This window comes from Pogona vitticeps, chromosome 4 (genome assembly GCF_051106095.1).
Source record: "Pogona vitticeps strain Pit_001003342236 chromosome 4, PviZW2.1, whole genome shotgun sequence".
NCBI classification, from domain to species: domain Eukaryota; kingdom Metazoa; phylum Chordata; class Lepidosauria; order Squamata; family Agamidae; genus Pogona; species Pogona vitticeps.
In genome coordinates this window covers 203,989,843-204,278,200 of record NC_135786.1, presented here as the reverse complement: position 1 = coordinate 204,278,200, position 288,358 = coordinate 203,989,843, and the positions used below count along the sequence as shown (strand labels likewise).

Sequence of the window (288,358 nt, the reverse complement as noted above, 5' to 3'; positions counted from 1 at the left end):
CTTGTGCTTACAAAGAATTAACACACCCCAAGAGTGAAGCTAGGGGAGTGCAGACAAAATCAGGGTTTCCATGCGCTTGAGCCTGTAATACCACTGAAGTAAGGAAGGGAATTGTGTGCCTTGTGCCCAATTCCACAGTCAGCTGCCCCAGAAACAGTTTTGTCTGACCCCTCCTAAACCTTGCATGTCCCTTTGAGATCACAACAGTCCACCTCTCTTACATCAGGCCACCCCCTACTCCCAGTTTATGCCCCTGAAATCTCAAAGAAGGGGGTGCAACTCTACCAGTTAGTCACTTGTGTTTTTTTAAGTGCTTCTTGTAGCCTTTAGAAAAGCTAGGGAGGATAGAGCATTCACCTCATGCTTCCAAGGCATATGGAAGCATGATTTAGTATCTTCACACTGAAATATTTGGGAGGTGCAGGGGAGGATCAGTAGTTGGCAGAGGGGGATGCCCAGGGAGAGCACTAGAGATTATGAGTGGCCCTCAGGCTGCACTTTGCCCTCCATTGCCAAAGATCTATCTCTTCTCCCATATTTTGTTGATTACCAAAATTTGTTTGTTTTCTGTTTGTCTTCTTTCTCTGACATGTGTTCAGTTAGCCAGTGCAACCACTGATTCCCACACTGTAGGTAGCCACCCCATTATAAATAGGGCATTTACAAGTCATGTTGTTGTTGTTGTTGTTGTTTAGTCATTAAATCATATCCGACTCTTTGTGACCCCATGCAACAGAGCAGGCCCTCCTGTCTTCCACTGCCATTTACAAGTCATACTTCCATTAAAAGATAATAATTTCCCAATAGTTGCATCTTTAACATATCCAAGTAAGAAACATGGGAGGTCTTAAGTTCTATTTTAGAGCCTGTTGTTTTCTAATGAATAGGACGCTCCACGCGTATGGTGTTCTTAAGGTGTTAGTCATTTATTCTGGCTTGGGGTGCAAGCCATAATCCAACAAGTCATTATGTCAACTGTGAAAGGAAGTTGCCCTTTATATTGGATGTCTGGGACTTAAAGGCATACGTGGTCATACACCTTTGTGAAAGTAAACAGGCTCTGGGTGTTAAAAAACAGAATTATAGCCCTAAGCAAAGGACATTCAAAGTTGTTATCAAATCTCCACAAGAAGATGAGAAAATTGATAACATGCTTGTGTTGTCTTGGGCTTGTTTTCCCTTCCTTCATTTCAATCTTGCTGTACGAGATCTCCAGCTGCTTCCCTGCTTGCAATTTTGATTTGACCTTTTTGTTGCAAAGTTATTGTGGGAAGCTTTAAATAGGTCTTTATGAGATCTCAGTGGGCATTTCGATCTGAAATTCAGGAGGACTTCTTGTTATAATCTCACGAATCAGCATATACAAGATGACCTGCAGCTTAGTGTTCATTTCAGCCCGAAATGTCTATTGTCTCTCACAGTAGGAAAAGAAGAACACAGCATATGGAAGCAAAACATTTTATTAAAACTGCTGCGAACGAAGCATGAAATGTTGAATTCTTGTACCTAGACATCTTTTCCATTTTGTTCAACTTTTCAGTCATTATTAATACTGAAAAAAATGTGAGGTATCTTCTGTTCAAGTCAGCTCAGCCTTAACAAATGGCATTCTATATTTTACATTTTGGGCACAATTGCTTCTAAACCCCTTCTGGCTTTGTAACTATTAAATATAAATGGACCTTTGTATTTACTTTTTTTCAGTGCTCACTATCCTGTAAAGGAAATATAGTTATTCTAGAACAGGGTAGCAAAATAGATATTCTTTTTAAAAAAGCGTTTAGAACCATAGTGATGGCTGATTCCTACAAGCTCAGGTAAATATGAGCATTTATTTTAGCATAAATTGTCCACGCAGTTTTCCCCTATTCATGGATTATTATTATTACAACATGAGTTTATAAGAGTGAATATTATGCCTTCTGCTGACTGTATCATTGACAGTATTCGCACAGAACTGCCTTAGATGACAAATGAAGGCAGAAAGTAATTAACAAGCTAGTAAATAGCCAAAGTTGTGTTTAACCAGCCACACAGTAAACCAGCCTCTGTGAAACTCTGCTTTTTTTACTTGTATTTCTGATCAGCTGTGGAATACTTGTTCATTTATTGAACAGACATAGAGGAGGCCATAACCTGTGACTTCTCCCTGCATGCCATAAAAAATAATGATGTAGGTCACTATTTATATGTCATATTTCTCAGACCAGTCCCGAAAAATAATCTGTGCACAGTATTTGATTCCTTAACTTCCATAATCTCTGGATTCAGATGTAGAGCATTGCATATTAATGGGGGGGGGGGGGAAGGGAAGCACAACACAAAATGTTCACATGTTATATTTTGGTGTGAATCTGGGCAGTCAGCCACATGCCAAGAGGGAACTCAGAAGTAACATTTGAATTGGCTGTCTCTTTGAGACAGCTAAAACGTGCAGGAATAGATGTACATGTGCTCCAAGACTTCACAAACATAAACAAGAACATGCAGGTAGTAACTCATTTCTCATCCCTCCTAGCCCAACATCCATTTGGCCTTCTGCATAGTAGCTCTTAAATATGAGATAATTCAGATAGTCCTGCTGGAAATCAAACCCTTCTGTGGGGAAAGGAATGGAAACAAGCATAAGAGCACAGTTTACCTTCCATTTTCACCCAGTACACCTACTTGGTCTCTAACCTAGGACACGGTCACACTATCAGTAAAATCTAAGTTAAAATCAGGTTTAGAATGTTTAAAATTGGTTTTAAAATATCTTGACTATATGACATACAGACAACCCCATATTTGTTTGGCTGCCAAACAAGTTATTTTGGAAAGCCTCGTGAAAGCTTTTTATTCTAACACAAATGTGAAATTGATTTGTTTTGAATCATGTGAACATATTTGAATGCTTCTGCTGGAGTAAATATGAAGCAGGAAGCAGAGCAATAAGCATATGGAAGCCTGAGAGGTGGGTAGGCACAATAAAGAAAAAACATGTTTCAGGAGGACCTATTGCTTACGTGATACAGCACTTATTTCCAAATAAAAAGAAATTTAAAAATATTTCAGACTGCAGGGCCACTGCAGTCTGAAACCTATAACCCACGTCTTTGCTGTTTCTCTCTTAAGTTCCTTCTTTTTCTGATCCTTGCTTGAAAGTTGAAAACAACCACACCCTTATTCTGGAACCTCTTGCATTCCCTTGTGTTCTTTGCATCCTTGCAACCCCTCTTTCAAGTCTCTCTCCTTCCCTGGTGCCATCATGATGGCAGCCTGATGGCAGATGCAACAATTTAAATTCTGCATAGATTTACTGCCCAACTTAAAACTGGACTTAAAATGGCCACAAAAATGACATAGTGCAACAAAACCCATGTGACTTTAATTCGATTTCAAAGACATTGAGGAAGAAACCAACATAAATCATCAGTGCAACTGTGCCCCTAGGTGATGTGGTGACCTCTTTTAAATAACAGTCTTATCTCTGAAGGGCTGACAATCCTATTTTTAAAGCTGTCATCTCTCAGAAAGGCTGTCAGCCCAAGGCTAATTTAAAGACAAACAACCAATACAAGATGGAGATCCTGTGGTTGGGTGCCCATAGTGTCTGTGGCTTGGGGGCCTCCCTCTCCTTTGGGGGGGTACTCTCTCTATGAAGAATGAGGTTCACAGCCTGAGGATACTCTTGGACCCAGTGCTATCAATGGAATCTCAGGTAGTGTCCATGATCCATTCCTCCTTTTTCCACCTGAGGCGGATTACCTTGACTACAGGTCCCTCACCATGCTTGCCCATGCATTGGTAGTCTCAAAATTGGATTATTGTAATACTCTTTACATGGGGCTACCCATGAGGCTACTACAGAAACTTCAACAGGTCCAGAATATGGCAGCCAGATTACTGAGTAGAATAAATAAATACCACCATATCTTCCTCACTCTGGCCACCTTGCATTGGCAACCTGTTCATTTCCATGCCAGTTTCAAGGTGATGATGCTAACATATAAGGCCCTGAATGGTTTGGGACTGCAGTATTTGGCAGAATGCCTTCTTCCAGTGAGATCTGCCTGATCCACTTAATCATCCCAGGTCAAGTAATTGAGATATCTGACTCCGAAAGAGGTCTGGAAAGAGAAGACCAGGAACCACCTCACCTATGGAATAAATTTTGGGCTTTGATTTTTGGAGTTACTTTCTATAGTGAAAGAAATAATGATAATAATGAAAGTTCCAAAATTACTACTGGTTTTAACCAGAAATAATCCTGTTGTGATTCCAAAGACAGACAGGAGGAAGGAAGAAGTTTGCAGTGAAAAATTTAATACAGAATTATATATATATAGTTTATTACAATCAACCGTTCAGATGTAATACGGAATTAGATACACCAAGAAGAAAAACAGCCACCCACAAATAAAGTATTTCTGCCATACATCAAAGGGGTCACGGACTGCATGGGGAAACTTTTGAAAAAACACAACCTACAAACAGTATTCAAGCCAACCACAAAAATACGACAAATATTACAGTCAGCAAAGGACAGAAGGGACCCCCTCACAACTGCAGGAGTATACCGGAATACCTTGCAGTTGTGGCCAGGTATATATTGGAACCACAAATTATTATTTTATTTTTATTTATTTTATTTATATCCCGCCTATCTAATCAATTAAGATTACTCTAGGCGGCTTACAACAATTCAAAACGAAGCATCCACACCAGAATCAAAGAACATGAGAGACACTGCAGACTAAAACAACTGGAAAAATCGGCAGTAGCTGAACATGCCCTAAAACAAACTGGACATGAAATTCTACTTCAAAATACTAAAATGCTGGTCAACACCAGCAATCAGACTGCACAGGGAAGCCAGTGAAATCCACAAGCACCAGCAGAACTTCAACAAAAAAGAGGAAAGTTTGAAACTCAACAAAACTTGGCTCCCAGCTCTGAAAAATACAGCGTGCAAAAGGTCAATGAACTCTACCCAGCCACATGGACTGGGGATCACTACTCACAAAAGACCAACTAATGACACCCATCAACCACAGTGACAGATAATCTCTTCTCCTTAGGACAACAATACACCCACAACAAGACACCCTAATCACCCATCTCCTGAAAAGGACAAAAGTCTATCTCACAGCCATAAATACTTCACTTCCAAGCAAACTACACCAGAGCACAGAGTGCTGTCCTCTGAAGATGCCGTCCACAGAGACTGGTGAAACGTTAGGGAGAACAACCTTCCGAACACGGCCAAAGAGCCCGAAAACCCACAACAACCATTAGATACTGATTTCCTTAATTCTTTTCCTCAAACAGTTTATTTCAGAAAATGCAAAGAAGGATGAATATAAAAAACAGACATCTCTCTCTCTCTCTCTCTCTCTCTCTCTCTCTCTCTCTTTCATATCTGACTTTTTAAAAACCAAGATCTTTCTTTTATAAGCTTTCATAAAAAATAAATAGAGCAAAATTCAGTGGCACCAGCTAAATGCAATAGAGTCAGCTGTTCTTCATATGGAGATAACCATGTTGTACCTATTTCCCATATAGCTGTAATGTTAAAAAATGGAGGGGGCAACTCAATTCAGAACCAAAAAAATAATGGTATAATGCCCCAGATTCAAACCCCTACTTTCAAGGGTTAAGTGTTCAAAGCTTAACAATTTTAGTGCACTTGGAGAAAGTTATCACACCATCAAAACCACTTTCAGCTCTCTTTAAGTCTTCTGTCTCCCTTCAGTCTGTGTTGACAATGGCAATATTGAATTGTATTCTTTAAATTAGTATAAGTCGTCCAAGGTTTGATCAATAATTTGCCCCTCTCATGCTTCCTGAAATTTTGAGGATCTACAAAATTGATAATGGAATTATTGCTTTCTTATCTAAGTTCATGACAAAATGGAGGAAAAAACTGAAGTGCAGAGACCCCTTCTCTGATAATATCCTCAGTAAAATGGGGTATTTTGTAGAGTGGTTCTTTGAGTCCTTTATGGTTCTGCCTGGCTTTAAATCCATTGCCTAGACAGCTGAGCATGCTAAATCCTATATGTCTGATTAGAGGAGATTGCCTTGATATTTCACATAATGTATATTGATGTATTAAGTACTTTGTAAACTCTCCTGATAAACTTAATAGTCTCTCAAACATTGTTAAGTCTTACAATGCAGCTATCAAATGAATCAAAGTTAAATGAAGAGAGGCAAATTCTCAGATGACAGAAATCCTATAAATATCTGTACATCTCCAGAAATCTCAATGCAAACCACAAAGAGTTTATTTTATTATTCAGGAAAAAATACTTTGATAGAGTCAGGGTAGTACTCAAAATAGAACTTGATGCAAGAGGAAAAATAATGCTATTAATAGATGGGCAACCCCCTTATTAACATGTTATTTTGGAACTATGGACTGGACATACAGTAACCTTGATGATTTAAATAGGAAAGTCTGAGTCCTCTTTTCAAAATACCAGTATCATCATCCAAAGATGTGTATATAGCATTTTTATTTGCCATGGATATAAGTGAACATGGGCTTGTTGACCTGAAGATTCTCTGTAAGCATCAAATAGTCAAACTAAATCGAATAAATAAATAAATATACCACCATCTTGGAAACCTTTTGTTTAGAACTAATTAGTATAAATGCATTTTATATGTTTTTTAACTTGTTTTAACTGATGTAAGGCGCCCCGAGTAGACGTAGTCTAGAGGGGCGGGGTAAAAATCGAATGAATGAATGAATGAATGAATGAATGAATGAATGAATGAATGAATGAATGAATGAATGAATAAATAAATAAATAAATAAATAAATAAATAAATAAATAAATACAACTTTGAAACTGCTTCCATGGTAGCATGGTTCCACTTGATGAAAATGATAAGGGACCAACAATATTGCAACTTGCAAATGAGAACTAACTTGAGTTAATGAAAGTCCTATAGCACAGATATGCATGCCTTACTATTAAATGAACAGCACCCCTATTACCTCTTACATGATAATGTTGGTAAGCAAAAATCAAATTTATATCTTAAATTAGTGCATGTTTAGGCAGAAAGTGAGGGATTCATAAGTGAAGCCCAAGTTTTCGCGAAGGCTTTCACGGCTGGGATCTAATGGTTGTTGTGGGTTTTTCGGGCTTCTTGGCCATGTTAGGAAGAACCACTTTCAGAACACGGCCAAGAAGCCCGAAAAACCCACAACAACCAGAAGCCCAAGTTGTTCGCACTAGCTACTGTCAGAAGGCCTGTCACAAATCTCAGGAGACAAATCGTGATGTCATATATGGATACCCAAAACTACCACCAACAGATTATATGTGCAAGTATAACCAAGTCACAAATATAATTTTTCAGTGGTGGGCTAAAATTTATGACTTACTCACATCTTTTCCGCCAGATTATAAATTCTAGCCACCTATAGTTTTAGAAAATGAAACTGCAATAGTGTATCAGAACAAGCAAGTTACCATGATAAAACAGTTGATTTTAATAAGTCAGATATTATACTTTTGGATAAGCAACAAAAATTGTACCCAATGGAAATTAAAGTTCCATCCACAAACAACCTCAAAAGTACAGAAAGTACAAAAATTGCAATGTACAATTATTAAGCCAAGAAATCAAAAGACTATGGAAGGAAGATCAGGTTGTTCTCCTCTCCATGCTAATTTCAGCAACAGGAGTCATTCCAAAATCTTTGGTTACCTAATTAGAACTATTGCCAAAAGCTGTTAATTTGCTTCCTGAAATTAAAAAAATCACTGATTTTGCAAACATTTTAAGGAGCTGATTCCTAACTTTTTGACTTCACCCTTTGGTTTGCTTGATGCACCAGCAATGCTGAGAACTAAGTGGTGCATAACAACAACAACAACAACAACAACAACAACAACAACAACAACAACAACAACAACAACAACAACAACAACAACAACAACAACAACAACAACTAGACAAGTCATGCTTTTAAAAGTGAACGGTAGAAGTATCCAGGATGGCTTTATCAAAAAAAGGGCCATCCATTCTGCATTCTTAACTAGGGTTTGTTTATTCTTATATGTCAATAAATTGTGGAAGGTACAGAAGGACATTTTGTTGCATGAAAGGACTTGCACTGAAAATATATTCAGCTTCAGTCTTCACATTGGCCGACCTTTTGTTTTCATCTCTTATACCAGTGGGGAAGTGAAAATCCCATTTTCCCAGCTAGCACAAGCTGGCTGAGAGAAATCATTTTCTTCACCTTATTTAATTTATTGGGCTAAAGATATAGCCTTAGGGCACCCCAGGGTTCCTTATACAAAGATACCAAAGCACTAAAATTTCCTAAAGAGAGAACCCACAGTAAAAAGGATTGCTCCATACATCAATAAACCATGAAGTGCACAAATAGCAATTTGGGTAACTATGAGTGCTGATTATCAGCTTCCTCCTGTGTAATGTTAATACTTACAACATCCAAAAGGATGGTGTAAAAATCAGACCTACATGTTTAGTGGTAGACAATGCCAAGGATACTGAAGGCATAAGATAAGGCAATCTTTTTTAAGAGCTACAGATAGTTGGTCATGGTGGCCAGACACCTTACTTTATATAGAACAATCCCTAATTTAAGGGCTATCAGAAGTCAATTGTGTGTTTCAATGGCTATCTGGCCGAGGTCAAGTATAAAGTTGCATAAATGTAGGAAAGAAGAGCAGAGGACTTGAAGTCTCCAATCACATCAGTTTAGCACAATGTTCCTAATCTTGAGTAATCCAGATGTTCTTCTTGGACTTCAATTCTCAGAACCCTTTACCACTAGCTGTGCTGGGCAGTATTTCTGGGAGATATAGTCCAAGAACATCTGGGCATCTCAAGTTGGAAACCACTGATTTAGCATCTGGTCAGCAGACTCAGCAGGCACCATAGGTCACCTGACCACATTTTCTTCGCTATATTCTGATACATCGGTGCATTAACATGTACAGCCTAACAAATGGTATGCAAACCTATGCCTTCTCTTTTGCTTATGCATTCCCATTGCATTGGCAATGTGCGCACCCTACCTTGTGTGCACTGTTATGATACAAGTATGAGAGAGCAACAATAAGTGTCCTTGTTGTTAATATAGTTAAGAGATGGCAAGGAACCAGAAGCTCACACACTGCCTCCCTTAAGGGCTCTCTTTCCAGAACGAATCCCCCCCTCTTAACCATAACCATGATTTACTACTCTAAGAGCACTACTTGTTAGATGAAGATCAGATTCCTTCACAACAAAAGTGTTTAAATCAGCTACTTATGATGGGGATCCTATTCTTACAGCGGAATAATGTGGTCCAAACTTATTTTTTAGAAGCAGAAAGGGAGAGTGCAGTGCAAAATCAAATCAAAAGCTTCTCATCACCTTTTCTGCTTATTTTCCTTCGGATCTGTCAGCATTACATTGGTAATAAACATTGCCTTAGCCCTGTTTCCAGGAAATGTATACATTTCAATAAACTGTGGACTTGAATGTCTTGCTTTATTTCTTGCATTTTTTGCTCTTTCCTGTTTAATTATCTCATTATTATTTATTGCTTCAGTCACATGTGCCAGAGGTGTCTGAAAGCAACATTTTAAACCCAAACTCTAAAGTAGTTATGAAAGAGTTAATAACTTGCATTATAACAGCCTTTTAAAAAAGCAGGAAATGACTGATTACATTATAGTCAAACTACAGCAGCCGAAGGACAATGAAATAACTGCTATCAAGACTTTGGTTAGAAAGATGGATATTGAAATGATGTTTCAAATGGAGTCAGCATGAAAAACAGACTTATCTGTTATAGCAAGGTGTGTGTGTGTGGACCACTTCACTCTCCCACAATGGTGTCCAAAGTGACTGTGTTCTATCCATGAGTCTTATCATTTTACAAACTCACTGTTTCACAGTATTTACAAACTCACTGTTGTTAACTTTAAATATTTTAATGGTGTAACCCACTTTGGATCCTTTTAAAGGAGAAATGTGTAGTATAAGTAAGTAAGTAAGTAAGTAAGTAAGTAAGTAAGTAAGTAAGTAAGTAAGTAAGTAAGTAAGTAAGTAAGTAAGTAAGTGAGTGAGTGAGTGAGTGAGTAAGTAAGTAAGTAAGTAAGTAAGTAAGTAAGTAAGTAAGTAAGTAAGTAAGTAAGTAAGTAAGTAAGTAAGTAAGTAAGTACTAGTGTGACCCTAACACTAGTATCACAAGTTATGTTGGAATCAATGTTCATTCCTTTAATTATGTTTGTTTCTAGAAATAATCCAGATGCTCATCAGGTTGACGCACCTTACAATTTCATTTTTTCCCCAGAAAAAAACCAGACAGAGCATATCATCATAAAGGAAAAGTCACTATCAGTTCAGCTAGCACTCATGTAGGGAACCTGTAGAACTAACCCAAGACATTTTGGTACTTAAGACAGAACTATTTTCCTTAAGGGTATAAGTGAGCCAACCATTCAGCTGTTTCTATTTTAACTGCCAAAATGAAATCACTTTTGGGAAGCACCTTACTTTGACATGAGGGCCCATGGACTACTGCACTTTTTCCTAACTTGAGTTTACATTGGCTTTTGTTTGTCCACCTTCTGCGTTAACAATTTATAAAAACTATGCCTAGTACTGAAGATAACAAGAATTAATAACCTGATGCCAAAAGCAGATAGCTGGGGAGACATGGCAAAATTGCCTTCAGAGCTCCAGTTGGCATGAGAGAATTTTTTTCCCTTCAGTCAGAGGAAATGAGAAGATGATGTCAAAGGAGTGTGAGGGCACACTCTTTCATGTTCTGGGGGGCAGGTGCAATCCTGGATTTCTGGAAATTTCCTATTCTGATGTACAAAGTATATAGCTATAAAGCAAAAAAAAAAAAAAAAAAAAAAGCAAAGTGTGCTGCTTATGTACGACTCCATAGCGCTTCAAGCACTCTCTGGGTGATTTACAAGTTAATTATGCAGACTACACATTGCCCCTCCCCCCATGAGCTGGGGATTCATTTTACCAACCTCAGGAAGACAGAAGGCTGAGTCAATCTTGAGTCGGCTACCTGGGATTGAACCCCAGGTTGTGAGCACAGTTTTGGCTGCAGTACAGCAGTTTAACTACTGTGCCACAAAGCTTCTTATGGAGGTTTGATTCCATTTAAACTGCTGTGGCTCCATTTTAAGGAATCCTAGGATTTTTACTTTGGTAATGTACCTAAAACAGGTCCCCACCAATATTCCCTCTAAGCTGCACATGTGAGCAGCTGTGCAGCACTGCATCAGTGCCATGCACCTGCAGCCAGTGTTGTTGGCCAGTTGGTTCTGGTTGCAGCAAGAAACCTATCTGTGCAGGGTGAGGGCCCTGCCCAGTGCTGATGGGAAAATTAGAGGGAATATTGGTCCCCACTTATCTCATTGGGTGACCTTGAAGTAAGAGAGTGGCTAGATCAACATGATAGCCCCAAAGAGTGCAAGATGCATTTCAAGGTATCTCTTATTCTAAGGTATTTGCCACTGATTTCTTATTTATTCTTTTTGCAGAACCTCATACTACTAGGCCTATAGGTCGGCAGGACCCAATGGGGTTGTTCCACTGATGAAACTGCTTCTATTAACAGAATCTAGAGCAGTTGATATATTTGCAGCCTCCCACATGCCCTCAAAACCTGCTCCACAAAGCTGAGAAACAGGCAGCATGGATGCCTACAGCGGGGAGGAAAGGGCAGAATAAAATCCTATTGTGGTAGTTGTCAGCCACTAACACAATGCTGAATTTAAACCACAGAATATATAAGGGGGCATGGCTCCCAGGTTTTCAGGTCAAACCCACACTCCAAACTGTGCTATACCTCCCCACCAAATAAAAGAGCTTCAGTTCACCGTGGTTCATCCTGTGACAGCAAATACTTTATCCCAGAAGGCAACTTCTTATAGAATAAGTGGGGCAATTCTTTGAAAATAGTAGAAACTAGAACTATATTAAAATTAGGTCAGGAGATGGTCATAAGTAACCCATAAAACTGGAGAAAGTTTCTGACAGCTACCTGAGAAGAGAGAAACCACAGTAAATGCTTAATGCAATTCAACTTCCTTAACATCAATTGCAGTGTGAGTTTTTGATATTACAAAGGGGAAAAAAACAACACTTGTTATTTGAACATTGTTCTAGAAGCCTTATATACTTGTCCTCTTTCTTTTCTTGTTCAGCAAAAGGTCATCGCAAACTGTGCACTAGACATGCAAAACTGGGATACAGGCACAGCCTGCTGGCTGGCTTACGAGGTTGCACTGTCAAATCACATATCAATAGCTTTAATATGCCTTCAGGTATTTCAGCTGTAAATGCTGGAGCACAACAATGATAATCAGAGAGTGCCCTCTGATGGTCCCTTGGGATGCAAAGCCACAGATTTACAGCCATTCTGCTGTTCTGCTTGCTGAGTACAGCTGTTCTGCACAGCAGCTTGGTCAGCGTTTTCTGCCACACTTGCTTGAAACACCCATCTCCACATATATGAACCTATGCTCTATTTTTGAGGAATAAGCTCTTTGGGAACAACTGATATGTGGGGAGTGTAGTGAATTGCTATGGAAATGCCATCCGTCCCGAGTGTCTGTCTCTAGTTCACCTAGCCCAGCAAAACTATCCCAGAAACCATCGTGATTCAGGATCACAACATTGCTTTAGTTTGGATAATGGAGTAAGATTTCTGGAAAGTTAAAATAAATCTGAGATCTCGAGAGATACCATAGATGTGTGTCAACATTGAGATGTAAGTGACGGATCCTGCATTGCACTACCATAAAGCAGTACAATGGGACTAGACATTCCAAATGACCAGTAGTTGAGCAGGGAAGAGAGAGATTGTTCTGTGTACAAAAGAAAAAGGTTCACATTTGCAACATGCAGAACCCCATGACCTTCAAAAGCTTTGTCAAACGGCTCATATTATTTTAAAATAATTTGTTTTCTATAAATTGGTATGGTTACACTGGCCTTGTAAAAGGTAAGTGAAGCAGATAAATGCAATGCACAGACAGAACTACATTCTCCCTTTTCTAACCAGAAGGCTGACTCTGCAACACTTCAAGAATCAGGAAATAAAAACACCTGGTTATAATATGCTCCAATTTTCTTTGGCGAGGCCACACTGTCTTATGATCTTTTATTGCTTCTGAATTCTCTCATTAACTCTTTCAAACAAATTTTCTTTTTTTAATTATATTTTTTTGTAATCTGCAACAATGTGCCTGATAGAGAACCTAAGAGTAGCCCTGGAACAGATCTAGCCATTTTCTCAAAAGCAAACAAATAAATAAACAATGCCATACTTTGGATGCAGAAGAACAACTCAAATCAGAATTATGAACTGTAAAGCATATGTGGTTCAATTGCATGAATTTTGCTTTTAGTTTGCAAAAATCAAAGGGAATATAATTCCCTTTCTGTTTTACCATCTTGATCAAGTGATCATAACCTTTAGTTGCCATCTCTTCCCCACACCACAATAGCACTAAAGTGCAGATGATTATTGGGAAATAAGTACCATAGACCTTTTGAAACATCCTCACTGCATGTGTATGGTACCTTTCTATGATAAAATCATGCCCAAAAAAGCCTGTAACATTATTAAGAAAAAACACATAATCCAATGCAGTAATGTTTCCAGATAGTTACGGTTCGATATTTACAGTAAGTAGTAGACGTTGTCTAGAGGGGCGGGGTAAAAATCAAATCAAATCAAATCAAATCAAATCAAATCAAATCAAATCAAATCAAATCAAATCAAATAAATAAATAAATAAATAAATAAATAAATAAATAAATAAATAAATAAATAAATAAATAAATAAATAAATAAATAGTCATACAAACTCCTTCATGGATTGCTGCCTTGTTGTGGCGAAGGGGCTTGAGTAACTCAGAGAAGCTATGGGCTATGCCGTACAGGGCTACCCAAGACGGACAGGTCTTAGTGAAGAGTTCCGACTAAACGCAATCCACCTGGAGTAGGAAATGGCAATGCCACCAGTATCTTTGCCAAGAACGCCCCATGATCAGAAACAAAAGGCTAAAAGATATGACGGTGGAAGATGGGCCCCTCAGGTTGAAAGGCATCGAACATGCTACTGAGGAAGAGCGGAGGATAAGTACAAGTAGCTCCAGAGCTAATGAAGTGGTTGGGCCAAAGCCAAAAGGACGCTCAGCTGTGGATGTCCCTGGAAGTGAAAGGAAAGTCCGATGCTGCAAAGAAAAATACTACATAGGAACCTGGAATGTAAGGTCTATGAACCTTGGTAAGCTGGAGGTGGTCAAGCAGGAGATGGCAAGAATAATCATCGACATCCTGGGCATCAGTGAACTAAAATGGACAGGAATGGGTGAATTCAACTCAGATGTTTATTTATTTATTAATTTAATTTAATTTAATTTAATTTAATTTAATTTAATTTAATTTAATTTAATTTAATTTAATTTAATTTATATGCCGCCCACTCTACCCAAAGGTCTCTAGTTATCATATCTACTATTCTGGGCAAGAATCCCATAGAAGGAATGGAGTAGCCCTCATAGTCAACAAAAGAGTGGGAAAAGCTGTAATGGGATATAATCTCAAAAATGATAGAATGATGTCAATACAAATCCAAGACAGACCTTTCAACATCACAATAATCCAAGTTTATGCACCAACCACCATTGCTGAGGAGACTGAAATTGAACAATTTCATGAAGATTTACAACACCTTCCAGAAATGACACCAAAGAAAGAGGTTCTTCTCATTCTAGGGGACTGGAATGCTAAATTAGGGAGCCAAGAGATAAAAGTAACAACAGGGAAGTTTGACCTTGGAGTTCAGAATGAAGCAGGGCAAAGGCTAATAGAGTTTTGTCAAGAGAACAAGCTGGTCATCACAAACACTCTTTTCCAACAACACAAGAGGCAACTCTATACATGGAAATCACCAGATGGGCAATATCGAAATCAGATTGAATATATTCTCTGCAGCCAAAGGTAGAAAACCTCTATACAGTCAGCAAAAACAAGACCTGGAGCTGGCTGCGGCTCTGATCATCAGCTTCTCATAGCAAAATTCAAGCTTAAACTGAAGAGAGTAGGAAAAACCACTGGGCTACCCAGGTATAATCTAAACCAAATCCCTTATGAATACACAGTGGAAGTAAAGAACAGATTTAAGGAACTCGATTTGGTAGACAGAGTGCCTGAAGAACTTTGGATAGAGGCTCGTAACATTGTACAGGAGGCAGCAACAAAAACCATCCCAAAGAAAAGGAAATGCAAGAAAGCAAAGTGGCTGTCCAACGAGGCCTTAGAAATATCAGAGAGGAGAAGGGAAACAAAATGCAAGGGAGATAGGGAAAGTTACAGAAAATTGAATGCAGACTTCCAAAGAATAGCAAGGAGAGACAAGAGGGCCTTCTTAAATGAACAATGTAAAATAACAGAAAAGGAAAAACCAGAGATCTGTTCAGGAAAAATGGAGATAATAGAGGAACATTTTGTGCAAAGATGGCCATGATAAAGGACAAAAATGGGAGGGACCTAACAGAAGCAGAAGACATCAAGAAGAGGTGGCAAGAATACACAGAGGAATTATATCAGAAAGATTTGGATATCCCGGACAACCCAGACAATGTAGTTGCTGACCTTGAGCCAGACATCCTGGAGAGTGAAGTCAAGTGGACCTTGAAAGCCTGGCTAACAACAAGGCCAGTGGAGATGATGGCATTCCAGTTGAACTATTTAAAATCTTAAAAGATGATGCTGTTAATGTGCTACATTCAATATGCCAGCAAGTTTGGAAAACTCAACAGTGGGCAGAGGACTGGAAAAGATCAGTCTACATCCCAATCCCAAAGAAGGGCAGTGCCAAAGAATGCTCCAACTACCGCACAATTGCACTCATTTCACATGCTAGCAAGGTTATGCTCAAAATCCTCCAAGGTAGGCTTCAGCAGTATGTGGACCGAGAACTCCCAGAAGTACAACCTGGATTCCAAAGGGGCAGAGGAACTAGAGACCAAATTGCTAACATGCACTGGATTATGGAGAAAGCCAGAGAGTTCCTGAAAAATATCTACTTCTGCTTCATTGACTGTGCAAAAGCCTTTGACTGTGGACCACAGCAAACTATGGCAAGTCCTTAAAGAAATGGGAGTGCCTGACCACCTTATCTGTCTACTGAGAAACCTATATGAGGGACAGGAAGCAACAGTTAGAACTGGATATGGAACAACTGATTGGTTCAAAATTGGGAAAGGAGTATGACAAGGCTGTCATGCAGTGACCCCGCTCTACTCTGTGGACATACAAGACACAAGATGTGTTGCATGAAAACTAAATGATTACTGAAAACAGAAATAAATACGGTTAGTCATTTTATGTCTGTCTGCTCACCAAATGGGTACAGATGTGGACCTTACTACGATATTAAGGATATCAGCGGAGATCCATTCAAAACACACATCTACTTTTTGTCACAAATATTGATTTCAGATGGTCTGTCTTGTATTAGAGAATGCACCCTATTGAGACATTAAATGAGAAAAGATGTTTGAGCTCACTTCAGACACACCTGCAGAGCCTCTACAAGGCAAACAGTCATTCCCAACCAACTGCTTCGGCAAAGCACACTGTTAATCCGGGCTTGACTTAACTACAAATAAAAGATGTTTCTTTCCTGCTGTTTCTACAAGCAGCTGCTGAATCCCAGCTTGAAGGAAGCCCACATGTGTGCATATGTGTGTGTGCTGTCCTATACTATATATAGCTTAAATTGCCTGGTGCTTGCCACGAGGCAACATTTTGAGACAGAGTTTGGCAGTAACATTTAACTAGGGATGTGAAATCTGCTGTCTCCGTTTCCTTGACGTTCTCCCAACCCACCCACATTCTTGTCCCACACTTGTTTCGGGTGAAGTTCTAAGACTTCATCTATCTACACATAGTGGCAGCACATAAAGTTTGTGTTGCACTAAAAAGGCACACATATGTTACACATTTTAGATGCACATGTTTTTGTACACAATAGTGTAATTTTTATCAATACTGGATTTTTAAAAAGCTATATTTTATAGCTAAGGAGACAGATTTCTAGTTATCTGTTGTTGTTCTTATATGCCATGAAGTCACTTCCAACTTATGGAAATCCTATGAATGAACAATCCCCAAAATGTCCTGCCTTCAACAGCCCTGCTCAGCTCTTGTAAACTCAAGTCTGTGGCTTCCTTTTGGGACCAAATCCATCTCATATTTTGGTTTTCCTCTTTTTCTGGCTTCAATCTCTGTTTGGATTGATGATTGAACCAAGGTATACAAAATTTCTAACTATATCAAATCCTTTATTGTCAGCAATAAAATGTTGTAGTTCTGTAATAATGATTTTTGTTTTCTTAACGTTCAGCTACAGTCCTGCTTTGAAACATTCTTCTTTTATTTATTTATTTATTTATTTATTGAATTTATATTTATTTATTTATTGAATTTATATGCCGCCCACTCTACCCAGAGGTTAGTTTCTATAAAAGCCATTTCAAGTCTTTGCAGTTTTCTGCCAGTGTCATTGGTATATCTTAAATTATTGACATTTTCCCCACCAATTTTCACTCCTCCTTCATCTGAATCTAGTTCAGCTTTTCACTTGATATGTTCTGCATATAGATTGAATAGCCAGGGAGATAAAATGCACCCTTGTCTAACACCTTTGCCTATAGAAAACCATTCTGTCTCTCCATATTCTGTCCTAACAGTAGCTTCTTGTCCACAATAGAGGTTACATATCAGGACAATCAAGTGCTGAGAAATACCTATTTCTTTCAGAACAATCCATAACTTCTCATGATCCACACAGTCACATTGCAACATAAACAATTCCACTCATCACAACATATTTTCAAGTGAACCCTTAGTTTAGGTAAAGATAAAGATTCCCCTTGACATTTAGTCCAGTCATGTCTGACTCTAGGGTGTGGTGCTCATCCCTGTTTCCAAGCCATAGAGCCAGCGTTTGTCCAAAGACAGTTTCCATGGTCATGTGGCCAGCGCAACTAGACATGGAATGCCGTTATCTTCCCACCATGGTGATCCCTATTTATCTACCTGCATTTGCATGCTTTCAAACTGCTAGGTTGGGAGGAGCTGGGACAAGTGACAGAAGCTCACTCCATAGCGTGGATTCGATCTTACGATGGCTGGTCTTCTGACCTTACAGCACAGAGGCTTCTGTGGTTTAACCTGCAGTGCCACCACGTCCTTGAATCCTTAGTTTACTTTCATGCTAAACTGGAAAGCATTAATGAAATTCTTAAAAGCAATATCATTATATTATTATTATTATTATTATTTATTGGACTTATATACCGCCCCATAGCGCTACAAGCACTCTCCGGGCGGTTTACAATTTTAATTATACAGGCTACACATTGCCCCCCCAGCAAGCTGGGTACTCATTTTACCGACCTCGGAAGGATGGAAGGCTGAGTCAACCTTGAGCCGGCTACCTGGGATTTGAACCCCAGGTCGTGAGCACAGTTTTAGCTGCAGTACAGCGTTTTAACCACTGCGCCACGAGGCTCTTATATCATGACCATGTTCCCAGAATTGTTGAAAGTTGCTTGGTTGTTTTGAAGTGATTAATGTACTCGTAAACTGTTTCCAAGCTGTATATTTTGAACATATGCTCATTTTTCTACATCCTTTTAAATTGTTTTTAACACATTACAGACACAAAATTTCAAATATTGACAATTGTACAGTATAGCTGTATAACTGAAAATGCCTCATCCAGTTCACTTCAGTTTACTGACACTAAGCACTACAATGTTTAAATGTTCCATTTATTGCCTTACTGTTTCCAGTTTATCTTGATTCGTACTTCTTATGTTCCATGTTCCAATTGTATGCTATGCAGCATTGAACTTTCATTTCACTTTTGTGCATGTCAGCCATTAGACGTCCCTTCAGATGTTCCTTTGCATCATTAGCAACAGAACTATTCATACTTGTCCTTTGCAAGAGCTTCATGGCTCAGTAGGAATGAGAGTAGAATCCCCAAAATCTCTATTTGTCATTAAAAAGACTACATCTAACCAGTTCTGGTTCTCTTTTTGAGTAATGCAACTTGTCATGATAGTCATTTTCAAGCATACACATTTTTGAATTCACCATTTTCGTATTAAAAAACATCCATAATGAACTGTATATACTGTGATTTATTTTCCTGAAAGAAATTGCAAGCCTCAAAAATGTGTATTTTGGAAGTAGGATGTGCTGGCTCTTATGCAGTGTGTTGAGTGGTATGAACCATATGTTGTCTGCTGATCATAGTAATAAATAAAAGAATTAAATTCCTCCTTTTTGGTGCACAACAAATATGCATGTTTGGCTATTTTTCTCAACCAATCACAACAGGTTTCCATGGAGGACAAAGCCTGGATTCCTTCAAGACCTACTTCTACTTCTACCTTATTTGCTTTGTGGAGGAATTTTGTGCATTCATGGCTGCTAGAACACAGCCTACACTCAAAGCTGTTTGCACTGCCAAAGCCCTGTATATTTGCTGACTGTAAGCCCAGGTTATTACTTGGTGCTGATATGACCTCTGACTTATAAACTCTAATCATGCACAACAATCACCCTGCCTTTTTGGTAGTTGCCAGGTGGTACAGTGACCTTTGACTTTCTGACTCTGACCCTTACTATAGCCTATTACAGCCAGTGCACAAAGACGTTTTGAAGACATTTTCTGAGCATACTAGCCTCTTTAAAGATATTCACCCTCTTTAGGCCAGCTTTTTTACAAAGGTCTGTATGTATGAATTGTAATGAGTGGGACTAGGAGGCACTACTAATGATGGATATATTCCTTCCAGTACCAGAGACTGTGTGTCAGTCACCAGCGAACACTAATGAGAGTGCTACTCCATTCATGTCCTACTTGTGGGCTTCTCAGGGCAAGTGGCTGCCTATAGTGTGAACCGAATGCTGGATGACACAGGCCTTGGTTAATGTTCTTAAGAACAGGAATTTCAAGTTACATAATTTAATTTTAAACAATAAAAAATGAGTGTAATGTACCCTACTGGGTGGTCCACCTCGCTCAGCTTCTAATTGCTAATTTCCATGAGAGAAGATGACAATGGTGGAAATAAGGAATAAAGGAGAGATTCTTTTGAGAACAAGATTCAGAGGCACCCAAGTACACGAGAATTTGTGGAATTATCCAATTGAATTCAAATCTGCAACATCAAACATTAAATCTAATTAATTAGGCTGGTGGTTCCATTTTTTTCAAAACCAAAATGCTATCTGAAAATTTTCACAAATTGCTGCATTTCCATATTAGAAAAGAAAATGGAGCTATTCTTCAATATATCAAACTTCTTTGCATGACAGATTAATCTGAGATCTGATTGATCAGAGCATTTAATATAAGAGATAACAGAGATGAAATTTCTCGAAACATCCATAGTCTGGTGGCCTCCGTGGAGTAAGTAATCCAAAATTGGTCTCCTGGTATAGCTGGGGTCTTGATTAAGGGTATGAAATCATTACCCAGAGATGCCAAGCACTGGTACTATTCCTGGAAAAGAGCTGAACTCAGCAAAAGCAATTGAAGAGGAGATGTAAATCTAACTCCTATGGACTATTTAGTTCAGACCAACAGGTGGGGAAATTCTAGGAAAGGTCTATGATTCAGAATTTGTGTTAGAAATAGTTAGAAAGTCAGGAGCTGCAGTCCCCATGAAGGATGATAAGACCCTTTTCATCTGTATATTTTGAGCTGATTCCTGTATGTCTACTACAGTCGATAAATATATCTTGGACTTTATTCCCATTTGGCTCAAAGAGACATTTGAATTCTTCTTTATTTCTTCAAGCAACTCCTGCCCTGGTGCTGGTGAAAAGAACTCAGGTTGTACAAAACTATAGCATCCAAATTTGTTATATAACTTTTTTGCTTGTTTCTGTTATATGACTAAATTATAGATGAGCATAAACCGCTGATTCAACAGTTCATGCCTGTTTGCTTATCAGCTAAGGATGCATTCGGCACTTCAAAGACCTGCCTCCTCTGATGGGCGACTACTTGTAGACAACGCCCTGGCTTCCTTGTCCCATTTCCTCCAGGCACTGCCTCTGAGTGGGTGCCTGCTAGAGGAGGCAGGGCTTTGAACATATATACGAACATTTCTGTAAAGTTTGTGTTTGCGATGCTCATTTTAGACAGACAGACAGACAGACAGACAGAGAGAGAGAGAGAGAGAGAGAGAGAGAGAGAGAGAGAGAGAGAGAGAAAGAACCATAAGCATGCTGGGGGACCAGTTCTGGACAATCCCTCACACCTCTTGCAGGGATTTCCCCAGAATACAGAGGTTTTGAGAAATGCAGTCTTCATGGATTGAAATATTTAATATATTTAAATGTTCTATATTTAAATGGCTTTCTGGACTGAACGGCTATTGAATCAGTATGTGGGTCAGAACCTACCTATCCAACAAACTTCATGCTTGTCCAGGTGATGTGATAATAGTTACTGCAACCTAATCATATCAAAATACCCATTTAAATCATGGCTGGTAATAAAGGGTCAAGGGTTTAACCCCAAATTCATATAATTGATCAAATTATCTTCCCAAATTTGTTTCTAGGAATCATATTAGTGATTTGCTCGTATGTTACTTGAAAGGCACACTGATTAGAGCATTGCATCAGATGTGTCATCGAAAGGATGGTGAGGCCTAGCCACTTGCTGCTGCTAGGAGCTATTCAAGCCTTAACTGCTTATTCCCGGTAAGTCTACCAGGGCTGCTGATTGAGGAAAATGACCTCTAAAGGTCACTGTGTCCAATGCCTTCTCTCATCCAAACGTTGTCCACTTGATTTCGTTCCCAATTTATTTTTTAAAAAGTATTTTCAATATTTATCCTTATGGGATTATATTAATTGATACACAGAGACTGGAACCTCAAGGTGTGCCCAAATGTAAGTGATGCCAGGTGACAAACTAATTCCCTCACTGATTATCCATACTTCCAGAAAGATAAAGGGAAGGTTAAGGGATGATGAAGCTTGACTGTGCATTAATTTCTGATGATGACTGTGCATTAATTTCACCTTTTTCCAAAGCCAGGACAGGTAACTTGTGGTCTTTATGATGTTTTTGGACTGTAATTGCCATCTGACCTAACTGGAAGAGCCAACGGTGGGGAACAAAAGGTACTGTAACCCAACAACATCTGGATGGCCATAGGTGACTCATCCTTGCTCTAATCAGTGCCCTCAAATGCATGTGTTTTTAGAATTTTTAGAATCATAGTTTTTAGAATCATAGAGACAGGACTGCAGTCAGGGATTGTCTGCCATTGAGTTAAGGCACCATGGTGTGATGGGTGGTGTAGAAAGGACAACACTGACAGACTCATGGCTTTTCCCCTTAATGAGACCACTGAACTCTGCATTCCACCAGGCCTACTCTGCATCCCTAAGCTGGTCTTCCATCATCATGTAAGGTGAAGGATGCAATTCTATCACTGATATTGAAGTAAAATTCAACTGTCACCCTGGTTAGCTTTGATAGATGGACCATCTTTACCTCAGGCAACAAGGTGCCTTCAGCAAGCTCGACTGAAGTTGTGGATTAATCAAAATCTTGAGACACAGTGCTATTAGAGGTGGCAGTGAGGAAGGGAACAAGATGCACATACAGAAGGAAGATGGCCAGAAACAACTGCATGAAGGCAAGGATAGAAAGAACTGGACAGAGGCACAATATTTAAGAAGTGGATAATGCAAGTTATTAGTGAACTTGGTGAAACAGGTATAAAACTTCAGAGGTAATATCACACACAGTTAATAAGCATGTGTTCTTGTTTTGTAATTGCTATAGTATCAGTGTACTATGCTTTACAGACTACAAGAAACCAGATCCTTGCCCCAATATACATAAAGTCTAAAGAATTAGCATTGCAATTTATTATTATTATTTTAATTCAATGTAATAAGATGCAATGCTTCAGTTCACCAGGGTGACTATTTTGTTGCCAAATTCTTGTAGAAGTACTCTTACAGGGCAGGCATTGTACCACATTAGCCATATTCAAGCATTGCCAATGTGTGTTGTTTAAACACATAAGAAGGTGAGTAGGCTGGCATTCTGTCTTTGTTTTGTTTATTCAAAAGTACTGTGTCTGAAGAGAAGGAAGAACTTTTCTGGCCATTGGACTCTCTACCTAACAAAGAATCTCAATTTTTCCTTTTTATTTGTGTATAGAGTCCCCATGGTAGAAAAGCCTCTTGTCTTCAGACGCACCTCCTCATGGCCTGTGCATAGCAATGGCGGAGGAGATAGGGTTAGGGTTCTCCTTTCCTTGCATGCTTAAACAACATGCTTCAGGAAAGCTTGAATATTAATAAAACCAGAGTTCAACACGATATCCCCATGTTTCAGCTGTTTGCCATGCACAGTTGCTACTGTTTTTTAACAGACCAACAAAACCTGAAAGAAAAGTTGTCCCAGCAATCCATTGCTTTTTAGCTGCTGAGGCACCTTTTGCCCCAATCAATGTAGTGTACTACACAACAGAAGATCTCCCCTGTGATGGAGTTGAAGCAGTGTGGGATATGTAGACAGAAATGTAAGATGGAGTCAGACAGGTTCTGTGTGAAGATAATTTGAGAAACATTGGAATGTGTTTTTCTAAGTGCTATGAGACTGTTTTTCTGAAGACCAGTACAGTGTGGTTCATGAAGGTCCGACCAAGGGGTCCCGTGAAAGACTCACCATTCCGAGCTAAATGGAGAAGAGGTAAAACTCCTGGATCTTCATGGGAATTGAGGGCAGAGGAAGGTGTTAAAGTCCCTTGAGGGTAATTGGTTAACAGCCATGAAGTGTCAAGAAGAAGGGAGGAGTTAGAGAATGTAGAAAAGATGGAAGGAGAAGTGTGTAAAAGAGAGCTTAACCACTAGGTAACTGATTTCTGAAGGAACTGAGAGATGATGATTCTTTCTGGAGTGTGTTATGTAGCTGAATGGTAAAGTATGTGATTGCCAGAAGGAGGTGGGGGTAGCCCACCTTAGCTCAGCTTAGTAGTGATTTTTATTTTAATAGAGATTAGTTATTTTATTTAACTGTAATAATCGTTGAATATGTTCTTTATGCTAAAGCTTGAGCAATATAAACTGATTCTATGAAACTCTGTTTTTCTAATAAAAACAATTATAAAAATTCTTACAAAGGACTGGTCTCTTGAACAGCAGGGTCTGGCTAAATCCAGGAAGTGGAGAGGGCCACAAACTAGCTATCATTGAGAGTCCTACCTAACTGAGCTGTTGTGAATTCTAAGGAATCACAAAGCCCATGTGTCTGTACTTGCAAAGTACTGGGTAAAAGTAAAATGTTCTTTTAAGGTCAGACTTGTTCAAGGGGCTTACACTATACACTTCTAAGGTTTTGGGACCTGCCTCAGCGCAAAGGTGGTAGGTAAGTGGCTTGTGGAACTCTCTGACCAAGTGCTAAGTGCTCCTTGGGGAGGCTTGTGCACCACAACTCCTATAATTTTTCAGCACACCATAACATCAAGATTCTGAAGTGACACACTGTCACAGGTTGGCCACCTGGGAAGGGGTCACTGGAATTCTTAATGGGTTCAGGAAACACAAGACCTGTACATTTAACGCTAACTGCAACTCCTAATCCTAATTCTATGGTTGATCTAATTCCCAGCATTCAATAGTGTCAGAAATTGGAATGTCAGAAGTGTCAGAAATATGCCATAGGTATGTTTTTTTTAAAAATTGATGAGTGATGGTTACATTTATAACAGCATACCACTGAAGAATGTCTTCACAGATCACTGAAATACAGTGAGGTTGCAACAACATTGGGTTTATAATAAGAAGGGAGTGACCAAAGATTCTCCATTCTTGTCTAAACTGTTTGAATGGAATCAGCCTGGAGTGCTACCCTTGAATAAATTTCAAATGCCAGTACAGCACTTCAGACTGTGAAACTGAACTGGCACACAATTATTGTGCTTCATCCTAAACACATATTTGCCAAAACAGCTGCTTTTAAAATGGGGCTCCTTGGATTTTGAATCATTGCTTTCCTTTGCTAGTTGGGATTTTCCATTTTCAGTAAAGAAAATAGGTCAGGCTATTATAGCACTTGTTACTACAAATATTATTTCTTCAAACACTCAATATTCTAGATAAAGCTTAATTATTACTAGCTTAAAAAGTTCTGTTTAATAACAAACTCACAGTAAACCAAAACAAAACATCAGAGAATTCTGAAGAGCAAAATGTAAAATGTGAACAAATTCTAAGAGTAAATTCACACTGCGGCCAAAAAACAAAAACAAACCTTAAAAAAAGGAGGCTTATGGACTGCTCCAAGAGTTTGTGGAACTATGCTTTATGAAATTTTCTTATACTGCAGAAGAAACTGTAACTGTTCATTATTCAAACTTAAAAGGTCAGTTCAATAAGCAATCACTTTAAACCTAAAATACAAAAATAAAATCCAGGCCCTGTATTTTAGTAGATTATGTTTCAAGTAGAATGATGTTTTCATTGTACCTATGCATGACACAGCTTATGTCCCAAATACAACATCAGAGCCACATACCAAATTATCATTTGGAATGACACCAACCTTTTGACAAGGCAGTCAAAGAAATACAAACAGCGTCAAAACCTTTGCTATTTATTGGATCTGTCTTTCGAGAATCACCTCCAGGGCAAATCTGGCACATGTGCTTTAGCTGTAGCATAACTGAGGCCAACTTGCATGAATGAAAAGAATGCTGAGAGCCCTAATGATCAGAATATACATGCAGCTTCTTTCTCTTTTCACATAAATTGCAGAAAGATGAATGGAGATTTAACTCATCTGCTGAGGACCAAAAAGCAAATTATCTGCATTCTTGATTCTCTCTCTGATTTTTTGTTTATTTAACAGATGCTATCCAGCTATGATACAAAGATCTGACTGCACAGTTTAGTACATTCTCGTGTGGTTAAGAAGCATGCATAGTTATCTATTGCATTATACAAAATGCTGAGATGGGGAAAATATTTTTGGATCAGAATTTCCAGAATAGCCCTGACAACATGGCTACTGGCCATACCATCAGAGCTATTTTGGGAGCAAACATCCAAAAAAGTAACTTCTCCCATTTGGAACAGGATATTAGACTTGAAGTCTTAGAATTGGATTTATTGGGCTAGAGAAGTAAAAAAAAATCACCAAGTGACCATCCTTAGGAATACAGTTCTACTTTTGGCAAAATGGATCATTGAAAAGCAACAAAATGAGATTTTGAGTATTCCAGAACCCTTCATCAGATAAAAATGGTATGAAACCTGAAGATCTAAAGTAGGCGAGATTTCAAAATGAATGTTTGTCAACTCATCCAAAATCCACTATGGCAAATGCAGCTGCCTGGCTTCATGAGACAGGGGCAGAAAGTCTGACCCATTTTTTTTAATTATTTGACCTTAACCTACATTTTATACCATCTTTCACCAATGACGAGTTCTCTAAAAAGCCCAAAATATGAGCTATTTCTCCATCTCATGACAACCTTAACATTTAGATGATAACTAAATAGGTTTTACTGTTACATTCAATTAAAAAATGTTTTTAGATAAGCCATGCTACATACCCCAATCACCATGTGTGTGTGTTCTGTGCTGTCAAGTTAGAACCCACTTATAGCAACCCCAACAGGACTTCCATGGTAAGTAAGATATTTAAGGAGTGGTTTTACCAGTTCTACTCCCCCAGGGAGTTGGCCAAATGGGGATATCACCATAGGCTCCTACATTTAGTTTGGGACATCACAGTGCAAAGTTCCTCATTTCTACCAGATTATGAATACAAAAACTCAGCAATGAGTCTCCTAATTCTATATGACATCTTCCTGGAAAAAGTCAGAAGACCATCTCCTTCATTGTAAGGCAAAGAAACTGCTTTTATTTTTGCCGTGAAAACCCTTTGCATCTATTAAAGCATTACATTAACTTTTAATCATCTTGGTTGTAGAACTGACTTTGAAATGTTCTCTCCTGTAATAGAAAGCAGAGTTTATTGCAGCTAGTCTGGAACAATCACTTACAGTCATTTCTCCCACTGTGACCTTAACTAGCCTGGCTTTGCTTGGCTCTTTTCTCTGCAGAAAGAAGTTCCAGTTCTTGATTTGTCCTATATCCTTCCTGGATGGGGCCCCCTCAGACTCCAAGGGAAAATTACCCTAGGCACACTGAGAGACTCAGTTCTCTTTCCAAAGTTCCAGTGTTTCTTTGCCTTGTTCCTTGTTGTTTTTTCCCCCTTAAGTTATCTTCATAACTCAAGAGCATGGATTTAAGCATATTTCCTGGTTCAGATCTTCCTTTTTCCAAGGAACACTCATGTTGAGTCTACAAGTGGCAAACTCCATGTTCCAGCATGACCGATTGCTGGTGAATGTCTGAGATTTGTAGAATGTGAAAAAATTACTTTTCTGAACTACAATTCCCAGAATTTGTCAGCCAATGTGGTTCAAAGAAATAACATTTCCCAGATCAGGTAAGACAGCAGAAATCTAACATGGCTACCAAAACAAAAACCCCAAACCACTTGCTTTGCCTCCTCATCTCTTTCCATTCAGCCTCTGGGATAAATGGAAAACTCTGCCAATTAGTTGTCCCTTTATTCCTCTCCCACCCAGCAGATGTCTAGTGAGGGCAAAGTCAAATCAAAGAGAATTCTTATGTGTAGGTTTGCAGTTTGTATGAATGTTTATTTCTGACATGAGTTCTGTTTCGGGGAAAGCACCATAGTTTAGGACCAGAGCACATGCAGACATTGTAAGGTTCAAAGCCCCTGTCCATAACCAGTTAAACAGAAAAGTTGTTCTGCCAAAAATAAAGTGGCTTAACAAGGCCAGAAGTGAAAGCTTAAATAGGCTGATTCTGGCCACGCCAGAAACCAGTGCCTTTTCCCTGAGCGGTCCAGTATCTGGCACCTAATGTTTCCATCAATGGTACTCTAGGGTAAAAACAATTTTCAGATAACTGAAATTAATTAATGCATTTAAAGAGTGAAATAACCCCGAGATGCACACCCTTAGGGCTCTTTAAGTATGCACGTCACGTTTCAGGCTTTTAATATGCATGTCAAGTTTCTGTAGAAGAGAACACCAAACACAAAAACTTGGAAGGGCAGCTTATTGGCAAATGCAGCTGCAATAACAGCGATGTTCTCCCTTGGGAGTTTTCATGATCCTTTTATATCCTTTCAGTTACCGTTCACTTTTACCGATTCTTTGGTTCTATGAAGGAAGCAGATCTGTGTACACCAGGAAAAAGGTGGCCTACAAATGTTACAAAGTAAATAAATAAATATACAAAAATCATGTATGTACAGGACCATTACAATACCTCTATGAAAGTGAGTGAGGAAGCCCTTGAGGCCTCAAATATCCAGATACATGGGCTATGATACTGCTTAACGTATACAATTAAAACCCTGGTACAACAAATACCACTTGAAATAGTATGTGTTTTAGTTTTGCCAACTTAAAGCATTTTCATACTACAAATATATTTATTGTCAGATTTCCTTAAAAGCATTAATATGTGATCTCTTATGCACAATTAGCTAGCATTAACCACCAAGCACTTGTTTTTGGTTGTTGTTTTTTTTACAAGCTATACAGATTTAAATAGTGCCTTTCTGTGGTTTTCAGTTTAAAGGAGGTTATTAGTTAAGCACATGGCTTTGATGGAAGGATTAAAAGTTTATCCTCTAGGTATTTCAGTGACAGCTATTTTCCTTGCTCTAATTATTCTGTAAATATAAACTCAAGTGACCATGTATTCTCAAAGGCTTTCACTGCCGGGATCTGATGGTTGTTGTGGGTTTTTCGGGCTGTTTGGCCATGTTCTGAAGATTGTTCTTCCTGACGTTTTGTCAGTCTCTGTAGCTGGCATCTTCAGAGGACAGAAGTCAGAATTCTGTGCTCTGGAGCACTACCAGAGCACAGACAGAGTTCTGACTCCTGTCCTCTGAAGATGCCAGCTACAGACACTGGCGAAATGTTAGGAAGAACAACTTTCAGAACACGGCCAAAGAGCAAAAAAAAAAAAAAAAACCCACAACAACCATCAAGTGACCATGTTTAAACAAAGCCGGTTAGTATCAGCAAAAGTCTGAATTACAACAGTTTTACAGTACTGTCCTCCAGATGTTATGAGACCGTTTTCTGATTTATTACTGTTTAGTTTTAAAACAGGGTGGTACAGTGGATAGAGTGACAGATTAGGACTCAGAAGAGCAGGGTTCGAATCTCCACTTGGCCATGGAAACTCACTGAGGGAGTAGAACTGGTAAAATCACTCCTCAAACATCTCACTTACCTTGAAAGCCCTACTAGGGTCACTATAATTCCAACTTGAAATCATAGAACACGCAAAGGGTTTTCAAATTCTGAACTATAACAACTATACTGATATTAATAGTACAGTATAACTACATCAGAGGAACCTTTTGTGCAAGGATGGACATGATAAAGGACAAAAATGGAAGGGACCTCACAGAAGCAGAAGACATCAAGAAGAGGTGGCAAGAATACACAGAGGAATTATATCAGAAAGATTTGGATATCCCGGACAACCCAGACAATGTAGTTGCTGACCGAGAGCCAGACATCCTGGAGAGTGAAATCAAGTGGGCCTTAGAAAGCCTGGCTAACAACAAGACCAGTGGAGGTGATGGCATTCCAGTTGAACTATTTAAAATCTTAAAAGATGATGCTGTTAAGGTGCTACATTCAATATGCCAGCAAGTTTGGAAAACTCAACAGTGGGCAGAGGACTGGAAAAGATCAGTTTACATCCCAATTCCAAAGAAGGGAAGTGCCAAAGAATGCTCCAACTACCGCACAATTGCACTCATTTCACACGCTAGCAAGGTTATGCTCAAAATCCTCCAAGGTAGGCTTCAGCAATATGTGGACCGAGAACTCCCAGAAGTACAAGTGGGATTCCAAAGGGGCAGAGGAACTCAAGACCAAATTGCTAACATGCGCTGGATTATGGAGAAAGCCAGAGAGTTCCAGAAAAAATCTACTTCTGCTTCATTGATTATGCAAAAGCCTTTGACTGTGTGGACCACAGCAAACTATGGCAAGTCCTTAAAGAAATGGGCATGCCTGACCACCTTATCCATCTCCTGAGAAACCTATATGTGGGACAGGAAGCAACAGTTAGAACCTGATATGGAACAACTGATTGGTTCAAAATTGGGAAAGGAGTACGACAAGGTTGTATATTGTCCCCCGGCTTATTTAAATTATATGCAGAATACATCATGCGGAAGGCTGGACTGGAGGAATCCCAAGCCGGAATTAAGATTGCCGGAAGAAATATCAACAATCTCCGATATGCAGATGATACCACTCTGATGGCAGAAAGTGGGGAGGAACTAAAGAACCTTGTAATGAGGGTGAAAGAGGAGAGTGCAAAAAACGGTCTGAAACTCAACATCAAAAAAACTAAGATCATGGCCACTGGCCCCATCACGTCCTGGCAAACAGAAGGGGAAGATATGGAGCCAGTGACAGATTTTACTTTCTTGGGCTCCATAATCACTGCAGATGGAGACAGCATCCACGAAATTAAAAGACGCCTGCTTCTTGGGAGGAAAGCGATGACAAACCTCGACAGCATCTTAAAAAGCAGAGATACCACCTTGACAACAAAAGTCTGAATAGTCAAAGCTATGGTTTTTCCTGTAGTGATGTATGGAAGTGAGAGCTGGAACATAAAGAAAGCTGACCACCAAAGAATTGATGCCTTTGAATTGTGGTGCTGGAGGAGACTCTTGAGAATCCCCTGGACTGCAAGGAGAACAAACCTATCCATTCTAAAGGAAATCAACCCTGAGTGCTCACTGGAAGGACAGATCCTGAAGCTGAGGCTCCAATACTTTGGCCATCTCATGAGAAGAGAGGACTCCCTGGAAAAGACCTTAATGTTGGGAAAGTGTGAAGGCAAGAGGAGAAGGGGACGACAGAGGATGAGATGGTTGGACAGTGTCACCGAAGCTACCAACATGAATCTGACACAACTCCGGGAGGCAGTGGAAGATAGGAGGGCCTGGCGTGCTCTGGTCCATGGGGTCACGAAGAGTCAGACACGACTAAACGACTAAACGAAACGATAACTACATAAATAGATAGATAGATAAAACCGTTATGGAAAAAATGGACATAGTCACAGTGGTTTGTCAGGTAACTACATATATAGACATCAAGAGGGCAGAAAATTATTTAAAGGGACAACTGTTCATCTCCTAACAATAGTATCAAGGAAGTCTGGTACCCTTCTACAATACCTGTCATCTCAGCCGTCAGCATATAGCGAACTTTCTTCAGATCTGATCTCCCTTCCAGCTTTAATAAAATTGGGGCTATTAATGTTGATCTGCCGATCAAGTGAAGCGGGCAGTGCAAAAACATATGAACAAGGGTTTCCAGCACCCCCTGCTCATATGGGCAGTGCCTTTCAGAATAGGGAACTGCATTAAATCTAGCACAGCAGTATATGGCAGAGTTAATGCAGTTCCCTATTCTGAAAGGCACTGCCCATGTGAACAGGAGGTGCTGGAAACTATATAATTATATTTATTCTAGAATTGTAAGAAAAGTATACAATGGCTGAAATTCTCTTCCTTAATGTAGTAAATTGCAGTAGAGTAGAAAACTTCAGTTGATTTGAATGGGCTCACTGTACTTGCTAAAATGAGTTTCAACAAGAGTAATTCAATTTGAATCAGTGGAACTTATATAGAAGTTTACTCAACAAATTCCCACTGATTGAATTGGCCTACTCTAGTGCAAATTATCTACATGATAGAACAGAATTTTAGCCAAAAATGCAGAACAATGGGTAACACCCAACCAGGTTGTTTTGTTGAATGAATCAACAGACTCACCAGCAGAATCATCACAGCACAGTTATCATTCTACCCTGCAGCCCTTCATTGCACCTTTAGAACCTGAGAAACTCCATACAGTATGGTTGGCTTTGAAGCAGTGCAGAGGATTGCAGAGTGATGGAGAAGGAAATAAATTCCTGTTACACTGCCTGGATTTAGCCCAGAAAAACTGAAAAAATATGAAAATCTAAGGATAAAACAAGGAGTGATGGATAACAATCTTAGAGTATATAAAACTAAGGTAAAATTAATAGGAAACATTAGTGCAAAGATTTGGATGATTAAAATGGCTTCTAAAATAGTGGCAATTTGAAGTCTTCTTATGGCATGAAAAAAGCTATAATGTAAGAATCTACAATGCTCCTCTTGGGCAGCATTCTATGAATTGATTGCCAATATTGAAAAGGGCATATCTTCTTTTCAAATCTCAAGAACCCACACTGTTGTAACTGTTACAATCATTTTCCAGATGGAACATTTTTTTCTCCAAATTGTACATGCTATCAGTTATTGGGCAAAATCACTGCCAGATTGCCATCAGTGACCCAATCCTAACAGCAGCACCATAGTGGCAATTTTTACTATTAAAGCCCACCCAATTCCAAGGGTTTCCCCAGGGCAAAACGGAACCTTAGAGGGCTTCAGATCATGAATGCCGAGGGGTAGGTAGGAAATTTTCTATAACTTTTTAAATTAAACATTTCTTTTGTGCAATCCAGATTAGGTAAAGGTTCCTCTTGACATTTAGTCCAGTCGTGTCTGACTCCAGGGAGCAGTGCTCATCCCCGTTTGCAAGCCGTAGAGCCAGCATTTGTCTGTAGACAATTTCCATGGTCACGTGGCCAGGGAGACTAGACATGGAACGCCATTACCTTTCCACCGTGGTGGTACCTATTTATCTACTCACATTTACAGTACATGCTTTTGAACTGCTAGGTTGGCAGGAGCTGGGACAAGCGACAGGAGCTCACTCCGTCACATGAATTTGATCTTATGACTGCTTGGTCTTCTGACCCTGCAGCACAGAGGCTTCTGCGGTTTAACCCGCAGTGCCACCATGGCCCCAGATTACACAGGTGCAAAGTTATGCCAGACTTTTGCCCAGTATATCAATATTTTTCGTCTCATCTACATGACATTAGGTTTGTCTTGGTTCAGACATTGATAGTACCTGTGGCTTTGTAAGTTGTATATCTCTTCCTGAAGGCATGTTGTGCTTTTTGTTGTTTTTGCTTTGATATTGTTGGGGAATGCAGTGTAGTTTCAGAAGTGTGTTTCTCCTCTTTTCCTTCTTTTCTGTGAAAGAAAACAGGTGATGGGCATGTTCTTTTTACCTTAGACTGCAGCAAATGCCCTCTCGTTTGCTGCACAAAGTTGTATCACAACTGTGAAGAGCTGGAAGGAAGGAAGCACAGTGTCTAAGAAGGAACAGGGAGAAAACACTATAGGGAGACTACGGTGGGAGTGGAGCCCTCAGGAAACTTCAGCAGAAATTTAGATGCCACTATGTGTGTCTGTGGTTGGTGCAGCAATGGCAGTGGCAGCAAGAACAACACTGCTTCAAGGGAAATGCCACTGAGGAAAAGATAAACAATGTAAATGGTGTAGTTGTGAATCGGGGTAAGTCCCACACTTCTTTAAGACCAAGTGGAAACAATCGTTACAAAAGGGGGCTCCATTTGGGAAGTTGGTCAAAAAGAGCACATTGTTTTTCAAAGTCCATGGAGCCTGCCATTTTAGAGAGTCTCCTAGGAAAAAGCAGTCCCAGCTGTGTCTTAGACATGAGCTCAGTGCACAATGGATCCACACTCTCCGGCTTCGAAATTTGGTTCTGGGCATTTTGAATATTGATAAGTGCTGCTGCAGAAGATATGGAAAGACTTGTATCACAATAATTGCATACACTTCAATTCTAAGATATCAATGAATGCAGAAAATTTGGAGTTCTTGACCTCCACACTCTAGAAGATGCGCTGTAGCTTGGTTCGAACTGTTTAATGATGTTGCTGATCCTGTCAAATCTGTGAATATGATGCTGCTCTTTACTCTGATAATGACCAGGAAAATGACTCATTCAAATGAAGAAATTTATTGGCTTCAACAACCTGTGCGGAGTTCTTGAGGTTCCTTCCCAGTTGCTGTATGTTAAGAAACTGCTGGTGGCCTAAGCCTCTCACCTGGATGTTCTAAACCAGGGGATAGAAAGGGTACTTAGATCTTCTACTTGCTCTTTGAAAACCAGATTACACTGGTCCTCCTTGACAAGTCCATCTTGTGTACAAAGCAGAAGACTGTAGCATCAGAGGATTATTGGAAGATGGTAGTATTAATTGTCCTTTTCTAGCTCCTGGCTCTTCATGTTAGATGTGCAGAAAATGTTACGGCATTAGCTAATAATGTTGTTTCCTATGAAGTGCCATGTCCACCATAGTTCCACAAATTTAACATCAGGTTCTTTAGAAATTGAACTCATTAATCTGCATCAGTTTTAACTCCAAGGCACAGTGTGCTACACGCAGTAGTTTGCAAAAATAATGGATCTCATGATGGTCTTCCCAGACCCATGGCCATGTTTGGTATCTCCTTCCTCTGGCCCTGCACCGACCCAGCATCAGGGGAATCAGGAAGCAGCAATAGCAGCTGTGGTGTCAAAGTGAGAGCAATCTCCTCTTCTACCTGCAGGGCTAGGGCTCAAAGCCTCAAACATATGTGAATTACTCACCATGTGTAAGTATAAACATTTTATAATATCTTTTATATAAAGTAAATAAACAAACATGTTTACCTAAGTAAGGAAGGATAGGGGGCAGGGAAAGATTATGGTTGTGGGATATACGTTGGGCTCATATGTAAACTACGCAATCTCAAATGCCAATCTCAAAAGAAGCTTAAATTGCTATATATATATATCAGTGAAACTGTTGTAATGAAAGGCTCCTAGAAGCACAGGATGTCCTGAAATAGAGATAAAATTTCTCCTTCTACTGTGATCTCATGTATCACTGGTTACTTCCCCTGTAGGGAGCCCAATTTAAACAGACTGCAACATATCACCTACTCAAGTTGAACAGATTGATCTTTTTGCTTGGGAGGCCAGCACCTTTAATAAGGGCCAAAAGTGTTCGAAAGAGTAGCTATTAAAGTCGCTCAGTGGGGAAGATTGAACACTTTCTTAAGGCCATCTGTATCTTATATGTGAACTTAATGCAATGAGTAAGACATTGTCACATCATAGTATTCCCTCTCTTAGCAATAAAATTTATTTGCTAATATTCAGGCTTCCCACCAGAATTTTGCTCACTCTGTCTACCAGTCCTTTGCTATAAAGCTTCCTTTCCTCCTTGCCTGAAAAAATTGAAAAATGGTTTCTTTTTTTCCATCAATACTGCTTTTCTTTATACCATTCTTGCTTTTACTGCCATACCTGTAACAACTGAGAGATCTCTGGAACACTCAGATCACCAGAGACAATGTTATATTCTTGTGCTGTTCACTCTTGCTCTTGACTCCTGACCCAAAAATACATGAATGCTACCCTTAGAAGCCTCCAGCCCTTGCAATCTCTCCTACAAAAGAAAGAATATTGGTCCTCCTTAAAATAATGGCTTCCTTCTGATAGGTGCGATCTGTAGTTCGAAATGATTTGGTCAACAGATTACTTCCCACCCTTCTCACATAAGGGCAACTCTGATCTCTTCCCTGTATTTTGCTGTTTGTAACCCAATAACCCATATTTGCCAGGTCATGAGCAAGATAATAGTTCTTGGGGAAGATCTGTTCAAAATATCCACAAAACCTTTAATCTTGAGCAGAGACCTATTCACAGCCACAACACGAACCCAGCTTCATTAATTATCCTTTATCTCTCTTCCACGTTATCCTAAGTAGAAATAAGATGCATTGTGTTTTTGGACTTCAACTCCTATAATCCCCCAGCCACCATGACCAGTGGCCATGCTACCTGAGGTATTCTAGGACTGGTAGTTAAAAAAAGTAACTTTTCTGATCTTTGAGTCCCATATTCCCATTTCTGTGGAGGTTTCAGGAAGGTTGCCAGGAAAGGCTTGTATAAACTCATACACAGGGTTTAATCAAACAAAATACATTTGGAACAAGATTCTAGCCACAATACTTACTTAAACAATGGAATGTACTACCACAAATTATGTTTACTTAAGGTAATTACTAGGTCATCCATTTAGGTGGTCATAAATTTACCATTTCGGTAGAAAAGGCTATGCCTCATAAGAACTGTTCAACAATCCAACAACTTATGTATTACTCAACTTATATAAGGAACATGAAATATTTCAACTTGTAGATATGAAATCTTTCAACTTGTAGATATACAATAGAGGTATCCACTAGAAACCCAGTGTGGCATAATAGATGGGGTAGATTCACATCTCTGCTTGGCCATGGAAACTCATGGGTGGCTATGTCAAACCACTCTTTGAACATCCCTGTACCTTGAAAACCCTTCTCGTGGGCTGGAGGCCACATGGCAGCCATCTCCATTGGGCTGACCTCTGAGCATGTGTGCTCTTTGCATGTGTGCAGAATCTTGGGGATTTCAGAAGTAAAAAAAAGAGGCATGGGAAAGGATCACTTTTGCAAATGCTAATTGTTGCAGATCAAATGAGGCATAGTAAGGGTGAACAGCCACCAAGAATCCAAGGGGCATTTTCATAGTCTCTCAGATCATGATGGATCACACTTGCCAAAAAGTGACAAGAAAGTTGTTTCCTACATTTTTAAATAGGTATAAAAGGCTAAGGGCTATTTTGAGCCTGAATAGCTCTTAAATGTCACTTATAAACCCAGAGCCTGGGGTATGAGCTGTAACAAGGGGGTTCTGATGGGCTGCATGGAGTCCACAGATTGCACTTTGCTAACTCTTGCCCTTTCAAAATCAGAGTCAATATATATAGCACCCTGCTGGAGGAGGAAAGGGGGAAATGACTTATTCTTTCCTCTGTTTCATAAGACTCTTGATTTGTGTTTGATGTGTGCATTAATATATTCTTATACAATAATAGAAATTGATTTAACAGGCCCTTTCCTCTTTAAAGAAACAGACTTTGAACTGGAGTAAGATTTACCAGTGTGAAAAAAATACATGCCAATAGAATAAACTTTTTTTAAAAAAAATCAAACATTTATTTGCACCCTTTTTTATTTTCAGAAAAGCAACAAAACCCTAAAATTTATTTAATAAAAATGAATATCATTCCTTTTACTACAGAACGGAGCTTTCGTACTTAAGATAATTTATAGTTTAGTTTTACTGAAAATATGAAAATTTCCAAAGAAAATATTTATACTCTACTAGTTCTTTAGTAGCTTGCAAAAATGTTGAGGCTTATATTTCCTTCAGACACATTAACTATGTTTCCAGCTACATGAATTAGCAGATTTTTGTGCTTGTACTGGACATTTTGAGAAATTAGGCCTACTCTATAATATCACAAATGAACACCACAATAAATTTTGGTAAGAGTGCATAGCCTGAAAACACCTTAGGTTACCCTAATATTTTAACTTGGAGAAGTTGACATTTGTATCAAAGCCTGATATTATTGTAAGCACCTTTGCTTTGTTCCTTCTTTGTCTGCTTTACCCTATCAATTCCTATCATTGTGTCTGTTTTAAGACTTTAGATATTCTTTCTGTATTAATGCTGCTTAGAGAGGTAATAGGTTACCAAATAGAATACATGGGGTCCAGATGTACAGTGTTCCCTGGTGTAACATACTAGATTTAGATGTAAAATATGTAGAGTTCTTTTCAGGTGACAGTCATGCCAGCACATGGAGGAAAGGCAATTTTTGCGTATTTCCTCCTTTCCCCAGCAACCTCCACTCACATCTGTCTGGGGCAGGTATTGTGTCACAAGGACGGGTGTGTCAGACAAGTAATGGAGGTGGTGTAAGGATCTCCTGCTGTATTTCAGTCTCTTCCACAGAGAGAAGTGCTCTTTCCATTTGCACAAGGCAATTCTGGAGCCATTTTTATGAATTTTACTTTATCTACCATATTTTTTTAATTCTAAAGTTCTGGCAATGTTAAACCAATGAGCTCTTGATGTCTAGAGAGAAGTTGCAGGAAAAACATTTTAGTGTAAAGAAAGGGTAGGAAAAATGCAATATTTGTGCTGCATGTGCTCCCCACCATTCCCCCAGATGCACCCTTTGAAAATTCATTCATTCATTCATTCATTCATTCATTCATTCATTCATTCATTCATTCATTCATTCATTCATTCATTCATTCCATCTATGGGATATCCCCCTACAAAAGGGAAAGTGCACACATTGCAAAGGCTTCCTTAGATCATGTGGGTCAAATAAGGATGATGGCCCTTCATCTCTCTAATTGATTCCACATCAGACATCCCTGATGACTAGATCTGCACTTGACATTTACAGAGTTGTTATAATTGTTATAATTTCTTGTCTACACTTGCTCAGGTACCCAGCTTAGCTCAACTATGGATAGCCACCATGGTGTAACAGTTATCATGTTATCCTGTGACCTGGCAGATCCATATTATAGTCACTCCTGAACCATGAAACCAACTATTTATTTTATTTTTATTTTTATTTATTGAACTTGTATCCCATCCATCTAGACAGTGTCTACTCTGGGCGGCTCACATCAAATAGAATAAAAACAATTAACATATAACAACAATTTCACAACAGTGAACAATCATTCAAGAGGGAGATAAAAGATAAATCAAGTGGTGCCCGGAGGGAAGGCCTGCCTAAATAGCCAGGTTTTGAGTTGGCTTTTGAAAATACCCAGCAAAAGAGCCAAGCGGATCTCGGAGGGGAGATTATTCCAAAGACGGGAAGCCACTGCCAAGAAGGCCTGGTTTTTTGTTTTCTCCTTCCGGCCCTCCCTCAGCGTTAGGCTCCTCAGCCGCCCGTCCTGGCTAGAATGAGTGATATGAGTAGATCTAGGTGAGAGGAGGTATTCCGCCAGGTATTGAGGTCCTAAACCGTTTATTTTTTAAACTAGTTTCCTTTGGGCAGTCATTTGCACTTTGCCTGATCTATCACACCATACAGTACTTGCTATGAGAATAGAATGGTAATAAGAGTACACACTGGCTTGAGCTCAGTGAAGCAAAGATGTGATATAAAATTAATGAGTGAAAGAGAGACAGAGAGAGAGAACCTCAGTTTTATATAATCAAGAGTCTTATGAAGTAGTTTCTATAGCAAATGAATATTGAAAACCCTATGTGATGTAACGGAAAAGGTGAGCTTAGCCCAGCCAAAATGAAGCATAATTGAGATCCACTTTTTTTAGTACAAGGAATCGCTATGTGCCAACTTTACATGTTGGAAATGATTGTAGTTATTCCTGTAGTTGTTCTTCTTGTGAAACACTAGTATTTTTCAAAGATAGCAGGGCCCTGCCCAAATGCAGTCTTTCTGTGGAAGCCTGTTTCTGTACACACAGACTCTTTCTTAGAGGCAGAAGATAGATCTGATGATCAAATAGTATGTCCAAAAGTACACATTTTAAAAACAGAAGTATAGGAATCCATTAAAGAAAAGGAGAAAACTGTGCCACAAATCTTTGTGAAGTGTCCTGGGTGTGTCAGGAAGAAGAAATAATGGCAGATATATCTCTGCCATTATTGCTTCTTCCTGACACACCCAGGTCACTTTAGAAAGGAAACATATTTTGAAAGGAATGGAAATATTTACCCAAAAACAATGTCTTTTGTATGAACAATATATCTGTTATATGCAATTTGTTAGCAGAAATTTACTTAGCAAGCTCTTGTATCACTGCAACAGATCAGTTTTTCTAAATCTTGCCTTAAATCCTTGTAGAAGGCCTTACGATCTGGAAAAATGTCAGAATCTGATAACCACCCACCAGAACTTTTTGTTTAAAAGAATCTGCTGACATGTGGTATCCAGCCTTTTAAAAGATGTTTGATAATATTATCCTAAGTGTTATTTCCCCAAAAAAAAACATTGGAAAGTGAATGTAACTGTCAGAGTGCTTAAGAAATGAAACATAATAAATCCAGCCAGATACACCTCAGTGATTCTTATGTGCATTCCTGGATACAAATGAAACATAAGCGGGAAGCAATGTAACTATGCTTTAAAAATAAATGGTAAACAGATATCCAGAAAATTGTGTAGAAGGACGATTGCATGTTTAAGAATTTTAATCATGGCTTCTAAGTTCTGAGAAGGACATTAGCTTTCATGAAATGACCCCATTTTCAAAATTTGGAAGGGCTCTTGTTTCCTAAATTCATATCATGGTGGGGGAGGGGAGTAGTTTCCCAGGATTCAGAGAACTTTAAAGGGTAAAACATAAAGTCTCTTCCCAGAAGAATAAGCAATGCTTCTGTTAGAAGGTTAGGTATATTTTAATGTGCTAGCTGGATATATCAGTGAGACTGAATATCTCAGTCTGGGAGTTCAGTTCTTCACTGTACCATGTAGAAGAAGAGCCAGCCTATGTAGTCCTGGGCAAGCTATATAGTCCCAAAACACCCCTAGAAGAAGGGAATAGTAAACCACTTCTGAGTACTCTGTACTTAGAAAATCCTGGGAAGGGTTGCCATAAATTAGAACTTATTTGATCATCATCATCATCACAAGTAATTTCTATTGCTATTCAGAGACAGAGAGATAGCCAGATGTTGATAGAATGAAGGCAGTACTCAGAAAAGAACTTGATTCAAGAAGGAAAATTACTGCTATTAATGGCTGAGCAACCAAATATTAACATATTCTTTTGGAACTGTTGACTGGACAGACAGTGATCTTGATGATTTAAACAGGAAAAACTGGAAAAAAATTTCAGTGCTATCATCCAAAGTCCTCATACAGAGGGCTTCAAAGTGTGTACTACATTCTTTATAAATGCAATAAATAATAATGATAATCTTGGTTTCACAGCTTCCGAGCTAAAGCAAAGACAGAGAGATAGCCAGACAACTCCTCTCCCTTTTATTATTATAAAAGATAATAATACACTCCACAAAGTGTGTGAATTTTCATAACTGTACTATGGAAGAGAAGGCAACTCAAGGTAACAGTAAGTGATATTGACAACGGATCATGTCCCAGGGCCTCAGGAAAAAAGACCAGTTGTTTACTTCAGTACAACAGAGTCTTAAGATTGTTGTTCAAGCCATAAAATGTTTCTTTACTAACAGCAAAATAAATATGCCTTTGCAATTCTAATTGTCTGAAATTGTAGGGACTAAAACTTCGAAGTTCTGCTTCTGTGAGCCACTTTAGAGAATTTCTTGGCAATGGAATGTTACTCTTAGTTCTGGATTGACCTAGCCCAATCAAGCAGGCTACTGGCTCTTCCTGCTTTTTGGGCTGGGATCTTGTCTGAGCAATGAACTTTTCCTGGCTATGACAGGTTTCTTGGATCTGATTCCCAGCTTTGTTCTTTTACTCTTGACTTTCTGGTTCAGTTCCCTGATTCACCCCAGAGAGCTGCCAGTGGCTCCTTTTTAACACTAATTCCCTGTGGTATGTCTGAAGAGCTATGTAAATGTCTTTTCAGGCAGAGCCTTATGTTTTACATATTTATTTCATTCAGGAGTGTTAGTATCATAGCCAGATTAGTTATAATGACATCCTCTGCTGCTGAAGATAATATATAGCCATCATGACTTGCAGCAGTCAAATAACTTTCCTATCTTCATCCTTCACGAATTCAACCCTGTTTAGGTATTAGAAATGTGCAGAATATTCATGTGTATCCACCATTTCATTGCCTTCCTGCATGCAGAGGGCAACTGGTTCAAAGAGGAGAGTTCTGCTATCCACGAGTACTCTATATCAGTCAGGACTTTGATTTTCAAGGGCCCTGATTCTCAATGAGAATATCCAAGTGCCTTCCAAGTATCGGTGAACAACAGAATTGAGAATATAGCAGAGCAGGCTATACCCTCCGTTATATGTTTGAGAATTTTCCATATTTTTCAACAGCTGAATAGATTGTGTGGCAGGGAATTCAATGGTTTAAATGTGAAGAAGTATTCTGTTTTATCTGTACTTAACATCCCACCATTTAGCTTTATTTAATGGTCCTTGGCTCTAGTATTATTCAAGACACCAGGAGAAGAATTTTATATTGACAAATAAAGTATTGTGATATAGATTATATGATATATAGATCATTTGCTCCCATGCATGTATATTTTCTACCACTTACTTCCTTTCGTTTTCAGAGGGTTTTTTTCGTGAGATTGTTCCCATTTTAACCTCTTAAAATCCACTACATTTTTCACCCTTACTTCCGTATTTCCAAACAATATCTTTAAATGATTCTAAGTAAAATAAGCTAGTTACAGCTGTGGCCTATATGCAAATAATAGCAAAAACTCAAAAACATTTAGCGGTAATGACAAATTGAGTGATAAAAAGTGAAATATACCAACATTCAATAGTTAACGAGACAGCCATTTAATGTTACATCAGCCCTGGTAGACTGGTTTGCCAATTCACGTGATGAGCCAACCATAATAAACAAACCCTAACTTTAAGCCAATATGCCAAGGCATATGACTGAAGCTGTTACAAGGTTTCCATTCAATATTTTATATGACTCCTCACTGTCCTTTCTCCCTCATATATAAACAGTTTCCCTCCCAAACATGAGGAGTATTACATTTAGGCTATTGAACTGAGCAGGTAACTTCTTGGCTTTGGAAAGCAAAATCTTATGTTCCATCAACCTGGTATAACTGTACCAGTGCCACCTGAGGCCTAAGAGTTGTTAATATTTTTCCCACCTATTTTTAATTAAACTGTGGATCTAAAAGTACTTGAGGAGTACCACTGTAAAATTCCATATTTACCTACCACTCTTATTTGCATTTGTTAGTCATACGTACAACCAAGCTTAAGGAACTGCTGTATTAAGCTGTGTATTAACATAATATAACAAAAGTTTAAATCAGAGAGACTGAATTAGGGCACTTAATACATTCAAGGATTGATCCATATGGAAAGGAGAGTTATACTGAAATATTAATAAATGAATTGATTAATTAACAATGAAAATCATTTTACACTGCCATTTTCCCCTCAGATTGACTCATTCTAGCTGGGTTACAAGGGACATGGTGGCGCTGTGGGTTAAACCGCAGAAGCCTCCGTGCTGCAAAGTCAGAAGACCAGCAGCCGTAAGATCGAATCCACGTGACGGAGTGAGCTTCCATCACTTGTCCCAACTCCTGCCAACCTGGCAGTTCGAAAGCAAGTAAAATGTGAGTAGATAAATTGGTACCTCTTTGGTGGGAAGGTAACAGCGTTCCGTGCCTAAGTCATGCTGGCCATGTGACAGCGTTTGTCCATGTTCCGACAAACGCTGGCTCTATGGCTTGGAAACGGGGATGAGCACCGTCCCCTAGAGTCAGTCATGACTGGACATTTGTCAAGGGAAACCTTGACAAAATGGTTTTAGCTGGGTTGCAATATCTTTAAACCCTTGTTCTGATAGTCCACAACAGCTGGTTGCATATAATATAAATCCAGGTTTTAACTCCATCCACTCAGTTTGCCACACCACTGGGCTGCTGTCGGAGCAGTGGAAGAGCTATATTTTAATATGAGCTTTCTGGACAAATCTACTTCTTCAGACTGAAGTGTCTGAAGAAGTGGACTTGTCCATGAAAGCTCACATTAAAATATAGCAGTTAGTCTTTAAGGTGCCACAACTTCTTTGTCTTCTTCATTTTTTAATTTTTCTTTTGGTTTTCATGTAGGTGGAACTTGAATGAGAAATGGAACTTGAATACATTTTGCAGAAAACAGGCTGTGTTGCATCTGTCAACTGTAGGCTGCAGTAATTTTTATTAACAAGGGCCTGAAGTCAATTGGTGGTCCCTAGTCAATGAGATTTACATAAATATTCACTCATCATTCAGCAACTGATTAAACTGATCTTTCTAAATTAGGACTAGCAACTGAACTTTTGCCCAGCAATGTTAAGCTCATTTAATGATTCTACCAAGGAAGCATATGAATTAAATATCTATTATTGTAAGATAGAATTCCACAACAAAGAATCCAAAATATCATACATTCACAAGATATGCTTTCCCAAGGACTCAAAACACCAAGAAAACGAAATTTACAATAACACAATTCAGCATTCTTTATGTGTTATTATAGTGCTGACCATTCTGGTAAACCGTTCAGTTCTTGCCTTTTTTCTTTTTTAAAGTAAAGAATTCTATGTGGATGGATAGTAAATAAGAATGAAAAAGGAAGTAAGGTATTTCAAAATGTGGGAATTTATTTTAGCAAGCCACAAGTTTTAGAAACCTCTTCAGGGAAACTAGAAATTGCAATAAACCTAATTTTGAATCCCATACGGGCATAAGGAATTAATTTAACAAAGTGCATTCTTGTTAAACAAGGTACATCCTGGAAAGAATTACCAGAAGTCAGATTGAGAGTAAGAGAGAGAAAAATATATGGCAATAAAAAAGTTTGAAATTAAGTAGTAGTAGTACATGCTTCTGTTCAGACTACATTTAAGCATTCATACATTATATTAAGTCTTAGAGCTACACTAAATAACATGTCGAGTCCTATTGTTACTTCGATGACAACCATGCACTGACATTTGCAGATACCAACACTTTGTGGTTGATATTGACAAATTGGAATGCCTGGTTACAGATCCTATAATTCTTGGTTAGAGGGGCTTGGTTATAAAAAGTCATCCAAGGTTAATACCATAAGGTATTCCCAACAAGTTGGGAAAGTTGCAGCTTTAGTTTGTTGCAGCAAAGCTGACAAACATTTCCCCACAAACATGCTGAAGAATCAATGAAATCATTCAAAAAACAAAGGTGACAGAGAGGCCACTTCACAAAACTCTTTATCCTCAAATAACCGCATCAGTTGTGTGAATATTTTCATTGACTGCCTCTTTCTCCCCAGATGTATCTTCATACACATACATGGATAAGAGAATGGGACTGTATACACGTGCGTGTATGTACATACAAAGACAGGGAACAGTGGATGCCCAGGAATATGCATCAGTATGAATCAGTTTTTGTTTTTGTTTGCAGTGGAAAGGAAGCTGAAAATAAAATATGGGTCCTGGATAGTCAGCCTACTGTATGTGGAAGATGAGGGGGAAACTAAATGAAATCCATTCACAGTAGGTTAAAGTTGGCCACAGGAGCAGCTGACATTGGAAGCTTGCTAGAGGGATGATGTTGTTGGCAGTTTATTGACGGCTTCCCAAACAGCAGGGATAAACAGTGCACTGGGCTTTAATTTTAGGGTATATTTGTACCCCATTAAACTAGACACACCAAATGACATTCATCCAAGCTAATTCCTGGCAAGCGTTTTTTAAAGTATCATTGACAGAAGGCTGTTTAGAATGAAAAAAAAGGTATACAGATAGAATATATATCACCACCTCAAGAGGTACTGTCACCAAGCACCAAAAATCAGAAGGCACTGGCATTCTGTAGCCATTTGCCCTACACCAGAAAGTTATTTAGACAAAAGATATATGTGGTTATATGTGTACATTATAGATACATCAGTCCTTATAGACTGCATTAAAGCTTGCCATTTACAAACCAGATTCTCTAGTCCAGTGAAATTCACTGTAAAATGGAAAGTACCCCTCAGTTGAGTGGAAAATCCCAGTAATTCTCCAACTGCGCCCCCCCCCCAATGATGGACAACAGGAAATCTCAGTGGTTGCTGAGCTGGCAGCCACCATAGCAACATCCTCAGAACATATCCAATTTAATGAAATAACAACATTATATTTTCTGGGGTTGTTTATATATTCATTTTAAGATAGTTTCATCCCACATTTCAGAAAGAAAAAAAATGACTTAAGGTGGTTTAATGGTCTGATCACAATGTAATTCAAATGAACAATAAGACAGAAAGAAACTCTAATTAAAAGATGATGATGCAGCAGTAAAACGTTTCTATTAAGAAGTCATGGTGAGAAACTTGACCAATCCCTGTCAAATAAGGGAAATCTCTTTGCACAGCACCAGAGTACCAGCAGAGAGGAGAAGAGAAGCTCCCCTCCTGCTTTGGCAGGAAATTTCAGTGTAGCACAACCACAGAGTAACCTCATTTCCCCATCCCACTCAGACATATCTCAGATGTTGGTGAGATGTAATGGAAAGTATCCATGCAATGGTCAAAGGTTAGGTCAGTACATCTTGGAAAAGACATTTTTAAAGGCAGGGTTTTAAATATTCTATCTTACCATATTGGATAGAGAAATATGTTTCAAGCCAATGCCAATGTTGTATCAAGGGGATTTTGTGTGGCCAATAGCCATACAAGATAACGCCTGCTACCCTGGACAAAAGCAAAGGCCTTCAGTCACTGATGTGAATATAGTAGCTGTGCAATACAGTGGTGCCCCGCTTGACGATTACCTCCTTAGATGAGGAAATCGCTATAGCGATCGCAAAATGATGTTTGTATGGGTTTTTTTTCATCTAACGACGATTGGTTCCCTGCTTCGGGAACTGATTTTTCGCTTAACGACAATCAAACTGCTGATTGTCGGGTTTTCAAAATGGCCGCCCGCTGTGCAAAATGGCTCCCCGCTGTGTTTTAGGATGGATTCCACGCTACACAAGCACCAGAAAATGGCCACCCTATGGAGGATCTTCGCTGAACGCTGAGGTATTTCACCCATTGGAACGCATTGAACCGGTTTTCAATGCATTTCAATTGTGTTTTTTTTTTTACTTTCGCTTGACAACGATTTTGTTCTATAGCGATTTTGCTGGAACGGATTATCCTTGTCAAGCGAGGCACCATTGTATAATATGGTAGTTACATGATAATGTATAACTACAGGAAGCTAAGTTGGGCAAAGGCAGTCCTGGCCACAACCATCCCTTGAATATATAGGTTCCACACCCAGTACCGTGTAGTATGCGGCTCAACTCTTTTGGGTGAACGATGATCCAACATTCTCCTAACTGTGGCATTGCACTGGCTCCTGCTAGGCTTCCATCTCCTAAGAAGCTGCCACAATTCAGGAACAAGGAAACATTATTGCTAAATTGTGCGATAGTTAAGCAAGTTGTAGGTTTGGAACTATTTTCCATCAAAATGATTTTTCAGATAGATCGATAGACAGAAACTGCTGTTTTTATTAGTCTTTGAGCTGTGTTTTACAACTTGAACAATGAGAGCTTCATGAAGATAATATGTATGGTCATGCCAACCACACAAAAGCTTTCACATAAGCAGCTGTTCGCACAAATACTTACATTCTGATGAGCACATGGAGGTATGACTGTCTGTAGGATGTCCAGCACCATGGAAGGCCAAGAATATTTGATATGTAAGGCAGTCAAATCACATATTACAGATAGCCCATCACTGTAAGCTGAGATGCATTAGTATTCCAGAGACAAGAATCAGGCAAACCTTTGTGACTGAGCAATTGCACTAACAAAGGAAGTCCATTTATAGGTCCAGACCAATCGTAAGACAAAGCAAACTAATGTGTAAGGTACAGAGATGTGAAAAGCTCTCATTGTCATGCTGAAATATCTTTCAGCATTTGAAGAATCCCTATTTTAATGATACAAGTATATATCTGAAATATGTACTTTTGCTTTTATATACAGTACTTCTAACATGATCCTGTCATCTGATCCAACCCAATAGTATAGGATCTACAATGTCAGATGTAACTACAGCGTCCCAAATGAGCATCAAATCCATTTCAGTCTGGGTTTAGACTGTGTCAAGGTACTGAAACAGCATTTGCTACTCTACAAGAAGATCTCCTGAGGGAGGCTGACAGGGGGAGAGTAACCCTTTTAGTGCTAATAGTTCTTTCTGTAGTCCTCAGTACCATTGACCATGGTATCTTTCTAGGAAGACAAAAAAGTTGGAGTGCTAAAAAGGTGTCGACAAGGAAATGGGCCTTTTACATGGTAGCCCCTGTTCCATGGAACAAGCCTTCAATGGAAGCAGACCAGACTTCTTCCTTCTTGATGTTTAGAAAACTAGCAAAGACATAACTCTATAAAAAGTGGCCTTTAAGAACATAAGCCCAGAAGTTGTTAATATTAATTTTTGAATGTAGGTCTTCTTTTTACAATTATGTTCAAGGTGATGTATCACCATATTTATTGTGTTATCATATGGGGGCGGTGGAGGTGGTGGTTATGTCTTATTCTGTAAACTGCCCAGAGTAGTGGATGTTCATTAATGTGGTGGCATTCAAACTAACTAAATCAATAAAGAAATCTAATGTCTGCTTCAGTCCATCCCAAAAAAGAACACACTACATCCCAAGTTCCAAATAAGCCCTTAAATGTATGACAAAAAAAAAATATTCTCCACAAATTGCCAAGTATAATTTCAACCAAGATGAACCATCTCCCTTTTTTTGTTGCCCATACTGTATATTAGTCACCAGAACAAATAGCACATAAGGAGGAAATGTTTAAAAACCACTTTATAAATAGTCTGATAGAAAAAAAATATTATGTATTCCTCGGTCTTCCATAGAGAGGTTTCTGTGGTATATAGTGAACAGAAAACTCCCTGACTTCCTGTCTCCTACTTTGTATGTCTTTTTATTGTTCCAAAAGAAACCGGAAAGAGAACTTGGAACTGCATTTTGCAATAAAGAGCACAATTATATAATCATTTTATTTCCCAGGACTCTAAGAAAAGTTCTGCCAATAAATTAAAAACAGCACATATTTTCAATAAATTAACATTTCCATGTTTGTAAAACACACAGAAGCCAGCCCCTTTACACTAAATCAGATTTCAGTTGTTATATATATAACATATATATATTCTTGGCATCCAGCCCAAGGTGCATTTTTAGAATGTCAAAGTGAATGAAAAAGGTAAAATAAGCTTTATGGGGTTAAGTAAGCACAGTGGAAAAGTGCTTTTGTGCTGAGCCATTTATTATTTCTTTGAGGTCACACAAAAACCCTATGAACTTTTTTTAAAAAAAACAAGAATATGTGAAAAACATACTGGTATAAGCACATGTTTCTAAACCGAAAGTTAAAAGGTAATAATTGTACTAATTGTACTATCTATACTTGATACACATGAATGCCTTGGTTGGTGTTTTGTTTAGGGTTTCTTTAAGTTCCTTCTTATTTTCTTCACAAAACTGACAATTAGAAGTATAATTGGCAGCAAAGATATCAGCAGATGTGGGAAGCAGAGGTGACCGCTAAGGCTGATACATGAGCTGCACCCTTACATGCCAACACTGGATCTTGATTTGTGTTTTTACAATATAGTTTCACTCAGGCTAGATTACTGCAATATCATCTACATATGAATTTCAGTCCTAGAGCCAATTCAGTATGGTGGTATGAAACTTTAAAACCTCTTGCACTTGTATGAACCTGCTAGAGATTCACTGCACAAATGTCGACCAGAAGGATAATTAGGTAGAGGGGCACAAAATATATGGCCTTCCCACTGGTGGTCCAAGGTTATAGGCCTATCTGATGAAGAATAGAGTGTAATCCTCTCCGTATTGCCTTCTTGGTAGGGGACATACCTGGCTCTTCTACCACTCAAGTCAGGAAGGAAAATGCCACTCCTGCATGAAGCCAGCTGTGCCTCAGGCAGGTAAGTGGTGAGTACACCAGTCCCCCTGTCATGCTTGCTGCCCTAGAGGGGTCCGAGAAGAGCTGCATCACTGCTCCATGACAAAGGCAGAGGGGAAAGCAGACAAATAAGAATGTCTTTGATTGCCTCCAACTCTACTCAACTATTTCCCCTCAAACTCAGCCAGTTCTCCTCTCTGCACTTGTTGTTTGGCAGGGCTGTGTGGCAGTATTGCTCCCTTCTCCTCATATCCTGGCTCAGTCAGATTGTACCCCCCACAACAAAGACAGTGGGGGAAAACAGGAGAAGGTGACTTTCTTTAAAAATGTTAAGTGGCAGGGTTGGCACCAACAATGACTGATGCAGTGGACACCTGTATATCTACTGACAGCTCCAGGTGCCGGAGGCAACAGCTGTCCCCAAAAAATAACTCTAAAGAGATAGGGAGATTTCTACATTGCTGGGTTTTAAGGGTGTCCCAACAGGTAGTTTTCTTAATCACCACTCCATAGCTTTTTGGCACCACTACAGAAATTACTTGCCCCCTACAGCACTGCCATTTGATAGTGGAAGCAATGCTGCTCTGTTCTTTCCCTCAGCATCTTGCACTGGGGGGGGGGTGTAATGCTTTTCTGTTCCTGCCACCACCTCAAAGGGCAGAGAAAAGGCATACAGCTGATTGTAGGAGGAGATGCTTTCTACCTCAACTCGTTCTGTTCTCTCTGTGTTGAAGTAGCCATAGTGGTGGTGCCTCATTGAAAACATGAGATCCGCTTTTGCTATTTGCATTTCTTGTTCAACCCTCCCCACCAACTTTCTCTTGCTTTTCCTTTTAGTTGTCAGGACTTTCATATTCATTCTTTGCCACTTACTTCAGAGAAGTAGGTACATTCAGAATATGTGCTGTACTGAACATCTAGAGAAAATTTACTAGAAGCTGCCCAGAGCTAGGCCTTGCTCCGAGCCAGTTCTTTTCTGTGTCTGTTTTACTTCTTTGTTAGTTCAGGGCTAGTTCCAAATAAGCCTAAAGGAAAGGAGTCACTCTGACTGCTTCAGGAGGATCAACCTCTGTGGTACAGATTATGCCCAAAAGCACTATGGCCCCAAACTGGCCCCAAGCCCACACTGCTCTCCATTTTCTGGAAACAGTTTGGTTTATAGCGCTGTTGCATACTGAGGCCTTTACTTAACATGCCTTGCCTAGGCAACCTAGAAACATCTAGAATCAAAGCATTAGGAGTATGCTTTAAATGGTAGTGAAGCTGAGCTCCTCAGTAACAGGGCCCTTGGAAAAAGGTGATTCTTGGGGAGGAATTCAAACGAGGAGATGTGGCATGAGTTGAAATAGAAAACCTTCTGACAGTGGAAGGAAGAGAAGCTAAAGCATTCAGAATGATTAGGTAATAACTTTTAAGAATTTTAAAGCAGGCAAATAAGGCAGAAGGGGGGCTACAGAAGGCAGTGAAGATATATGGAAACAATAGGTTTGGAAACTACTATTTCCCTCCCAATCGTTATAAAATCTGAACATAATACAATAATTAATTAAGCTCCCTCTGTTTGATTTCTTTATATACATATGTTTTTCTTTAATCCAACATAATGTCCAGTTCTTCAAAAACTGTTAGATAGCCATAGGTTTTAGAGAACCTTGAAAAATGCCCTTCATTTCAAAAGGCTGCAGTGATATATACCAAATTATTCCTCCATACCCAAGATGGAGGTCTATTTGAGGTCCTTGCTTTACTGTATGGCACGCAAGTTGTCAAGGCAACCTAAGAAATATCTTGTCTTCTTACAATATTAAAAGAAACCAAAAATTAAATTTTGCAGTTGATTTGCAGGAGAGATCTTCCCCCATTGATCTACAAGGGGGAGTTTCATCCCCATTGAAAGTTCTGTATTTTTCAACCAAACATGACAACATGTCATGAATATTGTAGCCATCTGTCTCTGTCTCTCTGGAAAAATGGACAGAGATTAAGTAGTTTACAATGCCATAGAGTCAGTGTTATTACAAACATGAAGACTTGAAACTGAAGAGCCAGGTTCTTAACTCTCCTAACATTTTCATATGGGTAGAAAATCTACATTTGAAAAACAAATATTGCTTTAATCACATATTACAGATACTTTAACCACAGCTCTCTGAACAGCACATCTGTTCCTGTGTGCCACAGTGACGCAGCATGTGGTGACATGTCCCTTCTATTTCTGTCAGTCAGGTAGGGCACTATTACCAGTCAGGTAAGTAAGACACAGTATTCATCAAAATATGGTTTTAAGGGGATAGATGTCTCTCTGTTGAGTTATATAATCTAGGCATGGCCCTTAGTTGCATGACAGAACACATGGTTTATGTGCCAACAGTCCTGGGTTCACTCTCTGGTCATTTCCAGTTGAAAGGCTCTCAGGTAGAATGGAAGCAAACAGCTTTTCTCCAGGACCTGGAGAGCCATAGCCCATCAGTTGACTGAATTCCTATTATTTGTTGCTATATTTTGTTTTGCTTGCAGGTAAACACAGAGCTGTGATTTCACAGCCAGACTGAACACCTGAAAAATCTCATGCTTATTTGTATTTTATGGAGCAGCAATAATTTTCCACCAGAGAATGATACCCTCAGGTGAGAAAAATGACCACTGAAAAATGACCACAAGAAGAATGCCCATAAGCATTAAATGGATTGGTGTGGTATTCCCCATAGATCCCTCATGTTAATTCCCACATTCATCTGCCATGATCTGATGTGCAGAAGGGGTAAGAAATCTAAAGGAAGATGCTGAGTTGAGAGCAATACTGTAGTGAAGGACAATATGCGCTTTACCTTAGAAATGAACTCTGCTTGTCTTTCCTGTGAAAAGATAGTGATTAAATTATCAAAGGTTATAGAGTGGCCACGGCACCATTAATTTCAGATCCAGGGCAGGGGAAGCACGGCAGCAGAGAGAAAAAGGATTGGAAATGTACCGAAGAGCAGGCTCTCTGAACTGACCCTTTAATGGAGAACCAAAGAGAATGCTTTTGAAGTCCTTCCCTTTCCTGTGGATTTCATAGGAAGTCACCATTCTAACGGGTGAAATTGAGGCTTTCTCCTCACGGCAGGAAAAGGAGCAGATAACATAAAAATGACATACAACATCCAGGTCTGCAAATGGCCAGTATGTTGGCCAGAAATTTCTCCATTCTACCTGCATCATTCAGTCCATAACCCCAGCCTTGTCATTTTCATTTCCTTATTTGCAGGAATGGGGGTTGTCACCAGAGAACCAGAACTGCAGAAACACCGTGACAGAACCAGATAGAGATTTGATCAAAATATCTCCAAAAGGGCAAGACTGAGTTAAGCACTAATCTGTGTGCCTTTATTTCAGCACAGATCAGGAAGGAAGGGCAATGTGTATGATTTTTTTTTAAATAGCTGCACTTTGAGAGATCAACTCACCATAACTGGACTGAAGATTGTTTCCCTATGTGGCAGGTATCTGGTCCCAATTATTACTCTCTAAAAGGTAGTACAATGCCAGTAGTACTGTACAGAAACGTCCTTCTATGAGAATTGTGTTGTTTGACGAAACTTTCCATTCACTCTGGTGGCCACTTCTAACTTCCCATAGCTCTTATGGCCCTAAGGTAAAGGTAAAGGTTCCCCTTGACAATTTTTGTCCAGTCGTGTTCGACTCTAGAGGGCGGTGCTCATCCCCGTTTCCAAGCCATAGAGCCAGCGTTTGTCCGAAGACAATCTTCCGTGGTCACGTGGCCAGTGCGACTTAGACACGGAACGCTGTTACCTTCCCACCGAAGTGGTCCCTATTTATCTACTTGCATTTGCATGCTTTCGAACCGCTAGGTTGGCGGGAGCTGGGACAAGCGACGGGCGCTCACTCCATCGCGTGGATTCGATCTTACGACTGCTTGGTCTTCTGACCCTGCAGCACAGGCTTCTGCGGTTTAGCCCACAGCGCCACCACGTCCTATTCTCTAATTCCAGAACCCCTACAGGACTGCTCATGAAATAAAAGAAAACCACCAGGGGATACGTGTGTGTGTGTGTGTGTGTGTGTGTGTGTGTGTGTGTGTGTGTGTGTGTGTGTGTGTGTGTGTGTGTGTGTGTGTTTTTCCTGGGTTTTGGGGAGTAGCATGACAGGAAGCCATAGTTCACAAACCAAACAGGCTTAGGTGGTAGTTAACATAACAACATATGACTATATGGAATTATATGTCAGTAGTACTTAAGTGACTGTTACATTTGTGTCTATTTTAAACTTTCCCTGAACTCTTTCACAGCTGCCTTCATATCACAAGTTGCCTCAAACATCTTTTTCTCACTACAATAGTCATGCTCTCAGAGACATCCTTTTTAGAAATGGGTATGAATTTAAAAAAAGATGATTTGTCACAATTCGTAATTTGTCAAGGTCGGTAAATCACAAATCACAAATTTATGATTTTTTTGATGACTTGTCAATTCATCTTGACTTTAAAACCCTCTGGCCCCACAAGGACACCAAAATTGCAGAAGGACTTCTCCCGACTCTCCTTTAAAATTCCTCCACATTTGGTGAAGCTTGGGTTTTGTGTCCCCCCAGGAAAGTACCCTTTAATAGTGCTAGAATTTCTCCCAAGCCAACTGCTAAAGAGCACTTTCCTGGGGGACTCAATTTGTGGGTGTATAACTCAGAGATCTGAAACCCAATCTTCACCATATTTGGAGATATTTATAGCAGAGTTGGGGGATATCTTATAGCCCAACAAATCAATGAATCAAAAATCACTAAAATTCATTTATTCGTATTCATTGGGGATGTCACTTCTGAACTTTCCCTTCATCACCCTACTCTTCCTTCATAGTTTTCCATAAGCTGTTGCTGGCTGAGCTGAAGATCCAGAGAGGGGAGGTGCTAGTACTTTCTGTCACATGCATTTTGACCATGCTCATCTAATTTGACAGAAAATAAATTACCTTTAAGAAAAACTTAAGGGAGAAGAAATTGTAGAGAAATCATCATGGGTGACATTCAGGATTCTTTTGTTCACCTCACATACAAGGTGACTGAAGAGAAGGTTTATCTATCTTGTTTTCCACTATCCCTACCTAGCTTCCTCACTTCAATTAAATACAGCTCGAAAGGGTGTGATCTACAATGACCCTATTGCTGTTTTTACAATAAGAAGTTTAGTAGAGGAAAAACCATAAAATACCACAGAAGTACACTGACCCAGTCCACCACCAGCACCACCACCACCACCATCGTCATCATCATCGTCATCGTCATCGTTATTGTTATTGTTATTGTTATTGTTGTTGTTATACTGATATATCTAACTAAGACTCAAAATAATGAAAATCTTATAATACAAAAACTAGGCAGTAGGCTACATCCAACAGAGTTCCTTACTTTGTACTGCAAAAAAAATTAAAAAATAAAAAATCTGGAGAATGACTCTTACAGTCTAATGATCTCAACAAGAGACCTTCAGTGACCTGAGTATGCAGAAGAGGTCTTCGGCTTCATTAAGAGATAAATATGTCAGTATCTTCCTTTGGCACTGGCTTAGCATAATCTTTCTAAGGCATCTTCTATGGGACTCTAGGAGTGTGAAACTTGGTGAAAGCTACACAGGCTGGGTTTCCTCCAAGGAGGCACAGTAGGGAATTGAACTCCCAGCCTCTAGTTCTACAGCCATATATCCAACTCACTGAGGTGTCCAGCTAGCCATACATACACATGTGGGACAGAGACAGAATTCAAATGCTTGAAACAAAAACAGAAAAACAGGGTTTCAGGAAAGCAAACTGTGCAAGAGTAAAGTTCAAGGCTCATAAAATTACAAGGCTATTCTTACAGGGCGATGCATCTGGAGATTGCCGGAGGTGGCATATGATGATGGCGGGGAAGAGGAGGTTAATATCCTGGCTGTTATTTCAGATTTCTACAGTTCTACCCCTCTGCCACTGAAAACACGGTTCTTCTTTTACCCCAATGAGTAGGGGGCATAACCAGAAATGACACTAGGCTATCTGCATACCTGTTCTTGTCCTTCTATACCAACTTCATGCCATTGGATATTGAAGGGCTACTGAAGAAAGCACTGAATCACTTGCTACCAATCCAGCCAGTCATTGCCTGGATTACAAGAAGGCACCATCTTTGCCGTGAGCAGCAAAATAGCTTTGGCTAGTCCTTAGTCACAAGCAATCTTCTGAGGCAAGGGTTGATCAATAGAGGGTTTTTGACAAATTCTCACTGACTCCAAATGGAGAGTTTTGAGCTGCTTGACCATTTGCCTTGAGGGATTCCTCCCATAGGTAAAGTCTAAGCTTTGACTGTCACAACCTGAGGCCTTGTTTGGTGAAATCATGGCAGATGGAACTCTTAGAGTTTTTGCAACCTCACATATTGCCTCTACTAGGTGTGGCTCAGAGGGACCTTTCTGGGCTGAGGTGACTGTCAATCACTAACAGCACCAACCAATAGTTCTTCTCTTCCTCTGATTCAAAGAGATACCTGCCTCTTTTTTCTGCCCTTTTCCCTTTCTATGTTGTTTGAGAGACTCAAAATGAGGCCTGCTGGATCATGAATATTATGGAGTTTCCTAAATGAAGTTGCCCACTCTGCTGAAGACCTCCAACAACTTATGAATCATTTTAGCAAGGCTTGCCGAGACTTTGGACTTACAATCAGCCTGAAGAAAATTCAAGTCATGGGCCAGGGCATGGACTCACCTCCCTCTATTACCATCTCCATGCAATAATTGGAGGGTGTTCATGACTTTGTGTACCTTGGCTCAACGATCTCTCTCCCTAGATGTCGAGCTGGATAAACACATTGGAAAAGCAGCTACCATGTTCTCTAGACTCACAAAGAGAGTATGGCCCAATAAGAAGCTGATGACATATACCAAGATCCAGGTCTATAGAGCCTGTGTCCTAAGCACACTCATGTACTGCAGTGAGTCCTGGACCCTTTGTGCATGGTAGGAAAGGAAGCTGAACACGTTTCATATGTATTGTCTCTGACACATTTTTGCTATCACCTGGCAGAACAAAGTTCCAAATAGAGTAGTCCTAGAATGAGCTGGAATTTTTAGCATGTATACATTACTAAAACAGCGATGTCTGCGCTGGCTTGGGCATGTTGTGAGAATGGCTGATGGTCAGATTCCAAAAGATCACCTGTATGGAGAATTAGTGCAGGGAAAGCGCCCCAGCAGGAGACCACAGCTATGATACAAGGATAGCTGCAAGCAGGATCTGAAGGCCTTAGTAATGGACTTCAACAGATGGGAAATTTTGACATCTGAGTGTTCAGCCTGGTGGCAGGCGTTGCATCACAGCCTCTCCCAATTTGAAGAAACACTTGTCCAGCAGGCTGAGGCAAAGAGGCAGTCCCAAAAGCAGCAAAATCAGGGAACTGGACCAGAGACAGATTGAATTTTCAGTGTGGAAGGAATTGTCACTCTCAAATTGGCCTTCTCAGCCACACTAGATGCTGTCTCAAGTCCTCCATACAGAGCATGTTACCATAATCTCTCAAGACTGAAGGATGCCTAATCTAAATCTAAGATGAAGTACTCAGCTTTGAATTACCCTCTTCACAGATGCAGAAGCCAATTTGTGTAAGTCATGGAGACCATAGAGAAGAACATAGTGTTAGATTTTGTATATTTTGTGTAAGTTGCATAATATAGTGAAGGGATGTTCCCCCTTCCATCCTTTTATTTCTGTAGGCTGCACCTCCATTTTCTGGCTAAAATTTGCAGTACCGAACTGGCAGTCATGCCTAGCTTCAGAAGAAAGTAACTGAACTGAACCGAAACCAGTGTTTGTGGGCCAGGATTGTTTCAGCCAAAGATCATATACACACCCCTGAAGATGAGAAGGGAGGAAAGAAAGAGGGATAATTTTAGCTTGTTCATGGAAAAAGAATTTATTTACCAAAGGGCAGGCTAGGAGGTATGGAGTAGATGTGTGGTTTGGGAAGCTGCAAGAATAGTTGTTGTCAGCCACATGCATTCCCACCCCTATTATAGTATGTCCTATGTCGATGTTAATGTGTGTAATGACTAAAGTGGGGCAAGAAGTACACAGCCCACACCTGTTTTAATTAGACAAGGCTGCAGTGAAATTAATCACAGATGCACCATTGTTTACATTTTCTTCTCCAAAGGTACTACAAGTTGGCACTGGATCCTGATGGGCCCCCATATGGCCATGATGATATTTTGAAAGAAACACTCCATTTCTTTTTATTTTCCAGTTTCTCAAGCCACTTTCCATCTAACTCTATTTATTTTCCAAACTATAAGCAGAATGTTAGATTTTGAAGTGGGGAACAGAGTGAAAAGAAACTTCCTGTTCATCCATAATTGTAAGAATCCACACTATGCTACGGAAGCTTTAAATCTAAATATTCATTTCATGTTTTGTAGGACTTGGCATTTGCTGAACACCTAAGACCCAAATTATTGTTATTTTTCTACCAAATCAGGCTTTGTGTAAATATATATTCTCCATGTGCTGCTGCCTCACTTCACCAGCTAAACCAGATGACTAAGCAGCAATTTGAGGGAATATGCAGTTGATGAACTTTGAACCAATTGTATCTCATATGAAAATGTGACCCCAAGCAAAATTAAATGGAAATCTTGGAGCTTGTTTTCTCCAAGTCCCTGCTAAAAAGAAAGGGGAGACAGGGGCATACTTTTGCCCATTCACCATCCAAAGGATTAAGAAGAAAGGGCTGTGAGTGTAGAAGATATAGATGGAAAGGAAGAGACAGAGAAAGATGTAGGGAGAGTGAAACACTCTTTTCAGTTTTTTAATAGTTTTTTTTAATCACAAATTTCTTCATAATTAGGATGGAAGGAACTTGAAACTTGAAAAAGTAGGAAAATCCAACATTTTGAACAATATGAAACAAAGTGAATTTGAGAGACTACTCCATTCAAGCCCATGGCTCTGAGTGTTGGGTCCCTTTGGGGAGAAAGGTGGAGTAAAAATATTTTAAATAAAATTAATAAATTTATTTATTTATTTATTTATTTATTTATTTATTTATTTATTTATTTATTTATACATACCCCACCTATCTGGCCCACCGGACCACTCTAGGCGGCTTCCAAATATAAAATCAAATAATAAAACATAGACAAACACATAATAATCAAACAAGAACAGCAGTAAAAATAAAAAGGAAAAGTAAGAAAAAATCAAGAGTTGGCTGGAGGGAAGGCCTGAATAAACAGCCATGTTTTTAATTGGGTTTTAAAGGTGCCCAGCGTGGGGGCCGTGCGAATCACCGGAGGGAGATTGTTCCAGAGGCGAGGAGCCACCGCCGAGAAGGCCCGGTTTCGTGTCTTCTCCTTCCGGGCCTCTCGGCGTCAGGCTCCTCAGCCTCACCTCCTGACTTGCACGGGTGATACAATTTTAAACCTGGATTTGACCTTTGTATTTTCAGTCAAGTCTGTGGTATTGAATTATCAGCTCCCCCCCCACCATATATATTTCTCTTTTTTAAATGCCTATAAGGCAAAGTAGGTACCATGCATGCTGGGAATAACATTGTCTATGGATTTGTAGAAATGAAAGGAAATTGTTTCAACTTACCTTTAAACAAATCACCAATATTGGCACATTCATTTATAATCTCACCATCTCCCAGAAATATGGATTGGTTCAGGCAGGGTTTCACCCTGAAATTGTGTCCTGATCACATGCCATCTTCACATATAAGCCACATGGAAATCTATTTGATTGAATCATGGAGTAAGTACCTTCAAAAATGTCCATTCACTCACATGGAAGACTCTAATTTATGGTCTATAAGAACTTGCACAACGTAATTTGTGTTTTAATTAGAAGCATGCCCCCCTCCAACAATTCATTCATCTGTTCTCTTATTTGTGTCCTACTATATGTGTACAAATATATCTCAGGGTAATATATAGCATTAAAATGTCTCTCCAATAGGATGCATAAGATATCTTAAAAATGCAAAAAGGACAACCAGAAAGCATAAGAAATAATAATCCAGTAAAAACACATTACAACCTCTTAAATTTTATGACAAATTTTCTGCTTTGTTTATTATTATTATTATTATTATTATTATTATTATTATTATTATTATTATTATTATTATTATTATTATTATTATTATTATTATTATTATTATTATTATTATTATCATCATCATCATCATCATCATCATCATCATCATCATCATCATCATCATCATTATTATTATTATTATTATTATTATTATTATTATTATTATTATTATTATTATTATTATTATTATTATTATTATTATTATTATTATTATTATTATTATGCATTTCTCCCAACAAGGGACCCAAAGTAAAAGTAACTACTTAACAACCATGACAACAAATCTAATTTCCTACTGTATTTGCTTAGCTTTCTTCTAGAAACCTAATGAACGAATAGTAACTCTTGTCCATGAAAGTTCACATTAAAAAAAATAAAAATTAGTCTTTAAGGTGCCACCAAGTTTTTGTCTTTTTAACGATTTTTTTATTTTTATTACTTTTTATTTTTATTTTGTTTTTATCTAAATACTAAGCAACTAACAAAAAACAGTGGTTTTTTTAAAGAGTTTCAATGTTTTTCTTTAAATCAATAAAAGATTTTGCCATTTGTATTTTCTGCCTTAATTGGGAAAGAGGATGGAGGAGAGAGAAACCCAGGTACAAAGGAATGGGCAAAAGTCTCAAAGCATAAACCAGGCTGATGTTAGCTAGAGATGGGGATGAGGCACCAAAATAGCACTTTGTCTTGGTTCATTGGCCTTCAAACTCGATGAGCCATTAACAATGAATTGCCTCCCCCCCAAGTGGCCCAACAAACGACGGATCAATTTGTTGATTCATTGGGTCTTTTTTTTTAAAGACAGCCGCAATAAAAAATTTAAAAAGTCCAACCACAGCCATTCCCCAGCCCTACTGCCTTTACAAAGGCAGCAGAGCTGGGGAAATTGCTTTGATCCCTTTCCCCCTCTTCCTATGAGCTCATGGGGCATAGAAAGAGGGGGGAAATCCTATCCAAGCCATCCTCCAGCCCCAGGCTTTAGCAAACCACTGGAAGGGAAAATCTCTCTCTGTTTATGCACCTGAGGAACAACTTATCTGCGGGGGCATAAGCAGACAGGGAAAAAAGGGACGAATATAAGAGGGTTATACTTGTTGCTTCATATTTGTCGGGGTCTCTAGACTCCAAGAATATGAAGCAATGGATATCTGACAAATCAGGGATATTTGTTGAATATCCTCATTCATTTTTATATTCATCCCCATGTCTAATGTTAGCTATAGGAATTAGGGATCAAACTATTCAGTATGGATAGTATGTCACCAGAAGAGAGAATTCCTTAACTGCTGAAAGATGTCTAGGTTTTGTTTACAGGTATGGTTGCTCAGACACAATAATTTACTGGAATCATATCTCTAGAACACTAACATGAATCCAGATTCTAGTCATATGCTGTCTGTAATTATTTGACTTTGAGGTCCTTCTAGGGACATATTGCCCTGTTATTAGGACAAGTGAAGGAATCCTCTTTTTTGGAACTTGTGCTGCCATGAGCACTCTACTTCTTCCTCCTGAAAGATAGGAGAGGGGAACATGTGTAGATCCTCTTCATTGTTCTTGGATCTAGTTCAATCTCTGTCTCTGCTCTGTCACACAATCAGATCTGTAGATGAGCAAATAAAGGATTGTATTCTCGAAGGCTTTCACGGCCGGGATCTGATGATTGTTATGGGTTTTTTTGGGCTCTTTGGCCGTGTTCTGAAGGTTGTTCTTCCTAACGTTTTGCCAGTCTCTGTGGCTGGCAACTTCAGAGGACAGGAGTCAGAACTCTGTCTGTGCTCTGGTGCAGTGTGCACCACTGTGCACTATAAATACTTAACTATCCAAACACACTGCACCAGAGCACAGACAGAGTTCTGACTCCTGTCCTCTGAAGATGGCGGCCACAGAGACTGGTGAAACGTTAGGAAGAACAACCTTCAGAACATGGCCAAAAAGCCCGAAAAACCCACAACAACCAAAATAAAGGATTATTTGTGAGAGACAACTTGGCTGCTAAGTGTCAAATTCCAAAGTTTTGGGCAAAGAGGTGTAGGAAAGAGGCCATCTGTAGAGCGATGACTAAATATGTTTACAACCTAAGAGAAGCACTGGGTCCCCAGACTTGAACATACCAGGTGGCTGCACCACCTGCCTGAGAAAGGGAGAGGGCTGGAGGAAAAACCAACAGTCTGCAATATGCCTGTGGTGATGAGACAGATCCTACTCCCTTTCCTCATAGAGAACAAGTGCTCCACACACACCTCAGCAGCAGCAGCATCATAGGCACATTACTCATAAATAGCTGAGAATTAGAGTCTCAAAGTCTAGGGACCAGAAGCACTGGTCTAGTTAGGTTAGGGCATGCTCTAGAATAAATTATATTCTGAGAGGAGCTTCCTCAGATGGAACTCCTCCACTACCAGCAGCCATTTCAGATAAATTGTGGGGAAGGAATTCACCTTTCAGAACAATCCTGACAACAGCATTTGTTGAGCCACATTGTCTTCTTCTAGTACTTGCCATAACAGCCTTCCTGAGCCTAGTGGATACTAGAGATTGGAAAATTACTTTCTTGGATCCACAGCTCCCAGAATCCCTGAGCCAGAAAAGCCATGTTGCTAGGGCATTATAAGATTTGCAGCCAAAAAAAGTAACTTCTCTGAGCATTGTTCTGGATAGTCAGTTCTGGCTGAAGACAATGAGAGTTGCAGTCCCTCACAATCTGAAGAGGAGATGTTTGGGGGGGCAGGTTGCTTTAAACTGTGAGGGAGGAGGCTAGCAATTAGAACAGAGCCCTTCCTTCCCTTTTCTGGAAAGATGCTGGGAGCAGAGAATTACAGCTATTATTCCCACCATTAAGGTCAATGACCAGAGCTAATATGAAATAAACCCTTATTAAAACATACTTAGAGAGAGTTAGTCCTGTCTCAGTCTGGGCCCTTCTGCTCTCACTGGAATGTAAACAAATCGGCATGCCTCCCCCTTGATCCCTTTTCTGTATACATCAGAGACCAGGCACCATGTCACCAACTGGAAAATAAAGCTGGATGATCTCCAAAGTTCATAAATTCATAAATACAGGCACGGGAGAGTGTGAGAGAGAAACCGGGGGGGGGGGAGAGAAATCCTGCTTACAGTTATTTGCTGTAACAGTGGCAGCTTGCTTACTATTGCCCTTTAAAAAAAAGGTTGAATTGGGGTTTCCCCCAAATGTAATACTGGTTCATAAAATGGCAACATAAAATTCCAGTTACTTGTAAGGGCAGATGACATTTGAAAATGCCATTTTTATACTAGGACATGAGTTGGTGGAAATTGCCATTAGCTTTTCAGAGCTACACGTTTGGAAGCATTAGACGGCATCACCCTGTTATTTATGTATTTGAAGCATTGAATTAACACTTCATTCAAAAGATTTACAAATCAGTTCATGGGCAGCTAAATAGTGATATGAAAGTGAAAGCTAAGAAAAAGGAATCTCCAGACAAGAAAAGACGGCACTGTATTCTAATACAGATGGTAATGAACAGCCACCATGAACAATTAATGCTTTGTAAATGGCTCACTAAATCTCATTGACAGCTTTCTGACAATGAAGAGCTCTGGAGTTTTGAGAAGATATAAAACTGAATCAACTGAGCACTACTGCATTTCATCTTGTATCTGTATCCATTGTATTGTATTTTGTCTTCTATCTGTGACTTTCCTCCCTGAGTTAGATTTAATGCATTTTACAGGCATATTGTATCATATTATATTCCTCAGCTGCAAACTTCCAGCTTTTCCATTATCCAGATATCTTGGAAGCACTGCAAATTATTCATACTCGCCAATGATTGCATTCAACTTCTAAGCATGTTAATAGGATCCCAAATTGTAATTTCCCACCACAATTCCAAATATATATAATCTATTTCACCTTCATTAAACGTGATAGGTTGCAAACCTGCAACTAAAATACATCTCCTGGGTAAAGGAATTCTGTAGCCTCTGGCAATGAAAACATCGGAAAGACAACTACTTTACATAAGACCTTGTGTAATAATCAAAAGTGCATAATGAGGTTTTTGTTCCTCCAACTGGACAAAGAAATAACAAGAGGTTCTAAAACAAAAGAGAAAGAGAGAGGGAGAGGGAGAGGGAGAGAAGATCATCATCATCTTAGAACTGCACAGCTGGAAGGGACCCTAAGTATCATCAGGTGTAGCCCATGACAGGAAATCAGACTCCCAACCTCTGGCTCCACAGCCAGAGATCTGCACCACTGAACTATAGTTTATAAATAAAAATTATAGCTGAGGGAAAGATACTGAAGTTCTCCTGTCATGGTCTGCTAATAATATATAGTCCGCAAACTTGTGGTAGTGTGATGTAATAGACTGAACATTAGTGGTACTGGATACTAACTGGCCAAAATTCTGTTACTTAGCATAAAAAATCACACTAGAGTAGGCTTATTGAATCAGTGGGGATTTGGTCAGTCAACTCCTCCATAAGTTCCATTGATTCAAATGGGCTATTCTAACTGTAATTTACTATGCTAAAGTAAGCCAACTAGAATAGGCCAATTTGAATCATACGAGGAGGAGGAGTTGAGTCACCAAATTCCATTGATTCATTGTGCCTATTTAGTGTGATTTACATGCTAAACAACAGGATTTGGGCCAATGTGTTTTAAGAAGTACTTGTTCTGCTTGCCCTCATTTTATCCCAATGCAAACTAATTTTAGTGGATGATGTACATTCTACAATTGAGCAAAAAGATATACAATGATGGATGAGACTTTAATGTCCATTTCAAAAGCAGTCACTTTCAGAATCCCAGCAGGATAAATCATAGGATGTTTAGACATGATGGAATTTTGAGCAATTTTGTAATTCTTAACCTATCTCCATCTTCTTTGCTTTCTAGGATCAGTGGTAATACCTTTTTCGCAGAACATTTCAACATGATTTGTCACATATTTTAACCAAACAGTTCACTCTGTGTGTGTGTGTGTGTGTGTGTGTGTGTGTGTGTGTGTGTGTGTGTGTGTGCATGTGTGTGTGTGCACACACACATGCATGCACATGTAATCACTAATGTGCTATCATTTTGCACTGTAATATGGAGTAAATGAGGACACAATAGGTTATTTTGCTTGCATAAGGCATTTTGATTCTAACAACTCACAATGTTTTTACTGTAATATCAGACTTCTTTTTAAATTCTGCAAAATACTCCAGGTTTTATACAGTTTATTATGAAGGCAAGAAACCTTATTAGGAACTTATCTGGCTTTGCTGGCAATCTGGTTTGCTTATGTTGGAAGATGCTTATTTACTTTTACTACGCACATTAAGAAGGCTATTTTTGCTGTTTACACAGAGTGTGTAGTTAGATGATATTTTCCCAAAGATTGCCAAAGAACCAATATTACAGGTAAAGATTCCTTGTATGTCCAGTTTTCTTTCAGGATTAAATTTTTAGAAAAGGAAACAGTGCCTTTTGGGGTAAAAAGGAAAAGGCAGACAATTCAGAGTCACCCTTAGATTCAAGGTGTTTGGTTCTTGGCAACATTCAAGAGTTATGTAACTGCTCCCAAGAGAGAATGAACATTTTTGTTGAGCTGCATCCATGGAAAACAACAGTGAGCCACCACCCCCATCTCTAAAGGGTTTCTACTCTTTTCTTTCTCCCCCCAGTAAGGGCCTTTGATTTGATTTGCACAGCAACAAAACTTTTTATTTCTGAATGCTTACGCAAATATTCCCTGTGTCTTGATAGAGTTACTTGTCCAAATGAGGCCACAAATGTTTGTTTTTTATTATGAACTTTGGTAGACATATATTTAGGAGACAGACCAATGATGGAGGAGATTAATTATAGAGTACTTTACAGGTGAAATTGTTCCTCAAGAGCCCCTATCTACATAATAGATGACACTTTGAGCTCATGTGGTGCCTTATTCGGCATGTCCATTTTTCTACTTCTCCACTTCCCTTTATGAAAATTATTTTTCCCTGTTACATACAACTGAGTTCTCCACCATAGGATTCCTTTCTTGATGCTCATTTTTTGCCATACATGACATGAAAAAGATGGTTCTCTAAAGCAAATGCCTTATGGCAAGGGGGCAATAGCAATCATAGCAATTTCTGCATGAGAGACCACCACCACCACCTAAGAGAGATCATATTTCTCTAAGAAAACACAGTTCAGATTGCATTGGCCTGTCCTGATGAGCACTGTTTTTACTTCAGCAGGCTTAACCTGCTACAAAGATGCATGGACCTGGCTGGAATAACTCTATATGCATGTGTGAGAGGAGGGATTAGAAAAATCATGAACTAGAGTAGCTCTGTTGTGAGGCCATGCTGGTCTTGGTCCTATTTAAGAATGGGAAAATCTGTCAGTTCTGATTTCTCCCATATTCATTCATATATTTTTCTTTCCTTCCTTCCTTCCTTCCTTCCTTCCTTCCTTCCTTCCTTCCTTCCTTCCTTCCTTCCTTCCTTCCTTCCTTCCTTCCTTCCTTCCTTCTGTCAAGTTCTCTCCATTCCAAATAGGAAGACATTTGCTAATTTTGGGTAATTCTTATATAAAATGAACTGAAAGAACATTCTCTCTGTGTCCTGGGTTTCACTTATGGCAATGAAGCCACAATGAAACCTTTGACTATCGGTTTACCCCGCCTACTCACTTCAAAGGAGAGGTAAGAGGGAGCTATTGGATTTAAATAGGCAACAACTTCATTAATTGCAAAGGAGGATTTCCAAGAGAAAACATGCAGTCCTTTTTGAATTTGTTTACCATTCTAACCTAATTCATCCTTCAGTGCAAGCCCCCCACCACACTGAAGAGAGAAAATGAAATCTTTATTAGTCTGCAGGCCAAAATATCCCGTCCCAGGAGCGAAGACAAGCCATGGGTCTTCTTCCAGCTGTAGCACTCTTATGATTTTGTACAAATCTCAAGCACATCCTGAGTTAAGTTCTGTCCCCATGCCCTATAGCAGTGGTTTTCAACCTTGGGTCCCCAAATGTTATCGCACTGCAACTCCCAGAAATCCTGGCCGCCACAGCTAGTAGTGAAGGCTTCTGGGAGTTGCAATGCAGAAACCTACCTCAAGAAATTCCATAGCACACTTAAAACTAGTATGACATAGTTGGAGGAAAACCTCAGGAAATGTCCACTCTAGGTTAGAATGGTAAACAAATTTGCAGTTTTGCTTTTATTGCAATTTTCCAAATCCATTTGCATGTTCCCCCTGACTTTGTTTTAGATTGCAAGAAATATGTACATTTTAACACATTTTCTTAATGTACATATTAATTTCGGGACTTGAGATAGTGAATATATTTTCCCTCAATGAGAAGAACACATTTTCGTATCACATCTCACCTCTCTCCATATTTGGTTTACTCCTTCATGTTTAATATCAAAATGATCACTTCTCTGTCATTTTTTTTAACAACAAATTTCAGGGTATGTGAAATAGCAACTTTCATCAGTACTGCCGAGTCCAATGACATTTTTTTCCATCCTTAATTGAGGCAAGGTTGGATAGACGAAAGGATCCTAACAAATTCTAGTGCCTATCAAAAGGTGCTGTATGTTATATCCACTGTCCGTACAAAATTTGGCATGTGAAGTCTATGGAAACAATGATGGTCAAAAACCATGATCAGTGAGTGTGGGAAGGATAAAGGGATTGAAGACCATTTATTGATTTGAATTAGCTGACTACACAGCTGATAGGTTCTAGTACAAGGATATACACACTGCTGATTGGAAAACATGGAATCCCACCTAACCGAGTTAGACAGATCTCGGTTAGGTGGGAAAATATCCTAACTTAATCTAAAAAAAAGTTCTGGTTGTTTAATGTCATAATTGGATCAAAGGTTAAAATGAGAGCTTTTGAGTTCTGTACAGTTCTTAAGGCACATAGTCCAAAAACTGAGCCTGCAGAGGCTTTCAGGTTTTTGTTTAGTTGTTGTTTTTTGTCAGAGACAATGTAAATTGGTATGTGTTAACACCTTTGAAACTGCAAGCTCCATATGACATTGCAATCTAGGCTAATTGTTCTATTTGCCTCATCTCCAAAATTTATACCATCTTTGCCCCACGAAGACTAACCTCTTATTAATCCAATAAAATTATTACCCGAGCTGAAGTTTTGTTTCTGTAGCTGGATGACACAGCTGCTTTTTATGTTTGCTAGTTTAAGCCAGATTCCTATGCTGTTATACTTTAATCTTGATTCCAATGGTGAGTTAGCCAAAAGACTACTGCTAATCACTTCTTCATTAGAACACACGCACTCACACATTGCTATCTGCTTTAGCCCATAATTCATTCTAGATGGATATGAGAGGATCAGGGTATTCTACTAAACCATTCCTTTAGCTCTTGGATCAGTTATAGCTGTGCCAGGGTAGGCATATCACCCCCCAGTGCAGCAAGTATTAAATCGGCCCTCACAATACAATCCTTTGTGTGTTCAAATGGATTTAATCCAGAAGAGGAAACTAAGCTTTTTGTGCAAAAAAAAAAGTTCTAAAATATCATTTCTGTTTCTGTGCTTAATGCTATCCGCTGCCCAAAAGGTTTTGGAGCTGCTCTGAAACAATAATTGAATTGCATATTCAGAAGGCAAACACTTCCAATAGAAATACAAATAAAACAAGAAACAGATGGATTTTAACAAATAACGAACAAAGCCTGCATAGTCTAAGAAGCAATTTTTATTTCGTGAAACTGACCATTCTCATTCTCAAATTGCTTTATTTTCAAGGCCCTTCTTAGTTGCCTTTGAGAATAAAAAGATATTGTTAAAAAAGTGGTGTGTTGGAATGGAATTGAGTTAACCAGATTTCAAAGTGCTGCTTGGCCACAATCTCTTTGAATTGTTCTGTAAAAGTAATTTTCAGCATTTTAGAACCCAAGGAAGTTTCTTTTTGGAATACAACTCCCATAATCCTCCTGTAAGCATGGTGTCAGGGAGTTATAGTCCAAGAGAGTAGCTTTTTGAAGCACTGAAGTAGTTTTTTTAGATAGATAGATAGATAGATAGATAGATAGATAGATAGATAGATAGATAGATAGATAGATAGATAGATAGATAGATAGATAGATAGATAGATAGATAGATAGATAGATAGATAGATAGATCGATCGATCGATCGATCGATCGATCGATCCTATTTCCCAGCATTCTATCACAATCCACCATGGCCAGAAAATAGTATGAAGCTTATGCAAATGGATGATGTTTAATTCTCCATGGATTGATTAAGCAGCAGGAAGCACATACTGTATAGAGTCCACCTCAGCATGCCTAGCTCTGAATGCATCTTCCCACTTTTTCCCATATAAATCAATAATTGGAAACTTGGTTGCAAGGTCTTTCCCTCCTGCCAGAACCAAATGAGAGTGGTGAATTTCTCCCTCTTGTTTTCCTGTCAATTTTTGGACCTGGCTCTAGCTTTGAAGGATCCCTCAGAAAAGCTGACCTTACTCAAAAGCATTATTGCTGAGCTGTAGCATTGCTCTGGTGAAAACCAAGCAGCTTCCAGATTAAGCTGAAATTGATAAAGGGAAGCTGGTGGGAAACCAAACTTGAAAGAGAGCTTGGTATAATGGTTCAGCACTGGTCCCTGCATGAATACTGATGCTGAGCCCAAACCATCTTCAGCTTCCCTCTGCAAAAAAAGAGAGAGCAACATAAAACACTTTTTGATTTACCTGGCAATACTAAAAACAGCTCTGAGGGTGCAGTAGCATTTTTCATAGTCTCAGACAGGAGATGTAGCCCTCAGGCTGATTTCAAAAGCCTTCTACACTCAGTTCAGTTCTATGGCTTTATATAAAATGACATTTTTCTCAGTGCATTTGGGGGGAATGGGGCCTCTTTTGTCTCTAGCTCTGTTGGCATCAACTCATTACACTTCTGGCATGTGGTTCCTAATATATTACCTCCAAGACCGAAAGGAAGAGGGTCAGAGCCAGCCAGGTTTGAGAAAGCAGCTCAACTTTAGCCTTGCTTCTGCATGAGGTAATCACTTCACGATTAATGTATTTGGAAGCAAGCAAAGGCCAGTGGAATCATGGACTGAAAGTCTTTCTCCCTTTCCGGCGGGTACCATTCAAACATGTATGGTCTCTAAATGAGTAAAATGTGAAGTGCTGCCACCAAGGTCAAAAGGGCCACTTGGTCCTGGCCACACATTCATGGAGGCCTCAAATTTAAAATAAACCAGTTTTTTGTAACCCTGTTCTGTCACTGTCCCAGAAGCCTCAAAACATACAACTAGCCTAACCTTTTTCTGACCTTTGAGACACTCTGACTACCTCCTATGGAACCCAGAACATTTACTTATCTAGCCAAGTATTGTTTGAACAGCAGGCAGAAATAAATAATTTCCAACTCTAATTCCTAAATTAGATATTTCAACTGCTTCTGACCCTATTTATTTATTTATTTATTTATTAAATTTATACCCCGCCCCTCTAGATCATGTCTACCCAGGGTGGCTGATTCATGGTCACCTATGAATTAGTGACCCCCAAAAAGTCCTACCATGAGTAGCCTTACTCAAGTTTTACAAATTAAAGGCCATGCCTTCCTTGCTTGGTTCCATCCATCCCATGCTTGACCTTCCTTTTTTTTTTTTTCCTGTTGCTTTTAGCTTTTTCCAGTATTACTGTCTAATTAAATGAAAACCATATGATGAGACAATCCACTGGAGATACCAGAAATCAAACCTACAGAATCAGACTTTGGAAAAGTATCTCCTGGAATCCCATGGTCAGAATAGCCAATAGCCACATTGGCTGCATGGATAGTTGGGTCCATTATTCCAGAGAACTGACTTTCCCACACTCTGTGCAAACTGTTCTGGAGCTATGACGATTCTTTGCAGTTTTGTCAATAGGTTGTGTGTTTGTGTGTGCATGTGCTAGAAGTGCTGATAGCTCAGTGGTTTAGGTATCTGGCTGTAGAGCAAAAGGCTAGGAGTTCAGTTCCCCACCTGTGTCTCCTTGACAGGGTCTGGACTCAGTGAACCATACGGATATTCCAGCTCTGCAGTTCTAGGATTATGATGACGATGCCTGCATTTTTGCAGGATTAAAAACATACCATCAAACACATTGTAATTCATTGACTTTTATTCAAAAAGATTCTTCCTAAAAACCTAACATTTGCCTAACTACATGAGGTAGTACATGTAGCACAACAAAATAATACTGTGATGCATTTATGAAGAAAATTAGTATGAATTATATTTGGAAAGAAATTATGAAGTTTGAATTATAAAGTTACAAAACCAAGAACATTTTAAAAATATCAGTTTTACAGTGCTACACAATACACCATTCATAGAAAAATGGATAATTGTCACCATTATGTATTTCTTCCCTAATATACCACAATATGGCACTATATGCTTCCCCCCACCCAAATATACCACAATATGGTAGCACTTAATGCACAGGACTGTTTACCATAAATGAGATCAAATGAAATGGCAGAGCACAATAATGAGATAATAATCTTTGGTATCATGCCCTGCAGGAATATATGCCAGATGAAAACATTAAGATCCATTAGGGACTATTTTATACATTTGTTTACAGTGCAAATTCATTATTTACCAATACCATGTAGAACAGTGTTAGGTACTGTGAAGTGCTGTTCCTCCAAACAAGCTCATGCTTGCCTGCATTAGGCTGTTTAACTTCAGTTCTAAAGTTTTAGTCTAATATCTGTCCCAATAATACCAGACATGTTTCTAAGACTTTGAAAATCCTAATATTTAACCATATTTTGCATTTTGTTATCCAAAGAATTACTTAGTATGAGGTTATAGCACCTCAATTTGCCCATTGTGAAGTAATGTAAGGATTACTTACATTAAAAAAAGTAAGGATTGAAAATGGCATAAAGCTGGTGAAATTTCCCATTCCATTAAGTTCTCCATAATGATAGTTGTACAAAATAAAACAGTGTGTATTCTATAATGCCTGTCCACTCATTTCAAAGCACCATGATTTTTTAAATGCAATCAAAAATTCTATGCCCAGAGGATATAGAGAGATTCCTTTACAGTTAAAGCTAGTGGCTTATACAACACATCACCATCATCATGTAATCAGATTTTTAAGAAACTATGGAGCTTGGAATGAACTGCATAGGAATAAATGCTAAGAAAATATAGCAATATTTAACACAGGATCCAAAATGAGTCATTTATCATCATAGGTTTTCATATAACTTTTCCCATGTTTAATTTTATAGACTTTCCCCATTAAGATTTACATGCACTTAAACACTTTTTCAATCAGGAAACAGTAAATATATTCTGTACAGCAATATTACACTTTTATACAAACTTGAGGAAGTAGATTAAATGTATTTTTCCTCTTCTTCCAAACACTGTGTTTTGATACTCTTCTCATAATTTTCTTGCTTCTCTCAAACCACAGCAAACACTCTGAATGCTTTGCTTCCTGGAGGATTCTGTAAACTGCAGAAGGAAATGGATGTATAACATTTTTCATCCAGATTAGTTTGGAAAGATCCTAATCTTATCAAATACTCTTATTTAAGACATTAATTCACCCTGACACTTAATGCATCTACAGAGGCCTTGTCCTATGTTCACTTGTAAGATTATATGCACGGTTATGTGGAGCATGACCTTTTCAATGGTAGCACCAAAACTGTACAATCTCTCTCTAGAAAGATCTGTCTCACTCTAACCCTGAAATTACAAGTGAAAATAGTTTTTAATGTTATTATTTTATGTTAATTTGTTTGCTAGTTATGAATCTAAACAAATAAATATATCTTTGCAGGTTATGAAATACTTGACTGTTAAGACTAGCTCTCATATATGTTTGCAGCAGTGTCAAATAAACAGGCCCAGTGCTCAGAAAAATAGCCACTTTTCACATGTGGTTACATAGTTCTGGGATTTGTAGCCCAAGAAAGAAGCTTTTAAGATCATTCACAGATCCTGAGTTGTACAGACAGCTTACACAAGAATAGAATTGGATGGACCAAGGAAAGGAAAGGAAAACCAGAGGTGGCCATTCAATTCATTAATCTTTTCTGCAAAGCCCCACAGAGACAGACTGCTCAACTACAGCAATAGGTGCCGCCACCAGAGAGTTTCTGTGAATGGATGGGGAAGGAGAAACAATCTGCAATCCTCCATCGACTCTGGGACCACGGGCATCTCCCCAAATCTGCTCTCCAGAGGGTCAGAGCATCTAAAGTGAAACCCTTTCCACAAAAATAAACAATCAAAACCTTAGGATTCACCTTCTTCAAACACCATTTCTTTTTGAAATATTGATGGCTTGTTATCTAGGGCCACTCTATTTTGTGGGTCCATTTCAGAGCAATGGTCTACAAAGAACCCTAGGGAACTATCATATGGATACCCTCAAAAGGGGAAGGCTACACTTCCACAAAACGCCCTGCACCTGTTCATCTGAAACTTGGCTGGCAAAATTTTCCCAACTCTAACATGAAATGAATCAAAAAGTCACGAGCAATTCCATTGTTGTTGTTGTTGTTTTTTTAAAAAAAAAACTGAATGTATGTAGCACAAAAACCCTGCCTACCCATCTGCCTATAGTTTGGCAAACTTACTCCCCAGCCCAGCCCAGCCCAGCCTCTGGGCTTCATTCCAGTAAATTTCATTTAGTTCTCACAAAACAAACTATAACTATCTTTGAAGTTTTATTGGCTTAAAAAGTGATCATCTTTATGTAACATGAAGGTACGCTTACATCTGTGTATCAGATACTATACATAGGGAATTGCAATTGCACAAATAAACAACTGTTGCGCCCCCATTATTGTGACTGCTGTGTGATATGCATGTGGACATGCTTTGTGAATTAGCATTTCTGCCTGACAGTGATTTTCCGAACTGATTGTACAACTTCAGGTTGAACACACAGCGCTGTACAACAGGATTTTAGTCAATGAGAGGCAGGAATATTCAGAAGTCTTGGTCTCAGTTAAGTTTTCAGAACCAAGTCAAAGAAGATAAATTCCAAATCAGGCTTAGCTGAGACACACACTTTTTCAAAAATGCTGAATCAGGCCAAAAGCAAATCTCGTAGTTGGTGCACCTACCATGTACATATATCCTTTCTTGTCTACCTTAGCGGAATGGAAAATAGCAAAATGGAAAATTAAATTTAAAATACTAAAGGAAATTCTCTTGCCCATTTCTACTGGGGTGTTTGTTACAGGATGAATGAGATTGCTTTTATTCTTAAGAAACTTTCAGGGTGATGGTTTTAGCTTATGGGATACTGGCAATTCCTGTACCCCTCTACTATGGTTACTGTATATAACTCAATCTATTTAATTAGCATTAATTACAGCTCAAGCTGGATGGATAGCTCAGTGAATTAGGTTTCTGGTTGCTCAGCCAGAGGATGAGAGTTTGATTCCCCACTGTGCCTCCTGTGAGAATAGCTAGCTTATGTGGCGTTGGGCAAGCTGCACAGTCCCTAGGGCACCCTCAGCAGAAAACCACTTCAGAGAGCTCTCTAGCTAGAACCTCCCCCCCCCCAAAAGGGCACCATAAGTCAAAACTGACTTGTCAGCACATCATCATCATCAATTAAAACTCAACCATTCCAACGTGCAGTGCAGCATTGCAAAGAATGACAAGCATATGCATGTGGACAGTAACATCATGCTTTGTACCTTTCTGAAAAAATGCCATTTTGAAATGAAGCAATGTACATTCTTCTTTTATCTACTGGCATAACATCAACAAAGCCCCCTTCATTCCGAATTACTCCAGCATGAACAGCTGTCCGGCAGATACTAGATATCTGAAGAAAAACATAAGAAAGGATTGTTTGGGAAAATGATACAGTACTGACTTACAGATTAATTTAACGTTTATAATTATTGATTGTATTCGTGTGTCACCATATGCCAGGTCATTCCTGCTTGGGTCCTCCTGCAAGAGGAAGCAGATAAACTAAGTGTGGACATTTTGTCTGTTTTTTGTTTTGCTTTGTATTTGTGACACACAAACCAGGAAATATAGTCTTCTCCGAGACATAGTGTCATAGTGCTTTTCTGTTCATGATTATGACTCTCGCTAGAGAGAAACATGGAAAGTTTCTGGTTCACATGTCATAATGAACAATCCACAGAGAAACCATCTGGAAAATTATGCAGCTCTTTTAAGAAAAAAAGAGAAAGATTTCTTTTAGTCTGAAATTTCTGGCATTACAATCCATTTTTAATTTATCAACACAACCTTTCAACTTTCCAGGATGCTACATCTCGGATTTTGAAGTGGCTACTGTAGAATTTCAAAGGGGTTTTCAAAGGGAAATTCAACAAGAAGACAGCTGAATTGGGATAGATTCCAAAAGTTAGAGACCAGGACTTTTACTACACTGTGTATATTAGTAAGCTGGGTTTCACAAGTTTTTATAATCAAAAACTGTTTCCTGAAAGTAGAATTCATTTTACTTAGCTGCTCTTGCATGTGGTTGGGATGGACTGAAGGGGAGCAATCAAGCACTGAGTAAAAGCCCACTGATTCATTCACAATAAAATAGTATTGTTTAGAATTCTGGCTTATTGTGAAATATAAAGACAACCATTTTTTTAATGTTCATCTTTATGTGTATGTTCATTTATTAATGACATTTTGCAACTGATCTTGGTAATTAATACAAATTACATGGTAGGGAAATTCTCTTCCACTGAAATTCACAGAAGACTGAGAATGGATTAATTTTTGCCAAATGATGTAATTCTATTGAAGTTAAGGGAGCACATTCATTACAAATAACCCAGTTACTACAGAATACCATACATGTGTGTGTAAGTCTATACCTATGAAAAAGTACATTTATGAATATGCAAATATCTGGAAGTTCTAATATGTTCATTTTTAATTTTAGGGAATTATTATTCTCATCAGTTTTTAAGAATATCATATAATCAATCTTGTGTACATCTTTATTTTAATGAATCAACTTTATTCTGAGCTACTTATGATATGATGATGGCTTAATGGAGAAAATAAGCATTTGGGGGAATGTATCACAAGCAGTGATGTTATATCTTCAATATTGTAGGTTGATGCTTAGTTTTCTCTTAGAGTAAGGCATTTATAGTTCCGCCCAAAGAGGCAAAGCTCACTAACACTGAAAGCTACTGGATAATTAATAATCTGCATTTATGTACTGGAAACTTGCAATATACTTTCCACTTCTCTTACAGGGACACCTTCTTCTCAAACTCTGATCCATGTGATACAGTCGCAAGCATACACAAAGTAGCCTACTGTATTTTCTAAGACTGCATGAACAGTGTTACAAAGCCTTGCTTTACTGCCATGCTGTGTGAGCTTTTTGTATTTAACAGGTCATGGAATCTGAATACCAAGCTGCTTAATCATTTTTCATCTTCTGCTACTCAGCAAAATGCCAGATATCTACAACAGCATAGTACTAAAATGCAAAACCAAGTCACCCATTTTTAAAATGTTCTTTTAAGCATTTGTTTCTCCAGACAGTATTTTTTCCCAGTACTGTCAGATGATAATCCTTGCAATTTTTCTTGTTCTACTGTAGGAAATATCAATATGCTTTCATGGAAAGAGACATATAATCTAAAATTAAATCATAACATGGTCTTCAGCTAGCATATAAGCACGTAGCTGAGGATAGATTATTATACTATTGTAAAAAGACATTGCTCACATTTCTGAATAAGCTAATATTGTTAAAATATTATTTAACAAGTGCTTACAAAGACAATAAATGTGCCCTTTCAAAACAAAATTTTGGCAGTAATCAGATCTAGTTTATTTGACTGCTTGCTGTTCCACACTCCTTTTTGGAACCTCAAAGGATCAAGAGGGCTTAGAACCACTACTCTTTCAAGCACCAAAACTATGAAATAAACAATGGTTTAAATCCATTGTTTTGCACAACTGATAGGACTCTCAACTCCCACATCCCTCTATACCATCCTAAAATTCAAAGTGGTTTTGACAGCAGATGGGAAAGCATAGAGAGAAGGCAATAAAAACTCTGTGGAGTAAAGCAAGCTGCAAAATTCTGCTCATAAAATCTGGATCACATTCTCAAGTGATAAATTGTTCTAAGCAATTGTTAACAATAACAATTGTTAGTGAACTATAAATAAAAAATATCCAGCAGCACTCAGATAAATCTATCTGTCTAATTCATAAGCCAAAAAAAAGAAAACTCAGCCTCTTCTGAGCTAAGTATGTACTTGCTCCTTCCCTACAACATGAGTAAGTGTTCTTTGAAAGGCAGAGGGGCAATTTTTAGATTGGTCAACATTTCATAGGTTGTATTCCCAATTGGCTAACTAGTTCTTAAATTATTTAAATTAATTATCTTTTTACTTTTCCATAAATATATAATTTATAGACTACATAAATAGCCTTTAATAGACTATGGCTGAAATTCAGTTTGCACATCTATGTCTGCTTAAAACCTTTGGGAGCCTAATGATGGAGAGGGAACCTTTAATATTAAAAAAATCACCCCTAGATTGCACCTGGCAGGATCAGGACCACGGACAGTGATTAGGCAGCTTTTTTATGTGGCAACTCATAAGGAGCCTGTCCCTGCAGCCTTTTTTTTTCTTTTCTTTTTTTCTAATTTTAGGGTGCTTTATTGATTTTTGAATTGGTGAGACTGGGGGGATGGCAGTAGTCCAACAATGAATTTTTTTTCCTCATGAAGTAAACTTGCCTCTCTGCTTTTTTGGAATAGTTTTTAAGCGTTCCATGGGGCTTTCGGCATGCCAAAACAAAAGAACCCAAAAGAGTTTTTTCCCATTTCATATCAAACGAAAGAATGCGTGCATTAGAAAAACAAACACAAAAGGTGAACTCACTAAAGAATCCAAAATGAAAGAATCATGGAAACAATAGCCATATGCAAATACACTCAATTTCATTGTGTGCTTTTATGGATTACAGTTCACTTCCCCAGAAAACAATGTTTAGATTTATATACAGAAAATATAAGGTGGAGGGAAGAGTGACCAAGCAAAGTGGGAAACAGATGGTGATTAGAAATGGGGGGTATTTGTATATGAATGTCACCATGGAGCTGGACCTAACAAGTGAGTGGATGGGCCGCAGGGGCTGGCCCGTCCACTCATGTGTCTGGTGGTGGTGGCAGCCTTGCTCATCCTTCCTATCGCTCCTGGAGCTCCACTCTCTTCCCGCTCAGCTAGCGACTCAGCAGCCATGCAGGGAGACTCGTCTTTCCTCCCGCTGTCTGGAGTGGCCAGGCAAGCAGGAGCAGAGCAAAGCTCCAGGAGTGATTGGAAGGATGAACAAGGCTGCTGCCACCACCGAACGCATGAGTGGATGGGCCGGCTGCAGGGACAGGCTCCTTGTTAAGTCCAACTGTGCAGAGATATTTGTAAATAACCCCCCATCTCTAGTGGAGATCCTTACATGGGTACTTGGTATTTAGAATGACAATGGCTCATTAGCAAGCAAAAAGCTGATCACACAGACATTCTGTCATCAACTATCAAATGGCATGCTGAAGTGGAATTTCATCAAGGTCAGGGTAGTTTAAGATAACATGTACAACTGCTGGTTTGCGCTGGCTTCTTTATCAGCTGAACACGTGTTCGGTGCTTCAAAGCCCCATCTCCTCTGGTGGGTCCTCACTCAGAGGCAGAGCCTGGAGGAGGCAAAGTAGCCAGGCCGCTGCCTCCAAGAGGGCGCCTACCAGAGGACGTTGAGCTCTGAAGCTCCGAATACCTGTTCGGCCAATAGATGAACTGGCACAAACCACCAAACTGGCAGTTTGTGCCCATCTTTATCTACAATTAATTCTGGATTCAGTTTTTCAAGGTTCCTTTTAAATCATCTGCATCTCTAGTGTTCTATCCTAACTGGTGTGCATTGATAAAACACTGCCATTTTGATGCGAATATTCACATAACTGCATCAGAGTTCTTTTTTCACAGCATTACTAATGCATACATGTGCTGCTGCCCTTAGTACAACAACTCAATCTGGATGGAGCCATCTGCTTTCACACGGAACTTGTATTTTTGCAATATTTTATCAATGCCTGCAAACAGATGCAAAGTGGAATGCCACACTCAAATATTTTAGATCCATTCTAGAATTTTTGCTTCTGCACAGTTTTAGAAATCAGTTCATACATGTGCACACATGCCTACACTGCGATGTCCTCATTTCCTTAGTTGAGCACTCTAACAGTAGAGATCAGGCCATGTCTGCTTCAATTTTCCCTGCCAAATGAACCAGAATGGTAATACAGATGACATAGGCTGGTAGCATACAAAGGTGCTTCGTAATATCTTTGCATCGTTTTGTCCAGGGAGAAGCTAAGAAGTAAAAGGTAGTGGGATAGGGAGAGCAGTGCTGATAACAAATGCACGATGCACATTTTCAGGTGTTTGCCTGGACAGTTCAGACGTGTGTGCACAGAAAAATACAGAAGACGATATCAAAACAGAAGCTGATACTGCACAGAATGGAAATGCTAAGGAAAATGATATTCACATGAACATCAAGACTAGAAACTCAGAATGGAACACTCTATTAAAAATGCTCTACTTGTATCAAATATGTTTCACCTTCACACAAGATTCCAATCCTGCCACCCATCCCCTACTAATCCCATGATGTTCTAAAATACTTCTGTCTATCTTTTGGTCAAATATGACTGACATGCTTCAAAGGATGTGATCATGGAAACAGCATATTTTTTAAAAATGCAGATGTCTGAAATAAAATATTTATCATTTAAATTCATTTAATCAGTGTTATAATGCAAATAGTAATTTATTACCTTCATATCTAGCCAGCTGAACTGGTTCAGAATTGATGAATGTGAACTCAAGCTGAAACCAAAGTGTTTGTGGTTCAACTTTATATCTTTTAAGTGTTTTATACAAATATTAATACTTCTAAATGCAATTATTCTGCACTTCAGACTTAAAAGTATATTATCTTACTTACATCAGAATAAATTTGTGTTCCAATTACTCGGGCATAGTGTGGATTTGCCTGCATGCAATTGTGAGGACAATAGACCCTTAAATAATAGAAAAGAAGAAAACAAAAATGACTATTTCAGATATGAATATTCCATAATATAATAAAAAGACTATTACAGTCAATGAAACAGGAGAGATAAATTGATGAAGTAATGGGGATTTCACCTGTACTTTTTCATTCATAAAATTCAGCACATTGTTAGCAACCCAAAGTTTAAAATATACTGAAGTCTAACATAGTAGATAAAGTTTTGGACTACAACTACTCAGACCTGGCTTAGTTATGGGGATAACAATGATAAACTTTTAATATCTGATGTAACTTGAAAACCCTATTAGGGTTGACAAAAGTTGAAAGGAACTTGATAGGACACAACAACATATATTGACTTTTTCAAAAGCCCCATCCATATTCATGTTACATGCTTTGCTCTATCACATAAGTAGTCATAGACTCCCTTTCTCTTCATTGCTGAGATGGTAACTGCAGAAAGAATTAGCTGACTTACCTCGGGCAATGTGTGGCTGGCTTGTAAAATGGACATAACTGTTCCACAGTTGTTTCACAAGTGACAGCTTGCACTGAAATGTAGCCCCCCCCCGAAAAAAAATTATATACAGAAATCATATAAAAAATCATGTTCTCAAGTGGCATACAAAAATAAGTCATTATTATATCATGCAAGTAAACACTAACCTGATACTTTAGAGACAGTGAAGGAATTAGCAGATTGGTATTTGCTGCAATAAAAACATTAAAACTATTAATTATTATAATGTTATTATTACTTGCAGTACAAAGCGATATTTATTCATTCATTCATTCATTCATTCATTCATTCATTCATTCATTCGATTTTTTACCCGGCCCCTCTAGACAATGTCTACTCGGGGCAGCTTACATAGGTTAAAACACAACAAGATAACATATAGAAAATACCATTATTACAATTCATTTTAAATGTTTATATAATACATTTCCAAGATGGCAAGACTCAAAAAAGGAAGAAAAAAGAAAACAACTGACTGGAGGGAAGGCCTGTTTAAATAACCAAGTTTTCAACTGGTTTTTGAAAACACCCAGCGAGGGTGCCAGCTGAATTTCAGTAGGGAAAGTGTTCCACAGCCAAGGGGAGACTGCCGAGAAGGCCCGGTTTCTCGTTTTCTCCTTCCGGGCCTCCATCGGCGTCAGTCCCCTCAGCTGTCCCTGCTGGCTATGTCGGGTGATTCGGGTAGATCTGGGCGGGAGGAGGCGATCTGCCAAATATTGAGGTCCCAAACCGTTTAGGGCTTTATATGTAATCATTAACACTTTGAAATCAATGCGGAAACGAATAGGTAACCAGTGCAGTGCAACCGGAGTGGGGGAGATGTGCTGGTATTTTCTCACCCCACTAAGAAGCCTGGCTGCCTCATTCTGGACCACCTGAAGATTCCGCATCAGCCTCAAAGGCAGCCCCACGTAGAGTGCATTACAATGGTCTAATCTCCAGATTACGAGCGCATGAACTAGAGTAGTGAGGGCCCCCCATCAAGATACAGTCGTAGCTGGGCAATCCGCCATAAATGAAAATAGGCAGAGCGGTCCATGGACACCACCTGGGTTTCCATGGTAAGTGCGGGGTCCAGATGTATCCCCAAGCTGCGAACCTCACTCTTTGCGGCAAGGGTTGTCCCCTCAAAAGAAAGGGAGTTGCCTATGCTGCTAATGGAACGGCCGCCCACCCTCAAGACCTCCGTCTTGTCCGGGTTCAGCCTCAATCCAATCAACTGCATCCATTCCAGTACAGTCTCCAGGCAGCGCTGAAGGGGCAGGACAGCATCCACTGAGGTAGGTGAAAAGGAGATGTAGAGCTGATGACACGATGCCCCACACCCCCTGATGACCCCACCCAGCGGCCTCATGTAGATGTTAAACAGCATTGGGGAGATGATTGACCCCTGCAGAACCCCACAATTGAGATTCCACGGGGCTGAGACATTTTCCCCAAGCTGTACTCTCTGGGGACGGTCCTCCAGGAAGGAATGGAGCCAGGCAAGTGCCATGCCACTGATTCCCAACTCGGAGAGCCTCCCCAGGAGGATACCGTGGTCGACAGTATCAAAGGCAGCTGAGATATTGAGGAGGACCAACAAGGACATATTGTCCCCATCAGCCTCCCTCAGCAGGTCATCCAACAGTGTGACCAGTGCCGTCTCTGTACCACAGCACTGCCCAAAGCCCGACTGAAATGGGTCCAGAGCATTGGTTTCGTCCAAGAGTGCCTGGAGCTGATCTGCCACCACCCTCTCAACCACTTTACTGAGGAAAGAAACATTGGCGACAGGTCTATAATTTCCAATGTCATCTGCCACCAAATTTGGTTTCTTCCTAATGGGCCTAATGAGTGTCTCCTTGAGGGCAAGGGGGACCTTGCACTCCTGAAGAGACCAAGTAATTATCACAGTGGCCCATTCATATAAAATAATCTCATAAAACAACATCCCAGCAAGCCTTGAGGCGGATTCCTGTTCTAACAGAAAGCTAGGGCAAAGTCAGGCCTATCCTAAGTCATGAAGCTTTGCTACTAGACTTCTCTTCCATTTAAGCATGTTTTGGTATCTGTAGGTGTGGATCACTGAGATGCAACTCCCAAACTGAAAAAATATGGCTTTTTGGATCCAAGAGCTCTGAATGGCACAACCATCATTTTCAAATGGAGTATCAATTACACACAGATATTATATATAATATCACTCATGTTTCTATATGCTGGATTTTATGTTCTCGCCATTCCTTTTCATGACTTCCTACTCTTCGTTATTAGAGTTGGACATGTGCCAGTTTGTTTATCAACCAAACAGGAGTTTGGTGCCCAGCTAGAGAAAGGTTTCTCTTCGCCCCATTCTCCAGGCACTGCCTCTGGGTGCCTGCTGGAGGCTTTGAAGTGCCAAACACCTGTCTGGCTGATAAATGAACCAGCATGAACCGGTGATTTGTGCCCATCTCTATTTATTATCACACTTGTCACTTCTCCTGGAGCTCAGAAAATGTTTGTTGCTCTGGTAAAGCGTATGAGAGGCTCTCAGTAGCTAGTCATCACTTAAAAATTTTGTGGATTAGTTCATCAGTGGACAATCAAATTACATGGGACCCTAAGGCCTAATTTCAGAAGCCCTCTACTAGTTATTAGTTCCTGGCAAGAGTGATCTGTCCTCTCTCTGGATGCTAACTTGACAGAGAGGAAGTCAGGGAGAGATGCAGGGTGATCAGAGAGTAAAAAGGGGGAAATCATAAAATGAAAAGGGACACAGAGAAAAGGGACAGCGATATTTCATTTTAGGTCTGGCCACTAGCATCTGTCCAGCTCACCACATATCTTTGGCCCCTGAGAGAGGAACCCTGAGCAATAAGGCTTTCAACAGAAGAAAGACTGTTCACTTTTGGATTAGACATATCTGATATAATGGAAGGGAGTTTCAAGGAAAGTAGCATTGTGACCTTGGTGAGATCACTGAATGAAGGTATGCAGACAGTGAAAGCGAGAGGAGGCGTGGATTTTAAGGATGTTAGACAAGGGCTGGTGTAAGTTTTTAACTGAGATGTCACTTCTGTAGCTTTTATGTTGCCATTCTACACAACAGGAAATAGTGACAAACATTACAGGACCAATATAACAAATTTCATATTTTATGGCGTTTCAATTATTTAATTGGTATTATCCAGAATAGTCCATTATATTCAACATCTGACATCCAACTACTGTATTTGTTGGAGGGCTATAAATGCTAGGACCTTTTTGGAAGTCATTAACTTATACATGTGCTGTAAGTCAGAAGTGATTTCACAGCACATTAACAACAGTATTTACTGGAGAACTATGGCCAGAATCTGCATGAGGAATCACACAGGGGAATCACATAGCATTTTTTTCACTTCACACAGTCTGCTGCACAGCTGTTTCCATAGTTGATTTTGTGAAAAATGACCCACCATGTGAAAGAGAGCTGACAGAAGAGGGGCATGCTTGTGCAACTGCTCTTCAACAACTATGTATGCTAACAGGGCTCCAGACTATATTTTTCACTCACCCAACTGACTGAACTCCATTTCTAGAGGACTTGATGAAATAATGTTTTCTTCCTTGCCTGGTAACATCAACCCAGCCACCGTCATTGTCTATAATGCCATAATGTATTGCAGCTCTGCAAATACTTGATTGCTAAGAAAAACAAATAAAAAATGAAGTTAGGATCTTTAAATAATTATTTCCTTATTATATTTCTATAAGAAAGTGAAGAAAATAGCTAAACTTAGCTGTATGTTGGTCACCCTTACTTTTACACTGATAAACATAAATTAGCAAATGAAGTTAGTTATGATTTAACAGTCTGACTTAATGAATTGTCTTAAAAAACTTTAACTTTTTAAACATCATAGAAAAACATTTAAAAATCAGCAAACATGAGGCAGGAACAAAAAATGGAAAACATTTGTCTTGCGAAGCACAGCCATAGGAACATTTGTCTTGTGAGTCATCAACCCCCATTGCCAAAACCATTTGTCTTATGAGTTTTTTTGTCCTGCAAGGCATTTGTCTTGTGAGGCACCACTGTATTGGTGAATGGGGACAATACATTATTAGAAATATCTGTATTTTAATACCCTTTGACCCCAAAATAAATTTGACTCCTATCAATCAGAGGCTATGTTAGAAAAGGTTAAACCAGTTTCCTTACATAGTTGTCCACAAAAGCTTTTGATTATGGTGTAGCAGTATATATAAAGGAAAAGTTATTTTACAAGCAAAACAAGTCTCTCTTTGTAAATTTCTGTCAAATTAACTTTAAGGCTATTTTATTTCTACAGAATGTTAACGAATAATAGGATACCTTTCTCGCTTGTAAATGTAATCAGATAACATTACATTAAATATTACAATATTTTTACCATATCATAATGAACACTCCCAACAACTTTGGCACTGCTATCCAGACAGCCAGCAGGACATTCATACCTAGACAAATAGAACAGAAATGGGTCTAAGACAAAAGGCAAAAAAAAAAAAAAAAAAAAAAAAAAAAAGAATTTTCTCAGATAAAAACAAATGCTGATGGTTGTAGGTTTTTCGGGTTGATTAGCCATGTTCTGGAGGTTTTTCTTCCTAACGTTTTGCCAGTCTCTGTGGCCGGCATCTTCAGAGGACAGAACTCTGTCTCTGCTCTGGTGTAGTGTGTGGGATAGTTGAGTATTTTTAGCTGTGGGATCAACTTTTTGTCCTTTTTAGGAGATTGGGTGATTACGGTGATCAGGGTATTTTTTGTTATGGGTGTATTGTTTTGATAAGGGGGGAGATGATCTGTCACTGTGATTGATGGGTGTCATTAGCTCGCCTTTTGTGTGCAGTGATTCCCAGTCCTTGTGGCTGGGTAGAGTTCGTTGACCTTTTTGGAAGCTGTATTTTTCAGTGCCGGGAGCTAGGCTTTGTTGAGTTTTAGACTTTTTCCTTTCGTTGAAGCTCTGCAGGTGTTTGTGGATTACAATGGCTTCTCTGTGTAGTCTAACATAATGATTGCTATGTTGTCCAGTACTTCTGTGTTTTGAAGTGGGATTTCATGTCCAGCTTGTTTCAGGGCATGTTCAGCTACTGCTGATTTTTCTGGTTGTTTTAGTCTGCAGTGTCTTTCATGTTCTTTGATTCTGGTGTGAATGTTGTGTGTTGTGGTCCCAATACATACCTGGCCACAACTACAAGGTATCCGGTATACTCCTGCAGTGGTGAGGGGGTCCCTTTTGTCCTTTGCTGACCATAGTATTTGTTGTATTTTGTGGTGGACCTGAATATTGTTTGTAGGTTGTGTTTTTTCAAAAGTTTCCCCATGCGATCCGTGACCCCTTTGATGTATGGCAGAAATGCTTTATTTGTGGGTGGCTGTTTTTCTTCTTCAGTTCAGTGTTGTTTTCTTGGTTTGATGGCTCTTGTGATTTCATTCTTGGAATAGGCATTTGCCTGTAGGGCCCAATTCAGATGGTTGAGTTTGGTGCTGAGAAATTGAACTTCACAGTTCCGATGTGCACGGTCTACAAGTGTTTTGATTATGCCTCTTTTTTGCCATGCGTGGTGGTTGGAGTTTTTGTGTAGGTACCGGTCTGTACCTACACTTACACCGTGTAGGTACCAGTCTAGAGTTCTTGTGTAGGTACTGGAACATGGCCAAACAGCCCAAAAAACTTACAACAACCATCAGATACCAGCCATGAAACCCTTCGAGAATACAAAAATAAACACTGTACGACAGATTCTGTATAAATCATTAAGTAAGTGCATCTCACCTATTACAAGTTGTTCCTTTACACTGGTCCCTTAACCGTACCTCACAAGAAACAATTTGAGCTGGGGGGAAAGGCAACCAGCATTATTACAGCGTTTCGGTATATTTGAGGATTCAATTAAAATGTAAAACATGTTAAAAATCAAATTTCCTTACACATTTGTTGTTTGCTTATGACCTCATTTTTTTCCCTGTCATCAGAAGTAGACGCATGTGACCTTAATCGATTCTGTGTTGAATGCTGAAGATGTGACTGTTGTCGTTCAATCTCATTGGTTTCCATTTCTGGAGAGTAGCGCCTCTCTGACCCTTCTGTCATACCAAATAAATGAATGAAATAGTAATCATTTTTTTTTTCAATTATTACAAACTGAAAAATAAGAAAAACATCAGATGTGTCTTTCCTACATCAAGTTATAGAGGAGTCTTTGAATCTTTGCATGGAATTAAGTTGCACTGGAATTAAGCTGAAATGAAGCCTTCTCACAGGTGGTTACTGGTAAAATTATATCCTGTGGGCACATCTAATTCAAACTGAGTTTTATAGGGACCTTTCCCATGGAAATCAATGGGATTTTAAGTCTGTAACCCTATAATCACTCATATGACAATCTGTCTGAGCATGATGGGAATTACCGTTGAATAGACATGCAAAGGAATATACTGTGGAAACTTCACTACTATGTCATGTTATGCACTGTCAAGTTGGAATTGATTTTTAACTACATTAACAGGTTTTCAAGTTAAGTTAGATATTTAATGAGTGGTTTTACCAGTTCCACCCATACCTCATCAGTTTCCATAGCAAAGTTAGGAAGTGAGATCAGGTCTCCTGAGACCTAGTCCATTAATCTATCCAATACATCACACTGGGCATATTACTAATGTAGGCATCCTTCAGTCTCGAGAGACTGTGGTAACGTGCTCTGAATAGAGGTCTTGAAACAGCATCTAGTGTGGCTGAGAAGGCCAATTCAAGAGTGACAATCCCTTCCACACTGAAGAGAAATTCAATCTGTCCCCTGTCCTGCTCCCTGATTTTGCTGCTTTCGGGACTGCCTCTTTGCCTCAGCTTGCTGGACAAGGGTCTCTTCAAATTGGGAGAGGCTATGATGCACTACCTGCCTCCAGGCTGAATGCTCAGATATCAAAGTTTCCCATCTGTTGAGGTCCATTCCTAAGGCCTTCAGATCACGCTTGCATATATCCTTGTATCACAGCTGTGGTCTCCCTCTGGGGTGATTTCCCTGCACTAATTCTCCATACAGGATATCTTTTGGAATTACTAATTACATATGTATGTATAATCATGACAGACAAATGTGCAGAAAAACCAATGTATAAGGAGGAACCAAACAAAAAGCAACTAAAACAATAAGATTTTAAGGTTTTTTTTTACATATCCAGTCTGAGTATAACAAACATGTACGTATTAGACTAGCATCAGTGTGGCATGCTCCTCCTCCAACATAAGTGGTTTGCTATTATGTCTACAGAAAGCCACACAGAGGACTGTCACCATGCATTCAGTAATCCTGCAAAAGCAAGATTCCTGACTTCAGAAACAAAATTCTCTGCATTTAAAGCTGTACACACAGAGCCCTTCTATCAAAACTGTAAGGGAAGCATTTAGCTCAATAGACAGAGATTTTATGCACTTTACCCAAAGGCTTCTCCAGAGCAAAGGAGACCTCTGGAAACTGACATGGAGGAGATAGTAAGATTTAAATGGAATTAAACTGAATTAAAGAGTAATGCTGTAGGTTGCTGATATCATCACAATTTATACTGGTAGGGATGCAGAACAGGATTTTAGCCACTCCTGTGCGTTTTAAAATACCTTTATTACTCCCTTATGAACCTACTATATAACAGCACTATTAAGTCACTTAAGAGTTACTAACAATCACAAAAACATACCTTTATAGCAAAGATTTTCTCTACAGCCTCCTCCAAAGCTAGGTGGGCATGCAGAACATGGGCGACCATGTTTGTATGGAGCGTGGCCCCACCAATTACCCCTAGGTGGAAAAGGTGGTATTTAGTGATGTAAATCATGACACTTATTCTGCTTAGCACAGTGAAAATCGCCACCAGCAGCAGCATATACCATCAAGTCATTTGTGACTTATGACAAACCTCATAGAGTTTTCTAAGTATAAAGGGATTTATCAGTTACTCTTCCTGGTGGCACTCTGGGACTGTGGACAGAGCATATAACTCCATCATCCACACAAGATCTGGGTGATTTCAGCTGGCCCTTCTCCCAGGAGGCACAGTCTGGATTCAAACAGTCAGCTCCCAGTTAAACCAGGATACCCCAATCTAAAAAGACACAAGTGTGTACAATTCCACCTCCCCCACTGGAACTATTTATTTTACCTAGACTATTGGGGTGGGGGGGTTAAGCACCTGTCACACTGGTATCCAAAGCCAAGCATCATCAACTGTGTATTGTAACGTCTGTCATAAAATGTAGATCAACTATGTAAGTGTTTCACATAAAAACCCTTCCATATGGAATGGAAATGGGCACAATTATGCCTTCAGGGGGCATTTTCCTTAGCAAAGTGGAAGGTCTCTACTAGACAGAAACAAAACATATTAGATATCTGGAAGTTGAGTCATGGCAACTGGACTTCTTTTTTATTAGGTTGAAACGTTTTGCTACTCATCCAAGTAGCATCTTCAGTCTGAGAAGAGTTGGTTGGATGAGCAGTGAAATGTTTCAACCTAATAAGAAAGAAATCCAGTTGCCATGACTCAACTTCCAAATAACCTCACCTGGATGACTGAGAATCTTCACAAATGTATTAAACATATTAAATAGCTATGATTAAAACATAAATGGCATATAAATAAATAAATGAAATGAGAAAAGATGAAAATATAAAGCACACACTCGTAACACAAGTCAAGGCAGAGTTGGGTATTATAGAATTTTAGGGGCATTCTAGTGAAATAATTTTGGAGAACTTTAAAAAAAAAAATCACAACACTACTTACATTTCAAAATTAATCTACAACCTGCATCACATTCTGAATAACCAGAGCCTCTAGTGAATCTATTTAGACCAAGTAAATTTCAGCAGATCTGATCTATTTGTGCAGGTTTCAATTCATCTGTAGGTGACCTCACAGTCAGAAAACATCAGTGCAAACAAGGAACAACAGAAGTGTCATATAATGTTGGCACGAAAGGCTTTTTGGCATGTGCCTGGAGATTTATGTATCTGCACAGCATTCTTTACCATGTTGGAAGCAAAGCATAATTCATTTCATTAAAACACTCATGTGAACCACCATTCAATAACTATTTAACCTCTTCTTAGCTGTAAGAAAAAGTGTTCACACCATTTCCAATGTACTCCCTAGCTTAGCAAGTTTTGAAAAACTAAGACAGCATTTCTGTACTCATGTTCCAGCTGCTGCACACTGCTTATTACTCTTTCTATGGCTCCCCTTGCTCTATGTAGGTCAATGACCCACAGATACAACCTGGCTTTGGCAGTGTTTCCATGGACATTGTAGGCCTAGTTTCACACCATTTAGGGATTTTCTGGCTGTGTGACTTGGTCTTGTCCTCTTAGGCTGACCAGATATAAGGCATGCTGGCCACGCTGCTGGTGTAAAACAGGCATATCCTCCCACCATCCCAGTGTAACTAGAGTACAGGCTTGCTCTGTCCAAGCAGTTCCAAAGCTGAGCAATTATGCAGCTGAGTGCAACAATATTTAACACTATATAAGATCAACATAATTAAGTTGAACTACAGCCAACCACCTTTCTTCTAAATATCCATTAGAGAATGAACAGATTATCTTTGTAAATAGTGTTGGCAGATTGTAGGGAATGCTTGGAATGCTGTGACTGTGGACTAAAACAGATTTAGCCTGGAGCTCTCAACATTCAAACTGTATTAGCATTACACTGTGCCAATGCTCCACTAGAAACACAGCCTGAAATCCTGTTGTGCAGTTCTGCCTGCACAACAGTAATAATATCAGCAGACTGACACTGATTAAAGGCTTACTTTTGCGGTGTTGGGAGAGTGCATAGCTCATACATGATGTGATAAAGTAATGTGCATGCCGAAATCACTAAGGGTACCCTTTAATCAGCAGCAATCTGCCACTGCCAATGATGTCATGCCCACTGTACAAGCAAACTCCATCCTGCAGTATTTTGGTCAGTGTTTTTATTTCTAGCAATGCTCTCTAATAGATTGTATGTTGCTTTACAGTCACTGTATCACTGATTCCCAAACTTGGGCACACAGATATCGTTCACTGAGCTATACCGACTCACAATTGCAAGATTTCATGGGAGGGGGTACTCTTGATGCCTATTAGGCTCTATAGTGTGGGCTTCCCACCACACTACTCCTCACAAGAACCCTACAACTCCTAGGGAGCACCAGGGTGGATTCCTTGGTTTTCAAAGAAACAGCATGCAGGCAGGAATACAAATGGAGGCATGGAAAACTCATCTGAGAAAGCAAATGGAAAAGCACTTGGGGGGGGGGCAGCTGGAGAAAATGAGGACAGGGATACTTAGCCTTCCTAAACAGGCACTTCAGGAAGGATGGGACTGTCAGACAGTTTGGATTTCCACTCCCAGAACTTGCCTACAGTCCCCCAGGCAGAATTCAGGGAGAAAGAACCTCAAAACAGATGCCTAAGGAGCAGCTTTCCATACCTTCATAAGTCCTCCAACCGACATACCTCTTCTTTGAAAAAGCGTGCTGCTTATATACTGTCCCATAGCGCTTCAAGCACTCTCCGGCGGTTTACAAGTTAATTATGCAGGCTACACATTGCCCCCCCTCCAGCGAGCTGAGTACTCATTTTACCGACCTCGGAAGGATAGAAGTCTGAGTCAACGTGGAGCTGCTACCTGGGATTAGTAGACTGCCTTCCTGCTCCTGGGGGTCTCCCTGGGAGTTGCAAAGTTTTGTGGGAAAGGTAGTCTCTATAAATTAGGCTCTATAAGCTGGGCTGCCCACACAACTACCCCTCCCACGAAGGCTTGCAGTTCCCAGGGAGAACCAGGGTGGTTATTTCGTTTTCAGAGAAGCAGCACACAGTTAGGAACACAGAGTTGTGGAAAGCTACTCTGCAGGCATTTGTTTTTTAGATCAGTGTCCTAGGATTCTGCCTGGGAGATTCTGAGCAAATTATGAGAGTCAGAGTCTAGAATATCAAAAGTTCTACCACTAGCACCAAGGGTTATGAGGTGAAGTAGATTGGGACAGAGGAGAGATCACAGGCAACAAATAGCTTAAACAATATGCCTCGAACTATTCCTCAAATCCAAACTGAAGCCTTGAGACATCTTTCTGTGGTCCACACAGTTCCCTCATTTATGCGGTATATATACTTACTTGGGAGAGTAATTGCACACCAAGTAAATTGCTTTTGGCCATATCTGTCCCCAGACATTCATGTTGTGACACAAGTTAACAGCACAACCTATTCTGCTACTTGTTGCCCACACCACCTAGAAGACAAAAAGGAGGGAAGTTATTAAATACCCGATTCAAACTTAAATAATTATGTATATTGCATATGTATTCTCAAAAAGTTAAAAAGCAGTCATGACTCATTTTTCTTTATGTAAAACCTTTCCATGCATACTGCACTCACTGTAAAGAGCAAAGTTGAAATTCAATATCTCGGTAATCATTATGTGATGAAACGGAGGATACTGAGTAAATGAAGGAGAAAATTTTTTAATATTTTTATAGTGCATCCATGGTTACCACAAGAGGATTCTGATTTACATCATCTTTCTGAGTCATTAACTTAAAAAAAGATATAATTCATTGATCATGCTGGATCCAAACTCAGACAAGGGTATGGGCATCACACCTTTGAAATAATATACCAGTATTAACACATTAATGGTAAATACTTTATTTTCCTGAGCTAATTGGTTCACAAAATCCAAGTCAGTTTTACTTATTGAAAGTATCAGTTCTGACATGCTTATCCAGAGAGCACATGTCACTCCATATTCCTCCCCAAAGAGAGAGGGGTCAATACCTCTCTTTCAAAACTAAATTTACTCTACATGGCCCAATCATGGCCCTTTAAATAGATTCAGATTATAACACCTAGTTGCCTTAATTAACGCACCTATGGCATTTCTTCAGGCTTCTGGAAATTATACTCAATGACCATCAGAGTATTGCATGTGCCAATTAAGGCTTCTGGGTTATTATAGTCCACACCAAATCCATTTATAGTCCTCCTCTATGGGGCTGGGCACAGAAACACATGGAAAAGACCACTGTGAAACTAGTCTTCAGATCCAGCCTATCTGCTTTTGCAAAGCTTATCACATGGCAAATAATACATTAACTTACAACTCTAACAAATCCCTGATGCACATCCAACGGGCAACTTAGATCTACAAATTTGCAGATATGGTCTAAGAAGGCATCCATGTGCACCATATCAGAATGAATATTCCATCCATATTGAGATGAAGCAACAGATAGCATAGATTGATGTGTTTTGCCTTGCTAAGGTGTATTGAAAAATAACAGTCTGGATGAATGAGGCCCTAGTGAAAATTTTTAAATATTCCTTCACAAACAGTGTGACCTACGTATTTTCTATCAACTTTCTCCCCATTTCTTGCCTTTAAAAGTATCCTGATTCAAATAGATGAGCTTATTATTGGATGATGATGATGATGATGATGATGATGATGATGATGATGATGATGATAATAATAATAATAATAATAATAATAATAATAATAATAATAATAATAATAATAATAATAATAATAATAATAATAATAATAATAATAATAATAATAATAATAATAGAAATCCCACCTGTGTATAATGAGTGCACACAGGACCAGAGCATCTGTAGGGGCAATAAGGGTTGCATTCCTGTGGATAAGCATAGCTAAAATCTTTCACTTCATCATACCACGATTGGACATGAAAAGTTAGAGGTCTGTATCTACAAAAATAAAAGCCAAAGAAAAGCCATAGTCATCTGAACAGCAGCTTCTGTTTCAACAAAAGAATCACATTTGAAATAATTTGAAACATCCAGTGAGTTAAAACACTGGTGATGCAATGCACATACCTCAAATGTTCTATACAAAACCACAGACTACAACCAATAAATGCACACAAATTTTAATAAATAAAACTGGGGGGGAGGGGGACAAATAAAACAGGATTGAAATTTTTTAATAAAATACATGGGCTTCAGTCACATGAACAGAATGAACGTTGTGCTTCTACCAGGAAGGATAAGCCACTTAATTTGATTTGCAACTCCATGTCATTTAAACTGCCAATGTGACTGAAGCTCATGTATTACACTGAAATGTTTCACCTGTTTTATATATTTTTTTAAATTTGGTTTTATTAAATTTTAAGCCTATTCACCTTCCCCAGTGGGCTCCCAAATTCTGTCCAATGGATGGAAGAAGACTTGCAGGCCCATGTTCCCAAAGGCATGTCTCAGCCCAGGACTCTGCTGATCTCTCCAGCTCAATATCCCATGTCTAAATTGAAGGAAAGGGAAATCAGACAAAGAGGTAAAATTTTGTTACTGTTTAATATACGTTAAGTTTACAAAAAATATTTTTTTCTTTTTCTTCCTAACGTGGTTTTATATTTTGAAAGGTGTCTGGATTTTTAGAATTTTTTTTAATAAACATGTTATATCTGGGTCATAAAGGCTTAATATGTCCAATGAGTTTCAATCAGTTGGAATAACACAATATGGTAATCACAGAACAAACACTTAAGGGAAAATGGGAAACACTTCACACAGTTCTCAGAAGAATCAATCAATTTGACTTCTCAAATACTGCCACTAGGGAGACAAGTGGAAGTGAAGAACAGATTTAAGGAACTCAATTTGGTGGACAGAGTGCCTGAAGAACTCGTAACATTGTACAAGAAGCAGCAACAAAAACCAACCCAAGAAAAGGAAATGCAAGAAAGCAAACTGGCTGTCCAATAAGGTCTTACAAATAGCAGAGAGGAGAAGGGAAACAAAATGCAGGGGAGATAGGGAAAGTTACAGAAAATGGATTGCAAACTTCCAAAGAATAGCAAGGAAAGACAAGAGGGCCTTCTTAAATGAACAATGTAAAGAAATAAAGGAAAATAATAGAAAAGAAAAAAACCAGAGATCTGTTCAGGAAAATTGGAGATATTAAAGGAACATTTTGTGCAAAGATGAACATGATAAAGGATAAAAATGGTAGAGACCTCACAGAAGGAGAAGACATCAAGAAGAGGTGGCAAGAATACAAAGAGGAATTATACCAGAAAGATTTGGATATCCCGGACAACCCAGATAGTGTGGTTGCTGACCTTGAGCCAGACATCCTAGAGAGTGAAGTCAAGTGGGCCTTAGAAAGCTTGTCTAACAACAAGGCCAGTGGAGGCGAGGCCATTCCAGTGGAACTATTTAAAATCTTAAAAGATGATGCTGTTAAGGTGCTACATTCAATATGCCAGCAAGTTTGGAAAACTCAACAGTGGCCAGATGACTGGAAAAGATCAGTCCACATCCCAATGCCAAAGAAGGGCAGTGCCGAAGAATGCTCCAACTACCGTACAATTGCACTCATTTCACACACTAGCAAGGTTATGATCAAAATCCTCCAAGGTAGGCTTCAGTAGTATGTGGACCAAGAACTCCCAGAAGTACTAACTGGATTTCGAAGGGGCAGAGGAATTACAGACCAAATTGCTAACATGCGCTGGATTATGGAGAAAGCCAGAAAGTTCCAGAAAAACATCTACTTCCGCTTCATTGACTATGCAAAAGCCTTTGACTGGGTGGACCACAGGAAACTATGGCAAGTCCTTAAGAAATGGGAGTGCCTGACCACCTTATCTATCTCCTGAGAAAGCTATACGTGGGACAGGAAGCAACAGTTAGAACTGGATATGGAAACACTGATCGTTTCAAAATTGGAAAAGGAGTATGACAAGGCTGTATAAGATGCCTGCTTCTTGGGAGGAAAGCGGTGAGAAACCTGGACAGAATCTTAAAAAGCAGAGACATCACCTTGCCAACAAAAGTCTGAATAGTCAAAGCTATGGTTTTTCCTATAGTGATGTACGGAAGTGAGAGCTGGACATAAAGAAAGCTGACCACTGAAGAATTGATGCTTTTGAATTATGGTGCTGGAGGAGACTGCAAGGAGATCAAACCTATCTGTTCTGAAGGAAATCAACTCTGAGTGCTCATTGGAAGGACAGATCCTGAAGCTGAGGCCCCAATACTTTGGCCATTTGATGAGAAGAGAAAACTCCCTGGAAAAGCCCCTGATGTTGGGAAAGTGTGAAGGCAAGAGGAGAAGGGGACGACAGATGGTTGGACAGTGTCATCGAAGCAACCAACATGACTTTGACCCAATTCCGGGAGGCAGTGGAAGACAGGAGGGCCTGGCGTGCTCTGGTCCATGGGGTCACAAAGAGTCGGACACGACTATATGACTAAACAACAACAGGGAGACAAAAGGGAATGAATGTAACCAGCATTCTAGCTCTAGTTGTGGCAATCCTTAATCCAGTTCCACTTTCTGTTGCACAGAAGGAAAAGAAGAAATTAAGGAATGGGAGGATCTTTCCTGTAACTAAGACCACAACTGAGGGATCAGAAGAGAAAGAATCCTGGAAGTTGAGTCATGGCAACTGGACTTCTTTCTTGTTAGGTTGAAACATTTTGCATTTTCCAGATAGTCACACATAGATGACTGAGAATTCTCACAGAATCCTTCACACAATTTTCTGTTGTTTTGGGGTCCCTGGAGTTTCTTTGCTTCTGTAACCATCCCATAATTTGTTAAATTCAATCATCTAAATTGTTAAATTCATATTTGCAGCATTTAACTTTTCTGTTCTTATTCGTCATTCAACTAAAAACTTTGGCAGAACTGAAATAAGAGGTGCCACTTAAACACATAATTAGGTGGTCCATATATAAAATCTAATCTGTTCATGATTTTTATGTAATAATTCCTCACTTCAAGCTAATGAAAAATGTTTTCATAAGAAAAACTGAGATATATTATGAGTTAATTACTCTTTTCTGTGTTCTAAAGTTTGCATGCTTAGATAACTCAATAGCCGAAGTCCACCATCTTTGCACAAGCTCAGCCACTTAAGGAACTGAAAATGTCCATTTGAAATAGAAAATGAAAAATGCATGATTTTGAGACACACTAGAAGAAATAACAACAGCATAGTATGTGTGTTACACTCAGAAAATGTACTTTGGTGGTGTGCATGCACAAAAATCAGTTATAAACATTTTTATCTGAGTTTATGACACAGGACTCATAAACTGTCTGCCGGATTCCAAATTACAATCATGATTTTCAAGTATCTATCTATCTATCTATCTATCTATCTATCTATCTATCTATCTATCTATCTATCTATCTATCTATCTATCTATCTATCTATCTATCTATCTATCTATCTATCTATCTTTACTGTACTTAGTGGCTGAAATCTTGCCGTGTGGCTTCACATGCACAATGAGAACAATGTCATCATCATCATAAAATCACTGCTGATTAAAGTGTTGGCAGCACTCATTTCAGATTGCCACAACTCATACACAATTAAATGAAGTTGTGTGCACCCCAAATTGCAATTTGCTGTGCTATCTGGACCACATACAGAGCTGTGTGACAGGATTTCAACCACTGTACATTTGATCATAAGCAAATGAGTATGTGAATATCCAACACATTTAATGTGCACTGTCATGTTGGTCTCTGCCCTCTGTGCTGGTCCATCAGAAAATAAGCCACAGCTGGGACCATACATTCGTTAGCATCAACTAAGGTACTAGTGATACATGCAAGCTTTCAAATCCTGAAGAACTATACAGCAGGCTAAATAGTACAAAGGGATGGGAGAAGAAATAGAGATGTCCTAAAATAAGGCTAGGTGTTTAGACCACAACTTCTGACATTACACTCAGTCCCAGGTTGAAGATTACAGACAATTTGGACTATCATTTTTAGGCATGCAAGTATCACTTGACACTTAATAATGCACAGTGGAACAATAATGTCAATTTCTAAAATGTTCTGTAGTGTACTGTGTTAAAAAGAGAAACCAAAGAGTGAAATGTGACAGTGTGTGCCTGGGTTCTTCCTTCTTCAAATTTCATATCTCAAACATCCTTCTAAAAACTTCAATGTTTTCTTCCTCTTTGCAATTTAACTAATTAATTGATTAAACCATTTTCATCCATCCTATATCCATAAATCTCAGGGCAGTATTTAATCAGTAAATAGTATGACATAAAATCCCACAGAAGTTCAGCAAAAAAAATGACAATACAGGATGAGATCAGCAGAGGTCAGCCAGCCCTCAGGAAAGTACGTTCTATAATTGGTTCTACACAACAAAAGAATATTACCGGTGTCGAACTGTGGCCCTCCAGATGTTCTTGGACTTCAACTCCCAGAAGCCTTCACCACCACCTCTGCTGGCCAGGATTTCTGGGAGTTGAAGGCCAAGAACATCTGGAGGGCCACAGTTCGACACCATAACATACTATTCCCAAGAGTGCAGCACAAAGAATCACCCCCTTTCAAATTATAAAACTCAGCCAGGTATGCAGTGCACACTGCACCAAATACTGAACTCTCAAGCTATTTAAATGTCATTGTTAAAACCTTGAACTCAGAACATAAGTGTATTGGTACCTAACAAAACTAAGTGGTGTTGCATAGTTTCTATGGCTAGTATCCTATTGTTGTCCCCATAGGAACAAATCCTCTAAATTACCATTCAGCCTTGTTGTAAACCACCTTGGCTGCAAGATGGGTAGTAAGTAAGTAAGTAAGTAAGTAAGTAAGTAAGTAAGTAAGTAAGTAAGTAAACAAACAAACAAACAAACAAACAAACAAATTCAGTGGGTTTACCCTAGCTGGGATTAGCCACAGAAACCGTATAACACCAGTTTTAAAGGATTTTGGGACTAGTAATAGGTGCTGGCCATTAGAACCTTTCTGTCAGCAATACAGCCACAACATCCTAGCTCAAGGCAGAGAGAACCAAGAGGTAAACATGAACTACTGTGGCTACTTATCCAAAACTGAGGGCAGCTGAACCTGGCCAAAAGCTCTCAAGTCATCAAGGCAGCATGAACCTCTAACAACAAAAATGAATCTAGGAGTACTCCTAGATTTCTATTCCTTCAGAGAAACAGGAAATCCATTCAAAGCAGGAGTCAGTTCCTGAACTCTATATATTGTCAAGTCAGGTTTTGCTTGTTGGCCCTCATTCAACCCATTAAAATATCCAAAAATATTTCAAGATCCTCCTTTGCCTAATTTGTCCTTCAAAAAATTAGTTTATTTGAAGAACTACTCCAAAACTCAATTTTAGTAAACGGTGTAATCTAAAGCACAGTTCTACCCTTGTTATTCAGAAGCAAGTTTTTATTACACTCAGTATGACATATCGCTGGTTCAGGGTGTATAAGCCTGCCACTTTAATCAGGTTGATCCATCAGTAATATCTCCAAACATACAAAAACATTTGAGATTAACCACATTTTCAACAGAAAAGCATCTTCTGAAGACAATTATGAAACGCAGCTGTCCAGAACACTACAAAAACACCATTGATTAAAAGCTTCATTTATTGTGGCCATTTATGACAGATGTACATATATACCTGAGGAACTTTTCAAACTGCACAGAATATTGAAGATGATTTTGAAAGGTTCATAATTTTGGGAAAAGATTTTATAGGCAAAACTCATTGAACAATATTTTCTTCTTTAGTGTCCAGACTGCAAAACACTTTGGTCAATTCTTTGTCTGCTTTAATAGACATAACAAGGATGTTGTAGGTTTGTTTGTTTGTTTGTTTTACAATAAACTTTCTGGCAAACAGCACTGCTGCACTTTTAAAGAATACAACATAAGCTTAGTGAAAGGAAGCCATCAACAGCAAGAACATACAACAACAACAACATCTTCAGAGGTCTGCAAATGGAATAAAAAGAAGCTTTGAATACGCTTCCAACAACAGGCTGATACTGAGCAGCATTTGGACCCATAAGGAAGACTGTATTCTCAGTCCAGCCCTCTCACAAGGCAGACTGAGATCTTTGCTGGCAGATCAGGAGCGGCAGATCTTGACCAAGTATTCCTTCCCTGCTGGCCACTACTCTATAAGACTCACTCTTTCCATTATACATCAACATTTCCCCCTATCCAGCACAATGTAAGGGAAGAAGATGTAAAGATGTTGGGTATGCTCAGTGGTTGGGGCTGGCAGAGGAGAAGCAGAAGATTAATCACTTCCACTCCTGAACAAATCAGGGTTTCTGGCTTGAAACATAAAACACTCTACCCTCAACTGTGATGAGTGGTGAGGCTTTAAAAAAATCTTACTGTTCAGCGCTCCTCAAATGTGCTATATAGAATGCTATATTTAATCACATACTGTAAGTAATGTGTTTTGCACATTATTAAGGTTGCACTGCCCTTAACAAAAATAAATACACATAACTATTCTCTACTTTCCCCTACTGGCCAAAACTGATACTGCACCTTGGAAAAATTTACAGAAATGGGGGAGAGGGGAGAAAACTAAAGAATATTTGCCTTGTCAATTAGGACTGATAAGAAAATGTTATAAAATTCCCACAAAATGCCTCAAAAATGACTTAAAATGGCCTTAAGAATTAGTTTTTGAAAGTAACTAGGTATTACTTAATGAATTTAGGTGTTACTTATTAAACCTAAAACAAAACTTCATAGAACCATAGAAAAGTAACCTTGAAAAGGGCCTACAAGGCCATCAAGGCCAACCCCCTGTTGTATGCAGGAATATAATCAAAGCATATCTGCCATGTGATTATCTAAGTTTTTCTTGAATGTCTCCAGTGTTGGAGTACTCACCAACTCCCGAGGTAACTGGTTCCACTGTCATACTGCTCTAACAGTTAGGAAGTTTTTCCTGATATTCAACCAAAATTTGGCTTCCTTTAACTTGAGCCCATTGTTGCGTATCCTGCACTCTGGGATGATCAAGAACAGATCCTCCCCTCCTCTATGACAGCTTTTCCAATATTTGAAAAGTGTCATCATATTAGCTTTTAGTCTTCTTTTCTCAAGGATAAACATTCCCAGTTCTTTCAGCCTTTCCTCATAAGGCTTGGTTTCCAGCCCCCTGATCATCCTTGTTGCCCTCCCCTGAACTTGTTCCAATTTGTTAGCATCCTTCTTGAAGTGTGGTGTCCAGAACTGGACACAATACTCAAGGTGAGGCCTAACCAGTGCTGAATAGAGGGGGACTAGCACCTCATGGGATTTGGAAACTATACTTCTATTAATGCAGCCTAAAATAGCATTTGCCTATTTTTGTAGGCACATCATATTTAGCTTGTGATCTACGACAATTCCAAGATCCTTCTCACTCATTGTTTTGCTGAGCCAGGCATTTCCCATCTTGTAACTGTGTAATTGGTTTCTTTTTCCGAGGTACTTCGCAGTTATCCCTGTTGAATTTCATTCTGTTTTTGAAAGTAACTAGATATTACCTAATGAATTTCGGTGTTACTTATTAAACCTAAAAGCAACTTCACAGAACTACTAGTTCTATAAACTACTAGTTCATAACTACTAGTTGTATTACCCCACACCTAAAAGTAACTAGTTATAGATAACTATACTATTTGTAACTAGTTACTTCTGTGCTCTAAGCTATATCAAGTCAGGCACAACCAGGAATAATGTACAGACACAAATAAGGAAGAATATACATTTATCTGTTTCCCAGAAAGATGTTTCATTTAGTAAATGCCAGGGACAGCCTGTAGGACAAAACTTCCATGGTGGGAAGGAGATGAGTCATTCTTCCAGTGATACCGTTGAATGCATCCAAAGACACATTTCTGTGAGCATCTACAACTGTTTGTGAGATGTTCAGGACTGTGAATGGACCAAATATAATGAAAAAGTAATCCAAGGTATCCCACAGGATATAGGATAAAGCAGAACGTTTTCCCTAGCCACAGAGAAAGAAGCATCTGGAAAGAGCTGGAGACCTACCCTAACAAATCCCCTTTGTTCCACAATGGAAAAGCCCAAGCATCAGCTATCCACTGTTGCAACACTACCAGTGAAGAGGACAATAAGGTGGTGTTATTCGTCCAGAGTATACTTCTTATTCCCCTTGTCATTTCCCACTACCCAAGACAGGGGAGAAACTACACTAGCCTGGAGTTGCTTCAGTTTATTTCTCTACCATATGGAACAATGCATTTTTTCTCCTTGAATGAGCCTGGAAGAGCAGTTTGGCCACCACTGGCTTCTCCTTTTTTAGCTCCCCCTACTTGGATTGCATGGGGACGTGGTGGCGCTGTGGGCTAAACCGCAGAAGCCTGTGCTGCAGGGTCAGAAGACCAAGCAGTTGTAAGATCGAATCCACGTGATGGAGTGAGCTCCCATCGCTTGTCCCAGCTCCCGCCAACCTAGCGGTTCGAAAGCATGCAAATGCAAGTAGATAAATAGGGACCACTTCGGTGGGAAGGTAACAGCATTCCGTGTATAAGTCGCACTGGCCATGTGACCATGGAAGATTGTCTTCGGACAAACGCTGGCTCTATGGCTTGGAAACGGGGATGAGCACCACCCCCTAGAGTCGAACACGACTGGACAAAAATTGTCAAGGGGAACCTTTACCTTTACCTTTACTTGGATTGCTGTGTTCATTCATCAGTAATTCATATTACAGAGATTAAAGAATTTCAAAACATGACAAAAACTGCAGAATAGTATTCTGATCAACTACGTAGTATTCCAAATATATCAGTACTATCTGAAATTGGCAAGCCTAATTTCTCATCTAAACTTTCACTAGTTATGTTATTTGTATACCAAAAAATCTGTATCTTGTGTTCTGAAATCCCAGTACAAACACCTTTTGATCTTCACTCAACACTTTTCAGAGAGAGGATCACAGAATCCAATGTAGCTGCCCAAAGAACAGAAAGAGATCCTTTGAAAGCTAGATGTAAAAGTTTGTGAAGTAAAATAGCTAAGATCCAGACTTAGTTAAAGACAGTAATGCATACAGTTGGCACCAACAAAAGTAAACATTTACTGTGGCATCATATAATTTCTCAATGCTGTATTCATTCTATATAAGGAATAGACTGGTAAAGTAAACAACACCGCACAGTACAGTATTTATTTATTTTTTATAACACCTACTATATTCTTTAAAACATATTACAATAAATAAGGAAAAGGAGGATTTAAAAATTGAATAAACAACAGCATAGGAAAGAAGCTAATTTATATAACCAAAGAAATCCATTTAGATAAATTAGGTTTCCTTGAATATTACTTATTTGAGCTAAAAACACGATGAACTGAAATGTGGCATCTATCACCCTGGATGTTGGAGGCAAGCGCTTGCTAGTGAAGATGCACATAAACCTGGGAACATACCACACCGACACAGAGGGTTGTGCACACTTTATTTTAAAATGTATCCTTAGTCAAAACTTCATGCCACCATTATGGATGGTTTTAAAATCCAGAATACAGTATATATATAGTAGGGTTGCAACCCTATACTAACTTACTTGAAAGTAAGTGCTAGTAAATCTAATGGGATCTATGTCTAGGCATACATATATAGAATTGCACTGTAGATTTTCAACTGTTCAAGTGTCCTTGTAAATACCTAGAAATTTGCCTTCTGGTTGGGATACAGAAGAAAGCAAATATTTGTATTTCAGTGAAAGACAGCAAAGTACAAATATTGTTCCTTGCTACTGTAAGTTACTGACAGTCTCAAACATCTCAGCATTATAGTCACAGAAATGTGTGTATTCTGAAATTTAAAAGCACGATTTCTGTGCCAAGAAAAGCTGGATTGTCCCAGTTTTTGCATAATTTATTCTAAGCATCAGAAGAGTCACTAAAATCCTACAACTCAATTCTAGCAATCATATTTTTCCTGCCTCCGGCATCTTACATTATAATAGGCATGTCCCACATTCAATAAGCTAACCTTCCCTAACCTGATGTTTCCTTAATATACAGTACTGGACTTTGATTCCCATCATTCAGAGACTCCCAACATTCAAAGTTAGAAAGGCCTTTGGCCATGATGTTTCAGAATGGTGGGAACCATACTACAGCACATCTGGGAAACACAGGGTTAGGAAAGCTTGTATAGGCATTTATTTGGCAACACAATGAGAGGGAGGAGGAATCTCAGCACCGGCAATCACAATTCCCCACCAGAATTACTTCTCTGTCTAGAGTTTGTTAGAGCTTGCGGATTTCAATTTTTTACTAGTAAAATAAATTTCACAGAAGACAAATGCACAGAAAGAAAAGAAGGGGGGGGGAGGAATGGCTAGGGGTGTAAACACTGTTTTTCCATTAGTAAACCTCATGCTTCTGTAACCCAGATGATGTTTCAGCACTTCTATCACTTGTATTCTCCAACTGTTCATGATTTCACATTTTCTGTTGTTACAGCAAAGATTTATATATTTGTTCTCTTAGCTACTTTTGCAAGGGAGAATCCATTGATGAAAAGTTCCAGATAAGAATAAGAGGATAAGTTGGTATCACTCAGCCCTTTGATGCCATGTCAATAGCCTCTGGGGACAGACATGGAATCTACAGCACTTCCGCCAAGCTTTGAAGTAGAGCAGGAAAGTGGAAAGCTACAGAGGAAGCATTTTCACTTTGAAAACTCTGGCTGAGTTCTTGGTTAAGTGCTCCACTTACGAAAATCAACCACTTAAAACATCCCACAGGCCATAATGCTCTGTACTTTAAAAAAAAAAAAGGAATTGTGTTCATCAGATGTCTTTGAAAACCAGTGGCAAAATGGATAATAGGAAAGGAAGGGAGATGAAAAATATGAAAAGCAAAAGACTTTAAGTGACTGGAAGACATAGGAACTGAATTTGTACTATATAAATGTCTACCCAGACATAAGTCACTCATGCCACTAAAGGCTATCCCTATGAAATTTAAGATTGCTGCCTTAACCTCTTATAGCAGGGTCCTATGTCATGCTTCCCTTCTCCACTCCCCAACTTCCTCTTCGGTGTGAACCTGCCTTACATTCTTCAGTACTATATATTTTTTAAAAAAAACACCAAAAGTGGCACCTAGATGAGCATGTAACTGCTAGGCACAATTTCTTCAGCCTATGTGTTTGCATTATATTGTGACTTCCCAGATCCCTGCCCTCCTGTTTTCCTCTCTGACACATCATTTTGTCTTTCACTTTTATTTAGCTGCCTCATCATCTCTGCTGGCAGCCTTACCTGTTGCTTTTCCTTAAGTCTCCAAAACTTCCAACATATTTTTTCACCTCATCCTTCTTATCCCTCTGATACTATACTAGACTCACCCCAACTTCTTTTCTCTTGACCTCTGCTTCTTCGATCCTTTCTTCTTTCTCTCATTCTTTTCTAAATCCCTTCCCACTTTTCATCTACTGCCTTCTATACTGTTTCCCCAATCCTCTGCCTCTTTCCTTCCTCCTGCTTTCCTTCTCCCTCCCGCCAACAATTCATCTCAGCTGCAGAACCCTCTGTACCCTTTTAATAGTGAACACATGGATAGCAGTTAGATAAAGGCAGACTGCAACATACGTGGACAGATGACTGCCAGTCCAACTGTTTATCAACTACTTACTTTCTTCACCCTGACCTTCTCTCCCTCTATTCATTGGATCTTCCTCCTCTTTTAATCTTTGAACAACAACAAATGTATGTACATCTGTGAGAACATATGGAATATTATTTTAACTGAGATTTGCCTTCCAGACACATATATACCTGAAAACCAGCCCCAAAAACCTGGCATATCTATGATTTAATCCACAAATCCAACTTACTCCAGGGAGTAATCTGAAACCCAACTCCATATACTTCCTTTGCACAGAGGTGCAAAAGTTATATCACATGTTATTTAAAGGAAGAAGATTTCATTGGTCTTTGTAAGGACAAAACACAGCATAATGAGATCCAGAGTATAAATTTAAAACTTAATTTATTGTTTTAAGAATTTATCATAAACAATGAAAGGAATGTATTTCAGTAACTAGCTAAGTACATACTGGGTAAAGTGAAAACCTCACCTCCTACCAATGGAAAACTATTGTGTAAAGAAAGGTTGCCTACCTGTAACTCTAGTTCTTCAAGCAGTTATCTGTAAATTCACACCAATGGTTACTTCTGTGCCTGCACTGGCATCTTTGGAACATTTGAGACCTTAAACCAGTTCAATTAATCCACCCACTCTCCCTATTTGGCATGCTCCACCCCCATCCTTTATCCTCAGTTCCCCCAGTCCACTGCTGAGAAAAACAGAGCAGTAGTGTGGCAGACTGAGGTTAGGATGGCTGGATTGTGTGAATCCACAGATGACCAGTCAAAGAATTAGTTACTGGAAAAGAGCCTGTCTATCTTCTTCGTTGTCTCTATGATTCACACCAATGGGTGACTGACAAGCTTGCATATTGGCTGGTGTGATGTCACACCAACACAGAGAAAATAGCTACTCTGCCAAATGATTAATCCAAATTGATTTGATTGTACATGTGGTCAAAATGTGGAGGAGATGAATATGTAATCTCCAATTGCAAAGATTTCACCATTTGGAACATGAGATCTCAATACGAACAAGAATCCTCAGAAAGCGAGTTTGTGCCCCCAGTGCCTGACTCAGGTGTTGTGGTCAGAACAGACAGGGATTCTTCATATAGATCATTTTCAAAATAAGAAGGTTCAGATCAAGGTTTTTTTCAGTGATGAGCTCCCATGCATCCTCCAGATGACTGTGAGTGGTCTTTTCTTTCCGACAGATGCTAAGGCCTGCTTAGTTGCATCCAAGTGTAACAACTTGTTTTGAGATGTGGAAGGAGCTGTTTTGGCATTGAGAGCATGGCTGTGGTGCTTGCCCAGTAGCTTCTTGGCTGACCTGTTGCCTGAAGTTGAAGATGATGATTGGTTAGTTTCCTTTCAGCATTGAGAAGGCTTCAGAATTGGATAGTGAGACACCAAGGATTGGTCTACTGCCCTTTGATGCTGAGAAAGCTTTGGTATCAGACAGAAAAACGCCATGGGTTGGTCTATTGTCCTTCAATGCCAAGAAGACTTCAGTGTTGGAAAGCAAGGACACAATAACTCTGAGGAACCCGAAACTGACCTTGGTGGTTGATTCAGGGATTTCAACATCAACCTGCCCGTCTTCAAGAAATCTTGTGGTGTTGAAGGCTTAGAAGGATGGGACCCAGAGACAGGAGGCACTGGTTTCTGACAGTCTCCTGTTTGTAATTTGGGACCTTGAAACCAATCTAGACTTATTGCGATCAGAGCTTTGTTTTGTAGATTGAGACCTTCTTCAGGTCTCGTGAAGCTGAAGCCCAATAAGTATGCTATCTGTGCCAATAAGCACTGTTGTTGTTTAGTCATTTAGTCGTGTCCAACTCTTTGTGACCTCATGGACCAGAGCACGCCAGGCCCTCCTGTCTTCCACTGCCTCCCGGAGTTGGGTTAAATTCATGTAAGTCACTTCGATGACAGTGTCCAACCATCTCATCCTCTGTTGTCCCCTTCTCCTCCTGCCTTCACACTTTCCCAACATCAGGGTCTTTTCCAGGGAGTCTTCTCTTCTCATGAGATGGCCAAAGTATTGGAGCCTCAGCTTCAGGATCTGTCCTTCCAGTAAGCACTCAGGCTTGATTTCCTTTAGAATGGATAGGTTTGTTCTCCTTGCAATCCAGGGGACTCTCAAGAGTCTCCTCCAACACCACAATTCAAAAGCATCAATTCTTCGGCGGTCAGCTTTCTTTATGGTCCAGCTCTCACTTCTGTACATTACTACAGGGAAAACCATAGCTTTGACTATTCAGACTTTTGTTGGCAAGGTGATGTCTCTGCTTTTAAAGATGCTATCGAGGTTTGTCATCGCTTTCTTTCCCTTCATGGATTGCTGCCTTGTCGTGGCAAAGGGGCTTGAGTAACTCAGTGAAGCTACCGGCTATGCCGTGCAGGGCCACCCAAGATGGACAGGTCATAGTGGAGAGTTCCGACTAAACGCAATCCACCTGGAGCAGGCAGTGGCAAGCCACTCCAGTATCTTCGCCAAGAAAGCCCCATGACCAGAAACAAAAGGCCAATAAGCATATATAGCTACAATTTGGGAGCACATTGATGACCTATGGAGAGGCCTTGCATGCTTCTCTCTCTGCAGCCCACAGTAATAGAGATAAGGTAGTGGGAAATGCTACTCTGGCCCTGGGTAGAACTGAGACACCGACCCCAAAAAACAGGGTGATGGATACATCATTTCCAGCATTAGAACAGTACATGACAAGAGGATAGTTTTTTTCCAGTCTGGTCTTCTCTCTTTAATCAACTCCAAATCCAAGGAGGAATGCCAGGGGAAGTGTTCAGGCTCTGTTAGAGAGGTGATAATATTCTAATACTCTGCTGTATCATCAAGCTCCACTACAGGGTGCAGATAAAGGTCACAGACAGTACCTGTCCATGACAGATATCCTTCTCTGAGACCAATCCTAGACAAACTAGCTCCTCCTATTATGTGTCAATCAGGGAGCATCGCAGTGGCAAGACGCAGGGTGTTGATGGTTACCTGTCCTAGAATCTATAGTTAGGTTTAGGTTGGAGCTTTGACCTTTTAGCTTGACTGGCCTCAGAATCTGTGGTGTTCTTTCTTTTCTTTGTAACTGAAGCCAAGGTTGACTTAAAAATCAGCTTCAGGGCCAATTTCAAGGTGAAAGGTGTAACCACAATGTTGGTAGCTGGCACATGGAGTGAGGACTCAACTTGTATGGGACTTTGGTCTTCCACTGGGTTAGTGGAGGTGGTTTCAGATGAGATGGTATCCATCAAGATTGGCTTTAACAGTCCTGAAAATTTTTGAAACCAAAGTAATGCTACCTCAGCAGTGGCTGAAAGGAAACTGAGGATAGAGGGTGGGGGCAGAGCATGCACAGTAGGGAGAGGAAGTGAATTAACTAATGTTTTAAGCTATAGATTGTCCCAAATATGTCAGTGCCTCACTGGAATTAGATGGAATGATACAAAAACAATTCAGAAAAATTTAGTGGCAGGTGCCAACAGGAGATCTGTCACTCACACCAAAGAAGCAGCAGTGACCAAAGAAGGAAGGATTGAAGTCTCTGATTACCAACAACTGCTAATCTCCATGAACTTCTCAGAAAACTTTGGCACCTTATGCTACCAATTTCCAACTGCATTTTTGCACTCTGATAATTTCGTCTGAGTGGAAGACAGGAGGGCCTGGCATCCTCTGGTCCATGGGGGTCACAAAGATTGGACACAACTTAACAACTAAACAACAACAACAAAATTGTCTGAAAATTTGAAGATTCAAGGTTCTTCAAAATCCTAACAGAATACTACTGTGTATATTTTAATTATCTTGTACATCTTGAAGTCAATATAGAAATAGTGAATAAAGTGTCCATTTACACTGAATGAAAACCAAGAATGAAATTTTACAATATTTGTAAATTTATCATATTGTTTTAAAAAATATTGAGCTGCTTTGTACGGGATAATTTTTTTTTCTTTCTTCCAAGCCACTAAGGAACCTTTAAAAGAATCTGCCACTGCTGTTACCCTCCAATTGCAGTAGTTGCTTGCAAAACAGTATGCTTTACCAACACGAAGCGAGCAGCCAAGGAATTCCTAGTTGCCCGAAGAAGGCATTTATCTTAAACAGAACTTTGGGGAAAACACCTCTGACACTTGAATAAAATGGGAGTCTTGTTAAAGCTATAATTAAGCTACTTGCCAGTTTACTACATGGAAAGTACTCCTATACACTTCAATCCAGAAACTAAATGAAAGGAATATGCTTCCAGAAAGGAGTCCAGACATTCAGTGCTATCATGCTTACTCCATTATAGCAATTAGAAATGGGCATGAACCACTGGTTTGGCAGGGTTTGTTTCCCTGGTGAACAGCTACTGCTGAGGCAGCACCCACTGGAGAGGGTAGAGTGCTGTGGATCAGCTGTTCATCCAAGAAACAAATTACACCAAACCACCACACAGGACCTCTTCATGGATTGCTGCCTTGTTGTGGCGCAGCTATGGGCAGGGACACCCAAGACGGACAAGTCATAGTGGAGAGATCTGACAAAACACGATCCACCTGGAGCAGGAACTTACAAGCCACACCAGTATCTTTGCCAAGAATACCTCATGAATAGAAACAAAAGGCTAAAATATATGATGCTGGAATATGGGCCCCTCAGGTCGGAAGGCATCCAACATGCTAGTGAGGAAAAGTGGACGACAAGTACAAGTAGCTCCACAGCTAATGAAGTGGTTGGGCCAAAGCCAAAAGGATGCTCAGCCGTGGACATGCCCAGAAGTAAAAGGAAAGTCTGATGCTGCAAAGAAAATACTGTATAGGAACCTGGAATGTAAGATCTATGAACCTTGGTAAGCTGGATGTGGTCAAACAGGTGATGGCAAGAATAAACATTGACATCCTGGGTGTCAGTGAACTAAAATGGATAGGAATGGGTGAATTCAATTCAGATGATTATCATATCTACTATTGTGGGCATAATTCCATAGAAGATATGGAGTAGCCCTCATAGTCAAGAAAAGAATGGGAAAAGCTATAGTGGGATATAATCTTAAAAATGATAGAATGATTTCACTACAAATCCAAGGCAGACCTTTCAACATCACAATAATCTAAGTTTATGCACCAACCACCAATGCTGAGGAGACTGAAACTGACCAATTTTATGGAGACTTATAACACCTTCTAGACTTGACACCAAAGAAAGATGTTCTTCTCATTATAGGGGATTGGAATGCTAAAGTAGGGAGACAAGAGATAAAAGGAACAACAGGGAAGTTTGGCCTTGGAGTTCAAAATGAAGCACGGCAAAGGCTAATAGAGTTTTGTCAAGAGAACAAGCTGGTTATCACAAACACTCTTTTTCAACAACACAAGAGGTGACTCTACACATGGAAATCACGAGATGGGCAATGCCATAAACAGATTGATTATATTCTCTGCAGCCAAAGATGTACAAGGTCTATACAGTCAGCAAAAACAAGACCTGGAACTGATTGTGGCTCTGATCGTCAGCTTCTTATAGCAAAATTCAAGCTTAAACTGAAGAGAGTAGGAAAAACCACTGGGCTAGTCAGGTATAATCTAAACCAAATCCCTTGTGAATACACAGTGGAAGTAAAGAACAGAGTTAAGGAACTATATTTGATGGACAGAGTGCCTAAAGAACTTTGGATAGAGGATCCTAATATTGTACAGGAGGCAGCAACAAAAACCATCCCAAAGAAAAGGAAATGCAAGAAAGCAAAGTGGCTGTCCAACAAGGCCTTACAAATAGCAGAGAGGGGAGGTAGGGAAAGCAGACTTTCAAAGAATAGCAATGACAAGAGGGCCTTCTTAAATGAACAATGTAAATAAATAGAGGAAAAGAATAGAAAGGGAAAAACCAGAGATCTGTTCAAGAAAATTGGAGATATTAATGGAACATTTTGTGCAAAGATGGACATCATAAAGGACAAAAATGGGAGGGACCTCACAGAAGCAGAAGACATCAAAAAGAGGTGGTAAGAATACACAGATGAATTATACCAGAAAGATTTGAATATCCCGGACAAGCCAGATAATGCGGTTGCTGACCCTGAACCAGACATCCTGGAGAGTAAAGTCAAGTGGGCCTTAGAAAGTAAGGCTAACAACAAGGCCAGTGGAGGTGATGGCATTCCAGTGGAACTATTTAAAATCTTAAAAGATGATGCTGTTCAGGTGCTACATTCAATATGCCAGCAAGTTTGGAAAACTCAACAGTGGCCAGACGACTGGAAAATTCAGTCTATATCCAAATCCCAAAGAAGGGCAGTGCCAAAGAATGCTCCAACTATCATACAATTGCACTCATTTCACATGCTAGCAAGGTTATGATCAAAATCCTCCAAGGCAGGCTTCAGCCGAGAACTCCCAGAGGTACAAGCTGCATTTCGAAGGGGCAGAGGAACTAGAGACCAAATTGCTAACATGTCTTGGATTATGGAGACAGCTAGAGAGTTCCAGAAAAACATCTACTTCTGCTTCGTTGACTATGGAAAAGCCTTTGACTGTGTGGACTGCAACAAACTATGGGAAGTTCTTAAAGAAAGGGGAGTGCCTGACTGCCTTATCTATCTCCTGAGAAATGTGGGACAGGAAGCAACAGTTAGAACTGGATATGGAACAACTGACTGGTTCAAAATTGGGAAAGGAGTACGACAAGGCTGTATATTGTTTCTCGGCTTATTTAACATATATACAGAAGACATCATGTGAAAGGCCAGACTGGAGGAATCCCACAACAGAATTAAGATTGCTGGAAGAAATATCAACAACCTCTGATATGAAGATGATACCACTCTGGTGGCAGAAAGTGAGGAAGAATTAAAGAACCTCTTAATGAGAGTAAATGGTAAAGGTAAAAGTTCCCCTTGACAATTTTTGTCCAGTCGTGTTCGACTCTAGGGAGCGGTGCTCATCCCCGTTTCCAAGCCATAGAGCCAGCGTTTGTCAGAAGACAATCTTCCATGGTCACATGGCCAGTGCGACTCAGACAAGGAACGCTGTTACCTTCCCACCAAGGTCGTCCCTATTTGTCTACTCGCATTTGCATGCTTTCGAACTGCTAGGTTGGCAGGAGCTGGGACAAGCGACGGGCACTCACTCTGTCGCGTGGATTCGATCTTACGACTGCTTGGTCTTCTGACCCTGCAGCACAGGCTTCTGCGGTTTAGCCCGCAGCGCCACCACGTCCCACGAGGGTAAATGAGGTTAGTGCAAAAACCGATCTGAAGCTCAACATCAAAAAAACTAAGGTCATGGCCACTGGTCCCATCACCTCCTGGCAAATAGAAGGGGAAGATATGGAGGCAGTGACAGATTCTACTTTCTTGGGTTCCATGATCACGGCAGATGGTGACAGCAGCCACGAAATTAAAATAGCCCTGCTTCTTGGGAGGAAAGCCAATGACAAACCTAGACAGCATCTTGAAAAGCACAGACCTCACCTTGCTAGCAAAAGTACACATAGTCAAAGCTATGGTTTTTCCAGCAGTGATGTATGGAAGTGAGAGATGGACCATAAAGAAAGCTCACTGTCAAAGTATTTATGCTTTCGAATTGTGGTGCTGGAGGAGACTCCTGAGAGTGCCCTGGACTGCAAGGAGAACAAACCTATCCATTTTAAAGGAAATCAACCCTGAATATTCACTGGAAGGACAGATCCTGAAGCTGAGGCTCCAATATTTTGGCCATCTCATGAGAAGAGAAGACTCCCTGCAAAAGACCCTGATGTTGTGAAAATGTGAAGGTAAGAGGAGAAGAGGACAACAGAGGATGAGATGGCTGGACAGTGTCACCGAAGCTACCAACATGAATTTGACACAACTCCAGGAGGCAGTGGAGATAGGAGGGCCTGGCGTGCTCTGGTCCATGAGGTCACAAAGAGTCAGACTAAACGACTAAACAAAAACAACAACAAAACCACAGAGCAGTTTGTGCCTATCTCTAATAGCAACTCAGAACTACACTAACGGAAGTTTTAACATATCAAATTAAAGTTTCTCAACTGCTCCACAAGCAAACAAGCAGAACCTTATTATTTATCTTGAGGAGAACAATGGTGCTCCATTTGCAGTGTTCAGGTTATATTGGATCATAGGCATGATTAGTCCTTCTAAAGTCAGGGGAACTGAAGTAATTCCAATGAGTCTATGCTGCAGCATCTTTTAGGTGAAGAAAGTTTTCTTCACATTTGCTTTTAATAAAGATCATATTGCTACATGGAATAGAAGTAGAATTTTCATCAAAGATTATCTACATAACAAGTCATATATGGAAATACTGCTGGCAGACCCTCCTAAACACATCCATGTGTTGGCTGTAAAGAGGATAAGGCTAGAGGCGCAGCTAACCTTTGCCTTTTAACCATCTATGTAGCTGCCACATTCACCTTTCTGCTGTCTTCCAAAGGCATTGCCCAGCTTTCTTGTGGCAGAAAGAGCAGCTCCAGATTCCCATCAAAAGCTTTCCTCCATGCTGAAAAGTGTGCCAGGACTACACCCCTAGTGTCCTCAGTGAGAAAGTGACAGTTTCACATAGCAAAACCCTTTTATCAGTAGAGCTAATGTGGATAGCATTTTTTTCCCTGTTGAATTAAAGTTCTGCTACTATTCCCAGCCATAGTAATACAAAAATTACTTGCTTATTCGCCCAAGCACCAGTTCCCACTTAACTAAGGAGCTTCTATACTCAGGTAAGATGGAAAGAACTCTGACTGTAATCACCTATATTTAGTGGGATGGACTTTTTTGTAGTCCCAACAAGTATGTGGGCTACTCTGTGCAAAACCGAACACCAAGTCATCACCTGATTTAAATGTCTGCAAACTTTTCCTCCTCCACTATATCTCAAAATATAAGGTAGACTGCATATCTTTAAGGTCAAGCCCCTCTCCTTGCCTCTCCCATGATTATTTTTACAGCATCTTGCCTAAGTAAAACATTTGGCAATGTCCATAGCTTACATACTTCTTGGTACCTTTTCAATTGACCTAATATAGCTATTACTCTAGTAAGCACTTTGGAATGTGATGGCCAATGGTGCTACTTCTGGGTTGCTGGTTTTCCTACCCGAGACACTGAGATGTATAACCCTAAAGTGTTCTTCTCAGCAGGAAAGGAAGCTCAGCCAAGCAAATGGAGCTGCTAACCCCTTTTCTGTCCCATGCCATTTGATTGAGAGGACTCTTTTATAGGGGGACAGACAGAGGGAGAGCCACTGAGTGCTGAGATGGACACTGAAGATGCAAGTCACATGGAGACGGTTTATTCTAAACTATGAGCAGGAGCTTAGTTAATCTGCACTAGTTGCAGATAATCCAAATTGGAGTTCATTATTTACAAGCCCCTCCTTTGACTTCATCATGGAAATCGCAACCAAATAATAATTAGATGTGACCAAAGTTGCTTGAGTATTTCCAAGTATCAGGCCCTGCAGCAGTGACAATCACAAATGAAGAAGCAAATCAAGAAGTACCTCACAGGAGAAACAGTTTTGCATTACAATGGTTGGCATTCAAGCTTCCTGTTATGAAATTTGGAATAGCCTGGCTTGTGGCATTTCTAACATCTAGATCAAGTGTGCAGAGCACAGCCACATACGAAAGCACTATGTTCAGTGGAGGTACAGAAAACATCTGGAAGCTTTCTTCTATTTAGCATGCTTTTTTCTGTTCATCCAACGTAGTAATAGTAGTTTATCAATTTATTCAAGAAACAGCATGATCTGCAATTCCATTATTAAAAGGCAGTAACTTTTGAAACTAGCAAAAGTAAAACTTTAAGGGGAAATCCCCCAAAGTTTTCATGTTTACTAATCTCAGAACTATAACAGCTGTATATACTAACTCTCAAACTGCCATGTTATTTGAATCCATACACATGTTGACTGACACACATGAGCATTTAAAAATGTATTCAAACTATTTGGTACCTGATTTATGGAATGGACAAAAATCTCAATCTCCAGTCTAATTAAGAAGATGCTGATTCAACCCAATAGTCTTCTATACTTTTTTTCTTAACTCCATCAATGCCAGTCCTGCTTCAGGACATTTACCAATCTTAAAGTATTATTACTATGGAGAGATCGTACAGTACCTCAGTGATAAGCAGATGCTTCTTCTACATGTTTCCAATGATCTTCATACATATTTGAATCACTGACTTTTCAGTTTAAAAGGATAAGATAATAAATGATATTAAATACATTCACTTAGATACCGTAAATCTCTGCCTGTTCAAGTAGGCTGTGCATTGGTAGAGAAATGCAGTTTCTTATGTTCCATTCAGCCAAATTAGGTCTATCTAAAGAAGCACAGGACAAGAGAAAAATCACCCCCATGTCTCTCTGGTAACATGACTCATGAAAAAGCCAATGATATTACAGCCACCACCAAAATGTAACCTAGCACTGGAGGATCTCATAGCAACAACTCTACAGTAGACACATCAATCAAGAGGCTGAGGCAATTATAGTAGCCTATTGTAGGATGTATTCCAACACAAAGTTAAATAGAAAGGTTAATTAATCAGAATCCCAGCATTCCAACAGAAGAGTTTATATGTGGTCAATCTCATGGAGTATTCATTTGCAATTTCATCTTATTTTTGCAGTTACAGTTCTTGCCCAATAGAACATCATTATGCTTGTGTATTGATTAGGATATCGATAGCCTACCAATCCTTTAAAATACTTAAAGTAATTGAGAGAAAGTATGTAATGAGAGATCAATAATGTTCTGTAACAGAACACAAACAAAATCCACATGTTGGACAAGGAAAAAGTCTTATCAGCATAGCACTATATTTTGAGATAAGATGGGCTCAGATCATATTTTAAAAGCTCAAAGTAGCACTTCAAACAAGGCCCAAAGGTACATATACAGCCAGTTCAATTGCCACAAAATTAAATATATATAGCCTATTTGACATGTTAACTTCAGTAATATGGATATTCACACAATGCTGTTAGAAATATTTAGAAAATCACACTGGCAGAATCAAACACAATGTCACTTCCAGTGCCAGCTCAATGTAGATGGATTGCAATGCCATCAGCCCTGAGCATCTGCATGCTCCAGAGTGCCAGATCTTAAATATACTTATAATGACCCCAATCCAATGTGACACAGTGCTGCAAGTGCAGGATAGCAGAATTTCCTTCCTCCTCTTTCTGCTGAAGGCCCTTGGCATTGCCCAATAACCAGCTCTCGAAGATTTTTGGGTTGGGTGGGTTGGGGTGAGGTGAAAGATGCAGTGCAGAAATCACTCCACTTCTACTGGATTCCACTGTGGTTTTGGTATAAATTATGCCCAAAGTCACTCCTACTTTTAGCAAGTCAGCCACTTATTTTCCAGCCTTCGCAAGGGTAGGTTTGTTTGGCAGAAGTGGCTTAGAGCAAGCTCTATCATGCTTAGTTTTGTATGCTCTCTCACAGAAAATGAACTCATTATGAAGCAAGCTGGGGATATGTGTCCATCACTAGGCAACAGTAGCCTAGGGCAGCAATCCAATATATGCAAGTCTCATTGAACATAGTAGTACTTACTTCTGAGTGAATGACCATTCTGAAAAGTAAAAGGTTGAGAACCTTTGCATTTCCTGTAAACTGATCAGAAGGATTACAAACTCACTTTCTATAATAAATTGTACAAACTTTCCAACGTGGCACTATATAAATCAGTACAATGGATCAATAAAAATTAAGCAGTTCTAAGCCTGCAACATTTTAATATAAAAGCAGGGATTAGTGTATTGTTTGTCCTAATAAATATTGCCTCCCTGTGGATTTTCTATATGGACCAACATAGCAACCTCTGCTTTTATACTCAATTTTTGATGAGAGAGTTAAGTACATACTAAAGACTTCCACATTTAATATAACTGAAGTATTTGGCCAAAATCCACTTCCTACTCCCAGTCAGAGTAAATCCATTGTACTGGTTTCCCTAAGTGGTGGCTCAGCGCAAGTAATATGACAGACCTAATCTAGTTGTTACTAACATATGGATTGAGGCCAGTTAATGGTCCTATTCAGACCATGTCATGACCAATCCAGGGCTTTTTGGTTACTACAGTATTCCTACATATAATGTAGTAGTGCACATACCGAACTAACAAAAAACTGCATGCTGTTCTGTTGCATCTATTTAACAAAATGTTGAGTAGAAAAGAAGTGTTATAAAGCATACAGATGTCAAATAGATAATGTATTTATGTTGTTCAGTGACTGAATCATTATTATTGTTCCTCTCCAGAGACTAGATACAATGTATCCTTACCATATATTCCATATTGGAAGCCTGTGGGTACACCTGACCCCGTAATTTATTATGAAGATCCAAGATACTCTGCATATCACTGTCAGTGATAGCCCTCTTCCCCCTCTGCTTGGCAACCCACCATTCGCCATCCTCATTCATGTACTTTTCCAGCAGCTCCTCAAATAGTGTTGCATTGGGAAGTACCATAGCAGAAACTGTTTGAGCTATGAACAGTAAAGCAGTTACTCTGAACCCTTCTTCTGCTACACTCTTCATGATGAATAATCTGAAATCTCTTCTGTATTAAGTTCCAGGCGAAGTCTTCTTCCAGGTATGTTGGCTGCAAAAGCAAAACAGAACAAAGTGGTTTTGAGGTTAAGATACTGTGATGAATTAATTTACTGAATAACAGAAGTCAAACTGTATTTGAAAAAGGAAGATTCTAATGTGGTATCTAAGGAGACTGACTAAGAAGGCAGCTAATGCAAACACTCAACATTTACACTGTGAGTATGAATGCTAACTTATCTTCACCCTCATGAACTGAAGACTGTGGAAGGGAGCTGAAGAAAACTACTTGAATGCACATTTGAGCATGAGTATGAAAGAGCCTCCTTTTCCTCAGTAAGGTGCTTAAAATGAGGCAGTCAGAATTAACTGATTAATTACATTCTCTTATGAATGAAACATTAAAAAAAATATTTTTGCAACTTCAAAATACAGTGTACATAAGAATCAAAAATTAGGAACAAAACATTGTGGACAAGAAAATTAAGGCAGTCAGAATTGTGTGTGTGTGTGTGTGTTAAGGCACAATATAGCCACAAGATTCCAGCCAAGTGTAAACACCTCAAGGCTGCAGTCTTAAACCCATTTACGAGGAGTACAGTAACTGTAACACAGCAAGAGTCACTTCTGATTAATCATGCACCCAACAGCATCTGTAACTTGTTTCCAGTGGGGATATAATCACATGCATAAGATTCACATCAAAGTGATTGAGAGGTGAAAGTATCTACAAGCACTGAACTGTGCAGTAAATGTGTGAAAAAGCATTTATTCTATACAGTACTTTGAAAATAACGAGCATTCCCTATAACAAAATTCAAGAAAGGGGTTTGCCACACCTTTAAAAGAATACATTATCTGGGGATGCTTTACATGAGTAAATTAAGGTACCAGCATTCAAGAAACTGACTGTTGTACATATCTTGAGTATTTCTTCTGAGCATGTGCTAGTTGCCTGCAGTCATGTGTAATTCTCAGCAATCAATGAAACATGCATGCATATGTCTCAAGCCAGGATTGCTTAGTTTGAAAAGTGGCCACAACCTTACAAATGTTTCATCGCCTCCTGTTTAAAACTGTCCGATAAAGTTGTGACTCAAGTTACTGATAGGGTAAGATGGACAAAGAAAGGAATGTGTTTATTATAGCACAATAGTGTCTGTCTATGATATCTGTAAAGGGCTGCTAATCATGCAAAAAAAAAAAAACACTTAATTTTTAAATAATGTTTCTCCTTATCCTTAAACTAGCACCACAGGCAGCAAGGTTGCAATTACAACCTTTGTAGGTGTGTATCTGTGTGTTTTAAATACATCCAAAAGGTTCACCTCTTCCTGAACTTTCCTGAAGTTCGGTTCTCTCTCCCACCCACCGCTCCCTCTTTAATCTGTGCAGGAGCAAAGAAAGCCTTCGCTGCAGTCGGCTTGCTAGAGCGACTTTCCCTCCCTTCTCTTAAGCACAGATGGGGTGGTTAGCCGGCCTCGTCCCTATCTGGGTTTCTTCATCCGGCTCTGGAAGCACCGCAACCCTCCCCATTCCCAGCAGGACAAGGAGAGACGAAAAAGAGGTATAGCGAGGCTCGGCAAAGCCCCCGCGCGCCCTTCTGCCCTGGCCGAAAGAAAACTCTTACCTCGGGCCTCTTTTGGGAGCAGCTCGCGTTGTCTACGCGTATACATATATATGATATATACCACTCGGGAGAGAACCAAGCGCCCCCTCCCCCCTTCGCCCTTAGCGAAGGTGGCAGCTCCCTCGTCCGGGCGGGAAGCGCCGGCAGCAAACTTTTTGCGCCTCGTAGTTTGCGCCCGACCTACAGCGCCCCCGAAGCGCTGTGAGCTTCCCGCGCGCTGGCGACGTGGGTGTCCCCGCGCCGGGCCCGGCTCTTAGAAGCAGCCGCGCTGACAGAGTCTCTTCCCCTTGCAAGTAAGGGCCGCCTTTGCTCGCCTGAGGAGCTAGCGGAGGGCTTCTCTTCTCCCCGCCGGTGCCGCCACCCTCTTTATCCCGAGCGCTGAGGGCGCCCACCACACCCACCGTGACGCGCTCGGGTTGTTCTCCCTCCCCCCTCCCCGCTCCCCGGCATCCGGCCCGCGGGCCTCCCTGACCTCGTTTAGGTGAGTGGAAGCCGCCGGAGGAGCCGCTGCCCACGTCAAGGGCTCGGTGACACGTTGGGCGTGATCTCACTCCAAGACCTACTCCGGGGCGGGTCAGCGGGCAATTACTCGGGCTGATGTAGAAAAGGAGGGATGGTGGCTGGAGGAAGTCCTAAAAACTAACCCTCTGAGAAGGATGAGGCCGAGCCGGGCGCGTTGGAGCCCTGATCCCGGCTCGAGTGACAGGCTGACATTCAAAAGATGGCACGCCACCACTTTTTTGCCTGGCACTGTTGTGGAGTTTGACGGCTTGCCTGCTAGCGCAGGGAAGCAGATCCTCCCATTGAGGGCTGGTCCTGCTGAATTTGAAGAGAAGCAAAGCACTTTTGTGGCCCAAATGTAATGTGCCAGAGAAGGAACGGCGGCTCCATATAATGATGACACCTTGGACTCTCATGAACTCCACTTTACCAAATTAAAGGAACAAGAGTTCTACAATGATTGCAATGTAATAATGCTAGATATCTTTGCATACCCAATACCAATGTGCTTGTGTTCACTGGTGCTGATTTGAATGATACCCAACCTTTTATGTGACAGCATCAGAATTTAAATCCACTGAATCATTTCACTCATTAGGTCTGATCTACGAACTGGACTCATCTTATGATCACAGGCACTGTTTCCATATCTCATGAAATATATCACAACTTTCATAATCAGGAAAATATCATGGAAATGATAGATCCTAAAATGATTACAATTTGTGTTTGGGCTGTTAAGTATCAGAAAGTAAATAAGCACTTAAACTTTATGACTCTGCTCCAAAAGCATTTGTTTGATTTATGGAAACATAACGTTTTTGCAATCCTGACAAATGTGAGTCTGACTGAATCTGGAATGAAGCTCCATATAGATGTTAAAATTAAAACTAAATTATAGGTAAAGAAAATGTAAAACACAACCCCTGTCTTAGATGGACATCTTAACATAGTGAGGGGATCTGTGTGTGTCAGGAAAGCGCACACTGTGTTATAAGTGCAAATTCCTAGCGGGTTCTCCCAAGGTGGAACAGTCAAAGCCATGACGCCAGACCAAGATACATTCATCCTCTTTGGGGAGTAATGGCCACATCAAAAGAGAACAGATACTGTGTTTCACCAAAAATAAGACAGGGTCTTATATTAAATTTTGTTCCAAAAAAATGCATTAGGGCTTATTTTCAGAGGATCTTTTATTTTACAGCCATGTCATCTTCTGGTTGACGCAGAATGCTGCACAATGGTGGAGGATGGGGTTTCACTTAACTGGGGCTTATTTTTTGGGGGAGCTTAAGGCTTATATTACGAGTAGAGATGGGGACGACTCACCATTTTGGCAAGTCGTCCCACTTTGTGAGTCGTCAAAAGCTGATGACTCAGGAAGCATGAAGTTGCCCCCATGAAGCGACAAATAATGACATTATTTGTCGATTTATGGGGGGTATTAAAAAACCACCCCCGCCATCCCCCTTTCCTATTACAAACAAACAAACAAAAAACCATTCTACCTACTGGCTGTGGATCAGCTGATCAGCGGCAGATAGGCAGCCACCCACCACAGCCACCCAACCCCACAGCCTACCTCCCACCCCCTTCCTCTCCCTACCTTAGTCCCACCCCACCCCTACCAACACCCCCTGCCTATTAAAAAAACACATAATTCTGCCTATTGGCCCATTGGCTTGAAATAGACAGACACCCCCCACAGCCACCCAACTGCACAGTCTGTCTCCCACCCTCTTCTTTTCCCTACCTTAGCCCACCCCACCCCCTTCCTATTAAAAAAAAACAATTCTGCCTACCAGCCACCGTTAATGTAAGGGGGTGCCTGTGGGGGTGGGGGAGAGCTAAGGTAGGGAAAGGAAGGGGGTGGGGTAGGCTGTTGGGGTGGCTGGCTGTCGGCAGCTGCCTATCTGCCACCAATCAGCTGATTGGGGGCCAGTAGGCAGAATTGGGGAGGTTGTAATAGGAAGGATGAATAAAAACGGGTAAATATTCATCCCTTTGTATTTGTGGGGGTTTCTGGTACCCACGAGTATGAAGGGATGAATGTTTAACAAATCAGCTATATTCATCAAAAAAAGCCAATCTGTTTTTATATTCATCCCCATCTCTAATTACGAGCATCCTGAAAAATCATACTAGGGCTTATTTTCAGGTTAGGTCTTATTTTCGGGGAAACGGTAGATTGGGAAATTTTTGTAGGGCAGCTACTTGGCAGCAGCAGTCCTGGTGACTTGAGTTTCAATGCCAGTGAAACCCAAGCTAACCCTTGCTAGTACTGTACAGAGGAAAGTGATGATAAACATATACTCTATATTTCCTACTTCAAAAAGCCTATGTTGAGAAGATCCAAAATTAAACAAGAAATAGTTGTGAAAGATGAGACTCCCAAGTTGGAAGGCATTTGATCAATTATTGAGGAGGAAGAAAGAATAAACAAGAAAAGAATTGCCATCAATGAAGCAACTGGATGGAAGGAAAGCAAAAACATTTAAGAAATTACTATACATTGAAATACTCCTGCTTTTGCATTGGATTTGACACAATTGAAATCAGTGTAAACCAACCCCACAATAAAAACAATTAATATCCAGTAAATAAATTAAAACCATTAATTTGCACACAATCCAGGCTACTGGAGTGTACCAAGTAATTTCAGGGGGGGGAACAGTCTGTAGCTTTATAGATTACATCAAAGCATTTGACTGGATCAGGAAAAGGTATGGATCATTCTAAAAATAATGAATCGTACCTTGGATATACCATAAGAAAACAAGAGTCATGGAAAAAGAAAATATAAACTTGAAAAAGTGGTAAGCAATAGAAAAAATAACAAAGATCTAATGTAAGATGGATTGAGTCAACAAAATCCTTGCACATTCTACTCCCCCTCCACACCAAATAATTCATTGGTGTGATTTTTGTTTGATCTTTTTTAGTATTTATAAACTTACTGTTTTTAACTTTAAATATTGTATTTTAATGATGTAAGCTGTCATGGGTCCTGTTTAAGGAAAAAGGTACTGATTTTTTTTTTTAACACAGTAGCTCACGACACTAGTTATTATACTGTGGTTGCTTTTCTGTCATTTTAACATTAAGTGATGCCTCGCAAGATGAAATTAATTCGTTTGGCGAATCATGTCATCTTGCAAAATATTTGTCTTGCGAGGCATGCTTTCCCATAGGGGTGCATTGAAATTTAATTAGTGTGTTCCTATGGGCGAAAAAAGTCAGAAACAAAAAAGTCAGAACAAAGTCACTTACAGTACGAGGTATTGTAGACTGAGCCCCACTCCTCACGGTGCCTTGGTAGCCCCGGAACAGCCGGACTCTGTGTGACCCAAGCGCCGAACAGCTGAGAGGCGGCAGCCATTTTGTGGTTGTCTCCGCCCCCCCGCCTCTCAGCTGTATGCCTTTTTCCATGCGGGGCAAGCCCTGGGAAGCCTCTGAAAGCAGAGCTTGCCGGGGGGGGGCACCCCATGCGGCCAGCACCACTTTCAGAGGTCCCCGCCAGTCCTCCCAGCACTATCAGAGGACTGACGGGAGACCGCTGAAAGTGGTGCTGGCTCCCCACCCCCGCCTCTCAGCTGTTCGGCGCTGGGTCTCAAAGGCTCCCCAGGGCTTGCTCAGCATGGAAAAAGGCAGGGGGAAATGGCGGGAAATTCAGAAATGTTGCTTTTCCCCTGCCTTTTCCCATACTGGGCTCTGGTCACACAGAGTCCAGCTGTTCTGGGGCTACCAAGACTCTGTGAGGAGTGGGGCTCCCATAGGAATGCATTAATTAAATTTAAATGCATTCCTATGGGAAACCGTGCCTCACAAGATGAAAATTTTTTCCTCTTGCGAGTCACCCAAAAACTCGCCAGATGCTTTCGTCTTGCAAGTTTTTCATTGCACAAGGTATTCATCTTGTGAGGCACCACTGTACTTGTTTGGTTGGAATCCCCTTTAGGGCTAATGAGAAAATGACATAGCATTTGTAAATACCGTGTGTAATAAAGCTTATAAAGTAACAATAAACAAGCAAACAAACACAAACACACAAAATGTAGGAGATTATTTTGATTATAACCTGCAAAAAGGAATTATCATAGAATTCATCACACTATTTTTTTGATGTAACATCACTACGTGTTCATTGTGAGAGAAAAAAGTGAAAGAGAGGGAAACAATTATAATGTCTCTGCTTGTAAAATGTTACTTCCCACTTCTGCCTACATAAGAAGCAATATCACTATGGGGATTATGAGAAACAATAGTTCTCATCACCCTGGGCCATTAGTGGCTTGTAGACTAGAATGGGAGCATTTCATCCCTAACTTTTAGGGGTCAGCTTCACTGTCCCTGTCACAGGCCATCACAGCCCTGGATGTAATGATGTCACAGTCTCTACAGAAGGCTATTAACATTATTTCAGTATATAACTAACATTTCATTTTGCCACCCATACTGCCACTATTCCATGGGTAAAAGGTTCCCCTTAACAATTTTTTTTGTCCAGTCGTGTCCGACTCTAGGGGGCATTGCTCATCCCCGTTTCCAAGCCATAGAGCCAGCGTTTGTCTGAAGACAACCTTCTGTGTTCACGTGACCAATGCAACTAGACACCGAACACCATTACCTTCCCACCGTGGTGGTCCCTATTTATCTACTTGCATTTGCATGCTTTTGAACTGCTAGCTTGATGGGAGCTGAGACAAGCAATGGGAGCTCACTCTGTCACATGGATTCAATCTTACGACTGCTGGTCTTCTAACCCTTCAGCACAGAGGCTTCTGTGGTTTGACCCAAGGCACCACCACATCCCTTATTTCATACTGCTGGTACTATTCCATACTTCACAAATATTTCAGCATTCCCATTACACAACAACAAGCCAGACCAAAAAAAAAAATCCTACTTGGCAACCCTGATTTAAAATGAAGAGAAAAGAAATGCTGTAACTGGTTTCTGATTTAAAAACATTTAAATCCTAGTACTATCGTAACTGCAGAAATAAAATGGGGTTTTATACATCCCTGATGCTCAACATGTTTACTTAGAATTAAGCACCATTCTGTTATAGAAAAGAGCAAGAGTAATATATTTTCAAAATTAAAATGATAATAAAACAAGCGCCTGTCAATTTGAAAATACCTAATCAGCTACCCTGTGACTATAAAATCATTTTTAAATTTTGAAACAAGAAAAAAGGACATTGAGGAGAATAGTATAATCCCATTGTGAGCCCTGGCATGCTCAAAAGGTAAAGGTAAAGGTTCCCCTTGACAATTTTTGTCCAGTCGTGTTTGACTCTAGGGGGCGGTGCTCATCCCCGTTTCCAAGCCATAGAGCCAGCGTTTTGTCTGAAGACAATCTTCCGTGGTCACATGGCCAGTGCGACTTAGACACGGAACGCTGTTACCTTCCCACCGAGGTGGTCCCTATTTATCTACTTGTATTTTGCATGCTTTCGAACCACTAGGTTGGCGGGAGCTGGGACAAGCGACGGGAGCTCACTCCGTCATGTGGATTCGATCTTATGACTGCTTGGTCTTCTGACTCTGCAGCACAGGCTTCTGCGGTTTAACCCGCAGCGCCACCACGTCCCCCTGGCATGCTCAGGGAAGGCCAAACTGATAACACTAAGCATGCTTTTGCTGTTTCTCTTTGATCATATGATGGTCCCTAAGCTGCAAGGTTGTGAATATCAAAATCCACATCTAAATTCACAAACACTGCTAGTAAAGTTAACTGATCCAACTTTACTTTCAATACATGTATCATGTGAAACAAACATTTTGCTTTCTCTAACAATAGACTGAATAATCTCACAGTTTAGCACCACTTTCTCAGAGAATTTTGCTTCGCAACCAGAAATTTTGGTTTATTCCAAAACTATTCTCAGCTGGAAGATTTTTTAAAAGCTACCAGTGGCAACAGTAACCTCAGAGAATAGTATAAAGCATAGCATTGTGGGTCACCCATACATTTTTCTGCAATTATGTGCTAGCATAATTACATGACAGAGAGGGACCACACTGGTATCAGAGTTTCACTCTAGGATTCCTGTGGAATTTCGTGTGAAAAGGTTCAGATATATGAAGAACATATATCATTCACTGCTCTGTAGTTCTAAAGAAAAACAATTAGACCACTGTTCTGGTTCATCAGCTTACATCATAGGCATGAACTACAATTTTTAAAAAAGGCAAAAATGGTAACAAGAATGAGATCAGACTTTGTGGTGAACTGATGTCCAGCCTAACCTGTAAAACTCTCCCTAATTACTAGGACCACTAACACTATTTTATACAGGTCTTAAACTTATCTGGGAAGCACACAGTTTGTACATTCTTGCCCTCCACACGTAAGAGCAGAACGTCCTCACAGTCCTGAAGACCCTCAGATGGAAAGCTGTCAGAATTCTGACAAGGTAATGGAAATTTGGTGACATAAGGCCTAAAAGAGGCATTTTAGCAGGCAATCAATGTAGGAGGGTGAATCAGTTAACACAGGGGAAAGAACCAAGATCAAGATGGTAGAGTCCACCTACAATTAATGTACATTTAGTGTACTGTGAAAACAGAATATATCCCAACAAAAATAGATGCATGAAGATTGTGGATATCATTTTTTTACACTGTTCTGTTTTATTTTGTAAGCCGCCCCGAGTAGACATGGTCTAGAGGGGTAGGGTAAAAATCCAATCAATCAATCAATCAATCAATAGGCATTTTGGAGTCCATACAGTAATAAAATGAAGGCATGTATTGTTTTTGTTTAGTCCTTAAGTCGTGTCTGACTCTTCATGACCCCATGGACCAGAGCACGCCAGGCCCTCCTGTCTTCCACTGTCCCCCAGAGTTGGGACAAATTAATATTGATAGCTTCAGTGACACTGTTCAACCATCTCATCCTCTGTCATCCCCTTCTCTTCTTGCCCTCACACTTTCCCAACATCAGGATCTTTTCCAGGGAGTCTTCTCTTCTCATGAGATGGCCAAAGTATTGGAGCCTCAGCTTCAGGATCTGTCCTTCCAGTGAGCACTCAGTGTTGATCTCCTTTAAAATGGATAGGTTTGTTCTCCTTGCAGTCCAGGGGACTCTCAAGAGCCTCCTCCAGCACCACTATTCAAAAGCATTAATTCTTTGGCGGTCAGTTTTCTTTATGGTCCAGCTCTCACTTCCATACATCACCACTGGAAAAACCATAGCTTTGATTATGCAGACCTTTGTCGGCAAGGTGAAGTTTCTGCTTCTTAAGATGCTGTCTAGGTTTGTCATTGTCTTTCCTCCCAAAAAGCAGGGCTCTTTTAATTCCGTGTCTGCTGTCACCATCTGCAGTGATCATGGAGCCCAAGAAAGTAAAATCTGTCACTGCCTCCATATCCTCGCCTTCTATTTGCCAGGAAGTGATGGGACCAGCGGCCATGATCTTAGTTTTTTTTGATGTTGAGCTTCAGACCATTTTTTGTGCTCTCCTCTTTCACCCTCATTATGAGGTTCTTTAATTCCTCCTCACTTTCTGCCATCAAAGTGGTATCATCTGTATATCTGAGGTTGTTGAGATTTCTTCCAGCAATCTTAATTCCGGCTTGGGATTCATCCAGTCCTGCCTTTCGCATGATGTATTCTGCATATAAGTTAAATAAGCAGGGGGACAATATACAGCCTTGTCGTACTCCTTTCCCAATTTTCTAACTGTTGCTTCCCGTCCCACATTTCTCAGGAGATAGATACGGTGGTCAGGCACGCCCATTTCTTTTAGAACTTCCCATAGTTTGTTGTGGTTGACACAGTCAAAGGCAATCCAAGTACGGGGAGATAGAAAAGGAGAAGCCAGTGGTTGACAAACTGCTCTTCTAGGCTGACTCAAGGAGGCAAAAGTACATTGTCCTAAGGACTTGCCATAGTTTGCTGTGGTCGACACAGTCAAAGGCTTTTGCGTAGTCAATGAAGCAGAAGTAGATGTTTTTCTGGAACTCTCTGGCTTTCTCCATAATCCAGTGCATGTTAGCAATTTGGTCTCTAGTTCCTTTGAAATGCAGCTTGTACAGTTCTCAGTCCACATTCTGCTGAAACCTACCTCAGAAGATTTTGAGCATAACCTTGCTAGTGTGTGAAATGAGGGCAATTGTACAGTAGTTGGAGCGTTCTTTGGCACTACCCTTCTTTGGGATTGGGATGTAGACTGATCTTTTCCAATCCTCTGGCCGCTACTGAGTTTTCGAAACTTGCTGGCATATTGAGTGTAGCACCTTAACAGCGTCGCCTTTTAAGATTTGAAATAGTTCAACTGGAATGTCATCACCTCCACTGGCCTTGTCGTTAGCCATGCTTTCTAAGGCCCACTTGACTTCACTCTCCAGGACGTCTGGCTCAAGGTCAGCAACCACACTATCTGGGTTGTCCGGGACATCCAGATCTTTCTGGTATAATTCCTCTGTGTATTCTTTCCACATCTTATTTAAGTCTTCTGCTTCTGTGAGGTCCCTACCATTTTTTCCTTTATCATGTCCATCTTTGCACAAAATGTTCCTTTAATATCTCCAATTTTCTTGAATAGATCACTTGTTTTTCCCTCTCTATTCTTTTCCTCTATTTCTTTACATTGTTCATTTAAGAAGGCCCTCTTGTCTCTCCTTGCTATTCTTTGGAAGTCTGCATTCCATTTTCTGTAGCTTTCCTTATCTCCCTTGCATTTTGTTTCCCTTCTCTTCTCTGGTATTTTAAGGCTTCGTTAGACAGCCACTTTGCTTTCTTGCATTTCCTTTTCTTTGGGATGGTTTTTGTTGCTGCCTCCTGTACAGTGTTACAAGCCTCTATCCATAGTCCCTCAGGCACTCTGTCCATCAAATCTAGCTCCTTAAATCTGTTCTTCACTTCTACTGTGTATTCATAAGGGATTTGGTTTCGATTATACCTGACTAGCCGAGTGGTTTTTCCTACTCTCTTCAGTTTAAGCTTGTATTTTGCTATGAGAAGCTGATGATCAGAGCCACAATCAGCTCCAGGTCTTGTTTTTGCAGACTGTATAGCCCTTCTACATCTCTGGCTGCAGAGCGCATAATCAATTTGATTCAGTATTGCCCATCTAGTGATGTCCACATGTAGAGTCACCTTTTGTGTTTTTGGAAAAGAGTGTTCATGATGACCAGCTTTTTCTCTTGACAAAATTATTAGCCTTTGCCCTGCTTCATTTTGAATTCCAAGGCCAAACTTCCCTGTTGTTCCTTTTATCTCTTGACTCCCTACTTTAGCATTCCAATCCCCTATAATGAGAAGAATATCTTTCTTTGTTGTCAGTTCTAGAAAGTGTTGTAAGTCTTCATAGAATTACTCAGTTTCAGCCTTTTCAGCATCAGTGGTTGGTGCATAAACCTGGATTACTGTGATGTTGAAAGGTCTGCCTTGGAGTCGTATTTAAATCATTTTTGAGATTGTATCCCAGTTCAACTTTTCCCACTCTTTTGTTGACTATGAGAGCTACTCCTTTTCTTCTATGGGATTCTTGCCCACAATAGTAGGTATGCTAATCATCTGAACTGAATTCGCCCATTTCCGTCCATTTAAGTTCACTGACGCCCAGGATGTCAATGTTTATTCTTGCCATCTCCTGTTTGACCACAACCAGCTTACCAAGGTTCATAGATCTTACATTCCACGTTCCTATGCAGTATTTTTCTTTGCAGCATCAGACTTTCCTTTCACTTCCAGGCACATCCACAGCTGAGCGTCCTTTCAGCTTTGGCCCAACCACTTCATTAGCTCTGGAGCTCCTTGTACTTATCCTCTGCTCTTCCTCAGTACCATGTTGGATGCCTTCTGACCTGAGGGGCTCATATTCTGGCATCATATCTTTTAGCCTTTTGTTTCTGTCCATGGGGTCTTCTTGGCAAAGAGACAGGAGTGGATTTCCAGTTCCTGCTCCAGGTGGATTGCGTTGAGTCACAACTCTCCACTATGACCTGTCTATCTTGGTCATATATAGTGTAGTCATATATAGTGTCCATTTTGGTCACTATGACCCTGTACGGCATAGCCCATAGCTTCTCTGAATTACTCAGGCCCCTTCGCCATTACAAGGCAGCAATCCATGAAGGAGGAAGGCATGTATTCAGTCTGCTAAATGTATGCAGGCCATCTCCATTAGCAGGTGTATTTTCTAATGCTATAATGCTCCGTTTTCTTGGATGGGGGTACAGCTATTGGGCCTGTTTGTTATCTGTCCTGGCTCAAGACATTTTGGTACCTGAAGTGAACCCTAGAGTATCTCAGAGCCCTGACAGAAACAGCAGGCCTAGTGCTACACTGTACAAACACAATATCCTACTGTTCTTCCTGTTTTCCCATGTTTCATTACCCTACTCGATGGCAAGACCCGCCCGTTGACTAGCAGGAACACCCAAGAGGAGAGTACTAACAACAGACACGGGATTGTGTTGGTTATCTTTGCTTACTTAAGTTTTTTTCTCTGTGTTCAATAGAAAAGAAATAAGACAAAAGTGTTTGTTCCATTCACCTGTGCCTATGGTCAAATATTGGCCAAAATCCTGTTGAGTAAATTGTGCCTGCATAGAATTGAGGATGTCACTGACAGGGAAACTGCCAATAACTAAAGAGTTTGCTTCAATCCTAGGTTGATCTGACTCACTTGCAACTCATATGCAATCAGTCTCATTGTGGGCGCCCAGAAGCCACTGGCAATGGTGCGGCTAAAAAATATTGTAAATAAATAAAATAAAAATAAATAAATGTTGGGAAACCCCTAGAACTAAGGCAGGAACTCTTTAATAACTAGCAATCTGCAACTGCTGCTAATGACATCAGTCTTATGCAAGTGTAATTTACTCAACAGGATTTTGGCATAGTCACCCGAATGAGATTTTGTTTCTCTTCCAGATTTCAGTAACATGGATCTTCAGAAGGTTGAGAACCTTCTGAAGATCCAGGTTAATGAATCTTCAGAATCTTCCATAACTTCCTATTGAGGTTGAGTAGAGCCTGTTGGGAGTTGAACAACCAAGTACATAATATTTAATAGCACACTCTTGCCAATATTATTTAAGGACATTCAACATGTCCTTTAAATTGTACCAAACCTATGGATCACATGTAACCAAGCACTTGAAAATCTTGTGATCATTTATCATCCAATATCAATTAATGATGTTCAAGATTCTAAATAAAACTGCATTTTACAATGAATTGAAAATTCATCTTTAGAAAAGAATTTTGTTAGCAGCTTCTTAACTTTTGCCTAGTAACCATTTGGCTAGAAGTGTTCAGATTAATATTTTAAAGTCTATGGAGGAGCACTTTTTAATTGAGTTCGATTATACAAAAAATTAAAGTACTGCTTCCAGCTGTATTCAAAGAGCACTCAGAAGAAACTTCATGAAAATCTGATTTTTCTTGTAAATCCCAGAAGATAGATTCAATTTCCATTTTAATTAATAGTTTATTTGCTACTCATTTACAGTTTAGCTCATGGGCCTGAATGTTAACCTGGCTAAACAGTGCTTCCTTGTACTGATTAAATCACTTTACAGATATTATACCAGGGTGGTGATGGATGGGTGCGCTTGCACCTATTCGGACTGTTTCTGGATTCCAAAGAATAATGAAGTATAAACAAGTATTAGTCCCACTTTCTGTTTGTGCTACTCCATGCTCTGACTGTGGGATGAATGGATGGCTTTTGGCACTGGTTTGATTTGGATGATTTTTCAGTGTTTTTCAATGTTGAAAGCTCAACAGAATTTTGCATTTATGTATCTCTTCTCTACAGCTGTATCTCCCAGCCATCTTTCCAGGCCATGCTGGCTAATGGATTCTGAGAGCTGTGGTGCAAAAAAATAATCTTTCCAAGAAATGAGCATAATCCAATAAGGAAAGCAATGGAAAAGAAATTAAATTGAGTTTAACTTTAACCCACTGATTTCAGTGTGGTGCTAGGTAATGGGTACATTTTTCAGATGAGGATCTAAATCTGGTCCTATTCAGGCAGTCAGAGCTAAACATTGTCGGGGGAATCACATTAGCCCTGCCCCCTGCCACTGCTTCCAATTGGCAACACTTGTAGAGAATGACTTTCTCCTTCTTTTTGTATACTCATAGAAGCTCTGGAAGTGATGTGACAGACGTTAATTTTCCAGAATACAATTCTATCTATCTATCTATCTATCTATCTATCTATCTATCTATCTATCTATCTATCTAGCTAGCTAGCTAGCTAGCTAGCTAGCTAGCTAGCTAGCTAGCTAGCTAGCTAGCTAGCTAGCTAGCTATTTATTTATTTATTTATTTATTTATACATACATACATACATACATACATACATACATACATACATACATACATACATACATACATACATACATACATACATACATACATACATACATACATACATACATACATACCCCACCCATCTAGACCAAACTCTACTCTGGGCGGCTACATCATGTGTGAGCTGCCTTGATCTATGCACTATATGTAACTTGATGTGAGTACTCAACCTTCACTGAAATCACTACATCTTGCAGTGTTCATACTCCACTAAGCTCATCATTTAGCTGCTTGGTAGGCTGTGGGTAGTGCAGCTTTTGTTGGGAAGGCGGCATGCAAGACAAATCCTTCTGGCTCATCGTTGCAATCAGCTCCTGTTAGGACAAGAAACAGTTGATTGAGAGGCTTGTAGGCTTGCAGTTATGCTAAGAAGAATGATTTGTAGGAAGAGTAATTCTTGTGCACTGAATTACTCAGCACAGCACAGCCATGCTCCGACTAGCTCACTAAACATCTCTTTAGTTGGCTGGCTAGAGTGCAAATTAAAAAGGTGGTGTGTGGAAGAACAGGCGAACAGGAAGGATTTTGCCAACCACCTGTACATATATATAGAAGCCACTTGGTAAGTATGTCTAGGGTTGCAATGTCCCAATGGAGTAACACAGAGAACACCAGAAGTGTGAATAGAAACATGGCGGTCTAGTAGAACACAGAGTTGTATTTATTTATTTATTTATTTATTTATTTATTTATTTATTTATTTATTTATTTATTTATTTATTTATTTATTTATTTATTTTTGTTTGTTTGTTTGTTTGTTTGTTTGTTTGTTTGTTTGTTTGTTTGTTTGTTTGTTTGTTTGTTTATACCCCTCCTATCTAGTCATTTCGACCACTCTAGGTGACTGTAATGATCCTTCCTTGCAAAATTTTCTAAATTCTCTTCAGAGACAGAAGACAAGTCTCTGATTTTTAGGTTAACCTGTTGAATATTTAATTTCTGTTGTCATTCATAATAAAGTTACCTGCTTCATGGAAGTATAATATGAAGGGGGGGGGTGAGATGATGAATTACTCATGTCCTTTTGGTTTCTTCATGTAGTTCATGTTGAGTGGATTATTAAATGTTATACATACCGTAAAACTACCATGCCATATACCCACAGGAACTGTGTGGTAACCCACTTTATACTGTCCAAATGTGTGAATGTGATGTCCTTTCCCCCTTCAAATCCTGAAGGGACCACCCACCCGCTGCTAAGGATGATAACGTTCTCAAAAAACGGCCTGTCAGCAAGACCTAATGTATATTTTAGCAGTCTGGCTAAATGTACCAGACATTTTTTTCTATTCCCAAATATGTGAAGGGGGTCTTATAAAATTCACCAGAATATATTAATTCCAGATGTTTCACAATTTTCTCATATCTTTTGAAATTGCTAGAAAAGCAGTTTCTTTGAATCTGTAGCAAAAGATGAATAATAGAAGTGGATAAGGCAAATGTAAAGTAGTCAACTAATCAAGTAGACAGATTAAGAAAAGGAGAGGTTCAAGAAACAAAGACAAGCGAACCTTCCCCCCACACACAAAAACACTTTTTTTAGAATATGTCCAAGAATTTCACATTGCAAAAGCATTCAGAAAGAAAACTTGAGCAGAACTAGAAAACCATTAAAGATAATGAGCAAAGTAAGTAAGAAGCCCAGTAAGTAAGAAGACTATGGACCCAAGATGATAGACTGTGTCAAACTTGAGTCATAGGCTACAGAAAAGTGAAAAACAGGGACCAGAATTTGTGAGACATGAGTCAGACACAATAGATTATGTTATTACTCAGGCAAAGTCCCATCATGTTCTGAAAGTTTTTAGACTTCTTCCAGTTCAGGAAGAATAAACAGACTTATTCAGGTGCTTTGTAATATGTGTTAAGTAAATATATGAAGAGTAGGATTTTTTTAAAGGGTGCCTGATCATAGGGAGAGTTAACATATGTAAAAGAGTATCTCCCCTAAGATAGATTTTCAGTTTTCCATACGTGGAATACGGTATGTCAATGGAGGGAGGGAGGACTAGTACACTTCCTGCAACACTTGTATACTTAGTCTATGTTACAGAAAGGCTGACTAAAGCAAGTGACTTATTTGAAAAATTGTCAAAGAACAGGCCTCTATTTCAAATGCTTTCCAGTCCAGATCTGTTTAAAGATCAAGAACCACAAGAAGAAAGAGCAGGGAACCTAAATATATCTATCAGCATTGGAACATCATTCTATGCTGATATGCAGGCCATCTAGTCATAAACTGTTGACTATGGTATGACATGTATTTCTCTGGAAAACAAAACATGATTTTAAAAAGAAGTGGGCAGCATATATTTATTTATTTATTTATTTATTTTTATTTTTATATATCATGCAGGCTGTACATTACCTCCTAGTCCCCCACCATCCCCAGAAATACTGTCAACATTCAGCAACGTGTTCAAATCAGCAAAAAAAAATTGCTAGTTTTGAAAGGAGTTTCATAAACTATGGAAACCCATTTGTCAAAAGACTTTCCTGTTGTTTATACAACAGTTTTTGCAGTTTGCTTTTAAAATATTGGCAGTCTAGTCAGCTGCCGAATTTAAGCAATAATGTGATGGGGTGTGCAGCCTACACCAAATCCGAGGGAAGAGAAATTGGTCTCCAGATGTGTCAGAGATGACCAGCCTTGATTTAGAAGATAATATGACTATTGGCAATTGACAGTCAACTGAGGAAACCAGGAAGCAAATGCAAAACTGTTTTCATCTGAAGCTTATGGTCTACCACTGAGCTAGGATCCTGCAATAGGAGTCTGCTTCAAGTCCTACCATTTGAAGCCACAGAAAACAAGCTAGGTACATCCTTCATGTGACATCCATTCAAATATCTGTTTCAAGGTAAATTAACATGCCATGTCTCAGCCTTCTCTTTTCCAGGCTAAACATACTCAGCCCCCTCAATCATTCTTCACAGAGTTTGGTTTCCAGACATTCTACCAATTTAGTCAACATCCTGGCCAGAACTGAACAGAGTATTCTAAGTGAGGTTTGACCAAAGCAGAATATAGTGGTGCTATTGACTTTGGTTGTTCTGGGCAGTAAACTTCTTTTGATGTAGCTCAATATTGCATCCATCTATTTTGCTACCGGATCACAATACTGATTTATGTTTAGTTTGTGATCTACTAAGACACATACTTCTGCCAGCTGTCCACTGTCTTATATTTGTACATCTGAATTCTTCTTTATAAACACAGAACATTGATTTTTTTCATTGCTGAAACTCATTTTCTTTGTTTTGATCTAGTTCTCCAGTCTTTTAAAGGCACATTGAATCCTGATTCAGTTTTCTACCTTATTAGTTACCCTTCTCAATTTGCTTTCTGCAAATTTGATGTGCATGCCCTGCACACCTTCATTCAAGTCATTTGTAAAGATGTTGAGCAAGAACAGGCCTGGCAGAATACCTTAGTAATAGTGGCTAGCTCTTTCCAGAATGATTACAAACCATCTTTGAATCCTCTTTGGTATGCCCCAAACCAAGTATAAATCCAACTAACAGTAGCATTGTCTAGCCCATATTTTATCAGTTTGGCCACAAGAATATCATGAGAGATTCTGTCCAAAGCTTTGATGAACTCAAGATACCCTTCTCATATATATATATATATTTGAAAAAAAGATGGAGATGATATTTCCTCTTCTCCAGCCTTCAGGGATCTCACCTGTTCTCCAGCAGTTTTCAAAGATTATACACAAAGGCTCTCACAGTACATCTCCAAGTTCTTTTAGTACCCTTGGATGCAGTTAATCTGGTCCTAGAAAACTGAATTCATCTCAAGTAGACAGGCATTCCTGTGGGCTGGTAGGAAAGGATACTGGCTTGCCCACTCTCCACACACACTCCATCAACTAAAGCCAAAAGGCAAGACATAAAGGCCAGGTCAGTTGGCCAAGAGGTGAAGGAAGGCTAGATCAATTAGAGGAGGGAACAAAGAAAGGAAAGGGAAGAAGTAGAAAGAGGAAAGGTAAACTGGAAGAAGAGTGAAAAGCCAGAACAGACCAGGAGAATGGCAGGAAGAGTAATTATGATGGTGGTGAGAGAGGGAAGGCCTGAAAGCAGCGCTACAAGGGAGAAGAAGCTCAGCTGGATGAAGGACAGCATGGAAACTCCAAGCAGACAGGAGAAAAGTTGACCAGAGCCAGGAAATAGCAGGACTTGCAGAGGAGGAAGAGAATCCTTGTAGAAGGTTGCTGTGATGTTGTTGCAAGTCAGGTATCAATCTGTCTTGTCAGATTATTTTATTTTATTTTATTTTTGGTCTAATACTATATATTTTAACTTGTTTGGAGAAAATCTTCACCTGAACAGTGACAGACGACTGTGATTCTCCTGGTGTTTTTGGGCTGGAACTCCCATGTTTTTTTGCCACTGGTTATTCTGCCTAGGGCTGTTGAGAGCTGCAGGCCAACAGCATCCAGAGGCCCCCAGTTGCTCATCCTGCCCTAGAGAGTACTGTACATGTTGGGCAAGAACCTATGTTTCCTGAAAAAAGCAAGAGGTCAATATTTATTTATTTATTTATTATTTATTTATTTATTAAGTACATTTCAGTGCCATTTTTTAAAAGACAAAAAATGAATAAATATAAAATAAATAAGAACTCCGACACTGAAGGCGTTCAAAAGAAAATTTGAATTCTGAATTTTGAAGGTATTCAAAAGAAAATTCCACCTGTTGGATCTGCTTTCACTTGGATCCTGCATTGAGCAAGGAGGTTGGACTCAATAGTCTTATAGGCCCTTGTTAACTCAATTGTTTTATGATTCTATGAAATTCATTACAATGAATCATATGCTGAGCAAAACTGAAATTAACATCCTGAGTATTCTAGATCAGATGTTATTGCAGAGTAGATATCAGCCTTCTCCATGCTGATGCCTTCGAGATGGCAGCAAAGACAGAAACCTCTAGCTACAGAACTTGGGGAGCCATTTGTAACTAACCAGTGGAAAAATGGTGCCTTTAGTCCCAAAATATCACCAGTAGTCAGATATTCTGTGAGTTGTACTTCAAAACAAATGAAGGCCATCAAGATGAAGAAGGACATATTCACTTATAGAGGCCAAATTGAGCATAAAATGTACCTTCTCATATGTTACATTAGAACCAAGCTGGGAACAAATTAGTTGATAGGAAGAAGATAGAAGGGTGTTGTATATGAGTACTGAAATATCACTGATCATGATTACATATAGAGATGTAAATAAGAAAAAAGATAAAACCAACAGAATTGAAGAAGTTGACATCACAGAATTGACAATTCTATGGAAAATGAAAAATGCTCATTTGTATGTTACATTAAATCAGAGGTCATTGCTATTAAACAAGGTTGTTCCTGTTATGTACTGTCCTCTTAATTAGCATACTTTTGTGCAAGGTGCCCTTCTTTAGTGCACAAACTAATTATAGCTCAATATGGTAAGAAGAAACTACATAGAATTGCTTTCTGTATATTGATTGGACTTGACTCGTTATCCTTTGGCTGCTAGCCCCACCACAACATCAGCTTCCTTGTTTAAGTGGTCAAAGAGGCATGCTAGGCAGTGAAGAGAACTAGTAATCACCACCAAAACCACAGTCCCACAGTAGCACAACCACAAAACTAGCATACATAAAACATTTGCTTTCCTCATGAGAACTCCCACACTGAAAAACGTACTACTTCAGAATGCTAAATGCATTACAGTTAAGCAAAAGTGAGAACACTTTGCTGATCAGATTCATAAATAAAAAGAAACTGTTAACACTGTTTTGAATGTTGGAAAGATGGGTTGTAAATAAAGGACCAAGAAGTTGTTAACACTACTGTTTATTCTTACAAGCTATGGCAATTCTCATGTAACCTTTACCTATCCAATTGCCGGATGTTGGCAAATTTTGGGGTCCAAGTCCGAGGTCTGAGTCTTTGGTACCAAGACCTGAATTACACGACCCAAGTCCTATTTGAAAAAAGCTTTTTCCCCAGGAAAAAGAGATAGGGTGGGTGGGTTCCACATTCCGAGTCAAGTCTGAGTCATTAAACACACACACACACACACACACACACACACACACACACACACACACACACACACACACACACACACACACACACACACACACACACACACAAAGTTCAGCCTGAATTGAGTTGCCAGTGTGACTTTAAACCCATCTTGACAGCAAGTCCCACAACTCAAGTCCCCACCCCCGCCAATTGCTCTCAAACATATGGAAAAGTACTCATGTTTGTGAACTTGTGAGGAGTAGAAATTTGCTTGATATTCTTTAGTATACATGGCATAAATTGCATGCAGGTAAGACTGAATTTCTCCACAGTCACAGAAAATTTGTCCTGTATCCAAGTAACCCCATTTTATTTGATTATTCTTTCATCTTCCTACTTCACTTTGAAGTCTATTAAGTGATTCACAGATGGTCCAACTAAAGTCTTGTCCTGGTGGGAGACATACTTTATCATTCATCCATTAGGCAAGGTGTGTAGTTTTTACTCCTCATAGGTTTAGCCTAGCCTCTTCTGATTTGATATTTAGAGCCTGAGATGTGTGCAGAAAACTTCTCCTAGATTTTAGCTGTCTTCTAGGGCAGTGGTTCTCAGCCTTGGGTCCATAGATGTTCTGGCACTACAAATCTCAAAAATCCTGGCCAGCACAACTAGTAGTGAAGGCTTCTGGGTGTTTTCTTATTTATTTATTATTTATTTAAAATACTTTGCCCCATCTTTCTCCTTTAAAAGGACCGAACGTGACTCACATCATTAAAAGATTTTATATATTTAAATATATAAGTAGATAGATAGACAGACAGACAGACAGACAGACAGACAGACAGACAGACAGACAGACAGATAGATAGATAGATAGATAGATAGATAGATAGATAGATAGATAGATAGATATAGATAAATTATAATTGTGCATCATTTGTAAAGAGCTACATCTACTTGTTTCACATGTGCATATTTATACCACACAGCACTAGCATATTTTGCTGTGGAATAGCACAGGGACAATGCTGTTGTTCTTATTGTTTGTGAGTGTGCACACCAGTCTGACCCAGTCAGTTTCCTATGTATGTTATTTCTGTTGGCAACTCTCTGTGTGGTGTTAGACAATGGTTTTTATAAGTCTGGGTTCATACCAGAGTGATGCTCAAATACTTTGGAATGCTCCAAAATCCTGCCTTCCTAGCTAACTGCCAGAATCACTCATTCCATCCAGGCTGGGCAGCTGAGGGGGCCTAACACTGAGGGAGGTCTGGAAGGAAAAAACAAGGAACCAGGCCTTCTTGGCAGTGGCCCCTTGCCTTTGGAACAGCTTGCCTGTGGAGATCCACCTGGCTCCCTCTCTGGGTGTCTTCAGAAGCAAACTCAAGCCCTGGCTATTTGGGCAGGCTTTCCCTCCTACTGTATCTTAATTTCTTACGCCTTTACCATTTTGGATATATAATATATGTTTGTTGGTTTTTATTGTTGTTGTTTTTAACCATCCAGAGTAGACCTTTGGTCTAGATGGGCGGGATATAAATCTAATAAATAATATACAATACAATACAATACAATACAATACAATACAATACAATACAATATAATAATATAATATGATATAATATAATATAATATAATATAATATAATATAATATAATATAATATAATATAATATAATATAATATAATATAATGAAAGATCTTCTAATGCTGAGGCTAATTGGTGCTCAGAAGCCTCAAAAGTTTCCTCTTGGACTGTCAAGGCAAGATCACCAGCTCCTGGAGTATGTGAAGACTGATTGATCATTTGTGTGCCAGGATGCCACCTGTGAGAGACCATTATTCTGATGTGTTGCAGAATATCCTTGATGGTATGTAATCCGCAGTAGCAGTAGCAGAACCAGAATGAGATGTTGTATTTCTCAGAAATCTAATGCTACTATTTTTTTCTTGGAGATATTATCAAATAACTCTAGTGGACTGAATCTGTGTATAGCGTTATTTCCTATTTTTAAAAAAGTCTTTGTCAGGTCACCCTTAGTAAATTGCAGTCATGTGGCCTGTTGTTGTTCAAAGTTCAATGTGCCTCAAAGTTGCTTCAAAGTTACATCAACCCATTCAGGGTTTTTGAATGTATGTGAGATGTTCAAGGACTGGCTTATCATCATTATCCCCATGGATTTCCATGAACCTAGATGGCTTCTGATAGCCTTTAATGTGCCTTATTGTCCCTGTCCTGATGCATACTCTGAACAGAAAAGAAAAAGAAGAGCTAATGTGTGTACAGTTGTATGCGCACCATTCAGCCTTATTCATTGATGATTTAAGCATTTTGACGTACAATGTGGAGAGGGAAGTACACCAGCCCACGCCTTTCTGTCCCTAACCTTGTAAGCGTAGAAGGTGACTGTTGAAGTAGAAGCCCCTCTGCTATCCATGGAAGCTTTCCATGGGAATTGGGGCCTTTGAAAATCAGAGTTCTAACAGTAATGGAATATTTTTGAGCACAAGGGAAACTCTCGTTCAGAAAGTCTTCTACCATATCTATCTAAGATGGGGTGATGGGCTAATGCAAGCATGCTGCTGGTCCTCATATGTTCATCAAAATATAAGTCACAGATGACTCTTCAGGTGATTCAAGAACCTGAATCTGCAGAATTTCTCACTGTGTGGAGAATATATGAAATGATGCTCCCTTTCCTGGCCATGTGCTCTTTGCACAGGCTTTGGAGGGCAGGGGTGGGGCATAGGTGCAAGCTGAGGGCAGGGCCATGGAGCATGATCTACCTATTCCTTCCATGTGAAGGGTGTGGGTTTTTTTTAACAACCTCCAACATATTTATTTGTTAAACTATTTTGGAACTTACTGGTAAAGTACAGTGTCTATGGAATTTTTATTATTATTTATTTATTTTTTCAATTTAATATGCCACTCCCGTTAGTGCCACAGCACTACTCTGGGCAGTTCACAGTAGGAATAATAATTACTTTGGAGACTGGTAGAAAGGCAAAACAAAAGAAAATTTTCTCTGGAAACCCAATCAGGATAATACAAGAGAAAAGAATTCTAAAACTTACTACAGAAGCCCCTAGAGCTAGCCACCCTTTCTGCAGGTCTCACTACTTAAGAATAGCAGAGCAATAATAAACAGAATGATTTCAGAGAGAAGGAATGGAAGAAGCTTTAGAGTACCAATCTGTATGTGGATCTAGAGAAGACAACAAGAGAGAATCCACCTGGCCATGTCCTTATTGTACACCCCTTCATTCACTTCACTTGCTACGTGCATTGGTGCATTATGCTGATGTTTTCAATATCACAAGAACTCAGACTTCACAAAAAAAAACCCTAAAACATGAATATAATAAGGAACAGAATTCTGTTTTTTTTTAAAAAAAAAAAACATCAGCTGGGTTCTTAAACTATGAGCATACATAGCTATGTTAACTTTTTCAGCCTAAAGGAACAGGAGTAACAGTTTCAAATCAATGCCCAGGCTGAAGCTCAGTAGGTTGCTACCAGGCAATTCATTCTAGTATGAGTTCAGTCTCTTGTCTGTGATGATGATGATGATGATGATGATGATGATGATGATGATGATGATGATGATGATGATGATGATGAACGGTAGTATTTTTAAAAGCAAATATTATTTTGAAAGTCAGCTAAATATAGATTCTGTTTCCTCCGCCCCCTTCTTCTCTCTCTTTTGTGTATTCCACAAATTTGCCATCGTTCAGTTCTATATGCATAACACTTGATGATTTATACTTCCATGGATTTATATTTCCATGGAAAATGTGACCTTCTTTTGACTTCACATCCTACAAAAATTCCTCATTCCACAAACGATCAAGGCAGTTATTTTTCATTGCATCTAGTTGACACCAATTTGCTGCCAAAGTAAATGACTTCATCTCCTGCTTTGCCATTTGTTCATTGAACTGAATGCTTTGCCATTCTAACATTTTTGTTGACATTTGTGAATTTAGTCTGGGCTTGTCCAACAAACCTGTAATACAAAGGTAGCAATCTCTGTCACTGAAATTTCTGGTAAATATAAGACATTCTGAATGTAATAGTGCTTGTCAATTTAAAAAAAGAAAACAATAAAACTAAGATATTGAGGTCCATGGGATGTCAGTGAAACAGAAATCATTAATATCAGGTAGAAAAAGAGAGCGAGAAAAACAGCAAAGATATTGTGGCACCTTAAACACTAATTGTTATATTTTGATGTATTTGATGTATATGTGTGTCCATCATGTAAACACCTTTTATCTCAGCTCCTCTCTCTGCATTCTTGTTTTGTAGTGCTTCTTTTCCAGTACAGCAACTTTCATATCTTGTGAAGAGTGTCCTCATAGTCTGAAGTGATTTGAGACAGGTTTCTGTGTATTGCGAATTCAAATGTCTGATTTATGTCCATTAATTCACTTGCGTATACTTCGTCCTGTTTGTCCTATGTAGATTGCAGAGAGGCACTGCTGGCAAAAAAGGAATAGATCATATTAGTTGAGGAGCAAGTAAAGGGGCCCTTGATGTTGTTTGTGACATTGCTAGGTCTTTTAATTGTGTTGTCAGAATAGATGTGGGGGCAGAGTTGGCATCTCCATTTGTAGCAGTTTCACAAAACAAAGAGATGCATCTCTACAATATACAGACACTCCTCCCGTACACTGTATATGAGTTAACAAGTGCAGCAAGATGAAATGTTCTCTGCAACTGACACCATATCTGGCCCAAAACGTTTTGTTGCTTAAGAATCTATCCAAATGCGTACATAGCTTGCTATTTGAGTCATTTTTGTTTTGGGTTGGTTAAAATCAAATTACAAATGTCCACATGTGTTTTGACATAGAGCACTCAATCCCACCCCTTTTTAGAGCTATCCCACTTTCAGGCACAGCACTAGGGCTTCTGTTTCTTTCGGCATAATTCGGTGTGCAAATTATCTCATTCCATAGCTTGTGTATATGGTTAGTTTGCACCCAAATGGAGCTGCGGGCAGTGTCATTTGAGGTGACAACCATGTGACATATTAGGTGGGTTGTGAAAGTTTCAAGGATGACAGGGAATCTCCTTTCTTTATTTTCATTTTCTCTATCACATTATTTTAAAAATATTTCCCTCTTGATGCAGTGCTATTCTAAATAAACATTGGTGGTATTTTGTGGACCCTGCTAAGCAGATCCATTGCTGTTTCACTATGTTACTGACTTTATTTAACAAAAAAGTGGACTCACTGTGACTCACTGAATGGAAAGGGGGGGAAGGGGCTATGTCAGTCCCACTCACCCCAGATTTCATTGACAGATGATAGCATCTCTCCCTCTCCCCTCATTATGTTTGGCTTTGTTGTTGCTTGAGAGGGAGATGTGTGGAAAGTAAATAAAAGCAACTGCCAGGAAAACGAGCTAGATTGGAGAGTGGATTTCCTCAAAAACACACACACACACACACACACACACACACACACACACACACACACACACACACACACACACACACACACACACACACACACACACACACACACCTGAAGAATATAGTTGAATTACCTGCTCAGTCTCTTTCTCCACAAGGCAGTGCATCACCAGCAGAGCCCTGGCTGAATAGAAGGATAGGGGAAAGGGAGCCAGAGGTTGGAAGGTTGATACCCACTGTGTCTCCTAGACAAGGGGCTGGGCTAGATTATCCATCAGGTCCTTTCCAGTTCTAAGATTATTTATTTATTTACCTCCCATGCATCTCCCCAACCTTCACCCCAACATTTTCCTCTCACACCATTACCACTGCCACAAGCTTGCCACACTGCCATGCTTCTGCTGTTGCTGCTGCCTCTGTACTCATGAGTAAACTGGATAAACTTTACATGTGTAATAAACCAATGATCCAAACATCTGTTTACACCTTTGTCTCAGGAGAATAAACATGTGCAATGTGAATAAAATGATTGTTTGAGTGTGATATAAGATAGATAACACTGAAGATAAGAACCTTTTAAGTGTAAAACAGACCACTCCAAATTCCCTTTTCTGAACAGGTATGAAAACAAAAAATGTTGTCTCTCCATTCCAGTGAACAGATCTTTCAACTGAATCATATTTCAATACGAGTGAAGGACAGTGCCCTCCACACTATTTGAGGGCAGTAGATTCTTTAGGGGGTGCAGTATAAGTCATGGAGCACAGATGGCTCTGTTTTTTTGATAGATGGCAGCAGCAAGGTGGATGAGGGGAAACTGAGGGATGCCACCAACCTGGAACTCCATCACAACATCTGTCATTGGAAGCAAGTGCCTCACTCTGTGAGGCTTTTGAATTCAGTGGGATGGTGCATGGATGTGACACACACTCCTCACATCAGAACTGCTAGCTTTGTCGAACCACATTCTTCTATAACCAAATATTGATGTACATGTTTGTTTTGTCATCGTCATATGCCATTGGAACTGAACATCACCATGATTGAATGAACTTCATTTTTTATTTGAAGCATATTGATTGCAGTCCTGGCACACTTACTGGCCAAAATCCTGTTGCACAGTGTAGCAACTTGTCTTAGAGCATGCCCATTCAAACAACATGGATTTAGTAAGTCAATTTCTCTTCAAATTCTGTTGATCCAAATGGGCCTACTCCAGACTTGGGCAAAGTGCAGCCCAAGGGCCACATACAGCCCACAAGCCACTCCTGCCGGCCTGCCAGTCATCACTTCAGTCCAGTGTTCAAGCACTTTGTTCAAGCCCAAGACAGACTGGATTTCTCTCACTGAACAAGTTGAATATCAAAACATTTATAGCTTTTTGTCTAAAGTTGACCAGTTGCTTATCTTTAACATATCACAAAAAACCTCTTTAGTATTTGTGAAGATTAACAAGTTTAAAATAAAAACAATCATAACATCACTGTTTCATTTTATTTTTAAGTAAAGCTGGTTCGGCCCCTGAAAACAGTTCAGATTTTTCATGTGGCCCCCTATAGAAATTAATTGCTCACCCCTGGCCTACTCTAACTGTCATACTAAAGCTAATGTAAAGACAGTAGTACCTCATTCTAAAGTAGACACACATACAATTTCATGGCAAGTCACTCCCTTCTGAAACCACAACTTGATCTGGCTCAAATAAATTATTTTGACTCTCCCTTGAAGTACTTTCCTTTGCAGTACATGCTCTGCTCATTAATGTTAACAATATATTTTCTTTCATAGGTTGCAGTTTTTTTTCCAGGAGAAAGTCTGAAAGAGTTCAAATGAGCTTACTCTTAAGTTACTGGTTGTAAGATTGCAAACAAGCAATTTTTCTCTCTTCAGAGCAAAAGAGAGGAGAAAGGCAGAGGAGCAGGGAGTTCACTGACTTTTGAGGAGCTAACTCTGAGGTAGACATGTTTGGATTGTACCTTTAAACGTGATCGGACAATATCCAGCTATTTTATTAAGATAATCTCTCTTTCTTATTTCTTTCTAAATGTGAGTTTTAATGAACATAGAATGATACAAAGACAGTGGATTTGTATAAGTCAGACACTCTTAAAGACCTTTGTCACGAGTTGAAGCTTTATATTTTTGTTTCTGGGAGGCAAAAATATGTGCTGTCTTGTTCTCTTAGGTAAGGAAAGATACGTTTGTAAGTCCCTTACTCCCTCTCCTGGAAAATCCAGGAATAGCAATGTCTTTGGATGACCTCAGACTGCTACTTATGAATACACTCTTTGGCCATATTCATGGCAATTTGCCCCTTAGCCATTTATTTCCTTCATATATGTATTTATAAACCTCACTCTCCGCCTAACAGGCACCCAGGGCAATAAACAATAAAGTACAATTTAAACCTTCACATCATAAAAAGCACCAAAACAATCATGTTTAAAACAAACAAACCCAAGAGATATTTTATGAAAACAAAAGCAATTTTCAAGCAGCCTTTAAAGCCTGAAAGAACGCAGTAATCCTTACCATCCATCTACAAAGAATTACTGCTGAAGCCAGATCCTTTTCAAAGGTGTTGCTATCAAATGACCCAGGCCCAAGAATTTAGCAATCCATCCTCTGTATATTCTGAGAAATAAGGCAGATTTTTCAATGAGTGTTCATGTGAGAAAAGGCAGGCCTTGAGAAATGTGTGAATGTTACAACATCCAGCTCAACCTGATGCCGTTTTCCTTCCGACAGACATCTGGGGAAGATTGATTATGCCTAACAGAGTAGTCCACCGCAACTAGATAGGCGGGATATAAATTAAATAAATAATAATAATAATAATAACAGCTCACCATTTGTGTTTTGCGTTTGTTGCTCTTGCCTGTTTTAAAGCTTGTTTTGCAGTTTGAAAATGTTTCTTTTTAAAATATTATCTTACTTTTGGTATATTGTTATGTTGGAAAACCAGTATAGAAACATTCTTAGAAATGAATCGTTCAGGCAGACGCACTAGATGGAGTTAGACTTCAGCAGTTAAGCCCAGCACAGTGGGTTTGGGATTGGCAGCCTGCAGGAAATTGGCTATTGATTCAGTCTGTGCAGCACCACTTAGATTCAGCAAAGTAGGAGAACTGGAGAGAGACCACCCACACCAGCTAGTAACTTGCTGTACCAGAAAGTTAAAACAATTTAGGTGGAACTCCCTGGTCTCTGGAGAGAATGTTAAGTTGGGCAAATTTGGCCTTGGGATTGGATCCGAAGTCAGTCAGGTCCCCGTTATAATGCCACCATCTCAATTGAGAAGGCCAAGCAGGAGTTGATGTGCTATGAGGCAGCTGCTTCAGTCAATTAGTATTAATTTAATGGCCGTAGTTCAGTCATTTCAGCCCTGTCCTTAACTCTCCCACAGCAGCATGCAGAAAAAAAATATTATTAGCAAACTGAAACACATCATGACACTAAATTTATAAGGATACTGAAGGAGAAAGAAAACAACTGACTTTGCTGATATTCTTAATGTATGTAAACTAAAGCATAAATTCATGTATTTTCCCTATTGTATATGTGTATACTGTACATAATTCCTAGAGAATGTTCTCCATAACAGAAATATAACCACTTATGTGCAGAGTGTGATCTCGGTGTTTGCTTTATGGAATGCAGTCTGTTTTTTAAATTCTCCCCCTCCTCCTCTTCCATCAGAAGTTCCACATCATCATGGCTATCTAAAGTTTCTTCAGGCAATAAGTTCTCCTCCTCCCTGCACCTCTCCCATTTCTGTACCCTGAATGACCAGCTGTAGCAATCTGTACTGCTAGTTTTACATTGTGTGACTGACATATTGTAGTTTTGTGCATTTTATGTGTTCTAGGAGTTTGACATCTTTATGCACCCCCCCTTATTTATTTATTTATTTATTTATTTATTTATTCATTCATTCATTCATTCATTCATTCATTCATTCATTCATTCATTCATTCATTCATTCGATTTTTACCCCTCCCCTCTAGACAACGTCTACCCTTAACATTTCATTGCTGGTTAATACCTTCTCAATCTAATACATTTTTAGCATCTTATAATAAATCTGCATTTCACATGCTTTTATTTGTTTTTATAGTAGCCTCTGTCAAAGTCCACAGTAAATCCAAGAACTCGTTGCACTTGTATAATGGCAATTCTCAAATCCAATTTTAAGTTCTTGTTGCATATTATAGTCTTCATGTTCAGGAAGCTGCTCTAAGCTATCTCTGTTCCAACTTTTATTGCATGGCTATGATCCCAGTGTTCATTCAAACAAATTCTGAGGTATCTGGAAAGAACTCCATTTAAAATATTTTTTAAAGGATCAGACTAGATCTGTCGATCCCCAAAACACAAATAAAACAAGGATATCCTTTATTAACCTCTGCTCCAATTCATTATATATTTATTGGGTTTTTTAAAAGGTCATTTACATTAAATGGTTTTGGCAAAAAAAACCGCTGTTGCTTGCTTACATAGAATCATGGAATAACTGGGTTGGAGGGGACTTATAAGGCCATTGAGTCCAACCCCCTGTTCAATGCAGGAATCCCAATCAAATCAGATCTGACAGATGTTTGTCCAATTTTCTCTTGAACACCTCCAGCATTGAAGCGCTCACCACCTCTGAAAGTAATTGGTTCCATTGCCCTACTACTCTAACAGTTAAGAAGTTCTTCCTGATATTCAGTCCAAATCTGGCTTCCTGCAGCTTGAGCTCATTATTATGTGTCCTGCCCTCTGGGATTATCAAGAACAGATCTTGCCCCTGATCTATACCTTTCAAGTATTTGAAAAGTGCTATCATATCTCTTCTCAGTCTTCTTTTCTCAAGGCTAAACATGCCCAGTTTTTTTAGTCTTTCCTCACAGGGCTTGGTTTCGAGGCCACTAATCATCCTTGTTGTCCTCCTCTGAAATTGCTCCAGTTTGGTGCCATCCTTCTTAAAGTGAACATCCTTCTTCAGAACTGGACACCATACTCTAGATGAGGCCTAATTGGTGCTGAATAGAGGGGGACCAGTACCTCACGGGGTTTGGAGACTACTGTTAATGCATCCTAAAATTGTATTTGCCTTTTTTGCAGTCACATCGCAATGTCAGCTTATATTTAACTTGTGACCTACAACAATTCCAAGATCCTTCTCACATGTAGTATAACTGAGCCAAGTATCTTCCATCTTGTGTACTCACCCTTCTTCAGCATAGGAGCATCCATCATAGAATCATGCCTGGGAAGTTGGGAATAAGAAAGAGCTTTAAAAGTCACTTTATACTGTAAATATTAATGATGTTGAGCATACCAGGACCATGTGACCCTGGAACCCAGTTCTTTCTTTTTCTTTCTTTCTTTCTTTCTTTCTTTCTTTCTTTCTTTCTTTCTTTCTTTCTTTCTTTCTTTCTTTCTTTCTTTCTTTCTTTCTTTCTTCCTTTCTTCCTTCCTTTCTTCCTTCCTTCCTTCCTTCCTTCCTTCCTTCCTTCCTTCCTTCCGTCCGTCCGTCCGTCCGTCCGTCCGTCCGTCAGTCCGTCTGTCTTTGAATGTGAGGAATCTGAACATATCTGGGCTTCCCCTGGGCAACAGCAGCTGATCCCTCCACTCCAGAAGTACCACTAAATTGCTTCTGAAACAAATGAAGAAGAATCAGTAGAAGGATAGCTTTCATAAGAGGAAAACTGCCTTTTCATCCTAACATAGGCTTCACTTAATCCATATTTCACAAATTAGCCAGTTTTTGTTTTTTAATTGGTCACTTGGCAGATACCATTTCTTTGTTAGCATCTTTGATGTCTGAAGCAAGAGGCTCGGGTTTGTATGGCTGGAGGAACTACATGGTCTTTTAGTGCCTCAGTAACAGTATAAAAACTTATTTCTTAGTGTTATCCCCATTTATTGTTGGCTTTTTTTAAAAAAAAAGAGCAGAATCTTCAGGTTGTTTTTCCTCCCATTTTCCCTTTTGTAGTGTGGTTGCTCCAGGGTTCAAAAGATTTCTGTGGTTCCTTTCCCCAAACTTTCACTTTGTAATCAGTTAGCCTGACTCATTTTTCCTCCTGATAGTGCTGGAGGAGAGCTCTGCAGATACCCTGGGCTGCCAGAAAGACAAACAAGTGGTTGCTAAATCAAATCAAGCCTGAACTATCTTTGGAGGCAAAAATGTTGAAAGTGAGGCTGTCCTACTTTGGGCACATCATGAGAATGGAAGATTCACTGGTAAAGACAATAATGCTGGGAAAGTTGGAAGGCAGCAGGAAAAGAGGAAGACCAAAAAGAGATGGATTGACTCCCTGAATTCCACAGTTTTGAGTTTGCAAGGGCTGAGCAGGGCAGCTGGGGGCAGGACATTTTGGAGATCATTCATTCATAAGATAACCATAAGTTGAAAATGATTTGGCACACAACAACAACAACAACGTTTTCTGCTAGTAGTTCCAAAGACGACTTCTCTGTGTCCCAAGAAGGAACAAAAAGAGAAACTTCAACCGGAAGGAGGAAAGTCTGAAACTCAACAAAACCTGGCTCCCAGCTCTCAAAAACACAGAGTGCAAAAGGTCAACGAACTCCACCCAGCCACAAGGTCAGGGGATTACTACACACAAAACACCAGCTAATGACACCCATCAACCGCAGGGACAGATAATCTCCCCTCCTTATCAAAACAATACAGCCACAACAAAACATACTAATTAACCATCTCCTGATAGGACAATAGCCTTCTCACAAACAAGCCTTCTCACAGCCATAAATATTCTACTCTCAAGCCTTACCCAGAGCACAGTTTGCTGTCCTCTGAAGATGCCGGCCACAGAGACTGGCGAAACGTTAGGAAGAACCGCCTTTAGAACACGGCCAAGAAGCCCGAAAAACCCACAACAACCAAAAAGAGAATCTCTGCCACCTGCTCCTTGACTCTGATTTAAGGTTCACACATTTGGTTTCTCCTCTCTTCCATTATGTCTCCACCCATGGTGTTCCTGCCATCTGTCCCAACAGCCCCATCTGGCATCAGCTGCCCTTGTTTATCGTTGGTCTGTGTGTCTCCTTGCAAGCCATTGGACTAAGGGATTATTTCTTTCAGTGTCAAATGCATTTCTGAATGAAGAAGTTTGTGTAATTGAGCTACTTGTTGCTCACACAGTAGGTGAAGGATTTCCTTTCCATTCTACTTGGAACATGACCTCGCACCTCCATTACCAAAATCACATGGTTGCCAACAGAAATACAAATGCATCATAGGCACAAAGACACATCTACAAAGCTAAACAAAACTTAGCCTGCAAATAAATATTGCCCTTGGATGTGGTATATTAAAGATATCCAAGGAATACTTTAAAAATTTATTGCTCACACAACATTTGTGGCGGGGGAGGGGAAAGTAATTTAACCTATTTACATTTTAAATCCAAAACAGAAGCAAGCAGTCTGTGATAATAGAAACTTGAAATCCACCCCTTTGCCCATCTAAAATTACTAGGTTTGTTACCCAATGAGAAAACAGTTTTGAATATTCTGTTAACTACAACTTGGCTCATGTTAAATGGGCTATTCAAAAGGGATTAAACATCACAGTTTGTATGGCCTACATTCTCCCCAGCAGCAAGGTGATGCCTATTTACCTCATCAGCATCCTGGGACACATTCAACACAGTTCTTTCAAAGGTTACCCTTCTTTCAGCTGCTGCAGAGCAGCTTTTTGTCTCAACTACCAAAGGCACAATTTTGTCCTTGTGGTTTCAGTGGGAGAGTCTTAAGCATTTGCTTATCTCTTCAGCTGGATAATTGTTTTAGGTTTAGGTATCTGGCTGCGGAGCCAGAAGTTGGCAGTTCTATTCCCCATTGCCCCTCCAGGAAGAAGAGCCAGTCTGTGTGGCCTTGGGCAAGCTGCACAGTCTCAGGGTGTCCCTCATAGGAAGGGAATGGTGAGCCACTTCTGAGTATCCTGTACCTAAGAAACCCTGAAAAGGATCACCATCAATCAGATCTGACTTGACAGCACGTGATTATTAATTCAACTACATTATAATGGCTTTCATTTTTGGTTGAATGTTTTCATAGAGTATGATGGACTAATTATAATGTAACACTGGCAATCCCATTCTCTCTCCTCTATGCTCCTCCATGCCACCTAAAAATACAACTCCAGAGGATTTTCCAGCTCTCCAAAGCAGGCTTTCGGAGATGGGACTATAAGACTGTAGCTACCTGCGGTATAAGACTCAAAGTTCCAGTAGTCTATGTACACAAATGGATGTGCACATATGATCCTGCCCATAATAAAATACTGGAAGTAGTCTTTAAAGCTTCACGTGCTTTGTAACACACATATTGAAAATAAAAGTCACAAATGGGGGGAATAAACTATGCACGTGATGCCCCTGACAATTTCCAATAGCTGCCCATAGCACAAATATGCACCTATACCTTTTACATTAAACAGTTATATTAATCACAGTTGATACTCTTTCCTAGTAAAAGAAAGTATTGCAGTTTCATAAGTCTAGGCAAAAGCAAACTCCACTGAGGTAAGTCCAGTGGGACTTCCTCTCAACAAAGGAATAGATCCAATGTTGAATTACATTGAGTCAGACCAGTGGTCCATTTAGTCCATCTTGTTGACTTTGACTGGCAGCAGGTCTCCAATGTTACAGGTAAAAAAAAAAAATTAGCACTGCCTGGAGATCTCTGATAAGACCTAGTGGTCTGTCATCTAAATATTAATCAGGACTAATCTTGTTTAGCTTGCAATAGCAGATTAGGTTGGGTGATGCTAGGGTGTAAAATGTAAGATTTCAACTTAAACAGTAACATTAGCTGTAAGCAAGGTGTCACTGATTCCATTCAGGACCAGTTTCACAGATTTGGATTTAAGCCTGATTTGGTTTGGACCAATCTGGAATTGATCCCATCCAATTCAGACACAAATCAGAGCTGAAATTTGGAAATCCAAATCTAAATATGCACTGGGAAATGAAAGGATGTAATGTTTTGTTGTTCAATGGATATGAATGAAATTTGGAGAAAGAAATTCCAGATAATTAGTTCCAGGTGTTTCTGTGCTAGCTACGTTTTTAAAATCCCCTTTAAAATGGCCATAATATCTTTTTTCATTTAAAAAAAATACTTGAAACGGGGCAGGCCCTGTTGGCCCTTCTGAGTTGATGCTTCCTGAGATGTTTCACAGTCCAGAGGTTTTTGGCTATGCACCTTTAAAATTAGCTTTAATATGCAGAGTTTGGTAATGTAAGTGCTGCTTTTCTGACTTGGGCTTGAGAAAGGGAGGGATAACTGTCACATTAAGATTCTTCCACAATAAAGCGAATACAAGTCAAATAAAGAAATGAAAAAGAAAAATGAAAAAAGGATTAGGATATAGCAGAGGCAGCTTGTGAGGGGGACCTATCCCCACCTGAGTCAAGAACTGCCCTTGGGCTGGACTGTTCAAATTAACAAAGCAAACCGTTTCTGGAAGTGAAGAGGTAGAGACCCAGGTAACTCAAAGAAAAGAACCACCATCAAAATATTGAATCATAGTTTTTCCAGTAATCTGCTTCTAACAACCACAGAAAGGCAAAAAACAAGGAACTGCAGCAAAGAACAGGATGTATAACTCCAGAGACAGAGCAGAACACCTCCATGCTAGCATTGTAGCTAGAAAATGCTGGTGAGAATCTTGTCTGAGGTGGCAGACTTGGGTGTTTGTGAGGGGAGGCCAGCTTTTTCCGCTTCCTTTTCCCTCATGCCACCCAGCTTGCCTTATGAGGTACTCTTCTGCAGTATTCCGAAAACATACTATGTGGCTTTATTTTATTGTCCAAATCACTGAAACCATCCGAAGAAATCTGGACTAATCTGGATCTGATTCATATCTGTTTTTGACCAGTCTGATCCCCTATCAGGCTGGATCCAAATTGATCCAAGTTGGATTACGGATTCAGCTACATCAGCAGCACTAACGTCATTTTCATTTCTAAGAATTAGCTCCCACTTTGTATCAGAAAGTCCTCCCCTGCAAGACTGAATTTTTGGTTTTCTTAGTGCCATTTTCAGCTCTTGTTTACTTTCTAATTTTGTTTTCCATTACAGTTTAATATAATGAGCACTGAGGGCCAGAAAAACACAGCAGCCTCAACCACCTTGCAACAATAACATAACTAAAAAAAGTGTAAAGTGCCCTTGGAATCATCTTTCAAAGAGAAAGGAAACATTAGGAAATTGATTATAGCCTCCTATAGTAGTAGCTCATGTCTTTGTGTATTTAGAACATTGGCTCTTTCTACATATTCCTTTACTCAATAAGCTCATTTTTCTGCAATTTTGGGTAAAGGTTTAAGAAGGCAAGCAGTGCCAGTGCTAAGTCAACAGCACACTGCCAGGTTAAACACATGTAACACAATATTCAACAGGAAAAAGACACCTACACCACTAATTCACAATTAATTGCTTAGCTCTAGTACATTTTCCAGAAAAGACATTTAGCAGAGCCTACTAAATGAAGTAGAACCAAGTCCCATTATTTAAAAAGAATTTTGAGACTCATCAGATGCAAGTTTTAGAAAATCTTGAATTTCAGTGACATTACGCCACTCCACTTTTTTGCTTGAGGTTGCTGAAATATAGCCAACTTTCAATAAGAGACTTAAACGATATTATTACAAACATGCTCCTCTGCTCTTGCCATTGACAGTCACTTCCCTGGCTTTGTCTGTCTGTATGTCTGCTTCTTTGTTTAGTTTGCAGTTCTCTAGGTAATGGCCTGGCGTGCTCTGGTCCACGGGGCCACGAAGAGTCGGACATGGCTTAACAACTAAACAACAACAAGGTAATGTACATAACATTTGTAAAAATACTTTGAACTAAACAAAAGACAGAATTACAATTCACAAAAATTAAAAAGAGCACAGCAGGGACAAAACAGGAAATCCTAAAACTTATGCAGGTTTTAAGACTTAAAACATTTAAAAAGTCAGAAAACATAATCTATTAAGAGCTCAAAGGAAGATTCCTAAGAAGTCTGAAATCCCCCCCATGCCTGGCATGCGAATAATGCAAGGGGGGCATCTGGTGAGCCTCTTCAAGGCATGGCATTCCATAGCCTGAGAATCCCCTTTCCTGAGAAGCCACTTGCCAAATCTCATTTGACCAAAGTACTTGAAAACAGAGATCCCACCCAGGGAGGTAAATGGGGAGCCTTGAGCAAGCTGCAGTACCAGAGGTACCCCCAAAGAAGTGAATGGTGATCTCTCTCTATAGTATTCTGTATCTAGAAAACTGTGGCAAGGTTTGCCATAAGTCAGAATGGCTTTGATGGCACATAATTATTACTATTAAATGTTCTACAGGAGACATAAAATAAAAATAAAGCTAACATTCAAAATGCATTGCTGCTTTAAAAAAACCTCACATTGCCATTTAAGAGTTTATAGTCAGTCCCCTCATAATTTTAGGTGAGGAAAAGCCAAAAATACCATCCTTTCAATAGCAGGAGGCAGTGTAATGAACTGTAATGTTTGAAGAAGTAGTACTGTATTGTATAAGTAAACTCCACTTCTATCCACATGAAAAATGCTAAAGGAGGGGGCTGTGGATAGTGCTATTGTAAAGTTTAGTCACTAGGTGGCAGTAGCTGCAGTTCTATCATTGGGGAGGCTAGACCTGGGGGGTACTACATAGCGCCCTAACTGTGTGGCCTTTTCACTCAAAGGCCACAATCATTCTTTCACAATTGCATGTACATTCAATCCTAATGGGGTAATAATATTGCAGCAGCGTTTAGTAAGGTAGGCTGAGTGAAAGAACATGAGAAAAGAATATTTCTTAACACTTAAAGACTCTCTCCATAGTGATGCAAATCTTTGTTCTCCATCATAGATGAAACAAAATCGATCACAGAGCAGCTGAAAGGGAAATATTCATACTGCAAAGTGCCCTCAGTCTGAGCACTTCCTAGCATCTCAATGTTTTGAGTTTCTAGGAAAGATCTTTGGCTTTATTGGGAATGAATCAGCTGTCACTCACCTTCATCAGCCTTCATTTTCCCCTTGTCTTGATTCAATTTGTTGATCTACCACCTTTTTAACCATACAAATGGCAAGTAGCTGAGGAAGGATCTCTTGTGGTGTTGCTCCAGCATGAGGTGAACAACACCTCCTTACTCTGCCACATCGTCTCCCTGGAATTGTAAAGGTTTGTTTGGTCTATTTGCCCAAAGACAGTGAACATGCTTATTTGAAAGGGATTTTAATGTTCTTGTCTACTGGTTGTTTCTCTCATGACATTCTGGCTTTATTTGCTACAATGAGTAAAATATATTTTTCCTGCTAGATGCCCTTGGCCTAGAATTTTAATTTAATACCATAAAAGAGGAGATGCAACAAAATAAAAGGTAACCAAACTAATAATTGTTATCAAGACTATCCAAAATTTGTTTTCTTGTCGTGGAAAATAATAAATAGGGAAACTTTCAGAGAATAATTGTCAGAGACAGAATGACCAGCTGTCCAATTATTTTACAGAGGAAGTTCTCCATATGAAGAACTGTCAGAGGACCTCCCACTATTTAAAGGTGTGCTCTGTTTGAATCGACCAAGTCCATTTTAAAGATAAAAACAGTAATGTTGGAGAGCAGAACCTTGGAGGCAGCACATCAGTGCTTATCTCTTCACCAGCAAACTGAAAACAGTCTTCCCCACAATGTTGAGATTGGACTTTTATCCATTTAATACTTATACATGTAGAACATCAATTACGGAAGCTGCTGGGAAACTGACAGGGTATCTGTGGTGTGACTGGTAGTTATGAACATCGCTTCATCAGGTTGTCACAACAGCTTCTCCAGGTGGAGCTCCACATACATGTCAATATTGGCCATGGTATTTCAATTTAAATTATAGTAATTATTTCCACATCTGCATGTAAACATATAATGTGGTGCACGGACATTTTGTGTAAATCTTTCTCCCTTTTTGTCCTCTTTGTGGGCACCAAGTGGTCATCCTAGCCAGTCCTGGGTTGAAATTTAAAAAAAGCTCACATTGTCCTCTCTTCCCCTTATTCTCTGTTTTGTAAGGATTTCTCTTCTTTTTTTATCCAATAGATGGCAGTGAAACACTATCAACTCACTTCTGAGTGATTGTTCTGTGGGAAATATGTAAAAGTAACTGTTGTCTCTGTCCTTTAAGGCAACTTCAAAAGCGCCAGCATTTGGAGGAAACTTAACTTTTATCAATATTTGGACGCTGTTTCATAAACCTGTAGACATAAAATTCAAATTCAAGATGGCAAGCCTGTCTTTAAAAATCACCTGCACGGACCAATTTAGTATTTTACAGGAATAGGGAGCCCTTTGGCTCTTGTTGACCATTAGTTCCCATACGCACCAGCCAGGATGCCTAATGGTCAAGAATGATGAAAGTTGTAGTCTAGCAATATATGGGGAATCACATACAGTATCTGTGGTTGACAAACCAGCTAGTGTATGGAATAGCAACCTTCCACACTCTCACACACTTTTAACGCGTTTCCATGTGTGCAAAAGGTTTGTGGTTTTCCTTTGAGATAATACATTATCTTGTAGTGTAAGAACAGAAGTACTAGTATACAAAGATCGTGGAGTCAGAATTCATTCTGAAATGCATGCCTTCATGTACTCAGCTATGCTAAACTGTGTGATTATGGTTTATCATGTCAACTCAAATGTATTTGAAGCATGCTTCTATTTTTAATAGTAGCATTGTAAAAAAGAAAATACAATTCAACAAGCTGGAATTTTAAAAAAACATGCATTAAACCTCAGAAAATCTTTAGTCACATGGTATTAAGGATCCTTTTTTTAAAACCACAAATGCCAGTGAATATAGGGCGAAAGCTAAAAATGCAGCCTTAACTCATTCTGTTGTGTTTAGATGTTCAACAGATGAGTGTACCTAGGCAGAATGGGGTTAGTTAAGGACCCACCATGCAATTTGAATAGATCCACAGACACAGCATTATATGTCGCCAGTCCCGTTTGTGGACATGCTGTATTAATGGCACAATATTTGCTTTAGCGGCCACCACGTCTCTCTGCCAGATTAAACATTTGTAATCTGGATCCAGCCTTAATATATCCTTTCAAAGGGGAGAACCGCAAACAGCCATAGACTCCATCAACATAACTTCCCTCCATCTATTAGCCTGTCAGAATTATAGCTGTATCAGAGCCACTAATAGCAGGCACCTTTCATGAAGGCATTGATTAGAATGCAAAAGTAATGAGACCCTTTACTGTTTACAAATTGTTATCTATTGCAGCTATTAAAAAGAAACAAAACACCCCCATCCCAAAGCTATTCATCTCAAAGCTAGATGCCATGCAAATATCCAGGGACAAAAAAAAATTGAAACACAGCTCATTTCTTCAATCAGTTTAGTGTCTTCTGTAAATGGAAATGTCAACATTTCTCAACCTCAGTTTTACTGCATTTCTTCACATCTCAGCCATGTCTTCATCCCCTCCTTGGCAATGAATCTTGAGGTTCCTGCCTTCTTACAAGGGAATTTGTGGACTTGTATTTGCTTGCATTTTAAGTATATACAGTACACATCTACACACGTCTTCATATATACATTTTGCTAATAATAATCATGTGTGGTCAAGTCAGCTCTGACTTACAGTGACTCTTTTCAGGGTTTTTCATGTAGAGAATGTTCAGAAGTGGTTTACCATTCCCTTCTTCTTGGGGCACCTTCAGACTGTGCAACTTGCCCAAGGCCACACAGGCTGGCTCTATTCAGAGGAGGCACAATGGGAAATCGAACTGCCAACATATTTGTGCTTATTTCTAAATTCCACATATTGTTGGGTTGTATATACCATGAATGAAGTCATTTTTTACCGATGGCAACTCTTATATGCAAGATGTTCAAGGAGTGGGTCACTCTTGCCACTTTCTACAAGTTTCCATGGCCAAGTGAGTACCTGAACTTAATCCTCTTGAATCCTAGTTCAGGACTCCACCTACTGCATCACACTGGCTTGCAAGACCTTTTTCGCTGCTAATGTTTCTAAAATGCATACCTAGTTTGTATATATTGCATATCTCACAAATGCACCACAAGTCTCACATATGTACAGATTATAGAATCTTGAGGTGAGAACTTCACAGATTTTGGATCCATTTTTTATAAAGCCCATCCATACCAGAAATAACTTGTTTTTTTCTTTTCTTATTCTTCTCTTACATACAGTGCTGGAAGTTACCCTGGCATAAATCAATACCCAAGAGTGAATCACAATTTATTGATCTTAAGGGTCCTTTTGAAGATTTGCATAGAGTTGGGTTTTTTTTTTTTACTTTTCTTTACCTCTCTCCTTTTTCATTTAAAGGTCCCTTGATCTGAAGCCATGAGCAAATAATAACATTCCACCTATTGGCTCAGCATGTCAACCGGATGTATTAGTCCTATATTCATGCTGCATATCTTGTGGCTACTATTAAAAGAGAGCAGGTGGCCACAGTGCTTGCCAATAGATATAAATCCAGACATGCTGCTGCAGGCATCAGAATCACTTGGGCTGTTTCCAGTACCAAACTGCTTTGAGTTGGGCAGGCCAGACTTTTTTTCTTCAACACTGGCAACTGTTGAGTGGCATCTTGAGGAATGCTTGCAGAAAATCAATGCATTACGTCTATCTTTTATTCAGGTTCTTTGAAAATAAGTGTGTGCAGATACAAGTCTCGTTACCCTCCTGTTGTCAGACTTGATTAGGCATTCACTATTGATAATACAGCTATAATTTAACTTGGCAATAATGCAATGGCGCTCTCTGGTGGTGGAAGTAATTTATTTGCTGTTTTAATTACTTTCTGAAAAGCATGGCAAAACCATTGACAAAAGAGGTACAGATTATTTCAGTTATTACTCCTTTGGATTTATAGTGCTAAAACATGTCAGATTTTCTCACTGTCTCAGAAGTTAAATAGAATCCAGAGCATAGTTCCTCACGTGGGTAACAGTTTTTAAAAAAATTCAAATTGAAATATCCCGATAGAATTTCCTTGATTCAACTATTCTAGATTGGAATAGGTAATTCATGAAATGTAACATAATTAAACCCGAGCAAATCATGTTTAGGAGTGCTGAGTCCAGTTATTATTTAAGACTGAACTACATGTAGTTGCATTTCTTTGGCAAGATTCAGTACATCTATTGATCAACAGAATCTAAACATTGTCTCCACTTCTTCACTCCACAGTCCCTTTGTGCCAGGACAGGCTTCTGAGGCAGAAATCCTCACAAAGCAAAGACCTTCCCCATTGTAATACATCTTGCTCTCTGCACTTTGAAGTATATGAAGTAAAACCCTTATTTCTAGAGTCTGACATTATTTAAGTGTACACTGCCAGTACACAATTGAGACAGTATACAGATTTGTGTACATCAAATTTTCAAAATTTCTGTGTGCATTTATCTATGTGAACTCTTCAAATTACTAATTTTGGGGCACAGTTTTGCAAAGTACTTGGAGAGGTGGGTTCATCCTAGCTTATAGTAATTGTGACATTCCTCCAAAAAGCCACATTAAAAAAACAGCTTGTGTAAATCTGGTTTTATGCACAGAGAGCTGGAAACCATTGCTGTGATTGTGGCTGCTGGAAAAATGCAGCTATAATCACAGACAAATAAGACTGTGGATTGGCATTTTAAAGTCCTGTAATTGGACACTTCTATTTCCCCCCCAATGATCTTTTCACCCCAACCCCTGGAAGCTACCATTGTCAACACTGTTTGTTGACTAACTGAATGATTACCTCTTATTGTCTGTTTTTGGTCAATATGCCTATGCAAAATGATGCTTTCATAAGAATATTTATCTAAGCCAGCACACATCAAATAGTATGTTTGGTACGAGAGACACAAGAATGGGACATACATTCTATTATTTCGTACAACCTGTTGCTGCTGTCCCAGTGGGAAACTTTCCCAGGTTTTGGGGTCTGAGGAAGTAGGGGGACCAAGAATAACCATAAAATCTAGGAAATACTGACCATTTTACTTTTATTTAAATGCATAGTCTTATACGTTCACTCAAAATGATCTGTACTTTTCTATTTCCACAAGATCAAGGACAGTGAATATAATATTCATCATAATTCATAAGATTATCATCATAGTATATAAAATTAAGTTTATTCATTGCAACACCCGTGTCAAACAATGAATTGCATTTTCCTGAAATATTAATGTTGTCACAACAAAGTAATTGAAAAGATAAAATGGAAACAGGATGTTTTGTTTATAAATACAAAAGAAATAGACCCCCCCTGGTTAATTCTAGGTAACAAGAACCATATGATCTGTTGCAGGTTTGAAAGCCACCTTCTTCCAATCCTGAAAACATTGTCTGCAAAGGACACAAGTTTAAGTTAGTTTAGGGATGCTTTAGCTTTTCAGATTTTCAGACTATAGTGCCCCCTATAATCTAGTACCATTGGAGCTTCAAAGTCCAAAAATATGAAGGCCAATCATTCCCTAAGGCTGCATATATAAATCTCAGCCCTGTATGCTTCCTTGATTCATGTACACGATTGGCTGCAGGAAAGTGATATGAAGTAGTTTCAGCATCTATTTTCAAAATAAGAAAACATCCATTTTCAACTAACTGTCTGAAATCCTGTTGCCATTTGTGCAATTTTAGGCAAAACCTGCCACAAGTGAAAAGACCTCTGTAGACATTATCCGTTGCATGCCAAGTTGTATGACTCAATAAGCAACATATGGAGATTCCTTAATTTACAGCAATTTGCATCTAAATGTTGCACTGTTTGCATAGCTATGCAATGGAATTTCAGTCACTATGAATTGCTATTATGTGTGCACTAGCATGAAGTATGGTTAGTTTTAACTATGGCTTGTCCAAACAGGCCAACTTCAAACAATAGTATGCAACCCTGTTTTATTCAAACAATAGTATGCAACCCTGTTTTATTATTTATGCAGTTGAAAACTGTAGCTCAGGACTCTTTCCCAGTTTCAAATTAGAAACTGCAATTAGGTGAAAATGAAAGCAGAGTTTTCCAATTTCCTCCTGGCAACCACAGAGGTAGATGGTTGAGGGAAGTGAGGAATAGCTTCATGGACATAACTTTGAACTGTTTTTAACTTAATACAAAGGTACTGTGGTAACAAAGAGAAAAGACTGTGTAAATTGAGATGTACTTGTTGTTTGCAGAAAAATAGCCCATCTTCTATTAGTGTGGTTTATCAGGATCGTTATTATCCTGAGTTAGATTCTTAGTCCATCTAGCCTAGTGTTGCCAACACTGACTGGCAGAAGCTCTGCAAGGTTTTAGGCAGGGTTTTCCCCTAGCTCCATATGAAGATGGCAATAATTGAACCTAGGATCTTTTCTATGCACAGCTCATGGTTTATCATTTTAGGAAATTTACATTTTACAGTAAAAAGCTATATATTTGAAAACTGAAGTGTCTAAAGAATCATCAGACTTTAGAGACAATATAGCATTGGTTGCTCTGTGATCATGAACTGACAGTTATTTTCATGGGTTCATTATCACATCACTATCATTGTGAATTATTTTGCTGGTTGGGAAAATGCTGAATTAAAGAACAGAGTACAGTTATATTTGGGGTGATTTTTACCTTAGATTAGCATTGTTGGGGATTATTTGGGGCTCTTGTGACTAGAAATACAGAAGTGATCCGAAACCATGCCCACAGTTTTCAAATCACTGAAAGAGAAGACTGTATAATAAATATAAGACTGTAGTCAATGGCTAAGAAAAACTTGTTGCTCACAAGGCATAGAAAGGATTTTTTATTTTGCCCTTTAACAGTTGCAATCATGCATTGAAATGGGTTGACACAGGGAACTGTGAAGGGGCCGGTTGACTGATTAAAAGAAAATGTTAACAATCCGTTCAATGCTCCCAGTTTTTAAAAGTCCATGCAACATAAATTGAGAAACTAGTGGAAAGCATCAGGTTGTGGGAAGCTACACTACAAGTTTGTTGAAGGCCAGTGTAGAATTGCCCCCACAATTTCATTAGCAAACATACACAATTTTGCCTTGAGCTAAGCTACTCTATCAGGCCCCATTGATACTGGCCATATAAAGAAATGAACATTTTTCAGCCTTTCTTTTATAGAGCAAGTGGGTTTCTACATTTAAGGAAAACTTTCTATAGGATTTATTTGGGGTAAAGGGCTTAAAGGAACTCAGGGAACTCAGACATCTATCACGGGGTCATGAACATGGGTCACCGAAAGAGAAGGAAAAGAAAATTGCATTAACTAAGAGTTTGGGGGAAAACAAAGATATCACAATGGTTCTGTAAGACAGTGACTAAAATTGGATGAGTATGAGCCTTTTGAAACTGGGAGAAAATTGCAAGTATCAGATTCTCCCTCCTTTTTCTTCTTGTTTGAATTAGAAACATATAAGTAAACATGTCTAAAACATGGTATGTTTGATAAATGCACAATGGTCAAGTTGCTTCATGGGAAGCTTATCTGCCACTCCTGATCTTCTCATTGAGAGTCCAAGGAAAATAGTTTAAAATTCACTGATATAAACTGAAAGAAAACTGACTGTATTATTGCCATTTGGCTAAACAGAACTGAGAGGCTGGTACCCTACTGAGGGAACATGGAGCAGAAGACTAATCACAATAAGCATTCAACCCTCTTGACAGGGTCCCCGTGGTGTCACTGGCCACATGCTCAATCTCATAACCAGTGTGAGAATGAGCGTGTGAAGGCAAACCTTGCAGAGCATGACTTCCCTCTCCCTCCAGGCTCCTTCAACAGGACGCTGGTTTTACAAAACTTACATGATTACAAGAGAAAGGTCACTCTCTAGTCATGTAAGTCAACTATCAGATGCACTGAAAGACAAAAAAACATGTAGCTTATGGATCTGTATCATTGCAACTGAAAAAGGAATTTTGCTGAGCTTTGGGGAAGGGTGTTCAACTGAACCTTCTGCCTTTTAAAAAACAAGCTGCTCATATGAAATAGCTTATGTCATATTTGTTTCCTGTTGCTGTTAATTAACAGTATGTTTGTAATGTGTAAGTGGGTAAGGCCCAGCTCCACTGAAAGAAAGGTCAGAATATTATCACTGTTTTCAATAAAGCTGGGGTCTCACCCTATGTTAGCACCATTGTTGTACACTGTGGAAAGACCTGCGCACCTGTTCTGATGATACTAGAAAAGTTTCTTTGCCTATATTGTTAAAAGATAGTATCCCACAGAATCAGCTTATCCGTACCAATGTAAAACAAGAACATTAAACAATAACATATACTGTATGTGTGTCTGAATAGGTAGACAGATAGATGAAGACATTATATTATATATATTTCATAACAGTTTCATCTACATTACAGAATCATATATTTACAATTGCTAACTCTTGTTTAGAAAGCACATGACACTGGTTTTACAATTTTAACTTAAACATTTCCCCCAATATTAAAATTACATAGATTTTCAGCCGTGCCTACCACTCCTCTAAAAAGGCAGATCAAATAGCTTATTTTACCTAGCTAAAATTGGCAACTGGACTACCTTGAGGAGAATTTTATATTTGAGTGTCTGTGTGTGTTTTTTGTCAACATGTTGCCAATTATGAGAGACAAAATTTGCATTCTGTCTTCACAGAGCTGTTCCTTGACTACCAACTTGCCATTTGGTTGTGGAACACACATAGCAGCGCTCTGTGAAGGATACACATAATAGCCAGTCTAGGCAAATTTTGTATTTTGACTGGCTGGATATATCATCCTTCCCTCAGGGTCCAATTCTTGGAATCCACAGGCTAGGCTTTTCACATCATTGGTGTTGAACAGGACCTTGGTCCTAAACATCACTCACCCTAACCCTGTAATAATTTACTTCTGCCATTCGAATCAGTGGGAATGGTGTGGCTCTCCAGAGGTTCTTGAACTGCAACCATCACCACCTCTTGCCAGACTAGCTAATGTTGAAAGATTATGGATGTTTCAGTCCAAAAACATCTGGAGAGTTGCACATTCCCTACCCCGGATATTTATATTAGGCTTCCTTTCCTGACCATACTCATTGCATTGGGCCTACTGCTAGCTCTGCCTCCAAATTTGCCCATACATTATCAGAACACCACTGCCTCTGGATAACCCAATCATGTGGTAATCCTTTCTCATGGATTGAATCTGTGCTTTTAAAATAGTAAAAAATATAAACTCGTGTTATTTTAAAGACTCTAGCCACAGAATTTCTCTTTTGGCCCATACCTATTCCATTTTCCTTTTCATTCTGGCAAGCTTCATTTCACAGCTACTAATCAAGTGAAACTGACTGACTGTTCCATCTAACAGAACAGAAGTAAGCCTAAATTAGATTTTAAAGTTAGTACACCATTAGAACTGGGCTTCCTTGAAACGATAAAAGATGTTTGGCTGTCCTAGCATGAGCCTGCTTCACTCCACATTTTGCCAATTAGCCATCAGGATTGGTCATCAGGAAGTGAAACTGGGGCTCATCTACTATTTGTTTTGAAGGAACAGTGTAATCAGAGCATCAAATGATATAATAGCAGGAAATACGCCTAAAACTAAATGGTGTTACTAAAGTGGGTCCAACTTTTTCAGAAAGAAAAATAATACACATTGAACACAGTTTTCTACCTACTAGGAAGGAACATAACAGTTCCATCTGAACTGCTGCACATACACGTATTGTACATTTTAGACTACTTTACATTAGCATGGCAGCGGGGAGCACCAATTCAAGTAGTGCAGAATCCAGCACCTTAGGACTCCCTCTGGCTTTGGGTAATACCAACTGGAAAAAGAAAACATGACATGGCAGAAAGACAGTTGCCAGGTCATCTGTCTCTCTTGTCATGTCTGGGATGTTTCTTTAGCTAAAGCAACATAATATTGATACCATCACAGATGAAGTTATTTCCTTGCATTAGACCAGAATTTCTTTGTAAGCAATGAAATAAACTTGGACCTAAACCTCTTGTACTGTTAGATTTTGGAACAAGAAACCTGTACAGATATATCCCTGCTGAATTAAAGCTTTTTTCTTCTAAATTATCTGACATGTTTTTTATTAAACATATAAAATTGTTTTGTATTACTGCTTTGCTCATTCTAACAAATAACACACATACACACACACACACACACATGGCTAGATTGAGTTGTTATTCACACACGATAAGACACATACAACTAGGGTGAGTTGTTATTCCCACCTGAGAACATCCATCAAATGAACATACATAAATCCCATTGATGTATGAGTCTACTCTGGTTTGAATGAACTACTAGCTTTAAACCCAAGAAATATCCCACACATCAGGGTTAAGTTATGAGCTGCAGGCACTTGTCCCTCGATTTTTGAGAGTTGCACTCACTGCCATGACCCTGTTGTAGTTGTTTAGTCATCAAGACTCTTTGTGACCCCATGGACCAGAGCACGCCAGGCCCTCCTGTCTTCCACTGCCTCCCAGAGTTTGGTCAAATTCATGTTGGTCGCTTTGATGACCCTGTCCATCCATCTCATCCTCTGTCATCCCCTTCTCCTCTGGCCCCTTCTCCATGACCTTGTACCCTTTACAAAATTCTTACAAAAACAGGGTTTTATTTACTAAAAAAAGCTGTTTGCACTTTTAGTGATCAACATTCAAGAAGCAATAATTGGGGAAGGTGCCCAGCAGTGCTAAAGCCCCCTCACAACATTGTGAAATTCCCTCTAAAGAGCCGAAGGGGATGTTTGAACCAATTTTAAAAACCCAATTTGAGAAGTGGGGTGCTGGGGGGCACTCCAGGCCCCCTGTTAGGTTCGATGCAACCCACAGACTGGGTACGGTCCACTCTACCATTAATTATATTATTCTACTGAACCATTTTGTGTTTGCTAAACTATTTGCCACATATGAAAGAGTGGATATCTTTTTTAGAAGAAAACATCCATGAAACCCAAAGTATTTCATATAGTTAGTTGAAATAGGGTAACCAACCCTATTAAGCTGGAGTACTCATAAATGAAATAATTTTTTAAAATTGGCTTCTAATTTAATCACTTTAAATCCCAGGACCCTGAATTTGGTACAGCAATATAGCTTGCTACTTGGCATTTCTGGATCTTTTCTTGTTTTCAATACACACAACCCATCTCCATCTATCAGATAGGGGATGGTCTGGAAGCTCCTTAATCTTTTCAGCAGTGGTAGTGAAACATATGCTACATCATAAAGGCAAATCTTTCAGTCTATTACACAACATATGTTATAACAGTAAATTACAATGTACATATATATATATACATACAATATGTGCAAACTTCATATACAAGAGTTTGATGTACACTTGTTTGACTTCAACAGTAATCAGAATGTTGCACAGTTTTACTTAAACCAGTATAAGTAATTCGATGTCACTCCTGGAAAGCAAAGATTGTTAGTGCACGATCCTCCGTAGCTGGGGGGACAAGCAGAACATGGAACCCCAACTTTATAGGGTGCTTCTCCAATCCAGTTCCCCCTAAAAACAAAGCAGAATGATGTAATTACTATTTAGAAGTAACTTTAAAATGCCTTTCTATAAGTTCACTAATATTTTTGCTCACTTGTTCTATGCAAGGCTGAACCTGTTTTGTACTTTGATGAAGTAGATGCACAAAGTCTGATTCAGGCATTGTACAAGTTCTGTATATGTTTAGAGGGGAGTGTTTAGTTCCCCTCTAGGCGCATACAAGTCATTGGCTTGTGTAATGCCTGAACAGAACAACTGAATAAAGAACTGAGCTTAATTAGCTCCTACAACAGGCAACAAAGGGTTGAACATTCATGGAGAAAGCTGCAAGGACTCTGAGATGAAGAATGAGTTTTTCAGTAGTGGTGGGATGGGAATTTTATATCTTTACCTCTTCTTATGAATGGGAAATGCAGATCAAATTAAAACAAGGTGCAGAATAACTCAAAAAACCATACAATTACAAATTGAATTTGCAAAAAATAACTATGTTGGATTATCTTAAAATATGGTGCTTTTTGCTATCTGTTGTTTTTTTAAAATATATCTGCAAGTGGACCTTTAATTATGCTTTACTTTGCTGATAATATTTTCCCTCCTGAGACCTCTCTGCTCCTCCCGTCACTAAAATCAGAAATGTACGAGGCTTATTAGAATCTCTGTGACTATTTTTTAATCATTTATTACTCAAGATAGGCACTTAACTCTGGTTTGGTGGTTTGGCATGGTTCAGAAGATCAGCTCCACAGGTGTTGAATGGGTGCTGCAGATTCTGTGCCCTGTCTCCTCTTGTGGACACATAACACCTCCCGCATAACACCTGTGGGTCCAATTCTCCAAAACACACCAAACTGCCAAACCATAGTAATTGCCCATCTCTGTTCATCACTCCAAAGTACAAACAGTAAAACATTGTTTTTATGTAAATGTTATTAGACCACTACACCATATCCATGTTTGTCACTATTTTGATATACTCCTTGTATTCTGAAGAATACATAATGGAGGCAAAGACTACCCAATATAAAAGATCAGGGCTGAGAACCTGAAATTGGCTCTCTCAGATCTCAGATACAACAGGTAGCAAAGAGAAAAACACTAGCAATGGTATTTGCAAATACACATTATGTGAAAAAGATGACCTGAAGACATGCAACAATTTGAAGAACAAGGTGGAAGACTGTTCGGTTGGCCCAAAAAAGGTGCCCTGTGTGCTTTCAAAGTAGAGGGAATGAAATCAACTTACTTAGGGGCATAGTTGCATACCAAATACACAGCTCGTCGCCAAATCGAGCCCCAGACATTCATATTGTTGCACGTCTGGATTGCACAGCCTATTCGATTGGAAGTAGCCCAGACCATCTAGAGAAATCACAAGTAATTTCCTTCTATTAAAAGATGCACATGAAAAGCAACACTCCCAATCACAGAGGCCCACACTCTGAACTGAAGTATGACACAGTGGGATCAAGTCACCTGAGTATAATGTGTACACATAGGTCCATAGCATCTCATTGGACACCTCGGATTGCAGTCCTGAGGGTAAGGGAATGCATAGTCTTTCACTTCATCATACCATGGCTTCACCAGCTGGAGAATAGATCGATACCTGGGGATGATTAAACTCAGAATGAGGAGCAGAATTTAAAACAGTGGTTCCCAACCTTGGGTCCCCATATGTTCTTGGACTAAAACTCCCAGGTTTTCACCACCAGCTGTGCTGACCAGGATTTCTGGGAACTGCAGTCTAAGAACATCCAGGGACTCAAGTTTGGGAAGCACCAATTTAGAATGTTTAGTATGGTTAGCATTTTTAAAAGATGTATTGTAATAAATAATTGCATTTTATGGTAACCCTTTCCAGGGTTTTGTAGGTACAGACTATGCAGGAGTGGTTTACCATTGTCCTGGGTATACTCTGGGACTATGTAACTTGCCCATGGCAATAAATACTGCCTTTTCGTTTGGGAGACATAGTGGGGAATTAAACCCCTGATTCCTGGTGCCACAGCCAGATATTCTGACTCACTGAGCTATCTAACCAGCTCAAGACATAGGCTGCCTAATGGGTACTTTCTTTATGTAATCAGCTATAAATAAGGGTGAATTGACTTCTTAGAGAATGACAGGCAGTACTCTTTCTATGATTTGATCTACTATTCCATAATTTGGCTCTAGGAAGGACTAAAATAAACATATTTCCCATTTAGATGCTAACAAGTTGCTCTTTGCTGTCTCCTGTTCATGTGAAACATGAACTACAGTTTCCATAATTCCCCTACCCAACATAGTTATCATTCTGGCTGTGTGATTCTAAGAAATGTAGTCCAAAATAAATATCACCTGGTGCTTCTTCCTGTTTTCCTTGATGCAGACTGTTTTATTTCTTATTAATTCAAGATTTATATCCTGCAAGACTGAAGACTTCTAACAATATCATAACATGCAAACGTCTGTATGCACAGACAACAGCTTAAACTAACATGGACATTATTTGACTATGTTGTATTTCCTGCCTCTTTGGACCTCTCCATCAATACCACTACATTGTGTTAAACTATTGCCTTGATGCAGAGCTGAGCACATGCTGGCCATACTCTCATTTATTAAATACAGTAATTTCACAAAGTATCTGCTTACCGTCCAGTCCGTACAGACAGATTTTGACCCAGGAATCTCAATAAATAAGATGGCCCATGGTCCCAAATGCAGGTAGCAGCCCAAGCTTCAGCAGATTTTGCTAGATTTTCATCCCATACCTGGTAAAACATATATTCTTAATTATGCTGCACACTAAGAAGAGGAGAACTCAAAAATATCAATTATAATGAATAAAACTTGAGAAAGAAAGAGTTGGTGGCAGATACTTGGATAAAATTCTAGTACCTCCTCCAATCTGGTTGGTTGATTCTTTTATGGTTTTTACTCCAACCAGACAGGTTAATTAAACATAATGAAAGTGAATTGGCTAACTAAGGATGCTGCCCTAAACACTGATAAGAGAATAAATTCCAGCTGAAAAAGAGAGACTTTGGATTATGCTGTCAAACAGAACATTTACTACATTTCTGTTCCACCCATCCTCAAGCTGCAGAGTCACACCACAACTTTTGTGAAATAGTTCAAGCTAACGTAAATGACAGACAGAGGCCCAACTATAATATTCTACATAAACACACATTCCTCTGCCTTTCAAAACCTTGTCTCAAAGCTCAGCTCTGAAATAATATTATAGCATAGTGCTAATATAGCATATTTTATAGTTGCATTTAAATTGTTGCTTATATTTTTGCAGTATTCCCCTTGCTCCCCTCCAGTCAGATTACAAGCTACTGGAAGAAGTCAAGAGGGACCCTAACAAGATCTAGAACTATAAGGAACTCTGGCTCAGCTTCTTGGTTTGAGCTGGAAGATGGAGAAGTTGACAGTAGATCATGTAATGCATCAGATGGAAAGGAGTATTCTGCTAAGTAGGCAAAGGCTACACACACACACACACACACTTTGTATGTACCTTTCATATCTTTCATAACAATTTTATAGTTAAATATTGTGACGTAGTACCAGTGTAAGTGGGTATGCTGGCAGACTCATTTCTCTATTATTATTATTATTGTTGTTGTTGTTGTTGTGGTTGTGGTTGTGGTTGTGGTTGTGGTTGTTGTGGTTGTTGTGGTTGGTTGGTTGGTTTGTTTGTTTGTTTGTTTGTTTATTGTTTATTGTTTATTGTTTATTGTTTATTGTTATTACTATTGTTGTTGTTCTTTTGTTGTTTTGTTGTTGTTCTTTTGTTGTTTTGTTGTTGTTGTTGTTGTCGCCGTTGTCGTTGTCGTTGTCTGCCATCAAGTAAATTTTGATTTATGGCAATCTTTTCCCAGATTTTCTAAGTACAGAGCACACAGAAGTGGTTTACTGTTCTCTTCTCAGTTTTCCTTCACTCCTACTTGTTATTATCCTCTGGAGAATTTTTGTGTGCCTCTTTTTGTACCTCACACAATCATTTGCTACTGAACAGTATTAAGAGTCTGTAACTGACAAAACAACAAAGACAATGAAAAATCTTCTATAAGTGTTGTGTTTTGGGATCAATCTTGCTGTATCCTTCCAGGTTTTCGTAGTAGACTGGTGGATGCAACAGCAGCTGTTACAGGTGACTTCCCTCCCTCCAATTAGCATGGATGCGGTGGTAATTGGGAGGGGGGCGGAAACCTTCAATGAGAGGCGGGGGGTTTTATGTATATATACGCGCGCGTGTGTGTATGTTCTTTTATCCAGTAAAGTTGTGTGGTACTACTGCTGCGTTGTGACTCTTATTCGGCGTCAATATTCCATTATCTAACAATAAGTTTGGCAGGGAGGGTAATACTTTTCATGGATCTTGGCTTGCTTTTCAACATTTCATCAACATTCCTGAGGCACCCTTTTCTTTAATTTCAATGTCTGGTTGGCAGAGGGTGGAGTTCTTCTCCAAACGCCAAGAAGATCCCAAGGCCTGCCCATCACTGCTATAACACCTCTCTTGTGTAAGACGAGCATAAGAGCTACCAGGAAGTAAAGAGCATTCAACTGTCATAAGGGCACAAATACATTCACAAGCATCTAAAAGTAAAGATATGTCTGGGATTAAAATTCCACATTTGTCTCAGGATTTCTAGGGACAATGTCCTTTAAATGCAGTTTTCACCACATGAGATCAATTAATGCAGTGTTATTAACTGAAAGAGGCCTAAAATCACATGCCTTTGAATTGCTTCAAATTTGAACGTGACTGTACAACATCAATGGGGTGCCAATATGATGATATAGAGTCTTGAGTTCCTTGATACACTGAACAGTAGAATCTCATAATGCAGGATCTTTCTTCATTTGAAACTCAGAGAGTAACAGGACATCCACAGTACTAAAACAATAACATATGCCTAATTCTGATGGCTGTGTTTTAGAAGAGGCCTGGTTGCATTTATTTTGGGCTGAATGATTTCTTAAAAAGCATTCCACTAATATTAAATTTGCATGTGGTACATATCCATCCAATCAAACTAGTTTTAGAAGAACTGGAAAGAAGGATGTGTGCCAAAGACATTTTAAATAGGCCATTCCTTTTTTTAAAATGGTTCAAGAAGTCCTTTGTACAAAGAAGAGATCGTTTCCAATGTCTATTTGTGATTCAAATGGTTCTGTGGTCTTTCATTATTAACACATTTCCAGCCTTGCTTCTTTTTTAATATCTTCCGTAACAAATTTTAGGTCAGTTTCGGGCTGGCTGATGACACAGAAAGCCATCCCATGGGTTATATCATTTGGGCCATGGGAAAGAGTGCCAGCTTAAAAACCAAAGCTTTCTACACATTCTCCATGTTCACATACCATTAAAAGCATCATACAGACTTGGCTAGGTCAGCTAGATGGCTATACATTTATTCACATTCAGCTCTTGCACAATAAACATTCTATAGATATATTCCGGTCAAGGTTCACTTTTTGGAATTTACTTCGGCTTCGGAAATCTGGGCAAAATAAAAGAATGTCATTATGACCTTGTTAAATTTCTTGGCTGACACTGAAGCTCTTCTGTTGTTGCCTTTCTCCTTTCAGAACCTAGAAAGGATACTGCTGGATTGAAGTATCCTTTGGTCCATTCAGTTAACTGAATACCAATGGGAAATCAACAATTTGGTAATGCTCCCCCACTTAAGTTTCCCAATAATGTTGTTAAGAGGAAGGATAGGGGAGTATTTTGTTTACTCCACATTTTTAAGTGAATCCTCATATTTGCATTTCCTAGACCAGGCTTGTCCAACATGCGGCCCAGGTCAGCTCGTAATGCGCCCCAGTGCAATTTTTCATTTTTAAAGAAATTCCAAAGTTTCAAGTTACACTGCCGGCGCTTGCGGCTGGAATGTGGCCAGGGCATGTCACAACAGTAGAGAGGGAGAGAGGGAAGGAAGGAGTGGGAGGGGAGGGGACAGGGGGGCTGCGTGAATACATTGTGCCATCCCCGTCATTAGGTGGACCCCCTCCCGGCCCCATAAAGCCATCGAAGTTGAAGCTGGCAGCCTCTGCTGTCTGAAATCACAGTCGCAGGTAAGCGCGCTTGGAGCGGGGCTGCGGAGGACAGCTAGGGCTGCCCACCCCATGCAGCCCAAACCAAATATATGTGCAGCCCAAACCAAATTTTCATCTTCTAATGTGACCCAGGGAAGGTGAAAGGTTGGACACCCCTGTCCTAGACTAAAATGCAAACTGGAACACAGCCATCCTTTAGACTGTGCACTTCTAATTTTGAGATACAACTTACTTATCAAAAATGCAAAATAATTTATTTAGTTCAGGGTTCAGGGAACTTTTCTACCTTTTACCGCCCAAAAAATTTATATATGCCGACATTACACCTTTGATTTGAAAGGAAGGAAATCATACATTGTTTAAATTCAAAATCTTATTGAATCTGCAAAGGCTGTGTACTGAACAAGCAGGATGCACCAAATTTAATAAAGATGTACACTATTTTTGCTGGAACATACTGTACACTAGCCATGGGGTTGTATAGGGAGTAGTAAGGTGTTCAACATGGCTAGCAAGTTGCATTAAATTTTTGCTAGCTCGCAGAGGATTTAATTATCATCAGTGGCTGCCAGAGCGGTGCTAGAAATGACGTGCTTGCTAGAGACAGCCAAGGCAGAGTGGGGGAGGGTTTTTTCCCTATACTTTAATCATTCTGTGTCATGGACCAAGAACTCCCAGAAGTACAACTTGGATTTCGAAGGGACAGAGGAACTAGAGACCAAATTGCTAACATGCGCTGGATTATGGAGAAAGCCAGACAGTTCCAGAAAAACATCTACTTCTGCTCCATTGACTATGCAAAAGCCTTTGACTGTGTGGACCACAGCAAACTATGGCAAGTTCTTAAAGAAATGGGAGTGCCTGACCACCTTATCTGTCTCCTGAGAAATCTATACATGGGACAGGAAGCAACAGTTAGAACTGGATATGGAAACACTGATTGGTTCAAAATTGGGAAAGGAGTATGACAAGGCTGTATATTGTCTCTCTGATTATTTAACTTATATGCAGAATACGTCATGCAAAAGGCTGGACTGGATGAATCCCAAACCAGAGTTAAGATTGCCAGAAGAAATATCAACAACCTCAGATATGCAGACGATACCACTCTGATGGCAGAAAGTGTGGAGGAAATAAAGAACCTCATAATGAGGGTGAAAGAGGAGAGCGCCAAAAATGGTCTGAAGCTCAACATCAAAAAAACTAAGATCATGGGCACTGGTCCATTAACCTGCTGGCAAATAGAAGGGGAGGATATTGAGGCAGTGACAGATTTTACTTTCTTGGGTTCCATGATCACAGCAGCCACAAAATTAAAAGACACCTGCTTCTTTGGAGGAAAGCAATGACAAACCTAACCAGCATCTTAAAAAGCAGAGACCTCACCCTGCTGACAAAGGTCCGCATAGTCAAAGCTATGATTTTCCCAGTAGCAATGGATGGAAGTGAGAGCTGGACCATAAAGAAGACTGACTGCTGAAGAATTGATGCTTTTGAATTGTGGTGCTGGAGGAGACTCTTGAGAGTCCCCTGGACTGCAAAGAGAACAAACCTATCCATTTTGAAGGAAATCAACCCTGAGTGCTCACTGGAAGGACAGATCCTGAAGCGGAGGCTCCAATATTTGGCCATCTCATGAGAAGAGAAGACTCCCTGGAAAAGACCCTGATATTAGGAAAGTGTGAAGGCAAGATGAGAAGGGGACGATAGAGGATAACATGGTTAGACAGTGTCATCGAAGCTACCAACATGAATTTGACCCAGCTCCTGGAGGCAGTGGAAGACAGGAGGGCCTGGCATGCTCTGGTCCATGGGGTCATGAAGAGTCAGACACGACTTAATGACTAAAAAACAACAACATTTATAAAGCTTATTAAGTACATTGAAATCCTGGATTTGTTTCCTCCAATATAAACCACCCTCAGAAAAGCAGCTATATATACAACTACATAAAGTGTATACACACATTTAACTTACTTGAAATTTAGTGTTGGAGATGAGTTTTAAAGATATCATGACTTGTCAGAAAGATAAGTAAAGCAAATTAAGTGTGGACTTTCACTAGAAGCTAAAATAACCAAACAAAGGGTACTGTATTACAGTGGCATCATAAGAAGACAAGCTCACTGGAAAAGGCAACAATACAGGAAAAAGTTTAATGCAGTAGGAAAAAACGAAGACTGCACATGAAATGGATTGACTTAATAAAGAAACCCACAGTCTTTTGTTTGGTGCTGCAGTCAAAGTAGGACCAGGAGCAGAAAGACTGGGATTCAGATTTTTGGAATAAACGATGATACTCTGCTTGCTTTGGGGATGAGAAATAGAGAAACATGATTGCTACACACTTCAGACTTCTGCTGTTCTCAGCAGAAACTGCAGAGCTAAATGCAGTGGAGATTAATTTTGGAAGGTTCCTTTTTTCATGGTTTTATGAAATAGTCAAGTCTCTCTCTGTGTGTCTCTCTCTCTTACACACACACACACACACACACACACACACACACACACACACACACACACACACACACACACACACACACACACAAACATTCCTCCCTCAATTTTCAACAAGCAGTTGCTTCAGTTCAGTATGTCAATTTCCTCTCATTACATTTAAACAAGCTTGATGAAGCCACCCGTCCCTCTCTTGCACCTTCCTTCCAGCCTTAATTGAAGCTTTCCTTCCTCCTTGCATCAGTTCCTTTTTCAGTTTTGAATCAGCCTCTCTCTCTCATACACACACACCCTCCCTCTCTCAATTTTCTACATACATTTAAACAAGCTGATGGAGCCACCCGTCCCTCTCTCGCACCTTCCTTCCCTCTTTAACTGGAGCTTTCCCTCATCCTGCTTGCAGTCATCTCCAGTGGAAGCAGTCATTCACAGGCCGGATTGAGTGCCTGGGCTGTTATAGAGCTGTAACCAATCAAGCAGCCTTATCTTCAATCTCTAAAAGAAAGGAGGATTTACAAGTGCCACAGCCAAGGAAGGAGGGAGAGGTGGCTTCCAGTTTGAAGTTCGGCTGCTCATTACCCCCAAGGTTTTTAATTTTACTTCATTTGGGGTAATTTACCCCTGTTCCCCGACCACTGCTTTAGTTTCTTTTACTTTTCAAAAATGTGTAGATCTACAGAAGTTGGATGAAACAGATTTATGATTGCGAGTTTACATATATAGACTGGAAATCACTAGTGATATCACTCTGAACACATCTGATTTCAAACAGCATCAGGTTTGCTTAATGCTTGGACAGAAGACTACTAAGGAACATTATGGAACCCCAGGTAGGGCTCAGGAAAAAGTCCTGGCTGCAGTCATAGGGAGCTGCTGTCAGAACTGACAGTACTGGACAAGATGGACCAATGGTTTTCCTCAGTGTAAGACAGCTTCCTGTGTTCCTACATCAACTAATCATCTTGACATGTAGCCATCAATAGCCTTATTTTGCAATTGTAAAGCAAAGTGTGCTGCTTAAAGCACTCTCCGGTCAGTTTGCAATTAATTATACAGGTTATGTTTCTCCCTCCAACAAGCTGGGTACTCAGTTTTATAAGATGGCAGCAATTCCTCTACCTTTGCATGATTTTACAAACTCCCATCATGTCACCCTTTTCTCCAAGGTAAAAACGTCCAAACACAGTAACCATTTTCTGCATTATTTCTGGCTGTATGGTTGTTGTTTTTTAAATAGTCTTATTCACCAGAAATTATTCAACATTCTGAGTGTGGTTGGGCTAAAGAGCTTTGATATACTGACAGTTTTAATTAAATTCTTTTCATCATTGATCCCCAGATTAAAATTTACTGCAACTGCACCTTGGGCAGACTTCTTTGCAAAGTTATAATATATGGTGAGGTACATCTGACAAAAAGCCAAGGATAGTTGTCTTTGTAATATGAAAGAGTCCAGCAGAATGCTACTCCCATCGGATCAAGACAAACTTTGGGAGCATCTTGAAGTTCTTCTACACCAAGGATGGACAACTGGCTCCCTGCTACTTCCTTTCAAGCAAAGGTTGTTCCTTTTATGTTATATGTTTGGAAAAACATTTTGACTAAAATGTGAATTATTTACATTATTTGCGTATCTAATTAGATCATAAGAAAGCCAGTTCCTGAATGTTATTGTCTTCATTTCATATAGGAATGTTTTTACATAATTGAGATTTAATGTTACTACCTCTGCCTTCTTAGAAGCAAGGGCTACCAATTGCCAGTAGTAAATCTGTTACACAAAATTAGAATTGGAACAGCATTGTTGTGTGTTCTGTAAAAATGTGACTGAGGACATTGTTCATGATGTTACTCAATGCATTACTCAATACACTCTTTATAAGGATCCATGTGAAGAAAGAGTTCAGCTGAGTTCAGGCTCAGGAAGAATTTTATTACAACTGGGGAAAACATATGTTTTCTGTTGTTTGATAATAAAAATATGTTACCTTGTGTGTTTCTTTATTTGTGCTGGCAGCTAGAAAACTGTGAGTTAAATCTGTTCCTAGCCCTGAATGTTCCTTTTGTTTTGCAATGGCTTATAGTAAGGGGGGATAAGTCTTAACTGCGCTGTAAGAAAAGTCTTACGAGCCTATTATCTGCAAATAGTTTTCTTGAATTCGCATTTACTGCACATCTGCCTAATATTTGCATCTGTTGAGTCCAATACTTTGAAGATTCATGTTTTCATTCAGTTTCTGGCTGTTTTCCCACGTGTATTTTCCAATCACATGTAGAAAAAAGAACTAATGGAAGCAACCCTGATACTGGGATTTCATCCAGTGAATTCTTGGTTTGGGATCTAAAGAAGAGCTGCAGATACCCAGAACTAAATGGCTATTAATAAAGTCCTATGCTGTGCCCACCCATAGCTGTTCTTGCAAAGACACAAGTCACTTTTTAAAACTGAACACCTTCTTCTTTAGACAATGGATATTACCGTAGTGAAAACATTCCAAAAACTTTGACTGAATGACTTATTTCTCTGTCCTGCTTGCATACCATTTCTTTTGATCTTTCTCATCATTTTTACAACAATAATGACCAGCTAATAGACCACTCAAAGTAGGGTCAGGCTACTTGATGGCACATTTGCTTATGCAAATTTGTGACTCTACAAATATTTGTTGATTGTGGAAGAAGATAGGAAGGGGTGACCAGAGCTACTTTGTGATCTACAAACCCCAGAACCACAAGGCAGTGTGATCTTGTCTACATATCACCTGCCTACTCATCATGAGTTTTCTTGAATTTGCATTTACTGCACATCTGCCTAATATTTGCATCCGTTGAGCCAATACATGATTATTATGAGGCTAACTGATAAGCAGGTAGATGATCTAAACTTCTATATTTGGCAGTTCAGGGAGCAGCATGCAGCCCCAGGGCCTCTGGCAATCACCCACCACGGCTTTAATTCAATGGTTGACACCCTCTTGCTTAGCATTGTTAGTTGCAACTAGAGTAGGCCCACTGAAGCAATGGAACTTATAGAGACGTTGGTTGGCCAAATCCCCACTGATTCAATAGGCCTACTCCAGTTGCAACTTAGGGCACTAAGCAACAGGATTTCAACCATTATTTCTGAAAAGAACCCTTGTTTACTTGTCCTTCAATGAAAATAACATAAAACATGAATTGTAAGTATTTCCAGTCTGAGCCTTCGTGCACCAGGGTTGGACAACTGTCCTCCAGAGTCACATTTTGTTGCAGCATTAAAAATGAAATAGACCTGCAAAATAGACACCCTCATTGAAAGAGGTGTAAATAATGAAAAAAAAATTGTTCACGAAATCTATTGCGCTTTGTCATTGGAACACCTTTTATCCCAGTCAATGTAGTACATTCAGGAAAAAAAACTATACTATGCCATTTCTCAGCAAACCATCATACAGAGAAATGGAATTGATGTACTCAAGTTGCCAGGAGGCTGTCTGCGTTCAGCAGAGGTGGAGAACTGGAATCTGCAGTGAGTTGTAGCTATTCCTCAATATATTGGAATATTCACAGAATCAGAAACTACCCCACAACTTCACATAAATCCTTGTTAGTTTTGTACTTGTTTGTGATTACAACAAATTGTAACTTTCACCTGCACATATAGTCTTCAACAAAAGCTACAAACAAGAATAACTAAAAGCAATAATAATAATAATAATAATAATAATAATAATAATAATAATAATAATAATAATAATAATAATAATAATAATAATAATAATAATAATAATAATAATAATAATAATAATAATAATAATAATAATAATAATACTTCAAGCACTTGTTGGGTAGTTTACAAGTTAATTATGCAGGCTACATATTGCCCCCCCCCGCAAGCTGGGTACTTATTTTACTGACCTCAGAAGGATAGAAGGCTGAATCAACCTTGAGTCGGCTGACTACCTGGGATTGATTCCTGGGTTGTGAGCAAAGTTTTGGCTGCAGTATAGCAGTTTAAAGCAAAGCAAAGTGTGCTGCTTATATACCACCCCATAGTGCTTCAAGCACTCTCTGGGCGGTTTACAAGTTAATTATGCAGGCTACACATTGCCCCCCCCCCAGCAAGCTGGGTACTCATTTTACCAACCTCAGAAGGATCGAAGGCTGAGTCAACCTTGAGCCGGCTATCTGGGATTGCACCCCAGGTCGTGAGCACAGTTCTGGCTGCAGTACAGTGGTTTAACCACCACTGTGCCATGAGGCACCTATAAACTGCATAATATTTTTGCATAAATTGTGACTTTCAACAAAACTATTAGGACCACCACTTTGTTTTCTGGACTTTTAAAAATTAGAAGCATCGGATGGGTTGTTTTTATGTTTTTGAACAATCACCCAATTCTTTTGTACATTTTTTTTTGCTGTTCAAAAGAAAGGCACCAGTTTTATACAAGACATTCAAAGAGTGAAAATTTTTCTTGTTTCACATTTGCATTGGAAGTAACTTAGCCTGCAAGACTTAAAAATTCCTCATCAAGGTGTCTTGTCTGATAAAGACAATCTATACCAAGAAAATCAAGGAAATTTAAAAGTACGTTTCAATCCCTATTCACAACTCACACAGTGCAGGTTTTCTTTTCTTTTTTCACCCAGGAGGAGGAGGATTATTATGCAAATCCTTTGCAAAACAGCTGTCCAAATTAGATTCTTGGCACAGACTGCCATCATCCCCCTTCCCTTCTGTCAGATTGATAGATTTCACTTTCATGTGCTTCTTAGCCATCTGTAGCTGTCCAAGAAGCTTCAGTTGCTTTAAGATAAACATTATTCTTGTACAATAAAACAATGGCTCTTTCAGAGCTATGTCAATCCTTGAAACAGTAGGTACCAGAATTTTTTCTCATATTGCCTATTTGCAACATTAAAATGCAGTCATTGAAAGCAGCAGTAAAATGAAATTTTATACTTGGTGTGCTGCTGTAGAACACAGTAATTCATCTCCAGAGGGCTCGACTGGCAGGATTACATTACTGGCAGGTGTTCCAGAGTGTGCATTGGCTTTATGAAGCATTCCATGAAGAACTTAAGATGCTGGTCATAACCTATAAAACCCAAAATCACTTGAGTGCTGCACGTATTGGAGGTTAACTCCTTCCTCATAATTAGAAATGGCTAAATAAGTCTACTTCTGGTCTCTGTCAGTTTTATATCTGCAGTCCAGTTTACACATCAGTGGTGGAATTTTTCCCTTATAAAAATAAAAAATACCCAGAGATGGGAGAAGTTGCTTTCTTAGATAGTAAATCCCACAATACTCTAACCAGCATGAGTACTAGCCAAAGTAACGTTTCCCATCTTTGAAAAATCCACATCCGTTTTCACACACAATTTCTTCTTCCACTCCACCAAAGATATCACTTTCTCCTGAAGACCTCAAACTACACTTTTCAATCAGTTTGCAATAGTTTTATAAGTTATTTTTATGCAATCTAAGTAGTCTAAAGCAGGACTGGGAAACCTGTGGCCCAAGATCTAATATCTCCTTGTCTTCTGCCGGTTTCATACAACGTTTGGTCCTCTGTTGGCTGAATTGCTCAATGAATTAGGTATCTGACTTTGTTTAAGAGTTCAATTCCTCACTATGCCTCCCAAGACAAATGGCAGCCTATGTGGCCTTGGCCAAACTGAACATTCCTGGCAGCAGCCCCAGAAGAAGGGAATAGTAAACCACTTCTGAGTACTCTATGCCTAGGGTGAGTACTATCACCATGAGCATAAATTGACTTGACAGTAGGTAATTATTGGCCCTCTGCAAAGAATGTGTTCATGCTAGCAAAATACATTAATCTTGCCAAATTCACTCCTCATGCAGAAAGGTGGAACATCTATACATATGAATAGACTCCCCAGAACTGGTCAATGGACTTCCAATGAGTAATTACTCAGCTCCGTGTCTGTAAGGATTGTTTCTGCTCATCAACGTATATGCAGATCCACAAGTAAATTTCAATAGTCTGTTCTGCTTTCTTATCTTTGATTAGCTAATTTCCATGAAAAATCCATCTCCAGTCCAGAAAGACATGCAGCTCAATCTGAACTGTTATTCCTTCAGCATTCTTAGTTGGTTACCTCAGCTGGAGTTCTGGGGTTTTGTTTTGTTTTGTTTTTTGTTTTGTTTTTTGTTTGTTTGTTTGTTTTTTGTTTTTTGGTTTTTTTGCCCATACATGCTTTGCTCCACGAGTGCATTGCACTGTAGGTTCTACAGTCTTTAAGTGCATAGAGAGTCATTTTCACGCGTAGGTACTCACACAAATGTACTTAAATCACAGGCATGAATATAATTTGGGGCAATAATTAAAACGCCATGGTACTGCTAACAGTTTGACACAAATGTGAGAATGCACTAAAGTTATTCATATAAATATTGTGATTCAAGAAATTGCTGCCAAAATTTGCACATAAGAAACTGAACATGATGGAATGAACTCATGGACAGAACCTCCTTTCCCACCCACCACCCACCCCCAGTTTTAACACAAAAATATTGTTGAGACATGGCCACACTCCAAAAGCAGAAAAGAAGTTACCATTAGAATGTCATAATTTTGACTTTCTGCTTTTGCTCTGCACTCATCACTGGTTTTATTATACACAAAACAATATGCTTGAGTGTAAATCTGCCAGAAAATTCTACTTTCTAATGCCAGTAGAATTTGGCCTGCTATTTTACAGAAGCACTTTCTTGTACACCTAGCCTGCATGTGTAAGGCACAAAAATTTCAGCTATGAAATGAGATGGGACTCTCAGTTTCCAGAGTCTAATAACAAATTGCTACAACAGATTACTCAAGCTAATGCCTGTGAGCCCTTGGCTGAAGTTAAGTACTGGATATAATAATTCCATTATTCTGTCTCAGATGGACCAGTTCAATTGTTAGGCAGGGTAGCAAATCTGAGGTGCTATGAAATGGCAGCAAATTGTTATTTATTTAATGTTTGTTATTGTTAATGGTATTTTGAGTTCTGGGGAAAAGAAAATATGGTTCTCGGATTCTTTCCCTCATAGGTCAAAATCATTTGCCTGCTTTGGCCAGAATTCTATGTTAATCCCAACTAAAGTAGACACAATGGCTGAAATCCTGTTGTGCAGCTCTGTATGCACATTGGAGATGATGTCATTGTCAAAAGGGACAAGCAGGTTTGGCTATAAACCAGACTGTCAGAAGAATGAAATTAAAATGATGGCATTAAACTGATCCACATGCACAATGGGATGACATCATCATCATTAGTGGCAAATCATCACTGATTAAAGGTGAATTGCTACTGATTAAAGGTAATTTAGGAGTGCACATGACTTATAGACAAACACAGTTTGCTGCTGCTGCAGGTGTCCTCTCCATTGCACACGTGGAACAATATAACGAGAATTCAGCCATTGAATTGAAATGCTTTGTAGATGAATTGACTTGGCATTCAACAGTACACCCAATAGGTCTCTCTAGGTGGGAGTAGCAACAGGCTTTAAGCTTATGTATCTTAATCATGAGATCATCTGATCCCTTACACTCCACAAGCTTAACACTGGCTATATTCCAATAATCTTGCCAATGACTAACTCCTAGCAAGCAAGCATGGTTCTAATAGTGCCAAATGTCTAGGGATAAAAGCTTGAACATTTGACACAGGATTATAAACACTCACAAAATAATGGTATCTGTTCTTGAAATGCCTTGCATATATTACTGCAGCTATTGATATACCTGCTCAGCCATTGGGATGCTTTTCTTTTTCTTGCCATTTCCATTTTTCCTGTATATGTGTCCCAGGGTTTATTTTTGTAATGGAGAAGGAACAAGGGCTATTGATCAAAAAAAAAACAAAAAAAAAAACCATTCTTTCTGACCTACTTTTATCTACCCTTGATATTCTTTAAATATCCAAACTGAATAAAATAATGAGGAACTAGAGAAAAATCTGTTGAACATCTGGGCCAGAGAGTTCATGTGGGATAGTATTTTAGCGTCCATTAGCAGGGTGAAGCACTGCAGGTGTGGGACCATGTGGTCTTTCCCTCTCATATGTCAACCAGATTTCAATATTACTGCTGTGGTGTGAGATCCAGCCAGAGTGAAAACTCAGCCTGGCTTTCCTTACTGCAATTGATATCTAACATCAGCTGCCTTTTGAGGAACAAAGCCAGGAAAAGAAATTAGGCAAACCCATCCTCTATACACAAGGTCAGTTGGGTATTGTCCTTTCTGGTCCATGTTGCCTCTCCTCTGTACAGAAAGTCCAATTATTCCCCATGTGGGGACAGGGTTTATCCTGGATACCATATTTCAAGATATTACTCTTCCTTGATCCCTTCTATACCACTTTTCCTTCTTGTTATGGATCTCATTATATCTATTTTTATTAACTCTTTAAGGGCTATTATAATTTTCAATTAAGGGACTGAATCAAAATTATATTCGTATCCCACTCAGAGCCTTCAAGATATGGTGGGACTGAAACATATATACAGAAACTGTGCTTCAGATATACCTTTTAGAATGATCTTAAGACTACATCTAGGTGTCTTTGTGTGCCCACCAAAGACCCATCCAAGCAGTGCTCAGTTGCTCCTGAACACAGTTGGAGCAGAGCACTTAACCCCATCTCCCTCTTACCTCACATTCTTCACTTTCACAGTGCTAGTTCTGAAAAGGACAAGTTCCTGCCTGTGTGTTGGCTCAACATGTGAACAAGAACCCTAGAAAATCTGGGTTCCTGATAAGGTGTAGAGCCTAAAGGTGAACAGAACTATTCTTCTCTTTGGATGTGGCACTGTAACTATGAAGAAAGCAATGATGGTGGTGAGGTTAGGTTCTTTAGTCATATTCACAGGTTGAAGAAAAGGTGAACAGTTTATGAATCAGACTGTACACAAAGCAGTATCATGACTGTGTAATATCATACTCCTTGGCTGTAATCCCATTTTACATTCCTAGAAATAAGTCTCCTTAAACTTAGTGGGACTTAACTTCTATGTACTTATTCCTAAGTCTAAAGTATAAATTAACATCTCGAGACATATTATGGAACTACATATAGGATACCAGCGTGGTGTAGTTGTTAGAATGTTAACCTAGGAATGCAGAGGTTCTGGTTCAAATCCCCATTTGAACATGGACCAGCTACTAAATCTAAGCTTATGGGGAGGAGGTCCATGTGTCATGACTTGAGTTTCCTGAGGAAAGGCAGAATATAAATGTAAGAAAGTTAATGTGGCATGAGCTTTAATGAGCAATAGTCAACTTTATTAGGAACAGAACAGGCCATTGCATGATAACATAGGTTGATCCATTACACACTTAATCCACCCAAGTACAAAACCAAAGCTAAAATAATAAGACATAATAGCCAGTATCTTAGTAAGGATACTAACATTGCAGAAGTAGTTGGTATATCTAGCAAGGTATCTGTTGTGCAGCTGGTTACACATTCAGATGCACAACCAATGGCATAAGAATGAAGATGCCTCACCAGTCAATGCAGCCACTTCAGCAATATTAGTTGCATACATGGAATTCCTTCATGGGACACTAGCCAATTCAATAAAATTAAATATAACAGCAGCAACAAAACAGCATACAAATATGTAGAAATGTTCCTAAAAATCTATAGTCAAAAATGCCTGGGAAAAAGGGATGATCTTTGCCCAAAATAACTGTATAGTTTTCTGAATCCAATCTCAGTTTTGGTCAGCAGCACGATTCTCAGGTATGCACTATCATGCAGGAGATTACCTCCATTTAGGTGATCCATACACACTTCCAGATAGGCCTACGGTAGTCACATGGCAGCTTATGCCACACCCAGATGTCTACATCATAGGAGGAGGAGGACTGAAAAGCGGTTACAAATCCACACAAAGCTATATAGCACTTTCAAAAGCCATTGGCCTAGGTAACTTCAAAAGAAACATGAAATAACATAGCTTAGTAGTATGGAACCTGAAATTTCTACTTTCCAAATTATAAATGAGTGAAGAATTAAATGGATGCCTACTCACCATATATTCCATGTTGGAGGCAGGTGGGAAGACTTTGCCTCGAACTTGATTGTGATAATCCAGAATAGCAATCATGTCATTCTGTGAAATGTATCGCTTCCTCCTGGCTTTGGGGAGGTTGGGAGGATCCAGATGAGTGTTCAAAGTTGCCTCACCATGTGTGTCATTATTGGCTGACAGGAACAGGTCAGTGGAATTGAGTAACCCTACTGCACTTGTGTCACAGAAAATGGACAGTAAAAGGGCACCACTGAGTGCAGAAATTGCTGTCATTGTGGGGCCAGGGAGAGGAAGAATTCTAGTTTAAGCCAGGAAAGGTAAAGAAGAAGATCTGCAAAGGGGGAAAACAGAGTTAAAGAAATGTAACTGGGTTCACACTGAATCTTTTTCTCTCTCAGATAAATTCTCTCTTCCCCAACATTCCCCAAGTTGATTTAATGCCTGCAGCAAACTTAAAATATTATGTCTCTAGAGAGTCAAATAAAACGTCACTGTGTCTCAGATCACCTAGCAACAGCACACACACACATTACCCTAAGCAATAAAACCAAATATATTTACTCTGGCCCTCTTACTACAACTCCAGAGGCTGCAAAGAGCATCTAACACTCTGAATATGAAAAAGATTAGCATCCATGCTGATCTATAATGAAAAGGGTTTGCACTCACTCTTCCCTTATAAATTAAAAAGCTAAGTAATAGACAAGAGAGATGGGAATACATGGAAGCAGAGGACCTTATTTGCACAGCTTAAATGGAGTCCAGCAAAGTAGGATGTGTGTTAATCAAAATGCATGCAAAGCAAACTGTCTGAGCTCAATGGCTTACCTCTTTGCAGCACCAAAAAGCCCCAGCGTATTGTTCTTCCAAGTTAAACAGCTCTTTGCTCTGCTCTAGTGTGAACCCTTGGAAAGAAGAGTGTGTGTCTTATTACAAACCCTCCAAAAGAGAGGGAGGGAGGGATTGAAAAAAAAACCCTCTGCAAACTTTCTAGCTGCTGGCTACAGGAGCTGTAAGAGCTTTTATATGTTACAGTAAGATACAAAAGAGTAACTCTTTCCAGGAGCTGTACTCTTTCTATTACAGCTAAAAAGAAGGGGTGGAGTTTTGACCAGAAAACACAGTGATTGGGTGCCATCTGGCTTTTATTTTTTTATTTTTATTTTTTTTTAACTGTAAGATTAGGGTATCATCTCACAGCCCTTTCTCCCTGACTGGGACAAAACAGAACCTAAGCCTGTCCTTTCCCCACCACTACCTTCAATCCAACCCACCCAATTTTGCTTTTTTCAGTAGTCATTCAGTTCAGTTCCCTTGTGCTAGTAATCAGGTACACAAGTCCTTATGTACATCGTTTCATGTACAAATTATGTGTGTAGTTTTCCAGCAGACTCCTTTGTATAGTGACTTGGTCAGATGTGCAGGCTTGAAGCAACATAGAAATACTTGCTGCTTCTATTTCTTACTCTGTCACTCGGTTTCTACTGACTAAAATTGACCCTTGAAGCACCACTGCTAACAGTTTATTTTCATTCAGGCAACTCTGAAGCAGGAATGAATAAACTGATAAGTTGAGGAAAGATGCTGGTTACCTGAATGCATGCTGATGGAAAGCTACAGAAGCTGCTTAACTTGAAAGCAAAAGGGGCTCAGGGAAACATCTGGTTCACATTTAGCTGAATATCATTGGAATTATTTAGGCAGGGAATGGTTCAGCCTCTGATACAGCAAAAGCTGAGGGCATAACACCAGGGCCTTGAAGAATGCAACAGCAGCACTAAGGGTTGCCAAGGACCTACAGCCAGCAATCCCATATTATGGGGTTACGGATTGGAGCTCCTTCAATATTAGGCTGAAGCCGTGCCAAATCTGGGAGGCCTGAGGAAATCTTCAAGAACAGACCCCTCAAATGTTAAGCAGAAATATTTTGTGATGTCAGTGGAACAAGGCTATTCACAGGATAAAGTGATGGAAGGAAGAATGAGAAAGGGATCCTAGGTATCATGATATACACAGAGTCTCACCCAGTTTGCCAGTGCATTGGCCTCATGCAAAATTCCAGCAGGAGCTATTGTGAAGGTAACAAACTGTGATTAAAGTAACAAACTGAATGCAAGCATTTTGTTGTATGAGGAGGAACAGCAGACGGCACTTACTCTCTCAAGTCCAGGTGGATAAGTAGTATCCAGCTGATCAGGTCACTTTGATACCTCAGGCAGAAGACCTCACAAACAGCACACCCCCATTTGTATAGATATGATAACAATAAATTACATAATTAACCATTAAACAACTAACCAAATTTTCTGCCTAAGGCAGGTGCCTCACTCTGTTTAGTGGTAGAACTGGCCATGGCTGGAAACAATCACTCTTGAATTCTATCATGGATTATTTTTGGAGGGGGGGAAGCCAAAAGCATCCCATGCAGCACCTCCTCATCACATTGCTAGACATTCATTTCCTGATCACACAGAAAAGGTTGCACATAGTGTTGCTGAGCCTCAAAAAGATCTGGGACACAGATAACAGGGGGACCTTCTCCAGGTTTCAAGTTTTGCACCTCAAATCCCAGGAGTTAGGATGCTCCCAGCCTAGCAATGCTAGATAGTGGAGTTCATTCTCATGACCTCAGGAGATGGCATTTAAACATGATCAGAAACAACCTTGTCTTTGTACTTGGTATGTTCTACAGCTCTTGCTGCTACCAGCATTCACGTATTGGACTTTAAATTCACGTCTAACTCTCAGTGTCATGTCTCTCTCTCAGTGGGTTGCTGCTGGTGCTGCTTGCAGATCATTAGTACCCTCCCCCCCCCCAGATGTTCAGGACAAGACCCTGGAACTGGGGCCAGAATGGATGTTCAGATCTGGAAGGAGGTTCAGCTTAAGGAGATCCACCTGGAAAAGGGCAGAGAAGCTAATTTATATTAAGGAGGCCCTGGAGAAGACAGGGAGGGAAGTCATCATGGAGGCAGTGGAATGAAGCAGCCAGATCACGGGAGGTGAGTTGAGTCCTCAGACAGGGGAGGAAGGGGCTTGTGGAAGAGGCCTAGAGTGCCAAGGAGGTCCTGAAGCCCAAGGGCAACTAAGAGTATGTTTACCAGGAGAATCCCTGGGCCAGGTTCCTTGTGAAGCTCAAGGGACCCAGTCTGGCCAACATTTCAGCTTCTGCTGCTGACACCACCCCTGCCAAGCCACAGTGAACCAAGAAGGCCCCACTCTAACTTCTGGCATGGACAAGGCTTTCAAAACTGAAAAAATTGAAATTCAAAAATTAAAAGTTCCTTTAAAACTTGTTGATAGAAGAAATCAACCTTTGAGTTGACATAAATGTCCTTAAAAGTTTTTAAGAATCCAGTTGTAATGTAGAACAATTATTCAGTCATTCAGCTGTATAAAATCTTGATTGAAGTTCTCAGTGCTCTGATCTATCACAGTCCATTTTATCTCCTTAGAGCAGTGTCCGCAACCTTGGGCCTCCAGATGTTCTTGAACTACAACTCCCAGAAGCCTTCACCTCTGCTGGCCAGGATTTCTAGGAGTTGAAGTCCAAAAACATCTGGAGGCCCAAGGTTGAGGACCACTGCCTTAGAGAAACTCATAATACTCAGGAGTTTGATTTTAAAGCTGATTATGAGAAGCACCTGTTGATTGTGAATTAGAGTCTTCTTGTTGCTGGAAATGTGTGAAGGATGATGTTCTACAAGCTGCGTAGTAATATTTCACATTGTTGTAAATATATTCCATAGTTTTCTGTATGTGTTTTTGCAGGCACATACACAAATGTTATGCCCATTTGTTCAGAGTTAGGGGCAGAGTATGGAACCCACTACAATCCATTGCCAAGATTCTATCACAAGACCAGTCCTCGTCATCAATAGCAGAGCTTTACACCAGTTGCAGAGCTAGCCCAAGAAATTTGTCTCCCGTGGATTTCAATGATCCTGGTATTAATGCTGGGTATACACTTGTTCCTATAGCCTGAAATAGACTGTGGAAGGGCAGTTTAGAAATAATGCCCTCTCCTGACTGACTGCCTTTTGTATGTCTGGTTGGTTTAACAACCAGAGCATGAGCAAATATGTAGAGGGTAGCTCTGATTGCTCTTGTACTCAGCATATTTCCAGCAGGATTCTAGCCATTGATTTCATTGGAGACAGATCTGTCAGCTAAATGAGGATGGGACTTCAACCTCCATGATTTACAATGCCTGTGAACATAGGTGGCAATTCCTAGCATTGGCTAACATGCTCATTACATCTGAGGTAGCTATTAATGTGACGTTGCACTTACATAATCAAAGATGTCTATTTATTTTTACAGACAAATAATATATAAATATTTATGCATGTAACCTTCATGATAGCCAAAACTTACTCAGCCCAGACTGTTCATGAAAACTGTGGAGGTTCATACTCCATGAAAAGGCATCTGTACTGTAAACGTCTTTGATTTGATACAGTGTACAGTATTATACAAAATACTGTGTTGATTTGTTCATCAAGAAAATGTACGTAACTCTCTAGCAATCTGTCCAAGCTTTATTTTGTGCAAAGCAACATTCACTTCAACAGATCATAACTTATCCTGGCAACTGGACAACTCAAAGCAGTGTGACGCATATAGCAGCAGTCTTTTTTACAGACTTTGACTGGAAACGCTCCTAGTCATTTTACACTGAAATGTTTTTAAACAAGTCATTGAAAATAACAATGGGGCTAACCAAGCTAAGAGAGAGAGGTAAATGTCATCTATATCAAACTGAATGCCAGATGTGGAAATTTGGATTCCCCCCCCCCCCCCTGTTCATCAGTCTCAACATAGCCCTTCCTGGGAAACCAGGCCATTGACTGAAGCCATGGCTGTTCTGTCTGTCTTGGGTGTTTGGGGAATGACCCCAAGGGGATAAGTGGGAATTTGTCTACTCCTAGCAAATGATGGATATAAAAGCTGCTTTGCCACAGAAGGCAGAACCTGGCATATGCCTGGAACACAGCAAACTTTTTTGTGGTTTAGTTGTTTTATATTGTTTTAAGCTGGTTTTTCAGTTCTTCATTAGGAAGGAAGGCAGGCAGGCAGGCAGGCAGGCAGACACTTTGGACAGTTCAGGGTTGCTGGGTGTCTTTTTTTCTTACAATTTGGCCATTTTTCAGACTGAGACCAGTGTTAGGTGTAAATCACAGAGGAACCTATTCCAACTTAAATATTATTTTTGAACGAGTTCTTCACATATTCCATAATGTATCAGCTGTTCCCATGGAGAGCAGCATAAAACTTCTGCTGAAAAACAATATATTTATTTATTACATCTCCCAAACTTGTACTTATGAAAGCATACAGCAATACTGGGAAAGGGATTAACTCCCCACCCCCTTTTACATATATGGCATCTTGTTTGGATGAAGCAGTAATTGCTAAACCAGAACACTCTTTCAGTGCTTTATCCCAGTGACACTGAATATGGGGCCATATCTCTTGCAGAGTTTTAGACTATATTTTAGAAATCAGTGCTGTTAATTTTTTTTCCAAGTCAATACTGTACATATAATTCACTAGTGAATACAGGCAATGGATCTCCTTGCTTCTTATTTAATGCTAGGTAGTGGTTATACGGATACTCACTTGTCAGGAATTCCTTGGTCAAGTATCACTCATTTGCTGGTTTTGTGTAAACTCTAAGCATGAAGCCCCATCTATAATAATGATTTTTAATCATGATTAATGTTCAATTGTTTAATGTAGTTTTGTACATTATTTTAAACTAATTATCATTGCACAGCTTTAATTCTTGTGAGTCGCCTTGGGTCACCTGTGGGAAAAAGGCCAGTATATGCGGTAAATATTATAAAAATATAAAATAAAAATAATAATGTTGTTTCAAAATAATAATGCTGTAAATTGTTGTAAAATTGTTATTATATATCAATTGGTTTATACTTTGCTTGTTGTGAGCTGCCCAGAGTAGACAATGTCTAGATGGGCGGCATATAAGTCCAATAAATAAATAAATAAAATTTCAGCTGCCAATATTATCATCATCTCTGAGACTGTCACACAATGACTCTTGCAAAGTGTCAAGTCAAGAATCCTAAACTGAGTAAACAAAAACAAAAAATGAAAGAAAGAAAGAGAAAGAAAGAAAGAAAGAAAGAAAGAAAGAAAGAAAGAAAGAAAGAAAGAAAGAATTGTAAAAGTGGCTGTTCTAAGCCTTACTGGGTTGATGTATATGGTAATAGGCAGGATCTCATCAGCATGAAAATAACTCATTTTAGACATGGAACGCTGTTATCTTCCCACCGAGGTGGTCCCTATTTATCTACTTGCATTTGCATGCTTTTGAACCGCTAGGTTGACCGGAGCTGGGATAAGCGACGGGAGCTCACTCCGTCGCGTGGATTCGATCTTACGACTGCTGGTCTTCTGACACTGCAACACAGGCTTCTGCGGTTTAGCCCGCAGCACCACCACGTCCCCCCTATGTGCCTCATACTGCCCCACAATAGCACAGAACCTGGAAAATCTCCCCACATATCATGTATACTGCATGCAATATTCTAAAAATATCTGCAACTGCATACTATACAAGATTGAAGCCCTGCCAAGAATTTATGTTGACAACCACTGTATGTGCTGGGTGCATTTTACTGTCTTCTGGGACACCAAACAGTGGTTTCTCCCTTGGATGTTGAATTGTCATTAGAAATGGGAATATTCATATTTGTATACCAATACGAATATCCCCATGCAGCTGGACCTAATAAGTCCAGCCCCCAGGAATGGACTGTCCACTCATGCATTTTGCTGTGGTGCCAGTCCCACTCATCCTTCCAGTGATGCCCAGAGCTCCACTCTGTTCCTGTTCAGCTGGCCACTTCAGGCAGGGGGCAGGATGATGACTGACTGGCCAGCTGAGCAGGAAGAGAGCAGAGCTCCAGGCAACAATGGAAGGACAAGCAGGACTGGTGCTGTGGCAAGATGCGGTGAGTGGACAGTCTGGTCCTGGAGGCTGGACCCTCATTAGGTCCAGCTGTGTGGGAATATTCGTATTCATATACAAATACGAATATCCCCATCTCTAATTGTCACATTGCCTGGTTACTCAGTTTTTACCAACATCTTAGGCCTATTTACCAGGATTCCCTTCATATTATGATTCCCTCTATGTAATCAGTAGCTCCACAAGCAGTTGCAGATTCTATCTCAACCATTGCATGTCCCACTTCTGTGACATCACAAGGGGCCATCCACTGGTCCCAGATTTTGCCCTCAGAATTTCCAGGAATGGGATGCAGCTGATCTGACAACCCCAGGAGGAACCCAGAGAAGAGGGACAATATATTCTTCAGGCAGGGTTCCTGATAATGCAACATGCTGTACGTGCATTCATGTGAACTTGCTTATAAGTGCCTCTTCAGCACTTTGCCCTGAATGCGCAAAGGTATTTGTGGCTTCTGGGAACAAGGGACATTGTGTGTATGACTTATCCTCACCATGTTTAAATAAAGCCCTACAAAGTTTCAGGCTATCAAACTCATCTCATGATATCCTTTCACTGAAAGAAGAATTATTCATTTGTTTCCTTTTAATTTAGAAATATGTATTTTAACTACCCATGAACATTTTACAATATTCTCAGCAGGCAAACATCCCAGAGGAAGAATGTTACAATGTCATGTCCTTACAGTGTTCACACTTTCCCAAAGTTCTTCATATCATTGGAGGCTGTTAGCCTTATAGAAAACACAGTTTCCAATATATCCTACTTATATTCCCAGTAGGATTCTAATATTTATCTTTCACCCTATTGTTGTTGGTTAGTTGTTAAGCCGTGTCCAACTCTTCGTGACCCCATGGACCAGAGCATGCCAGGCCCTCCTGTCTTCCACTGCCTCCTGGAGTTTGGTCAAATTCATGCTGGTCGCTTGGGTGACACTGTCCAACCATCTCATCCTTTGTCGTCCCCTTCTTCTCTTGCCTCACACTTTCCCAATATCAGGGACTTTTCCAGGGAGTCTTCTCTTCACATGAGATGGCCAAAGTATTGGAGCCTCATTTTCAGGATCTGTCCTTCCAGTGAGCACTCAGGGTTGATTTCTTTCAGAATGGATCACCCTACAGGACAAAGTATTGTAGCTTTAAAAGACAGCACCAACTGAAGGGACTTTGAAATCATGTTTCTTCGGCAGTGTTATTGTTGACGGAAAGGGGCTTTCCTTAACAAGCAACCCTCTCATTTCCTGTTTCCAGTATGTCCTAACACCCAGCTGCGTATTTCGTAGCACATTTTGTGGTTAATAAGAACAGATGAAGATTTTATAGGTTTTACAAATAATTAGAAACATAACCAGTCATAAATAGAAATGAATGGCAAGTCATTTCTTGTAAGCGTTTCAAATGAGGGAATGTGTGAGGAAATTGCATGTTACAATTGAATGAAAAAAAATACATCAGCAACGTATCAGCGGAAAAAGAAGAACAACTTGTGAGCTACTGACCAGGGACTGGCACTTCTTTCTGCCCAGTTAGAAATTGACTACAAGACTCAAGTGTCCATTGGAGGGAAAGAAGGTTTTTTTCCAATCTTCTGCCACTGTGCACTTACTCTCAGAAGTTCTTGAAAGAGGAGCATGCAGTGAAGCAGAATGAAACCTAAACCAACAGAAGAAGGGACTAGTAAATCAATTCTAAGTTCTTTATGTTGATAAATATTTGTTTTTCAAATATAGTTTCTATGGAGTTTTAAAATTGTTGGTCTTTGTATACTTTTAATAGTGAGCCTCCTTGGGTCTCGTATGGGGATAAAGGTAGCATCTTAAATAAATGAATGAATAACCAAACAAATAAGAAAACCTTAAATATCATCCTTCACTTTCATTCTCCCAACCAATGTGCCTTGCTGACATAGAGTGATTCCCGAGCCAGAGGAAGACACAGGAGCTAAGGGAGGAGGACAGAAGCTGGCAAGGCTGGCATGTGGGAACATCAGGGAAACTTTAAAGAAAAGATTGCTGTCGCTTTTCAGTGTTGGTTTCTGGTCAAAAAATATAGTAAAATGGACCACGCAGAAAATGTATGGTCTAAGACTATTGTAATTTATGAACACTCAGACTAAAATAAATCTTAAGGATACTACTTTTTCTTTCTTTCTAAAACAGCTACCTGTCAGAGAAGTCAAAGGACCATTTGGAAGTGGACACAATAACATATGCGATTAACTGTCTTCCTAAACATCATAAAACAGTTTGCTAAAATGTAGAAAATTGGCTACATCTAGAAAAGGCCAGCCTATCATTAGACATATCATATCGAAATCAGATTGATTATATTCTCTGCAGCCAAAGATGGAGAAGCTCTATACAGTCAGCAAAAACAAGACCTGGAGCTGACTGCGGTTCTGATCATCAGCTTCTCATAGCAAAATTCAAGCTTAGACTGAAGAGATTAGGAAAAACCACTGGGCCACTCAGGTATAATCTAAACCAAATCCCTTATAAATACACAGTGGAAGTAAAGAACAGATTTAAGGAACTAGATTTGGTGGACAGAGTGCCTGAAGAACTTTGGATAGAGGCTCGTAACATTGTCCAGGAGGCAGCAACGAAAACCATCCCAAAGAAAAGGAAATGCAAGAAAGCAAAGTGGCTGTCCAACGAGGCCTTAGAAATAGCAGAGAGGAGAAGGGAAGCAAAATGCAAGGGAGATAGGGAAAGTTACAGAAACTTGAATTCAGACTTCCAAAGAATAGCAAAGAGAGACAAGAGGGCCTTCTTAAATGAACAATGCAAAGAAATAGAGGAAGATAACAGAAAAGGAAAGACCAGAGATCTGTTCAGGAAAATTGGACATATTAGAGGAACATTTTGCGCAAAGATGAACATGATAAAAGACAAAAATGGGAGGGACCTAACAGAAGCAGAAGACGTCAAGAAGAGGTGGCAAGAATACACAGAGGAATTATATCAGAAAGATGTGGATATCCCGGACAACCCAGACAATGTAGTTGCTGACCTTGAGCCAGACATCCTGGAGAGCGAAGTCAAGTGGGCCTTAGAAAGCCTGGCTAACAACAAGGCCAGTGGAGGTGATGGCATTCCAGTGGAACTATTTAAAATCTTGAAAGATGATGCTGTTAAGGTGCTACATTCAATATGCCAGCAAGTTTGGAAAACTCAACAGTGGCCAGAGGATTGGAAAAGATCAGTCTACATCCCAATCCCAAAGAAAGGCAGTGCCAAAGAATGCTCCAACTACCGTACAATTGCACTCATTTCGCACGCTAGCAAGGTTATGCTCAAAATCCTACAAGGTAGGCTTCAGCAGTATGTGGACCGAGAACTCCCAGAAGTACAAGCTGGATTCCGAAGAGGCAGAGGAACTCGAGACCAAATTGCTAACTTGCGCTGGATTATGGAGAAAGCCAGAGAGTTCCAGAAAAATATCTACTTCTGCTTCATTGACTATGCGAAAGCCTTTGACTGTGTGGACCACAGCAAACTATGGCAAGTTCTTAAAGAAATGGGAGTGCCTGACCACTTTATCTGTCTCCTGAGAAACCTATATGTGGGACAGGAAGCAACAGTTAGAACTGGTCATGGAACAACTGAGTGGTTCAAAATTGGGAAAGGAGTACGGCAAGGCTGTATATTGTCCCCCAGCTTATTTAACTTATATGCAGAATACATCATGCGGAAGGCTGGACTGGAAGAAACCCAAGCCGGAATTAAGATTGCCGGAAGAAATATCAACAACCTCCGATATGCAGATGATACCACTCTGATGGCAGAAAGTGAGGAGGAATTAAAGAACCTTGTAATGAGAGTGAAAGAGGAGAGTGCAAAAAACGGTCTGAAACTCAACATCAAAAAAACTAAGATCATGGCCACTGGTCCCATCACCTCCTGGGAAATAGAAGGGGAAGATATGGAGGCAGTGTCAAATTTTATCTTCCTGGGCTCCATGATCACTGCAGATGGAGACAGCAGCCCTGAAATTAAAAGGCGCCTTCTTCTTGGGAGGAAAGCGATGACAAATCTGGACAGCATCTTGAAAAGCAGAGACATCACCTTGCCAACAAAAGTCCGAATAGTCAAAGCTATGTTTTTTCCTGTCGTGATGTATGGAAGTGAGAGCTGGACCATAAAGAAAGCAGACCGCCGAAGAATTGATGCCTTTGAATTGTGGTGCTGGAGGAGGCTCTTGAGAATCCCCTGGACTGCAAGGAGAACAAACCTATCAGTTCTAAAGGAAATCAACCCTGAGTGCTCACTGGAAGGACAGATCCTGAAGCTGAGGCTCCAGTACTTTGGCCATCTAATGAGAAGAAAAGACTCCCTGGAAAAGACCCTGATGTTGGGAAAGTGTGATGGCAAGAGGAGAAGGGGACGACCAAGGATGAGATGGCTGGACAGTGTCTGCGAAGCAACCAACATGAACCTGACACAACTCCGGGAGGCAGTAGAAGACAGGAGGGCCTGGCGTGCTCTGGTCCATGGGGTCACGAAGAGTCGGACACGACTAAACGACTAAACACACATCATTAGACAGATGCTGGAGAGCAAAAACCAAAAAGTAAAGTGTGTTGCTTATATACTGCCCCATAGCACTTAAAGCACTCTCTTGGCGGTTTACAAGTTAATTATGAAGGCTACTCTTTACCCCCAAAGAGCTGGGTACTCATTTTACCGACCTCGGAAAGATAGAAACCTTAGTCAATGTGGTATACAGTATATCACAGAAGTGAGTACACCCTCTCACATTTCATAAATATTTTAGTATATCTTTTCATGTGACAACACTGAAGAAATGACACTTCATTAGAATGTGAAGCAGTGAATATACAGCTTGTATAACTGTAAATGTGCTATCCCCTCAAAATAACGCAACTCACAGCCATTAATGTCTAAACCGCTGGCAACAAAAATGAGTACACCCCTAAGTGACAATGTCCAAATTGGGCCCAAGCAGCCGTTTTCCCTCCCTGGTGTCATGAGACCCGTTAGTGTCACAAGTCTCAGGTGTGAAGGGGGAGCAGGTGTTATTGGTCTCACTCTCTCAGACTGGTCACTGGAAGTTCCACATGGTGCCTCATGGTAATGAACTATCTGAGGATCTGAAAAAACAAATTGTTGCTCTACATAAAGATGGCCTAGGCTATAAGAATTTTACCAAAACTCTGAACCTGAGCTGCAGCACAGTGGCCAAGACCATGCAGCAGTTTAACGGGACAGGTTCCACTCAGAACAGGCCTCACCATGGTCAACCAAAGAAGCTGAGCGCCCATGTTCAGCGTCATATCCAGAGGCTGGCTTTGGGAAATAGACATATAAGTGCTGCCAGCATTGCTGCAGAGGTTGGGGGGGTCAGCTTGTCAGAGCTCAGATCATATGCCGCACACTGCATCAAACTGGTCTCCAGGACTGTCGTCCCAGAAGGAAACCTCTTCTAAAGATGATCCACAAGAAAGCCTGCATACGGTTTGCTGCAGACAAGCAGACTAAGGACATGGATTTCTGGAACCATGTCCTGTGGTCCGATGAGACCAAGATAAACTTATTTGGTTCAGCTGGTGTCAAGCATGTGTGGCGGCAACCAGGTGAGGAATACAGACAAGTGTGTCATGCCTGCAGTCGAGCATGGTGTGGTAGTGTCATGGTCTGGGGCTGCATGAATGCTGCCGGCACTGGTGAACTACAGTTCATTGAAGGAACCATTAATGCCGACATGTACTGTGACATACTGAAGCAGAGCATGATCCCTTCCCTTCAGTGACTGGGCCGCAGGGCAGTATTCCAACATGATAACGACCCCAAATACACCTCCAAAATGACCACTGCCTTGCTAAAGAAGCTGAGGGTAAAGGTGATGCGCTGGCCAAGCATGTCTCCAGACCTAAACCCTATTGAGCATCTGTGGGGCATCCTGAAATGGAAGGCACAAGTTCTCTAACATCCACTAGCTCTGTGATGTCGTCATGAAGGAATGGAAGAGAACTTCAGTAGCAACCTGTGAAGCTCTGGTGAACTCTGTGCCCAAGAGGGTGAAGGCAGTGCTGGAAAATAATGGTGGCCACATAAAATATTGACACCCTGTGCCCAATTTGGATACTTACTTTTGTTGCCAGTGGTTTAGACATTAATGGCTGTGTGTTACGTTATTTTGAGGGGACAGCACATTTACACTGTTATACAGGCTGTATACTCACTGTTTTACATTGTAGCCAAGTGTCATTTCTTCAGTGTTGTCACATGAAAAGATATACTAAAATATTTATGAAATGTGAGGGTGTGTACTCACTTCTGTGATTTACTGTAGAAGCGGTATATAAGCAGTACGTTTTGCTTTTTGGCTTTTACTCCCCAGCATCTGTCTAATGATAGGCTGGCATTTTCTAGATGTAGCCATTTCTCCACATTTTAGCAAACTATTTTATGATGTTTAAAGATGCTTAATACCAGATGTTATTGTGTCCACTTCCAAATGGTCCTGCGACTTCTCAGACAGGTAGCTGTTTTAGAAAGCAAAAGAAAAATTGTAGTACCCTTAAGATTTATTTTAGTATGAGTGTTCATGCAGGCAGCATGAGCAATTAAAAGAGCAACAAAATGTTGTAGTTTTGCACCAAAATCCTAGGCAACAGCACCAGTACATAAATTACTTGTACAATGGCAAAGTTCAAGTGTGCTTTTGAATTCAAATTCAGAATAAAAATCCATGATATGTCAACTGGGTTGAGTATCCATAACATAGAAGAATCAGCTCCACATTTCAAAACCTTTTAAGGAGAAAGGTGGGGTAAAATATTTTAAATAAGATAAAGGTAAAGGTTCCCCTTTACCAATTTGTACAGTCGTGTCCGACTCTACGAGGTGGTGCTCATCTCTGTTTCCAACCCATAGAGCTAGTATTTGTCCGGAGACAATCTTCTGTGTTCATGTGGCCAGTGCGACTAGACACAGAATGCTGTTACCTTCTCACCATGGTGGTACCTATTTATCTACTTGCATTTTGCATTTTTGCACGCTTTTGAACCACTAGGTTGGCGGGAGCTGGGACAAGCGACGGGGGCTCACTCCGTCTCATGGATTCCATCTTACAATTGCAGGTCTTCTGTACTTGCAGCACAGAGGCTTCTGTGGTTTAACCCGCAGCACCACGACATCCCTTTTATTTTAAATAAATACATTTAAATAAAAACCCTGGAATAAAGTATCAGTTCAGTTGCATATACATGAATTCACCATATGGATTCACTCCTCCTACACAAACATATAGGAATTATACCTAGCCCACATTGGCAACAATCTTAACAGTCTACATGGCAAGAGCAATTCTGGCCTCTTCAGCTCTCCTGCTCTTTCTGATTCAGATCTCTTACTCCAGCCGCGCTCTTAGTTCCACCCTTTCAATAACCTCACATTCCATAGGATTACCTTACGCACACCTACACTTCAATCCCCTGGAATAAGGCCTATCTTCCAGTCTTCCTGGCTATCTTGGGCCTACTAGTTGTAATTTACAAAAAGAACATTGTCCCAGTGCTTCCTGGGGGTTCGAGATCTTTGTGGGAGGTGTAGTTCTTTGGAGAAGTCCTATAATACAGCCTAATCGGCAGTGAAATTACAGTTCCCATGAATAAGTGGGTCTTCAAGTACAGCAGCTGTTTCCTTTCTGTACCTTAACAAAAGTAGACTTGAATAAACCTGACAGCCAAGCAATCTACAAGATAGAATTTGCTGCAGGTCGATGAAATTTAGGTGTCTTTATGTAAAGAACAGATTTAAGGAACTTGATTTGGTGGACAGAGTGCCTGAAGAACTTTGGATAGAGGCTCGTAACATTGTCCAGGAGGCAGCAACAAAAACCACCCCAAAGAAAAGGAAATACAAGAAAGCAAAGTGGCTGTCCAACGAGGCCTTAGAAATAGCAGAGAGGAGAAGGGAAGCAAAATGCAAGGGAGATAGGGAAAGTTACAGAAACTTGAATGCAGACTTCCAAAGAATAGCAAGGAGAGACAAGAGGGCCTTCTTAAATGAACAATGCAAAGAAATAGAGGAAAATAACAGAAAAGGAAAAACCAGAGATCTGTTCAGGAAAATTGGAGATATTAGAGGAACATTTTGCGCAAAGATGAACATGATAAAGGACAAAAATGGGAGGGACCTAACAGAAGCAGAAGACGTCAAGAAGAGGTGGCAAGAATACACAGAGGAATTATATCAGAAAGATTTGGATATCCTGTACAACCCAGACAATGTAGTTGCTGACCTTGAGCCAGACATCCTGGAGAGTGAAATCAAGTGGGACTTTGAAAGCCTGGCTAACAACAAGGCCAGTGGAGGTGATGGCATTCTAGCTGAACTATTTAAAATCTTGAAAGATGATGTTGTTAAGGTGCTACATTCAATATGCCAGCAAGTTTGGAAAACCCAACAGTGGCCAGAGGATTGGAAAAAATCAGTCTACATCCCAATCCCAAAGAAAGGCAGTGCCGAAGAATGCTCCAACTACTGTACATTTGCACTCATTTCACACGCTCCTGCAAGGTAGGCTTCAGCAGTACATGGACCGAGAACTCCTAGAAGTACAAGCTGGATTTCAAAGGGGCAGAGGAACTAGAGACCAAATTGCTAATATGCGCTGGATTATGGAGAAAGCCAGAAAGTTCCAGAAAAATATCTACTTCTGCTTCATTGACTATGCAAAAGCCTTTGACTGTGTGGACCATAGCAAACTATGGCAAGTCCTTAAAGAAATGGGAGTGCCTGACCACCTTATCCATCTCCTGAGAAACCTATATGTGGGACAGGAAGCAAGAGTTAGAACTGGACATGGAACAACTGATTGATTCAAAATTGGGAAAGGAGTATGACAAGGCTGTATATTGTCTCCCTGATTATTTAACTTATATGCAGAATACGTCATGCAAAAGGCTGGACTGGATGAATCCCAAACCAGAGTTAAGATTGCCGGAAGAAATATCAACAACCTCAGATATGCAGATGATACCACTCTGATGGCAGAAAGTGAGGAAGAATTAAAGAACCATGTAATGAGAGTGAAAGAGGAGAGTGCAAGAAACGGTCTGAAACTCAACATCAAAAAAACTAAGATCATGGCCACTGGTCCCATCACCTCCTGGGAAATAGAAGGGGAAGATATGGCGGCAGTGACAGATTTCATTTTCCTGGGCTCCATGATCACTGCAGATGGAGACAGCAGCCACGAAATTAAAAGACGCCTGCTTCTTGGGAGGAAAGCGATGACAAATCTTGACAGCATCTTAAAAAGCAAAGACATCACATTGCCAACAAAAGTCTGAATAGTCAGAGCTATGGTTTTTCCTGTTGTGATGTATGGAAGTGAGAGCTGGACCATAAAGAGGGCAGACCGCCGAAGAGTTGATGCCTTTGAAGTGTGGTGCTGGAGGAGGCTCTTGAGAGTCCCCTGGACTGCAAGAAGAACAAACCTATCAGTTCTAAAGGCAATCAACCCTGAGTGCTCACTGGAGGGACAGATCCTGAAGCTGAGGCTCCAGTACTTTGGCCATCTCATGAGAAGAAAAGACTCCTTGGAAAAAACCTTGATGTTAGGAAAGTGTGACAGCAAGAGGAGAAGGGGACGACCGAGGATGAGATGGCTGGACAGTGTCTGTGAAGCAACCAACATGAATTTGACACAACTCCGGGAGGCAGTGGAAGATAGAAGGGCCTGGCGTGCTCTGGTCCATGGGGTCACGAAGAGTTGGACACAACTAAACGACTAAACAACGATGTGTGGACTGGAACTCCCAGAATTATGAGTGAGGAATCCTTGGAAAATTCTGGGAGTCTGAATTGAATAACAACAAGAAGAAGGGTGTAGTACCCCCTAATTCAGGTTACAACTCTTAGAACCCAATGGCCACTATTCTGTATGTAGGTTGCAGAGGGGTCACCCTCATGTCCTTCTCCCCAGGCAGCAAAATATATTGGGTTGATCTTGGCTCCAGGCCAAGAGCATTTGGCAGGGAGAACTACAACTACATATTATACAGTTGCAAATTTAATTTTCTGTCATAGCATGGGAAGGGAAAGTCTTGCTGTTCAAGCAAGCATTGCGAAATCCTACTAGACTTGTGCAAATCTTGGGAAAGCCTTTACACTAGAAATAACAACAGCTACTCTTGCCTGGAGCCACAGACCACTCAGTACCAGTGCTAGAAGATGAACTATATCTTTTTCCAGGAACTTTCGGTGATACAATACCAAAAAAGAACACATGTCATATTGAAAGATTCGACTGACGTTAGAAGCCACTGAAATGTTATGTTTTTATTTAAAGGAAGCCTTCAGATTAAAACCGGTTTTCAACTAAGTACAAGATATCTTTCTCTGTTAGACATGTAACTGGCTCGAACAAATTCTCTGAACGAATTGAAAACGGATTTATGTCCCCACAAATGGATACTTGCTATCTAAACCTTTCCCTTTTAAAAAAGAAATAATGACACTATTTACTGTTATCACAGACATTACATGATCTTATGTTCTATGTATATGTTAATATGGCTGAAGTACTCCTTATGAACCTCTTTCATGCTATGTAGTCCCGTTTCAATCTCTGTATTAATATCATGCCATAAATTGTTTTGTTTACAGTGCAATCCTCTGCTTTACCAATGAAGCATGGATTGTAGTTTCCAAGTTCTTACTTAGCAAATTGCCCTGAAACCAAATTCAGCAGAGTATTTGCATATTTTAAATAAAAGCAGGCAAGTGTTTGTACCTGTGCTTGCTGTTATTCATTTATTCATGGGGATTAGTAAATATAGATCACTTATCGCCCATTGTTCTTCAAGTGGCTGTAAGATGCTTCCGGTCCTGGATTTGGAAGAGCTGTTGTTGTTTAGTCCTTAAGACATGTCCGACTCTTCATGACCCCATGGACCAGAGCATGCCAGGCCCTCCTGTCTTACACTGCCTCCCGGAGTTGGGTCAACTTCATTTTGGTAACTTCAGTGGCATTGTCCAACCAGCTTATCCTCTGTCATCCCCTTCTCCTCTTGCCTTCACACTTTCCCAACATCAAGGGGCTTTTCCAGGGAGTCTTCTCTTCTCATGAGATGGCCAAAGTATTGGAGCCTCAGCTTCAGGATCTCTCCTAGTGAGCATTCAGGGTTGATTTTTTTCAGAATGGATTTGGAAGAGACCTACCTATTACATGAGGGCTCACCAGCCTGAACTAGAACCTGGGCAGATAGGGTACCCAGAAGGCAAACATCTAAAACCATACTCCAGGACAGTATCCACATCCCACAAATAAAACATTGCTGGAGTCTACATGCCCCAACTAGATGCTGTGTTACTGTGGAGTCCACACTATAACAGACAACAGAGGTGGCAATGGTTTCCAATTCAGACTCAGTGGCAAAGCATTCATAGGACAGCAGAAAAATTTATTGATTAATAAAATAGCTGTCAATGAATTTCAAGGGATGAAAGGGGGAATTAATTCATGAGTGTAGCAAAGCCATTTGAAGTGCAAAAAGGAAGATGCAGAAAGTTCAATATCTGTGATGGGGGCAAGACAGGGTTGTCAGAGTTAAAGCTATGTGTGGCAGGACGTAGTGAGTCCATGTGAATCAGAGTAATATCATTTTCCACATAGTGAGTCCAATCAGATCATGGGAATATTCGGATATCACAACAAACCAGGTTTCATGAGAAACCTGGCTTGTCATAAATGAGCAACATGTGGCTTCCACTGTACAGTCAGTTCCCATTGCAGTGAGAAGCCACTGAGCTTTGGTCCAGGATTTGTTTATCTTGACTAGAGATGGGTGTATTCGTATTCATATATCCCCATGCATCCGGACTTAACAAGGGTTCGGCAGGACCAGACCGTCCATTCATGTGTCTGCCAGCGCCGGCGGCCCCGTTCATCCTTCCAATCGCTCTGGGAGTGCCACTCTCTTCCCATTCGGCTACCCACTCCAGGCAGGAGGAGGGAGGGCCGTTCTCCCTGAACAGCTTCTGACTGGTCAGCCAGGCGGGAAGAGAGCAGTGCTCTGGGAGTGATTGGAAGGATGAGCAGACATGTGAGTGTTAAGTCCAGCGGTGCAGGGATATTCGTATTTGTATATGAATACCCCTATCTCTAATCATGACATTTGAACTCAACAGCATAGTCTCTCTGGTTTATATCTTCTCTGAAAAGCCAAATAAATAAACCTTGACCAAACCATGGATTGTTTCTTGGGCTTGTCAAGAGAGAGAGAGAAAACCAGAAAGTCTCCTACTGCTGGGTTTGGGTATCCCAGAAAACAAATCACAGGCCAAAGGTTTGTGATTTGCTTTGTTTTCTTTCACTGGAAGAAGGCAAGAGCTTTGGGGCATTAGAGAGGGAGAGAACACATTGCAGAATTCCAACTGTCTCTGATGGACAAACCCAGCTATTGTCTCTTAATACTATTGATACTGGCCACATTTGCCCTGCATAGTTTCAAAACAGAATAAGTTTAGAGGATCAAGACAGCTAGAAGCATTGTAACCTTCTCTGAAATTATTTCTCCTGTATGCTCTAAGTGGGATGGTTGCCTGCACTTAATTAATTTCTAAGAAAAGGTGTCGGTACATGTGTTCTAAGGACATTTGTGAGTATTTCTGATAGATAGAGGCAGAAACGTGATACTGACTAAGGACAGAAGTGTGCACAGCAGGGCAAATGATTACTTAAGCCCAGAGCTTTTAAACATTGTATTTTAGGACTACAATGCCCACAAGCCCCCAGATACACACACAGGCTGGGAGATTCTGAAATGTCATCCAGAAAGATAACTTTTCCAAACTCCAAATAAGACATTATTTATGGTGGGTTTGTATAATTTTGTCTATAGCACCCTATGAGGGGACATTATACTGCCTTTCTCTGCAACTAGTAACTTGATAATAATTACTCTTTCTCCACAAATAGCTCCAAGTACTGCAGTCAGGCTACCTGCCACTACCCCTTTATTACTACTTCCAAAGAAATATTTTCTTTGGAGTTTCAATGAACATTCATTTTCTTTCACCCTGTTCTTTTCATTCATTTTCTTCCCCCTGCTTTTTTTCCCACCACCACCTTAAGTGACTTTGAAAAATATACCTGCTTTAAAGGAATTTTCCTTAGCTAAACATTTTTCTCCCACGTGCTCCATTATTCTTCTAAGGCAGTGGAAGATATTAAAGGGTTTTAGAGAGAACAGATAGACTGGAGAATGTGGGTTGGCATCTGGAAGAGATTTCTGAAAGTTTCCAATATTATCCTGGATCCTATTGATGTCTTATTGCTAAGCCTCCCAGCTAGCAATAGACAGTATGATTTCTGTCCCTTATGATGATTACACAGCAGATTAATTTTTGGGTATCTAAACAAACATGCAATTGGCAAACTCATAGTACTGAGACAAACAGAAAACCTCTTGTGTGGATATTTGCGACTTTTTTTGTTCATTCAGAAGGACCTGGCATCATCAAAGTTCCTTTGAGCACCCAGTATTTAAAGATGGGGTTGAAATTTATTAGGTCTGCCTTTTTAGAAATGTGAGAGGAAATTGTTCGGTTTGTATTCTGCTGTGAACCTTCCAAAGCCAATATGCAAACTGAAACTACACAAAAGCATGCAGATTTTCAAGTGTGTATTTCTTTAAAAAAGCAAACGGATGCAGAAATGGAAATCTGAAAAATGAGGAACTGAGAAAAATGGAAATGGACAGATCTGTCTACTCTACTGAATATATAATTTTAATATGACTTAAGATGGATACTATTTTACACTCACTACACATCAACATGGAACACTGCTAGAACAAAACATGATGGGTACTATGTATTTTATGTTGCAGCTCATAATCCTTCTGAGTCATATTAAAATAATGGTACATGGAATTAGTATGTGTTGATGAAAAGCAATAGAAAGCCTGCACAGGATGAAGATAAGGGGGTGGGGATGAAAAACAGGTGACTGGAAAATGCCATAGAAAAATACATACTTTCTGAGAAACACAGATGGGAAGCTGTCTCAACCACTAGTGTTTAATATAGCTCATGTAAAAGAACTATGTACATTTTTATTGTTATCAGAATTTATGTTAGTATTATTAATTGGATGTGTGTTTGCCACACACCTCTAGGATGATGAAACCTAGACATCTGAAAGAGGGTACATACACTAGAGGATCCTCAGACATTGGCACTTATAAGATATTCTGGTTTTAAAACAAATAAATCTATTTTAATTAATTTAAATGTCTTTATGTTTGAAGACTGTCAAGTCTTCTTTCACAAGATGGCGTTATTCATTTTCCTCATTCATTTTACGTTCCTTGTCCATAGATCTAAAAAAAAAAATCTTCACAGACATCTTTTCCCATTTTGGCATTAAAATCCCCTATTATAAAATTCATGTTTTGCTTTTCTGAATAATTACAACAGCTTTGGGTTCTTCCAGATTTGTTCTTTTTTTTCCCCACCTTTATATTTGCACAGTGTTGATGTCTATGGAATTTTACTTCTGGTACACATTATCTGGTCTAAGTGTACAACGAACTTTGTACATTTCTTTCACTACTGTGGTTGCAAATCTATATTATTATAGTGTGCTGATTTTTCACTGCCTTCCATATCTCTGTTACTGAGATGGACAATTGCACTGGCTACCATCACATCCAATTTGTTGTGCCAAAGTCCAGCTGTCAGCCCTTCTCTTTGGTCTCCAGTTAATACTGACATTGCCATTGCTCGAGGTCATGTTGGGATAAGAGGCACTTTAGTTCCTCACAGCTCCACAAATCTCCTGTTCAAGCTCCTCTGCCTGAAGGCATCAGCTTGTCCAGGGACTGGGTTAACCACCACCACCTGGTACTTAGCTTAACTGAGGCACATGGTGGTGCTATTTCCCCAATTCAATTCAGAAGCTGACACTTTCTGTTTATATCTGTTTAAACATTTGTGTGTGTGTGTGTGTGTGTGTGTGTGTGTGTGTGTGTGTGTGTGTGTGAGTGTGTGTGTGTGTGTGTTCTGTGCTGTCAAGTCAGAACCAGCTTATAGCAACCCTAATAGGGTTTTTAAGGTAAGTGAAACATTTAAGGAGTGGTTTTACCAGTTCCACTTCCCCAGTCAGTTTCCGTGGCTGAGCAGAGATTCAAACCCTGTTCTCCAGAGTCCTAAGTTGTCACTCTATCCAGTACCAAATATTTCTTAGAACTATTAAAATAAATGCAGCAACAGTTCGTCTAAAGTAACTAGTAAAGAGGTAGGAGGAAAATAGCCAGATGAAATTTGTCACCTTAGCCTCTACTGGTTTTCTGTAAGTGACCACTTGTAGATACTGTATTACTCACTTCCTCCTTAGGCCTCATCCCACCATCTTCAAAAAAATAGTTTGTTCTCTGTTCCCCTCCTTCTTCAGTAGAAGGTCAGCCATGAGGTGCCTCAGTGTTGGCTTGTTTTATCATCAGTGTATTTGTTGGAACAATAAGCATAAATACTTCCTTTTACCTTATCATGAGTTATTACTCCTACTCATAGCCATAAACTCACCTTACTAGCCTGCCATACTCTTCTGATATATGATATAATTACCACATATTTCTGCCCAAACAGAGGTAGACAAAATGTAGCTCTCTAGATGTTGCTGGATTTCAGCAATATCAGTTTTACTCAGAAAAGCATTGTTGGTTAGTTTGCAGGCAGGACAATAGAGACAAGGTACATGAGACTGCTGGATGTTGGCACGCCGCTACATGCCACATTGGGACTGGACATCAGCCTTTGATTAAAAGTCGAGCCCTGCCTTCACCTTTTCTCCATCATGCATGGTAGATATGTGTGCAAGTCATGGGGGATGATGATCAGTGAGCACTGAGACTTTGTGATGACTGGTAATTCCCAAAGCCTGCCACACAGAGCTAGATTTACTTGCCATTTAGATCACCTTGGCCCACCTGTTTACTACTGTGAGGCCAGAAAGGGGGATAAGCAACACTGCCTTACACTTAACTTGGCAGACACACCAGGCAGGGAATGGTCAACTGACCATCCCTTTCCTGGGACCAGGATTGTCTTGCCCATAGGTCCTTTCCAGCTCCACAGTTTTAAGATGATTGCCATTATTATTAGTTATGGCAGACCAGTTGTTTATATATTGAAACAACATTTGCAGATGCAGCTTTATTTTAATAACTGTAGCCTAATTTAATCCAGCTCTGGACATCTTGAGTCTTTATTTCATCTTCTGTAACAGCCAACAGTAAGAAGTGCTGAGAGCTGTAATCCAACATACGGAGGGCTACTTTTACCCATCCCTGTCTTTGAAGGTTCACGTTTCTGTAGGAAGTTTTTTAAAAAAGATATTAAAGCATTCTTGTTGTGTTGCCTTAAGTTTCCACACAGTATACATTGCTTTATCCTACCCAATGTTCATCAGTTATTATTGGGTTGCTTTGGAATTCTTCACATATCTTTCTATTCTAGGCTAGCCTAAATAATATTTTCTCTGACTGACCACACAATGCCTCTTGCCAATTTATTTATAGAAATGCATCTAAAACCTTTTCCCAACCCACCCACTCTGCCTACAGGGTTGAGTCTAATGAACTGGGAACAGAAGGAAGATTACCATTAGTGCTGTTCACTGATGCTCGTACAAGAGTTTGTGTGGAAGAAGTCATGCAGTGCTTCAAGGGACTTCAGGTGATATGCTTCTGTTCATTCAACAAGTTCTGCCTATGAGAGTTCTTGCACAAGTAGAAAACAATTATAGTTTCCTGAATGCAGAACATCTTCTTAAGAGTAAAAGTAAATGTCTGGATTCTACCCACAGTGTTGGAATGTAACCTGATTTCTTAGCTGCTGAATGAACTCATCATGGCCTTATTTTCCTCTATTATTTAAATGGTGGAAAATCTTCTAGGGTGGAGATACCTTTCATTGAAAAGAAAACACCACTGCGGGTTGTGTCATTTTGACAGAAAGCACAGTGTGTGTTTGTATACATGGGCATGTTTGGGGGCATGGACACATACACAGTACTGTGTATGCAATATTAGAAAATGTTATTGCATGGTTGAGATACAGCCAAATATATATTTTGTATTTTTAACCCAACCAGGGGGGTTGTCAACTAGGCCAGTGGTTCTTAACCTTTGTTACTCGGATGTTTTTGAACTGCAACTCCCAGAAACCCCAGCCAACACAGTGGTGGTGAAGGCTTCTGGGAGTTGCAGTCCAAAACTCCTGAGTAACCCAAGGTTAAGAACCAGTGAACTAGGCAATATCTACACTTCGTTGTGTTTGATTATTATTTCTTCTTCCAAGATTTCTTCTGTATCCCAGTCATGATTGAATCCAAATTAATGAAGTTCAATCAAAATTAATTGTGTAAAGTCTTTCTTCCAGACCAGGTCTTGTAGACTAAAATGTATTTGCCTTTGTCTGCAGCAAAATGTATGCATTCCAGCTACCACAGAAGGATTTACTGAAGCTGAATGGTTGGAGATTCAGAATAGATAGAAAGAAACACTTCTTCATAAAACCACTATAGTTAAATTCACTTCTACAAGGTGTTCTCATGGCTGCCAGCTTCATTGACTTCAAATGGGGATTACAAGCAGATAAGGCTGTGTAAGGTGTGTATTACCTCCAGTGTCAGAGGCAATATACCTTTAAATCCCAGTTGCTGGGGAAAGGAAGTACCATTCCACTCATGTCCCAATTTTGGTTCCCCATAGTAGGCAGCTGTTGGACCATTGTGTGAACTAAATGCTGGACAAGACAAGACTCCTTTGCCATGCTGACTGAGAGAGTGCGGAGTTTGTACTCTGAAAAAGAAACTTTCTCTGGATGGAATGTAAAAATTTCAGGTAAATAATAAATTAAATGTGTCCTATAATCGGAGACCTGAGCCAGAGTCATCTGATGAGTAAGACTCTTAAGACAATGTAGTTGGATGCTGCTGCACTGCTACAGTTTCCACTAAGAGTAGATCCAAATTTACTATCAAATAACTGGAAGTGTACAAAGAGAAACTTTGTAAAAAAAAAAGAGTCATAGAAATTACAAAAGCTTTCTTACATCAGCCAAGATGACTGATCCTTAATATAAACAGTGAGGCCAGAACAGGAAGAAGAGGCTAAAATGTGGTTTTATTTACCAGAGTTGTGACTGTCTGATTTTAGCTAGTTGCAGTAACTCTGAATTTTGAATCTTTCTTAAACAGAGTTGTTCCTGGCTCTGAAATGCTCCCAGTTCTATTAATTTTGAGTAGCTATCCTGCTTAGCAACCTTTCACTGTATATGTAAAGTTCATGCAGGTGAGCAATATTTTTAGGAATTCTTATTTCTCTTGCTTTTACAATCCATGTTCAGATTGAACCAAGCTGTTAGTTTACAATACTGATTAGTACTTACTGGAAAATATATATTGCTAAGAAGGGGAAAACAGTAGGGAGAGAAAACAACCCAATATGAGATGTTGTTGATTTGTAAGATCAGAGCAGAGCTGCTAATGATATCATGTTCTGGAGGTCATTAGCTCTTCTGATAATCACACATCAGAAGTAACTTCATGGCACATAATATTTTTGGAGTTTTGTTCAATTACCAGAAAATTATATAGTGACAAGACGGCAGGAATAGTTGAAACTATGCCAGGATATAGGCACCAAAGATCTGCTAACATCAAGTAAGACCATCACCAGCCACAAAGCAAAACAAACAAACAAACAAAAAGTAATTTCACAGCTTGAATGAGTTTCTGGATATTTGTTGTCTATTCTTTTTTAAATCTTTTAAAATATTTTTACAGCCAGACACAAAATCCCTTTGACAGTACAAATGAATCCTGGGCAAGGAGTTTAAAAATTCTCCGCATGAGAGTTAGCTAATTAGGTCCTGACTGATAAGATCAAAGGTTCAGATCACCCCAGACCCATTCGCCCATTCCTGTCCATTTTTGTTCACTGACGCCCAGCATGTCAATGTTTATTCTTGCCATCTCCTGTTTGACCACATCCAGCTTACCAAGATTCATAGATCTTACATTCCAGGTTCCTGTGCAGCATTTTTCTTTGCAGCATTGGACTTTCCCTCTCACTTCCAGGCGCGTCTGCAGCTGAGCGTCTTTTCAGCTTTGGCCCAACCATTAGCTCTGGAGCTACTTGTACTTCTCTTTGGCTCTTCCTCAGCAGCATGTTGGACACCTTCTGACCTGAGGGGTTCATCTTCTGGCTTCATATCTTTTAGCCTTTTGTTTCTGTCCATGGAGTTTTCTTGGCAAAGATACTGGAGTGGCTTGCCAATTCCTGCTCGAGGTGGATTGTGTTTAGTCAGAACTCTCCACTATGACCTGTCCATCTTGGGTGTCCCTGCACGGCATAACCCATAGCTTCTCTGACTTAATCAAGCCCCTTCACCACAACAAGGCAGCAATCTGTGAAGGGGATTTTTGAGTTTACCTATCATTTAAAAACTTCCTACTGCTTTTTAAATAATGAAAACCAATCACAACTTTTAGATTTAAGTAATGAAATTCAGATAATGTTCAGAACTTCACTTGGAAGTTTTACCTTGAAGGAGTTCATTGTTATCCTTATTAATAAACTTCCAAAAATGTTGATGTTGAACTTTCTCCACATGTCAGGTTCTTATTGCCAAAAGATCTATTTGTCTCATGATTATACTTGATATTCAGCTGACATCAAAGCACTGTTAATTGGCTTTAGAAGTCAACTTTTTGTCCATTACCATTCTGTGTCTATTAATAATAAGTGGTTACACTAAGAGTTTACTTTTTAAAAAACTGTTGTTTGAACAAAAGAACACACTGTGTTTTGACAAAAGTTCATCTAGAAGTAAGGAACACCCACATAAGATCAGGACTGAGGTTTGCTGTGGTTTTGTTTTTTCACTCAATGTATATAGTTTCCAAAAATACAGGTGGCTCTCAAGACCACCACAGAATTTGGGACATCCTACTTGCACTACGATTGGGACTTGATAGCCAGTAGGCAGTGGCACCATATTTTTTTTTCTGGAGTGGCTTTCCAAGACCTGTCAACTAGCAAGTAATGTTAAACAAGTTGTGTGGGACTTTTAGAGGAAGTATCAGACCCAGGCCATGGCTATTCAGCAGGGCCAAGCTTCTAATTCAAAACACATTCCAATACTGTATTCTTGTCCCTAAAGCCAGATCTCCCTCCAGTTACAATAAGAGCTGAGAAAATGCAGAAAATTGAAGAAGTAAGAGCCAATCTGGAGGTAGGGCTGCCAGAATTAATCTCATGTCATTAGTGAGCTGGGTAGAAAAGATAATTGTTCCAAACAAAGCTTCTCCCTCAGCACCATAGTAGAATGTGGAGACAAGCCATTAGAAAATCCCAGATGGTTTCATACATTGTGTTGTGTCCCCACCAAGTACATTGTGTGCAGAACAGATGAGCGCTGCCAATATTGGACCATCTCACATGATTGTCTATAGGTCACGCTGCCTCGTGGTGCAGTGGTTAAACTCCTGTACTGCAGCCAAATCTCTGCACATAAGCAAGGTTCAATCACATGTAGCCAGCTCAAGGCTAACTCAGCGTTCCATCCTGGAAGGGCAATGTGTGGCCTGCATAACTAAAATTCTAAATAACTCAGAGAGTGCTTTAAGCTCTGCGGGATGGCATATAAGCAGCACACTTTGCTCTTTTTTTTGCATCTTCTTCCAAAAAGTGCCTCAGACAGGTTGCATTTATATTGTCTATCCATGCTAAAAATGCGTACTTTAGGATCAATAGATCTGTTTCAGCACATGTCATTTTTTCTCTCTCTCTCATCCAGTTTCCAGACCTAGAAATTTGTTTGGAGCTTATATATATATTACTGACTTGAGTTCACCAACTCAAGCGCCTGCATTTTATTTCTATTCTAATGTCGTATGTTCCAAATAAATGTGTGTATCCCTCATTTAAATTAAATATAACGTTATATAGAGTTTTCTGGGCTTTTTTATCTTTCTCAGATGTAGCAGCTTTCTGATTTGAGATTATTAGTGACTTTTCTGTGGTTCCTTATTTTCAACATAGTGTGGAGGGGATGAGGATCACAAATGGCACCCCTGTATCATCCATCACTCAACAGGAAACTCAGAACCAGCATACAAACAATGAACACAACATTTACTAGGAACTATCTACAACATTTCTGCGTCAGCAGGTCTTCCCACAGAATGCATCAATGGGGAATCAGCTATTTTCCCGTGCACAATGTCTATGTCACCCTCCTCCTGTTCCTCCTTTCTGCCAATGGCCCCAAACTCTTTCTCCAGCTTCTTTATATTTCTGGCTTTGCAGGAACTTTCCTGGGTGGGCTCTTTCCCAATTCCTGGCTCTTCCTGGCTTCCATGTTCCTCCAACACCTTGTTTCAATTGGAGTACTCAGTCCTAGGGAGTATCCATGGGAAGGCATCCAGCCTGTGCCAATCAGACAGTGTTGGTGGCAGGATATGGAGGCCCTCTCTGAGTATCTGCATTCACCTGCTCACACACAGCCATTACAAAACATTAGAATTATACTCTACTCTAGTAGCATAATCAATTTAATCCACACCTGTTTAACACGACAATCACATTTGATGCAGTTCTGAAAGTTGTGGCCACAGAGATCATGCCAGCTGACACACTATGTGTCGGACAACATCATAAACTCATAGGCTGAAATATTGTTTGCACAACTATTCCCATGCATGGCTAAGGATGCCGTTATCAGGGGCGAATTTTCAGAGATTAAGCATTTCCTACCTCTGTCCTGAGGCTCACACAGCTCTTCTGCAATCCTGGTCATTGTTGGGAAGCCAATGAAGCTGCAGGACAGGAGGAGGAAGCTTTTAATTACCAACAGTCATTGCTAGTGGTAACATCGTTCTAGTTACAGTGGTGCCTCACTAGATGATTGCCTCACGGGGTGAAAAACCTGCAAGACTTTTTGGGATCACTATGGTGCCTCTCAAGACTTTTTTCTATGACCGTGCTTTGCAAGACTTTTTTTTTAAGACCAATGCTTTGCAAGACTTTTTTTTAGACTGATGCTTCACAAGGCTTTTTTTTTTTTTGAGACCAACGTATGGGGAACCTAGCAAGATGATTTTTTCACAAAACGACAATTTTCACAGAATGAATTAAAATCGTCTTGTGAGGCACCGCTGTACTATGTTCTAAATTTCAAGTTTGTCATCACCTTATATTCCTCATATCTTCACCACATCATCAGGATGATCCATGGAATTTGTATGGAGTACTCCAAAATATTTCTGCTTTTTTTCCTCCATTTTATTTAGCGCAATTCTGAGAAGAAATAAAATAAAGAAATCATTATGAAAATATTATGTTGATGTAACAGTATAATCTCTTCTGCTACTTTGGAACATTTGGTTCTTCTTTACAGCATGCTATTTGCTGCAGAAGTTGTGTTGGTGTTCACTCCTTTGCTGAGTAGGTTTGTGGGGAGGAAAGGTTTCTTCTCCCCCCCCCCCAAGAAGAAATGTTGATTAAGGTCCCCAAAGAACATGCTGTTTGCATAAATACATTGAAATCACTTCATAATCTCATTAATCATTGCTTTCAGACATTACAGCAGAAATAGAAAGTGTTTCTTTTTTGGACTATAACCCAGAATACCCCAGCTGCCAGACAGCACTGCCTGGAGTATTCTGGGAAGTGTCATCCAAAAACAAAGAAATGTCTCCTATCTCTTTCTTACATACACAATCCAGAAATAGGTCATATCAATCAAGTCCTATTGCAATAATCTCCAACTGCATGGATATTGTATTCTTAAAGGCTTTCACAGCTGGGATCTGATGGCTGTTTGGCCATGTTCTGGAGGATTTTCTTCCTAATGTTTCGCCAGTCTCTGTGGCTGGCATCTTCAGAGGACAGGAGATAGAACTCTGTCTGTGTTCTGGTGTAGTATGTGGAATGGTTGAATATTTGTAGCTGTGGGATCAGCTTTTTGTCCTTTTCAGGAAATTGGGTGATTATGGTGATCAGGGTGTTTTTTGTTATGGGTGTATTGTTGTGATAAGGGGGAGATGATCTGTCACTGTGATTTATGAGTGTTGTTAGCTAGTTTTTTGTGTGCAGTGACCACCAGTCCTTGTGGCTGGGTAGAGTTCAATTACCTTTTTGCAGGCTGTATTTTACAGTGCTGGGAGCCAGGCTTTGTTGAGTTTTAGACTTTCTTCTTTTTGTTGAAGTTGTGCTAGTGTTTGTGTATTTCAGTGGCTTCCCGGTGTGGTCTTAACATAATGATTGCTGGTGTCGCCCAGTACTTCTGTGTTTTGAAATAGGATTTCATGTCCAGCTTGTATTGCTTTTGCTTATATCTCTTATATAAGGCAGAGTCATGAGACATAAGACACTCTTATATCTCATGACTCCGCCTCTCCAGCACTCTCATTTGTCCATGCAAATAGCACATTAATATTCATGACCTGGGCGGACACCACGCTCCTCCCCCCTTAATAAGTTTCTGATAGTAGGGGAAACTTAATGGTTTGACCTCATAAACAAACAAAAATACATGGAAGAATGTAAATATTAACCTCTTACATTACTAAGGATACATTACTTGCATTAATAAGGATTACATTACATTACTCTTACATTACTAAGGATATTTACTTGGAGTCTGTAGTTATTTTGGGTCATATTTTTAGTACATTTATAACTTCATAGTTTATTTTTTCGTGTAAACTGCCCAGAGTAGACATGTTCTAGATGGGCGGAATGTAAGTCTAATAAAATAATTTTTAAAAAAATAAAGCCCCAATGACTAAGGGGACTACTGAAGTGTGTTTGTTCCCGAAGTGAGATGTTTCGATTGCCAGATCTCTGTATTTTGTTAGGTTGTTGTTGTTGTTGTTGTTGTTGTTGTTGTTGTTGTTGTTGTTGTTGTTGTTGTTGTTGTTGTTGTTGTTGTTGTTGTTGTTGTTGTTGTTGTTGTTGTTGTTGTTGTTACCTTTGAACTGCAGAGCTGGAAGGGACCCTATGGATCATTGAGTCCAGCCCCTCTTAAAGGGGGCACAGTGGTGAATTGAACTCCAAACCTCTGGCTTCACAGCCAAAGACCTAAGTCACTGAGCTATGAGCAGTTATTGTATGTAATAATGCAAATACTCAGATGTTTACTTTGGAATTTTCCATTATAGACCCTACAAAAAGGGTCTACAAATGCAAAACACTCCCTCTGTGTGCATTGATACCCTCTTTCTTTCAGAAGCAATACACTTTTTTAAAAAAATATATTTTACTGAGACTCATCATACAATGTCCATCATACAATCTGCAGCCAGCAAACCTCTTCCTCCAGCAACTACATTGCTCTTCAAAGGTCTTCAAAGTTAACAAAAGATCTGGAATTTTGAAAAGGGTTGCTATTGCTTTAGTGAGCTTATAATCTTTGCTTGGCTTATAGAATTTTTACAGTAGAATGAACAGTATCATTGGCAGCTGAGAGAATAACAAAAGCTATCCCGTGATCTTCCTAGTTTTAGAGTATGCTGTGTTAAATCTGATATTTCTGCTTTACAATTCTTTCCAGGTCTAAAGCCAGCCTTTTGAGGGATGGGTAGTGATTTGACTACCTCCATTAGGTGATTAAGAACCATTTTTCCAGGACTTCATAAAGATAACAAAGTAGTGAGATTGGCCTGAATGTTTTGGGATCTGTGAGCTCTTCACTAGGATTCAGAATAGCAATCATTTGTGATTTTCTCCAAATTTTCAGAATCCTGGGAGAGTCAGGACAACTATTAAAGGATTTAAGGAGCCTTTTTTATTGTTTCTGTGCCAAAATGTTTTATCAGTTCTAGCTGGATATCATCTAGGTCTACTGCCTTGACATTTTCCTGATAAAAAATAGCTTTTTCCATTTGCTTCAGCAGAATGTACTTGTAAAGTCACAGGTGTCCAGTTGCTTGTTTCATTCAAGTTGAAGATCTGATTTCCTATGGCAGTGTTCAAATCTGCCATTAATGAGGTGCTGATGGGTTATTTGATTTGCTGAAAGTTTGCATGAGTAGGGCTTTCATTCAGGTTCCAGCTCTGCAGTTCTAAGATTATATTTCTTCCATGAGTTTTATCCAACTACACCCTCATTAGTGCATATGCACCAACATTGTCATCCACAACAGAAGTCAAAGACAAATTCTATGATGATCTGGCAGCTACTATCAAAAAAGTCCCTGAAAAGGACTGGGAATCACAGTTTTGGCCATGCAGAATTGCAGGAACTAGGCCACCAGGATATGGATACAAACACTGAGCTGGATTGTGATATTTGGGGCTTTTGAACCTCGGTCCAGGCCTATTTGGCTAAAGTAGATCTTTTGAAACTGCCCCGGGAGCTGGAAGTGCTTACGTTTGATTAGCCGGCGTAAACCTGTGGGAATTAGGTCATCAGGCCTCAGATACAACTATTGCACTGTACCTTGGCACCTTGGGGGTTTAAATTTTGGTTTAGGCCCATTTAGCCAAAGCAGACACTTGGAACTGACTCTGGAGACTTGGAATATCTGTTCAGCTGGCATCAATTTGCCAGGGATCAATTAGGACACAGATACGATCATCGAACTGGACTGCGAGTTGACCTAAGCTCTTGGATAGCTGGAACGGAATGGCACAACAAGGACAATTTTGGGATGAAACAAAATCTACCCTTCAAACAATACTAGAAATAGTGAGATCCCACTACCAAGAGGCAAAATTATTCAATGAACATCTGAAGAATTATAGTCAACAAGCGACAGGGAATAACGAAGAAGGAAATGAGAGTGTGCCGGATGATCTATGCCAGTGGTGTCCATCCTTGAAAGTAATATTATGATAGTAGTCATATTATATACTAAAATATGTATATGAATGGTTTGAATGTTTGAAAGATGTCTGGAATTAGGGGGGACAACTGGGAAGACACTGAGATGTAAAAAACAAATAATTGCAAAAAACAAATAATTGTAAGCAAACCATGTAACATAATGTTTGACAAGCACAAACCAATGTACATAGAGTGAAAAACTAATAAAATGTTTATATAAAAAAAGTCCCTGAAAGAGCCACTGTTCATTCTCGGAGACTTTAACACTAGAGTTGGTGCTGATCACAATTCTTGGCCCACTTCTCTAGGTCGTTTTGGCATTAGGAAGATGAACAAAAATGGCCAACGCTTGCTGGGGTTTTGCTGTTATTATGGTCTTTGTGTCAGCAACAAATTTTTTATTATGAAGCTTCAACACAGAGTTGCCTGGAGACATCCAAGATCCAAGCATTGGCATCAGCTCGATTTGATCCTCACTAGACATTCCAACCTTTCTAGTATTACGATCACATGCAGTTACCAGAGTGTTGATTGTGATACTGATCACTCCCTAGTGTATAGTAGAGTAAAACTGCAAACGAAGAGATTGTATCACACGAAAAAGGAAGGAAGACCACGTATTGACATCAGCAAGCCTCGTGATCAATGAAAAGTGGAGGAATTTGCCCAAGTGCTTGAGGAAACCCTTCCAGGCCCTGCTGATGCAAATGCACCTGAATGATGGGAACATTTCAAGAAAGCTGTGTATAATACCGCCTTGTGCACATTTGTCAAGAAGACCAAAAAGATGGCAGACTGGTTCAAAGTCCATTTGGAGGAGTTGATGGCAGCCATCAAGGATAAGAGGAGAGTTCTAGCAGCATACAAAGCCTGTCCTAGTGAGTACGACTTGCAAGCTCTTCGAGCTGCTCGTAGCCAAGTGCAACAGGCTGCCAGGAGATGTTTATTTATTATTTATTTATTTTATTTATTTATTTATTTAATTTATATGCCGCCCACTCTACCCAAAGGTCTATGGGCGGCTTACAACAATTAAAATTCAACACAATAAAATATAAAATGATTAAAATACGATTAAAATACAAATTAAAATTTAAATTGCCATCATCAAGACCCACAGTTAATGTTATTTCAGTTAAAAGCCTTCTGGAACAGGAAGGTTTTGACCTGGCGCCGAAATATCATCAGTGTCGGCGCCAGGCGAATTTCAGTTGGGAGGGCGTTCCATAGTCTGGGGGCAGCTGCCGAGAAGGCCCTTTGTCTACAAGCCATCCCTCTTACCTCCTTGAGGGATGGCTCTTTCAAAAGGGCCCCCTGGCTAGATCTTAATAGCCGGGTAGGCTCATATGGAAGGAGGCAGTCCTTCAAGTATCCAGGGCCCAAGCCGTTTAGGGCTTTATATGTCAAAAGAAGCACTTTGAATTGGGCCCGGACAGCAACTGGTAACCAGTGTAAATTGTACAGAATCAGCTTGATGTGCTCTCTGGCGGGCCCACCACTCACCAGCCGCGCAGCTCGATTCTGGACCAGTTGCAGTCGCTGGACCGTCTTCAAAGGCAGCCCCACGTAGAGCGCATTGCAATAATCAATACGAGATGTTACCAGTGCGTCTGTAACTGTCATGAGACTCCGCTCGTCCAGGTAGGGCCGTAGCTGGTATAATTTCCACAGCTGAAGGAAGGCGCCCCTGGCCACCGAGTCCACCTGAGCTTCCAAAGTTAGACTGGGGTCCAGGAGCACCCCCAGGCTGCGGACCCTGTCCCTTAGGGGGAGTGTAACCCCATTCAGGACAGGGAAATGGCCCTCCAACCTGTCCGGCGAAGCACCCAATAACAGCACTTCCGTCTTGTCTGGATTGAGTTTCAATTTATTAACCCTCATCCAGTCCATTATCAGGTCCAGACACGAGTTCAGCACAGAAACCGCCTCACCTGGATTGGTGGAAAACGAGAGGTAGAGCTGAGTGTCGTCAGCATATTGCTGACTCCTCAGCCCAAACCTCCTGATGACCTCTCCCAGCGGTTTCATGTAGATGTTGAACAGCATGGGGGACAGTACTGAGCCCTGAGGAACCCCATGACATAACTGCCATGGGGCAGAGCAACTGTCCCCCAGCACCAACCTCTGGACACGGTCAGCCAGGAAGGAGCGAAACCACTGTAAAACGGTGCCCCCAACTCCCAACCCAGCCAGCCTATCCAGAAGGACACCATGGTCGATGGTGTCGAAAGCCGCTGAGAGGTCCAGGAGTATCAACAGGGTCACACTCTCCCTGTCTCTCTCCCAGCAAAGGTCATCATGCAGGGCGACCAAGGCAGTCTCTGTACCAAAACCCAGCCTGAAACCCGATTGAAATGGATCCAGAAAATCCATTTCATCCAGCAGCGCCTGGAGTTGCCCGGCCACAACCCGTTCCAACACCTTGCCCAAATAAGGGAGGTTCGCCACTGGTCGGTAGTTAACCACCAGCCTTGGGTCCAGGTTAGGCTTTTTAAGGAGTGGTCGAATCACTGCCTCTTTCAAGGCGGTAGGGACCACTCCCTCTCTCAAAGAGGCGTTCACGGCCTCCTGGACCCAAGTGCAAACCCCCCTGGCAGATCTTCCAATTAGCCAAGATGGGCAAGGGTCGAGCGGCGTGGTGGTAGAATGGACAGATCCAAACACCCTGTCCACATCATCGGGTCTCAACAACTGAAACTCATCCATTAAAGTTTGACCTAAGCACGGCACACTGGGCACATCTTCCGATTTTGCAGTAACAGTGGAGTCCAGCCCACTGCGAATCTGAGTGATTTTTTCCTCAAAATGAATAGCAAACTCATCACAGCAAGCTGATGAGCAGTTCGGGACCTCCACTGGATTTCCCGGTTGAAGAAGATCCTGGACCACCCGAAACAGCTCTGCTGGACGACATTCTGAGGAAGCAATGCGGCTGGAGAAATATTGCCGTTTCGCCAGCCGTATTGCCACGAAATAGGCCCGATAATGGGCTCTAAGTCGTGTTCGATCGGATTCCCAGCGGGACTTCCTCCACCTGCGCTCTAGCCGTCTCCCCTCTCGCTTCATCGCCCGCAGTTCAGAAGTATACCAGGGAGCTGTCTGGGCTCGGCGAGCAGGGAGAGGGCACTTAGGCGCAATCGTGTCAACCGCCCGGGTCATCTCCCTATTCCATAGGGTGGCCTGAGCTTCGACAGGAGCGCCGACCATATCAGACGGATACTCCCCCAGAGCATTCAGGAAACCATCCGGATCCATTAGTCTCCGGGGGCGGATCATCTTAATCGATCCCCCACCCTTGCAGAGGGAAGAAGAAGCTATTAGACTAAACTTGACCAGGAAGTGGTCTGACCATGTCCACATCCAAACCACCACCTTCCAGTCCCGTTGTGAAAACCAGGTCCAAGGTGTGGCCCTTCTCATGTGTCGGGCCGATGACACATTGAGACAGCCCCATGGTTGTCATGGCGGCCATGAAGTCCTGAGCCGCCCCAGTCAAGGCAGCCTCAGCATGGATGTTGAGGTCCCCCAGCACCAACAGCCTGGGAGTCCTCAACACCAGGTCTGAGACCACCTCCGTCAGCTCAGGTAGGGAGACTGTTGGTACGCAGCAGGGTGGGCGGTACACCAACAGAATCCCTAATCTGTCTCGTAAGCCCAACACACAATACAGGCCCTCAAGACCTCCTCTCAAGGGGATAGGAAGCCTGGTCAAGGAGATAGAACTCCTATAGACTATAGCAACTCCCCCTCCCCGACCCTCCGAGCGACACTGGTGCTGGACTGAGTACCCAGGAGGACACAGCTGGGAGAGGGGGACACCACCTTCCTCTCCCACCCAGGTCTCAGTAATACACGCCAGGTCAGCACCCTCATCCAGAATTACATCATGGATGAGGGCAGTTTTATTTTGTACTGACCTGGTGTTCATCAACAGCACCGTGTGGCTCGAGGGTTTGCTGATATGGTCGCCTGATACCATTTGGTTGGAGGTAGGACTAGAAGAGGGGATACTGTAGATGTAAGATATCTAACCTCTCTTCTCCCACGGGGGCGTGTTCTACCCCCACCGCCATTCCTTCCCCTACCCAGCACCACCTCAATGGCTGCCCCCTCCAACGCCCTCCCCCCCCTGTTCCATCAGGTTCCAGCCATTATTGGCTTCACCTCTGCTCTCAGATACAGATAGCAGTGGACACAAGTCCAGTGGACCCTTGACTTACAGACGGCTTGACTTACAGACTTTTTGAGTTACAGACTTCTCTGGCCGCAAAATTTAGGTTTGACTTGCAGACTGAGATTTGACTTACAGACCAGAAAAAAACCAAAATGGAACAAAAACGGCCTGTTACGGGATTAATCGGTTTTCAATGCACTGTAGGTCAATGGAGACTTGACTTACAGACTTTTTGACTTGAGAACCACCTTCCAATACAGATTAAGTTCTCAAGTCAAGACCCCACTGTAACATCAAGGGAATGTATGATGGTATCAAGCAGAAGAAATCTGCTCCCTTAAAGTCTGCTACAGGTGTAATCATCCAGGACTGAGCACAACAGATGGACCACTGGGTGCAGCACTACTCTGAGTATATTCCAGAGAGAATGTAGTAACCAAAGAGGCATTAAATAGCATCAAGTGCCTGCCTGTCTTGGAAGAGTTGGACAGTGAACCAACTTTAGCAGAAATAAAAGCGGCCTTGGATTTCCTCGCTTCTGGCAAGACACCTGGGAAGGATAACATCCCTGTTGAAGTGCTGAAGTGCTGTAAAGAGATCATCACCACCGAGCTGTATGAAGTCTTTTGTCTTTGCTGGAGGGAAGGTGGAGTACCACAGGACATGAAGGATGCAAACATCATCACATTGTATAAGAACAAAGGAGACAGGGCGACTGCAATAACTACCATGGCATCTCTCTTCTCAGCATTGTAGGGAAGCTGCTAGCCTGTGTGGTGCTGAAGAGATTCCAGGTGCTTGCAGACAAGAGTCTATCCAGAATCACAGTGTGGATTTCAAGCTAATAGATCCACCACTGACATGGTATTCTCCTTCAGACAATTGCAAGAGAAATGTAGGGAACAACAACAACCACTCTTTGTGGCCTTCATAGATCTCACAAAGCCATTTGATTTGGTTAGCAAGGATGACGTTTTAAAAATACTTCCCAAGATTGGATGTCCCCCTCGACTCCTTAACATCATCAGGTCATTTAATGAGGAAATGAAGGGCACTGTAGTTTTTGATGGCTCAACATCAGATCCCTTTGACATCTGAAGCAGAGTGAGGCAGGGCTGTGTCTTTGTGGCGCCCCTGTTTGGGATTTTTTTGCTGTCATGCTGAAGCACGCCTTTGGAACTGTAACAGAAGGTGTCTATCTCCAGACTAGATCAGATGGAAGGCTCTTTCATCTCTCTAGATTGAGAGCGAAGACCAAAGTCCAACTGAAATGCATGTGGGACTTCTCTTCACTGATAATGCAACCATTGTTGCCCACTCTGCTGAAGACCTACAACATCGCATGAATCGTTTTAGCAAGGCCTGCCAAGACTTTGGACTAACAATCAGCCTGAAGAAAACACAAGTCATGGGCAGGGGCGTGGACTCTCCTCCTTCTATTACCATCTCCACGCAAGAATTTGAGGTTGTTCATGACTGTGTACCTTGGCTCAACAATCTCTGAAACGCTCTCCCTAGATGTTGAGCTGGATAAACGCATGGGCAAAGCAGCTACCAAATTCTCTAGACTCACAAAGAGAGTATGGCTTAATAAGAAGCTGACAGCATATACCAAGATGCAGGTCTATGGAGCCTGTGTCCTGAGCACACTCGTGTGCTGCAGTGAGTCCTGGACACTTTGTGCATGGCAGGAGAGGAAGCTGAACACCTTCCATATGCGTTGTCTCTTTGATGTCACCTGGCAGGACAAAGTTCCAAATAGAGTAGTCCTAGAATGAGCTGGATTTTTAGCATGTATACATTACTGAAACAGTGATGTCTACATTGGCTTGGGCATTTTGTAAGAATGGCTGATGGCTGGATTCGAAAATATCTCCTGTATGGAGAAAGTGCAGGGAAAGCGCCCCAGAGGGAGACCACAGCTGCAGTACAAGGATTTCTGCAAGCAGGATCTGAACGCCTTAAGAATGGATCTCAACAGATAGGAAACCTTGACATCTGAGCATTCAGCCTGGAGGCAGGCGTTGCATCACGGCCTCTCCCAATTTGAAGAGACCCTTGTCCAGCAGGCTGAGGCAAAGAGGCAGTCCCGAAAGCAGCAAAATCAGGGAGCTGGACAGGAGACAGATTGTATTTGTCTTCAGTGTGGAAGGGATTGTCACTCTCAAATTGATCTGTTCCAAGTCCTCCATACAGAGCACATTATCATAGTGTCCCGAAACTGAAGGATGCCTCTACATGATAACTTTTTCATTTCTGAGATCAAAGAAATTAATTGCTGTCCAGCCAAAATGGTGTCTTCACTCAAGAGATTTTGTTCAAATAGTGGAAGATAATCATTCATTTGGGTAAGGGACATGGAAGGAGCCTCACCAAAGAGTGTAAGTTCCGTGAACACATTTGGACATCCCCTGGGCAATGAAAGTGCCCTATTGACTGATTCTTCCACTCCAGAAGCACCATTGCATTGCTTCCAATATGAACAAGGAAGAAAAATTCATTTGGGTGACTGTCTCCAATGTTAGACCTTGGAGTAGCTGGTTCTGTATTTTCAAGGTATGGACATTTGGAAAGATCTTTTTGCTGCCTCAACAAACTGGTCATAGGCCTCTGGAACTAGAGAAATGTTCAGTATAATTTCATCCAGTGTTGTATTGAATTTCTGCTGAATAGTATTGTTGATGAACGGACCTCCAACTTGAGCTGGCACATTGTGGACCAGCATTGCATAGCCAACATGATGCCAGATGATGCTCGCGAGACACAATTTATCACGGTCTGCATTTAATTACCAAAATCTTGTTACTAACTTATACAAGGATAATGAAAACAGTGTGACTTGTGGAGCTAAACTGTGTTCATTTTAGAAATCACCATAGTCTGCATACCATGTCACACAAGAGAATTTGCCTCCATGACTTACATCTCCAAAAGTTAATCTTGTGTTACACTGGCATAAAATCCCCAACAGGATTTCAACCAACGATTTCCAATTCTACTGCTGTCCATAACAAACCTTGGAATACTGCTTCAGAAGAATCTTTCAGAAATGAGAAAGTTAAGTTTAAATTAATTTATTTGAGTGCTTCAATGTTTCCCCATCACATATTTGTGAAAAAAAATCAACTGGGGAAAAACATACAGAAATAACTTATAAGTACATTTAGACTTCTTAAAAAAATATTAGTCTTTTGTTGTTATTGCTACTGCAGCTGCTATTGTTTTATTCTTTGTCATTGTAGTTTCAGGGATTTGGTTTGTTTGCTTTTGGTTTGGTGTTTTTCAAGATATGTAACTTTGTCCTGCCAGGTGAGGCCAAAAATGAGTCGGAGACAATGCATAGAACGTATGGTGTAGTCCTGGAAGAAGCTGGAATTGTTAGCATGTATACATTACTGAAATAGCATTTACGTTGGCTCAGGCATGTTGTGAGAATGGCTGATGGTCGGATTCCAAAGGATCTCCTGTATGGAGAATTAGTGCAGGGAAATCACCTCAGAGGGAGACCACAGCTGTGATACAAGGATATCTGCAAGTGGGATCTGAAGGCCTTAGGAATAGACCTCAACTGATGGGAAACCTTGACACCTGAGTGTTCAGCCTGGAGGCAACTGGTGCAGCATGGCCTCTCCCAATTTGAAGAGACACTTGTCCAGCAGGCCGAGGTGAAGAGGCAGTCCCGAAACCAGCAAAATCAGGGATCTGGACAGGGGACCGATTGTATTTGTGCTCAATGTGAAAGGGATTGTCACTCTCAAATTGCCCTTCTTAGCCACACTAGATGCTGTTCCAAGTCCTCCATACAGAGCACGTTACCATAGTCTCTTGAGACTGAGGGATGGCTACTTAAAGATATGTATAAAAAACTCATAGCATTTTTAGCTGGAACTTTTTAGCCTGGAGCATTTGTGCTTTGCACAAGGGCAGCAACAGTGGTGAGTGGAAAAGTGTCAAGTAAATTGGCAGCTGCAGCTGCCACCATCAACACCCTTTATTACCTTTCTTCATATCGAGGACTAGGGCTGCCACACTTCAGGGCACTGAGATAGATACACTTCTCCAGGTCTATATCCAAAGAGACAAAATTTCAAGATGAGCAGCACTGGAATAGAAGGACCGTAAGGTTGCTGCTGAATTAATTTTTGAATCTGCTGTGCAGGATATATTTTTTTTTTAAAAAAGCAAATAGTATCAACAGGGATGGAATGAAGGGAGGGACTATAGTAATATTCTAGCCATCCATGCTGCAGTTAGAATGGAAGGGAAATTGAACTCCACTGTTGCTCAGAAGCTTTCCTCCCAAGGTGGAATGTATTTTTCTGCACAGGGAGGAAATCTCTTATAGCCCAAGTTGAGGCTGTTGTTTCAGTGCACATTCCAGCTTTGGAGAAGAGATTTTCATCAGGACTGTGGCAGGGTAGGAAAGGACTTCATTTCCCCACCTGTACCTAATGTAACTCACAAAAATATTAACTCAGCACCTCTTTTCCCAAAAAGATAGTATTTGCATGACTTTTAAAAACTGAATTTTAAATACAAAGGCATATTTGGCATTTGATTCTACAAGTCTTCTGGGTTCCTGTTAATGAAAGGCACTTACCAGATAGAAGTGTCTACGTAATGTTCATTTGATTAGAACATCATTGTGCTCCTAAGAGGTATTCTCCTTGTACAATTTTCTTTGAATTGCTTTTCTACTCCCAAGTCCCAATGATAATTGGGTTTCCACAACAACTCTCCCTCTCCTGAAATGTTTAAAAGATAAGGCCTCCATCTTGCAAATTAATCTAGGCAGTTGAACAGCTGAGCTCACACAACATCCTGCTGAAGTCATGTAATCCAGAGGCCAAGTCTAAGAAAAGGTAAAGCAAATGAAGTGCTAGTAAACAATTCCAGGCTAGAGTCAACGTCAAGAAGCCCAGCTATTAAAATAACAAGATGAGGATTATGTAATTGCATAGAGCTTGCTATATGTATGTATAAGCTGAATTGTGCCAAGTGATTTAGAAGGCTTTCATTTAACGGTTGCATTAAATAAACGAGATAAGCTCTCCCTGACCTCCCCTCAACCTATCCATGGAACATGTTCAAAGCTTGACTTTCCCAGCGCCAGAGTTAATTGCAACTGCTAATAAGGTCAGCAACATATAATTCTTCCCAACTGAATCAGTGTATTTGTGTTGAACAGTTCCATCCTTGTAGGAGCCTATTTGGCCTCCATCCTGGTCAGATCTGCCAAGAGACATAGAAAAGTCATCAGATCATAGCTCTCTTTGACGTTCCAACTGTAAATGTGACCAATAAGATCTGACACTGAAAACAAAGGAAGCCCTACCAGAGCAAACAAGTGCACCCCGAGCAACTCCCAAAGCTCAGAACAAGTGCTTTCCTTGCTGGCAGCTTGCTCATGAACCTTCTGTCCTCTGCCCCATTTGAATTGTGACTGTACATTGGAGATCAGTCGGGGGAGTCCTTGATATCTGTGCTGCTTTACATTGGTAGTAAATCCACCATCTGTCCTGCCAGGAAAGAAAAGATTCATTTATTTGGCTGTAAACACAGCAGAGCCTGGATCCATGTGCAGGCAGCGTAGGCTGTAAACCGACTCCACCCATCCACATGGGCTCTCTCCCAGCATTTCCCTTTAAACTGTATGTGAAGGATACATCCTTTTAGTTCCATAGCACTGGTAGAGGCGAACCTTGACAGTTAAATCAAACCCCACACCAGCATAAGTCAATTGTCAATTTATTTTCAAGGGGTTTATTCAGCTCCTGATGAGAACCTGACAATTATATTAAACTCTTCTTGAATTTCTTTTGTATCTGCAGATGAAAAATGTTAATGACTCCAAGTAAAAACTATCAATCAATTTGACTAGCACTAGATCCTTTTATGCCCCTCCATTACACTGTGAAAATTTGAAGAATACCTGTATCTCTTCCTACATTCAGGGTTAGCACAAGACAGAGCACTGAATGGTGCCTGGTCACCTAAAGTGCCAGAGTACCTTATTCAGTCGCATGAAATGGGCACATGAAGCAGAAAATCCAAGTGCTTTTCAAACTATACAAGCATAATTTAAAATCCAGTAACATCAAAGTAAACAATGTGCTACTTTCTATGATTCCTTCTTTTTGCAATATGAAGCAGCCCTCTTATTCTACCTAATGGCCCTGCCCATCTGACAACTATCTGTATTTAAAACGTTTTTGTATGCTTTAGAAAAAATCACACATGCTCTAGGATTGCATTTTCACCATATGTTTGCACAGAGATATCAATATAGGCAGCATTTTTTGTATTGTAAAATATTGATTTTTTTAAAAAAATTACCCCACCTTTCTCCTTTAAAAGTATTCAAAGCAACTTACATCATTAAAAGACAATCTTCAAAATTAAAAACAGTAAGTATACAAATACTAAAAAGGATCAAACACTAAAAGACAGTAAACAAAAGCAACACAAAAAAAAAACATATTCAAAGCAGTAAGGCACAGCCGTCCATTTAAAACCCTACTCTTTGAAAAATACAAAGAAAACATAATGTGATGACAGTGATTCTTGTAGTCTGAAGCAGCAAAACAAAGATGATTCATTCTGATTATAGGAAAAAACTTAAAGTGACTGAGTCATCACTTTTAAATTTTTATTTTTCTCTAAGGCAGGTTTTTGGAATCACTCTGCTGGCCACGGTCACTTTCAGATGAATTATCATATATTTCACTGTAAGCACAATATACATCCACTCTTTTTGTACTGCAAGATAAAGGCAAGTGAATTCTGCTTGGACTGTTTCCTGATTTCTGAAGAAGAACATGTCACCCTGCCCCTGGACTGCAGGTTCTTGCTGTGCTTGGGTTTACTTGTTCCTCTTAAGCAGCAAAATGTCTGGTTGTGATTTCCTATCATTCCAAGAGTATGAAGAACACAATCCGTTGAAATGCCTTCTCTTTTCCTTGTCATTATTCGTAAGGCCTTTAAGTCCAGAAAGGAAATAGATTTATATCATTGGTTAGCTTACTGTTGTTCAAATGAATATCATCAAAAAAAAAAAAAAAAGCTTGTGTGAATTAAAGTTATTTGTTATATTAACCTAGCCTTTCCTCAAATTGGTGTTCTCCAAATGGGTTGGGCTACAACACTTGTCACCTCCATCCAGCAAGACCTTCAGAAATTGTGCCTAGTTAACGAAAGTTACCATATTTTTTCATGTATAAGATGATACGTTTGTCTAAAATTTTTAGACTAAAAATTGAGACTCATCTTATACACGGAAGTAAGCTGAGGAGAGAACTGCGTGATTACAAAACTGTTCATACCTTGCCTCTGCAAACAGGCTTCCTTCAATCATGAGGCTTAGCTTCCTACAGTAAGGAGCCTTATGTCATTAATGCTGAACAAACCAATTGGAACATACCTCGTTGGAGGTTGAGTATGTAGGCAGTGCTCAGATGCAACAGGGATAGTACTGGTATGTAAATGTTACCTAATTACTAAATAAAAAATGGATTCTGTTTTATGTTTAAAATATTGATTTCTTAATTTGGAGTTAGAAAAGTGGCAGGCAGGTTTCTTATACATGGAAGAATACGGTAAGTTGACTTTTGCCAAAATGCCAGGAATGTATCAACTAGGGGTATGCACAGCTCATACTGCATAGTTCCCCTAGCTTTCTAACTATCCCTATCCTTCTTTGCCCATCAGTCATATTTGTTCAGTTCTCCACTTTGTGCCAGGATTAAAACTTTTGGATATACTACAACTTCATAAACAATAGTTCCAGGGAGGGAAAGGTTAAATCAGATACTTAATGAGGATTATCTGTCCTAGTCCAGGCACTCTACTTTGTCTTTCTTCCTCACTCTCTCCTTGATTTGGAATCTTGTAAAGCAGTGATTCTTAACCTTTCCTTTGCCATAGACTCCCTTTAAATATCTTTTGTTGCCATGGATCAACAAGACTTAACTCAAGATTTAAAACCCTAAAGATGAATCAAATATTTATTTGAAGTTTCTCATGAAGGGTCTCGTCAACAAATATTCCTTGCTAGAACAGTAACACTTTTTAAGAGGAGTGGAAGAAGCTTAATTTTGCTTTGAACAGGATGTGCCCTCATCAACAGCGTCAATTCTTTTACATTTCAAATTAGGCCAGCGATCCATTCTGAGGAGCAGCCAAAGTGTATTCTTATGAAATTCACTGCTATAATATAGAAAAGTCACTTTATCCAACAATAACCAAACAGTTTCATTAGCAGAAATCGAAGAAGAAACACGGTCACAAAGTCCATCCGAACACTCATTCACACTGAGACTGACTGACTTCAACTGTGGCTTCTGACTGCCTCTGCAGTAAAAAGAAATGTCACGTGCTGTCTATCAGCCATTCCATGTCATTCACTTGCATGTTCTCACCATGTGCAGAAATACCAAAGAGTTATTTGCTATCAAACAGCTATTTTTATAACCAATTTTTACTTTTGATTGTTTCTAATGGAGGTGGTAGGTCAGAAAAGCCAGGTTTTACACGAACAAGCAAGGGAAATCAAGAATTTGTTCTATGTTTTCCTTCCTTCCTTCCTTCCTATTTCAACTGCAAAGATCATGACATTTCTTTAAGCCTCCACAGACCCTCTGTAGGGACATCTTAGCCCCCTGGGGGTCCACAGACCATGGGTTAAGAACCGATGTAGTAAAGAGCTTTATTTTTGTGAGCTTCTGGAAGTTGTTTCTTTGACAAAGATGCCTTTCTGGAAAGATATTAAATTAAATCTTTGAATTTAAGTTCAGCCAGTATCTATTTTTACATCTTAAAAGACGCCTGCTTCTTGGGAGGAAAGCGATGACAAATCTCGATAGCATCTTAAAAAGCAGAGACATCACCTTGCCAACAAAAGTCCGAATAGTAAAAGCTATGGTTTTTCCTGAAGTGATGTATGGAATTGAGAGCTGGACCATAAAGAAAGCTGACTGCTGAAGAATTGATTCTTTTTTAATTGTGGTGCTGGAGGAGGCTCTTGAGAGTCCCCTGGACTGCAAGGAGAACAAACCTATCCGTTTTGAAGGAAATCAAGCCTGAGTGCTGACTGGAAGGACAGATCCTGAAGCTGAGGCTCCAATACTTAGGCCATCTCATGAGAAGAGAAGACTCCCTGGAAAAGACCCTGATGTTAGAAAAGTGTGAAGGCAAGAGAAGGGGACGACAGAGGATAAGATGGTTGGACAGTGTCATCGAAGCTACCAACATGAATTTACCCAACTCTGGGAGGCAGTGGAAGACAGGAGGGCCTGGCGTGCTCTGGTCCATGGGGTCACGAAGAGTCAGACATGACTAAACGACTAAACAACAAAAACAAATCTGTTTGTAAGTAGGGAAAGTACACCTTGTTTTGATCTGTACAAAGATAATTTGGCAGCAGTGTGCAATATAATCGTCATTTGCTATGCAATGTCCTTCATATTTGAAGAATTGGCGAATGTTGCATGGCAGACATCGCTGATTCTCTCATTGTCCTCAAAATGCAAACTACTCTCCTCAATGTGCCCATGTCATCCATACTAGTTGCCAGTCCTGATCTCAATCAACTAAATTATGTCATGGTCTCAGACAGAGCTGAGCCCACTCCAGATTCAACTCCAGATTCTCCATTTTCTCTTCACAGGGATTCAATAGTTCATTTTCCCCAAGAAGCAGCATGTGCCTTTTCTACCTCTGCGTTTATTCCTGCAATTGTATTTGCAATCTGTTTCTTTCTTCTTTAATTTGTTCCACGGTTAATGTTGTCTTGCGAAAAATTCATCTTGCGAAACACATTTTCCCATAGGAATGCATTGAAATCTAATTAATGCGTTCCTATGAGCAAAAAACAGTCAGAATAAAGTCAAATTTGGTTTACAAAGGGTTTATTAAGTGCTCTTTAAAGCCATACATATTTTGCAGATGATTTCAAAAATTTCAGTAAAAAAACTTCAACTTTTGAAACATCATAGAAAAACATTTAAAAATCAGCAAACATGAGGCAGGAACCAAAAAACCAAAAACATTCATTTTGAGAAGCATAGCCATAGGAACATTCGTCTTGCGAGTCATCAACCCCATTGCCAAAACCATTTGTCTTGCAAGTTTTTTGTCCTGTGAGGCATTTGTCTTGCGAGGCATCACTGTATAAGATGAAGACCAGGAAGAGCCTTTTTCAGTAGTATAGCAAGCTTGTTATAATCAGATGATCTTACAGAGGTCCTTCTAGCCTTGTGAGTCTGTGATAGAAAAAAAATGAATGAAGTGTCAAACTGGATGTTAAGGGGAATGTGTTTTCTCCAGGGTTAACCCCCCACCCCCACTTTACTTCTTTCCCTAAATCCCCACTCAGCCATGGATACTCATTGGGGCAACACGGACAAAATAACCTCTTAAATATCTAACATACTCTGGAAACCCTACTACTGTTGTCATATATTACACTCAAAGTCCTATAACAAACATATTTCAGTAATTAAAGGAGGTCTGATTCTACCTTTGCACTACCTGTATAATTTGACCCTAAGCCATAGACCACAAAACCAACATAAGCTTCCAGTTATGTCATTCTGAAGAATGCCAAACTCTGAGTACAAGTCTTGAAGTTCTCACCACTAACAGAATTGTGGAATAAGAACATAATGATATATAATTTGTATTACCTTATTTTTTGTAAGAGAATATTTAATTGAACGGTCTGTATACCTTCCATTTTGGCTTAATTCAGTACAGTTCTTTCAAAATGGTTGGCTCTCTTCAAAGCTAGCCCAACATGTTACCATGGCATCTGAAATAAGATTTTGATTGCAGTATTTGGATAGGCAGTAATAATAGAAAACCAAGTCCGAAAGGCCACATAAATTTAGAAAACAGATTTTACTTTCTTACCTTGCAGTCAGCACTTCTGTTTGGAATATCAATGCTTTCATAAGACATAAAGCCCAATAAAAGTTTTGTAATATTCTTGAAATGGGCAAGAAACAGACTTCATCAGGTGAACCAAAAATATCCATACTCTACAGTTCTGCATATTTCAAAATAGAGTTTGCTTGTTTCACTGGGTACTGCGAAAACTACAAGACAATACGACCCAAAGTGGAAGAAATGGACTGAACCAAACACACAGCAGCCCTAGCAGAAGACTCAACTTTTATTTGACAACTAATATTTTGAAGCCAAGTAAAGGAGACTTATCTATAAAATTGATTCGTTTTGTGTGCATTAGACTCATCTGTCTAGACTTGGCAAACAGAGATTCAGTGAAATGGCCCCATTTAAACTAAATAGAAGTACAACTGGAACATGGAACATGAGAAGTATGAACCAAGGTAAACTGGAAACCATAAAGCAAGAATTGGAATGTTTAAATATCACAGGGTTTGTGTCAGTGAACTGACGTGAACTGGAATGGGATATTTGCAGTCAGACAACTACAAAGTATTCTACTCTGGAAATAACAAACCGAGAAGAAATTGAGTGGCTCTAATACTGAGGCAAGATATAAAACAGACAGTTAGGGGTTATAATGGAAATATTGACCAAATGATATCAATCACATTCCATGAAAAATGTATCAACATAACTATTCAAGTCTATGCTGAAGAAGAAATTAAAAGGTTTTATGCAAGCATCCAAGAAGAAATTGATCACATACCAAAACAAGACATGCTTATAATTATAGGTGACTAGAATGCAAAAGTAAGGGGACAAAGCAGAAAAAAATGTTGCTGGAAAATATGGCCTGGGGACAAAAATGAACTAGGAGAATGACTTGTAGAGATCTGTGGAACCAACCATCTGTTTATCACAAATACATGCTTCAAGCAACCAAAAAGATGGTTGTACAGTACATGTGAACATCAAAAGATGTTCAATACCGAAACCAGCATAACTGAAAGCAGGAGATGGAGAAGCTGTACTCTCCCAAACAAAACAGGACCACCAGCAGATTATGGTACTGGTCATGAACTGTTACTATCCAACATTAGAGTAAAGCTGAAAATGAATACTAAAAGAATCATAGTGCCATAATATAATACAAACAACTTTCTGGATGAACTTAAAGTCCACATAAGGAACAGATTTGCACTATTAAACTCAATTGACTATGAACCAGAAGAATGTGGACTGAAACCAGAAATACTATTAGGGAAGAATAGAAGAAGATAATTCCTGTAGTAAAAAGGGGGGGGCACAAGATGGACAATGAAAAAAGCACTCAAAATTGTAAAGGACAGATGAGAAGCAAAAGTAAAAGGTGAAAGAAGCAGGGTCAGAACCCTAAATGCAGTTTTTTAGCGATTTCAACGTAGAGACAGAGAGGCCTATTACAATAACCAGTGCAAAGAAATAGAGAACAACAAAAAGGGGGAAACAAGCGATCTAATTCAGAAGATCCAAAAAATCAAAAGGAAATTTAAGCCTCAATTAGGAATGCTGAACAACCAATGGGGAAGCACACTATCTGACCAGGAGAAAACAAAGAGAAGTGGAAACAGCATGTTGAAGAAATAAAAGGATGACAGACTCCTTTGAATTCTAAGATGAAGAACTTGCAGTTCTAGAATATGAAAGCTGCTCTGAAACATTATGAAGAAATAAATCACCAGGAGTAGATGGAATACCAATAGAACTATTTCAGCCACAGAGACAGAATCTGTCAAAATCCTAACAAGAATATGCAAACAAATATGGAGAATAAAACAGTAGGCCATAGACTGGCAACATTCGACATACATCCCAATATCCAAGAGAGGAGATGCCAAGGATTGCAGTAACTATATAACCATTGCTTTAATTTCATGTGCAAGCAAAGTGATGCTCAAGGATGAAACAAAGGCTTTTACCATATATGGGGTAAGAAATGCAGGGCTGTTGTGGATAGAACCTTACCTCAATAGGGTTGCCGTAAATTGGAAACAACTTGACAGTACATAACATCAGCAGGAGCAACAATAACAACAGTACTTTGGTAAGATAATATGTGCTATGGAGGTACTCCAAACTGAAAGATTTTTCTTCTTTGCTTTCAAAATCCAAAGTAGGCTTCAAAAGTGTAATCGTGACCATGTCACTTTAGAAGTCTCATTTTAGAAGTCTCCCCTCTCCAAGTGTGCTTAAGACTGCAGCGGAGTAATAGAGTCCAGGAATGATTTTATGCAAGCCAAACACTTATCTCAACCCTACCCCTGCTGCTTTTCCGGTGAAAGGCCTGTGGTGAATAAGTCACCCACTACATGCTGTAGCTGGTGTGCAGCACATTCAAGTAAAGATGGGGAAACGTTACATATTTAACATGGTTTGAACTTTGAACTTCTGCACTTAAAGGCCATTTTTAATTACTCCTTGTGGGATACTACAGTGTAGAAAGGCTTGTTTGGTATTGAGTTTCAGAATGTATAATCGGAGTTCCAGAATGCAAACTGTTAAGTTTCTTCTTAAATTTCATGTAGGAAATTCATCATCTTGAATTGGTTTTAAAATACTCCAGCAACGTTTAGTTCCAAACCAAATGAAATGCTTTAAACTGACATGGTTTCCGAAGTGTAACTTCAAGGTAGGGAACAATAATCACTCAAAACTGTTAACTGAGTGCATCCAGGTCTTGTGAAAGCAATATATACAAAGCATTAGAAATCTTTACATAGTACAAAATAAATTGTCCAGAGGAGCTTGGGACTAATTTCGCAGCTTGAATGGATACTCTGCAAAGACATTATTCAAACTGCAGGATTAAAGCCAAGAGATGATTGAGTGATACCAAAAGTGTGAATCAAATTGAAATGAAGAAATTCCTTAGAGAGGCAGAGTGGTAGAATATACCAGATGGGAGGGATATAAATCGAACAAATAAAAAAAATATATAAATACATGCATCATAAGACCTGGGCTACGATTATTACTTATGAGTTTTAAAGGACAAAGCATTATAATAAGGGAGATATGCAACACTAATCAGAAGTTCAGATATTGTCTTGGTTTCCTAACTTGCATATGAACCTATGCATGAATGATTAGACAAAAATGGAGTATTAATGGGAAGATAGCCAGTACATCTCCCTTTCCCTGTCTAGACAGGCAGCCAAGTTCAGGGATAGGTTGTATGTATACTGCTGTGAAGTTAATGCTATGCTGTGAAGTGAATAATGCTCAGTGCTGCATATGTGTTTCATAAAATATGCCAGATGCTGTGAAATCCATTTTCAGTTTTCAAATCTATCCTATATTACTGTTGTTTCTCTTGATGACCTCTAGCTTTCTACTGTTTGTTATAAATGCTTCTTCTTCTTCCCTTCCTAGTCTGTTTCCTCCATCCATGGTTGCCATCTTCTGGTATTTAGTATTAGCCCATCCTTTTAGATGCTAAAATGTAAGCATGGGATTTTGGAAATTCATGGTCTTATCATCCCCAGAGGTTCGTGGGAGTTTGGCTGGGAAACTCCCACGAACCTCTGGGGATGATAGACCATGAATTTTTTGAGGTTTCATAAAAAATCATTTTAAAAGGATTCTTTCAGGTATTTGTAATAACTTTCAGCTGGGAAATGATGGCTTCTGTCCCAGATGACAGAGATTGTAGCTAAGGTTGTGGGGACCCCAAAACTTTATGGTTCTGGTAGTGTCCCTGACTAGTATGCTCCATAGTAGTCACCTTCAGGAAACTACCAGATCCATTATGCCTTGCAGTTCTCAGATACCTTAGCCTTGCCCATCTGCTTCCTTTGTCTTCATCATGTAGGAAATAATCTGTTTTTTCTCAGTTAAAAGTGATTAAAGACATGTGAAAAAAGCTCATTGGTTGGTTGGTTGGTTGGCTGGCTGGCTGGCTGGCTAAAGCCTCCAGTATTCTAGCTGGGGAATTCCTCCAGACGTCTGGGGGTTCTAGCCCATGAATTCTAAAATTACCATGCATCCCATCAAACCACAGCTGCACAATGTTGCATCCTAGATATGTATGGCTACCTATTGTCAGGAATGTGTCTCCTTAGATAAGTCATTCCAGTAGGGGGAGGAGCCAAACTGTAGTACCCAGCTTCCTCCAACTTTTATTTCTAGATTGGGTGAGACCTACAAGGTGTGTGAGTGGGCATCTATGGACATGCTTCTGTCCCTAGATCTCCAATTACTGACTTATTTAAGCTTAAACCTCTTTAGCTGTGTACTTTAAACCTTGCTCACCAGCCTTACCAGGAAGGTAACCCAAATAACAAAAATAGCAAGCATAGCCCTTGTGGCTAAGGCACTTTCTTTAGGCACTCTCACCCTTGCCACCAAGAATCACATGGGTATAATATAAAATATTTATTCAAAAAGATTAAAACGTCATAAAACAAAAGAAATACAAAAGTATACCATTGTACTGATTAAATGTCAAGCATCTAAGAATTAAGTAAGCTTCTGTAAGACTTTCCCATAAAACAATAAAATGATTTACTAACTAATAGTTTTACTACTTAATTACTAGGCTATCCTAACTATGAATAAAATCTTCTTAATCAATCAAAGAAGGCTTTAAACCTGCCTTCCTTCTTCTCCTCCTCCCACTTACACACATATACACACCTACCCCCCCTTTCTATAACTTAAATCAAAGTCTCTGCTTCGTGATGGTATCCAATCAGCAAAGAGTACTTTGTTCAGGAACCCATGCCTCTTCTGTAATTTTCCACCACAGTTTCTTGTTCCCAGGCTGGTAATGAAATGCCATATTTATTAGTCTTGAGATGTGGCCCTGGTTTTTCTCTACAACAAAATCTGGGTCTCAGGCTGAGATGCAACAGCTGCAAACTCTGGAAAACAAGTACTACGGAACCCATATCCTCACACCTATCAGTCAGGAGATGTGCAGCAATGAAGAGGCTGCTCACTTGTATGTAACCAACCACCCATCCAGAAATTTGTAGTAGCCTCGTGGCGCAGTGGTTAAAACACTGTACTGCAGCTAAAACTGTGCTCACGACCTGGGGTTCAAATCCCAGGTAGCCGGCTCAAGGTTGACTCAGCCTTCCATCCTTCCGAGGTCGGTAAAATGAGTACCCAGCTTGCTGGGGGGGCAATGTGTAGCCTGCATAATTAAAAATTGTAAACCACCCGGAGAGTGCTTGTAGCGCTATGGGGCGGTATATAAGTCCAATAAATAAATAAATAAATATCATGCTAGCAGAATACTAAGACGAGTAGTAGATATGAATTAGGGGTAATCACTCAAGATGCTTATGATATGGTAAACAATAAACAGAATTTTTATTATTCCAATAAATCCATTCAGAATGAAAGAGGAAAAACCTTCATTTGTGTATAGAAATTGCCTAGAGCTAACTTCCATGTGTGCAAGTGCTGAAGGCCGACATGGAAGTATCCTCATAGCTGTTCTCCCCTTGTAGAGAAAGGAGAACAAAAGAACTAAATTTTTCCTAATAAACCCGGAGAGGATCTAAGGAGGAAGTTGACATAATGGCAGCAAACCACGTGGCCATTTATGGAGAACCAAGAGAAGCCAAGACACCGATTCACACCTGTTATCCATCTCTTCTCCAGTACTCCTTGCTGTACATACCGTTGAGTCTTGCTAGACTTTTTTTAATAGTTGTGAGAAAAAAATTAAATAAACAAAAGGTAGGACAAGTGGGCCCAGAGATCTTTTACCCCAGTTTTGATATAATGAATAGTATCATTACATCAAAACTGGGAGAAGATTAATTAACCCAATCCTTGTAAAAACCAGCAGTTCTAGGTAAAGTAGCTTGACCAGGAGAACCGCAGAGTCTTGAGGAACTAAATTGCTTCTAAGACCTACCTGACCTTTGGCAGTAGCCATGTCAGTATCAGCGAGAAGCCAAATACAAAGGCTAGTTAATCTAAGAGGAACTCATCAGGGACAGTGAGGTAGCCCACTGCCCAGGAAATCTTGGAGAAAGGGGTTGTGTTGTGATTGCTACATTTTGGTTGAAGATAAAAGAAAGTGCAAACCAGTTACAGAATAATGGGATTACTGATTCCTCGGGAGAGCTGGATTGTAGGCCCTCATCACTTTGATTCAGAGTACAGTATTAAGATTTCACCTTTCAGAAGCTGTGTTTGTGTGTATGAGAGAAGTTTCTGGAGACAGGAATATTTTGAGACTTGTTTACTTATTTGGAGCGAAAAGAGATTTGTTGAACATTTCTTCAGGATGTTCTTGAAGTCTTGTTTGTTTTATTTTATTTCACAAAGGTTTTTGTGTGTGTGTGCACTGCATTTGTGAGGTGACTATATATATATATATATATTCATTAAAACATTCATTAGCCCTGTGAAACTGAAGAGAGAAGTACACTGGTATAAGGGACCTAGCTATGCAAATAGTTGTTACTTGAATGGACAAGAACTCAAACCAAGCTATTATAAGGCCCCAAGCCCTCTGTTCTGCTGCCAAACTCTCCATGTGGTGTAGATGTCTTGGAGTCATGTCACATAATTTATAATCTTCCTTCAGTATAGGCAGATAGGGCCATTTTGCTCTGAATGCTTTCACATGCTGTCTTTAAATACTACAGCAAACCAGATTGAATTATCTTAGAACTGAGTTCAATATACTATATAAATAGTAGAGGAAACATTTATATTGTGCTTTCCTTCACTGTAGATTTTGTTGCCCTTGGAATCTTAGAATCTTGGAATCCTAGAACTGCAGAGCTGAAAGTGACCCGGTGGATCATCAAGGCCAGCCCCTGCCAAGAAGTCACAGTGGGGAATCGAACTCTCAATCTCTGTCTCTGTGACCAGAGACCTAAACAACTGAACTATCCAGCCATTATTCTGGCTAACTAAGCACCAACTGCGGCCAACTGTTGCTACAGAAACAACAATAACAGCACTGTGGAAGAATTATTTGAAGTAAATTAGCAATGTGCTGTTTGCTTACTAAGGTGTGTTTGGGCTACTAAACAATGTGACCTCAAACTATGCAGTGCCAGAGAGATGTACCCAGTGTGCCTTGCAATTAACCCAGCAAGCATGGGAATACAGAAAGATGTCTGAAAAAGCGGCTTCCAGCAAGTCTGATATTAGGGCTTGTTGTTATGTGCCATCAACTCAGACCCAATTTATAATGACCCTAATAGGGCTTTCAAGGTAAGTGATATGTTTAAGGAGTGGTTTTACCAGTTCCATAACCCCAGTAAATTTCCATGGTTGAGCAGGGATTCAAACCCAGGACTATATCCACTACAACATACTATTATCTATGCTCAATAGTAACAATTTCATGTTACTTCATCATTCTGTGTTTCAGCTATGTCTGAGGAGCAAAATGGGAACCGTGCTCTCTAATCTTTCAGGAAAGTTGAGGAAAAACAAATGGTCCTCCATTAGAAATGAGTACCAAATGTGAGATTTAGAGTGTGTTTGTGTCATGAGACTGGAAAAATCCAGGGTGGCTAGAAAAAGTGTTTCCTAGAATACTTAATCTGTAGATCAGGAACTCTAACAACACTGTTACTGGGAAAGACAAGAAAGAACTAAAATGGTTTTCCACCCCTTTCTCAGCTAACACATCTTCTCTTTCCTGATAATTTGCCCATACAGATTGGCTGTTTCCCTAGGGTCTGTAAACAGCTTGATGTAATGCTGTGTTAAAACTTGGCTTTGGTGATTTAGCTTAGTGAAAAGCCAATTTCTTCCCTTAAAAAATAAAGAACCAAATTAAAAGAGGATATAGGCCAGATATTTAAAACTATGCCAAGGGGGACATTACTGGTGAACATTTCCAAATGCAGACATTTTGAGGCCAAGGGTCATGTTTTTGAGGGGATTCCTTCAAGCTTTCTCCTGACACACACACGTTTAATCCTGTCTTTTAATGATTGTTCACAATTCTGCACAATAACTGTTTCCACTTTTTGCTCTTACTTCAGCACAATATCTTTCTTTTGTTTTCTTTCCTTCGGTAAGCTCCCTGCCAATTCAAGATGATGAGGGTGGATGGAAATGGTCATGGTGCCATACAGCAAACATCTCTGAAAACTGAAGAATTGCTAAGCCCTTCAACTGAATGGGGGAATGAGTTGTGGCAACCCTATTGTTGATGCAGCTGGCCCATGTTCGTCTTGTACCATATCTCACTGGGGTACTTCCTTTTCTAAAGTACCGTGTAGCAACACAAGAAGCATCAGTGCATTTACTCAGCAGCCTGTCCATATGTTTGTCTTACCCACACAGTATTGAGCACATGTCCATCATTTTCAGCCCTTCAAGTCACCAAAAGAAGACCCTGAGAGATGGGGAAGGCATCAAAATCTTATGCTTATGTACTTTGCATATAAAAGATTCCAGCTTCAGACCCTGGCATCCCCATGTCAGGATAGAAAACACTGTTTGTCTGAAACCCTAGAGAATGTTGCTTGTCAGTGTGGAGTAGATAGCATTGATTGTGATGGACTAATAGTCTGACTTGGTACAAAGCAGCTTTCTGCTTCCCTAGAAAGCTTTCTGCTTCCCTAGCAGCTTTTCAGTGACTGCATATAGTCTATAGAGCTAGAAAAACTTACTTTTAAAACTGTAACTACCAATTAGTGGCAATTCTAGCTGGGAGCTTCAGTCCAAAAAGTAATAACAAATCCCTACATGATCCTGATTGACTAGATTGTCTACATGATTTCAGAAACAAATAGTCTACCATAGCCAAAATTCTATTACTTATGTATGATGGCATAAGACAAACAATTCTAAGCATTTTAGTTGCCACTACTTAAGATGTTGACACTTGTATTCCTGTTTCAGTTGCATGACTTGGCGCAACAGTCTACTTCTTAAGTAGCAGCAATTCACCATTGATATTTAGGCCATATTACTTACAGTGGCATAAGTATTAGGATTCTGGTCAAATTTTTTAAAGTTGACCCAGAAAGCAACCAGTGTACCAAATAGACCCAATCATATCTGAGCTAAGCAGGACTGAGCCTGGGACCTGACCAGGAAATACTGCGGATCTCAAAGCAGAGCTAGCAAAGAATCTTACCTGAAAACCTGGAGAGCCATTGAAGGTCAGAAATGACAATACCAGGACCAACAGTCTGACTCAGTATAAAACAGCTTCCTATGTTCTATGATCATATGTTTGGGAAAGTGATGGTGTCTATCAAGTATTGAATAGGCAACAAGGTGAATAATGGGAGTTGACAAGTATATCAGTACCCCATGAACACTACTTTAAGCTCCCCTCCCAAACCCTCAAACCAATGAACAGTTTTACATAGTTCTCGCACCTACTCCAGATACTGTGGGGTTGGCACTTAATTCTGTCCCAGTGTAAGGAAGAGAAATTGGGGCATCATTTTTCAACTGCTCTCAGGGAACATTATTAATGAAAACATTAGCAGAACCAAAGGCTGTTGGCTACTTCTGGCCCCCTGTGAGCTTCATCAGGGAAATCCTATTGAAAGTATATCAATGGGGCGCGGGGTGATATTACAAAATATAATGATGATAGAAACAATAAAAACAGAATTATGCTTCTTTTTCATTAGCCTTGTGATTTCTCAGTGAGCCTGCTGCTTTTTCACAGTATCTTTGCCTTTGCATGTGCATTTCATTCAGCTGCAACCACAATCTCAGGAATAGAAAAAACCTTAAAGACAGAATCAGTACTCAGACAATCTGAGACAAAGCCACAGGTTGCAGGCAGCACCTAACTTCACTCTAGTCATGTCCTTTTGAGCTGCCAAGGAAGAGAGGCAGAAGCTGACACTGCACTTTCCAATTCAACATCCAAATCCCTATAAAAGGGATGGCAATGTGTGGCCCTAGACTGCAATTCCCAGCAATCCTAGACATCCTAGGCAAGGGCAAGTGATCATGGGAGTTACAGTCCAGCAACACCTGGAGAGGCACAAAGCACCCTAAGACAGTTTAGCCAAGTACACTTGAGTACCACAGCCAACTGGCCCTACAGCATTTAACATGTACACACAGCAAAAGCAAATCGAGTGTTCTTCTGAGCATCTCAGCCAGTGCAATTCGTCAAAACGTATTATTTAAAAATAGACTGTGGGAAAGCCCCAAACAAAATAAATATCTTTTATTTCCAATATCTTTTGTTCAAAACTGGGAGAGAAACAGCTGGTGTACCAAAGTGCCTGTGAGGACCTGACTCATAGATTAGATTTTTATAGCAACATAATTGCTAGTCTTTAGGAAACAGGTAGGATTGCCATAATTCCCCCAATTTTTTTTCTTTTTGTCCTTGCAATAACTTGTGCTTTCAACAAGTGGATGACAAACTGAAACTCACCAGTGTTGCTTCTGGTCCTGACACATCTACATAACTGCTTTTATAGCCAGAGATTGAAAGAGTTACTTTTTAGTGACAATTCACCAGCCAATATTGCAACCCAAAAAGCAACTTTTACTAGCTCTGTTTCTACTACATCTATTTAGCTACCTATCTGTTATTACCAAGAAATATATTGCAGTTTTACATTTGGAGTATTTATTTTGCATTTTCTGAGTGGTTTAATTTTCCTTCCACACCAGGGGTTAGCAACTGTGGCAACCCAGATGTTGCTGGACTACAAAACCAGATGTTGCTGGATGACACTAAAAACCCCTAAAATCAAATGCCTTTAGACACTTTATATGACCACCACAGATGTTAAGAGAACCCCTCCTTATTATACTGTACTTCCTCCAACATGTGGGTGATAAGCTTCATCTGGGAGTAATGCAACCAGAAGATTCCTCCAGCAGCTGAGTTTGAGTGTAAGGTTTGCTTTTTCCAGATAATGTTCCAGACAAATTTAGTAGTAGGCATTTCACTTAGATCTGATCCAAAAGGCACTGCAATTTGACACTACCTGATCCAAAGAACCCTTCAGTTACCAAGTGATAGATAATACACACAATTCCTCTCACTCTAGCACCACTATCTCTATACAGATACTCAGGCTAATTCAGGGTCAAGCTACATGCTGCAATGAAAACATCATTAGAATGAGACACCCTTTATGTGCTTGAATGATATATCCATTGTAACACAAAATTTCTTGCCTGCTGGCCTAACAAATTAGCTTTTTTGTTTGTTTGTTTGATTGTTTGGTGATTGGTCATTCTATTCCATGTCAGCCACCAGACGGTTGACATTTTTATGAACTTTTAACCATGCATTCTCTGTTGGGTATGATTTAACCCAAAGACAGTTAATAGAGCTCTGCACTAGCCTCCTGTTTCAAACTGGAGGCCAATTTGAGGCTTTAGAATCTGTCCTAATTTCCTCTGGAATATTTGCTGCCAGAAATCCATTTTAATTTGTGAGTGTCCGATTGATGCTCATTAGAAAAGCAAAATGGCCATAACTTAGAGCAGAAGCTCTTCCACTGATTTTCATAGCATTCAGAGATGTTATAGATCCTAAACAGCCAAATAAACCAGCCAAATTCTAGACAAATCAGCTGGCATACTGGCATATGTAAAGGTTGCTTTTTTTCCAAAAACAAAAGACTGAAGCGATGTATGGCCTGTCCAATTTGTGTTCCGGACACAAACTAGCCATTCCACTTCCATTTGAATCTCATACAAATCGGTCCAAACCAGGCCATTTCAGTTAGTAATTCCAGATTTGTCTGAAGCCACTACACAGTTAAGGATGGATGATTAAGGATCAGAGTGATACCATGTCTCCTAGAAATTCCAGAGCAACTAATCTGGCTTGTGCCCTCTTCTGAATGACCCTGGCAATTGCACTGCTGAATCTGAATTTACACAGGAAACCTTGCATGTTTTACTGCTGTCCTTCCTTCCTATTGGTACAGTGTTCCCCTCTTCAAAATTAGTTACATTTGTAGCACTTAGAATAGATAAGTGCCATATTGAGAGACTTGTTTCAGTACTAGCTATACCAAAAAAATGCCAAAGAGCTGGAATGTGATCAATGCTCGCATTGAGAGTCTGAGATTTCCAGTGACTGGAAATGTTACCCAAAAAAGGGTTAACATTTTTTAGTCTCTGGAAATAACTTCTTATTTGCCCAGTATACAAGCAAGTTTATTTTTTGTTCTTCTTCAACAAGAAATTCCTTGAACATCATCTGAAGTTTCAGAAGAACCATATCTGTATCTCTGTTTTTCAATCCATCATCTCTGCTCTTACCATAAGATTACGCAAGGCTAGCAATAATTTACGATTCAGCTGCAAAGTCTCTCCCCTTGACATTTTACATCAGACTCAATAAATGCAGCATCCAGGCAGTCTGCTTTCCTTTCCTTGAACCTGAACTGCCAATAAATGGCTAGGCTTTTTCTTGCAGCCAACTACCCAAGTTCTCCATAGTAAGATTTTAAAACCAGCATTTGCCAATAATAAAATTTACTGCTGTAATCAGGAAATTCCAGGAACTGATTTTTCTAACAATCTAATTTGTAACTGATCCCATATAAAGATCTCAACAGTGGAGAACAGATAGGGGACACTTTTTCATGACTGCTTCTGACACCAGCATAAAAAAAGAGGATTGTGACGAAATGCCCACATCACTCATGTCAATCATAGCTGAAGCTCAAATGCAGGAGCCTATGAGAGGACAGGAGGGGCGGAGTCAGGGAGACAGAGGCAGTTAGAGGGAGTTAGAATTAGAAAGAGAGAGAAGGTGAAAGAGGGAATGAGTGTGTGGAGGAGAGAAATTGAATAGTCAAAATAGATAGTCAGAGAACTTGAGAGAACTGATATTATTAATAAGTTGGTTAAAGTGAACAGATCAATAAAACAAATGAAGAATTGAATGTGTGACCCAAGATAAGAAGTTTTAATGAGTGATTCTATACAATGATTAAAAAGAACATCTGTGATTAAAATTTAATCTAAATAAACAAGTTATGTTGGCAGCAGGTGTCTGATTCAAGTATTGTACAAGTGTGGATAAGGATATCCACTGGTGGCAGTGAATGAAAGAGAAAACGTCGCCAAAGTGAACCTTAGTTTGGGGGAAACAAACAGGCAACACTGGATGGAATGTCACAAGGATAATCTTTTGATAATTTTTCAGATGCTGTTCAAAATGCAAAAATATTAATTGATCTCTTGACATCACTACAATAAAGCTGGCAGCAAGCAACTGTGGGCTATTCAACATGACAGCAATTTGTTTATATTAGACCTTACTAACATTATCATGTAGTTGGACCTGATTGCCTACATGGTGTTGCAATATTCTTACATGGACTTATTTGGGATTTGCAGCTAGATTGCAGATCAGTAGCAGCCCCTCACAAGCCCTGAAACATGGCTTATCAAAGATGCCGATATTTCCGCTCCTCTTGCCAACCTTTCAGTCAGCTGTTCAGAACAGATGGTGGAGATTTATATCATATATGATGTATATATACATATGAGAAGAGGAACTGAAGTTGTGATATGCAGATTTGATAGGTGTATGTGAAAACAGATGGACAGTTACCCTGACCACATTCAGTCACATACAATTTCAGCTACATCCACTGGTGACACATGACTCCTGACGCACTGCCCATCACCCCATGTCCCTAGTAGGAAAAAAGATTGATCATCCTTCTATGTTGGGATCACTCCAGCATAGAAGATTCCTTATTCGAGTGCAGCTGTGAGAAAGAGGGCAAAGTTTTGTTTCAGCTAATCACGATTGATCTGCTTGTTGAAACAAACCAGCTTTGTAACCTATGGTATTGTTGTCATCATCTTAGAACTTCATGTATCAGCTCCTGCCAAGGAGACACAGTGGGGAATCGAACTTCCAATTTCTGGCTCCACAGCCAGATAGCTAAACCACTGAACTATCCAACAGTTCTTGCTTGATGTTTTCTTGTTTCAGACAAAACATAGCTAAGACTGACCACATTTTCTCAGGTTCAGACAATATAACGAGCTGTGGTTTCTCCTCATGGCCACAGCAGCTGAGTAACAGGGGTAGCACGTGAGCTCAAAATTAACCTAGTTTTATTTCTGGTATGACATACCAACACAACTCAGAGAACCTCACTTACAGTCCTGAATGTAGGAAACACAAAATTATTTTGTTCCTGCTAAATAAAGGTAACTCACTTTTAATCCTCTTTTTTTGACATGTAGTATATTATTTCCCAATGTTTCTAAATCTTTTATGATACTTTAAAAATCTGTTTTATGAACACTGTATTTGTTTACTTCATTAGATCCCTAAACTCTACCACAGAGTCAATGGCTATATAAATAATTCTACTAATGCTCCAGATGTTTTTCCTGTTTGATGGCCAAAGCTCACTCACAGTGAGACTAGAAGTTCTCTTCTTCTTCCTTCAGATTACTGCCTGAAGTTTCCTAAATAATTGGTTGCTTGGGGCTTCATCAACACAAAGTTCACGTTAGATTTCAGGGTTGTTTACATTTTGTAGCTGGCTGGATAGCTCTGGCTGCAGAGCCAGAGGTTGGGAGTTCAATTCCCCACTGTGCCTCTTGCAAGTAGAACCAGCCTATGTGGCCTTAGGCAAACTGCACAGTCTGAGGGCACCCTCCTCAGAAGGGATGGTCAACCAGTATTCTCTACCTGGAAAATCCTGAAAAAGAATTGTCATAAGCCAGAATTGACTTAACGGCACATAATTATTATTATTTATTACATGTGTAGTAACCATCTCTTATCTACGGTGTAAATAGAATTAACTGATGCCAGTGAGTTTACTTATGAGTAGGGGAGGATTTCTATGGCATTTCACATTTTATCTGCAACCTGCATTTGAACCCATAAGCAAGTTCAAACATGTTTATGAGTAATCTACCTTTCTCACCAGATTAGTCATAAACGTGTTCAAATCCACCCATAAGCTCAAACATAGGTTGCAGAAAAAAGATGATGTCATAAAAAAATCTTCTCCCTACTTATGAGTAAATAGAACTATGGTTGTAGCCAAAAATAAGTATGTAAGCCCCAACTAATTTAAAAAGTCAAATACCATGCAGGGGAGGAGAGGGAAAAGTAAGATAGTGTTTTGGGCATCACAAGATGCTTGGAGGGAATGCTATCATGGCACAGGGAGATATTTGGACCCCATTGTATTCACCATAGTGCCCTCAGGAATGTAGCATTGTTTCCAGATCCAGAGTTGAGGTTTTTTTTGGGGGGGGGGACTAGTTTCTTTTAATTTTTAACTTTTTTTTTCATTTGAAGGCTGTGCCGTAGTGATAACTGCAGATAAGACCTCCAGCAAAAGATCGATCCTGAATGCTTCTCTTAAGTGATGCAGTCAGTTAGTCACCCGGCCAGCTACCCCATCTTTCAGACCTCCTCCCATTTGCTCTTACCCTGCTCCCAGCAGACTTTTGTTCTGTGACAGTGAGCATGCTCTGTTGTCTTTGGATGATTGGAAGAGGTTACCCCATTAAAGGTTCCCTTAGAAGGATATTTCATGATTCTGTGCAAACCTTGCTCTTCCTCCAAGGATGCTCAGACCTTCCTCTTGTGTTTTAGAAGTCTGTAGCACCTCAGTTTTCTACGGTATATATAAGAAATACTATCTACTTCTAGAAAGCACCAGGCAGATTGCAGGAAATTATCTGGAAGGCTGGTGAGTAAAATGGAGGTGAGCAGACTTTTGCTTGCTGCCTGTTTCATCCAGGATAAGGAGCATTCCAGTCATCTTGATCATACAAGTTGCCGCCACCACTCTTCATCCAAACTCTTTGGAGTTTGAGAAGACAGCAGTTGCCACTGCGCTGGGACTTCCTAGGCCCCTGGCAGAATAACTTTTCTTACCACAGACTAGGGACACCAGTTTCTCAATTCTGATTCTAGAAGTACCTCTTCCCTTCATTTTCCAGGAATGATCCTTCAAGTGATTCCTCCTGGAAAGTCTGGTGACTTGAAATGGCCACACAACCCAATTCTAGGCCTGTTTGCTCAGATGTACATCCTTTCAGCTTAGTGTGCACAGGGTTTAAACCAGTGGTTCTTAACCTTGGGTTACTCAGGTGTTTTTGAACTGCAACTCCCAGAAACCCCAGCCAGCACAGCTGGTGGTGAAGGCTTCTGGGAGCTGCAATCCAAAAACACTTGAGTAACCCAAGGTTAAGAACCACTGGTTTAAACCTTAGCTTGGGTGTATTTTATCCTCAGGTAGTATAGTTTTATGGATTTGCCTAAGACATTGTTTGTAATCACATACATCCTTACTTGGGAGTAAGCTTCCATAAATAGAGAGAAAATTGCTTCTGAGTAAAGGATCAGATACTCAAAGCTAGTACTTTGTTTTAATTACATTGTCGATTGGGAAGAACGTTTGTAAGTTAGAAGGATACTTGACTTAATTTATGAGAAGTGTATGGCATTGTGTCAAAAATTGAGGCCAAGTCCATGTTCCAAAATCTGCTTGCGTTGACATTGGCACAACATCTCATAGGGACTGATTGTATGACTAATGTCATCTTGACTGTAAGATTTAAAACTGGTATATGACCTCCTCCTTCTTTTTTAAAGAACACTGTGTCTAAAGTATTTTGATAGCTTTGCATTTAAAACATTGTAAAATGCTCAAACCACTTAAGAGGATGCACTCAGCTGTGCTACACAACACAGAAGACATAAAATAGTGAGAATTCATTATAATTGGAAAGCATGGTTTAATGGTTCATTTAAATAGATGTAAACTTGTAATTGAATATTTCCGGCCACCAAAATTAAACTAAAGGAAAACCCATAAGTGCATCTTTGCTCCCAGTACAATGCTTGGAAAAATAATACATTAAAAACAATCCTTTGGTTGAAACCTCCTTGCACAACTTTACGCCACACAAGTAGGGTTATGTCACAATCGCAGAATGGGTACATTTAATTTAAATTAATTGAAAGCTTCCTAACTCCCTGTTTTCATGTTCTGAATCTCCCTAAGGCTCCATTTCCCCATGGGGAAACCTTTGGGAGTCTTAGGACAGGATGGAGGGTGGCCTTTAATATTGCAACATTGCTGCCAGATATAGATGGGCAGCCAATGCAAGGCAGCCAGTGTGGGCAAAATATGTTGGTACCTTTTCACCCCAGTCAGAAGTCTGGCTGCCGCATTTTGTACCATCTGAAGTTTCCACGTCAGTCTCATAGGCAGCCCCACATAGAGCGCATTACAGTAGTCTAATCTTGAGGCTATGAGCTCATGTGCCAACATTGTGATTGCCCCCACATCAAGATAGGGACACAGCTAGGCAATCCACCGAAGATGGAAATGTGCAGAATGGACCACTGACAACACCTGGGTCTCCATGGTGAGCGCCGGGTCCAGATGTACACCCAAACTGCGAACCTCACTCTTGGGGCTAAGAGTCTCCCCCCCAAAATGAAAAGGAGTTTCCCAGACCACTGATGCCTGGGACATCCACCCGAAGGACCTCCGTCTTGCCCAGATTCAGCCTCGGTCCATTCACCTGCATCCATTGTTGAGAGCCTTCCCAGGGCAATATCATGGTTGACGGTATCAAAGGCAGCTGAGATATGGAGGAGGACCAGCAGAGACATTTTGCCCATCGGCCTCCCTCAGTAGGTCATCAAACAGGGTGACCAATGCTATTTCTGTGCCATGGCACGGCCTGAAGCCCGACTGGAATGGATCCAGGGCATTGGTTTCATCCAGAAGAGCCTGCAGCTGATCGGCTACCACCCTCTCGACTATGCTGCTGAGGAAAGAAACATTGGCAACGGGCCTATAATTACCAATATCATCCTCTGCCAAGTTCAATTTCTTCCTAATGGGCCTAATGAGTGTCTCCTTGAGGGCAAGGGGAACCTTGCCCTCCAGGAGAGACCCATTAATTATTGCCATAGCCCATTTAAATGTTATAGGCCTGGCTGCTTTGATTAGCCAGGCCGGGCAAGGGTCAAGGGAGGAGGTGGTGGCGCGGCAGCAGTCAAGCACTCTGTCCACCATGTCTGATGTCACAGGCTGAAAGTGGTTTCGTCTCATTGGGCAAGATGGTGCACTGGATGTCTCAGCTCAATCCACTGTTTTCAAATAGGGATAAGATCCCAGCCGATGGCCTCCACTTTTGATTTTAAAAAGGCTGCAAATTGGTCATGTGAGATGCTAGTGGGAGGCCAGTCACAGATTAGGCAAGAACAGAAATTGGAAAAGCTGCTTCCTCTACTACAACTTGTTGATGGATTTTTACTTCATAAGGAGATATGACTTCCGGTTTTACTTTTAGCTTAGTGAGGCTCATATCTTTTTTCTCTTTTTTTTCTTTTTCCCCTTTTTTGGCATAACAAATAGTGATTTTTGAATTTTTGCTGCTAGTATTCTTCTTCCTTTACCTCTGACCAGCAGTTGGAGATCAGGCGTTATAAAAACCTCACAAGGGGATGGAATGAATTTTTTAAGCTAATATTTCTGTTGGTTGTTGTGGGTTTTTCGGGCTCTTTGGCCATGTTCTGAAGGTTGTTCTTCCTAACATTTAGCCAGTCTCTGTGGCCGGCATCTTCAGAGGACAGCACTCTATCCAGAGCACAGAGTGCTGTGAGACTGGAGAAACATTAAGAACAACCTTCAGAACATGGCCAAAGAGCCCAAAAAACCCACAACAACTTATATTTCTGTCTCTGCACTTCAGCAGTTGGATCAGGAATCCCATCTAAAACCACTGAGGCCTTTAAAACTATTTCAGATACATATTTGAGTAAATTTATTAGCAAGCTAAATTAAAAACAAAAGGATATATATATTCCATTAATTTCAGTACAGATATAAACATGCTTTAAAATGTTTGCTCTGGGCTGTGTTCATTATGAAAGAACTGTGTAATGTGCAATGAATATTTTAAGAATATAGTATAATGCAACAGATTGAGATTAGTCAAGGGTCTGGAGAACAAAGATATATTTAGAGAAGCTTGGTACCATTCATTATCTTTGCAGTTCTCTCCTCACTGACCACCAAAGAACCATGTGAATCACTAGACAAATCTCCATCACATTGAAGATGTGACAGCAGTGACTTTTATCTTTCTTAGGTCCTATACTGTATACTACTACCACATTTCAGTTTCTTGGCTTTTGGTAATTATTCTTATGTTTGCTTGTTTAGCATTGTATCATTTCAATAAGTCATTGTCTGTTAGGTTATTGATTATATCTACACACCATTGTGCATGTAAAGACATACATACCATTATTATCACTTCTGATTTCAGTTTTGAACAAAATGACTACATTGAGCATATCAAAAAGATTTCCCACCCCCAAAAATGAAGCCTCTGAATGACTCTCTTCATTTACAGCAACCATTTAGAGAATTTCTGATATCCTGTCAACTGATACAGTTGTACTGAATAAAATATTTCCTCCTGGGTAATAAAATGTTGCAGGAATTTGGAATCTGGTCATTCCTTTTTAGATGCAGAGAAAATCATGGAGAGATCTGCTCAGTCTCACTTGAAAGGGAAAAATAAGTGATCTGGATGCTGTTGAATCAAAGGAAATAAAAAAATTTACTCACAGTACACACTTGTGTTCTTCCCTTTTTATACAGAGTGGACCTACATCTCCACATGTCTGTCTCCAGAAAATGGAAGAATGAGGAAAGGAACAATAGAAAGGAAGCGGTGCTTTCAAGGACTGTGAGAAATGAGAAAACTTTGTAGTCAAATTAGATGCTGGTAGTTCCTGGGAACCAGAAATGTATAAGGCATGATCCTCATTTACACTCAGAGTTAAAGGAGAAGCATGCAAGATTGTCTGTTTTCCTCACCATAAAACAAATGTACACATTGAGAAAGAAATAATTTCTTGATGCCTCTGGAGAGAACAGGGAAGGAGTGGCATTCCAGATTTTGTTAGACTGTGACTCCCATCAGGCCTTGTCTAGGATCCATGAGTTCTCATTTATGGTTTACTGATATTGTATCACTTCTCAGTTCATAAACTACCTGTATCATAAACTGCAACAATGAACATTTTCTGATTTTCTTAATTCCAGTGCAGCCCACTTCAGCTGTCTCCCAATAAAGTTCCAATGGTATGGAAGAATCACTTCTCCATGTTGTGATTCCAGCATTTGTGAAGGAAATAGTCACATGGACAGGGCAATTCGACAGAGCAAGATCTTTCATAGCCAACCATTGACCTGTATAGGATAGCACATACTTCTATGGCAAACAGGACATGTACAGCAAATCACCTAATAAAGCAAATACTGAACTTGAGGTTCTCCAGCATCATGCTACTTTTTCTGGGAGCATATAATGGCTGGGACTGGTGGCAGTTAAAGGAGTACAGTGAGATGCAATTGTTATATTAATGAGATAGGAGATCTTGTTAATGACTACCCAGCTTTCTGTCCTTTGTGTCAATAAAAGAAACTTTTAATCTGGATAAGGGCCACCCACTCAGCTTCACAGTAAAGATTTAAGAAAGTCTAAAAGCAAAATAATAGATGATACATAATACAAACCTGCAAACAAGGCTGAAGTTTAGCTTGTGGAAAAAATAGCAAAAAATTCTATTTTGCAAAATATGAGAGATGGGGAAAACTCCTGCTATGATACTGAGACACAACAGTTGACAAATCCCCTCTTCTCATGACAGGTTGTCTGCAACATGTGGCCTTAATTTTGACCTCTCTACTTGGCCACACTGATGTGCACCATGTGAATCTAAGTGTACGTCCAGGAAGCCAGAACACCAGCCACCAAAAATCCTGAATTTTCCAGCTTCTGCTGCTCATTAAGTGAAATAGATGTTTTCCTCTTAAATGCCATGCAGTTCCAGAGACTGTCTTTATAAAGTTTTTTTATATATAAATTGTTTACCATCTCAACTTCTCTCTCTCTCTCTTTTAATGTGTTAAGCAAAAAGATAAGAACTTTGGAAACAAATTCATTGCCTTTATTTGTTTGTTTGTTAATAGTACACTAAGCATCAGAGAGCATCTTTAACATCTTGAAAACAAGCAAACCACTGGCTTTGATCTTAATCAGTTTACAGGATAGGTTTTGCTTCCTTCAGCATCTGTTTTTGGTGTTTCTCTTGCTTCCTTTGAAATGCTGGACTTTTGTCTGTGAGAGGGAAATAACTTTGCTGTGACAGACAGATTCTCTATGCTCTTGAAACATAGACAGATACAAAGCTGGGCTGCCAGAAATTCTATAGGTTCAGCTTAAATGCATAGAAGCTCTAAAATGCATAGGAACTCTTGCAAAGCAGCCGTAGGAGGAGGAAGCAGCCATAACCTAGCTAGCTGGGGAAAAACATGGTTTTGAAATTACAGTGTCACTGTCTTCTCATCAGGAGTACTTCGTACTTCCTGGATTGGATGGCAGGGAATAATTAGAATCAATACATAATTACCCATATAATGTTATTATTTTGCAAAGATAACAAGGCAGAGGGGCATGTGAAGTTGTGGTCCTGCTAGAGCATGATAGGCAGCTCTCCAGAGACTCCCCCTATCATTCCTCATCCTTTAACATACTGAAGGGGCTGATAGGAACTAGAATCCAACAACATCTTGAGGGTCATAATTTCATCATATGTTTATTAAGAGATTTTCTAACGAATGCCTGCCAAATTATAACAAATGTAACTCTCGTACCTTCTCTTACCAAGTTTTAGGACCAATAGTTGTGTGCTGAGCTTCATCATTCACTTAGATATTTTTGGAAGTTCTACACATCACCATAGAACTTGTATTTCTTATGCTATGGTTGTTAGATAGTAGTTGGGGAGAATACTCGGTGAGATTGAGCCTTCCAAACTTCAGAAGGGGAGCAGACATGGGGGCAAAGGTTTGAGCTGGTAAACGTTATATTAAGGTTCTAAGGCCCTACTGCTCTGTACCCTCCTATGCTGAACTATACTCTACTGTATAGTATACAAGTATACTGGAAAAACAGCTTCATTTTTCCCTTTGTAAACAAGGCACATGAGGATCGCACACCTTATTTTTAAGACAGATGGGGATCCCTTGTTTTCAGGGTGGAAATCTCCAGGAAGGAGGGGGAAAAGGGCACATGAATCTCACACAATTTGTTTACCACAGATTTTTTTAAATGATGCAGTTTTCTTCCATGGCACTGATTTAGACAGGGACCGTGTGCCTTGTTTGTACGTATGGTGAACCATACTTTCTGCAGGTCTCTTGCACACTTCACTAAACTAATTAACTGGGTGTCATAGAGGCAGCAGATGGCAGCAACAGCATCAAGGGCATTCAACAGAGGCCCTTCTCACTCCGGAAGATGCCCACCCAACACAGTTATAAAGTGTTGAGGGTAACTTTCCCAAAATTTGAACAGAGATTTAAAAGCCCAAGCCGAAGCACTAAACCACAACTTGGCTGACAGGTCTGCAGCCCAGCAGCTGCTGACTTAGAAATAAAATATCTGCAGAGGAAATGGGATCAAGGAAGGCAAAGGAGGAGCCAGTACTTGGAACTGACTTATTATAACATCATACTTTCATGTTACAAGTTACTGTTCTCATGCAACTCCATTACTTTCAAAAATGAAGCTACAACTAGTTACCAAAACTACTCTTTTAGCATAGCAGGTACCGTTTTCTAATCACTTTCAAAAGTTACAACATAAAGACATTTTTAATCATTTTTAGAGGCATTGTGACCAAAAGAATTCCAGTTCTTATGGCTTTCTTTTAAGAAGTATTGTTTTGTATTTTATTTTTAGTCATCCCAATGTCCAATTGATAAATAGAAAGTATTTCCCTGCAATTTTGTGGCCTGCAGGCAGCATAACTAACACAATTGTCTGGTAGAGTAACATGATTGTTAATTAGATGGGCTATTTACAGTCTTTGATTAACTTTTCTACAAGCTTTTCTTTGTAATCAGTTGCAACAGTGTGTGAATTACCTGAGACAATACATGACCGAAAAAGCAGAGAAGAATCTTTTTTTACCTTAGAAATGTCTAAGGTGGATCTGTAAAGGGATGGGATATCTGGGAGTACAGTACAATATTTGTACGTCTACATTGGCTTGGGCATGTTGTGAAAATGACTGACGATCTGATTCCAAAAGATCTCCCGTATGGAGAATTAGTGCAGGGAAAGTGTCCCAGAGGGAGACCACAGCTGTGATACAAGGATATCTGCAAGCAGGATCTGAAGGCCTTAGGAATGGACTTCAACAGATGGGAAACCTTGACATCTGAGCGTTCAGCCTGGAGGCAGGTGGTGCAGCATGGCCTCTCCCAATTTGAAGAGACCCTTGTCCAGCAGGCCGAGGTGAAGAGGCAGTTCCAAAAGCAGCAAAATCCGGGAGCTGGACAGGGGACAGATTATATTTGCCTTCAGTGTGGAAGAGATTGTCGCTCTTGAATTGGCCTCCTCAGCCACACTAGACGCTGTTCCAAGACCTCTATTCAGAGCACATTACTATAGTCTCTTGAGACTGAAGGATGCCTACATGAGTACAATATTTTTAGCATTTACATCTGGTAGTGGCCCCAAAAGCCTTGGCTTATATTAAGTCCTTTGATATGTGTGTATAGCATGCATATATATTTTACCTCAGCTATTTCTCTCTGGATTCTTGTCCTGTGGAGGAAAAGGAAGGAAAAGAAGCAGATGATTTTTGCAGAAACAGGACTTGCTCTATATGAGAGCCCAGTTCTACAAAGTGCCAGTTCCTAATTCCCAATACTGGGATATGCAGAAATGCAGGCATAGCGAGTTCACCATGCAAACATTTCTCAAGGGCTGAAAATCTGAATGCTCATTTCTCAGTGGCATCACTCTGTACGTGTGTGTCGAGGGTGTGCAACTTTGACTAATTTTGAGGCAAATGGTGATGTGTGTGGCCCAAATCCTCCAGGGGCCACACAGATCACAATAAAACAGACCATCCCATTAAAATTGAAACCAGATGCCCACCTCCAGGTTTTGTTGTTGTTGTTGTTGTTTTGTTGTTGTTTTTTTACAAATTGATATTTTGATGGCGAATCTTCACTCCCAGGGGCTTCCAGAAGTTTCTTTTTGTTTTGCTATGTTTGTTTTTGAAAAAAAGGGGGGGAAGGCCTGGGGGCCTGCAAAATAGGCTTAGGAGTCACATGTGACACCAGGGCCACATTTTATATATGCCTAATTTAGGTGATTCTCCTATTACCATTATCATTGAGGGGTAGTTCTCACACCACTCTATAATAAAAAAAAAACTATAATTAAAATTAATGTACCTTGTCATGTGATGTAGTGAGAAGTTCACTGAGAAAGGTCAGTAGTTAAACTGAAAAGGAAACCACTCAGCTATCCTGGACTTCCTTGCAAGGCTGCGAAATGTGAGTAGACAACACTTCATTCCAAATTAACATTTTACTTGGAAGGCTGAAACAACAGCAATATTTTGTGTGACATGACCTTGTACTAGGAAGATATTTTCCATTCTACATCTCTGCTGTTCTGCTGGCTAATTGGACTTTCCCCCTCACTCTCATATGTTTAGAACTCAGACAGACTGAACACTGGTTTCTCTTCATGGACACAATGGAATCAAACCGGTCTCAAAAATGGAGGGAGCAAACAACAACGAAACATCTCCCTGAGACAAGAAGGCTTTGTTTTTAATTATTTTTACACCACGATTTTATTTTCCATCATCTTCCAGGCCTTAGTGGGCAGGAAAGCGATTCACAAAAACTATTTTACCAATGTCTGCAATAAAACTAGGTCTTCCTCCTTGAGTTCTGGCCGGTGCATTGTTGTCTTTGGTGTGCCCACTCTGCATTCTCCACAACTTTATAAATTTAGTTCTGGAACCAGCCGGCTGCCTTTGCACATGCACCAGCCTCCACACGGGCACCAGCTCTGTGCAAGCACATGTACAGAGGTGTTGGGCCAGGCTTCCAGGAGCCTGTGCATGCACCCACCTATCAGCTGTCAGTGGTGATCAGGTGTGCAGAGGCAGCACGCCAGCTCCTGGAAGGGAGGCCCGGCCTGGTGACTCTCAGGATGGCGGCGGCGGCAGCGGAGGCGGCGGTGGAAGAAGAGGAGGAGGAGGCAGGAGCATATAGGGAGGCAACAGGGGTAGTGGGAAGGAGGCAGGTGACTATCCCCTTTTGTTGAACAAACTGAAGCACTGTTTTGTTTTGTTTTGTTTTGGCAAAATGGGACTCCCAAACTTGTTCGCGAAACAAACCACAAGCCAGCCCAATCCGTCAGCTTTTCTGGTTTGCAGTTCGGCTCAAGCCCATCTCTAATGTGAAGAGTCACACTTTCTGAACAAGCTGCCTCTCTGCAGCACTGGCTCTTTTTCTTCAATGCCACTTGCAAGAGAAGGCCCTCCAAATAAAAGTTTGACAGGAAGGGGGTAATCTCTGAATTAATCTGTTTTAGAATGCAGGAAATCTCAGAGACTACATTTCCCATCATCAATCAATATTGAGTTTTTCTCCATTGAAAAACTAGTCTATATCCTGAAGCCTCTAGACCAGTAAGAGGGAAAGGTTTTAAAAAGTGGGCAGAGCAGCCAAGATCTGGACCAATGGACCAGCGACAAAAAACCAGCACCAGAGATTTGCTCAGAGCTAAAACAGACATTCTGTGATCCAACAATCATTAGAAATTAAGATCCCATTAGAGCAGAAACAGGGATCATCCAACAATCCGTGCCCACCCATGGACCTTGGAGGCCACCCCCACCCCCCAAAATATTACAGAAACTGGGATTTAAATAGGAAAATCTTCCACACCCACTCTAATAGACAATTTTTAGAAATTTGACATATTAAAGGCAGTGCATCTGGAGAAGCTATTTTTAATTTAAATTTTTGAGGATATGGGAGTTGCTGGGGGCAGGGTATTTCATCCTGCAGGAGTCACATTTTGCCTAGTCTTGCCTTAGAGGTTACTTCTATAATTTTATCATTGATCAAGATCTCTCAACTTTGATTGGTCAGTGGGAGACAAGTATGTAATTCACATGCATCTTATGAGATGTTTGAATGATTTTGGTTAGACTGTTGTGATGATTGTACTTGTATAAATGAAATTGCTTTAGTCGTGGCATTCAACTGCACTTAATTAACAAAGTGCTAGTCATGTACCTGGCTGTGTGCCAGTTGCAAGAACAGACATAATACAGGACATGCAACTGGCACCTTGTCCCTTAGTTCACCACTGTGATTGAGGCCAAAGTAAAATCCCGCTAGGATTCTGGCCTGTCTTTCTCTGGAAAAAATATTTCTTCTCCTGATGATTCCAAAGCTGTCCTCCCCTTCTGCCCTTAGCTTTGTGAAGCAAGTTTTTAGGGCTAAAGTAGAGAGGATTCTTGCCCCCACCTTCCTATTTCTCCTGGAACTTCCAGTTCCCTCATTAGATCCTGCTCATCAAATTCAAATGATCTTATTCCTAGTAAATATGCCTGGCATTGAATCCTAAATGTATGGATTTAGGATGGTCACCACAGAACTCAGTGTGACCTTCTCATGTTGACAATTAAATCACCAACAGCAGCCATGCCAGAAAAATGGTAATACCTACTATTTATAGCCAAGTTGTTAATATTTGTTGGCCTTAGATAATAGCAGTTTCATTTACCTCATAGGCAGTTTGATCCACAAATTGTGTCTGAGCCAGAGTCAAAAGAATGACGAGCAGCAAAAGTGTTGTATTCTTTACTAAAATGGAAACAAACTCACAGTGGTGCTGCATACTAACAATATGGTGACATCTGCAGGTTTTGATTTTTTTTAATGTTTTGTCCTATCAGATAATTAGCAGAAGACTAGAAGAAATGTATTGGACAATAAATTAGTAGAGGATTCATGGGACAAACAGCTGCAAGTCCATATCTTCCTATGAATGAAAGAATCCACATTCACTGGCATTCAGAAGTTACCCACAGTATCATCTGTATCCTCTTTTCTTTTGCCTTGCCTTTCCATTTATTTCCTTTCCCACTCCACCCTGTGGTCAACCCAGAAAAGCAAATATATTCCTAATTTGGTTTGTTTTTATACGTTTGACCAAAGACAGCAGACATCCCTAATAATATCAAAAATAGGCCAGTTCCAGTATACATACACCCTCCAAAGACTAACCCAAGACATTTTGGTTGTTGTGGGTTTTTCGGGCTCTTTGGCCGTGTTCTGAAGGTAGTTCTTCCTAACGTTTCACCAGTCTCTGTGGCCGGCATCTTCAGAGGACAGCACTCTGTGACATTTTGTTGCTAGAGATGAAAGGCAACACCTGCCCAGCCCATGTACAAAAGTTGATGAGATCAATGGTAGGATTTTGCTTGAACAGCGGCAGTGGTATCATGCCTTTCACCACACCATTGTGCTGCTAAATGTAAATTGCCTGAGAAAGATCCTGTGAATTAGTCTCCTTCAATCTCGTACTCTTTAAAGTGATGGCAACACAATTTGAATTCAAGAAGGATGAATGTCCAATTTTGCTTTCTTTAAAGTCTCGTTTTTTAAAAAGACTCTCAGATTATTTTCATCCTGTTTATAAAGTAGTTTGAGAACTATGATTCATAAAAAAAAAACCCGAAATGAATTTCTCACACTTCCCTACTTAGGAGAACCGTGGTCTGGATCTTGTGAGAGCAAATTGCCACTGTTAATTCTCTCAGTATCTCCCTTTCCTTTGGCTTGCCAAAGGTACCCCGAATATGTGCCCTCTCAAAGAAGCCGAAAAAGCTCTCTTGCACTGTTTGTTTATACCAGTGGTTCCCAACCTTTTTTCAAGTTGCGACCCACTCTTATAGTAGCCAAGTAATTTGAGACCCCATCACCACCACATTTACATAAAAAGGCATTTTTATTGGGTAAAGACATAACTTCCCAGAAAGTGGAGGCTTCGTCCTTTCTCCTCCAAAGGGCTTGTTTCTCGTATGTAGACATACACACTAACTTTAATATTCTGCTCCGAAATTTCAAGGAATAAATTATTTAACATGGGCTACAACACATATCATGACACCCCCAGACAATGCTTTGTGACCCCCCCCCCTTTGGGTGTAGAACACTGCACACAGGAGAGAAGTGAGAAAGACACACACACACAGAAAGAGAGAACATGAACTAGAACTAGAAGAGCCATGTGCTGTAGTTGGTTGTAAACCTGAACTGAAGAAAATTCTCAACCTTCTGCATTGGTCCAGTTCAAAAGGTGCATCTGTTTCTAGCATGGATGAAATCCCCTGGTACCTGCAAGAACCCTGCCATGTAGCTGTTGAAGCTGAGGTCAACATTGGGAAAAAGAAGTGGCAAAGTTAAGCCACTGCCGTTAACATGGTGGCATTCAATGCCAGACTTTTAAGAATTTAGCACTCAAACACATGCTCAGGAAAGCAAACCTGTCAGTTTTAGTTTCTTATAGTTTACTGTTTCTTCACCTCTGGAGCAATCAGGCAAATGCAACACTCTAGAACTGGATCAAGACCAAATATTATAAGATATTACTCTGGATATGTGTGGGGGGGATCTTGGAAATATTATTTGGGCAGGGCGGATACAATTCTAGTTCTGGAAGTTGTAGTTTAAAAAGTAATATTTTCAAGTTCTGATATAATACACTTTATTCGTAGATTTCAGAATCAGATCAGGTATTGGAGAAAAATCTATAAAGGTAGAAGACAGAGGAAGACCTCAGCAGAATAATGCAAATGGAACCTTTCACCTTGTGTATTCAAAACGTACAATCTAGCACTGAACTATGATGTTGAAATCAACACCATTCCTTCTTTGGAATGTGTGTGGAAAGTGTGTCTGTGTATCTGCATTGCTGGTTTGTCTGGTTCCAGTGTTAAATGCTATTAAAAGCACATAGGTACTTCTACTTCAGTGCCCTACTGAGTTGGAAGAACTGCTGCAGGGAGCCCTAGTCTGTGGGCAGTGGACATCTCCAATGAAGGAAAGTTCACCATGCTTTGGGGTAGTTGGTTCCTCTATAAAAAACCTCAGATCATCAGAAAGGCATTCTTAACCCAACTGAGGGTCTCTTATGTAGGGTTGCCAGACGTCTGGCAAAAGGAAGACATGTCCTCCTTTTTAGCCTAATGTCATCCATCTGGCACGCAAAGCTAAAAACCTCTAAAATGTTCGGCTTTTGTAGTATTTTATGTTATAATTTTGGATGGCAGGGGGAGAGGTGGAAAGTGGAAAGCAGTCTCTCATGGAGTCACAATCTAAGACTCCACTCAATACATGCTCCTCTGTCCTCTTTTTTTGTCTTTCTATGTCCTCCTTTTGGAACCCATGTATCTGGCAACCCTACTCTTATGTCCCTCCAAATGCCATCAGACAGCAGTACCCCCTCACCATCATCTATCTCAGGTAGGGTAGATGGAATTAGACCCGAGAAGGACTAGCAAAATATTCATCCCTGCAGTTTAAACCTTCTAGAGTTTCTTCAAATTCTACCTTCTAAAGCAACCAAGAACATATTTTTTTCCATTATTTATATGATGGGTATTCAGGATGTGCCTTGTCATTAGGCAGAATTAAGCAACAGAGTTTGGGTCAAATTAGATGAAACACACAGCATTTTTTTTTAAAGAGTTGTTCCTTTAAATCAGTGGTTCTTAACCTGGGCGATAATGCCCCCCAGGGGGCGATTTCATTTTTCAGGGGGGCGGTAGAACGAAAAGGGGCGGTGTGGGGGCGCTGGAGCAGAAGGGGGGCGGTAGGGGGGCGCTGGAGCAAGCCAAACCTCTGAAGAAGGCTGCAGCCTTTTTACAATGTGCATGAATATATATTTTCCTCCTATCTTAATTTAGTTTCAGAGTTTTCGTCTTGAAATTTTTAGTTCCTGCATTTTATGCCCTTTTTATATTTCTTTTTGAGTCTTAAAATTCGCTTGCAACTACATCATTAAATGTTACTTTTTGGGGGCATTTCATTTTCTTGGAATTGAATTTTGTTTTCAGGGGTCATTGGATTTAAGTGTCTTAAACAAACAAACAAACAAACAAACAAACAAACAAACAAACAAATAAATAAATAAATAAATAAATAAATAAATAAATAAATAAATAAATAAATAAATAAGATATAATAAGAAATAAGAGGGGGGGCGATGATAACTTCCTCAATGGCTCAAGGGGGCGTTTCTTTCAAAAAGGTTAAGAACCACTGCTTTAAATGGTGAAAGACTTGTGTTTGTCATGGGATTTTCCTCACATATGTATTTTGCATTTAATGTGTTTTGTTTTGTGGAGAGTTTGTAAAAAATTACATTCTTTTTCACTCACAACTCCCAGAATTCCCCAGCCATGACCAAATAAGTAATGTTTCCAAGTCTGGTTTTGTGATTGGTCATCAAAAGGTTTAACTTGCAAGTCTGATTGCCTAGTAGGCACATTTGTCTGAAGAACTCCTGTTTGTGGTAGACACATTCTCATTAATGACTAGTTTGACCTTTTAGATGTAATGGGACATGTTTCAAGTGGTTAGCTAGTTTGGTGTTACTGTGTTTTACCTACAGGGAGGCAGAGAAGCACTTGTGCAATTTTCTGCCTAATGTGCTAATATTACTTGGCTGATCTGGAATATCATGTGCTCCAACTTCTATGATTGCTGGGAATGTAGTATTTGTTGTTCTGCCACAGGCACCAAAATGTCATAGGGCAACCTAGCAGCCCATCCAATATATGAAAATACCCACAGATGTGTACCACTTTTGTCACAGAAAATATTATCTTTTTCTCCCCCCATAGCAGCTGCTCCTGCGGCTGAAATTAGGCTGAGAAGCAGCTGCTTCTCCAAGGGCATGCAGCAACTTTTGGGAGCTGGATGAGGGTTGAAGCAAGGCCCTTCTGGTCACAATCCAACATTTCTTCACAGGGGATCAAGAGCATTGCCCCAATCAAGATGGATTCATTAGGGAACGTCCCCAGTCAGGCTGTGGCAAAGCTGAAAAGGAGAACTGGAGAGGGGAAGCATTGTTCGAAACCACAAAGGAGAATGTGGACAAAAGTGAAATGTGGGTGGGCTGGGTGGAGAAGAAATGTGGGGTTTGGAACGTGTTGAATATTAAGAGTGTATGTGTGTGAGAGAGTGTGGAAATTGGCTTTGGAAATTGAAAGGGCATGGACCATTCCTTGGTGAAGATTTCGGGTTTACAGAGAATCAGAATTTGTGACTCTGGCAGGAACATTAAAGGAGCTTCAAAACCTCACATCCCACAAAAAGAAACAAGACTGTCTTCTCCAAGTCAGTTTGTTCTAGCTGAGTAATGACTGTCCAGTGTGCTGGTTCTACTTGGCTGCTAATGTGAAAGGCACTGCCTTTTTGAAGATACATCCTGTGCTCCCGCTGAGTTTTGAGGATGGGCCGAATCCTTCACTAAACTTTGCCCTGTCCCAAATAAAGAGTGGAAATTTCATAAAAGAAACCCTTAAGATGGCTGCCCAGATTATAACTCCTGCTTTCATTTGGAATGATTTGTTTGATTAGGTATTAGCCATGTTCACCACAAATTCATTCCAACTTTAAGCTGAAAGCTACATTTTGTAGAGTTGTCTTCCTCCTCCAATGGCTAGGATGATAACACTACAATGACTGGGCCCAATATTCCCCATTTGAGGTGGGGAGTTGCAGCCCTGCATGTATGGTTCAACTCCAACTCTCATGACCAGTCACCATCAACAGTGCTGGCTGGGACAGATGAAAGTTGCCATTTAGAAACATTTGGATGGCCATTATTCCACAGAGACACAGCATAAAACATTTGCAAGTCCTTGGGAATGGTAATAATTTGGTGCAGTCAATAATAGATCATTAGTTAAACCTGTGTAAAGAGACAAACAAGAGAAAGAAAATTTAAAAGGAAATAAGAGGAGGAGAAAGGAAAGAAAAACAAATAGGCAGAATTTGGGGAAAAAACACTTTTTAAACTACTGGAGTTACTGGAATCTCCCAGCAGGCATAACTACAGGCTATAATGGTGGTAGTGGTGGGGAATTCTGGGAGCTGTCCTCCCGAAAAGTATTTTTTCCTAATCCTGGTCAATCCAGTGTTCCTATACCAAAAGACTACAGCCAGCATCTAAGTAAGAAATGTGGAACTGTGTCAGTCAGAGGACATGGGCTTACACTAGGTTCAAACTAGGTTCAAAAGTGATACAGGTACTTGCCATATGAAAATAGATCTTATAGTTAAATACAGTTTAGCTGTTTAAATAATGTTAAATTAGATATTAAGGTAAAGGTAAAGGTTCCCCTTGACAATTTTTGTCCAGTCGTGTCCGACTCTAGGGGGCGGCGCTCATCCCGCTCTTCAAGCCATAGAGCCAGTGTTTTGTCCGAAGACAATCTTTCCGTGGTCACATGGCCAGTGTGGTTTAGACACGGAATGCTGTTTACCTTCCCACCGAGATGGTACCTATTTATCTACTCGTATTTGCATGCTTTCGGACCACTAGGTTGGCGGGAGCTGGGACAAGCAACGGGCGCTCACTCTGTCGCGTGGATTCGATCTTACGACTGCTTGGTCTTCTGACCCTGCAGCACAGGCTTCTGCGGTTTAGCCCACAGCGCCACCACGTCCCAAAATTAGATATTAAATGGGTACAATTGGGATATATGGCACAGTCTCTTGTAATGTAATCATTGGAAGTGGATGAAATTGTGTTCAACCTTTTGGTCCAATATAAGGCAGGATATTTCATACTGTGCCTTTATGGTATCTGAATTCTAATAGATAACTGGGACTGATGGAAGAAGAAGAAGAAGAAGAAGAAGAAGAAGAAGAAGAAGAAGAAGAAGAAGAAGAAGAAGAAGAAGAACAACAACAACAACAACAACAACAACAACAACAACAACAACAACAAGAAGTAACTATAAGATGGAGATATACTGCACATGAAGGAAATCTACCTTTACTGGTGGCATACCCAAATGTATGCCCAGGTGTTCTTGAACCTTATGTTAAAGGACCAGAGTGGAACCAATGAGAAAGCTGACCCAACCTAAAGAAGATCTTGGAGTGGAAGTGATGCCCTTGCCAATTCAAATACTTTGCCCAGAATAGATGGATTATTCAATTTGAACAATTTGTGTGAATTTCCTTGATTTCAAAACATGTGAAAATACTCCAGTTTTTCAAGTCACAAGAAGAGGGAGAAAACTATGTACCCCAGTCCATCGACAACAGAAACTGTAAGGCACCAATGTTTTATATGTCAGCAGGCTTAACAATATTTGGGCAACACCCTACCTATGTAGTCATAAGGGCTAGGATTGTATCTGTGTTGTTTTCATTGACACCTGAATTTGTCAGGAACAGAGTTCTTCACTGAACACTCATAGCAAGAAAGTGGGTAATGTATTAAATTGGTACAACTTGGAAGCTTGTGATTGTCTTTTCTACTGGTGTATTTCTGCAGTTTTCCTGTACAGTATTCCCAATCAGTTATGGCACATGAAATTCAGAAAAAAACATGGTGTTCCTTTGCAATTAAGATTTGCAAGAGGTAAAGTTCATCACCTGCCACTAGCAACAGCTTCTTCTCAGTAGCATTTTGAATGGCAGCCATTTGAAGTTCCAGTAGCGCGGCTTGCATCACTTTTCCCATTTAATAACTTCTGAAGTCGCTGGCAGCTGCATATTACATTTGGCTACCCTTTCTTTCATCACCATAGGACTGTCTGGCTATTAGCACTTCTTGATCCACAAAGAGATGCTGAAGCCAGCAATCACGCCTGAAAGACTTCTTCCCAGACACCATTAAGAAAAATGACAGGACCTTCTAGACGTTTTTGTGGTAAGGTGACCTACAGCTTTGAGGTTTTCTTCAAGCCAGGTGGGCTCCTTGCTACAAATGGGGAGAACAAGAGAAAGCTAAGGAAAGCATTATTAAACTTAAAGCTCCTGGCATTCAGAGAAAACAATATAGATGAGACTGATGGTCAGGAGCACTTCTGTATCAGAACACTTGGAACCTTTGACCTTTGTAACTAGGTTCTGAGTGTGCCTTGAAGCCATTGAAGACAGCACTTGTCATTTGGGATTGCTCGTATTAAGAAAATGTCTGGAATTCTCAGCCAATCACAACAGATGCTTTGCAAGTTTTGTTTCAAAGCTGTTCAAGGGTGCCTCTCTTTTTTAAATTCATAAAGGGCTCCAGGATTATTATTATTCTACTTCCTTCGGCAGCATCAAATTCAGGGTAGCTTTGGAAGGTCAGAGGAAAGGGAGATGCTGAGGCACAGAAGGACAATCTGTTCCCAAAAATTCTGGATCACAATGTGCCCAAGCAGACAGAGGTTTCTTACCATGATGCTGAAATCACAGCCCTACAGAGTAATTGACTGGAGAAAGACAGGAAGACGGTGTTCTTTGTGCAGCACATGAGAAATACGTGGACTTTAATAACCCATCTCCGAATAACCAGAATGTTAAAATAAGTTACAGTAAATCCATTGAGGATAGTTAATTCTCTAAGTTCCTGCTAATCCTAGGCTACATGGACCTGCCATATTCAGAGAAAAGAGCAAGTATGCACAAGCGCAGAAGACATTATATAGAATTTTTGCAGTGGGATCAGTGATGTTAAGCCAATCACAATAATGGAACTGAAAAATAGCTAATAAAGAGCCACAGTCAGAGACAATGCGCTTCATACAATATTCACAGGGGGAAAAAAGATTCTCTCTAAGATGGAGATTCTGTCTTTGACCTGGTCCAGTAAGGCTACAAACAGAAAGATCATGCATAAGACTATGGATGGCCTTCCAGATGTTGCTGGAATGAAGCTCCCATTGTCCTTTACTATTGGCTAGGCTGGCTAGGGAACACAAAGTAGTTAACAGTACAGAAAATCAATGAATCATCATCATTGCAAACCCTCTCTTATATTTTTCTAGGCACCAAAAAAGATTGTATTAGGATGGCTAAGCTTATGATGAAGGCCCATGGTGACCCAAGGCAAAGAAGGATGGAGGCAGTCCAGCTTATACTGTACTATATTACAGCCAAACAAAACCAGCTTCTAATCTTTATTCAGCTATGAGACTCCCCGGGAAGCTCATTTGAGTCAGTCACTATTTTCTGGGCCTACTATATGTTACATACAATCTATCATTAGAGGTGAAATCCATGTTTCAGAATTCTGTTCAGGCAGACTTCAGCGTCTGAGGATCCAGACTTGCAAACAAAGCACATGCTTGTGTCCTGAAAACCATTCACAAAAGTGAACAAGCTAATTTGCAGACTCTGTGAGGTAAGAAAAGCTATGACAATCACACATAATCAGGACTTGAACAATTCCCTCTTCTAATGACAATATATTTGTAACATAGAGTTCAGCCTTCCATCTGCTCTGCTTTTCAGTGTTCTTCTGAAAAAAAGGAGGAAACCATAAATGCTACTCTGAGCTCTTTGAAGATTAGAAAATACCTGTCACTCCATAATGAAGTACATGATTTGAATTGGGCTGACTCTACTAATGAGTGAAGTGAGGTAGTCAGCTCAGGCAGCAGATTTTGAGTGTCATGAAAGGACAGTAAACCCTTATTATATTTTTTCTGCCAGGGAAAGGAAGAGGTGTTTGTAAGATGGTCTTTCTCATGTTCCACAATAATGTTCCTGGATTTGGCTACTGTATACCTTAACTTAACTTAAGGAGCTGCAGGTGCTCACATTTGCTGCTCTGCCTCAGGATGCAAAATAACTTAAGCGAGTAGTATATGTATGTGGAAGAAGGTCCCAGGCTGAGGCTCAAGTTCACTGGTTGAAATTATCTCAAGCACTGGACCCAAGTCTGAGACTTTGGAAAACAATTGCCACAATCAGAATAGACTTTACTAGGTTAAGTCACCCTCCTGCCTTCCACATGCTCAGATTACAATACTCAGGATTCTTAACCATTGACCATGCTAGCTGCAGAGGGTGGGAATCAGCTTGCCTTAGTGAAGGGAAGAGTGCCCTCGTGAGCCAAACTGGGCCAAATTGTCACATTGACCATAAAGAGATAAGGATAATTTCTTAATCCTATGTCTGGATCTGCTTCACATTAGTGTTTCCCATTTTTAAAAAAATAATGGAGCAAGCAAGCAAAATGGCTCTTTCCTAAGCCATGGTAATGTAAAACATCAGGTAGTATTTAGCAGTGAGGTCAGTAGTGCTAATCTGGTTGCAACAATGGTCTGAATAATCAGAGGCATTTCTAGTGGTTATGAGTACGTTGCTTGTAAGCATCAAAGGAAGTTAGGAAATACTGTCCAGACAACAAATGATGAGCATCTTCAACTGGATTTGTCTTTGCCGATCAGTATCCTTGAGTTTTAGAAGAAGGAATTTGCCTTGATTACAAAGCTGTAGAAATGCTAGACCAATTCCTCCTGTTCTTGCCATATCCTCTGTCCACTGGGTCCTTTCCTCTAAGATTGTGTATATTTTGTAAACAAGTAACCTTTCAGAATTAAAATAACGATATCTGATGCTTTTGCAAAATTGTTTCCAGTTGTTCTGTAGCTGCTGACTCCATTATGCTATCTCTTATACCCTAACCTCTGGTGTACTGGGCCATGAGGTGATGTATTTCACCCATAAATTGGCTTTAGCTATCAGTCACTATGTACAGCACATAGGGGACAGTGATCCTGTTTTGCCCCAGTTATGTTCCATAGGACAACTGAAGAAGAGGGGTAACCTAAGTTAAAGATAAAGAAACCCAGCTGGACAATATAGATGAGGTACGTCAAACCATAATCTAGACCAAACTTCCCTACTTTTTTGTGGTTGAGAAAACTTTCACGCACTGCAAGTCAACCATATAGCTCCCAGCTTTCACTTCAGCCCTTGTTGGATTTCTTACACTATATAATGTAATTAACCTCACTACTTCACTTTTAAAACCAAAGAATAGTAGAGAGATACCACCTGTGTTTTTCATTTGAGATGATTGTATGGTGTCTGTAATGGTAGAAATGGTTGGACTCTCTCAAGGAAGAAGCAGCCTGAAGGACAAGAATGGTGGGAAAGAAACTGTTCTGGGGAGAGGAGGTGTAGCCCACTTGGATACCATGAATTGTTGTCCAACCTGGACAAACAGACAGAGAGAAACACATTCTTTCCCTTCAGTCATAATTACACCTCTAAACCATATTTTGATCCTCTTGCTCAGAGAATGTCTCCAGTTTATGTGTGGGTTGGGGTAGACACTTTCATCCCTAGTTGTTTGCCTTTTGTAGTGGTCTGAGCAGAATGAAGCCTTACCCTGACATAGTGGGGTGAGAAACCCCCACTCTCATGAGCTACCAATGAGGAACTCCATTATTTGAACACATTTTGTACTAAGAGAGCTTTAGATGAATCATCTACATGCTCCCATTTATGTAGGCATAATTTCCCAAATTTACTGATGCTCAAATTCTTGATCCTCTTAGAGAGCTAATGGGGGGAATACACGGAAGTTCTTTCTGATGTTCAAAAAGCTGCTTTGCCTGCTGAATGCGCTTACAAACTTATCTTCAGGCTTTTGCATTGAATCTACATGTGTCTGACTCAGGCTTACATACACACACCTTTTCCCCACTAGAAGTAGAGCTCTATTTATACATTCATACATACATTGGAGCCTGTCGTTAAATTAAGAGTCAAAATATCTATTACAGAGATCTCATAATTATGAAAAGGGCCTTCATTAAGTACTGAAAGACATTATTGTCACAGCAGAAACTTTTTGCCCCTCTAGTAGACTGCAAATTAGCTTGTTTTATTTTGTGTCTCATCACCAGCAAGTCAGCAACAACTTTGTTTGCAAATATGTCATCAGACACAATGGAAATGCAAGCTTGGTGAGTCACTGGTTGCGTGTAGGCATCACATTACATCTAGCAATGTTTGTGGGGATGGAGAGTCAATGGTGGGTTTCTACATCTGAAAGCCTAAGGCAGCTTGTAGATCAGACCCTTGCACCATGTGGAACGCGGATTTCATAGGTGACATATAGCAGAAGTACAGGGAAACAACACTCCATGGTTCCTGGCCTCAGAGAAACACAACAGTTAATGAAATAGGACCAGCATGGTTATGGATGCTGAAGGTGGTGATGAAGGCCCCAGCTGCTCCTACTTGCTTTCACCCTAAATCAAAAGCATTCTGTTCTATTTCTCCCACAAGGCCTGGTTGTACTCTGGCATTCTGGGCTTATCTCTGAAAGCAGCAAAATACAGCATGTTATCTAGAGATGTTTTGCACTGAAAGTACTTTGAGTGGGTAAATAAGTTGGTAATCTGATGTTTTTGGAATAATGTACAAAAGCACAGCACTCGACTTAAGATGCATAAGTGAAATGAACAGGTTGTTTTTTGGATTACCATAGTTGGAGCTTTTACACCCTGGGTTTCCCTCCTTTAAGCAATAATAGTCTACTATCCTTCTCTCTTCCCCCCCCCCCGCCCCCATTTTTGGACCGAATTAAAGAAGGCTAACTTTTGAAATTGCTTTTGTATTATGGAGAAATTGATATTACAAGAAGACCTGTTTCAGATGGTAAGGAAACATGAGGACCATACATGCTTATCCTTCTTAGTATTTGTATACTCGCCGCTTAATCTGATCCAAAAATGGGGGGAAAGAGAGAAGAATAGGGTATATATAAATAAACAAACAAACAGCACAAAACATACAGAAACAATGCCAAGATACACTTATCTTAAATGTATCACTGCAGAGAGGCAGAACTAATTCTTTGCAGCAATTTATATGTTGCCATTGGTAGTAGCAGCAGGGAGAATCATGTACATATGAAGGAGAGGGATCAACTCCTGGAGTGATCAGCCAGGATATAAACTGAAGGTAGCCAAATAAAGACTACGAGGCACTGACCCAACAAAAACAGCCATCACCAGATTTGATGATACAGATTTATATAAAACTGGATACCCTAATTTATAAGTACAGATGCAAATCTAGAAATGATTTTTATAATTTAGTCAAAATGTCAGTTCATCTCACTGTATTGAGGAAGATGGTGACCAGGTGTGAAGAAACTGAGGATCTGGGAAAATATTTGTTTGTTTAACCCTGCCTTTCACCTCGGAAGGACCCAATGAAATATGGAATGTAATTGATGGTCCTATGCATGACCTTATGGGCGCATGGAAATCTGACCAAACAAATGGAAAAGTCAGTGTGTGAAGGGACAATTCTTGCCTTTCTTTTCTGAACACTTCAAGAAGAAACTGTAAGAAGAAACTGACCCCCTTATGTTATGCTTTATCAAAAAATATTTCAAAGAGGACTAGAATAATGCTTTCATGTTTATCCTATGTTTCAAAGATTCTTTTACGTGTACTGGGCATCTTGAAGTGAGTTCCCTTCCATATGCAGATTTGGCTGTGGGAACAAGAGCTATTGAAAAGCTATTGAGGAAGCTTTCCATTATCTTGATAAAAGATGAAAGGGGCTTGTAAGGAACGAAAGGTAATTAAGTGTTCCTGGCACCAAGTCACCAAATGGTACATTAACCTGTATAAAAAGGAGTCACACACACACTACACTTGATCTTAGCCAAAAGGCCGAGAAGCGATATAAAAAGGAGTCAGGCAGAACCAGTTATTAGAGTCTCAGCATCTCTTAGAAGGGGGAAACTTGGCTTTCCCACAGCTTGGTCTTACTCACAAGGAGACTACATTTGTGGCAGTCTGTTCAACTTCAGTGTGGAACAGGTTAGATTAAACTTTATTATTTTCTAGTATGTCTCTTCTTTTGAATTGTCCTCAGTCTGTATTGTGCTTTTGCTCCATTATACTGAGAAATCCATTTTTAGTAACTGTGTGGAACTTCCACATTTTACTTTTTTATTACTGCTTTGTTCTTTCCTTTTCTTTCTTTCTTTCTTTCTTTCTTTCTTTCTTTCTTTCTTTCTTTCTTTCTTTCTTTCTTTCTTTCTTTCTTTCTTTCTTTCTTTCTTTCTTTCTTTCTTTCTTTCTTTGCCCCCCCAGCCCCGGAATAAATACGCGAGACAACAGCTTGGATTTTAAACGGGCCACACTTTATTTAATTAATTCAACCAAATTCAAATTCTTAAAACTGTTGGGGGGCCTGCTGTAGTGCGGAAACAGGAAACAGGGGTATCAAAATACCCCCTAAGATCGCCATTGGGCGAGCCCCCGGCCCCCATGCTCCCGCTGTCTTACTGACAGCAAGAACCTGGCCGGCCGCTAAACAAACACCCCTAGACCTCGAGCCATCCTTAATTGATGACTGTTGATCCAGGAGTGGCCCAACGCATCTTCCCACACCGGCCCTGTGATCGCACAATCCGCAGAGCTGAGAGGTCAGACACGCTGTTGGCTAGTTGGACTTACAAACGGGACTCACCGAGACCACCTGTTTTTCCGCACTACCCGCCACAGCATAAAGACTAGCATAGCTATGTCTTATGCCCGCCACCAAGCTCCTCGAGCTCAAAAAGCAGGCCCCCCTTAATGTCTTCAAGAAAAATGTCCAAACCTGCCTTGGACAGGTGGACCCCATCCTCCCTAAAAAGACTCTCATCGCACGCAGAGATCCTGTGGTGACCAACCACGGATCCGAGGCCGCCGCTGCAGACACCTCGACAAACTTCTCTGTTAACGCCCCGCCGGGCCTTGTTAACCGCATCCAAATTCCGGGCGCCTCGCCAGGCTAGCCTCGGTATAATTGTCGACCACACAATTCGCATTGTAGTATATCTCTGTCTTAACCAAGTGAGATCTCTCAATATATCTAATATTAGCCCTTTACCTGGTAATCCAGGCAAATCATTACCTCCTAAGTGAATAACCAAAATATCAGGAGGCGATTGGCCGAAGGCTGTCAATCTACCCAACTGTATCCACTTCAAACCCCGAACACCTCGCCAGGTGATGTGCAAACGGTTTCCCATTCCTAAGTCGTTCCCCCAGGAAGAAGAGGACGCGTATCTCGCCGACCAATAAATGAAACTGTGGCCGACAATCATCGCATGTCTTCGCAACTCGACCGCCGCAGCACCTGAAACGAAACCAAAACAGCCTCTGCCTACACATTAGGTAAAGGTCTAATGTAACTACGGTAACTACTTGAAGCCCAACGACCCAGTTGTTTGATCTGATCCGTGCTGTACCCTAGTGCTGCTGCAGTTGATGCAGCACCTATGCGAAAAGAATGCGTACCAAACTTCATTCCTATTACGCCCACTTTCTCTAGTGCCAAATTGGTCAATTTACAAAATTGAAATTTAGTCAAAGGTGCACCATCTAAATGCTGGAAAAAATATCCTGGCGCATGTCCTCTCATGTCCAAAAATTCCTGAATTGCCTTTACAGGGCAGAGTGATCTAATGCTGCATCTACCTAGCACCAATTGCTTACCCCTTCCTAACTGATCAACCTTAGACCGTCGAATTTGAATCCTCAAATAGCCCTCCTGAACTAAAACGTCCCGCAATTGCAATGCCATGCTAGATGTATCTGCCTTGCCCGTTGCCACTAGCTCGCTAACTCTTAACGCCCCAAAAAAGGCAACCAGAGCAGCTGCTTTAAATAATTTAGCCTCGTATTGATCGCTGCACAGTGCAATCCATTGTTCGCCCAATTGCTCAAGAATAGCAGGAGACATGGGTGTTCTGGTGTCATACACCCGACCCCTTTCTCTATTCCAACCCTCTAACATTTTCCTAATCCTGAAATCAGAGGAAAAATCCTTGAACCCATTAACTTTCGCCACAAAAGCCAGAGCTGACAACCTGCCTTGTATTGTGCCAGGTGCCAACCCCTTTCTGTGTAAGTTAACCATGTACTGTTGAATATACTCCACTGGAATGGGCCAAACCCACTGTAACCCTGCTGTCTTCAGAAATTCTTGGAACTCCACCCATGCGGCCGAGTAACTCTTTTTTGTGCGAAGGGCCAATGCCATACCTATTGCTTTAGATGCTTCCTCACGCCAATCAGCCAAACCTCCTCTGGAAGAACCTCTGGCAACTCCCTGGCTTCCGGGGCAAGCTCCCTGAAGCGTTCGATCTGTTGGCGTGAAAGAGCATCAGCAATACGGTTGTCAATACCTGTAATATGACGGGCATGCACTAAAATGTTAAACTGCAACGCCCTCAGAGTGAATGCCCTCACCAAGTCCATCACCCTGTCCGAATGTGAAGTCATATTATTAATGATGTGAACCACCGCTTGGTTATCACACCAAAACCTAACAACCGCATTGGACCATTCTTCAGCCCAAAGCCATAAGGCTCCTACAATTGGAAAGAATTCCAAAAATGTCAAGTCCTTTGTGATACCTGCCCTATGCCAAGCCTCAGGCCATGTCCCGACACACCATCTGCCCCGAAAATATTCTTTCTTTCTTTCTTTCTTTCTTTCTTTCTAATAAAATACATAACATCTTTTCCAGTTGTTGATGGGCACAGAAGATCCCGTGATACTAAATTGAAATTGAAATTGAAATTGGCAATTATAGGCCCGTCGCCAATGTTTCTTTCATGAGCAAAGTGGTCGAGAGGGTGGTGGCTGACCAGCTTCAGGCACATCTGGATGAAACAGATGCCCTGGATCCATTTCAGTCGGGCTTCAGGCCGTGGCACGGTACAGAGACAGCATTGGTCGCCCTGTACGATGACTTGTTGAGGGAGGCCGACAGGGGTAAAATAACTTTGTTGGTTGTCCTCGACATCTCGGCAGCCTTCGATACCGTCGACCATGGTATCCTCCTGGTGATGCTCTCTGAGTTGGGCATCGGTGGCTTGGCTCTTGCCTGGTTCCATTCCTTCTTGGAGGACCGCCCCCAGAGAGTGTAGCTTGGGGAGAGTATTTCGGCCCCGTGGAGTCTCAAATGTGGGGTTCCACAGGGGTTGACTATTTCCCCAATGCTATTTAACATCTATATGAGGCCGCTGGGTGGGGTCAACAGGGGATGTGGAGCATCGTGTCATCAATATGCTGATGACACCCAGCTCTACATCTCCTTTTCACCAACTGCAGATGATGCCGTCCTGTCCCTCCAGCGTTGCCTGGGGGCCGTACTGCAATGGATGCAGGAGAATGGGCTAAGGCTGAACCCGGACAAGACGGAAGTTCTGAGGGTGGGTGGCCCTGTGGATGGTGGCTTGGGAAACTCCCTCATGTTTGAGGGGGTGGCCCTGGCCGCGAAGAGTGGGGTCCGCAGCCTGGGAGTACACCTGGATCCGATGCTCACCATGGAAACGCAGGTGGCGTCAGTAGTCCGCTCCACCTTTTTCCACCTTTGGCAGATTGCCCGGCTGCGACCTTACCTAGACACGGGGGCGTTCACTACCTTAATCAAATAAATAAATAAATAAATAATAAAATAAATTTAGTCTTTGCCTTGCCAGGCTTCTGAAATGTGTTAACTATTAAATGGCTATGTATTATTGAGTTAAGCTTCCTGGAAGCGCTGCCAGAACAGTAAAGTTAACTGTTTGGGAGCAGAAAACAAATCCTTTTAGTCTTGATAGACCTTCACCTCTGATCACTTCCTTGAGTGTCCCCATTTCAAGACAAAGCAGGGTAGGGAGGCAGAGTAGCTTTCAGATGGGTCTGACCTGGGAAGCGTGAGACCAGGAGACCTGAGTCTGCTGTCTAGGTGCTATTAACTGTGGATTGGCCCGGACCTTCAAGGTTCATAGTTACCCTTTTTAGGTTCTCTATCTTTCAATCAGACTTGGACATGGCAGGTCAAATAGATGAGATCTCCAAACAGATTATTGTCCTCCAGCACCCCTCCAACTAGGTGACTATCTTCCCTGAAAGAGGTCACCTGGCCATGCTAATCTAGGCTGTACACGCTTAAGTGGATGTGAAAAGTTCTTTTCATTCCTCTTTTACTTGAAGTTGGACATCATCATGGCCATTCCAACATTCAATGTGACAACTCTAAACAACGATGATGTGTTACATCCAAACCAGTGTCCAGTGTTTTTCAGCCATTTCAGTTCTTCTCCTTTCTTCACTTCTTTTCCCATTTATTTTTGTCTTGCATGATCAGCCATATCCTTCTGTACTTTTTGTTTCTCGTTACATGGCCAATGTTTTCTAGCTTTCTATCTTGTTTGTGTTTTAGAATTCCCTGGTCTTTATTCATTTGCCTTACCAGCTCTTCATTGGTCACCGTATCAAGATAATACATTCATAGCATCCTATCACAAGTCCAAATCTTAAAAGCTTCTATCTTTCTTAATAGTAGCTTGTGTTTAAATCCATTATTGTACGTCATACAGTGGAACTAAAAACACATATCACCTTGCACCTTTCAATTTCATGTTTCTGTAAAATATAATAAATTAACAGCATGTTTAACATTGTCATTGATGCCTCCAACAACAATTAGATGACTAATAGGTTACATTAATGTGGCAGATATTGACAGTAAAATGCATGTATTAATCAAAATACCTTGACATTTTTAAAATGTTGATATGCTTTTAAAAAAAGTTCAAGATATTTCAATTAATGTGTGAATCTCTATTTTATGTTTGGCATTAGTACTATTATATTGTCAGATCTTATTTGGAAACTAACCTAATCATCTAAATATGTCAATTCGAGAGGTCCAGATATAAGTCCAAGCCACTTTAAATATTTGTTTCAGCATTATTTTGTGAATTTTGACCTCATTTAGGGCCTTCTACAAAAGAGAAGTATTGTTGTGTACACACACATGTAATGTTTCACCATGGCAAAGAAATGTGTTTGTTTAGTTTTCATTGTTTTACTGCATAAAATGTCATGCCTTTGTTTCCATATCCTCAATTGTTTAAAACGAGTTCTCTGTCTCCCATCAGGGACTCAGAAAAATCAGAAACAGTTCACACAGCTTGCTTCATTCTGGAGGACTGGCACTGCAGAGAAGCTAAGGCTGATTCTCTCTCTCTCTCTCTCGATTTTCCCCCTTTTCCATATTTTTGGCAAGAGTTATGTTGCATGTTATGGTCCAGTTATAAATGGATTCCCTCCAACACTCTTCAAGAGCTGTTGGCTTCTTTTCCTATTCTTCCAAGATCTTTGAAATCACCCACAAGGCCATTTGTTACACAGGAAGTATTTTGGATGCTGAAGTATATATTTCTCTGCTAAAAAAGAAACGAAAGGAAGAAAGGATGGAGTAGGCTGAAGGATGCAGCATGACCTGGCAGAAAAGTCTGTTTCTTATAAATTAAGTGGTGCCTCAAATTGATGATGTGCTGATTTGAAATGTGGTCTTTTCCTCAGTTTTTCCAGAGCTGATTGTTTCATGAACTCTGAGTTCATGATTGTGCCTAATTATCTAAATAGAGTACTGCTGGGTCATAAAATTAAGAATTTGGTAGCAAACAAAGAAGTTTAGAAAGGAACTTATCTCAGTCAAGGAAAAATGGCTATATGCTCTATGAATGAAACTTTCAGCAAGGAAATATGTCAAAAGTGTCATTTAAACACACTAACTAGGAAGTTACATTGACTAAAAGTCAATGAGAAACATATTTTGAATGATAGATTGAGACCCATTGTTTTCTTTGTGCCTTCAGTGAATGAGTGATGCAATTTAATTAGGATGCATTCGCACTGCATGTTCTCTTGGCAAACAAAGCCCAGTGATGAAAGTCTTGAGGGTCAAGCCAAGAAGTCTGTTCCAATCTCAGCTTAGTCATAGATTCACAGATGGGGTACGAGGGGACTTCTTGGATACTACAGCAATAAGGCACATTAAGTAAGAAAAGAAATGAAAAGTGTCATTCAAACATATGAGCAATTGAGTTGATTGGTTGGAGGTCAGTGGGAACATATTTCCCAAGTGCTTTGTTGGAGCTTATTCCATCAGTTTTGTTTTCTTCGTGCTGTCAATGGATTAAGATGCACTGGAATTGCACATTGTTTTTTGGTGAATGAAATTTACTTCTGAAACGAGATCATTTTTGAGGATATAAATGATAGATTGTAATGTCACGTTGTTCCTTTAGTGTTGAACAAAATAAACGGTTCTAGACTACAACTCCTAGAATACACCAGCCAGCATGGCCACTAGCAGTGTTGGCTATGGTTCTTCAACTTCTAAACAAAACCAAAAAATAGAATTTCCCATCGTCCTATTGAGGAGTTTGCAATTTGAGGTCTTGCCCTGAAGGCAATGACATAGTTGGTACTTACCAAGATGAAAGTCTAGGCAGTTACTGTTGATGAGTCTTGAAGAGAAGGAAAGGGGCAAACAGAAGTGTTGCCTCTTGGGCTCATTTTAGTAGCCCAGTAGAGAATAAAGTACAAAAGAGGAAGGAGTGGTAGGATGGAAGAAAGAAGGTAAGAAAGAAAATAATAAAGGAGGAAATTGGCTCCTATGCCCAGCTATTTATTAATGGCTACATGGTTAAGACAGGGAAATACCATAACACTCATACTTGCTGTCATGTTCATGCCAGTATTATTATTTTTATTTGTGGTAAAATGTTCTGATTGAAGGACACAGAGCATACATTTTTCTTATGCCAAATGTATTATTACTTTAGGACAGAAGTTTTAACAAGGCCTTTGGTAACCTCATATTTAAAGCATTTGTTTTGGAAGAAACCATGCAGCTTAAAGTATATGTTGGAGAGATGTGATTTTAAAAATACACACTTCATGGTTCATGCATAATCACCGAAATCAAAATAGTCCAACATACTTCTTTGGTTCTCAACATAGCTACGTAACATTGCTGTTTCGGTGATTTACTGTTGCTTATTTAACCTTTATTGCCAGAGGTCATTGATTTACAGATGTTCTCTGAAGAAGAGTACAGTATGATATTTCTCTTTGCCCAAAATGCATCTGCCAGTCCTGTAACATAGAAGGCACCAATCAATAGAAAGGTTGTCTAGCCCATTGTGGAGGACATCATCATTCCAAAGCAATTGAGGTATTACAAGTATCTTTACAGCTTCCTTTTGGCCAATGACATATTCTTCTGTCATCTCCAATGAAATTTACTCATTAGTTCACAGAAGACAAACACATGGATCAAAGAGCACAGAAATGGGGGAAACAAGCAATCATATGCCAATTTTATTCCCCTGTCTATCCCAGCAGCACTACTACAGGTCTTAACAATGCCATCACCCTTGTGCATTAATTGTCAATACAAGATCAATTTACCTAACTTTACATAACACTCTACCTAGACTGAACAGGAAAAGCTCTATGCAAAAGAATGAAGGGACATAAATCAGACATCAGAAATAAAAATACAGAGAGATCACTACAGTCTCCCAAAACACTCTTTACAAGATTTGAAAATTGCCATTCTGGAAAAGAAAAACTACAGAACAAGAATCCAGAGGGAAACAGCTGAGAAATATATATATACATATCAATGGACACCCATATCAATGAATTAAATACAATTCAAAGTTTCTTAAATCATTACCAAATGCATAACTGTGCTGTTATCTACTTTTATGTTCCTTCATAACTACAAGACCATCTTTTCATAACAAGTCTCAAAGGTAAAATCTACTATAATACCAATATTGGAAACTAATAGTAAACTATTTCCACACTTCTTAAAAATTCAGACAGATGTGTTAATCCCTAACTTATTTTTACTGTCACCAGCAGCTGGTCTTTTATAAAACTAACAAATCCTAATTGTCCATTTTAGACTAAGCAGCCCCCAAATATTTCTGTACAGGGACACCTCACAATGACATAATGTTGCTAGGGAAATTCCTTTCTCCTCAAACTACTGGACCACTGCAGCTAAGCTCAGAGGGAATGGCTGTGGGGGGGGGGGATACAAAATCATTGTCCCCCTAATCTAAAAAGTCACAGTACTCTGGTCCTTTTAGTCCTGGTTTCATCACACCATTACAAAACACCACAGCAGTTACCTTAACACAATCATTGTGGAGTGAGGGAACTTCAGTCAGCATCCCCTTGGGGATTTCCTCACACACAATGAATATTGAACAGTTGGTTGCACCATTCAGTAAGGTATCTGTTACATGAATGGTTGTGCAACCAGTTGTGCAGTCAGTTGTACAGGTGTTAAACACATCGCCAAAAAGTACAATATTGACTGTGTGTGTCCCACTCTCTTGATTCTAATCTAATTTCCCTGGACCGTGGTGTCTACAATTTAACTCTCAACCATGTGCGTTGTATATATATACTTGGAATGTTAAATAACAGTTCCTTATGCTTTAGATAAAGTTGAATATGGTCCATGTAAGTGCATGCTGTAATTTGTTAGCCTTTAAGATGTCACAGGACTTTATTGAAATAACTTTATTTAGTCAGTAAAGTAATTACCAATGCAAATATTGTCTGAAACTTAAAATTAATCTATTAAGTTTTACCACAATGTAAGCTTGTATATTCTGAAATGAATATTTACTGTATATTCCTGTTCTGTCATGTAATAGATGCTACAGAGGAACTAAAACAGCCACCAGAGGGAGCTGAAAGATACCATGATAGTAAATGTTTGATTTTTGAGCTGCTGTCAGGGGAAGAAAGCAAACTTTTGTCATGAACATAACACATGCAAGGTTTATGCCCACCAATTTGGGGAAAGATTCAAGGAGCTCCTCTGTAACTGCCATGAAAATAAAGGGGGATCAGCTCACAATGTTGGTGTTCATGCATATGCACAAGATTTCTTTATATCCTCCTGTTTTTCACCAAGAGGTTGACAGACATGGTTTTCCTCACAAAAATTTTTTTTTGAGATATCAAATATCCTCCTGTTCCAAAAGGCTTTTAATTGAAATAATTTTAGCTGTGGGTCCAGTGGCAATTTGATATACATATTTTAATTGTATTTTAATTGTTCTGAATTTTTATTGTATTTTAAATGTTGTAAGCCGCCCAGAGACCTTTGGGTAGGGTGGGCGGCATGCATATATATATGGTTGTTCTTTCTAACGTTTCGCCAGCCGGCATCTTCAGAGGACTGTCCTCTGAAGATGCCGGCCACAGAGACTGGCAAAACGTTAGGAAGAACAACCTTCAGAACATGGCCAAAGAGCCTGAAAAACCCACAACAACCATTTAATCATTAATTGATAATCCAGTTTTATAAACTGTGAAATCTGGATCCTGGGACTTTTCATTTGGAGAGAGAGGTTAGAATTATACACTAGGGAGGTCTACTATTGCAATCCAGGTGAGTGCAACATTTTCACTATAACCCCGAGTTCAGTGAAAGTCAAACAAGATAAAGCAATGACCACATAATAAGAAGCTGATAGCTCTAGCAGAAAATTTGCCACCTGCATATTGGAGTGCAAGGCATCCAGCGTGGGCCACGTTATTTGATATCTGAGGCAGAAAATTCCACAAATAAGTCTGTCTGGACCGACTGCTCTTCTCTTTCTCCTCCTCCTCCTCCTCCTTCTTCTTCTTCTTCTTCTTCTTCTTCTTCTTCTTCTTCTGCTTCTGCTTCTGCTTCTGCTTCTGCTTCTGCTGCTGCTGCTGCTGCTGCTGCTCTTTCAATTAGGCACCTACACTTCACCACCCTTTCATAGTATCTAGAATTCACTACTTGCAGTAATTGTTTCACACTGTCTAATGGTAGGACTTTCTGCGCCTGCTTCATGTGTATGGTATCATTCATTTCAACAAATAGGAGTATTTCACAGATAAACTTTATTTCAGGGTTTGGAAATGACATATGCTGTATACTGATGCACTAGGTGTGAGGCAGCTATTCAAACTGTGTTCAGAAGTCTTAATATATCATAGTGGAAAAGACTGAGCCAGGGTAGATTCCCTTTTCTTGGAGCCTCGCTCAAAACACAATAGCCTGTTCTTAAGTTAATTTGCCCACCTTAAGCCAGCAGCCTCAATAAATTTGTCAATTCCCTGAAGAGAAGATGTTGCCTTTGAAAGATGCTGTTTTTAAAAGGTTTGGTCATTTTAATTTCTGGAGTGACTAAGTAACTAGAGAGATGAGAAAAACATTGTTTTCAACAGCAAGCCACATGGGCCATTGGCACCATGTTACAGTACAGTATATCTTTATTAAGAAATAAAAAGAATTCCAGGGTTCTGTTCCATGATGAGTTAGAGCCCACTGGCACATCAATAAATCTTGTGAGTGGGTATGTGCACATGTGCACAAACATGTGCACATATGGGTGTCTTCTTGATTATCCAAGCATATTATGATCAGGTTATAAACTGCTCTTAGCCAAACAGTTTGAGTTTGTTACAATATTCTTCAGAAAGAGGAGATAGTGATATGCTTGAATGTCAGAGATTTTCAGCCAGCTGAGAACAGCAACAATTACTTTAATAGTTTTTCCCACTGAACCACAGTATTATTGTGAATTAAAACAGCCAATGTAACAGTTATAGCTCATCATGACTATTCACTGTTCTAAAAAGATTTTCGTAAATGCAGATTAATTCAGATAAAGTTCAGAAGGCCAGTAATTCAGTCTAGGTGTTCTGAGGGTTTTTTGGAACCTGGCAGTTTCATGGGATTATTAGGAATACTTTCAAAAAGTGGCAACTCAGCTCAAAGTAGAACTTCAGTTCCCAATCTACTCGCATTAAAAGTGTAAGAAATGCAAACTAATGCAGTTCAGTACAAATATGGTATATCAGATCTCCAGGCTCGAGATTTTTGATTTTCAGTTTCTGAAAGTTCTTTTCAGAAGCCATGGAGTAGACAGTTATAAAGTGCTTCTCTGTATGTTTCCAACTGGGACACAAAACTGACAAATGAGGGACCATCTGTCCAATGAGGCCAGGCTCAAATGGCCCTCAGTTAAGGCAATCTTGAAAGCTGGATACACAACCTCCCCTCCCAAAATGCTTCCTAGATTAATAAATAATAGAAACATTCACAGAAATCAATTCAATCCCAAATACAAATGTCAGTAATATATTAACTCCGTACCAACTCTACTGTTTTCTCAGTGAGACAGATTGCCTACATCCATTTCAATTTGGTCTCAGGTCCAGTCATAGAAGTGAGATGGCACTGGGTACATATGTCAAATATTTATGCAACAAATTGCACAGGGGGAAATATGTTGTTCTTAGTTCTGTTGTATCTCTCAGTAGAGCATGGTATCCTTCTGAGTCATCCATCAGGTACTGGAGACAGTGTTTCATAGTTTTCTGATCCTTAAAATTCAGAAAAAGAGGTATGAGGTTTCTTGTTTGATTCCACGGTCATTAGTAACATCCTTCTGGTTTTCACCTCACACACACACACACCATGCAATATACAACAGTTGGGAAAGAACATTTAAAATCTGAGGATTCAGTGCCACCAGAATGTTGATGATACCCAACTTTGTATCTCCTTCTCCTCTAGGAATATTTTTATTACTATTATTTTAATTTTAAAAAAAAGATTTTAAAGCAATGAACTCAATGATAGCAAAAAAATCAAAGCTTAATCCATATGGTACAAGGCCTTTTAATCAAAATGGAGATGAGCAATTACAGGGACAGTCTGGCCTGAAAAAGGTTTCATTCCCTGCTGGAGACTTAGGTTCACCGTCTGAGTGTGATGACTCAGCCCAGAACCTAGATCTCCAGGTTGCCTTGCTGGTCACTGGCCTGAAGAGTGCTTATACAGCTGAGGCTGTTGGGTCAACTGTGCCAGTTCCTTAAAGCATGTGGTCATTGTTATGCATCTCTTATTTATAGCCCATTTAGAGTACAGTAATAGCATCATTCTTTATGGAGTGGAAACTTTGGTTGATGCAGGACGCTGCAGCCAGACCAGGGGGCAGGGGAGTTAGACGGAATATGTGACTCTCTTGTTCTGACAGCTTCATTGGCTATGCACAGTTTATAGTGCTTTTTATAACCTATTATGCCCTATGCAACTTTGAATGAGGCAGTTTGAAAGCAATTTTCTCTCATATGAGTTTCCCTTGTTTTAAGGTATTTGGAAAGGTCCTCTCATAGTCTTGCCACCATCAAAGACTTGTGTAACAAAGATATGAAAGAGGGTTTCTTCATGGCTGTTATTAGGCTGTGGAACTTCTTGTCAATGGAAGCTAGATGGATGTTTCTCCTTTGTCCTGCATACCCTCAAAGTGTCTTCTTTTTCCTGGGATTTTTTTCAGGGAGCCTATCTGAGTCTCACCTTCCCCCTTGCTGGTAAAATTCCAAAATTCCCAAGCTTTCATCAAAGAAAGGGTTATGCTTCTGGTCCTTTGGACACTTTCCTGTCCCAATTTGTCTGAAGACGTAAACCTGACAAATTGATAGACAATGTGATAGATTTATAAAGTGAGCCACAGTCTCCCAATGTCTGGGTAAAAATTGCAGTTTTGGTCAAAACTGGCTTTTCTGCAGATTCATAAGATCTTCTTGACAGAGCTACTTAAAGCATTGTGTAGAAAGCAACAGAGCTATAGGAATGAATAGCCACAGGGCAGATATAAGAAAACAAAGTACAGATATAAAGTGGAGCAAAAGCTGCTAGTACCACAGTAAAATTAATAGTATACAAGGTTTTGTGAACACCATTGTTTTTGCTGCTACAGACATGATGATATGTAAATGTTGTGTATCTTACTGAACTACTGGTATTAAAAAAAACACATAAAACTCATTTTACCTTCGACAAGCTTCAGGGACCTGAACTGGGTGCTATCCAGAGAAAAGGATGAACTGGAAAACAGCAAAAAATGAGAACAGAAAGAATAGGGGGAAAAAACTTGATTAGGCAGATACTTATAGTACATCTGAAGAGATGTTTCATGCAATTATTTCTTTTAAAAAGATATGATGTCCTTTCAGAAGCACTAATGAAATGCCACATTTACTTGTCTAAGGGATAAGGTATGGCTCTTTAGTATGACTTGACTTTGTAAGGTGCTCATTCAGGTATATGTCCTGCTAAGGGGGATTGAATTTAGTAGTTCAAATGCTGTTGCAGTAAGTTTGTACCACATAAAACAGATTATCTCATTTTCCAGCAACAGAAATCTCTGATTAAATTAAATTTTAAAAATTCTATCCTTCAGTTCTGAGGCTCCCTAGGGATCTCTTTCGCCTGTGGGAAGCCTTTGGGAGCCCCAGGATGGAGGACTTCAGTACTGGAAAATCACCACCAGATTAGGAGGGTCAGAGCTTGGAAAACTTACTTTTTGCACTACAACTTCCACCCAGCATTCCGCCTGAGGGAGTCTGGGGTTTGCCCTCTGAAGAGTAACTCTTCCAAATGCCAGGCAGGATAAATATATAAATGACTGGGAAATTGTCCTTAAATACTACTTTCTCAGACAATGAAACTATTCATTTGGGATGACATCTTAAATGCTAATCACATCCTTGTGAATTAAACATAAACTATGTTCCAGTAATCCAGTTGTTAACATAGTGTAAGGCCATCAAACAAGACCATTAAACCTGTTCACAAGGGAAGGTGGGGTGCCTCTTTTTACAGCTAAGCACTTTGTCTTAACTGTGAATCAGCTCTTATCTGGTCCTGGAAACTGAGGTGCAAATCAAATGAAAACTGCAACAGGGCAGAGCAGTTCCCAGTTGTTGGCATGATCATTTTTCTTCATAGTGATGGGAGAACTTTCTCAGTAAACAAATCGGATTTCTAAGAATTCTCTCCTGGCTCTGAATGTTGACACCTGTGCTCTGACAGAGCACATGTACAGACATGTGCACCTGTTTGTGTTATTGTCCTCTGGGAATTGTCATTCCTACTGCCAGCCATAGTGGAAAGCAGCTTGGAAATTTAATTATCACCTGAACAAAACAAAAGTACCTGGAAACAGGAGAGAATTTTTGATCTGGATGTGGGACAACAAAGAAAAAATACTTGGCTTAAAAAAAACTATGAAGAGAAATGGTACAAACAGAGAAGATATTTACCAAATAAAGGGCACATTAGTGGAAGAAGTCATCAAGAGTTTCTGCAAGAGATTTATTGGCTGAAGTGAATGGCACAACATATTTTGAGTTTAAAATTAAAGGCCTCCAGTATGTCCTAGTATCATTTGTGTGAGCTTTTCTAACATGGGGCCTTCCAACAATTTGGACTTCCATTCCCATGATTCCTTGTCATTGGTCATATTAGGTAAAGTTGATTGAAGCTGCAGTCCAAACTTCTCACAACCTACCTGGAGTGTGAGAACCTCTTTCAATAGCTTAGGACAATCCAATCTTAAAATGAAAAGAAATACTATTTATACTCCTGTATGTCTTAAAGAAGGAAGGAAGGAAATGCAAACATGAGATTCTGATTTCTAGCTGAAGTACTTCAATGTAATTCTCTTGAAAGGGTAGGGCAGCCACATCAATTCAACTAACAATCCAAAGTTTGATATGAATTCAAGACAATTGGCATTCTGAGGTGACGTGCCCTTTTCCAGATTCCATGTGCAGAAACTGAATTTGACTGGAAGCTGACATTATTTCAACTGTGGCAATGGGCTTCCATTGTGTAGCAAGCAATACTTTATATGATATATTAGTTCTATCCTCTAAGAGAAAAGAAAAACTATGAGGTTGAAGAAGAATGACTGGAAGTCTGACAGTATTGCCTTCAACCACCTATTGTTCTGTCTAATGGTAGTGCCAACATTACCCAATACTTTGGTCCCTTTATTTTAACTCACTTTGTAGTAGAATATATTTTAAATAAATAAAAATTGCTAACTTTCCTATGCTTAATCATTACATCTGAAAGCCTGTATATATTCAAGTAGAAAGCCTGGATACTCTAAAAAAGCAGGATCACCTCTAGGTCCTCATCAATGTGGATACTCCCTGACAAATGTAGGTGGATTAGGTATGAAATATCCGTAAGCACTTCCATAGGATTACAGCATGTTCTCAACATGTTTACAATTCCAAAATTATTTGCCTACAGAGCTCGGCATTATCTTCCAACCATTCTGCTTAATCCTTCCCTTGTTAACTAGCCCCAGCTGTTCTTGTTGGCTCATCAACCATTCTTTTTGAACTTGGGGTCCTCCTGCAAAGAGTTGAGCCATCCTGGAAGACAATTTGCAAATTATCATTTATCATCTGTCTGTCCAAGAAAGTGTAACTGTTGATAAGTATCAGAAAATTTGACTCCATTTC

The 288,358-nt window shown here is 40.0% G+C and overlaps 2 protein-coding genes, 1 long non-coding RNA gene and 1 pseudogene across 3 annotated transcripts; 1 reads left to right on the top strand and 3 right to left on the bottom strand.

The window, feature by feature from the left end:
• Positions 1–70,848: 70,848 nt before the first annotated feature.
• CRISPLD1 (cysteine rich secretory protein LCCL domain containing 1) lies at positions 70,849–119,107 on the bottom strand. Its single transcript, XM_020787504.3, has 15 exons — positions 118,969–119,107; positions 117,069–117,390; positions 93,516–93,634; positions 92,946–93,078; positions 91,482–91,597; positions 88,019–88,119; positions 86,255–86,410; positions 86,100–86,160; positions 84,717–84,783; positions 83,858–83,988; positions 80,484–80,527; positions 80,296–80,368; positions 79,749–79,824; positions 74,432–74,562; positions 70,849–72,224 (listed from the first exon to the last, which is right to left on the bottom strand). The coding sequence occupies exons 2-15, from the start codon at positions 117,324–117,326 to the stop codon at positions 72,173–72,175; spliced, it is 1,518 nt and encodes a 505-aa protein (XP_020643163.2). The 5' UTR covers positions 117,327–117,390; positions 118,969–119,107; the 3' UTR covers positions 70,849–72,172.
• Positions 119,108–160,283: 41,176 nt separating this feature from the next.
• Positions 160,284–186,405, bottom strand: PI15 (peptidase inhibitor 15). Its single transcript, XM_020787561.3, has 6 exons — positions 186,178–186,405; positions 185,350–185,680; positions 169,431–169,549; positions 168,267–168,399; positions 168,037–168,152; positions 160,284–166,799 (listed from the first exon to the last, which is right to left on the bottom strand). Exons 2-6 carry the CDS (start codon positions 185,620–185,622, stop codon positions 166,664–166,666), a joined length of 777 nt encoding a protein of 258 aa, XP_020643220.1. The 5' UTR covers positions 185,623–185,680; positions 186,178–186,405; the 3' UTR covers positions 160,284–166,663.
• An 18,315-nt stretch (positions 186,406–204,720) lies between these two features.
• LOC144589254 (uncharacterized) lies at positions 204,721–271,827 on the top strand. The gene is made up of 3 exons (XR_013545287.1): positions 204,721–210,229; positions 240,041–257,663; positions 266,031–271,827. It is a non-coding gene; the product is annotated as an uncharacterized LOC144589254 (long non-coding RNA).
• A 927-nt stretch (positions 271,828–272,754) lies between these two features.
• Positions 272,755–272,866, bottom strand: LOC140707203 (U2 spliceosomal RNA; annotated as a pseudogene).
• Positions 272,867–288,358: the final 15,492 nt, after the last annotated feature.

Bases quoted from the DNA above. Each gene is read 5' to 3' on its own strand.
- CRISPLD1 (XM_020787504.3), bottom strand. From the start codon at position 117,326: ATGAAGAGTGTAGCAGAAGAAGGGTTCAGAGTAACTGCTTTACTGTTC. The intron at 86,161-86,254 runs GTAAGGAAATTT...CTTTCCCCCCAG, and splicing joins CATAAGCAAACAACAAATGT to CTCAAATTGTTTCTTGTGAG. The intron at 72,225-74,431 runs GTACAAAGCATG...TTCCTTCTGCAG, and splicing joins AATGGCATTTTTTCAGAAAG to TTTACAGAATCCTCCAGGAA.
- PI15 (XM_020787561.3), bottom strand. From the start codon at position 185,622: ATGACAGCAATTTCTGCACTCAGTGGTGCCCTTTTACTGTCCATTTTC. The intron at 168,400-169,430 runs GTAAGCAGATAC...AATCATCCCCAG, and splicing joins CTGTCTGTACGGACTGGACG to GTATCGATCTATTCTCCAGC. The intron at 166,800-168,036 runs GTAAGTTGATTT...CTTTGTTTTTAG, and splicing joins GTATGCAACTATGCCCCTAA to GGGGAACTGGATTGGAGAAG.